This window comes from Manacus candei, unplaced genomic scaffold, assembly GCF_025592945.1.
Source record: "Manacus candei isolate 608988 ecotype Guabito, Panama unplaced genomic scaffold, ASM2559294v1 h1tg000043l, whole genome shotgun sequence".
Taxonomy (NCBI): Eukaryota; Metazoa; Chordata; class Aves; order Passeriformes; family Pipridae; genus Manacus; species Manacus candei.
The window spans coordinates 16,145,482-16,433,839 of record NW_026138091.1 but is presented as its reverse complement, the minus strand read 5'-3'; the positions used below and the strand labels follow the sequence as shown (position 1 = coordinate 16,433,839).

Genomic DNA, 288,358 nt, shown 5'->3' with positions numbered 1-288,358 from the left:
CCAGGGAAGCAGTTGAGTCACCATCCCTGGGGGTATTTAAATCATAGAATAGTTTAAATTGGAAGGGACCTTTAAAGGTGCAACCCCCCTGCCATGAACATGACATCTTCAACTAGATCAGGTTGCTCAGAGCCCCGTCCAATTCGACTTTGAATGCTTCCAGGGATGGGGTATCTACCACCTCTCTGGGCAACCTCTGCCAGTATTTTACCACCATTGTTGTGAAAAAGTCTTCCTTATATCTAATCTAAATCAACCCTCTTTTAGTTTAAAACTCACAAAGTTTGTTCCCATCTTTGTTGTAGGCCCACTTCAAGTACTGGCAGGCACCCACAAGATCTCCCCAGGGCTTTCTCTTCTCCAGACTAAATAATCCCAAGTTTTTCAGCCTCTCCTCATAGGAGAGGTGCTCCATCCCTCTAACCATCTCGGTGGCCCTCCTCAGGATTCACTCCAACAGGTCTATGTCCTTCTTGTGACACAGATGTGGTACTTAGGGACATGGTTTAGTGGGACTTGGAAGTGTTAGGTTAATGGTTGGATTCTTAAAGATCCTAAAGATCTTTTCCAACTAAGTGGTTCTATGAATTTATGATTCTGAACCCACAAGGTTACAGTTCTCTTCCCAGAAAACATCTGTACAAGAGAAAAGTTATATGAGTAATGTTGGTCTTGAGAATGCACTTTTTCATTTCCACCTCCCAAAACACTTCAGCAGAGGAATGCTGGTACTTTTTTAATATTCTTGAGCAAAGTATTTGATTTCTCTGAGTATTGCCGAGGACACTGATACAAAGAAGTCATGCATTGTTATAGGATTGATATATTTTAATTTTACCCAGATATTCTGAATTTGTAATGCAAGACAAATTATGTCCAAAGCAAACAACAGTACTTATTTTAAAAAAGTGCCCAATAAATACTATTGTAAATATCTAATAAGAGACGAGCAACGAATATTAAAGAAAACCATGGGTTGATCCTAATCTTGTATCTGGAAGTCATCTAGCTCACAAGCCATAGACACTAACAGTTACGTAGTCCATATGATCCATATGATGTAGAATTTTCATACAGTATCTACAAACAGGTTGCATTCATGAGAGGTGATATATTAATGATGGACTGGGGAACAGCAAATGCATTTCTGTTTAATTTTCCTTGATGTTGCCCACAAGGGAGCAGGAAGGGACTGAGACTGGGGTTTTCACTGAGATTTCTTCCTCCTTTATGATTCCTGATCCTAAACTTACTTAAGAAGGATGTTGATCCTCATAGACTGGATTAGAGCTGCATCTCATTACTATTGGTCTCTTGAGACTAGAGGATTTGATAATCATTTTGGGATGGCTGATTTCCAAACCTTGTCCCTAACCACTACAGTGATACTACTGCATATACATACACATGCTCATTCCCTGCCCAGCAAACAGCTCATTCACTGCCCAATACACTTCTTTGTTAATTAACCTCAAATTTCTTAAGAATCCCTTTCAATTTGCTACTACAAGATACATGCAACCAAGATTATGAAGCTTTCAGAAGTCTGGGTGTTAGATTGAAGCATGTGACATACAAGCATCAGACACTGGAGACAACAGCTTAAAGTTGTAATGATCGTAATTACTGTTCCTTTCTCAAATAAGAATTCTTTATTCCTGTTTAGGATCTATGTGCTCACATATTTCACAGAAAATATTTTGTTGGTCTGTGCAAGTTTCGAACTGGCTTCCCGCCAAGTCCCCGAAACTCGACAACAAGGACCCGCCTCCCAGAGAGGGAAAAGAAAACCAAGCAGCCAAAGCTATAGCAAATATATATATATATATATATATATATTACATATGAGACAGATACACAAAAGGAGAATACCACACACAGAAGGGGGGGGGGGGGGGGGAAGGGGAAGGGAGAAGGACAAAAAGGGGCAAGGACCGAACAAGCCAACCAGCCGACCGAAGGCAAACTAGCAAAAAATCTCACCACTTCCCTTCGAACAGGCAGGATGGCTAGACACGGCCCAAGGCTCTCCCCTCACGCGTGGCAGATAACGGTAGTCACTGTAGGCCTCGGCTCCAGATAAACCAGACCAAAACAGGGACCCGCCGTTCTCGAACCTCGCCGGAAAGGAAGAGAGCGAGATGCCTCCCGCTGGCCTTATTTATACCTCAAGTTACGTAAAGGAATAGCATGGAATACTTCCGTGGTCACTTTTCTAGTTTCCTTCCTGGTTACAAGTTGGTCTCCAGGAAGGCCTAGAGTGAAACCACCACATGGTCTTTGAACTGCAAACTCCCCAGGTCTCCATGGGAACATACATTAAAGGATGAAACTAGATGTTCTTGTGAAAGCTGAAATCTGCAGGCATTGAAAGACTTCATTCCTAAAAATATGCCTCTTGATCTATTGTGAATCAGCTATCTCAGTTTATCCACTCCCCGCTTAATGCACTAATAAAGAAAAAATTCCAAATGTACTAGAGATTTCTTCAACAGCACAACAGAGTAGACAGTATTAAGTTATTCTTTTGTAAGCATTAGCTACAGAAACTTTGAAATTCAGAAAAAAGTGACCTTCAGCTTACTATTCCCAGTAAAGGTAATGAACAGCATCCTGGGTATAAGAATATATTCACCTCATCCACATTTAAGGCCTCTTTTCACTTCAATGAGCTTGGCAGAATAGTCAAGGATTTTTGTATAAATTATCTCATTTTGTTCCTCTTCCAGGGACTATTACTTACTGTTCTAGGCGTAAATTTTGACTTCCTCAGAAGAAAGGAAATTCCAAAGTGTTTGAAAAGTATTTACCATATTATGCTTGTTGTTACAAATGAAAAATATGCCTGGATGCACCTTATCAGACAAAACATACACAAAACAGTTGTGCATGATGACGATGAGGGAGCATCAACATGCTGAATGTCAGAAAAAAGGGGAAAAAAAGTGTTGCCCCACAATAATTTCTGTCAAATGATAGGGAACAAAATATATATCCCAGATTTTCTCTTTTGGCCTGTGTTTGACCAGAAGCCACTGCATAGAAAAGGTGCCGAGTGACACAGAGCCTTAGGGGAAAAGCCAAAATGCTGAGAAGAAGCAGAAGCAGAGAAACTTTCCATTCTAGCATGTTCTGGAGCTTGTAAAAAATGCAATCAGAGCCTTTTTTCACTGTGGATAAAAAGATCTTTGAGAAGTGGGTACTCTGGTTGTATTTTCCTCTTAACGATGCACCAGGACTACTTAATTGCTCCAGCTGTCTAAAAACAATCTGCCTTCCCAGCACAACATTAAAATCACAGTGCTCCTCCTAAAACAAAAGGCCTGACAGTTTTAGAACATATTAACTTTTCACATATCCTTTGATTGTTTCTAGTAGAGATTAAAAAAATGAAAAGCCACATCTGTGGAAAAAGCTGTGATCTCTGTTAAGATCCCTATCCAGAAGTTTTGTGCTTATTTAATGCCTAAAGTTGGTAGCTAGCTTTCACAACATCATTATCAAAGACATAGACAAGACATCATGTATGGCTTTCTTGGAAAGCTTTCTGCAACAGCATCATACTTTTTGAATTGTAAATAAAGATATAAGCAAACAATATACAGATAAATGAAAAATATTATTATTTTAGGTATCTGACAGAATGCATCTTTTTTATTTCCAAGTAGTAAGTAGTGAGGTTCAGATCCAAGTGCATGGAGACCAAGACAACACACAGGACTGAAACCAGAACCTTAGAAATATTCAGTTTCTCATGCTGGTTTTTTTGAATGACAACAATATACTTTCCTGACATTTAATGGCTGCTTTCCTAACTGTACCTCCTACTTCCATCTTTACTCCATGGAACATATTTTGAGTCTAATATGTTATAACAATATTGTTTCAAATTAAAAGGTTCTGCTTTAATCTAAAATCTATCTTAAGAGACTCTTATTTGTGGTGATGTATTTTCTTCAGGTCTAACTGCACCACATTTAGTTTGATGTTTTGAAATATGATTCACATCACCTTTGCACAGTTAATGTAAGATAGTTTTATAGTTCATCAGCAATTAGAAAACAGAAGGACATAGGCCTATATTAACAAGTAAGTGATGCAAGTATGAAGCAGTGTCACCATAGCAACTTGGCTTGCACACAGAATGCTGTATTTAACCTTGTGGAGCTCTTTAAAACTCCTCGTTACTGAAATAAGTAAACACTATGTGGTAATGGGGCTGTGTCTTCAATGCTATAGAATTAGATTTATCCTAGAAACATGCAATTGCTTTGGCCTAATATAACTTCTAAGAAACCGATAATGTATGAGCACTCAAAGAGACATGCCTTGTGGAAATCATGATTTTCTTTTATAAGTGTGCGAGATTCCTTGCTCTTTTGGAACTTGGAAGAAATTATCTGTAGAGCTTATTGCAGTAAGAGAGAAGCATCTTAAGCAGGAAAATATTCCTAGGAATAACTCTTAGATTTTTATTCAATTTTCTTCTTGCTAGTCCACACACATGCTTCTATCTGCACAGTTACTGTGAGCTTTGTCAGCAAAAGGCAAAAAACATACATGCTTTCATATTTCTCTTGTGGGTTTGAATTTTCAAGCTTCTAAACTAGCCATGTGGATGGCATTATTTAGAAATGTGAATCTATATGCCCTCAAGTCAGGTAAAAGTCATGTGAATTAGCTTCGCTGGAGGATCATGTTTCTTGTCAAAAAAGCTCTAGACAGGCAATTTTTGCAAAAAAAAAATATATTTCAATAACTTTTGGTAAGAAAGATAGGAGTTTTAGAGGTGTGAGATCATAGGATAAAAATGAATTCTTAGAAGAAACAAACAGTGACAGGTTTGAATATTGTGTGGGTTACAACTTCCCCTCAGCAGTCAGGCTAGAATGCTTCACTGTTTCTTCATCTAGCTCAAGACTGATTAATATAATAAAATACCAAGGGCAAGAGACCAGATTTGTTGAAGGACTTCTTGCCTAACTACATTTTAGGGTGCTAAATCACATATCATTAAGAGTTTCACAAAAACCTCCTGAGCTACTTTATGTGTCTAAAACCCCCTGGCTTTGTGTGTCTACAACCTCAGTTTCCAGTGGTAAGTTGCTTCACGTTCTGAAATTTCTGTGGAAACAGTGGATACTCAACCACCCAATGTTTACCTCATACCTATGCTCTGGAAAGATTTCCAAATGAGGCCTTTCCTGTCTGTACCTCACCTGTAAGATAAAAGTGCCGATGTCTTTATATAAAACTATTTTCTAGGGAGAATCACCCATTTGGGACAAGGAAATGAAAAGGTCTGTCAGCAGAAGAGACATATTTATTGGGTACATAAATTCCAAGGGAAAATTTAACAGAAAAGCCCCACTTAGCTTTTTAAGGAAATTATTGGCTGGTTTACCAATAACTGACAAAACAATGGTGTTCATAACATACAAGGGAAAAAGGAGAGTCACTGTTACAGAGCTATATCATACCTGACACAGTGTGGATTTCAACTATATAAATAAGAAAAATGTATAGAAAGAGTTGTGTTAAATGGATTTTTTCTAGACTCTGCTATAGCACTGCTGTTCAGGAACATGTGCTTGTACTATATTGTATTTTAGTAACCTGTCTGAACAGATAGCTTAAAACTCTCCATTATACTTAAGTGTGTTTTACATTAGTTCACACTTAGAAACTGTTGTGAAAGGAGAAAAGTGCTGAAAAAAATCTGGTAAATAAGGGAGCAAAAAGGAGTGTGAATATTTTTAAAATTCCTACCAACTATCAAAATCGGGTTACGTGACTAGCTGAAAGTATTATGGCCAGCCCATCAGTTTCCAAGTCAGTAACCTGTAAAAGCTGTGGGTTCTTTTAAGAGTCAGGTCCTGTTCCTAGTGAATTCAGATGCCACAGGTTCCCCACTGACTTCAGCAGGAAAGAAAGGTAAACCTCCTTCAGAAGGGATAAATGTTGAAAAATTCCAGCTTGAAGACAAATAAGTTTTGGCCCAGCTCTTCAGTAAGGTACAATCCTATTATTTGCTGTGCTGCTCCAGTGACAAACTTCTCAGTTGATGACTGTGATTAGAGACTCTCTGTCTTGGGGCCAGAGACGCCCATCTGCCAGTCTGACTGCCCTGCTGGGACATGGGCTTCTTGATTAATTCAAAAACCATAGGCACAGTGGAAAGACTGTTGAGGCATATCCAGTCCCTTACTGTGACTCATGCTATTCATGTTACTCATCCGTGTGGGCACTAATGAAGTGACTGTGAGGTTCTGGGAGCAGAGGGGATAGAGTCCAGGTCACAAATGATGCTTGCCAATACTCCCATTTGAGTGCAGAGGCCTACTCTGGGTCATATGAGTCATGAATTTGAATTCAGACCTTTACTAATAGTGTCAGCATTGGGCTTCAGCTTCCTATAACATCCTGCTTTTTTAAGGCAGAATGGTGAGAAGAGGGAGACTGTGGCAGAGAAACTGTCCAATACCAGTGCTCAAACTTTGCGAGAAAGACTTTGATCTAGGGTTAAAAAGATGTGCACTCAGTCTCCAGAGGAGTCAATTAGAGTTTCAAATGCTGTTTTCAATGTTATATGTCATTCACAGTATTGCAGAGACTAACAAATGTCTAATCTAATTCCCAGACTGGCCTTCACATTTTTTCAATAGAATGACTGCGGCTTCAGTCTCAATAGAATGACTTGGGCTATTTAAAATTATTATTATGAAAAATTAAAACTGCTTAAAAAACACTCTCTGAATTCAAGCAGAGACATCTAAAACAAATAGCACTGTTTTATAAAATTAATAGAATCACAGAATGGTTGAGACTGGAAGAGACCTCAGGAGGTCTGCAGTCCATGCCCCCTGCTCAAGCAGGGTCGGCTACAGCAGGTTGCTTAGATCCATGTCCATTCAGGTTTTGAGTGTTACCAAGCTGGAGACTCCACAAGATTTTTGGGAAACTTCTTGAAGTGTTTGGCCACTCTCACAGGAAAAAAAATTCTGTGTTTAAATGTAATTTCCTGTATTTTGGCTTGTGATCATTGCTTGAAATTGCAGTGCCAAACCAACTACATACATGCAAACTGAAGCAAACCTACTGCTTTTTAGCAAGCAGAAGATAAACTTTGGCTAAACTGAAAAGACACAGGCACCCCGATGTTCTTTAGTTAAAACCTTTCTCTCTTTCCAGTTGGATGGGCTGCACTCAGAGCAGGCAGATCCTTTTCTTTCATGGAGCTGTCACTGATTTCAGTCAGTGTGAACAGGCCACTCATTCTTGTGGATGCTGTGTGGTTCCCCACTAGAACTACAATCATCTAGGAATATAATGTTTTCTTTATTTTTTAAAATATAATTCCAAATGGTCTAATAGATAGTGCATACAGGTGCCATAAAGCATTTTTATTGCTAAATCTTAAAACACTGTTGCTCCATTTTGCTAAATTCTATAGATTTTGTCCCTAAAAGAAGCTACGCCTAAATGCCTTCCTCCATAGCAAGGTCATTTCAGGGCAATATACAGAAATTTCTCTACCTGTATAGTTTAACTTTGTCAACATCTCTCTAAATAATTTCACAATAAACTTTGTGGGACAGATTCATTCCTGAGGAAAGTCATCAGAAGTCTGTATAAAAAGACTTATATGAGAGCATTTTCACCAGAGATGAATCTATCAGCCATTTCACAATTGAAAAGTTCGATAGTAAGGCATCAGAGAGTGAAAATTAAAACTTAAGACAAAAGATACTGTCACTGACTGATAGAACCTATGTTAAAACTGCTAGTGTTCCTTCAAACCCAATTCATTCCAATAATTACACAGTCATTAAAGCAACAGTCTAAAGTGAAAAGTACCTCCATGGAAGAGTTCATGTGAACAGTTATTTAAACTGCTTTTTAGAATATCTAGATGAGTGGCTTTTATGCTGAATTTAGGACTCTCTATTATCAGATCCTTGAAGTCATTCTACTTAATTACTTCTCTGCCAGGATCATTTTTACTCTAGATCTCTATATAAGGCTAGTTTAGAGGGAGAAATTTTAGTCTTGCAGCTGTAGGAGAGCCATTTTCATCATTCTTTGAGTGGTTTCACAGTGTATTTTCCTCACATTATCCAGCACTAAATAGACAACTATTAATTTCCAGATAGCCTCTTCAGTAATATGTCTGAGGGCTGCTGCCTGTTTAATCCCCAGTGTGACCTCCTCAGTCCCAAACATAGATCAACACCCTTGCTGTGCTGCTTCTTAGCAAGGTGTGCTCTCATATTCCAAAAGAATATGTTCCTCTTACCCACCTTCCCCACTAAGCACCCTAACAACCCAGTTATAGACACCTTTCTGCACTTTTATTCTCTCAGGAGCCTGATGAATATTCATTCCATGCAAAGTGGAACAGTTTGAACAGAAATAATGGGATGCCTCACCCTTGTGCCTTAAAATAGCTGACCTTTTGTGATCAGCATATTCACCTCCATGTGGGAGATACCAGGTCAGATTCCCTCAGGCAGCAAAAGGAATTTAATCCAAGCCTCCCAAAGTCTTGCTGGGTCAGGTGGGTTTTATGATACCAGTTTGTTCTTTGCTATATCTTTCTGGTTAGCTTGGCTTAGCTTATGCCTACATGTAACTCTTTATCCCTTAAAAATATTGGTCATTTATGAAATAAGTATGACTTCATCTTCATTCTCAGAGAGAAGTCACTAGCAATCAAGGGCGGGTTGGATGGGGCTCTGAGCAACCTGGTCTAGTGGAAGATTTCCCTTCCAAAGGCAGGGGGGTTGGAACTATATGATCTTTAAGGTTACTTCCAACCCAGGCCCAATCCATTCTATGATTCTGTGATACAATGCTGTGTGCATAAAAACAGGAACTCTTTGTCACTTCCATGTCTATATAGAAAAGAAGCAAACGTTTAGGAATAGTGTTTCTTTTCATTTGTGGCCTACAAAAAAAGACTGTAGTAATTTCTTTGTGAATGCTTGTATAATATTAATAAATAATTTTGTGTTGCTTCTCTTGACTTACAGCTGAACAGGACCTCACAACTGAGGACTATGTAGCTGACGCCTTTCACAGTTCACCTTTAAAGAAGGGAGGCTTGGCTTCTGCTGCAGCAATATCATCTACCAATGGGCCTCAGCAAAGAATAGGGGTCAAATCTCTATAGGAGAGGGATTTCGTTCTTCATACCTGATTCAGCTCACTTCAGACAAATAAAACAAGAAAGGTAGTTAAACCTATAACAGTAAAACAATCAGCAAAAATCAGACATGCAATACTTAATGTTACTATAGACTGGCTAAAACACAGACAGTACACTAACCTGCAATCATTACATTTCTTGAAAATTCCTACTCAAAGTTTGATCTTTATTGTTATTAATATGACAGTTTGAGAAATCCAGAAGTCAGAATTACAGCTGGAAAATTTGGGGAAAATAAAGAGCAAATATATCATTTACACAAGTAATGAAAAGGTCACTAGTACAAATAATTATAAAGATAGGGCTGTGAAGCATGAAGAAGGGATGTGGTGCTCACCCTCAGATCATGCACATTGCCCTCTTTTGCCATGCAAACTAAAAAGAGATGGGGCAGAACTTTCAATATATATCCTTTAGATCCTGTACAAAGTACTTAAAAAATCCTTGCACGGACACAACTACTAAAAGGTTCATAAGATGATTTGTGATCCTTCTTGAAGAGTAGTTTTTGTTTACCCACACAGAAGAGATTACTTACTTCTCTGTTTTTTCAATGTTGATTTCTATTGGTGAAGAAGCAGCAGACAATGACTCCACTAAAAAAGATAAAATGCTCAGGAGAAGGTGTAGGACACTTTTGTTTTAGTTTGCTCCATGTAGAAACAGGGTCCACAGAAGATGGGGAATGAGTATTTTCTTAAAAGATAGATGTCTAATGCTGAGTTAGCACAAACTTTAAATTAGGTAGAAGATAAACTTTAATTTTACTTTGCCTTTTATGTAGCAAATAAATTCTTTTCTTAAGTTATTTCCATGGATAATCCCCAGCAGACATTGGTGAAATGATCTGAAGGAAAACAGAGCAGGGCTAAGCTTTCATCTTCCTTCTGGGAATACCCAAGCAGTACACAGGAGAGATATGGACAAACTGGCAGGGCAAGAGGTACTGGGAAACCTAAGCATAAAAGGATATGAAAGGTATGGCAGGAGAGAGAGAGAATTTTTAAGTGGAATACAAAATTATGCAGAAATCATGTGGGTTATATTCTCTCAAAGCTGAAAATTACTCATCCCTTTCAAATGCAAATGATGTAAAGATGTCTTCTATCTGTAAAGGTAAGGCCGCTCACTCACTAATGACACATAATATCAAACATATTTTAATTCAGACTATCTCAAGTTTTCTAGTCAGAAAATTGATCTAGGCAGCAACAAAAGTCATTAGAGATATTTACAGAGGTTTCAAAAATACGCCATACATTTTTACCAGAAGTCTGTATTCGAGAAGGTGGTAGCTAGAATTAACTTCAATTTCCTTGGTGACAGTAACGGCTGAATGAAAGTTTTCCTGTAGTGTGGTGAAGCTGGTGCTATGGAGCATCCTTGCAAAAAGTTATTCCTTTTAACCCAGAGTTCAAGAGAGTTTAGATTTTAAATGAAGTGAAGTTCCACTGCAATTTCTTACACTGAAATGTTAAGTGAGGTGTTTGGGGATTTATTTGCATGTAAAATGATTGACTTACGCTTGAGGAGGAGGGGGTAAATTGGGGTAACAATCTAATGAAAAGAAAATTACAAAAGTTTAAAAATTCAGTGCCTGACTTTATTTGGCACATTCTCCAGTGAGTCTCAAGTTTAATTCTCTCTGGCTGGAAAATTATTAAACTGCACAAGTTCCTGTTGGGATACATTCAGGAGGGTGTCTAAATAACTAGTCTACAGAATTATTTGCAATTGTCAAAATGTTCAAATGAGCTATAAATAGTCAGAAATAAAGTATAACAACTTGCTTACTCCACAAAGTTGTATTATTGCTCCCTATGGTACTTCATGCATATCAGGAGATTCTTTTGTTATAATAGGGTCTCTGTTCCTCAGTAGTCAAAAATATCTGGGAATAATTCAGTTTGAAGACTACACTGTGCAAACGTGTCCCTGCTGTGTCATGGCTGCACTGCTCCCTCCAAGCCAGCCCTCCACCTCCGCTCTCCACTGTCACCTGCAACGTGGCTGTCCTCAGCTTCGGCAGAACTCATGCTGGCAAACAGATGCATGCATGTCAGGTTTTTCAAAGATCTTCCTTCTCAAAGATTTCATCAAGCATGCCAAAATTGCTCTGAGTTGACAAAATTTCAATGACAGGAAAAACTGTCAGCAGTTGTAAGAGATCAGTGTTAAGACCGTGTATGTGTGGATCTTGTCCTCTGTAATGGATCTTGTTAGGATAAGAACATTCAAAGCAGGTTTTGGTAATAACATATAAGTACCTGCTGCTGCATCCATTTTCCAAGGGACCACAGGTGGAGGGAGAGTTGGGGGAACAGAACACTTTCTCAAGAGCAGTGACATGCTGCCCAACATTATTCCTCTCAGTCTTCTGGGCTCCCACAGACCACAAATTCTCTAGCTCAGAAATTTTAAAGTCTGATCAAAAACCTGCTGAGGTCAGAGGTAGTCCTTTCCTTTTTGAGGGACCGAATGATAACTTTTAGGACATCAGTGATATTTTTGTGCATTTAAAATATTCACATATTTTGCTAAGTATGTTTCAGAGGCAGCTCATCAACTTGTGAATCTATAATCAAGACAAGCTCGATGCCAATAACACTATGAAAAATTTATTTCCTTTTACGCTTTTGGTGGGGGTCCTAATATTTGTCTACTGTGCAGCAAGTCAGTGTCACTCAGTGCTACATGTGTAGGATACAGAGAGAATTCAGACTGTTTGCCTCCCTCAGTGAGACTGAGTCATGGAAGAAAAGGTTCCCTTCAGATCTTGCAATATCATTCATTATTTAACACAATCCTATATTTTGTTTTGTAACAAAAAAGGTCTTTAAAAGCATTGAGTAAAGGTAATCTCCATTTGTGTATGGAAAGGTGTGGAAAACTGTTTGGTAGAGTGTGACTAATGCTGAGGGAAGCTGGTTTTGTTATTGGGTTTAAAGAGGATTATACAGTAAAACTCTTTGATTTTAGCAATCAGGAAATTTTAAAAGAAGCAGTCTGATCATAGCAGCTCTGTCTCTCTGGAGTTACACTATTCAACAGTAAGACAGGCGTTGCTATGGTAATTAAGCATTTTTCAAGGTTTTGGGGCTTTTTCAGATTTCTTCAGTTATTAATAATTTTCCTAAAACAGTTCGGAAAAATACTGGTACATTAAAATATCACTTGTTCCTAATAAACTGGCCAGTTAGACTCTAATCCTTGTCTTTTAAAAGTCTGTGGCAAATCTCCCACTGACTCTTATGGAAACATGACTCAGCCTTAAGTATTTGGCCATTTCTGTATTATTTCCTTCAAGTATATATTTTTTAATCAGAAATATTGGAAATGCCATGGTTTCTGACATACTAATTCCATCAGGGCTTTCTCAGGCAAGTGTTTCTGGCAGCACAGTTCAGCTAACTTGCGAAGCCCCAAGGCCCCTTTCACCCCTCCTGCTGATGCAGAGTTGTCCTTTGAGGCACCACAGCACCTGGCACAGCTGTTCTCAGCACACTGTCTGAGAGGCTGTGAAACCACGACTTCTTGTAGGAACAAGAGAACAACTTCACAAGAGGGAAAAAATAAGAGGTTATCATAGAATCACAGGATGATAGCACAGTAGGTTGGAAGGGATCTCAGAGATCATCTGGTCCAACCTTTCTTGTCAAAGGTACCGCCTAAGGAAGGCAGCCCTGTCAGCTGAATCTTAAAAGTGTCCAATTTTGGGGAGTTCATCACTATAGTAATCCCTGGGAGATTATTCCAATGGCTGATTTTTTCTCATTTTAATAGGCAAAATGATGCTGTAGTCTGGCAGCTTTCACCATTGACATTCGCTTCTGAACTACCTCTGGCTCAGGGTGTCTTTCCCCCATAACTCAGTAGCAGGATGCAATGGAAAAATCCCTCTACAAGGAGATCCTGGAGGCAACTCCCAGACTGGAGCTGAAGGCTGTCACCCATCACTGCAGCATCCAAAGTGAAGGTGTCCGCTCCTGGGGGAATCCAGAGACGCCAGAAACTGCCCAGGCAGCACCAGGCAGCTCAAAACAAAAGTCACAGTAGTCAGGCACTGGGTGAGGAGATTCCTGCCTGTGCTTAGCTCAGACTGTCCTTTTCAGATACACCTATCTCCTCTTTACTTGGCAACTGCCCTGATAGTTAGGATATTGTATAAACAGTGATCAGTCATTGCTGCCACTGCCATTAAACAGCAGTTGCTGTTGCCATTTCATTAAATTCAGTGTGTGTGCAGTATGTGCAGAAAAGGCCTCCAGATGGGTCTGCTAAGAGGCATGCCTGTTTTGTAAATCTTAAGATGGAGATGGAATCTTTAGGTGGAGATGGGGTTGTACAAAATGTTCAGGTCAAGCAAGAAAGGAATCTCTCTGGCCATTTGTGATAACACAGCATTTGGTACCCCAGTAAGTTTTCTGGATAAAGCTTAGGTACAGACAGACTTTCAGGCATTAGAGGAGGAGGGGCAAGATTTTTTCTTTTTGAATCACTGTCTTGAACCTTTATATCTTCTGCTTCAACAGTGTTTTAGACTCCCAAATGAGTTTTTTGGAACCTGTCCTTAAGGAATTATGAGATGGACTGTCATCTCAGTTTTGCCAAATATGTAGTGTCTATGTCCTATGTACAGTTTGGAATCTTTATTCAACTTCTGCAGTAAGGTGAGACCAATATAGACAAAGTTTTCAGTCTTATTTTTACTAATTGGAAAATCTACCTCTTTATTAAAAGCTCAGAGAAAGAAAACAGATGGTTTGTTATAAGATCATTTATTGATGATTTAGATGAGGGAACTGAGTCCATCATCAGCAAATTTGCAGATGACGCTAAGCTGGAGGGGAGTGTTGATCAACTGGAAGCCAGGAGGGCTCTGCAGAGGGACCTTGATAGGTTGGAGAGTTGGTCTGATTCCAACGGGATGAGGTTCAACAAGGCCACATGCCGGGTCCTGCACTTTGGCCACAACAACCCCCTGCAGCACTACAGGCTGGGGGCAGAGTGGTTGGAGAGCAGCCAGACAGAGAGGGACCTGGGAGTTTGGATTGACAGGAAGCTGAACATGAGCCAGCAGTTGTGCCCAGGTGGCCAAGAAGGCCAATGGCATCCTGACCTGGATCAGGAAGTGTGGCCAGCAGGACCAGGGAAATGATTCTTCCCCTGTACTCAGCACTGGTGAGGCCACACCTTGAGTACTCTGTCCAGTTCTGGGCCCCTCAGTTCAGGAAGGATATTGAGGTGCTGGAGCAGGTCCAGAGAAGAGCAACAAGGCTGGTGAAGGGACTCAAGCACAAGTCCTATGAGGAGAGGCTGAGGGAGATGGGATTCTTCAACCTGGAGAAGAGGAGGCTCAGGGGAGACCTCATCACTCTCTACAACTCCCTGAAAGGAGGTTGTAGCCAGGTGAGGTTGGTCTCTTTTCCCAGGCAACTATCAGCAAGACAAGAGGCCATGATCTCAAGTTGTGCCAGGGGAGGTTTAGGTTAGAAATTCTTTACAGAGAGGGTAATCAGACATTGGAATGGGCTGCCCAGGGAAGTGGTGGATTCTCTGACCCTGGAGGTTTTTAAGAGACTGGATGTGGCACTTAGTGCCATGGTCTAGCAACCGCAACAGTAGTGGATCAAGGGTTGGACTTGATGATCTCGGAGGTCCCTTCCAACCCATCTGATTCTATGATTCTATGATTCTATGATTACTGAGGTTGAAAGAAACCTCTTTTTTTGTGATAGAGTCACAAGATCTGGAGCACATCATCCTTGAGGAAACTTCATCCCAACATGATTTTTCCAGGCTGTCTTATTTAACCAGGACAAAAATGATTCCTTGACACACTACTAACTCTAGTCTTGCATTTTCAGCTCTCTGATTTTTAAAACAGGGTTCCTGCAGTATATCCCTCCTTTTTTCTGAAACAACCTGTACAGGTAAGGTGTGTAAGTACCAACATAGGTCTTCTCAGCTTCTCCTCTCTTCTTCCAGAATAGTAGTTTACAGTAATTTGATGCAGTGTGCCTTACAGTATATCTCCTCATTAGTTTACTCAGCAGTTAAGGATCTGCATCTTTAATTGCCTACAGATTTCACACAATATTCTGAGTTGGAAGGGACCCATAAGGATCATCAAGTAGTGAGCTGAAACCAGTATGATACAGAGAAAACTGGTTTTAACCCACAAAGACAGATGTATAACCCAGCGCCCTGGGACAAGAAGTTCAGAAGAACAAGTTCATTAACCCCTGTTCTGTGCATCATTTCCCACTTGTTTCAGTTAGAAGCAGCATTAAAAAAAATGGTACTGGGGTTGTTACCCTATAAGTAGAAACAATGGATCCTAAGGCCCTGCTTTTTATTCAATTCTTTCATTGATAATGTAAAACTTACTGTTACCAGAGCTTCCACTATTTCCCCATGCTAATGCTAAACCATATAGCAGGTTTATTGTGTTAAAGACACCTTACTTAGAGCTGCTCAATGTACTGGGTCTTTATTCAGGGGCTGCTTCTTGCAAAAGGACAGGATGGTTGCAAACAGGAGATGGGGTGGTCTGTAATTTATTTATCTATTTAAAAAGAAAACAAGATGTTTCCATATAACCATAACAGAGAAGGAAGACTCCACTTAATAAATTAACTAACTCTATTTATACTTCATTCAAAAAAAATATACTGAACATGCTAGTGGTGTTGCACAATGTTTAGCTTGTACAGTCTGAACTCTGTGTAGATCTTGTGCGGGGCTCTGGCATTTCCTTTCTTATGATTTTTAATAGCTTCCAGTTCATGCATATTGGAGCATTTAAAAAGCCCTGCACCTTATATTTGTTATTCTTGATTTCACTCCAGGGTCAATCACCCTCTACAGGGGCCTTCTGCATTATCCAAAGGACAAGTTGTTTAATGTCTCTCTTCAGTATATGAGTGTATCTTTACTAGCGAAATGTGGCAGATGCTTAGGGATGCTCAGGGATTACTCTTCCCTGGAACTACGAGTTCCAGGGTGCAGCTGGGTGTTAATCAGAATGAGAACTAGGAAAGGCTTTGGGGACAGCTGCCCCTCTGCCATAGGACTGACTAAGAGGGAGCAACCAGAATCACAGAATTGTTGAGGTGGGAAGGGACCCCCGGAGATCAAGGTCACCTTGAGCAGGCAATTAGATGTCTGCAGTACCTCAGGCCTTGAGCCCTATGGAAATGCAACAAAACAGGCAAACATTGGGCTGCCAAATCTCCCAGACACTTTCCTGACCATAAATACCCAAAAAATGAAGATTATTAATAATATAAATAATAATGTGTCTATTATGGAACCTGATCTTTTCTCAGTTGAAGGCCTGATGTGCTGGAGCAACAGCCCCTCAGCACTCACCATTTAGGCTATGTAAAGCTCAGTTTTTCTAAAAAATTATTACAGTCAATGCATCAGACATCCTTTTTGCTGCTGCTAGCTTACCTTGCCTGCTGCATTATTTTGGGTTAAGTCTACTGCATAATGTATTGCCTCTGAAGTGCAGGAACACCAGACTGTGGGACAAAATGAGGAGAATAATTTCTGATTAGCTAAAAACTCAGGTTTCAGTCATGTCACATCCTGTAATGACAGGTAAAAATATTCTGTTATCAGAATTATTGACTTCTATGGCTCCCGGTATTTTATATCCACTACTTGACTTCTGGAAGGAATAATTGCAAGAAAAGGTAGATAGACTCACACTTAATCTTATTCCCAACCCAAGTTTGAGATCTGAACTGAAAATTATAGACAGGGATAAGTTTTTTCTCTTTAAAAATCTCTAAATACTTTTATTTAGATATACACTCTGTATCTCTAAATCAGTCTGATGGAAACACTCTGAATTTCATGTCAAAAATTGAGAACAGTGATCCTGAGTTGTATTTGTATCCGTACCTTGAGCTGATTATGACATCGTAATTCTGAAAAGGCTAAGGCCTAGAGACATGATTTATTTCTAATGGTGACAGTATGACCATATGTTGCATCAATACTCATACACAGACATAGAGAATTAGTAAATGGTGGACCAAAATAAACATTTAACAATTCTTTGTCATGAGAGAGAACTCCCTGGATTGTGATAGGCAAGGAAGAGTCAGAAACGCCCAGCTGTGTTTCAGGCAACAGGACTGCTTCTGAGAAGGTCTAAGAAGTAAAAAAACATTGAACTGTTGATACTGGCTCAGATATCAGCTAAATTAGAGAAATAGAGATAGATAGAAGACGGCCAAAATAAAATACATTAAGTGAAATTCACGAAATTAAGGAAGATAGTTCAGTCTACAGGATGGGAGCAGAAGTAAGAGAAACAGGTATCAGAGTTAGAAAGGAAGGTCTTATGATGGGAGAGGACAAATGAACCAAGACTGAAGCTTAATTAATCACTGATGTATCAGCACATTAGTAGGAGAGAGGATCAGAAGATGAGAGAACAGGTGAGAAATCATTAAAAATAATGTCTGAGAAATTACGGACACATCAAGCATAGAGGGAGTAAATGGAAATATGAAGTTTAATTAGAGAAAGGAATAAGAGAACAATGTCCAGTACAGGCCAAGTATGTGAACAAGAGTGTTGAACTGAGGCTACCTTTGCAAGGGTAGCTACTCTTAGCTATATAGAGTTGCATTGTGAATATTTTCCATTTTTATGGAAGGGAACATCCAGTGCTTAGCTTGTCACACTCTTTTTTTTTCTCCTTCTATCACTTCCAGAGGTATTGTGTTTGTCCTCTGGAAATCATCCTTCTCCAGTAAGATATTATGCAGCACAGTTTTCTCGGTGCCTGATAAAGAGCTGAAATAAGATATTTCAGACTAAGGTATTTTTAGTGCCTCACCAGTCACTGCTGTAACAGGCTTTTATGGCTCAGCATGAATTCCCTGCAGATACTGAAAGCCTAATCCAAAATTGCTTAAGGACAATTAAAAGAAGTAACATAATATTTGCAAGAAGATCTGCAATTCCTTTGTCCTGCAGGAATGTGATCAGAAACCTAAGCTAAAAATACATTTGTTGAATATGCTCATCTTAGACCTTTGAAAGGAAAAAGAAAGAAACAAAAGTATAAAAATAGATAATAAAAGACTTAAACAAGAAATATAGGGGATTAGAGCTCTTGTTGCCTAGTATAAAGTATAGCAGAAGGATGTCAGGTGCTGCTAGATGTATCTCCATTGCTTGATAGTTTATAAATGACCGTTTCTTTTCAGGTAGCAAATCTAATGATTCAGAAGTTTTAGTCTTAATTTTTATCTTGGGCTACATTTGAGCTGTTAATAGCATCAGGAAAAAAATCACCTTAAATCTTGAAATGTCCAGGTGCAGCTGATCTAATTTAAACAGGAACTACATGACTAGACACAAAGTCATCTCTTTTTTATTCAGCAAACAGCTGTTTTATTGAAACTTTCCTGCTACCAGCTGTGTGATAACTCTTCCAGAACGTATCAGGTTCCTTATGAAGAAAACTGTTCACCCCAGCTTTTTAACTCATCAAACCATGGCACCTCCACTAGCAAAAGAGGACAGGCAGTTGTGGATCCCTGCTTCAGACTCCTTTCACACCCACCACCCACGTCTGCTTTCAGTGGTAGGTTCTTGGCCATGGAACACCTAGTGGGATCTGGCACAGAAACTAATGAAAGCTCATTTTTCCCTTTAAAGTGCACATGCTAAGCCTATCACTCAGTCTTAGTGTATATGTTAGAGGGGTGACCAAGAGCTTCCTTGTGAAATTAATCTCAAATGAGAAATTACAGTTTTTTGGAAAAGAGCTCCTTGAGCCAACTATTCTGCCAGTTCAACCTTCTCTTTGATTATCTTCAAAGCCTCTGCTTGTTTCTGGTGAGCTGGAGGTGGGTTAGGGTTTCCAAGTGGTCACAGGGAATAGGTACATATGTATCTGAACAGTACATAACTCAAGTGTGTTGAGTTATGTACTCATGCAGAGTGAGGGTTCCTGGCTCTCTCGGCTGGCTGTCTCTGCAGATCTCATCCCAAGTGCTGGCTTTCCTGGTGGCAGTAGACTCTTGGTCATCAGGAGAGTACATTGCTGGTTAGCTGGGTAGCTGCTACCCAGGGTGTCCATATCAGCCCAGCGAAGGAGAGAGCAGCAGTCCCTTGGTCAGTCTCTCTTCCTGGTAGTCAGCAGGTTTCAGAATTTCTCCCTCATGGTCTCTAGACATCTCTTTCTGCAGAACAGGCTTTCAGCTCTGTGGGACCCTGCCTGCATAGCAGGGAGCCAGAGGAGATAGGAAGCCCAGGAAACAAACTGAAAAAAGCATCCACATCCTTCCAAAGCAGAATTTTTTCAGGCTTTTCCCTCCCACAACAATGTTCTGATTGTTAGCTTTTGTGTCCCAGCTTAGCACAGCTTTGCTTTTCTTTAAAAAATAAAGCAAGTTGGAACAAAAGACAGTCTTCTGACCAGCTCTTGTTATTTTATTTCCCTTTTTGGGCTATACCTGGATACTCGCCAGGATACTCTAACTGGGGAGCCAGAAGCATTAGGCTCTTTTGGAAACTAAGGCTGAGATTTCCATCTCTGGATGGAAAACTAACCCATGGAGAATTAAAATGACCTCTCTGGATCACAGTGAAAGCTTGGACTGATGGCTCTACAGTTCTACAATAAAGGAGAAGGCTAAGCCGGGCAGTATTTGATGGGTTGCATAATGCTGTTTTGGCCACACTCTTCTTTAGCTGATCTAATGATGTTCGGAACAGATAATTACTTCAGCTATTGTCATGAGTATAGGTACTGCAACCCATGCTCATAACCTCACAGAGGGAAGGAGTGAATGAGAAACAGTGAGACATTTAAATAGCAGAGCTGTAACTGATTATTGTCAATATGCAGGCAAAACCCATGTTAGTGGAGCTCACTGATAATATTCAGCAACAGTAGCAATTCAATGGGCATCTAACAAGTTTTACACCCTTATAAAACTCATGCTGACACTGTAGAGCTTTTTGTGTGGTTTGTTTTTTTTTATTGTTGTGTTTGGTTTGGTTTTGTTTGGTTTTGGTTTTTGGCTTTGGGTTTTGGTGGGGATTTTTTTGTCATTATTTTTGAGTTTGGAAAAATTACTTAAATTTAACTATTACATGATGTGTATCATAAGGAGATGTTTAGGTGTTAAATGTTTAATATTGCTCTTAGTTTTGTCATGGCAGGAAGAATTACATACATGTAGCTACATATTAACAAGATTAACTAAAAAATATTATGTGATTATATGTATCACTTTTTTACTGAGGTTTGCTCTTCTTATCATTATGATTTCTTAAACTTGATGACCTTAAAATTGCGATGAACACATTAATTATATTTTATTTTTCATAACAAGTGTTTTTCATAAATATAACATTAAAATGTTTGTAGTAGCTCTTCAAAGATCAAACCTCAGAAATGGAAAAAAAGTTTGAGAAAGTGTTTTGATGAGTCCATTAGCTGTAAAATGCTTTATTTGACCAAGTAAAGAAGAAATTTAATATTGTAAAAAAAATGTGAATAACAATATATTTAAATACTTGTTATGGAAATTTGATAAATATACTGAGTAAGCAATCTTCAGTGAGCTTTGTCAAATATTTAACATTTTGCCATACTAAATATGGGTACCAGTATTGCAAAACATGTATAGAAGAAACAGTAGCTCATCTGATAAAAAATAGCTGTCAAGCACCTTCCACCCACTTTCTAGATGGTTCATAAAATCAGTGATCTCTCCCTCATTTTGGTAGAAGATCACACTGGACATCTTTTAAGAGTCATCTATTGAGATGTCTTGGCTTATAAAATATCCTTTAATTGTATTTTGGTGACTGATTAGCGACTCCAAAATATTTGAAATTACATTAAACGAAAGTTATCAGATGAAAATAAGTGTGTATTGTGAGGCATTAATTTCTGCTATTCATTGTTTTCATGATTATGAATTTGAAAAATTTAGCAACTTCCAGTGAGTCAGCCAATTTTTAGTGTAAAATAGGCAAGGTTCAACTGCGCTTGAAAAATTACTTTTGTACTTGAATAAACTTGAAAGAACATAACAAAATACCAGTCTGCATGTAATTCTTTTAGTATTAATTCAGACTTTGCAGTTGTCTAAAAAGCTTTGATTTTTCACAATCAAGTCTTTCCACTCGACCCTAAAGTGAAAAGTGCAATCTTGTGTTTCTCATAGAACACAGCAGTGTAGCAATGAATGCCACTAATTCATCTCAAGATTGGGTAGGAGGAGACGTGGGCTTACTCCTCACCCATCTTGTTCGTATAAATAATAATGCTGCCTTCCTTTTCTCACTTTGTTTTTTTTTTTTCTCAATCTGAAATATTTGGCAAGAAGCTGAGCAATCTAGACCTTGCAGTCAAGAAGAGTTACAAAGAGAAAAATTGCTGTCCTGTACCTTCCCTTACCCTGCTGTGAAGCAGCCCTGGCCACATGCTGACCTCTCCCTTGTTGCCCCTCAGCAGGCAGCCACCACCCTCCTGTAGGCTCCTGGCAGCAGTACATCACCTTCTCCCCTGCACCTTGCATCACCCCCTTAGCCCCTACTTGTATTCATGACATGAATGGCTTCTCAAATGTCTATGCTGAAGCACTACATGTACAGATAAGAAACAAAACAGCTGCCCTCCCCAAGCCCATAAATCCCCAAGTCTGATAGAATCAGACCTCTTTTTCTCATCTTAGAAACTTGTTCTCATCTCTAATTGTACATAATAATTCAGTGAAGTCACTGGCATAATTGGCCATCTGTGTACTTTCATATGTGTGAAATGAATAGTGGGAAAGGTTACACAGGCTGATGCTTCTAATGCTCATGAAGGAGTGGTGGAGACTAATCTTAAGGGCTGGGTTTGAGCTGAAATTCATTTTGGAAATGAAATGTGATTTTTCTTTTTGGCTTTGAGAGTTATAAAAGGACCAGACAGTATGACAGCAGAGCCTGATGGTTGGTGGAAAAGCAAGGGTGGGACCAGAAGGCTTGCAATTTCTTTCAGGGGAAAAGACAATTGTGTTTTTCATACTTGTTGCTCAAGTTTTGATTTACTCCTTGACAGCTTCCATTATTAATGAAATAAAGGACAGTGTTTCAAAAATGCATCTTCAAAGTTGCCTCTCTGAGAAACTCCAATAACAGGCCTTACTACCTATTATGTCTTTTTTCAAGCTTTTCTAAAAATTTAAAATTAATATGGGCACAGTGAACAGAGAGGGGAGAATCCTCATCCTTATTTCAAAAGGCTTCATTTGAATAAGAAATCACTGCAGAAGGCTGCCAGGCTCAGAAAGGTTATAATGAAATAGTGATACTTCTCTTGCGAGATAATACTTGATGAATACAAATAGTGGACAATTACATCCTTTGCAAAACCAGTCATTAGCTCCCTGTTAAAAAAAAAAAACCCTTCTCTTAGCAAAAAAACAAAACAAACAAAAAACTTGCCAAGAGACCAGTTTCTGCTTTACCATATAGAACAATATTGCTCAAGTATAGGGATGTGAGCAGTTGAGGTGGCAATCTTACTTCTGCAGCAGAATGAAGATAAATTTTTGAAGAGCTGCTTCTTCAGATCCTCTGTTTGCAGTTTACTTGTCTGCACTCCCAGGACCCCAGCTCAACTCTGCCAAAGGTTCAGAGTGTGTTCCTTCCAGCAAGAAAGCTTTCCAAAATGTTATTAACTGGCACAGGAAGTGGTGGCCAGGAGAAAATTGCTGCTGTAAAGGAGGATGCACACTGCCTTAACGCACCAAAAAGGGATGTCTGCTTTGTGGTCCTGCATTTATCGCCATCTCTCAAAGGTTATGTATGCATTACATATATTCAGATCTCTGTACACATTTACTATATCTCAATCTTCTTTGAACTTTGAAGTCAGAAAGGCATTTTGATATTGAAGTCCAGCCAATGGGGAGCTTGAACTCATGCTCAGACACACATACGAGCCAGTTTCAGCACATAGAAACAGTGCCTTACCAGCATCCACGTAAACACACAGCAGTCACAAACAGCACAGGCTGCCCAACACTGTTCCTCCTCTCCAGTTCAATAAGATTGAAGTCCACTAGTGCAAAATATGTGCATGTTTGTGTACATATTTTTTAAGTATGTATATATATATATAAACGCATTCTGGATCATTCCAGTAGCAGGTCACAGATTTCCTAGTCTCCCCAGGTGCTGGTACCCAGATGAACTAGGTATGGAGTTTCAAGTTCCTACTCTTATTGCTGATACGCCCATCTCTTATCTTACTTGCCTGCAAATCCATCTTGGACCTCAATAGCATCCACACATTTCTACTAAGAACAGAAGATCATGACAAATAGGATTTAACCAGAGATGTGACTGGACTATGGTGAGGAAGTACAGAGTTAAGTTGGGAATTGCACTAACAACCTGTTTACACATAACCAGTTGCTTTTGTCCCCATTTATCTCTATTTTCACTTGCTTGTTCCTCCCCAATCTATGTTGAAACCTTCCTTTCTTTACCTTTGTTTCATCTTCTAAATGTCCCATGTCATACATTCCCACAGCCTCCTTAAAAATCCGACCTAATAAGTTGCATACAACCCCCAGATGCCCTTCCCAGTGTCCTGCAGTGAGTCCTGTGCCCTTGTAGACGATAACCACTGGCAGTCTGCAAGGTCTTCTGGGGAGACAGCTTCTTCAGTTAACTCATCTTGGTGGGTTTCACACCAGACATGGTGGGTGAATGCTTCTCCTTGGATAGTTTTCAGAGCAGCCAATTCAGCATGTGCCATTTTCCTGATTATTGGGTTTCTAGGGTGCTTCTGCTCCATTGTTCAACTGCTCTTTGCCAGACCTTTGTGATTCTGGGGATTAGCCTTTAATCACATAACTAACAATCTTGTCTCTGTACCAGAGAAGCCTGGAGCATCTCATTGTGAACTGGACGTGAAGATGATAGCAATCCCATAGTGCTGCAGGAAGATTTGCAGAACCTGAGAGTGCTGATCTTTTTTATAAATTCATGTTGATATTATGCCCAAGTACAGTGCTGGGGAATATTATACTCCTGACTATTCCCTGGAGATGCAATAACGGGTGTAAACAACTGAGTGTGTGTAATGCGTGTCATTATCCTAGCAGGTCCTGGTACAAAGTTGGATTAGAGGAGATGGCCTACCCAAATTCCAAATTGGATTAAAATATTACACCAATGAAATACCTTCTGTTGTCTTATTGGTAAAAATAATCATCTTCCCTTTTCTAAATGCTAGCACAGGAATTTATTAACCATCTCTCACATTTTACACATGCTGATGGGAGACCCTGTAGGTGAAGCCAGGTCTCCATCACCTTCCTGAGAGGCAGGGGAGGAGCCCAAGCAGACAAGGTTCTGGTGGATGGACAGGATTGGGCTGGCTAGAGGCCACCTCCTGTAGCTTAAAGCTGTCCCACAGAAGGCCATCACAGTAACACCACCGTGATGTGCTTGGCAAGATGTTGAATCCCAGGCTCTCCTCAGAAAACAGCAGAGGTGATGAAAGAAGAGCACAGGAAAACACCACTGTCTTTCCTGAGGCAGAAGCAGATATTTGCATTCTTAAATAAATACCTTCTATTTGGGTACCACCACTATATTTGTCTCTTCACAAAGCTGCCGTAAAACCTTTTACTAATGGAAAAATACCACACTGGCAAAATGGTTTTTTCCATGCTAATGTGGAATACTGGGATATGAAAGCAAATTATTAGAAACTTGTGAGACAGAAGTGACAGTGCTCTTCTCAGGTAATATGCAAAAAATGGAGCTTGTAATTCAGAATGGATTTTCAAAAGATATTTTGGCAATCATTTTAAAACTGAGTCCCTTTAGTGACTCACTAGAAGTCAGATCAGAGACACTGAGAAAAATGGTTCTTAAAACACTAAACAACTCGGCTAGGAGAGACCTTGCTTCTTAAGAAGCACTACAGAATTTAGTATTTTGAGATTATTGGTTTGTTATAAACTTCTTTTTATCTTGTACAGGTGTGCCTGTCCACAGAAGGGAAGTTTCAACTATATGATCTTTAATGTCCCTTCCAACTCTAACCATGCTCAGATTCTATGATTTATACTGTAATTTTTTAAATACTTATTACAGCATTTATTTCTTCTATTTTAACATAGTTTTAAATAATGTAGGCTCCACCTCTTTAATATAAGTGTGAGCCATTTCAAGTATTTTTTTCATAAAAAAACCCACATCTTGACCAAGGGACATTACAAAATATATGGCCAGAGTTTGTGGATCTCTGAGTGTCCTTTGGCTATGGAGGAAATTGCTTTTGACTACCTGCACAACAGTTTGTGCTAAGGCTGGGCTTGGCCTATCTCCTGGCAATCCTGGTACACTGTAGGTACATCAGAATGGCCATGCTGGACTGCAAGCATGTGCTAGCACACACTAAAGTAGGAAACGGTAATTCAGGGCTGTCCCCAGAGAGGTAAACTGAGGTCTGATCTACTCTTCTGCCACTATTTAGCATAGGTCACTCTGAGAGGGGTTCAGCAGCTTGCACCGAAACATCACGTCATGGTAATCACTCCTATTCTTTTGTGTGTGTCTTGCCCAGATTCAGGAACACAGTGTCTGAGAGGTTTTTTATTCTGCATTATGCCAAGGTTTTCTGTGCAGTCAGCTCCACTCCAGACCACTCATTACCTTTTCCTTTAGAATTATAGAATAGTTTGCTTTGGAAGGGACCTTCAAAGGTCATCCAGTCTAACTCCCTTGCAATGAGGAGGACATCATCTAGACCAGTTGCTCAGAGCCCCATTCAGCCTGACCTTGAAAGTTTCCAGGGATGGGGCATCTGCCACCTCTCTAGGCAACTTTGTTCCGGTGTTTTACCACCCTTATTGTAAAAAACTTCATCCTTATACCTGGTCTAGATCAACCCTCTTTTAGTTTGAAATTATTACTTCTTGTCCTATCACAACAGACTTGGGTAAAAAGTTTGTCCCCATCTTTCTTATAGGCCCCCTTTAAGTACTGAAAGGTCACAAATGTTACCTTCTTATTTTAGCATTTACTTAACATCATGCCAGCTGGAGTTTTAAATATTTCTTTAGAAACTAGATCAAGAAACTACTGCACCTTGTGATGAATAAATTAAGACTGTAGAACTGCCACTTTGCCACACGCATTGTCACCTAACTAAACGATTACACAGATGCACCACCAGAGCTGAGCTGTGTTTAGATGTGTCTAAACACATCTCTCTAAATAATTTTCTGAAAACCAAGCTATGAGTTCATGACACTCATATTCACATCTAAATAAAGACAGGCTATTAAGTTGCACATTCAATCTAGAGGGAAGTTTGGCAATAAATTTCCAGTGGTGTATGCGATGATGGCAATGAGAACTTGCCATTTGCCTTCTACTGTGTTCTCTAATCCTGAGGCAAACCCAGCAATGGATGAGTTACAATGAAGTCCAAATAACCAATCCTTTGTTACAAAACACTCACAGGCTCTGCACTTGGGAAACATTCTGCAAAACAATATGAAAACAGTTTTGAATGAGCATATCTGAGGATGTCATAATCTGCCTGCACACATTTCTCAAACAGAGGAAGAAGTGAAAGGCAACCATTTTTACATGATGGATTAAACAAGGAAAGTGTCAGGATTTAACTTGCCTGGTGATGTGTATGTCTGTAAACTCTTAGGTATATCTCCACTGCTGACTGTGCCCAGATAGGCTTGTGATGGACTAAATTTAAATGGTTTTTCCTGTCCTTAAGGTAGGCATGTGTAATCTGCTTTCTGAATCAGCTCTTGGACTGGTAAAGCTTCCAGAATCATGTATGAGGATAAATGAAAATGAGAACTTGTTTACCTTCATTGCTCAAAACTGAAACAGATGAGAAGCTCCTGCCTGGGGAACAATGATGGCCATGAGAGAGAGGGGCAGATGAGGGTAAAGTACTTTGAGTTGACCCTGAGGCCCTTTGCTTTCTCAGCTCTTGCCCCTGCTATTCCCCTCCTCCATCCGTGAATTGTTTTCTCTAGATCGCACATACGTAGAACCTTGAGGCCAAGAATTACTTTTCTTTGGACTGATGATTCACCCAACTAAGTCACAAAGGTGCTGATAACTCCCTGCCTGCCTTCCCACAACTCTCTTTGTACCCAAAAGGACAGGCAAGTTCATTGGTATGAAGCAAAAACTCTCTTTATGGTTGTAGAAATAAGAGCAGACCAATCCAAGTGCTATCAAGAACTGTCTTTTGGAGAGGGCATAGGGACTGAGAGGTGGAAATGATCCCATTGAACCTGGTGTAACTGAAGAGCTCAGAACTGGGTGACCTCCATGGTCATGGACATCATCTGCCTGAAAACTCCCCCTCTCTGTGCAGAAGGGTCTCTAGTAGGTGCCTTTCTGTTTGCCCTTCTGAGCAGGGTAGCCCGCCTGACTCCTGATGCCTAGCCAAGGTGCCTTGGTGAGAAGTGTCATGCTCTCCTCTCCTGGTCTCCAAAGGCCAGTGGCTGATGTGTAGACATCTCCAGAAAATGACTCAGGTTTCAGGGGCACTGAATTGTCTTCTCGTGACATCTTCATCTAGTCACTGACATAGGGACACTGAGTAGGCATCTTAGGTGCCACAGCTGGTGCCTAAATTTAGGTGGCATTGAACTCTCACTGCTCTGTCCCTTCTAATCCCCAGCTGCCATTTGTCATGTCTTTACATATATATAGCAGTCTTCCAAAGAAAACAGTGAGATATAAACTCAGAGATAAAAGAAATCAGGCTGAAAACACTTTTGTAACTAGTACTCCCACAGAGAGGTAAGAACAAAAGAAGAAAGGCCAAAAGAAAATATTTGCAAGTGGTGCCAGGGAGATGGAGGAGGGAGTCACATGTCTACTTTTCTATTGCCAAGCAACCAAGAAAAAACCCATATGATATATCACTGATATAAGGGATTTGAGCTTTTCTGGTTTTCTTTGCATATAAAGCTTACAAAGTAGGAACACATTTGCAGGAAACTTGAAAGCTGAGGCATAGACCTAGAAGAAATAGATAATTTAAGAAGGTGTTTTTAAAAAACCTTGGTGTGAAAAGTTAGGAATATTATCTATTGGGCAAGAGAAAGGAGACAAATATACAAAAGTGGAAATCATCCAGGAAGAGGCAGACAATCCTTTGAGTTAATCATCAACAAAACCATCTACTAATATAATCCAGATTTCTCGCCCATCAAACAGTGTAGGCAAGTGGCATTCTACCCTTTACAGTTCAGAAAAATCCCAGATTGCAATCACTGTAAGAGGAAGAGCTGACTTGTATCAAGATTGTGTTTGACCTCCTCTACTTCTTTCTCTCAGTTTTTCATTAATAGATAGTGTCTGACAAGAGAATAAATTATGTGCATATACTATACAGTAGATGTAGAGGTTTTCTATTCATAGTGTGTTGTGTCACTGCATAATTTGTAGAGCACAATATGCTTTATTTATTACTCCTGAAACCTGGTCCCAGAGTATACATCAATAGGTTTCCTATGTATATCTGTGCAACATAAGAGGATTAAATGTATTTAGGACATATCTCCTGTTTGAACTATTCTTCAACCCTTCCAGTGAGAGAGACTGCTCAGACAATATTTTCCAGACAGTATTCTTCCAGGTTCCACAGCCCCTCAGATATCTTTTTTGCCCTGAAGTGTAATTTGAGTCATCAATTGCACCTTTGTAGTTTCTACCACACAGGGCAGTTTATATCTCCATCTTTGCAATTGTTATTATGTACTTCAACAGCTGAACTTAATTTTCTTCCTTTTACCTCACTTGTCAAAGTTTCTATCCACCTGATTATTCTTGTTGCTTGCCTTGAGTGAGACTACTTTCTTGAAGAGTGGGACCTGTTGCGACAGAGTTGGGCTGCCCAACTAAGGACCTTTCAAAGCAGAAGAGACAGATTATTCCTTGCTTTGTGCAGATTATTTGCCAGTTCTATGTTCTCAATATGATATTTGCTCACTTCTCAACAATGACATTTTTTCTGGTGTACATCTGCTGTCCATGACAAGTTATTAAATTACATCTTTAAACTACAGAATATAACAGAAGGGCTGACTACCATGAAGAGTAACCCTCACAGCTAACTTGAAGAACTTGGCATGGTAAGCATGAAGACTTGCAGAGTACATTGTGATCCTGAATGTCAGATGTGTGGTAGGAGAGAAAGTCAACCAAACAAACCAATGTTCAGCTTTGTTCTGCCTTGGATTGTGGTACTTTCAGCTATTAAGGCTACTTTTAGCATCAAAAGTATTGATATAAGGTGAGGCAGGTTAAAAAATTAATCCATGTTTCTTATTTCAATAGGTACTTAGGATATGAAGACAGACAAAATCAATGTGATTTAGAAGTGGCTTTTCCAGAACTCTTGGAATATAAATCCACCAAACCACTGTCCTTGATTTTTGTGAAATCTGAGAAGTGTTCACTATTTCTGTCTCACACTTTTCCTTATAATTCCATTTCTTTTTCCTTCTGCTCTCTTCCAAAGCAGCTCCGCAGTCAGTCTTGCCTTCACCATGCCATCACCCTCTAACCTCACTACTGTGATCTCTTTCCAATAAACACCTCAGCTGCTTTTATATTCTCTCTCCTGACCTTACAATCCTTCTCCAGTCAAGCTTTTTCCTCTTCTCCAAGCCATCCATACTACTGACTTTATAGCTGTTCAAGATCTCCCTCCACTTGCTCTCCCACAGCTCCAATACTCTGCCCAACCTTCACTGCTTTTGAGGCCATGGTACCATCTGCCACGCTACTTGCCAGGTCTGACATCTGGATTTCCTGCCTCTGCTCCTCCGCTGGAAGACAGATTCTGGTGAAATGACTGTGTCCATGCACTTTCTCTTGCTATAGCAACTCTGGGTAGCAGCAACACTGGGTAGCAAAAAGCTAAACAAGATGTCAATTTGGTAGGAAGTAATTTTTCTAAAATATATATGATACTAAGATCTTAGGCTGTAAAATAGGAGGGGGATGCTTAACTCTAACTGCGGCATCATTCTTAGAAGCCTGAACACTACTAGAGTAAAGAAACTGATTCCCTGCCTGAGCTTTTATGGCTCAATGTCTCTGAAAATCATTCCAAACAGTAGTGTTTGCCTAGAAGTTATACCCCTGCAAGCAAACAAAATGCTGCTAAATGTCAATATAACCTCACATATGAGGACCTGAAGCTAAAAACAGAACTGACCAGCATACATTATAAATAATATCACTGGAAAATAAGAAAAAAGCTCAAGGACAGACAGCTCAGAAAATTGATTTTTAAGCACTCCTGGAAAGCCCAAAAATGAAAAAGTGAGAAGGATTCAATACTTGAATATATCCCAAAAAGGGTAAAAATAAAGAGACACAAGTGCATTTGCAGGCCATGCAGTCGTTCCCACTCCAGAGACTGTTTGCATATACACATTCCCTAAGAGGGTGCAGAGGCAGCTTGCCACACAGTTAGTTGTCACTCAGCAGCTGTGCCTTTTCTGACACTGATTAAGTGATTTGGAAAAGGAGAGAGTCTGATTCATAAAAAGTCTGATTAATTTGAATTTTGTAAAGCAGGGACAGTTAAAATCTTATTCATGAAAAAACACTGTGATCAACCTCTGTTATGGTGATGGTGACAGGGTTAAAAAGAGATTATCAGTCTAGAAGTATAAGACCCTACTGAAGAATAGAGAAGTGGTGAAAAAGATTTTTAAGCATATGACTATAAGATATATTAGTTATGAAATTTGCACCATAAACTACGTACTTTCCTTACACAGGTTTCAGACAGAGCATATTCAATAATATAGAATTGGGGATGTCCTGTGCAGGACCAGGAGTTGGACTTGATGATCCTTGTGAGTGGCTTCCAGCTCAGGACATTCTGTGATTTAGTGATCCTAACCCAAATCAGCACTTGGGTGATAAAACTGAAGACATATTGTGTTGAGACCTTTGTCAGACAACAGATTGTGTTCAAACTTATATAACCTGCATACTTTTGCTTTGCACATCTGAGGCCCAAAATAGCAAACAGGCAGCATAGTGACTTGGATGAGAGCATATATAACAAAATCTCACAATATAGTTGCTTTTGCACTGGGAGTCTAAGTCAAAATAACTGCCTGATCAACAGCACACAGTACTTCCACTGTATTGCAAAAATGTAGTGGAGTGTGTTCATAAGACCTTTAGGGAAGAGTAAAAAAAGCATTCTTAACCAGGTCATGTCTCAGTTTCATGTTGTTGGAAGTAAAGCAAAAAACATGCTTAAAATTTAGGAAATGACTAATGGGATTACTGCAAATTTTTTACATTAGTGATTTTCTTATGACTAATGACATTACTGTTTCACCACCTATAGTATCACAAATTAATAAGAGAAAGAGAAAATATAAGAAAAAAATCCCTATAGGAGAGTTAACAAGTAAACTAAAGCAGCATACAATTAACATATCCAAATCAGCTGTGCACAGGCCTTCTCAAATCTAGCCAGAATCACTAGCTAAAATGTAGTGTTATACACATGTGGAGCTATTGAGACTGTCCCCATGCATTCATGTTGCACTTTTTACAAATGTGTCCTCCTTGAATCAGGAGCACAGAGCAGGAAGACCTCATCAGGGCAGCAGCACCCTCTAAATTACACCACTCAGCATTAATGTAAACAGAAGAGAATTTATCTGAGTTTAATCTGTTGTTTTGTTGCCATCCACAAATGATCAGTTCATATTTGAGGCATGTATGGTAACACTTACTTTTATTTAGCTCGATTCTTCTGTCTAGGCTGAGCAGTGGCTTGATTCTTTCTTCATGACCACAGAAAGACACAGTTTTCTTCTATTTCCTGTCTTTTTGAACTGCTGCATTCTGCTGTTGGGACAACTTCCAACTCTTTGACTATGTTAGGTCCTCTACTTTCTCCCTTTAATCAGCTTGCTCCTGAAGTTTCATTATTTTTGCCAGTCAGAGTTAAGATATTTTGAACAGTATAATTGGCATGCACCCATCTTTCAACTGCCTCACAAACATTTTCATAAATTTTTTTGTCTTGCTTCCATTTTCTGCAATGCTTCCTATTCCACAGTTTCATTTTATGGACAAGATTTCAAATAATGAAAAGGCAAACATCACAGTTGTTACAGAAATCAAACACAAAATTGACCATTTTGCTCAATTTCTCTCTGCAAAATGGCATATGAAAGACATCTAGGATTTGTATTTCTGTTCACAGCTACACTAGTGTAAGCAAGGAGGTTTGCATCTTTTCGTGTTAGCTTATTTGGGATCTCATCTGTGCTCTGTACGTTAATGGATGTTTCTTCCCAAGACACAAATTTGTCAATCAGGAACCTCTTCATTACCCAGAGATTGTTTACCCATTAATATTTCTTTTTTAAAAGTTTGAATAATTACTATAATATTAGCTGAAATCTACTTTTTCGTTTTTCTGAGGACCTGTAATACTGCAGAAAACATATTATCAATGTGGTTTGGAAAGTATTTCTTATAGCTGCCTAACAAAACTACTTAGCTTTAGTTAAAATTAGACCTTTATTTCTGGTTGACTTACATTATCAGCACTTCAGCTCTTCATCACCTCTTGAACTAGTTTATCTAGTTTTTCTTTTTATCCTTCTTTTGGTTAAATTCTTTATTTGCCCATAGCAGACTGCTGTGTAGTTTTTATCTGTTGACAATTTTTTGTAGCACCATAAGAGTACAGAGAAATAAATGCATGAAAATCATATATAACCTAATAAGTGAAAGGTAGGTTTTATGCTATAAGACTTTCCTTTATCATTTTTAGTCCTGATCTAATTGGAGCTTATGGTTGGGGAAAACCAGGGAAGCACTAGACAAGCTGTTGAGAACAAACCTTGAAGTAAAAAGTGAGGAGGCAATTTATCACACATAGTGGTGGTCCTGCCAAAAGCCAGAGAACTGGTAGGCCAGAGAATGAAAACTTCAGAGTCACTCTATGGATGGTAACCCCTAATAACACAGAAAAGGAGGGGCCACAGTTTGCTGACTTAGGGAAAGAAACACAGGGAGGCTGTGTAAGAGTGCTTTGAGGCCATCCTGAGCTACAGCTGAGATAGCAGAGTATATATAGCCTATTTTCAGACCTGTTTTCTCAAGAAATAATACTTGGAGACAGTTGGCTGGTTTTAATTGCTCTTGTAATTACACCTGGAGGGAACAGAATTGCAGGCACTGAAAATAACTCAACCCTGCCAAAGTAATCACTGTTAGTGCTGCTCTGTGGGTTAGTTAATCAAGTGACTGTGTGGAGGTGTGTGATGGTGAAGGGGTAAGCTCTGATGAGAGCTATGCTCAGAGGCTAGTCTGTAATACCTGCAGGGTAGACTGGACCACAGTGCTGTCCTGAATACCCCTCTCACAGCAGCATGGACACTTGCAATTTGATTTTTAGAATACCCAGAGACTATTCCTAATTTGTCTTTACATGCTGGGACTGAGGCACAACAAAAAGCCTGGCATGCTTCCTGATCTGTCAGGAGGACTTTTGCACCTTGAGCACCCTACACATACACCACTGCATTAGGTGACACCAGTATCCATCCAATTACCAACATCAAAGACGTGATAGAAAATGTTGAAGTTAATACCAGCCTATCTGCCTCTAGATAGTCACTAGGTGTCTACTGTGGCTCGACTATATGATATTTACCTGAATTTTCTCATTCAAGACTGTCAAAAGTCACCTCTAGCCTGTGTCCAGTTGTGCACTTGCACTACTGTGATGTTGCATCAACACAAGGTAATTTTTTCTTGATACCCAGAATAGAAAGGAGACTGAGTGTGCTGAGATGGACAGTATAAGGCCTTTCTAGGAAAACCTCTGAGTGATTCCCCTGTGCATTATCAGCCATGAAACTCCAGTGAGGCGGTCCTGGGCATGTGCCATAACCACGGTCATCTGTGGTATCATCATGATATTTCCAGACTGTGGGGAGTGATGAAGCTAAATGTGCATTAACAATTATGGAAACGAGTCCCTCCTCCTCCTTCTGTGGTGTTGTGGAGCTCATCTTGGAAAAGGCTGATGTCCAGATGGGATAGAAATTTGTTGGAACTGGGGCTAAGTAAGGATTGGCCTGTTTTTGAAAAAAATAAAGGAATAAGAAGTATGACCGACCTGATAATTGTGACAGATACTACTTGTTACAGGACTTCTGTAGACATTTTGTAGCATTTTGACTAAAGCAAATAGTCTGTACAATTACAGTAATTTTCCTGCCTCTGTACCTGGAAGCAGCAGGTTCCTACTAGACTGGAACTCCAACTGTCTTGCTTCCTCTTGAAGAATTCAGCTCTGTTAGAGGCAAACACATTCTGAAACTCAACTTTAAAGGAAAATTTTCCAGTAATATTCCTCAGTATGAACCATTCAAATTCATAATTTCAAAATTATCTTTTAGATAAGGTCATTTATGTGAACATAAGTAAAGCCTTTGACACTGTTTTTGACAGGAGTGTCTGTTCCTGGAGACACTGTCTGCTCATGGCTTGGATGTGTGCACTGTTCACTGGGTAAAAAAATGGTGAATGGTTGGGCCCAGAGAGTGGTGGTGAATGGAGTCAAATCCACACAAGTGTTGTTTTCTGGGCCTCAGTATTGGGGTCAATTCTGTTTAATATCTTTACCAGTGATCTGGATGAGTGGATCAAGGGCACCCTCAGTCAGTTTGCAGATGACACCAAGCTGGAGTGTTGATCTGTTGGAGGAAGAAAGGCTCTGCAGAGGAATCTGGACAGGTGGTATATTCATACAGATGTTATTTACAGTATGCAATGCTTGATTGTCAGATTCAATGCTTGATTGCCAACTGTATGAGGTTCAACAAAGCAAAGTGCCAAGTCCTGCTCTTGGGTCACCACAAATGCATGAATTGCTACAGGCTTGGAAATGAGTGATTGGAAAGTGACCCAGCATAAAAGGAGCTCAGGGTGTTGGATGACAGCTGCATAATCATGAGCCAGCAGTGTGCCCAGGTGGCCAAGAAGGCCAATGGCTTCCTGGCATGCATCAGAAATAGTTGTCCAGCAGGACTACGGAAGGGATCATCCCCCTGTACTTGGCAATGGTGAGGTCGCGCCTCGAATCCAGTGTTCAGTTTTGGGCCCCTCACTACAAGAAAGATATTGAGGTGCTGGAGTGTGTCCAGGGAAGGGCAACAGAGCTGGTGAAGTGTCTGGAGCACCAGTTTTATGAGAACCAGCTGAGAGAGCTGGGATTATTTGGTCTGGAACAGAGAAGACTGAGAGAGGACCTTATCACCTTCTACAACTACCTGAAAGGAGGTAGTGGCAAGGTGGGGGACAGTCTCTTCTCCCAAGTAACAAGCCATGGAACAAGACAAAATGGCCTCAAGCTGCCCATGGGGAGGTTTAGATTGGGTATTTGTAGCAATCCGAATCAGATATCAGCAAAAAAGGATCTGATAGGATTATGTAGCAGGCCGTGGACAATAGGAGTTGGAAGAAACTCCTTACACTTCCTCACAAGACCTATTGATATTTAACTATGTTGATTGGCTTGTCTCCTGCAGCAAGATATGGAAAGACTTTGTGATGATGTTATCAGACCATGTTGAAACCCCTTTTTTCTCTTCCCCCCATGTAATCCTGGTTACCAAAAGTGTTAATCACTTGTGTAACTGTAGCAGAAATTTGTGTAATCCCCTAGTTAACATAATCTATCCCCTAGTTAGCATAACCCATCCTCCTCATTAACATTCCTGCCCCCAAGACCCTTATATTGCATTTTGCATGTTCAATAAAGATTCCAGTTTTCACCCCCAAAATTGGGATTGTGTAGTTTTGGACCATTACAGGTATTAGGAAAAATTTCTTCACAGAAAGGGTTATCAAGCCTTGGAACAGGCTGCCAAGGGAAGCAGTGGAGTGACCATCCCTGGGGGTATTTAAAAGACATGTAGATGTGGTAATCTAAATGAGTCTATGATTCTATAATTTAAAAAATATACAACTATTAACATGCTGTTCCTGCAGACTGTCATATCTGCTTACAAAGCTGTGAGTTTCAAGAAGCTGAAATTGAAGCAGAACACTTCCACTGAGATGATTAATGTTTTTGCATAAATTTCCTCCAGGAAGGATTGCAACTTTTTGAAGGGAGAAAGTGCTTCTAGTCTAGAAATAAAGTAAATTTCGGGATTTCAGTTTTCTCCATGTGTCAGGCTTCCTAGTCTTGCAAGAACATGTAGTGGTGAAGCACAAATGTGCACTTAAATGGAATAGGATCCACATCATAGCTCTTTTCTGATGTAGCTGCTTGATACTGTGCAACAAAGATAGCTGGCATGACTTTGCTTTACTAGCTATCTAGGTGTTCATCTTCTCAGTAATTCCCTGTATAGCCACATCTGATAAAGCAGATCTTCATGCAACCTATCATGGCTGTTGGTGCAAAAATAACCTTAAGGAAGAAGAATGGCATGAATGAGAGCACCTTGGTCCATTGTGGTGGGTCTGGCTGAGCTGGAATTTATTTCCCCATAGTAGCTCTGCATTGGTAGCTAGAGGAGTGTTGATAACACACCCATGTTTTGGCTACTGCTGAGCACAGCACTGTAACATTCAATCAAGGGTGAGATCCTGGGAGGGGACACAAGTCGGCCAGCTGACCCACACTGACCAAGGGGATATTCCAGACCATATGACATCAACCCAGATATAAAAGCTGAGGCACAGAGCAGGACCAGAGGCACTCATTGACTCTGATGGCTGCCTGCTGACAACCATACATGTGCTGGAGCCCTGCTTCTCAGAGAAGTGGCTGCCCATCACTGCTTATGGGAAGTAGAGATTAACTGCTGGCTTCTGCTTTGTGCGCACACACGCTTTTGCTTTCTTTTTTTTTTGCATAAATATAAACTGCCTTATCACAACCCACTATTTGTGTTGTTTTCCTTTCCCACCTTACTCTCTCTCCTGTCCAGCTGGCAAGGGGAGGGATAGAGTGGCTGGGTGAGCACCTGGTGTTCACCAAGGTGAACTCACCACAGTTCATTCAAAGTGCAGCAGCCTGAGAGGTGCATATCTTTTGCAATGCAGATCCCAGGTTCCCCTAAGAATGACAAGGATAAAGGTATATTTGATTCCTTTGTGCCAAGTACTGAATAGGAAAGCATAACATCCAAGGCAACGTTTTTGTGCCTCAGACAACAATGTTGTGTTAAAAAAGGAAAAATGTACCTGCTTGAACTATCAAATGACACTGCAGATATTGAAGTGTAAGTCTGATGAAGCTTTTTATTGGGAAGTTTTTCATTTATAGCCACTCTAAAGAAAAGAACTCAGAAAGGTGTTTTCAGAAAAGAATTAGGCTTCAGGTCCTCATTTGTCTCTGTCTAGGCACTATACATACAGTGGCATTGTCTATATATACGTCTATGTCTATGATTATCAAGTATGAACTAGATCCCTGTAAGTCTTCATACAAAAATCATGTTGGACTAAGAGCAATCTCTTCAATAACATTTCACTTATTTTACATTCAGGTTAGTGTCCGAGCAGGAGGCTGCAACTAACGACTGCATTAATAGGCTTAGCACAAACAGGGTATGTGTACTTTCCTCTCCATTTGCAGAGCATCTGGTAGCAAAATTAACTGACCTTCTGTGATTCCTATGCATTGTTAGCGAGTGCAGTACCAGTCTGTCACTTCCCTTATGCCTTCTGAAAGCCAAACAGATCTACTTTTTTGTAGTCATTTGCTTTTATATAGAAGGCAAAAGGTAACAGTAAGATGATATTCACAGAATCACAGAGTATGATGAGTTGGAAGAGACCCACAAGGATCATTTAGTCCAACCCTCAACCCTGCACAGAACCATCCCCAAGAGTCACACCACATGCCTGAGAGTACCATTCAAACACTTCTTGAACTCTGTGAAGCTTGGTGTGGTGACCACTTCCCTGGGGAGCCTGTCCCAGTGCCCAACCACTCTCTGGGTGTAGAACCTTTTTGTAATATTCATGGTATTCAATACTTGATTATCAAACTCCTGCAAACTATGGTTTAAGTTTAATGTATGATGCTTCTTTCACGCAGAAATATGGCATGAGAAGGCATGCCATATTCATGACAATCTGAGATTGTTTCTCAGCAACAATAAAGTCATAAAGTAGATAGTAGCTCTGTAGCTACTCTAAAGAAATGTTCTCATCTAAAATTTTAGCCAAAACAATTAACATTTCATAGTACAAATATTTTCTCTGTAAATCACTTTGAAGAGCCATGTCCTGGTTCCATTGAAATCTCCTGCAGGAAATCATCAAATGGGTTTTCTTACGGTTTTTATTTACTAATATATATGTTTATCAGTCAGGTAAGCAAATGATCCCAAGCCACTCTAGCCACATAAACCCATGAAGTAACTGGAGAACTAATTTTCTCTAGAGCAGATAAAAAACATTACTATGGAAAAGAACAATAAAATACACCTGGCTTCCAGCAATTGGATATAAATTAAACACCAATGTGTTTATAGGGCAGGTAGCATCCATAGACTTGTTCTTGGGAGAACTAGGCAAACTCCAAGCTTCAGTCTCCAGCCTGAGACATGGAAGAAGCTGCTGTATTACTGGGAAATGCTTATTCGAGCACAGACAACAGCTAGAAAAGATTTCCAAGTGCAGATTAAACTTTCAAAGCTTAAATGTTTGCCATGTGCAATCACTTGATTTTGTAGTTATCAAAAAGAATCTGTTTCTCTGTTATTTCTGGAAAACAAGCAAATCTCTGGACTGTTAACTTTTGTGGTCAGCTGGCCTTGAGATGCCAACTTTTCATTTGTCCTAAACATTATTTATTTGTTTATATTCTTTCCTGGAAGAAAAGACATATATACACATGTACCCATCACTTTCACTGAAATACAAGTCCTCTGTTTGGCCCTCATTCTCCTTTCAGTAACACTAGCATGGATCAGGTTTTCCTTACCTCTCCTCAATGTGACTTATTTACCTCAGTATAGAACTGGTAAAACTGAGGAAAGAGCAAAACCTCTGTTCAGGCGAGAGTTTTCTAGATCAGAATCTTTCCTTCAGCTCTGTTGTTAAAATCGGAATGTAATATCTTCTGAACTGTGGGTTAAATAATGATCAGTTTTTAAGGAACTCCTTTTTCATAGCTCTAAATTTCTCAGTTTTTAAATTGCATCTCTCTCATATTTTCAAAGTTTGCTGGTTTGCTGGAAGGGAACTTTTAGATCTAGCTTTCTTTTTGCTGTGAGTTTTTTTTCTTTCCTGTTTTTCTTATTATTTCTTCTTGTCTTTCCTTCTTTAATAAGAAAAGTATGCAGTTTCTTAGTTTAAGCATCCGATATTTTTAAAAATATGTCTACCCTTGTGAAACTCAACAAAATAGTAGCAGGCAGTCCTTCTATTAGTGACAGCAAGGAAGGCATGAGTACCAAGACAACATCAGAAGCAAAACTGGGGGCGGAAGAAATTGGGAAGGGCAGATTGTAGGAGGGAGTAGCAGGATTAGTGACAGAGACTGCAAATATTTTTAAGATCCTCAGAGACTTTCTCTGATGCCAAATGGCACAGAAGAGCCTGCATCCATATCACTAAACTCTTCTTCTCCAAAACAGGGCAGCAATATGCATATTGTCTACTGCAGGTAGTCCCTGGCTTGTGCTGGTTCCTGAACCACACCTGGGAGAACTTTGAAACCTTTGAATTGTTTGTGAGTTGTAGTTTACACAGGCCAACCTGCACAAGGGACTTTTCTAAAGAACTGTCAGAGTCAGTCAAGTCTCTGGGTTCACCTCACTTATTGATATTGGCATTGCAGAAATTCTGGGGCAAAGGAGGCACCTGAGGGCAAATAACCATATTCCTGTTTCTATCTACTAGTGTGTGTTGACCAATCTAAGACTGGGGGGGAAGGTCACAAGTGATAGATGAGAAGGTGTTTAGTGCTTAGCACCAAGTCTGGACCCCTAATATGCATTAAATTCTTTCAGAGGACCATTTCAAGCACAAAATGGGAGGTGCAAAGTCTTTGATATCCTCTCCATCCACATCAATGTGATTACCAACCACTAAGGTTGAGCACATGTGATCAGAAAGCAATGACACAGCCATCACAGCTGTGTTCCCCCAGATAGACTGACAAGTCACTTTTAAGAAACTTGCCAGATATTACAGGAAGGTTTCACATTCACACCACAGCATGGTAGTAAAAACCACTGAGGTTTGGAAAGAGGCTCTCACTGTGGCATGAGAAGTGAGAGACTGAAGGCTGCTGCTGCTCTGAATAGGGAGACAGGTTGTGATTTCATGATACAGCAGTTTTGGAACCATTTGGTGATGTTTTAAAGCTCAGTGTCCTTAGTGCAGGCTGTTACCTGGGTGTGACAGGGAGGCAGCACATCACAGCAGGAACTGAGCCACAGGCAGGACACAGGTGCTGGAGTTGGTGTGGCTGTGGATCACTGCACTGTGAAACCAGACCTGAAGCTTCCTAGAGGGCAAAGACCTCTGCAGTCATCCCAGCTGCCCAGGCAAATAAAGAGTTGAAAAGTTTGCTTTCAACAAAAGATACAGAGTCAAGAAGTGTACAAAAACAACGTCTTGATGCAAAGTGCAAACGGCACAAGTGCTGTCCCCAGCTCTCATGGTTGCACATAGGAAACAGAGCAAGGCTTGGCTATCCAAAGGCTATGCTGGCTGTAGTCCTCACAGCAATCATCTAAACAAGTTGTCCTGCTGGACAGCACATCCCAGAGATGGAACAGAAGATCACCTCTGTTTGCTCCCTCCATGGCCATTCTCTTCATGTCATCCTTTCCCTCCTTTGGCTTCATGGTAGCTGTTTGCCTAACCTATGTGCAGAGCTCTCAACGTCACTCCACAGCCTGTTCCTCAGCGACTTTGATATCTCCCGCTTTGTGCTGACACTCTCTACCTTTTAGTGTACTCTACTTTCATTTGACTATTCATTCTTCTCCCAGTCATCTAGAGATAGTTTATGTGGGAAGATTCTAAAGTCACATCTTCTGAAAGAGTGCTTTTAGCTGCAACCAGCGAATGGTTCCTGACCAGCTTGAAGACATTTCAGAGGGGAGTCAGTAGCAGCAGATGCCTGAGACTGCAGCTGCTTTCACAATCCACAGCACAGACTTGGCATGTCAAAAACAGATGAAGGTTATCTTAAGAGGTGAAGAAACTGATGTTATCTACAGTGAGGGGATTTTATTAATGAGTATTTGCTTCAGACCTCAAATGCTAGAACAGAAGGAGGCAAGGGTAAAAGCAGAAAAATCACAGTTTAATAAGCAAATCAAAGAAGCAAATACATGAAAGACTGGGATTGGGGTCAGAAAGAGGCAAAAAAATACACTAAGTTACCCATAGCACTCCTTTAAGAAGGATCTTGCACCACATTAATCCCTGTAGACTTTTATCAGCCAGCCTTTAATTCCTCCAGTGGAAATGATAAGCCACCTCACTTGACAGCATATTACACTTGTAATATGCTACCAAAAGCAGGAGCAGGGCTTCTGTGAAAGTGTGCTTAGGAAACTGCTTTTGGAAAGATGAAGACGAACATGGCTGCCAGTGCTTCCCAGCGTTGTGCCCGGGCAGCTTCCCAGGGGCCAGATGTGCAGCCATGTGCCACCGGAACTTCTCTCCACACCTCTACCAGAGAGACACAGACTCTGCTGCTTCCCAAAAGTGCTGACATGCCAGGTATCAGGTAGCTCAAGACAGGGATAAGTGTCAGCAGCTTCTCTGTTGTACTCAGGAGAGCTAGAGGCAGAAATACCACTGGCCATCATCAGAACAAGCCCACTGCCTTCCTCGAGCCCTGTGGGAGCTGCGCTATGGTGCTCTGGGGACATTTTATGATGCTTTTATGGAGATGGTTTCTACTCTTTAATTCCTATCAATTGTGTGCATTGCAATCTCCTTCTATGGATGCCAATCATTCACTTTTTCAAGGAACAGTCAGATCCTCAGGTAGCAGTGTGTTGTTGTGCTGCTGGCTATTGTTGTTATTACTTAGTATTTTAATTGTTAGTGTGACGCTTTAACCTGATGAAAGTGGGATTTCCAAATAAAACCTGCAAACAGTGAACCTATTGAAAAGTATGTTGTATAAAAATGAATCCCACTTCAAAGGCCTTACTCAGATTAATACTGCTATAGCTTAGAGCGGAATTTAGTCCCATGTTATTATCTCTGAAGAAAGATTAAGGCTCAAGATGCAATTAGTTTCAGTTTAGTGAAAAGGGCAGGATAGAACAAGTATGCTACCAGTAGAGTATTTTCCATAGGAGAACAAGGAACCAAAGACCATCTCAGTTGGTATCTGAATTTTACGTCTCAAAGTTTTCTCTAAACCTTTCACAAACCAGTCCTTAGATTGTTTGCTTTTGTATTTCAGGGGATTTTTTTTTTGTATTCTGAAATAATCACCTCTGTAAAGTTCCTGGCTTAAACACAAGAATATTGGTATGAAAATGTTTTTAGGAATAATGAACTCTACTTATATAAGCCCACTGATAGTGGGTATAAACACTTTTCCCCAGATACAACTGATGCAATTCAAATCTTTTTGTGAAACAGCCATTTTCCTAGTCCCATGTATCCCCTTCAATCAGTGTGAGGAGGAGGAAATATATGAGTCACTAGAAATGTGCTTTTTGCTCTCCAAAAAAATTTAGATTTAGGAGATGTAAAAAGTGTGTTTAGTGTCAATATGGTGCTGTATTCTGGCCCAGCATTTCTTATTCAATAACATTCTCCAAACCCCACAATTTTCTAATGCCTTAAAGCCAGAATTAATCAGGTCTAATCTTTGTTCTTTGTCTGCTACAATTGATCATTTCACAGTGATCAGTTCCCCTCTCTCCTTTGCATCAAATCAAAATTAGAGAAAACCTTGAAATGTAAGAAAGATTTAAATGATTTTGCTCATATTGACTGTACATTTTGGGCAGGGGCAGGGTCACACTACAATTGCTAAGTCTTTCAGCTCTGAGTGATGACATAGGATCTCTACACATTATCATAGTCTACATGTTATACATTAAATGTTTGGTTTGCGAATCATTCTGGAGGGTATTTCTCTTTGTTTTTTGAGAACTGAACTTCATGGAATAGGCTAAGAAGAAAGCAGGAATGCTTAAAAGGAAAAAGAAAAAACATTTTGAGAAAGTTTCATTTTAGACATAGTAAATACAATAAACTTCACTGCCTGAAGCAAGTGATGCTTAAATATAACTTCTTATAGGCACTGTAGTTTGAGAACAGGCTTTGGGCTTACTAAGACAGTAACTGGTTGAGAGTAGCAAAAGCAATAATAACAAGTCTTTATCAGAAGAATGTCCAGCTTGAAATTCAAGCCCTAGCTGGTCTAGACACCAGAGCTTTTCTTAGAGAATTTAAGGCCTCCAAGCACCCTCATTTATGAAAGATAAAATGTTTTCCACTGGTCTATGGAGAGCATACAGACTATTTTCTGGAGAAAATATTTGAAAAAAAAAATTCATTTTTCTCAGAATCAGTCCCTTTCTCATAGTAAGGGTGACAGGAGTAAGAGTGTGTCTGCAGCCTGCCTGGGAGCAGAGCTCACAGTTTGTGTGCTGTAGTGCGTTAAGGTGCTCTGTGACTATTTCCTTGGTGAATGATGTAGAAAATTGCTTGTCTTTCTGGGTGTGAGCAGGAAGAAAAGACAGACTCTGTAAAGTTATTTGTTCTTGTATGGGTTTTCTTGCATGTCCATTGCAAGGCATGCAGTCATCACCAACTGAAATTGGCAGCCAGTTTTCAGCCCATCCCTGGAGACTGGAAAACCAACCTGGTCTGAGGTCAGTGTCAAGTTCAAGTTCTCTGACTTTTGACATGTGTGACAGAGGTTCCAATGTGTCAGTACAAAGTTGAGATACATCCAGCAAAGACTTAAGATCTTGAGAATACCATATCACCTATGGTCTTTCCCTCTATCAAAACAATTTCTTTCATTCCATGGCCCATAATATTTCTTTGCATTAAAAACAGGGTAAATAATACTTCTGATTTTTTAGAAAAAACTAGAAATGCTTTTCCATATCCGCAATGATCAGGCATACCCTTTACTGTATGGTATTCAAATTATGTGAATTTGATTTGAATTAGGAGAAAGCATTAGCTCTCAATTATCATCTGCTAGTTCTTTTCAAATACATTGGTGCTTTCTACTTAGGTCTCTTTAAAGAACAACCTTTTGCATAATGAAGTAGGAAGTAAGATAAAACAACAATAAAGTAATAATTCAAAGCTCTTGAGAACTTTGCAAGACATCATTTATCATCATTGTGGATGTTGCTTTTTCGAGAGGTTAAGTAAAAGTATTTATAACATTAGAGTAGTTCAAAGCCAGTTGTGTTAGATGCTCAAAGATGAAGTTTGGAAAACCAGGAGCAGTGGTCAGCCAAAAGCTTACACAGAGCTGATAAGATTTATAGAATGAAATACATATAGTCTGAAAATCATCAGTGGAATATTTTTGTACAAACTCTGGAGCCTTAGCTGCTTGCAGTCCTTCACAAATGCTTTTATTTATTAGTTACGTTTGGTGCAGCTGTACCTAGAGACTAACTCGGAAGCCCATTTGGACACAGAAGAATACAAAGGATATGCATTGAAGGGTCTTAAAAGTGAAATAGATGTAGGGAAAAGACATCATGTGAAAATCAACTAGGCAATGCTTGAATGTCATCTAGTTGTTTTTAAGCACTCACTTTTAAGTGGATTGCAAAGCAGAGTAACAAGTAAATTGAAACAAAAAAGCATTGTACTGGGTAGAAAAGGGCAAGAAGGAAAAGAAGTGTGGCATGGAAACATGGATGTAACAAGGTTGTGAGGAGAAGGGAAGGGTTAGGCAGGAGAAGAAGAAAACAGAGGAGGTTTGTGAATACACAAATGAGCAATGCTCATCATAATGCACTGGGTCCAGCGTCCCAGTGTACGTCCAGCAACACCCTTGCACAGACACATGCATCAAGCCACCAGGCTGGATACACCAAGGGGCTTGCCTTTCCCTGTCCTCTTACCTCTTCTTATCCCCTGTGCCTGGCAGGGAGGAGGGCTAGGCCCCATGGGGGTGCTGAGGCTTCTCCAAGAAGTGGTCCCACCTTTGCAGCATATCTCTGCCAAAATCAGCTTGGTTTGCCTCTCTCTACAGTCTCTCCTCATCATGGCGTGCCGCAAGAAAAGGGTAGCACCAACAGAGCTTAAATACTCGCTGACAGACTTGTCAGTGAAGGCAGGTGCTGGGCGCTGAGTGCACCAGCTCTTGCTTCGGGAGTTGCTGTAGATGCACCAACCACCCGGACTGCTTGTACGCAACATGAAATGCACTTTCCCCACAGCAAAACAGAGGAGGATGTGTAGCCAAATCCTTTTAAGACTGACTGGTTGCTGGGGCTATCATAGATTTTTCTTGATTTTTGCAAGTAAATGGTCAGTTGTTATAGGTGGCTTCATGGAACACAGATGCAAGATAACAGTGTTAGCATGACATGATAAAATTTTCTTCAGAAAGACAGTTAAAACGTTGTACAATTATTTGAAGCAGCCTCTGTGCGTTAGCTCAGTTTAGTATTTTGCCTACTGCTACAGAAGCCCCCCCTCAGGAGCTGGGAACATCTTGCAACACAAGTAAGAAATATTATAAATACAAATCCATTGTATAGTTGGATGTGAGAAGGACCAGAAATAATAAATGCATGTTGGTTAAAACATAACCATACAGAAAATTCAAACTTGTATAACTTATATGCATTTTTATCAGCCTGGCAATCTGAAAAATGCCCATGTCAAGTGCCATTTTATGGAAGGCAGAATAGCATACTGGCAATACAGATTTAAATTCAAACATGGCCCCAGGTTCATGCCTGCAATACCCATTTATGATGAACCTGGAAGCACATTGTATTAATGAATGCAGCTTATATACTACTGGAATAGATGGGCCACAGATGGAGAGATCATGGTGGGATCAGCTTGAGATGCATATATTTTTCTGATACATTAAGCCGTGGAACTAACTACAGTCGAGTTTCTCACGCTGAGGTATTTTTGACATATTTTTCCCTAGGTCTGCTTGTAAAGACAGAATAAATTGTCCTTGACTTTCATAAACATATTTCTTCTGTCAGTCTGTGCCCCTTTCCTCTCTATGTGATAGCCCATGGAAGTAGTGTGTGGGGGAAGCCGTGCTTAGTATTCTGCAACAGTGAGTGCCTGAGAGCTCTGAAATGGGAAGCTCTACCCTCCAACAAATTACTGCAGGGATAAATAGACCATGCTTGCTTTCAGCCTACAAATATTTGCCTTTCTGAAGTGTAATGTAGTTTGGGAAAACAATGCTGATGGCATTTTCAGATGAATCTGGATTTCTTATATTACTGAGTAGTGAAGAAAGATGAAGAGTTGGGCCATCCAGATTATTCTAGCTAATGACATATTCCCTGGACTATATTTGTTTGCATATTTATAGGTATGCAGTCTTCTTTGTACATGTATGCAATCATGCACGTGTACATTATAGAGCATGTTACCACCAAGAAGCAAAGATCCTACCTCATCATCTAATGATGCCATGTGTAGTCCAGCTTTCTTCCTTTTTGCTTTCACTTGCTTTACATAAAGACCTCATTTGAGGCAGAGACTGTGCCTGTCCTGATGTTGGTCCTTTGCAAATGTAAATCCATTTCAAAAATTTGTCAATGTTAATCTGTCACACAGGTCTCTCCTGAAAAATTTCCTGTCACAGTCCCCTTTGCAATTCTGCTTAACAAGAACTTAAATGTTTAGGCTGATGGTGCTCTAAGACCCCTTCCTGTCATCCTAACAAATACTGCTGCGGTGTTCCTTAGGATTTCTCTGCCTGTCTGGATTAGTCTGCTGTCTCTAGTCTTCTACTTCTATCACATGATTTTTTCTGTTTTGCTTTGTTTGGTGATTTGTACACATTTTCAGATAAAGACTATTGCTCCTTATGCATTAAGATAATGCATATCAATAATAATGAATCAGAAGTGAAATCATTAATAATACACAGGATAAGAAATGAACAGAAAAGCCTGAAGGAGTTAAATTAAATTGAGACTGACAAAAGAGAAAGAAATTCAGGAAAAATAATCTGTGTTTTTTTGTGGATTTTTTTTTTTTTTTTGGTTGGTTGATTAGTTGGTCGGTTGGTTTTTGGTTGTTTTTTTTTTAAGATAAAGAATATAATCTGTTTTCTATCTGAAGAATAACAGGATTTTCACAAGATCCTTGTTGGCTAACTTAGACACACTAAGATACCAGAATTTTATTATTATACTCTTCTCTTCGAGTAACCACTAGGACAACAAGCAGCTGCCTACAGTGATGGTTTCACCTATTCAGCTCTTTGCACCTGAAGAAACCTGCAGAATGTAAGGTGTATTTAATGTAGAGAATAGGCATTATTTGCTCACAAAACTGCCATGCTAAAATGCCACATGTATAGTTGAGCTGGTCTGCACTCTGTGATCCAGCTCAGAACTGAATTGCAGCTAAAATGGTTAAACCACTACCTTGCCTTTGTGTCCTCCCTTTCCCTGTTATCCCAGCCAGTGCAGAGGCAGAGCAGAAGGGGCGGCACGTGGCTCAGCATTCCTCAATTTCAAAGCCACTAAAAATAAATCCATTGATAAACAGGCAGGCAGAAGCTGGCAGCTCGTGCTGCAGTGAGCATGGGTGCAGCAGAGCCTGCAGGAAACATGGAGGTGTGAGTAGGTGGGAGCGCTTCTCACGGGGGGTACCCAGGCCCCAGAGGAAGACAACTCATAACACGTAGATTGGCACTGCATATTTGCAGTATGTAGTCAGTTTAGGTTGCGTGGAATGTGGGACCCAAACTGGCTCCACTTAACCCAAAACACTGCATCCAAGATGCCTCTGCAAGCTCCGTTTCCATGGAAATTAACGTTAGCACCAGCTTCCCTTGTAATGTGACTCTATTGCACTGAGTTCAGTAAAACAGGTATTTTATCCCATTTCAGTCTGGGAGAAGATAAGGATTAGTTCAAAATCTGCATGTGGCATTATAAGAGCATGATTTGATTATTCCTCCTGGGCTTTAGATTGTGGCCTACTAGGCTGTATTAGGTAGGTAGAACAATATCCACTAAGGCTGACTCATATGCATTAACTCTGCCAAAACCTTATAAATCTTACGCCAAAAGGAGGACAAAATTAATTTGAACGTATTTGCCCTCAAATTAGGCTTTATTACTGACATGATTGTCCTTCCAAAAAAGTAGAACTATTCTGATTTCAATAGGCAAGAGGTTGCCCAAGTAACTTTTTAAAGGATTGGATGTATTTCCTACAAATTAACTCTCTTCTTTACCACAACATTAAATTATTAAATCATCTAAGTAAAGTGAAAAACAGGCTTTTTCTGTAATGCCATTAAATATTAAGATAAACTATATCTCAAACATGAAGCAACGGTGAGATTTGTATGGATTTAATCTCAATATACATTACCAGAAACACTGCCTGATCGATTTCTCTCCAAGTTATTGAACAATTGGTAAATCTCCAAGGAATATTTTGGAAAGGAAGTTTTTAAATAAACCAAAAGAGGTTTCAAAGCTATTTTCAAAGCAAGGTAGATCACTGAAGTTTGACAGAATAAGTGCAGTGTTCACTCAGTTTAAATGTGGTAATCTTATTTAAAGTGGTCAGTAAAAGGGCTAATGCAGAAAAAACAGAACAATTTTTCACATTCTCTCTTCATACCTGTAAGCACTGATAAACACACTGTCTCTGGGGGGGGTCATTGTCCCAGTCCATGGTTTATTAATATGAGTCACAAATAGAAACGCAGCTGCAGAATCATTAGTTTCCTTCCTTCTGTGAGAGAAATGTAGTAAGACTTCATATCCCAGCTTAGATTTATGGAATTTGGTTCACATTTAGTAAAACCAAAGATTATTTGGCCCCTCGGACAGAAAGCAATTAAATTCTTTCTAATTTTAAGTGTGGTTTTGGTTCTTTTGAGGCGAGGTCTTGACACAAAATAACAGAAGGTTGTACCTGGGCTATTATGCCAGCATGACTTCTGGAGTGTAGTATATGCTTTTGTAGGAAATAAAGTGAGCACAAGCAAGGTGCCTCTCCTTAAGTGCAGGAGTGATCTGGTGAATTCAGGAACACCCTCCCCTTCCAACAAATCCTGCAGAGCAGTGTGTGACCATCATCCCACTCACATTATTAGCATCTTACAGCCATGCCATCCTAGTAGCTGATTGGAACAGATATTGACAAAATTGATGTCTTTTTTTTTTTTTTTTAAAGCTGAGGAAATTTTCTCCCTAAGTCCAAATTTTCCAAGACCTTCTGTGTAACACCTGTACCAGTAAAGTTTTCAGGTAAACATACAGAGTCTTTGTTCCAAGTCATTATTCCTTCCCTTGCAAACCTAGAAGTATACAATAAATCTAAAATCCTTAAAAATGCATCCTTCTGTCATTCTAAAGCAAATACATATATTTAAAAAAAAGACTTATTTAAAAATTCTACACAAGAAATAAAATTCTTTCTAACAGAAATGAGGTTATAAAGGTGTCTTAGTTTAACACAGCTAATTCTATTGGGGCATAACCTGATCTCCTACCCTGCGACAATATACTGTTTATAACTTGTTCTTTTAAATCTGTTCCTGATCAAATCCATCCCCAGTTCATTAAAAATTATTGTACAAGAGTAGCTAATAAAAGAACTAATTGGGACACAGGCCAAATTCTCCCAGCTTCGTGATAGAGTTCTGACATGTTAGTACTTCTAATGAAGTGTATGTGCTGGCATTATAGCGTTCAATAAATTCTGCAGTAAAGATATGGGAAAAAGTTCAGAATTCTTTCTTTGGGGAGGAGACAAAGTCAAAGTCTGGTTTTGAAACAGATGGACAAAGCCCTCTTAGTCTTCCTTTCTTGAACAAATGCACCAAATTTTGGAAGCTTCTTTCCTCCTCTTGGAGGCTGGGATGAAACTTTGGCCGGGAATTCACTTGGACCAACAGCTTCCTAGAAAACACAGATGTGCACAGTGCCACATGATGGGCAGTTTATGCCTTCTCGCTATTTGCTTAAGTCAGAAGAAGAAACACGTCTTTCTGTAACTCAGCGTGAAGAAGGAAGCACCAAGGAGCTCAGGCCAAGGCAACACAAAGGCATGCTGCAAAGACTCCTGGCTGCCTAGAAAGTCTGCAGCATGGCTCTGCATATCCAAGTAGAATCCGAAAAGCAGCTAATTTTCAGTACAGTTACAATCTGAAGGTCATTGTCATCTAATAAATATTTCCTGAATTCAATCAACTAAGAGATTTTAACCCATTTCAATTTCAATCCACTTATTTTAACTCCAAAGCTATCACAGGTATTTCCTTTTGTTTGACCTTCTTAGGTCAAACTTAGCTGAGTAGGTAAATACTGGGTAGACAATAAGCAACTTCCATTTCACCCTTATAGACTGAGTCTCTGCCTGTGTCCTTGCCTCTGTAGCATACATTTGTTGTTTAGAATAAGTTGGAGGAACAATGTGGAAAGTTGATACTATGTCTGCATATATCTTTTTATATTTCTAAGAAATCTTGTTTTATGTCCAACATTGCCTGTAGGATACTTTTTATAGGCATATAAGTCAACCAAAGGAAGCTCAGTGACATTTAACACAGAACTTGATATATTTCATATATAAAGGTTTTAACTATTTTTAAGTGTTTGTATTTTGAACAAGGATAAGTGACTGTAATTATTATATCACAAGTTGTAATGAAACAATTAAAAGAAGAAACAAAAATAATGGATTTGAGATACATTTATCTGTCGACTGTTATATGTCTGTTACCATGCTAAAAATCCTAGACAACAGCCACAAAATTTAGGTTAAGAAAGATGATAAAGCGATTAGTATCTGATCAGGCATCTATAAACAAGCAATGTAAAAAAAGCTTTTTTCACTAAACCCTAATTACTTTGGGAGAAAATCCTTCTTTGCACACAGAAGGACAGATCATGTGCTAGCTCTAATTTATGCTGATCCTTATATATTGTACAGTAGGGATATGCCTTATCCCTTGGCTGTCTCTACGTGACATGCAATTTTTCACAGTATTTCCCAGTGATTTTCAGAATCCAGGAGCAATTCAGCATGGAGAATAATGGCAAGCAGGACCTGGTGAGTTGCTCATGGCAATGCAGTTATGTTATCTTCCAGCATCATGAAAAGAGATTGCATATTATCATGACTACCACCTGCTCTTGTAACAACGGTAAAGTAGCAAATAATTCCTACCTTGTCTTTCACAATCGAGACATGTCTCCTTTCTAAAGTAATTTTAATCTTTTCTCTCTCTTCATTATTTATTCTGTATCAACATCTAAATTCATTAAGGGGATGAAGCGATGTAACTTCATCTACAACAGCTACCAGATTTATTCTATCAAATACAAAATGTTTCTTCATGATAACATTTATGTTTATGACCTCTGAAGGCTCTGCAAAATCCTTGGGTGATATTACTGGTACAGTGAGCATGGTTATTTTAGGTATATGTTCATATTTCAAGATTAGCACAGGAATTTTTTTTAATATGGCTGTTACTATAGTGACAGTTTCAGAGAGGAAAGATGGTATTGCGATAAAGATATTGTACTAAGATTCAGCTCAAATTGTCAAGAACTCTTCAGAAAGAGTCACTTATATCTTTTTACTTTCTAGTATTTTTTAATGTGGCAGTGCTTTGGTTAACAAGTTGTTGATCTGAATTACAGAAGTAAAGCTGGCTGAGAGCTGTTCTTTCATTCTGCAGAATTCTTCTACATTTAAAAAATGTTTTTATTCTGTATCAAAACAAACCCAAACCTCTTGAGAGCTGTTTTGTTAGTAAAATTAACTATCCCACCAAAATCTGGTGCTGAAGACCCATACTTTGTGCTGAAGGGGGAACTGATCCCAAGCTGTCAACCTTTCCCAAAAAGCCTAATACTGCTACAGCAGTGAGGAAGTTCTCTGGTTTACCTTGTTTTGAAAAGGAATTTCATTCTGGATTTGGAAAAAAAAACACTACCTGGCAAAATTTGTCTGGCAATAAATTTGTCATCATTCTTTGATGAATTTCTAATGAATTAGTATTTTTGCAAAGACTTTCTTTTCCCTAGAAACATTTGTAGCCTACACAACTGTGCTGGTCAGTTTACAGTTATCTACATAAAAAACGAGAGAATTGATCTGTATTGATTTCATTAATGAGTGTGTGTAATTCTACAACTTATGAGGCTGAGCTCTAATTCAGGCTTGGTCAGAAGGTGCCTGTTTACATATCAGCCTTTCATCCATAACTAGCAAGCTACAGAAAGCCTGTTCTCATAGTTGCAACCAAATATTCTCCTCACACTTGCCCAAGATGCAAAGATGAAGCTCTGTAGTCCAAACCTCTCCAAAACACAACTTGTAAGGGGGTTGCCATCTCACAATGAATTGTCAATGCCCATAATAGTTATTGAAGTAGCCATGGTATGATAGTATATCAGTGACCGCCCAGGTGGTCCATTCTTGCCTCTAAAGAGCCTTTGACAGCTTAAATTTACTATACATATGGAATCATTCATGGCTGCTGGCAGCTGAAATGCTCATGGCTAAAGTCCCAGTTACAGCTGAGACAAGGTTCAGGCTGCTGATCTCTACTCCATTTCAGTAGCTGACTGCCAACTTAGAGCTGGTAATTAACTATGTGAAGCATTGCTGTCTCTGGCCTGCAAGTGTAAGCCATCGGTGGACACAGCCTAGCAGAGGATTGTAGGATGCTGGTCACCAGCCTCAGCTAGGCAGCATCAGAAGTCACTGATTTTTCAGTTGACTCCTAAGAAAGATCAGCATCCATCTGAATGAGCTGATAGAGAAGATTTAAGACCATAATTTTTGCCCAGTTATAACTGAGAAACCCATTCCTTATCTCTTCACCTCTTAGCTACCTGTGAATACTCTAGGGGAAAATCTACAAGCTCAGCTTACACCACTACAATGTTCATTGAACTGTGAAACATTGTCCTGGAGGGACTGGAAGTGTCAACATAATCAATTAGTGCATCTCAGGAAGCAATTCCAGAGAAGCTTTCTAGGTTATCTCTGTACTGAGGTCTTCAAGATAAAGCCTTACCCAGTGCACCCTCCCAGCAAGTACAGTATGTTCCAGAGTGTCATAATGCCACAGGGTAGACTTCTGGTAATACTGCTGTATCCAGAAACATCAAATCTCCTATGAAGTGGGTGTTGGTCTTTGGTAAGATGAAAAGCTTATTCTCCCATTTTTCTTTTTTTTTTCCACCTTCTGGCTTTGGTAACGTTGCCTCTAAGAGAAAAATGATGATAAACTCTCTCCCTATGCAAGATAAAGAAGCCAGATTTCCTTATTTACACAGTGTTATTGGAGTGGTGTGATGACAATATTGTTATATCTTATTTGGAGGTGATTTGGCTCATGTGGGCAGCATTGGCATTATTGCCATTTGGCATGGAGCTGAAAGGCCTAAAAAGCTGATTATACTGAAGTGTTTGAAGGAGGGATTCAGGACACAGCCCCGGGAGCATTATAATCCTGCTCAAGCACAATGTCCCTTTAAAGCCCACTGTTCCATTCAGTTGTTTCTTCCTTATGCCTGTAAACCTTCTCTATCCTTCAGACCAAAGTTTATTTCTTATTTTGAATAAGATGATATGAGGTTTGAAAGAAATATTGTTGTCACCTGAGTTTACTCCATAAATTAGCTTTTCAAAGGGCTAATGAGAGCAAGTCTCTGTTGGTTCTGCTGGTAGAGGGTGAAACAAACGGTGTTTAGGTTTTGAGAATATAATTTCACCTGAGCTGGTTCTTCAGATGGATCTGTAATGTTAAGTAAGATGAGTTCAATAGGTCACATTACCTTGGATGAGTTGGTTCATAAGTGTGACCCTGTTCTGGGTACAAGCTCTGAAATCTACCACCAGAGGAAGACGGATGCTGGAAATGGTTACATACTTTATAACAGAGTAACAACAACAATAATAACAATAATAATAGGGTTATAGAAAACAGGGTTACATCCAGGTGGTATACAGTTCACTAGTGGGGTTCTGTAGGGCTCCATTTTAGGGCCAATGACCTTCCATATCTTCATAAAAGACTTGGATGCAGGACTCGAAGGAATACTAAGTATGTTTGCCGATGACACTAAATTGGGAGATGTTGACTCCCTCAAAGGCAGAGAGACCTTGACAGATTAGGGGGCTGGACAACCACCAACTGTACAAAGTTTAGCAAAGAAAAGTGCCAGATTCTGCACCTGGGACAGGACAATAAGAGGCTGTAGAGCAGTGCCACGGAAAGGAAAAGGGACCTGGGGGTCCTGGTCAATGGCAAGTTGAATATGAGTCAGCAGTGCCCTGCCAGCCAGGAGGGCCAACTGTGTCCTGGGGGTCATCAGGCAAAGCATCGCCAGATGGTTGAGGGAGGGGATTGTCCCGCTCTGCTCTGCACTGGTGTGGCCTCACCTTGACTATTGTGTGCAGGTTTGGGCAGTGCAACATAAAAAAAATATTAAACCATTAGAGAGTGTTCAAAGGAGGGAAACAAAGATGGCGAAGGGCCTTGAGGGGAAGCTGTTCGAGGAGCAGCTGAGGTCACTTGGTCTGTTCAGCCTGGAGAAGAAGGGACTGAGGGGAGACCTCACTGCTGTCTACAACTTCCTTGTGAGGGGAAGAGGAGGGGAAGTCACTGATTTCCTCTCTGTGGTGACCAGTGACAGAACCTAAGGGAGCAGACTGAAGCTGTGTCAGAAGAGGTTTAGGACAGATATTGGGCATAGATTTTTCCTGCAGAGTGTATTTGGGCAGTGCAACAGGATCCACAGGGAAGTAGTCATGGCTTTCAGAGCTCAAAAATGCTTGAACAACTCTCTCAGACACATGGTGTGATTTTTAGGGTTGTCCTATATAGGACCAGGAACTGGACTTTGATGATCCTTGAGGGTCCCTTCCAACTCAGGATACTCTGTCATTCTATGATTCGGTGATTCTAGCCTGTTATAAGGGGAAGGTGAGGTTCACAGTGGGAAGAAAATGGTAAAGATGATTTATGATTGTCATGACTCAAGCCCAGCTGGAAATTAAGAAGCACACAGCTGTTCATTCAACCCCCCTCTCTCCAGCCCATTCCAGTGGAATGGGGGGGAGAATCAAGGTAAAACTTATAGGTTGAGATAAGAACAGTTCAATAATTGAAAATAAAATAAAATACAGCAATAATGGTAAATGATGACAATAATAATGATAATAGTAAGAGAAAAACAAGCAATGCACAATGCAATTGCTCACCACCTGCTGACCAATGCCAGACTCCCCTTTCTGAACCCAGATTGGCCCTGCCCCCCTTCCCAGTAACTCCACCCCATTTATATACTGGACATGACATTCTATGATGTGGAATATCCCTTTGTTCGGTTCTGGTCACCTATTCCAGCTACGCTCCCTCCCAATTTCTTTTGCATACCTCCTCACTGGTAGAGTATGAGACTCCTGGGAGCAGGGATGGAATTGGGTCTTATCCACCAGGGCAGAGACTTAAGCATGGTTAAGTCAGCACTCAACTTATTTAGGCTCTTTTTACACCTTCACATCTTGGATTCCTATCTGCACAGTGGCCCAGGTTAAAAATGGAGCTGGAAAATAATCCCACCACAATCATATCATTAGAGCCACCACCCACACTCATGAGGTGGATTGGAAACCATTTAGGTTGAGGAACCAAAATTTATCCTACCAGGCTGGGTGATTGCTGCCTCCTATAATGTATTGCTAGTTTGGCACATATTCCCCCAAGAAATCAAAGAAGAGCCTGTTTGGACACAGATTATGCCTGGGGTTTCCTGTGGGTTAGTCCTTGGCATCTCTCTGCACAACATTCAGGATCATTCCATCACGCAAGTTCCTCAACACCCTACAGTTATGAGAAGGAACTCAAGATGTCATCTGAGGTACCTCACTGTTTGTTGCACTGATGTGTTTGTCTTAATAATTTCAACATCTGAACTGGAAAGCAAGGCTCGGATTTATCTCATCCATATTAAACCATCTGGAAGATAGATGCTTGGTCCTGACTAATTGTTTCAGCTCTGTTATGTTTTAGCTCAGTTATGGCATAAGGATACCTCCAGGGATCAGTTCTCATCTGTCTCAGATACCTGTTTCAGTGTGCTCTGAATCTGCCTCTGCACCTGCCTGTCTCTCAGCAGTGATTTCTTAGGGAGATTGCATCATTATTTTCAACTGGATCTCCACTTTTAGATGGGTTAAGGTGAGTAGGATATAATTCATTTCTACAGTACTACATCAAAATCTGGTGTATTATAGTCCATACATGAGCCAGATCACCAGTGCACAGCTTCTATTTTTTTTGAGGAGCTTTCAGTTAAAAATCTGTCAAAACTGATTCCATGTAGATATTGGATAATAAAGTCCTGAGCCCTGCCAACACATTCTTATTCAAATTAAATGAAATTTGAAAGGGAATGGAGAAAATGGTGGTCCAGGATCTACACATTAGCACACACAGCACAACGAACAGACTCTCCCAAAGGGGAAAATTATGAGGTTGTAACTTTTGCAGTGTTTGAACTTTAAAAGAAGTTATTTAACAACACTCTTCAGACATAACTATGCATTTACACATATGTAGCACACTGAAAGAATGTAACGATTTACTCAAGGGCGAAGTGATACCCCACTTGCATAAGCTGTTCATCCCTTAGGCAACGTGAGATTATACTGTCTTTTCCACAGAAGCCTTACTTGTGGCATTTAACACACTTGCTATTAAAGAAACAGTGGGAGCTACAGTACCATAAAGATTAAAGGAAGACTGCTTAAAGCAGAGGGATTTTATCATATTCTAATAGTTGTATTTACTGCAGTTTAGCTCTTTGGATAGTATTTAATATTATTAAGAGATAGTTTTCATAGCTTTAAAGGATATGCAAAGGTACTTTAAAATAATGCTTTTAATATCTGAAGGGAAGAGGATTATGCATGTAGTTTGTGTAGGAACTGTTGTTTTCAACTCTCTTTAATTATAAAAGAATAGTTTTAAGAATCCTGATGTTTTAGACTGGTTTACATATTAAGTTTACATATTAAGCAGCTTGATTATCTCAGAATGGGAATTAATGGCATAAATCCTCTTCTGGTACCTGAAGGGCAAAAGTATAATTGAGGAACAGTTTGCAGTGGTGGCTGTAAGCCATATGAGTGCTGCTTGGTCCTAGACCAGCTGTGTGGTGATCTACTTTCCAGTTTCAACACAGTAGCCTCAGGGCTGCTCTTGCTTGTACCAGTTTCCCAAATCCCCAGCACTGCTGCTGTGATTGCTGAGAGCACAGTGAGACACATGGGACACATGGAGGGGGGAAGGTGCCCTTACCAGAAGAGCCCACAATCTGGAACCTTCCACAGCGTCCTGTGCAGAGGAGCAAAGTCACCTATTGAATTAGACTGGCAAAGTTGCTTAGATTTTACGGATTTTTCATCTTGCTGCTAGAGGATTTTTGTATGGATTTTTTGTAACACTATTGTTCTTTGTTTGTATTTGTCTGCAGTGAGTTGTACTAATTCATATTGATCACTGTGTTTTCATATAGCTTTCCACTATGATGGGAAAGTTGAGATATAAATATTTTTCAATCATTTGGGTATCTTATATATGAGATACTTTTAAAATATTGCTGGGAGATAATTTAAGAAAAAAAATAAATGAAAGTGCTACTTTCCTTCTCTGAACCCCTCTTTTTTTTTCTTTCTTTTTTTTTTTTAATGTGACAATCATCACATTTAGTTCATTTAGTTACCCACATTTTTGCAAGAGGAAATGAAATGACTGTTCTATCTTCAAAGAGGATGGGCACAACAAAATCTTTGTGCTCCTGGGCACATATCACTGATAGTGCAGGTCTTGGAACAGGGCTTCTATGTTGGATTTTATCTAGATGAGAGATGCTTAATGCAGTGCAGAGGAATTTCTTTACTGCTTTTGGTAGAGTCTATGAAGCAAGTTTGTATTAGAAATGGCTGTGATATTTCTGCATAAATGACAATTTTTCAAATGAAAATGTTTCAGAAAGATGTATAAATTTTAAACAGAAGAGAGAGAAGGAGAAAGATTTTAGCAGTATGGTTGGTAAAGTACTGGCCCTGGGAAGCAGGACGTGGCCAGTCAAGGACTTGTAATTGCTTCAAGATTATCTGTGTTAAAGAACTTTCATTCACTGCATGTAGATCTAGATTTGAAGCTTTGTCACTCTTTGAGAGAAGCTACTCCAAGGACACTCTGTATCAAGGCAGAGCAGCAGATCCCAACACACTGGCTTTTACTGAGGCAGGAGTATACCAGGGCAGTGGGGAGAACTGCCAGGAGCCAAGAGTACTCTCATGGAACAGGACTGATTAATGTATTTATTGCTTACATAGACAAAGGGATCAAGTGCACCCTTAGCACCTTTGCAGCTGACACCAAGCTGAGTAGTACAATTTACATACCTGAAGGATGGGATGCCATCCAGAGGGACCTGGACAAGCTCAAGAAGTGGGCCCATGGGAATGTCATGAAGTTTAACAAGAGCAAGTGCAAGATGCTGCACGTGGCTCAGGGCAACCCCCTGTATCAGTACAGGTTGGGGGACGAACAGAGGAAGAGCAGCCCTGCCCAGGAGCACTTGGGGTGGATGAGGGTGGACATGACCCGGCGATGTGCGCTCACAGCCCAGAAACCCAGTTGTGTCCACGGCTGCGTCAAAGGCAGCGTGGCCAGCAGGTCAAGGGAGGGCATTCTGCTCTCTACTCTGGCCTTGTGAGACCCCACCTGGAGTGCTGCATCCAGCTCTGGGGTCCTCAGCACAGCAAGGACCTCCACCTGCTGGAGTGAGTCCAGAGAAGGGCCACCAAGATGATTAGAGGGATGAAGCACCTCTCTTGTGAGCTAAAACTGAGAGAGTTGGAGTTGTTCATCCTGGAGAAGAGAAGAATCTTGGGAGACCTTATTGCAGCCTTCTATTACCTGAAGGACACCTTCAAGAAAGATAGGGAAAGACTTTTTACCAGATCCTGTTGTGATAGGACAAGGGGTAATGGTTTTAAAATAAAGCGATATATAAACAACTATATGTTGGATAAAAGGAAGAAGTTTTTTTACAATGAGGGTGGTAAAATACTGGAACATATTGCCCAAAGAGGTAGTGGATGCCCCATCCCTGGAAATGTTCAAGGTCAGGCTGTGAGCCTCTCATCTAATTGAAGATGTCCTGTTCATTGCAGAGTGGCTAGACTAGACAACCTTTAAAGGTCCCTTCCAAACCAAACTGTTCTATGATTCTATCATATCCTGGAACATATCCTAACTATTTTAAGACATCCATCTTCTTGATGAAATCATCAATATTTTTCACTCAATTGTGCTCTGAAGAATCTCTTAGGAAGGTTTCAGGTTAATTCTACAGTGTAGTGGAACTAAATAGTTAACCCCCAGCAGGTGCCACAAAACAGAGTAATCTTGAATTCTGTTTAGAGTGGATGTAGGTTGGTCTATGTGTGGGAGTAATTTTAAGAGTCTTTCATGGTGTCATTCCAAAGATGCCCACCTGTAAGTGTAAACCATATCTGCTTACATTCCAGTCTTAGTAAATATGAGAATCATATAGTCACATATATTTTAGTTTGTTTCCAGTATTAGCTAACAGCATCTCTTTCCTGAACAAATGCTCTTCCCTGCAAATACACATAAAAAAGATATTCAGCAAACTTCATAATCTTAAAATATAAGAGGTTTTCCACTAATTAAGTGTAATATTTCATGACACTATAGGTCCAGAAATAACAGCTTTATCCTTTTGAGTACAAGAAATTCACAGACTACCAATGGAACCCATAGCTAGTTGTCCACCTAGGTCTCTCGATAATGTGCTCAGAAGGCATAATATAGGTTGTTTTCAGGTATTTTATGGAGTACTGTTAAAGATAAATAATGTCAATTTAAAAGGAGAAGGATTTGAAAGTAGGTGCAGTACCATTTCTAAAAATCTCCTTAAATATTGTGCTTTCCCTGCCCCCATAATATGTGTGACATCTCCCAACATCATATGTTCTGCTGGAGGTGTGAGATTTTGCATACGTAAGTTTTCTATCAGATATTTAACTGGTTCATGATTTGCCACCTACTTGTAGATAACTATCCAAAATCCTGATGATATTACTTTTATGTGTCATCAGATAATTTTATATTGAACTGCAAAATCTTTAATAAATTTTTTAAAAAAATAACTATGATGTATAAATATATATGCATGAGTTTCCTCTCTTTTTTTAGGCTTTAATTTTATTCACAAATGTCCCTTGATAGTCACTGCGTGAACATCTATAAGTAAAAGTTCTGCTCCATATCACACAGAACACGATGTGGGAAATTTCCTCAATGGAACTGAGCAATTTGTATGAAGATTAATACTCATGTCTAAATCTTGACAGTAGTATTTTAATCACATTTCAAACAAAACTATACACAGTATGAGAAAAAGGGTTAATGACAACCTTCCCTGGAAACAACATGGACAAACACAGTTCATCATATAATTTCATTTTTAAAAACTAGATTTATAGATTACATCCAACTGAATAAATTATTCCTGCAAATAACTGTCTTTCCAACAAGAAGCAGCTGTGTTTTTCCAATACTATTAAAATTTGAATTAATACTTAAAGAAAGAAAAAATGAAGTGAGTAGTGGATTATAGCCATTACTTGTTCCAAATGACATAATTTCACCACAGGCTCCACACTAAGTATTTATGGTAAAATGATACTTCAGCTTTAAACTATGATTTCTGAGCCCTTATTTGTATTTACTGTAAACTCTTCTCTATGGAATTGGCAATCGCTCTTAGGAACAAAAGAAAGAAGTGAAACTCAATATGAATAAAAAGGTTTTAGTTTAAAATGTGATTAATTAAATCTCAGCTCTGTTCTTCACAGATTTCTTTCATGAGGTGATGGCCAGTAGGGACCAGTATAATCAGTTGGTCTGACCTCTTTCTGCAGACATTTGCTCAGAAGCTGAATTAAAACACATTTTATAGGAAGATGCATAATAATTTCTTGAAGATCTAAGGTTGTGATGAATTTACAGCCTCCTGATAAGTTGATCCAATTTTTACCTACCATCACATCCAGGAAGTCACATGTCATTTTAGGGTTCAAAGTTGGTTTTTTCCCCCTTTATCTTCAGTCCCAGCTACTGGATTGTTCCAATGCCTTTGCCTGCAGGACAGTATGTGAACATGGATCACATCTTAAAAAAAATCCAGAAGTAGTCGTCAGTGTCCACATTGTAAATTGTGTCTATTGTGACCTGAATTATTTGTGGGCCCCTTTGTACAATCTGCACTTTTCACACTGTTACTTAAATGGTACTGTCGAGAATCAGAAACAGGACCCTAGTAGTGATCTTAGCACTGCTGTGTTTAGAGACAAAGGGCCTTTTCAGTTTATTCTCATGTTACCCTTGGTGCATATGCAAGCTTCTTACTAAATGCGTTGGCTAGAACATTGAAATGGATTAGTGAAGAACACTTGGGTTTTTCTAGTGAATCCTTCAAAGGTCTCTCACCTGGGAGACAGCTGGTGTTCTTTGCACCCAAACACACTACACAGCACTTGCATTTTGCTGGACTATGATCAATAACTTGTCCATAATCTCATCATTTACTGCCTCACCCATCTTGGTGGTATTGTTATTCTACAGTTGAACTATATCTTCTATGGGTCATTGATAAAAACATCCAACAACATTGGAACAAACTCTTCTGCAGGTTTCAGGAGTTTCAGGAGACACTGTAGGTGCTGGATCTAGGACTAAGTATGAAGTAAATCTCACTAATACCTTAATTTCATTAATATCTTAGTAGGCATTCCTGAGTGGAGATTAGCTTTTCACCTCTCCATTGCCATTCTCGGTACCTTGCTTTTGCTGCTGTCGGCACTTGTAGAAGTTTTTGAAACAATAAAAGAGGGACCCTTTGAAATCAACGGTGGTTAAACTTCTCCAGGACAGGAAAGAACCTGTATGTGGTCAAACAATGTGACCAAAATGCAGATGGATTTGGTTTATCTGTGCTACCATAAAGAAGTCTAAGAATAAGGCAAGGCACTTTAACAAACCATTGTTCACAATGCTGGAAGAACAGCATGAAACTATAAGAGCAGCTGAAAACTCAAGGAACAGAGCATTCATTGGGAAGTTTTGTTAGCAGCTGCAGTGAGATTGAGCAGAGCACGAAGACCATGCCTAATAAGAACAGTTAATAAGTAGTCATCCCACAATGCTGTGGAAAAGTCAAAAAGATACAAAGAGCATAATGATTTTATGTAGGCAGAACACACTATTGTTGAATTTCAGACCCTTACTAAGTCAACATGCGGGTTTTACAAATAGCTATGCAACAATCAATCAGATTTAGAGTAATGATGTTTTCTCTAGAATGTCAGTTCTCTGTGGTGCAGGTCGTATCAGTAATCAGGCAAAATCTCTCACAAGGAGGACATTGCAGAGTACTGCTGTGAGAAAGTTCACTGACTTATCGAACAGCCAGAGGAAATAGGTGCACGATGAATGATGCAAAAAAAAAAAGGTAGGCAAGAATCTAACAATTTTAATAGAAGTACCTCTTCAGTAACATGTGGTTTAGGCAATTCTTCATATGCAGTTCATAGGCTAAACCCCTCCTCTCTTGCTAATGCTTTGTGCTACATAGATTGACCTAAGGGCAGGATTTGAACATGATGTTGTCCTTGGGGCAGGGATTTTGCAGCCAGAAATGCAGGAATTAGCTTTTTCTCCCCTTTAATATAGATTTACCACCGACACAGAAGCCTGTGACGCATTTTCCTCTTCTACCTCTAATGACACAGATGCCTAAAGTTCTTAGCCTGAAAACCTGAATTTACCTCTGCTTCTCTCTCCATGTAGGATGAATGATTCATTTTGTTCCATGACGCTGTTTCCAACTGCAAAACTGTTACATAAAGGCATTCAAGCCTTCTGCTTTTCATTCAGCTTTGGGAATTTCTTGTACTTTACCACCAAAACCTAAGTAGAGTGAACCTCAGGATGATTTTGAGTCAGGTACCAGCAATCCACGCAGAGTATATTTTTTTATATTTGTACTATTTTTCCTTAATAGTGCACTTTCTGATATTTAAGTCATCCCGCTTCAGTATGTTCAATATATTCAATATGTTTAAGCTAAATACTGCTTCATCTTGTTCATGAAAGATCTCATTTTATATCTATATGACATTTACTCAGTCCCAGTTCAAGAAGATTGTCCTTTTCAGGAAGGAACTCAGGAATCTGTTTAAATCACAAGACTAGCAATGGGAAGAATATATATGGATCTAACTAATGAATAGGAATGGCTCACACTGGGAATAGGTTACTCCATAGATTAACTTGATTACTTCTTTTTCTTCTTGTTTATTTTTAAAACAAAAAGTGTATATATTTCTTTTAATTGTGAAGTTCTTAGTCCTAATTATCCTCCTGGTTCTCATTATTATTTTTTATTTCTACTCGTGAGTTTTATGCTTGTCCATAGATTCAAAGGTACTTAAATATGTATCCTCTGACTTGGTAAGCCCCACACATGGGCAGCATCTGTTCAACACAATGAGTCTTCACAGAGATGAGAGCTGACCTACACAGAGATGGGTAACGGAGAGATGAGGTCTTGTCTTGCTTTCTGACCCAGGTTTCCTTTCTTCATGATAGACTAGGCCACTGCTTTGATTGTAACACAATCACCATTCCTAACAAGGTGATTTCCAGTAGAGGAAAATTTTCAGTTTATTAATATTTTTTGACTTTGGAAAACTGATAATTAGTATATGCTAAGACAGTATACCTCAGGCTTTCTACTATTACTTCTGAAACAGGAGAAAAAAAAACCAGGAGTAATGGAACACTATTAAATTTAGTTTGGAAAGTGTTATTAATATACTATATATAAAATAAAGCAGCTATTTCTGTGCACTGTAAGCTGTTATTGAAACAGATTAAAGGCAATCACCACAGTATGCTAGACATCATACTATTCTCTGTCAGTGTGTTATTAAATAGCATCATATATATGTCAAATATGTTCTCTAAGCATTTAAATGCTTTGTTTTGTTTGGGGGAGGAGGGGGAATGCAGCAAAACAGTACTATCAGGCTGTATTTTTAGCTGCTGCAAATTAACATAGCTCCACTGGGAGTAGTGCCAGGAATTTAAAATTATTGTTGAACTTTACAGTAGAATCAGCTACTGTGGTACTTCAATTATATGGAGGGCTGGGGTGTAGGAAAGATTTGAAAGAAAGCATAATAGATTATTTGTGGATAAGCTTTGCTTCAGTGCCAGGTGAGCTGAATAAAACATTTCCATCTGCAGAATATTGAATGTCTGTAATATGTTTCAGTACTGGCATCATAAATGCCTTATAAAGGAAAAACCGGTGCATACAAAACCTATACCTTTCTAATACAGAAGAATTCCCTGCATGCAGACTCTGAAGTAATGGCTAAAAACCCTGTTGTTTATAATCACCATGGGGATTCATATATCCTCTAATGGAATCCCTGTAAAATAAGCCATATGGTTGTTACACTATGGTTTGAAGCAAGAGAAAGGTATTATTTTGAATCAAAAATCAGATAAGAAGCATAAGATGAAACCATTAACAATTTTCTTTTTTTCAGACAACAAAGTGATATAGCAAAACCTGTGTTGTAAAAGTACACAACACAGGTTTTGCTATCATTAGAAAAATGATATCTTTTTTTTCTATCTTTAGAAAAAAAACCAGCACAGTTTGAAGCCATAATATTTTCTAAATGCTAAGTGAAATGCAATATATATTCAAAGAAAGGTACTAAACTGTTCATGCAGTGTGGCTGAACATTAAATTGATTGTATCAGTACTGAAAAAAGCATTTGGCACCATGGAGGACAGGTCAGTATAGTCATTGCAATCCAGTGTGAGGTCCTAAGAATATAGATGAAACAGAGTAGAAAACGCAACTGAAAGTAATCTGATACTGTGTAAATCAATCTTTCCTGGAATGCTTTGTTCAGTTCTGCTCAGCTTGCCTTAGTAGAGCTATAAACAGGAAGAAGAAGGGTTCAAAACTGGGTCATTGCACCACAAACACTAGTGGAACTCATCATTAGCAGTCATCATTAAAATCAAGACAAAAAAAGAGGAAGAAAAGGATTAATCTTATGGTGAATAAAGGTTGAAAACATCCACAGTTATAACAAACAAGTCACTATCTGATAGAGAGGAAAACCAAGTAAGGAGTGAGCAGGGCCAACAAGGGTTCTTCTCAAAGGTTATAAGTAATTTCCCCCAGCTGCTATCAGTTCACTGGCTGCCTCACCAGCTGGCTGGACAAGCTCCATCTACATAAACTAGGAACAGGAATTGTGTCCTTGGTAACAATACCCAGTTCTGGCTGTAAATCTCAAAATGAATAATTACTATGGAAAACAAAACTGAGGTGCAAAGTAATTCCTTGGTTTGTAAAGGGGACAACTCCTTGAAAAAAACATTAGAGAATATGATAGCCATCAAATAGCCTAGAATTAAACAAGGGGACTTGGCAGTGCCAGGTTAATGGTTGGACTCGAGGATCTTTCAGGTCTTTCCCAACCTAAACAACTCTATGATTCTATGAAAATCATAATCCTTAAAGAAGAAATAAAGCCTACAGCTGGTTCACTGATGCCAGGCTGGTGTACAAAATCCACTTCTATGTGAAATTCAGCCACTGCTGGAAGTAGAATCCCAGTAATGAGACACAAACAGTTTTTATTAATTTTCACCCCAAATTATGGCCTCCCCATAGGGTTCTGGTTTTAGCCCTTTGGAGTAGAAGTGAATGAGGCACTTTCCTCACTTAAGATGTAACATTAATGTGCAGCCTCTATTAATTTCTTTTAACACACAATTATTTCTTCCTTGATAAATTTCAATTAATTGATGGGATAATGAAGTAGCTATTCCCCAGGAATTGTTACATAACTTACATTAACTTGTCTTAATACAATGGGAGATAATAAATATTAGAAATTTTTTATTTCTTTGATGTTTTCAGCTATTTTGCACATTCATTTTAGACATTAAATATTCAGTATTTTAAAAAACTTCTAAATCTCATGCATGTGGTGATTTATCAGCACATCACTAATTTGCTCAGTGAATGTTTGTTTTGTTCTTATTAATTACAAATATGTATGCAATGATACACTGGTTTGATTTCATTATGTTACACAGGCTATCTAAAGCCACTGCCTAAGGACTATAATACAACATGGTGAGCCCTGGGCAGATTTACAGTCTTCTCTGCATTAACCTGTAGTTCATGCATCACTCAGTGTTTTCTTCTCCAATCAGAGACCAGACAATTGCACTATTTATAATTACTCAGCATTACAAGGACTTATGTAAAGAAACATTAAATAAAGGGAGATTTAGGAAAAAACAAAGAACAAATTAAACATTTCAAGGCAAATTAAACACAACAAGGCAGTAAGTTTCAGGATACTAGGATCTCCAAAATGTCCTTTCTATTAGTTTGTTCTTTTGTTGTTTGAAACTACTTTCTCCAGGTGGAAAACACATTGACATAGTCATAAAACCCCCTCAGAGTCTTACATAGAAAACACTAACACAAAATATTCTTGATTTGAATAAATATGGTAATGTAGATAATAGTATTTCAAGTTGTGCCTCTCAAGGAGTATTTGTTTCATATTAAAAATTAAAGTCTATTAAAATACAGGATTGTTGGGGTGTGTTTTGATGGTGTATCTCCTCTTCAGATTTCTTTACACAAATTTTTGTGAAGGTAATTAAATTATTTATTCATACTAAAATTTGGGGGAAAAAACCTGCAGAAAGCATGTGTGAGAGCAAGATGTGCTCTTGCTACTTTCCTGTGGAGCAAAACTATTTATAACCCGGTCCAGATCAGAGCTAAGCACTTCAACTTTCTTTGCTTTTGCATCTTCTCCTTGTCTCCAACAGATTTCCTGTCACAGGGACTAGGGCAACTCACATTGGCTCAGTAAATCCAGTTGCTTGAATGATTTCTTCTGTAGCAAACTTAGACTAAACTCTTAAGGATACAAATATGCAGGTAATTGCTCCCTTGTTCTCTGATGCAGTCTATCTAGTAAAAAATAAAAATAATTTTAAAAAAGGGCTTAAATGTAGCGTTTCCCTTAACCCAAGTCATACTGACAACTATCAGGGGGCAACTGTCTGTTACGTTATGCCAACAGATCAGAGCTGAGCATCTGTGAGTGTGTGAGGGAAGTGACAATACCCTGGTCAGCTGCAGTCAGTTCAACACATATTACCACAGTCCTAGCAAAGGAAAATATTTGTTCTGTTTTCAAAATATTTCTAACTTTTCTGTGCTCATCATATCTACAAAGTAAATCAGAGGACGAAAACTGTTTTGCATAAAATCTGATCTGGAAGTATCTTGGGAAGGATAGAGTAAGATTTACATTCAAAGGCAGAAATACAGTATATGAACAAAGCTATGAAATTTTAAATCCTAGCAAAAGTAAGATGAAGAAGGAAAGTGTTTTGGAAGAACCAAGACAACAAACATAAAACAATATTGCACTTCAAAACAACTAAGCAATAAAGAACATGGCTCATCATTTGTCAGCACATTTTTGAGTGCTTTCAAACACTGCTCTTTAACATTGCTCAACCTATAATATTTACACAAAAACAAATGGATAAAAATGTACCACTAGGAAACTAGGAGCTGCTGTCTCCCACGTGTCATGGCTAATCTGTGCTACAAATCTCCAGAGATGAAAGGGCCCAGGGGGAGTGCCTCTAGATGAAAGAGCACAGGGTTCCTTGTGGTGTCTCTCCTTATGCTGATACTGTATAGTCCCATTTGCTATTGAGAGGATGCTGTACACTGAGACATCAACACATATTACAAATGAGCACTGGTTATGTATAAATTGTGTATCAATAGTGTAAAGGAACAGCAGAGGAGAAAACCTTTATTCAACAAAGGCATGGATAATCTAGAAGCAGTAATGAATCTATAGCAGCATATGTATTTACTTTGAAAAATTTGTGTCAATAGGTCTCCAAAGACAAGAGATGAAGCTTTAAGAAGTAGTGGGTGGACTGTGGCTTCATGTTTAACTTCAAAGTCACACTTCCATCTAATCAACGTATTTCCTAATATAATCCAGTACAATCTCTGTTGAATATTTCTAGACTACCAATGCATACCACTGTGCAAAAAACCCATATATACTCTGGCCTAATTCAATATACTGGACTTCTTTCAAACTCTGTAATGCACACTCATTTAAGAAAATATACAAAATCTTCAGTGACTTGCTACCAACACAGTTCTGTTGCAAAACAGGATGAGAGGACAAAGCCAAAACCAGTTGGATTATGCCAGTGCTGTGGACTAATGGGGGCTGTTGGAGGGACACGCAGCAGGGAGGAAGCAAGGTAGTCTCACACACACGCTGCTAGTTTCCAGCTGTCTCAACAGCTGGGCTCTCAAGCAGTATGGATGGCCTGAAAGGAAGGTCCAGCACTGGTTTGGACAGGTAGTACTGCTGGAGGTCATCTAAGTATGTTTTCAAAATAAAAGCTTGTATTTATGAGATTTAGAATAATGTTGCAGCAACAAACAATTGAGCAAAGAAGCAGAAGCTCTGAACTCTGCTTTATGATACTCTTCTCCTTAGTAAGGTGGGTTCTTAATCAATGCTTTAACTTTTTGCCATTCTACAATGCATCTATTGTATGAATGCTATGAAAGACTCATGAAAGCTGTTGTACAAAGGAAAACTGTTGTGCCAGATATGCCAAAGACTTTGGGCTAATCGCTCATCCTATTTTTGTATCATACAAAACTGTAATGTTTGACAAGAATAGCCAAGATCAACACACAATTTCTTTGCTTCATGCTGTGTGGAATGCTCATGTTAGAAAACTGATGGTTTATATCATATATTGCAAATATCACAGTGATCATATGAATCCTGCCTTTGACACAAAGGATTTTCCTTCGTGATGCATTTGGTGTGTTAGTTTTGTCACCCAAATTGGTCTCTTGTGAAACATCATGTACCTTCCTGATTGTGCTGAGCAAGGTTGTTCCAGATACTCAATGGCTATTATTTTAAAATGCAATTCTCCTTCCTGAAAAGATCATTTCTTTCTTAGAAGATAAACAGTGGAAGGTTAAAGTTAGCCTGAAGGTAAAGTAAGGTCAAAGCTGTTCAGAGTCATCAAATAATTTATCCTGAAAAAAGAATACTGGTAGGCTGAGCTAGTCAAAGAGTTTGGTTGACTGAACATTGGCTATCATGCTATGGCACTCTATTGACTTTCCAGAATTTGTCAATCCCTTCAGCCTCCCCTGCATTACTGCAGCCATCAAAGAACAATGGGAGCATCAGGAACACTGCTACAGTTCTAAATGAAAACAGGGCAAATAATTCTGAAATACTGCTCAGTGCCCTTTAAACCTAAGCATTTCCACAAGTTGACAAAAAAAAAAAAAAAAAAAACCAAAAACTTTCTAAGCCCAGTAAACTATTTGGAAAAAAAAAAAAATCTCTTTGCTTTCCCAAGGAACGTCTGGAAAGTCATGTGGCCTTGATGTGCCTGTGAAAAAAAAAATCAGTTGTAAAAAACAAACAAACAAACAAAACAACTCTGCCCTCCTGCCTCCCCACCAAATCCTGACAGTTGTGCAGTCTTGGTTATATACTTGTACAAAAGGGAAAGGGAATAGCATTTGTAATTTAGGTTATATATGATCTATACAGCTATGTTTTTCCTAAAAGGGAGTGCCTATTATCAGTAATTGTTATTGCTATACTGTATTGCTCCCCTGATGGTTTACAATCAAGAATTTCAACCTCAGCTTGTGTTTTGCCTTTATTTACAAAGACCTTCCTTTGCTAGCAGTCCCTGGCTGCCACAAATCTTTCTCCTGTTCTACTGAATGAAGATCTTACAGCTTTACTTCCTTCTCTTCACATGAACTGCAATCAGTTCAACCTTTTATATAGTCTCTTCAGTTTAATGAAAGAACATCCAGTCAAGTGCTGTACAGCTCAAGAAGGAATTAAAATTTGTAAGAAAAGGATCATTGTAGTCAATGGTAAGAATGGGGAAAGAAATAACTAACCATATTCAGAGCAAGAAAAAACTCCCTAAAAAGCTCCTGCCCTCTCAGATAAACCACATGGTTCAGGACTTACATAGTGTATAGCTGTGTTGCTATCTGAAAGCTAGAGAATTTATAGAGCTGCTAGGACAAATCCTGCACTCACCAGAGCATAAATCTACAATAATTCCATTAGCTTTTGTGGATATATGTCACTGCAAGGGAAATCAGAATGACTCTGTTTTCCCTGCTTTATATGATGAATAACATGATCATCATAAATACAGAGTATCAGGAAAACCCAAGTGTTGCATCACGGGGATTAGAATAGATGTCCTTTAATGTGGCTGGGCAGCAATTCTGACAAATTACTGTTCCTGATGAATACACATTCTAACTCCCAGCTCCCACTCATAATACAGTAAATGCAACATTGTTTTCAAACTTAACTTTAATCAGACCTAAAAGAAACCTGGTCATTTGCAGTCTGCTTTTCCTAAGAGGTTTGCCCTAGGCAGTTTTTAAATGACAGCTTAGAAAGTGTGGAAAGAAATGAACAATTTAGGTTGACATTTTTAATTTCCTTTAGCTAGATTTCAGATTTTTATGGGACTAAAGTGTTGCAACCTGATGATCCACCTTCCAGTATTTTAAGTTTAAACAAAGGTAAGATCGTAATAAAAAAATAGGACAGTGTAATAACCCTTGTTCATCCTTGTCTCTATTCTGGGTATTAACTGATTTTTTTTTTTTAAGGTAAAGAAATATTTATATATATATATATATATATATATGTGTGTGAACCCTGGATGCCCAAATACAAATTAGCCTTGTACTGTACAGTACTTAGAGTGGAAAGTCAAGGTTAGTCACTTATGGTGACCATTGGAAGGCTGAACTCTTATATGAAGGTAACCATGACAGTCTCCAAGCAGGGAGCAGCTTGATGTATCCAAGTCTGGAAAAGGAGCTGTGAAATGATTTGGCAACAGAGGGGATGGTAAGCATCAGGCCCAAGTTTCTGTTTGGGCTACCTAGGCTCATGGGTCTTCAGTTTCTGATCCTGGCCTAGGAGCAAAGCAGGTCATCCTTAGACTGTATGTGCTAAAAGTGGTGCTTTGATTCGCAATCTGAAGCAGGTCACAGACAGAGATATTTGGCTCTCAGTCTCACTGTGCTGCTTCTGGAGCTCTGCGACCTGGTTTGGGGAGGAGCAGGGAAGTAAGGAGGGATGTACATACTGGCTATTTTAGAACAGCACAAAACATGTAAAGGTTGTTACCACCAAATTAGTCTGATCTCTGGCTTTGTGTCTGAATGTGCAGGAGTTGTGAATCATTAGAAATCAGTTCATAAACCAAAGTAACAGCTTGTTTATCTAGCACACAATTATTCTAATTAATCACTTTTAATAAATGCTTTTAGGGTTAATGATGTATTTCCCTAAATAGTATTCCTAGAAGCCATTATGAGGTCAGAAACTAGTCATGATAGCAGGTATCCTAAAATAAGATGATATCTACTATCAGCCAGCCATGGATTTACTGAGCAAATATATATTTATAGCCCCATATTAGCACAGCGTGAAGCACCAAAACTGTTACACACTGTGGAAGAGATGGTGCCATGGTTGCCACCCATTTCAGAAAAATCAGGAATCGAAAGGAGATGCATTGCAGGCAGCGATGGTTTACTGAAAGATGGCAGGTTTTGGCAATAGTACTCTGAAAGGCAGACTTCTGCCATAGCAAAGCTGTGGATGGGAATGTCACAGCACCTAAAGGAGGAAAAATGTCTGAAGGTGTCACACTGCACTGACCTCATGACAAAGGGGGTAGAGGTTCCCATTCACTATTGGGCCAGTCTGCAGGTTCTTGCCATAGGCTCCAATGGAAATATTTTGCTGTTTCTAATCTAAAGTATATCTGTAAAAGTGTGTGCCTCATTGCTGTTACTGCCAACCATTTCTGTTGATGTCAAGATGGGCACTAGAGTCAAAGGTTCAGCTCTCTGATCTAACCCATCTTTCTGCATTGCACTATAAAGTAATAAAGTGAGAGTGCTTTTATATCCCATATCATGGCTGAAGCAAAATTAAGGTAATGCTGTTGGTGGCATACACAAGTTTCCATTTTTTTCATAATAAGAGATTCACACCTTTATTTTATATTAGATATAAAGAAGCCTCATATTTTTACAGTATTCATAAAAATTAGAATAAAAGCGTTAAAATCTGAATGGTACAAAATTCATACTTTGATGAAGTTCAGAAGTGCTATGGACTTCTAGCTTTTACTAAACATGTCTGACTGTATTAATGTGTTGATATATGTTTGAGATGATCTGCAACTCCAATGACATAACAGGAAATTTGTATTTTGAAGTGCACAATTATTCTAATTCTCTGTCAAAACTCTTTAAAAATACAACACCTTTATCCAGTTGCCAGAGTTTGTATGGGCCTTAGCTGCAGAAAATTGACACAATGAGAAGTATCCCAGCCAAAAACTTCATGGAATTGATATCAGCATAAATTTCTGTTTATCTGAAGTAAAAGTTATTTCTTTGTTTAGCTGAATTTATTTCCAGACCTGACAGAAATTCAGAACAAGCTTGTGAATGAAAAATAGACAGGTTTATGAAGCAAAAATGTAATAGATCTTATTTTCAGGATGATTCTAGCTCTTACCTTATGTATTCAAAATTGGAGTGTTCTCATGTTAAAAATTCACATGTACTAAAGACCTATTGAGCATTTCCGTTGTACTGAATTTCCAAGTGGAAATCTTCCTTAAGCTGAAAAAACACAGTAGAGACCTGTAAGTCTGTACACAAGAGAATTACAAACCAGATAAGCTTGTTTTGAATAGGACATTTCACACATTTTTTTTTTCTCTTAGAAAATTATAGAAGTCCATTCTATATGCTAGAAAAATCTTAAAAAAATTGAGGAAACACACTTTAGAAGAATTGTCTGATTAAATGTAAGGTCTCAACAAACCTGAACACGCCTTCAAGCATTTTTTTCTTAGCTACTTGAATGTGTTATCTGATACAGTGCATTTGAATTGTCATTTAGAGAAATGTCCTTCAGTAACTCTAAGGAATAAGGTGATAGAAAGATGATCACCTATTGGAGTTACATTTGCATGCCTTGAAAAACTGATTGACATTTTTCATCTCTGTATGGAGAGCCTGAATGAATGAATTCTGCTCTGCCACACGCTTCTGCAACAAATGGATCTAAGAATCCTGATGACAGTGATGCAATCGGGATTCAACTTCTATATGAACATCCATCTGAAATGGCAACCTAGGTCAATAAATACATTTCCCTGTGGTAGCAGGTAGCTGCAGAGTCTTGCATGGCCTAATAATTTCTGCTATAATACTGCCCAAGTCTTATTTGGAACAAAAAACAAGTACAACAAATACTTTTAAAAAATTCTATAATGACCTACAGAAAGTACACAGGATAAATCAAAGATAATGGTAACATTGTAGGTACCAGCATAGTGGGATTTTTTTTTTTTTATTTTTATAGTCGCTAGGACCTAGACAAAGACTGTGCCTTTCAATATGGAGGAATGCAACAAAAGAAGCAAAAAGAAACCATAACCATTCCACTTGGATTAGGGGAAAAATTCTTTCTGATCCTAAATCTGGCTATCAGTTTAACTGTAAGTTTACTTCAAGTGGCACCAGAAGCATTGCAACACTGTGCTTTTGCATCCTATCTAGACATGTGGCCTATTTCCCATTGGCTGGTCATTAGAGGAACAGAACAAAAGTTAAACCAAAAAAAAAAACCTAGGAGCCAATTTATACCTCAAGAGAGAAAAAGAAAAAAATAATTCTTCTTGGCCCAAAGGCAGCGGGTGAATGCCCTGAAGTAGAGAATTAATGTAATGATGACGCTGCCCTTGTCACCCACACAGAAGCAACTCTGCAGCATTTAACATCCTGCTCAAATCAGTCCAGCAGCTTAGTTACCTAGGCAGCCTCATCTCCTCGGATGGTAGGATTGATGGAGAGATAGACAACAGGTTAGCAAAGGCATACAGTGCCTTCAGAAAGCTTCATAAAAGAGTTGGTGAAATAAAGACTTGAAGAAAAGTACAAAGATCAGTGTTTACAAAGCCATAGTGCTGTCTACTCTCTTATATGGATTTGAATCATGGGTCATCTACCGCCACCACCTGTGACTCCTAGAACGCTTCCATCAACGCTGTCTCCATACGATCTTAAACATCCACTGGTCAGATTATGTGACCAATACATCTGTTCTAGAACAAGCAGCAGTCACAAGCATTGAGGTCATGTTGCTGAGAACACAGCTGTGTTAGGCAGGACAAGTCTCCAGGATGAAGGATCACCGCCTCCCTAAGATCTTGCTCTATGGTGAACTTTCCACTGGCTGCCGCATGAGAGGAGCCCCAAAGAGAAGATACAAGGACTCCCTGAAACAACATCTCAGCCTTGGCCATATTGATCAACATAACTGGTCTACTCTGGCCTCCAGTCGGGAGCTCTGGAGACACACCATCTATAACGCTGCTGATGCTTTTGAGAAAGCACACAGGATCACTCTCGAGGAGAAAAGACAACGCAGAAAGAATTGTCCCTTGCAGAATTTACCACCTAAGGAGTCGTTCTGCTGTGCCTTTTGCAACCAGACGTGCCTATCTCATATTGGCCTTTTCAGCCACCAGCACGTTTGTAACAAATGTGGGTAAAGCCTTCCCCAAATCCTTGTTCACGAAGCCTAGCCATGATGATATATGTCATGAGCAAGCAGTGACTCAATTTCCTTTCAAAACTTCTTGGAGACTTGGACCCAAAGATTTACATCTATCAAATGTGGTGTTGGGTATGGGAAGGCATAGGCATCAAAACCAGTTTTCTGCAAGAGTAACTTCTCACTCTGGAGAAAAAAAAAGAGGAGATTTTTTTCTCTGTAGAATAACTACTGATATAATAAGACATTTCAAAACCTGAAGCAAGTAAAATAAGTAGCCTGCTGGTAGCTGGTCATTTGGGAAACAGAGAGGGAGAGCAAACGTGCAGGCAAAGAAACTGGGAGCAAACGTTTCACAGCAGCACGCACAGTGCCCCGTAAGAGCCTTCAACAAAAGGTACATGCCATTCTGTTTCCATATCCCATATTAAGACCAGTGCACAAGAAGATGTATGAGTAGAATTGGGTACTTGACTGGATTTCTGAGAAGTCTCATTTTGTGTTCTAGGCACCACACATAAATTCTGTCACAAAAAGCATTTTACATCAGTAGAAAGAAATAAAATTGTGGTGATAGTAGTGGGGATCGTAGGAAAATGTGATCCGTACGTATCTGGGGATGTAAGAGTTTTAGTTTATTTCTGTAGTCTCTGAAGTTCTTTTTTCTGATGTATTACTTTGATTTTGTGATTTATTAAATAATCTGTTCCTTTGATTACATAGGTTAATCAAATACAGAACCTATGGAAGGTGAACATATTACCCTCATCTAGACTAAGGTATTTGTGTATGAGTGTGTGTGTATTTAGGGACAGAAAGAAAATAACAAATTGTTTTTATTTCTCTTAACTTGGGAAGAAAAATATCCATTCTTTTTATTGGAGGTAAATTTGTTTCCAATAATACTGTTGTGTTGCTGTAGTGCTACAATTCCAACTGGAGATAAGGGCCCCAACTTGGCATACGTTATACACATCTATAACAAAAAGTGTGCCTGATCCCTAAACCTTATCATCTGCACAGTTAATGAGAGATAACAGTGGATACAATAGGCCAGAGTAGAATGAAGAAATGGAAATACAGTTTAATCAGCATAACAGACATCAACCTGAAATGAGCCAAAGACTGATCTTACACTGCATACATACAGCGTTCTGTTATCTTCAGGCACCCCTGTTTTGCACTGTGTAGAAGGAAAACGTTTTAGAAAGGTCATTCGCTTTCTGGCCATCATTTGTTGTCAGTGATTTCAATGACAAAAAGAAGACTATCACTAACTCAGTATATACATATTACAAAGAGAGGTGTTTACTCTGATCCACATGATCATGGCAATTAAAAAAATTGGAGTCTTCCTGTACAAATAATATTTTAGATTTCAAAAGATGGTAATACAAATAGCAGTAGAAAAGCAAAGGTGTTCCAAAGGAAAGAGGATGTTCAGTCAGATTTGCTAGTAAGTAAATAAATTTTCATTTCCACTAGATAGGACAAGATAAATCAAGAAAATAATATTCTTTACACATATTTAATACTATCAATGTGCATACTGCTTAGATTGTTTATAGCTAAAAGTCCCATTCGGTGCATATGATGTGTGAGAAATTTTGACCATGTCATACATTTTTATTTAATTCCTTTTAATGGCAGATATTGTTGCATCAAGCCAATTTCTAGCAGACAATTTTCACACTACCAAAATCACAATGACTGAGCAGATATGGTTACTTAGGTTGTATTTTTAGGCAGTTTGGCAGTTGCCAACCTGTTGAATGTTGCATAAATGAATATATTTTGTGGTAAAAATTCTTTCTAGGTAGGAAAAAATAATTTGCCATAATTCACAAGCTAACACCCACCTTTAATTTTGAATGTGTTGCATTCTTGAAAAACTAGAAAAAGTAAAATTATAGCTTCTGAAAAAATACAGTTTCTTCAATATTATAAATCAAAAAATCTTTCTCCAAATATATACTAATAAAATAGATTTTTCCTATGCATTTAATACATAGCTAGTGACTCATGGATTATAACTCTTAAGCACCAAACTGGATAGCCGGCAACCCACAAAGTGAGTAAATGCCTTCCCTCTCCTCTGGACAACCTTTTCCCAGGCCTTCCTGATGAAGGAGAAGAAAAAAGGTTTCACAAAATGTATTTCTTTCCCCAGTTATTGGGGGTAGATTTTGGTTGAATTCATGATTTCCTGATTTTACATGTTATAACAAACCGTAGATTTCTCTAGTATTAGTACCACAGAAGCTGCATGCTCCCCTTGTCCTCTTTAGGCTATCTTGCTGCTCAGCCTGCTTCTTCTGATGGCCCCCACCCACTGAGTCCCATCAGGAATGGATGTCCTGGAAATGGAGTAGTGATGAGGCTATAGCAGAATGAACACATTGTCAAACTGAGTATTTCTTTTATTTATTGATTGAAGGAAAAGACAGCTACATATTGCACCTTTATAGTAAAATAGTTTATAGTCCAGACCTGAGCTAAAATATGTATGTAGCAAATTCAAAACATCATGTAACCAGAAATCCAATACTTAGAGTGTGTAATACCATAGCACATTGCTGGGGTTAGTCTAGGTCCATACGTGGGTGAGGTTTGTCTGAGGACATACATGTGATTACAGAAAGACACTGCTTTCTGGCTATTTTTTGAAGCTGAAAACAATCCTTTCCAAAATATATAGTTTTGCATATGTATCGAGAAAAGGAAGACATGTGCCATTCATTTGATACAAGGATGGACTAATTATCAGGCAGCCAGATGGCAAAATACAAACCATAATTCACAGGCGAGCATTCAGCACAGATCAACACCTCCCATATGGCTCCCACACCCCAACAGCATGAAAACACAGAGCTGCAAGGGTCTCAAGAAACCATCGAGTTCATCTTCTTGCATCCAACAGGGAAATTTTGGGGCAGTGCAATACTATTTTATTCCACAGAAAAATGGTATGAACAAAAGGTTTCAGTAATTAAAAATTCCTTAATATGTAAAATGTACAACAACGAATCCCCCCAAAAACCAGATCAAAATTTTGAGGAATTCACCAAAATTCAAACCACAAAAACCTCAGAGGAGAGAATAACCACAACACACATCCTGACTGCTGCAGACACATGTGTTTCTTTAATGCAGTTACAAGAGAAGCGTGCAACAGGAACCATTTATTGCATTTAGGATCATTCACATACATACTGAGCAAACAAAAAAATACATTTCTATAACATGCAAAAACCCCCAGCATCTGACAGACTGTAAAATGAACTTTGCTTTAATGGGCTCACAGAAAGGAATGTGATGGACAAGTTATAAGAACCTGAATAGAATATAAACAACATTCACCACACATCAGAGCCAAGAAAAGGCAAATGAGGAGTCTGCACAGTCAGGGATGCAGTTGCCATGGGCTGGGTGGATGTGGGACAATGTAGGTGCTCCTGCCCTGCCATGTAACACAGACCATGAGCTGTCCTGGGCACTTGCAGCAAGAAGGGGACCCAAAACATATGAACACTTGTAAATTTATCCTCATAAAAATTGATTTTAAGGGACTAATTCCTATTCTTGGTCTGGACTCATACATACGCAAGTCAGGGGTCTTCTTTGAGTAACTCTTGATTTGTACAGGCACACCTGAGAAACATTGCTGTGGCACCCTACGGCGTGGAGATCAGTTTGGGGTTTGTCTGCCTTTGTGCCGTAGTGCTGGGTGTACAACACACCACCCGCTGACTGCTAAGGTCAAATGGCAGAGGATGGCATCTTTGTGGTTTTTAATTAATTCTGTATTTCTGTGCTAGGATGTGTAAGACAGAAGAGATGGTAGAAAGCTTTTTATGCATTTGCAATTATCTGCAGAGAATATATGTGTCTGCTCTATGCTCGGAAGAGAAAATAAGAAGTCAGAATATATGTACTTAATTAGTGCCATTTCTGCACAAAACTTCTTATTAACATTCATGTTAGTCTGATATAAGAAACCGCTGTTGTTCTTATTTCTTAGATTTGCTGTTGGGTTTTTGTTGTGGTTTTTTTTCCCCTCCCTGACTCAGAGAAAGCAGGTCAGGAATTTTGAGTTTCTTTCCCTTGAAAACATTACTGATGAACACTGACCAGAGCCACTTCTGTGCTGGCGCTGGTGGTAGACAAGATATAACTGTCAAAGAGCCCTGGGTTTTTGGTGCTCTCCCATGTGAGCTGTGGGTGACGAAGTCTACTCTAAGGTTGCAAAGTTGCCACAGCTTAGGCTCCTGGAAGCTTGACATTCATAGGGGATGTGACACCAGGAAGACAATGGTGAGCACTGCAGGATATCCTTGACTTCAGACACGTGGGACATGCAGATCACAACTGCTGCCTGGTTCTGCAAGCTAATGGGTTTTATCTGTCACCTTTAGACCCAAATCCAGTGGAGCTGCCTGTTTAAATGCTGGGAAAGGGTACATACACTAGAACATTGCAACTAGATCTTTACCTAGGACAGTTTTTGAGGGAAGGGAAAGGGTTTTACCTTTGAAGTTTAGCCTTCACACATTTGCACAACTCCTGTGGCTATCAGTGGGTGTTAAGGGCTTTTCTCCTGGCTGGTGTTTTGAAATTTAACTTTCTATATGAACTGCAAATGTATAGGCATATACCTTTTGCTTACATTTACATTTATAAACTGACGAGTTTAGAATATTTTGTGACCTAAGTACATAATGGAAAAACCAGGTATATCAATGAAATGGACACATAAAATGTGGGAAATATGTTTGTGTATGCATATATATAGTAAGCCACAAATTTAACTACCTTTTCTACAAGAGCTACTGAATGGTTAGTAGCAGATTTGTTTAAATTAACCTGGCTATATGAGATTTAACACTGGGAAGAAATAAGGCTGGAAATGTCATTTACTTAGCTGATATACAGCTATTTTCATATTCATATTCTGCTGGAATGCTAAATAGAAATTTGAATTTCAGGGCCTTGTTAATAGATTAGACTCTGAGCGCTACCTTCATAAAAACACTTTCCCTCCTCCTCCATTCCTCCTGTTGGAGATGACCTCTGCCTGAGTTCTGCTCTTCCTACAGTACTTTAGATGCTCAGGGAAAGGTTGCTGTAAGTCAAGAACCCAGAGGAACGAAAGTGGCTTTGTTGTACAATGTGAAAACATTTAGGAAGTATGTGAAGTGGGTGCTATGTACTTGGTTTCCCTGGAGTTTCATTTTCACGAGATTACAAAACAGTGTATTTCAAATAACAGACCAGACAGGCTGTGTTTCAATGACTGCACAGCTCAGATGTTCCCAATAGCTCTACTTTCCAAATGGGAAGGATTTTAGGGCTCCCACCATGAACTGTCACTCCCTACTTCTACACATGCAAAATCTTTGTGAGGATTCATATTTTTTGTTGCAATGTTTACATAGTGCTCGACATCTGAAAGGTAAATTCACAATCTTAAGAAATATATTCAGACAACCATATATTTCTAGACACTTTTTTCTTCAAGAAGCCCTGTGGCAGATCAAAGGGTGTTTGTTGGTTTTTTTAGGAATACAAAGTGTCAACCCATGTAGTAACAACATCAGAATCATGTAGTCAAATGACCTAAATACTCCACAATGAGGGTGGTTGCTCCTGGAATTTGATAGCTACCTCAGAATTTCTTGATTTATATCTGAGACCAACTCTGCATTTGAGCATGAATTAAAGATTTCTGCAGTCTTTGTGAATTATTATTGTAACTATTGTAACTACAGAAGATATTTTAAAATATTGACACAAAAAGCTTCTCCTTCTTCTGAGTAAGTTTCTGTCCTTACTGGAACAGTAAGTCAGAGGGCAAAGGAAAATATTCCAATTGCAGCTGACCACTTTGCTGAGAATAAAATAGAAAATGTATCCCATAGCAATGTCTCAGTGACACTCAGAGTCTGGTACACAAGCGTAATTACTGTGAAATCATGTCCTCTGTAAGGCCATTAGCAAGAACTGATTTTGTAAAATCTTTTCTATGTATTTACCCAAGATTAAACCTGATCTGCACTGTGACATTATCTTGATAAAGCAAAGGATCCTAAAAGGTTAAGACAAACATGACTTGAAGTCAGGATATTTTCTGTCCAGAACATCCATATTCACATGGATTGTCAGCTAAAAGCACATATGATGTGTGCTACAGAGTCATGACTACAGTGGGGCAAGAGAGGCACCAGATGGTGACAGATGTGAGGGCCATCACCTCGGGGTGCTCCGCAGGTCCAGGGCAGACTCTGGAAGAAGCATTTGGCAGCTGAGAGGAGCAAAGAGGGCAGTGAGACCAAGGGGAGAGAGCTCCAGAGAAAAGAGCACTGGGGGAAAAAACCAAACATGACTGGCATACCAAAATGTCCTACCCTTGTCTGAAGACAATAAACAGCCTTGTGCATGGACCTGCAAGGCCTGTGTATAATCAGTGCTTGGTTAATCTATCTTATTAAAATCATTTTATCTGAGGAGAGAGAAAAAACCATGAGCAATTACTGCGTCAGAAATTCACTCCTATGAACAAAATCTCTAGCATTGCTTTACATATGATTTCACTTACCTCTATTTCATACTACTGTAATCCCAGTTATTTCAGAATTCATTTTACACCATGACATCTGAGGCCAGAGTGAGTCCCTTACAAAACACTTTAAGTATTGTGATACTGGAGGGGACCTTTCATCTTGTGGGATAATTTTTTTTTACTGGGAATATTCAGACCATACTTTTTGTAGACAGTGTATAAGGGGCCATAAACAGCCTCTGTGGAAATGAAAGTTTGAAATCATTATGCTGAAAGTTTGAAATATTTGTGAGACACACTATTCAGAGCTTAATTGGATGTACAATCCTACTAGCAAAAAGGATTGTTCTCTGCAGATTACCTATTGTTTCTATTTATGCCTATCCCTTCTCACAGATCATGCATTGCATTAAGTCTAACATGTAGGTCAGAAAACTAGTTTTGAGATCTTCTCTTTTAATTTCTCAGTCTGCAGTATTTGACATTAAACAAAGATTAATTTTTGCATATTTCAATGTGGGTGGTGATTTTGTTGGAATCTTAATTAAGGGGCTTTAAGGTAAAATTCTAACCTCTGTCATGCTTAGTTTGTAGCATTCATGGAAAAAGATAATGTATACTGTGCATCTGCATAAGGGAACTTCTTTTCCTTAAACTTTTTGCATTAGCAACATGGTCCCCTGTTAAAATAAAAAGTCTGCACAGAAAAAGTGAATAGTGTATCTCCATTAGCATCACCCCTCCCTCTGTCAGTACTGTGTCCTGCTGCTCTTCATTCCACATCCTTAACTATGTGCTGCAGGATGGTGGTCATTATTCTGCTAAGAAATGTCCTCTGTAATGCTGAAATGCTGTTAAAATGTGGGGAACATGTCTAAATCCACTGCAGTCTGCTGAAATAAAGTAAAGAGCATTATGAGCATCACGCTCCTCACTGTAGCACATGCATTTATAAGACTCCCTCAGGCACCGCGTGACATTGTGAGGGCACAATGACTGAAATAATGAGTAGCTGCTGTGTGGTAACATGTCATTTTACAGCAGGGAACCTGTGTATGGTAGGCATGGTGCCACACAAAGATTGATTAGAACCAGATGGTAAGAAATGCATTGCAGTTGGCACCCTGATGAGCTTGCTGCAGTGAACATTAAAACAGTGGACTGGTCCTCCTGAAGCATATACACCTTCCCTTAGGCACTTTTCCAAGTTCTAGATACTGATTCTGGGATGGAAATTGTTGTAGTTGACCACGCTGATGTATAAATGTAATTCTATTAGTGGTGTACAGTACAGAGCTCATATGCCTACCAAACTCCAATCAAGACAAGTGTTCCAACGTTCCCTTTTCTGTTCCAGAATTCAGAAAACCTGCACTCAGTTCCTGTCTCTGCTGTACCACTGCAGTATCATCCTTGTGGGTAAAAGCCCAATCCAGTTACTGTTACTGGCAAAATTCCCACTGACCTGCATGGAAGGAGATTTTAATTCTTAATCTTCGTGTTTCTCATCTAGTAAATAAAGAAGATATTTCATTTCTCCTAATACATCTCTTTGTCTTTTCTTTATTTAGACTACATAATCCTTTTGGAAAAAGACTCTTGCTAATTTGTGCTGTTGTCTAAAATTAATGTCAGTAATAATCCATGTCATCCCCAAATCATGTGACAGCCCAAATATCAGTAGGTTTCTAAAAATCAAGCACACTCACCAACAGGTAGAAAAGTACAGCTAACAATTTGCCAGAGGCTTACATGATCATGCAGTGGCATGCAAGTGGTCCTGTCCTATGGTTAGTCATCTGGTACTTTTCCCACATGTTCACGATCAGCACTGCACCAAATGCCCAGAAAGAATAAAGATGCTGTCCTGCAGTTCAGTGGGAATCTAGAGCAGCTCATCTGCCCCAAACACGTAGAACAATTAGATCATTCTCTATACTCTTACAAAGTCTGATTATTGCAGCACAGCTGAAGCTTTGTAAAGTAGTCATTCTTTATTGAGCTAGATTAGTATGGTTTAGAATATTAAACTTAATCTTAGATAATATCTAGCACAATATCTACTTCAGCCTCATCTGAGATCTTTCTGGGTTATAGTGATATAAATAATACTTAAGTAATTACTGTGGGAATTAACTGATATTTAACAATTTCAGTTTTATTACATCACTTGCCCTTCGAAAGCCAAAGATGAAGTGATAGATTCTATAGGAATATTTGATGCTTGTGGAAACACAACTGTAATTAATGATAACAGAAAAATGTATTGAGAAAAAATGGAATGAAATGTCATCACAAGTTTACAATTAAAAAAAATATATGCAACACTAGCACATAATAAGAGAATTTGTTTTACTTGTTCTATGTGTTCAACTAAAGTTTTAAATATGTAAGAACAGAAATCATTCTTATTCGGCCCAGAACTGCTGAATTTTAAATTTTATTTGTAGTTTTCCCTTCAGTGCAACAGTCCATTCCACTGGCAAGACCATGCATTTTTACAATCTAGTAATATCTTCTTTTAGTGTAATAGATTTTGTCTTACACTACAGTACAGAGTGAATATTTTTCCATTATAAGTAGGACTGTCAGCAGAAAAACAAAATGTTTCATTTTCATACCACCAGCATTTCATTTACTTTGGTCTATTTTTCTTTCTAGTTAGTTGTGTAATTCATGCCCATCTGTTTCTCTGCAAGCCAAGTGATGGTTTTTATTTTTGAAATGTGTTCTTCTTTTTGTATACTGCAATAAATCTTGGAGTAATATTTTGCCGATCATTTGCCTATTTCCACTTGTTGCAGAAGACATTTTAAAAAAGAGCACTAGAGAGTTCCTTAATATCCATGATGTTCCCAGTAAGTGCAGAAATTTTCTTCAGTCACAGTAGAAAGGAAAGCAGGAGTGAAAGTTTATGCTATGCATTCACAATCAAAGGCAAGTTCTAGTTTCTAAATACAAATCATTTGATATGGTCCTGCAGCTCTAGAAGAATATAGAAGAACAAGGAGCAGAAATCATACCTTAAATCCACATGGTAGCATTCTGCTCAGATCATGAATAGACAGTGGGAAGCAAAACACACAAAAAAGGAAAAGAAAAACAAAAGGAAAAGGGAACCAGTTATTTAGCAGTAAAAATAATGAAATTATTCTTGGGGGTCACTTTTAATGGAAGATTAGATTCTATAGTTTCAGGTGAAAATAAGAATGTAACTTGAAATGGTGTAGAACATTTTTATTGGCATAAATTACACTGTTTTGTCATAACTTGTCCTACCTGTCATCCACACCAATGGGAAAATACTTGTTCCCGACCTTAGAAGCACTTCTCAGCTTGCATTCCAGCTGCTATGTGAGAGCAAGATCTCTTTACCTCATTCCCTTCCCATGTGGGAGAGACCAGAGCAGCTACTAGATTCAGATGTTCACAATAATTTTCTGTGTCCCATATTCAAGGAAAGAAGGAGAGCTCAGTGTGTCGGAGACCAAACCACCTCCAAGGGTTGCTCTTGGAAGGAGTAGGTTCCCCAGCACACTTTGCCCTGAGCTATCCTGAAGACACAACATAGTCTTTGGCTTTTAGGTTCCTGTGGCAAATAATCTTTCTCTTTTCAAACTTAGAGAAAAAAATCAGTTGCTTTAATAAGACATTTCAAATAATATCACATGGTGGTGAATAGCACTGTTGGTAGCAGGATATCACTTTACTGTTCTATAAATATAAAAGATACAGGAGGGCTTTTCTCTCAGACCTCACTTTCATTTGGAAATAAGTTATTGGCTCCCTAAATTTGTGTTTTCTACTGCAGTGTTCCTGTAACAAAGTGAAACAATCATTCCTAAGCAACTCTGAAGATACAGTAGACTTAGTTTTGTCTGGTTTGGGGTATACTTGCTTTATTTTCTAGCCTATCTTTCCAATGACATGAAGTTTACAAAATTACACCCTTTGTTTCTTCTTTTAGCAGTCTGGCAGGCAGTTCCTCCGCCCACCCCACTCACTTCTCATTATTTTTTATGCTCCTTGACCAATTTCAACCCCATATAGCAGATGGTTAGAGATCTCAAATACAACAAATGTCTACACTGAAATCTAGCTGCTGATTAAAGAAGAGAGACCCTAATGGCACTTCCTTTGAAGTAAAGGCAGAGAGAATTCAGTGAGATTTCTTTAGCAGCATCTAGCTGGTCAATCAGCAGACATGCCCTGACTGGCCAGTTAGCATCCACATTTTACCAGGTTATACAGCTAAAAGCAGAAAAAATAGCTCAGACTTATACAAAGTGCTGGTGTGTCATTGTGGGAAGAGCTGGGTTAGGGAGGGAGGTAGGCTGGGGGACTACTGTGATGTGAGGAGAGAGCATAGCATGGGGCTTTGGGAGGAGGCAGTGTGTACTTCAGGGGAAGATAGGAGGATGACAGGTATCACAGCAGCGAGGCAAAGGGACATAAGGATGAGCTGAGTGTATTGTGGTGAGAGTATTTAAAGTATATACTTAATTCACACATACTACACAGACCCTAAGAAATTCAGCTTCACCAATTCCACTAGCTGTGGATTAACTGCTTTACCATAGTTACCTCACCAGGACTTCAGGAGTGAGAAAGAGTCCATAGTTTCGAAATCCTGACAGAACTCAGACAATTGAGTGTGCAGTATGGGCCTTCCTGTTGTTAAGCAAGCAGGACTGAGAAAGCCCAGTAACAACTTCAGGATCAACTCCAGCAATGCTGATTCAAAGGGATCCCAGAAAGGCCAAATGAAACAATCACTTTTTATTTTCCCTGTACAGACAAATCAATCTAGGACTAGACTGCATATCTTTTAGGTTGTGTGACTAAATTTTATGTGGCTCATTGCATTTCCATTTTGAATTCATATCTTAATTCTCTACTCTCTTAACGTGCGTAACTACATTGCTTATTAATTTCCACGGATCTGAATCGAGAACATGGAAGAGCAGAACAGGAAGCAATTTTCCAGTCTTGCAGAATTCTCAACCTTCATTCACACCTTATCTAACTGCAACTGATATTTTTCAAAAACATCAGAGGAAACAAGACAAAATGTATACCTTCATGCTGGAATACCCCTGTGATGTGGGGATTCACACAGGATCTGCATCACACAGGATCTGCATCACCACCTGAGCATCCAGAGGAGTTAATTTAGAGGGATTCATAGACAAGTTTATAGCAGTTTATGAATGTTTGATCTTTAATACATAGTGTGTGTACATAGACATACAAAATACAAAAAGACATATGCCTGGATCACTTGTCTGTATAATGTGTGATACAGAAAAATCTGCAAAACCTGTCTTCCCAGCCCTGTCATCAAGCATTTCCAATTTTCAGATTTTTGATGCATACATGTATTACCTGCATGTTTGTGTGTGTGTATATACATAAATAGAGACGTGCATATGCAAAAATTTGATAATGTTGTCAGCTTGCAAGTATGATTATGGAACAGTTAAGTCAAAATTAGTGCTTCTGCATGCAGCTCCAAGTGCAGTGCAGTGAGGTTGGATATCTGTTCACCTCAGCCATCAGTGAAGCCACAGGCCTGGGACAAGCCTAGCCCCACACAGTTAAAGTGCTTTACTGTTTGTGTACTCTTCTGTTTTCCCAGTGAAGGTAATCTGTGAGGGCAGCTAAATTACAGAATGTGATAGCAATTCCCTCTCTAAACAGGTCCAGTGTCCTAGCAGGCTGTAACAGTCCTTGGTTGGATTCATCAGCCAAAAAGGAAAGCAGCGCAGAACAATTAGAGAGGATTATATTCCTACTGAGTTCTACTGATGGGCAGATAAGCTGCTGCATTATGCACGTGTCCTTTAATAGATTAAATAATTAAGCAATAGGTGGACATCCCTTCCTTAGAGTTTAAGATCATTAAGCAAAATTATTTGGAAGCATTCCTAGACTTGCAATTATTCCTATTAGATTTGATAGTATCACAGAATTATGTGGGCAGCCAGCATCTTTTCTGATTCAGTTCAAGTGATGGGCTTCATGCTGTGTAATTTGAAGTACAGTCATATTACCACTTGCCTTTATTTTTTTCCACATTGAAATATTTTTCTCTCAGCACTGTGCATACATGATATCTTAGTGCTGGAAAACATTTGTGCTATCTGCCTTTCAACAAGCCCTCCTTGTTCACCAACAATTCACTTAAAAAGTAAATAGATCAATAAAGCGACAGCAGTTGAGCGGCCATTGCTGACTCCCTCTTCCTTGGTAATAGTCATCAGGCAAATATACTGGTATGACTTTTCTACATAAGGAATAAAAAGGCAGCTAACTGTACAGACTACCAATATGAACGATTACCCCATCTCCCCTGGAAGATAATGTAATGAAATAATCACACTTTATCTCCAAAATGATAATATTCTATGCGGTGCCCTGGTAATAATATTGTTGTTGCTTCAAATTATATTATATATAAAGGAGTTCTTTTTTTTTTTCTACTAGTACTCACTTCACATTTATCCAGAACTTGCCTGAGATCCACCTTTACTGCACAGAGAAGAAAGAGCAGTTGCATCTCCAGTTGTTTGCTCAAACCTCTGTGAACTTCTGACCACCTGGAAAGCTCAAGCCACAAATGAATGTTACAGGCACATCACTGTTCTCTCCCTTTGGAAAGATCTAACTGTCACTAAATTTGGAATCCAGATGAGCATAGGAGGGGAAAGAAGAGTAAGATGAAAGCATAAGTAAAGTTCTACTTCTTATACCAGTCCATGTACTAACAGGCTGTTTGTGTAGCAACTGGTAATGGTGCCTTTACTAAGTAAGGGTGTTTGCTGAAGGAGGCTCTTGCTGTATTTGAATATGTAACTTTATCCATCACTGAAAGTTATTATTAGAAGATGGTGTCTCTCAACATTTCAAAACATTTTATTTAGATGGAAATTAATGATAATTTTCTAGTACCAGTTCTTAATTTTATAGTATTCCATTACTTAAGAAGTCAAAATACTTACAATAGAAATTTAAGTGGAAAATATCTAGGTCAACTCAGAGCAAGTATGGTCCAGCACAGTGTCTGTCTTTAACCTCTCTGAAACAATTTCTTTTTGTCTGCTACACCTTCTTATAAAGACATTTTGGTCCACATGCCCTAGGGTTCCAAAGCTATTGGTGACTATCTCTGACTCTCCAGTTGCTTCCCCTCTCTAAAAGTTTATTCTGATTGGAAACCTGTTTTAAAATTAACCTTTATTTATGACTTAAAATAAAACAATAAAATACTAGTATGTATTTCCGTTCTTCAGTTTTTTCCTCAGAATAAGCACTTTCTAAGCTTAGATCAGGTTCCTCTTCTGTTTCTAAAATATGGCTTCACCTCTAGTTAGTCCATTCCCTTTCTTCTATGTTGTCCTGATTGAGCTTATTCTGAAGGAACCTTTTGAATATCTACCTTGTATTTCAGGTAATTTTATGCTCAGTCAGACAAAATGATCAAAGCTCTCAGGAAAAAAATCCATTGTTCTTTTCAGATTTGAAAAATCTGTCTTGAGAAGTGACCATTTCTTTCACTCAATGATATCCCATTTGAATGGATCACCACAGAAGTTCAGACAGCACATCTTCTCATGTCCATACAGGTTACAGGACTTCTCCCATAACATCATGTGACAGGAAAGCACAGGAGGCTGAGTAGTTCCATGTTCAAAATGGAACCTATGGTTTAACACAGATATACAGAAGAACCACACAAACTTCACCAGATGATCACATGAGGTTTACAAAACCTGCTTCATGATAGTAGAGCTGGAACAAATATAGAAGGGTGAGTAACTGTAATTCTATCATGAAAAGCTTTTTCTTCTTCAGTTCCACCCATGTGTAGCAACTGGAATCATAAACATTGGTATGGCATTTTAAATGACAGGATTTCTTACTGCCTTATCAGTAGGGGCATTAGTAGCTGCTTTCTTTCTCTTCTGTTGCACTCACAGACTTTGTGTCTTTCTTCAGTTGATTAGTATTTTGAATTTTTCCACAAGATCATTCTGTTTCTATAGTGATCTTGGCACCACTAGTGTAGGCTCATTTCCTATCAGTCATGGTTTACTTACATCAGCAAGTGCATTATTTTCAACTACGTTTCTTTCATTCCTGCATCATGTAGGTCATGACATTTATACACAGTCAATAAGACCAACAAGTTTCTAAAATGGCCAGAATATTTAGAACAGTCTGACAAACTGTACTATGTTCCTGCCTATTAATGTGCCATCAGGTTGGGAAAACAGTGCATAAATAAACACTAATTAGGAAAATAGGTAGAAAACCCAGACAACTTCAGTACAGTGCTCAGAAACAAAAATCTAAGAGATCCAGAAGTTAAAAGGCCAGAGCATGCTAGTTTTACAGAAACATAGGTATAGCGTCATAAAAACTAAACCAGGGGCTTAACAAGAAAAAGAAGAGGAAAAAAAATGCTAAGAAAGTCTTCAGAAAATCCATTATTGCTGCCTCTCCTTAGTTGAGGCTCTGGCTATTACTTACCATAGCACAGGGCAGATCTCATGTTCTGAACTACCTTTTAAGTTGGCAGCTGTAAATCAGACAAATGAGCTTTTCTAATTCTATGTACTGCAAACACTTCACAATTGTCTACCCCAATCTCTCTTTTTAGCCTTCAGCAGACACCATAATGATTTTTTGTTCTCTTGGATTATGAGTGTATATGATGAAGGAGGCCTCTGTTTCCAAACAAGGAGGGAATTCAAGAAGAATTTGTCACTGAATGGGACAGCTAGTAGACTAAAAAAAAAACTTTCCCCAGAAGTGTTCTTCCAGTACAAATAATACAAAATGTACTGATGTAGCTTAGCTAGGATAATGAAAAGAGGAATGTTGTTCAGTTTATTTAATTATATTTGACTTTCTCTGATTTTAGATTATGTTTTCAATAAAAGTATTGGAATTCTAGATTATCTTGAGTTAAGCCTTTGCAAAGGAAATTAAAGCAAGTAGAAAATGCTTCCATGTCAATGGCATACAACTAGAAAAATGTAAAGTTTTGTAGTGATAATGGGTAAATTCCTTTTGGTCAATGTGTTCTACATTTCAGTAACATGCATGTGAAGAAAAAGAAAGGCTAATGAGAATGAGTTTCCAGGGAAAGAAATTGAGGTACAGCTACTGAATGTCATGTTTCTATTACTTCAGTTAATACACACCTGAGAAGGAAACTTGAAACCTTAGAGAAATTTATTTTATTTTGAACCTGAGTACATCTCTAGCCCTGTCACCAGTATTGCTAGCTGTTTTATTAAAGGTACATCCATTAGAAACAGACCTAAGGACTTTACAAAGCCTCATCCTGAAGCAACATTTCTGATGAGAAGAAAAATGTTTATTTCAGGATTTTTAGGGTAGGGACCAGTTATCATTTGCATTTGTGTTTCTCTCAGTTCTTTGAGCAAATTATTGCTTTCCTGTAATCCTGCTGGCTAAACTGTGCAAGAAAGGTTCTTCTTGTTAAGTAACAGTATAACCTTCAGTAAAGCTGTAAGAAAAAGTGAACTAGATGGGACTAGATGCTTTAAGCACTTATTTCCAAGCACTGTGGAACACTAAATTGAATTTTTCCCTTTTTTCTTTTTTTTTTTTTTTTTCTAATAGGTCTCTGAAAAATACTGTTCTGGCTTAAGCAAATTACAGGTCAGGGTCAGGTCTGCAGTTAGTGTGCAATGGCATTGCTTTATTCTTTTGGTTGTTTATTTTGTACAACAGCCAAGAATCTGGTCTCCATTAAATATAACAAAGTTCAAGGATACAAAAGAAGGTGATATCTCTACACCTAGAACAGCTCATGTCCAGATTCTCTGAAATCTGTATGAACAAAGTGGGACTGAGGCTTCAGAATCATAAAAAGCCCTGCCCCTGCTGTCTCTTTCACAAAATAACCGGTTTCATAAGTGTAAATTCCTAACCTAAGGTGCTTGTGATGCTGGATTTGGGCATCTCCAAAGCTAGCTTCTAGCTTGCTGGGCAATCAGGCAACAGGTTTCTTTGTGGATCTGGTTCTGAGAGAAAACATTGCTGAAGACAACTGAATCAAGCATAATAATATCACAGACAGACACCGAAGTGTAAATGAGATGACAGTTTTAGTTATAGTCAGTAATTAAATACAATAGCTGACTAAGGAAAACTTCTGATCAAAGAATCTTAAACCAAATAAAACTTATTCATAATGAGAAAAATGAAGGAAGTAAACAAGATACACAACAGGAAATAAATAACTTGAGGCCCATGATTCACTGCGTCAAATTACTAGAAATGGTGCAGAGTAACTCAAAGCAATATCCCGAAATGTAAGAAAAATAGAGAACCTCAATACACATAAATATAATGTTCATTTATGTGAGGTTTTTAAATCAGGCAAGCGAGAAAAAAGACAAACACGTTGATCAAATGAATATCAGGTAAGGAGGAGGAGGTTTTTACAAAGATGCATAAGATTGCAGCAGGTAGTCAAAAATCAGTGTTACAAATAAGGAAGGATGTGACTCACACTTATTTGTAGATTGCTGTGTGAGTTCTGTTACATAAACAAATTGGTCAGGCTCTAGTACAGACACATCCTGAGCCAGTCTGAAATTTGTGGTTGCTATCATGTAGTACATCTTGGCTCCTCAGAACTAAGGAGTGACAGCAAATCCATGTGCTTTGGAAGTGCTATCAAAGGAAAATCTCTGCTATCTGAAAGAAAGATCTTCCTAAATATATAAATATATGAACAACAGGAAGTTATATGCATTCACATTCGTTATAAAATTACAGTATGTTAGTTTCCTTTTTTAAGAAGACTAATTTAATTTCCTCATTTCTCTGCCTTAACATGTCTTTGTGGAATAATCTTTTAATTTTTAAAATAACTGATTTCCCTAACATACTACTTCATTAAAAAGTACACATACTATTGGTAAGATGCAATGCTTGGACAACAACATTCAAAAAATGTTTGTCTAGCTTTCATGGAAGCGTATTTATCTCTGTGAAGGGCCAAAGGATTGTAATTTTGTCTCAGTTGCATGTCTGTCTAAACTGTGAATGAAATAACTGCTCCTCATATCTTTCCAGTTGGAAGCAGTGAAAAAAAAAACATTCAGTGGCCTCAGCAACTGGGCAGTCATGTTTTGGAATTGAGAGCTATTATGGAGACTGTTGCCCCCATTTGATTGAAATGGAATGTCTGGACTTCTTCACTGGAAGAAGACAGGTTCAGTCTTTTTCTGATTTTATCATTTTTGTTGCCTACCTGATAATTTTGCTGGCAAGCATGCTCTATGGGTATTTGAAGCAGCATAGTACCAGTCTGATTAGTGCTCCATTTACCGAAGCATCTCAAAGCAAATTTTCAGACATCAATATTCATGACAGTTTTCTGCCACATATCTATCTAAAGACATGCAACTCAGGAAACAGAGCGGGAGCTTTACCTTCCAATATGGGTCTCATCTGCAGATGGCACAAACCAAGTGCTTCCAGTTCCCCTTTGCTGCATTTCACACTCTCTGCACAAATACTAGCGTATTCAAGATGTGGGAGAAGGCATTCTTCTCTGTAAAAATATTTTCAGTTACACAATCTCTTACTAGTGTCTCCTTGAGCCTCTCCCATCCGCAGTCTCATTTTCTTTCTTCAACTGGAAAATAATTAGCACTTTTTCTCTTCCACTAGTTGCTAAAAGCCTAATAATTTCTCTCTCTAATTTTCTTATTACTCAGTTCATGTCCTGAGACAGTAATTTATTTGCTTTGTTGTTGGTTATATTTTGTCACTGCCACTTCACAGGAGTTTCCAATATGCTGCTGATTACATTTTCCCCTTTGGTAATGACTTGCTTTAGTATGAATTTCATTTTTCTTTGCACTAACTGGAGTATCTTCTTGGCTAACCTGTTTAATTTCATGGGGTATAACTGGTCTCATACAAGGGATAAGTATCCCCTTAAAAGTGGAATGTACCATGTATATGTCCTGTTACACTAGTAATGACTAGCTAGGCAGGCAATGCTAGAGAAGGAAGAGCAGCTCTCCTTTCCCAAAAATACAAGCCAGCATGATGAATGAAATGAAGAAACTTATCTCAAGGTAGACACTGCCAGACTACACCCTGCCTCTTTCACAAGATTTAATTTGTTGGTTTGTTTATTTCTACATCTGTATTGCAACACGCAATATTTTATTTTATACCTTTCATGTTCTAAGGCTTTCTTTTTTTTCTTCAACTACTGACCTGAACTACTCAAAATAAAGTGCTGGTAAAGATCAGTTTAGAGCTAGGCACTTTAATCAGGGAAACAAACGAAACAATATTATATTCCAGTTCAGAAACTTTAAACAGCTTACTGTAACCATATTTTTGTTCAAATCCCCTTGCTGCAATTGCAAAACAATATCGTGATAAAAATAAAATATTAGACTTGGCACAGTAAGTCATCTTTGAACAATTTATCAAATTCTGAATTTTCTGCAGATTAATAACGCTTGTCCATCAGAATGCAAAATTACTTATACTGTGATGTGTCTAATTGCATATTTTCATCTTCCATGGAAAAGGCCCATGACGATAATTAATACCTAATGCTATATACACTGCAGTTTGGGGCGTTGCCTAGCAACCAGCATCCTGTAGGCTTCCTAAGGGGCCTCAAATAAAGGCAGGGGAGCGATCTTTTCACACTGTCATGGACAAGAAGCAGCTTTGTTCTAGGCTGCTGCTCTGTTCTGGTTGTTTCTAGAGTGATCGCTGCAAAACAACTCTCCCTTAAGAGGTCATATATCTAAAAAGCTTTTCAAAGGCTAAACAGAAGCCAAAAATCCCACACATGCTGATTTTTTTATACTTTGGGATACCTTTTACCTTCGGAAATACAACCACTATTCTCTTGTTATATACCAATAAAGAGTCTTGTTTTCAAAAGAAGTGTTTCTGTGAGTTCATTTATACTTCTAATTGGAATAGCTTACCCTCCACGATAGGATGTCATGCCGATGTTTTTCACAATCAACTGTTTTTTGGACAAACTACATATTAAATTTAAAAGAGGACTTGCATTGTGAAGTGCTTTTCTATAAATACTGCTGTATCTCAGTGGTATATACAGCAGAGAGTAGAATAAACTTCATTGCAAAGCAGTCCTTCTCAGCTGTAAAAGCATTCCTTTTTGACAGTGTCATTTTTTAAAATACCAGTTCATTTCCACTGCAATTTCTTTATCTTGGCACAGGGACATCTAAATCTCATTTCATTAAATGTATATATTTACTCAGATGGTCACTTCAATAAGAGCAAGAAGCTGGAAACCAGTATTCCAGGGTTTCCTTTCTCAGCTACAGTTTCCAAACTGTTCTGTGGTCCTTATCAAGTCACTGATCTTTCCTTTGTCTTTGTTTTTAGATTGAAATAATGGCCCGAATATTGTCAGACCCAGAAAGACTGTGGTGCTTACTTAGTAGCTGTTGTTTATTTGATAGCCCTTAAGAAAAAGTCACCAATATCTATCAGGACATATTTAATTATGTCATAAATAATGCAGAATTTATATAGTTTTAAGCTAACGCATTCAACATTTTTTGAATAGAAAAAGATACAGCAAAAATTCTGATGTTAAAGTGATCATTTTATAGACAGGACTATGTAATACATATTCCAGGACCTGGAAGAGGTTAGGCTGACTGATTGGTAATCCAGTCCTAGGTTAGTATGAATCATATTTTGTAGTTGTTTTAAAATAACACAGATCAAATATTACATACATATTTCTCACTCCAAATCCATTGACTTTTTTTTCTTCTGTCTTTGTCCTGCAGCAAGATTATTCAGTCTCTTGAGATATTTTGTAAAGTCATTATATTCATACAGATTTCTGGCTGCAGTAGATCTTCTATAGAGCTTTTGGTTTTATATTCATGGTTGACATTGAAACCTCAGAGGAAATTGTCAAGGCACAGAAGGCAAGAAAGTCCTCAGCATCCATTGCAAGCTGATGAAACTCAGGAGCCTAAACATTCTTTTTATTTTTGAAATAAAGTTAGTTCATATTCATTTTTTTAATTTAATTCCCACTTATTTCCCAGTGAGGTAGGCAAATGACACATTGGGGACCAAAGTCCCATACAGTCTTAGTGACGGTGTACAATATATCAGTCTTGAGGGACATGCTAGGCAAAATTCTAATGAAAGATAATCTTATGGATATCCAGAATTTAAATGGTACAGCAAAGGCAGAATCCCTAATCCCTGACTTAAAGATTTTAGTGCAGTTGTACATTGAAAGATGCTTGTGCTTGACAGGAAAAACTAGACAGGGTTATCTCTCTCTTGCTCATTGCTTTTCCTCTGTCTGCCTCATTTACATGGAAATAAGTGAATTTTGCATACATACAGAATGCCACATGAATTATAATTTCACCTTTTTAACTTATGATTTCACGAAGTCTGTTGCAGTGAATTATTTTTTTCTGATTAAAACATTCATCAGAACATGTGTTACTCATAAACTTGAACCACAGACTTACATGTGAGTTACCTATCTTTGGGTGGGTAACTATGAGTCTTGGCAATATGATCACGTTTGTTCAGTTTATGGAACACATACACACACACACACTCTGAAATCTCTTGTCTTTTCATAGGATAATTTTTCAACTTTGAGAGTATAAATAAAGTTACATTGCAAAGGTTGAATTGCATGGGTAAGTATATCACTTTCCTACAGGCAAGTAATTTTGCTTCCTTATTCTAGTAAATGCTTGTTTTTCAGGTGGGAATTAACTCAGCACAATGATTTCTGTTCTGTGTCAGCAGCACAGGAGCTGTGGTTCCACAGTGTCAGTGTCGGAGCTAAGAACCTATTGAAGCAGTTTTGTTTCATTAGCAAGGGAATTTTTCCCTAGTGGAGCATTTCAATACAAAAAACATTCCATTGCCAAGCCTTCACACAGATGTTCAATCCAAGTGCTAAGGTAGTTACCACCTTAGTGAGACTGATCCTTCTTGCCAATGAGTTGATTAACCTTCCTTGATGTTTTATTTCTACAGTTACAGAGCAAAGGTCCTCTTGAAGCTGTTTCATGTGCTGAATGCCTGCACACAGCGCTGTGCTTGCCCAGCGAGCTCTTGGAGCCATAGCAGGGCTTTGGCAGGGAGGACAGCCTCCACTGTGTGCACTACCATTTCAATTCTAGGCTAGTTTCTTCTAGAATACAGAGGTCCATTTTGGCAGTGGTATAGCCTCATCTCTCCAGGGGGGCATTTAGCAATCCAATTTTGTTCACAGGATGTCAACAGCAGAAGAAAATGTCAAAATTAACCTTTTGTATAGTGAAAAGGAGCAAGTGAAGGAGCAAGTGCCTAAACAGCAGGGTTAGCAATCAAGGGATTATGGGGGGGGGAGGGAGGAGAAAAGAAAAGATAAAAAGAAGAGAATCTGCAATAAAGTGATTTAATAATCATTGAAAAAATTAATTGCACCACGTGGTGATTTGTGGGCAAAGAGTTAAATTCCAGAATGAGGTAGTGTACTTCCCAGCACTGCAGATCACTGCATAACTCCTGCCAGTGAAGGAACAAATTCTTCCACGTCTGGCACTTACACATGAATTCCCCTGCCTCCTGCCACTACAGCCAATATGATCACAGCAGCAAGCAGTTCTCCTGTGTCCAAAAAAAAATGTGGAATTTTTGCTTGGAAGTGCTGATGTCTGTAAAAGTATGTTAGTCATCATGCCTACTTAGGGAAACTGGTTTTGAGAATTCTTGATTCCTGTACCTTTATTGCTTCAGTGAGAAATCTCTTCTGGATTTACTTCACATTCCTTACTGGTACCAATGAGAAGATGAATGAAAAAGAGAAACAAAACAGAGCTTTTAGTTTTTCCGAATATTTTCATACGTTTTCAGTCTGATAACTTTAACTGTCGTATATCTTTCTGGTATTTAAAAAGCTGTATACACTCCTTTTTGTCTTGACAGCAAATGAATTATCATTTTCTTCCTCATAGGAAAGCTTATGTATTTGAACTCCAGGGAGATAGCGTGTGATCTTTTTGCATAACACAGACTGCAAAACTTCTCTAAAAGAAATGTTTCGAATTCATAGGCTGTACCCATTTTTAGTTTCTGGATTCTATTCTGGGCTCCAATTTCCAAAACTTAGGCACAGCAAACACTCAAATTTTAGATTCCAGTTGGAGTGAGCTTTCCCTCTCCTTGTGTTAAAATGAGGTCTCATTTAGAATCCTCCTGCTCAAGGTTAACTTTTTGACTTGTCACCTGTAATTTTTAGATATTTACAGGATGTTACACTATTGGTAGAATAATGTCATTCAAGGTGAAGGCTCAGTGATAGCAGCTTTCTCTTTCTTTGTAAAAGATACTTAAGGATCTTGTCATTTTGTTCTTTAATATGATGTGAGATTTGCAGTAGGCACTAAATGCTTCATTTTATGTTTTAAACATTAAAACACAATCCATAAACATTCAAATAACCTTTCCTGAGATGTCAGTAATGCTGACACACAGAACACTGTATTTTGATTTTTTTCCTTTTTTTTTGTGCACTTTTCCCTTTCTAAGTGGACTAAAGCCAATTTTCTACACTCCAGTCATGCGAATCATGTTACCAGCTTACAGTAATATTCAGCACCATTGAATTTATGCTCATAAATCAACAATTCCAACACTTTTTTTATCAGCTATGCTCCTTCTACATAGTCAATTAAAGCATCTCTTCTGTTCATGCCTATTGGAGATTCTATTTTGTTCTCAATGCTTTCATTTTTGTCTCCTTTTCACCTTTCTTTTTAATGTAAGTTTAACACCATCTGAAGCAGCCAACATGCCTTCTAGAATACTGATTCTATTTCTATTGAATTTCACCTGGACGGTGGTGTGCCATCTTCCAAAGAAAGCAACCCCTTCTTCACAAAGCCCAAGTTAATGGTTCAGAGCTCTGTATTGCTTATAAGTCTTCAAAACCAAAGTTCCCTGAAGAGGTAATCAGTGCAGTATTTGAATTTGTTGTTTGGTTTGGCTTGATGAGTCCTAGATGAGGATGATGGCAGAAATGTCTAAAGTTTGCACTGGGATGACCTTTGGAGAGATTGTGATGATACAGTGATTAATCACTTTTTCTCAGATATCCAATATTCTGTAAAAATTTATCTTGGAACTTCAGCGTCTCCTCCTTGCTTTAAATTCAGACACAGGCTTATTATTTTTTTTAAAAAAAAGGATAATAAAATACTATTTTACACGGTTTTTTGGTTTGTTTTCCCATGTAAGTGGTTAGTTTTGCAGTTTGCTTCCCTACCAATGTAAAGCCAAGGCACACATTTTCTATCACAGCAGTTGTGTGCTAATGGAGGGAATGTGCACCACTCAGCCCAGCAGTTGCATCCTGCAAGGTGTGGACACATTACACTGCTGTGTGCCGCCTCTCTCTAATCACAGAAAAGAAATACATTTAAAACTACACTGTAAGGCCTGCTCCTAGGCTTGAGCTTTTCTTTATGTCACTCAAGCCAGATAAAACTAGAACAGCAGAAGAAGAGTTAATTGCATTCAATTTGCCAGTTATGTGCTAGTAGTAAAAGAGTGAGCACCTTCCTCTGAGAAAAGCAACTCCTTTGCCTTACTGTAGTGACAAAATTGTCTGTAAAAGCAAAGGCAATTTCTTCTCCTAGAAGGGCTCTGACTTAGCCATGCATTAAAAAAGTGTTTTGCCCTGTATAATGCAGGCATAGCAATGACAGTGCACTACGGGAGCAGTCATGAGGTCATGCTGTCCCTCACTTTGAATTCATTCATTATGTGTGTAGATGTTGTATTACCAAGGGTTTAAAGCCAGTTCTGAGAGAGGATGTCAGTAGCATAAACCAAATAACCAGGGAATAACTAAGACCTTGTCCAGTGATGCGGTACTAACAATCAAGGAAAAACATGTTTCCTACTTTGAAGATGATCCCAAGTGTGAGGTGTTCTTTGTGCAGGAAAACCACAAACACTTTTGGACTCTACCACCATCATTGATGATGCAGTGGTTGCTGTGCAGCACAAGAATCTACTCCCAGTAGTGACTGGTAATATCTAATATAGATTTTAGTGCTCTCATGCCAACCATAAGCCTTGTTGTTCTCATTAAAAAAAAGAGCAAAGAAGCATAAACATGCAAGATAGTCTCATAAAATTACAAAAATCAATAATATTTTCAAAATGTTGTGACAATTCATTTTATGACATAAAGAAGAAATATAGACCACTCCTCCTTCTAAAGAATGTCTGTCATCTTTTTGACCACAACAGCAGGTCAAACTACCTACAACACTTAGATGACATGCTGGATATTTGTTGTCTGGCGACAGGCTTTGAAATGAAGTGTTGCTGGTCCATCTATCCTATAAATTTTTTGCTGGCTGAGATCTGAGCACTCCCATCTCTCTCAGAAATCAATCTAAATTTATCTTCAGATGAGGAAAGAGAGATCAGTTCTCAAGTCTGAGATGGAAAGCTATGACTAATCTAATATTCATTGTTATTTTGATAAATGTACGCTTGGTAATTGATAAAATATCAGCTAAACCAGTTTATGATCTCAGCAGAGCAAGAGATAAATAGCGTAGTCTTTGCTGCATCATTGCTGTGATGTGGATGGAGTTAAAAAATAGTACTTACACAGTATGTTGCGTTCATGCTTTGTACCAACTCAGAAAGACACATAAGTAACTGTGATGGTCAGCAGATGATTCTAATGCGACAGGGAAACCCTGGCCATAACAATGGTAGATGGGAATCAATAAGAGGAAAGATATTCTCAAACAATTTAAGAAACTTCAGTTTTTAAAGCCCTTCTGGAAAGAAGTATGACAGAGTTCATGGGAAACAAATGACTTTTCCTTGAGTTTCTTGAAGGCAAAGCACCAAACACTCTTCCAGATTTACCTAAATAATAACTATGAGCCATGTATGTTACTTTGCTGTCAATAAAAGCAACAGTTTATCCTAAACAAATTAAATGGTAACAGAGTGCTGTGAACTGAGAAAAACAAGTTGTTTTAGGCTATGTGTCATCAATAGAGTTTCTCAGTTTCAGTGGTGGAAAGGATGTGAGCACTCACTACAGTTATAAAAATGTAAAACTTCAGTAGGAGGAGACCTAGATAATTTTTAAGGAGAAAGAAAAAACAAACCCTAAACCAGAAAATGTCTGTTTAACTCGATTTTATATGCCCCATGATGGATCCTATACACTGCTTTCTGCTCATGCTGTTCAGTGCACATTTACGTTACGGTTGGAGTTTATTGTACTAATCACTCATCAGTTCCCTTTCCGGTAATGTAAAGGGGAAACGTTCATGCATGTTTTTACTTCCATCCTTAGGAACAGCATGCTTAGAAGAACATTTGCTGTCTTTGATCAAGGCATTGGTCCACTTCTGTCTGGTCACGGTGCCAACAGAGTTAGTCCAGCATGAGTCTAGACTTTAGGCAGGCCTATGAAAGAGGAGCCTGCCAAGGCTCAGAGGAGCCTGCTGTTTGTGGAAGTTATGTGTGGCTGCAGAGCGAACAGTGTTGCAAATCCAGCTTATAATGGATGTAAAGTTGGTTCCAGTGGAGCGTACATTTGGATTTGGTCTTAGTATAGGTCCCCATTGCGAGAGCAAAGCAGACTTTGAGGAATCTGGAGATGGGCAGTGCAGCAGAAGTGGAGGAGTGCTCCTGGGTGGAGGACATTGAGCCTGCGTGGTAGTGGGTTCAGCTCAGCTGCCAAAACCTTCCTCTGGAGGTGTTAGAACAGGATTCAGCTTTGGTACCTGCCTGGAATGGCAAAGGGCAACCCAATCAGGGTGGGCTTCAGCACTGGGTCTGAGAGGTACCAAAGCATTGGGCCTGATACGTTGGAGGTCCACTCTTACACAGGCTCTGAAAATATGCCTTGAAAATAATCCAGCAAGCAATGGCTGGCAGCAGAAATGTTCCCCCAAATCCCTCCACAGGGCACGGGGAGGGACAGATGACTCCTCCAGTCAGCACCCCCAGATGATGCCCTCCCCTCAAAGACTTCATCTGGTTTAAGGATCTCACTGATCAGTTAAGCCAACCCCACTGCAACCCCCCCTTTTTTTTTGCCCCGTCCATAATCTTTCCTTTCCTTCTCCTGCTGCCAAGACGCGGGGGAGGGCAGGGAGGAGAGCAATGCCTGCGTGGGGCCCGGGTAGCGCGGTGGCGAGGACACTCCCCTCCGCCACCATTGCGCGCCGGCCGCCCGCAGCGGGGTCTCGCTCCCCCTCCGCCCGGCCCCGGGCCGCCGCATGGCGGGCGGGGAGCGGGTGGGTGGCGAAGTCCGAGTGCCCGCCGGCGGGAGTCGCTCGCCTCGGCCGGCGCAGGGGCGCCTCGGCTCGGCAGCCTCGCCTGCGCGGCGCCGCAGGGGTTAAGCGCCCCCGCTCCCGGCGGGCTCGCTGCCGGCGGGGAGCGGGTTAAGCGCCTGGCGGCGACGGATCCGCCACTCGGCTCCGCACCGCGCTCCGCGCTGGAGCCAATACAGTGGGAAGATGGCGACGGAGGGAGCGAGCGGCGAGCCGGGCTCTGGCAGGCAGGAGGACTCGGCGGCCACGGCAGCGGTAACCGGCCTGGCGGGAGAGGGGGGTGCGACCTAAGCTGGAGCGAGGAGGGCTCCCCGTGGGTTTGGGACGAAGCGGCGCTTGGAGACCTGCCTCCCCCGCTCCGTCCCTCCGCCCTCCTTCTCCCCCGGGGCGGGACGGGGCTCGCTGCGGGACCCGCCGCCGCCGAGCCCCGTCCCGCCCCGGGCAAGAACAGAGAGGGGCGCGGGATCTCCCTCCCCGCTGCCCTCTCTCTTCCCTCAGCGGGGGCGGCGGGTTCTCTCCCCCATTGTTCCTTCACGCTGCTCCGGCGCGGGGTGGGTGTACGGCGCCAGTGAGGGACACGGAGGGGGCTCCTCTCCGCGTCTTTTTTCTCTCGCACCCGCCTCCCTTTTCCCGCCGCTTCCAACAGCGAGGGGGCTGCGCTCCGGCTCTCCCGGCGGGCTGAGGTGCTGACAGAGGCCGGGGCACCGGGACCTGTCAGACCGAGGTGGGGGGGAAATGTTGCTCTTTAACCCTTTGCCGGGCCCGCAAGGCGCTTGGCTTTCACCTTCCTCCTGTGAGGCGTTTTCGGCGCTGGGGCACCGTCCTTTCCCCCGCCCCAAGGCCCCGTCCCGAGCCGGGTGGGTGGAAGCGTCCCCGCTCCCGGGCCCGCGCCCCAGGGGCAGGATCTGGCGCCCCGCTTAAAATATCTCCAAAAGCTGAGCAGAACCTCCCTCCCTGCCGGTGTGTCCCTTCAGCGGGTGGGGAGGCCGCTGAAGGGAGGCGGAGGGATGCGGTGCGGTGCCCGCCGGTGGTTGTAGCGGTGCCGCGGGGAGGCTGCACTCCCCTGGGTTAGCGCTGGGCTCCCCGACCCCAGACAGGGAGGCAGGGCTCGTCCCCTCGATCGCTTTGCGCCTCCGCTGGGCCCCGGCTCGTCGCCTGTGCTCTGGCAGACACCTCTCAACCCGGCAGCTCTCCCTCGCCCGGCGCATCCCAGACCTGGCGTAGTCCAGCCTGCCTGGGGACCTCCCGGGCGAACCAGACCCTGGTACTCACCTGGCTGGCAGCCGCAGGTCCAGGGTCAGGCTGTAGATGCTCGGCCTCGTAGAAACATGCAAAGTTCGGGGCAGTAAAACCGCGGTGGTACGCCTTCTGCTTGGGATCGTTCCTGAAGGCGATGACCCCCGAAGGGAGGGGACACTAGTTTCTCTGAACTTTAGGTTATTGCTGGCATTTTATTTTTTATTGGCTTGTTTACTTTCAAACAGGCACAACTTCTTATCTGAAACCTTGTTCCAGCTGTGTACTTAATTGTTCTTGTGTGTTTTAAAATCTGCAGTGTTGTGGAAATTGAGTTTTACTTACAAAAAGTAAACCTTACAGAGTGAATATTTATAACATCTGTCTTTTAAACAATGGCATAACCATGGCATAAATGAATATTAAGATAAAAATTCATAAAAGCAAACAAATATTTTAAAGCCCTGGTTTCGACCAAAAATATTTATGCTAAATTCTTTGGTATACTCATATTAATACTGTCTTAATTTTCAGTTTTAAAGACTCAAACTAGTAGCTTTTAATCAAGTAGCACTTCTATATTGCCCTGTTAGACAATGCAGTATAAGCCATTCATGCAATTCGGTGTTCTCATTGTGAAAGGTAGGAGTGATAGCTCTACACTGCACACTGATTTTAAAATTTGTTTTTAAAACTGAAGAGATGCTAGGATGTTACTTCCTAACAAAAATAATACCTATACTTGAGCCATAACAAAGTATATTTTTAAAAATTATTGCTTTAATTTGTAATTTGCCTTCAGTCATTAAGTATTTAATAGTATTTTTTATCTTTTTTCCCTTACCAATATAGGTATTATATTGTTGATTTAACTTTATCTCTTGTACAGGAAAGTAAAAGGAACGTCTCTGTGCAATGAAATTATTTTAAACAGGTGTTCACAATACTGCAGTATTTCTTTTGAAGGGATTAATATGAATAGCTTATTTTCTGTCTTTAAACTCGAGATACAGAATTATGAATTGGATCACCTTGCTTACTTTTTGGATAACAGTAATCATTTAGGTGAATATCTTTTAATTCACACTAAACTTCAACATATAACGAAGTATTGTGTTGGGGTTTTTTGTTGGCCTTTTTTTTTTTTTAGTTGTCAGAATCTTGATTGCAGAAATGGTGCAGTAAAAAGCTATGAGAACAGTATTTGTAATAGTAATGTGTTAATGTTTAAATTTTATGGTGTAAGCAGAAAGTATGTAACACAGGACATACCATAGGGTTTCCTGATACTAAATACCGTTATTGTGTCTTAATACACTATCAGTAACATTAGTGGAAAAAAAAAGACTGTTTCTGATCTTTTTAGAAGCACTGTAGAAAAGGAATGAAAGTGCCTCCCTCCCTCCTTGCATTCACCAGAGAATTTGACTGAAAAAACCTAGACTGTTTTATAATGTGTTACATGTAAGAACAAGGCTGATAATCTTGTCATTCTGAGTTTCCTGGATGGAACACAGAATTTGGTAAACCCATCACTTCTTTCTCACAAAATACTGGTATTTTTATCATTGTAAGGATAGCAAGGAAGAATGGCAGGGGAGTGGTTCTGGTCCTTTTTCATACCTGCACAGCATGATTGCACTGAAGTCAGGGAAATTATGTTGGTGCAATTTGGACTAGAATTGAGAGAAAACATCTCTGTGTGTGTTTTAAAACATCTCTGAATTACTTCCATCTGCATAATGTCTACCAATGATTATATAGTAGCAAGAAATAATCCAATTTGACAGTCTTTTTGTTGAAACATTGAACATCAGCCTGCTGTGCTTAGAGGGTTGGCTTGTCACACACGATAGCTTTAGTGTAGCTGTAACAAAGCCTATGAAAAGCCTGTTATGTCAATCGTAAAGTTTGTTAAAATTATTCAGTAAAATTTTGCGTTTTATTTTGCTTGACCAGTGATCAAAACCATAAATGTTATTTTTCCCTCAAAGACAGTACCTTCTACTGTTTGTAAAGCTGTACATATAATGGATATTGATAGAGTGGAATCTTGACTCCTCTAAAATGTGTAGGGATTTTGTTGCTGTCTTCATCAGTGAAAATTACATTGAGAATGATGTGTGCACACGCCGAAGGATAACTCTGGGTTGCTGTGGGTCACGCAACAGTACAAAAAAGTTACACTACATAAAAAACTATCAATAGTAAAAAAAAAAAGTGAAGAGAAATTCCTCGACACTTTGAGGTGACATTTTGGGGTATTTTATGCTTAGCTTGGTATATTCACTATCTATCGATCTGTAAGAGTGTTCATAGTAGAACTGCCATTCTGGTCAATATAGTGAAATGCTAAATTATGGTTTGATCATATCAATTATACAGGCTGATTTCGATCAGTTGGAAAGATTCTTATCTGGAAAATACTGCAAGTAGCAGAAAATGAGACCATAGCCTTGAAAAGCAAAGACTGTATCTTATTAGAGATTACATCCTGGAAAATGGTCACCTGCAAAAGGACTAACTACCACTGTGCTCATCTGAATACAAGTTTTCAGTGTAGTGTTATTGTTCAGAGAAGTTATTCTCTTCTAGTGAGATGTGCGATGCTGTTGTGGTGTTTCAGCATGTAGGTGAGATGCAGAGAGAGCACAGTTCTGTCTATTTTAGCCCTGCTGCTCCTCTGTGATGAGAGATCGGTCTTGATCCATGTTGCAGTGATATACTTCAAACCTCCTTTCTTTCTCTCCTCCCTCTTCTCCAAACTATGGCACTGCCTTTCCTGTGCCTTCTATTCCATGACCTGCAGCACATCCTCTCTTCCTGTGTTGTGAAGATCTTTGGGGATGAGAAAAGAAAGCCACAGAATGTAGACCACTTAGTAAATGTTCCTTTCTCTTTCAAATGTGGACTTGTTACACTGTCTGTCATTAGAGGTGAAGTACAGAGGGGCAATGCTCTGAGCCGGATGTGTGAAAGTGGCATGGAGGTGCAAAGCTGTCGGATGCAGTTCTGTTGTTTTCCCAACCCTTTGACTTCATTTGTGTAAGCATTGCTTTGGCCTCAGAGGTGGATATAGCAGGATAGGAATAGAGATGGAAATAGGGACAGGAAGGAAAGAGGTCAGGAAGACAGCAGTCTGAGGTCTGACTCTGCACCTGCGCCTACCCAAGAAAGGGATCAGCTGATTTACAATACCTGTATAATTCTTGAATATGTAAGCCAGAAGGTGTCAGTTAGGCATAGGGAAGATGTACTGGTATGTACCTTTAATTCACAAATAATATGTAAATTAAAGCTTTCTTGGGCATTGCTCTTTCAGTTCTCTTGTAGCCCAAAATAACGTGTAAAATTCTGGAACACTTAGAGATAGCTTCAACAGTGTGTACCCATATCTGTACCTAATCATATACTATGTGCCTTAAAAGTGACTTATCTGAAAGCAACTTGCTGAATAGAAATTACCCATTAAATCTAAGTAAGAATTTAAACATGATTATTGAAAGTTTATGGGCCTAGATCCATAATAAAAAACATGTAGTTACCTAACCTGCACTGAAATAAAAATAATGAAGTACCTTTGTGGCTGTTAATAGATTGCAAACATGTTTTAACAGCTATGACAATATCTGGGTATGTATAAAGGTCAATGTCTTACTAATTTTGGAGGGTTTGGGGGCTGGGTTTTTTCTTGTTTCCAAAATAAATTTCCCAGCTCTGAGGTATAGTATATTTATGGTTAATGTTGAAACTGTTAAAGGTTTTGCTGTTAGTTCAAGCCAAGAAAACCCACAAACAGCTAAACAAAACCTCCCCCATACCTTTTAAAGGAAACCTTTGAAAAAACCCAGAAAGCAAGGGAGCTGTGCTTGGGAAGAGGAGTAAGAGGAGTTACCTGCAGAGTAAGCAGGTAACTTCAGGTGGTGAACAGTTCAATAAAAGTCATTGAGCTAATGGGTGGGCATAATTAAATGCATATACAGTGACTTCATGATCCCTCAGGTGTTACTGTGAAATTATATGTGTCTTGAATGTTAGCATCAGATGGTAGTCTCTTCAGCAAGAAGCTCCATGTTAGTTGAGGAGCAAGTTCAGCAACATTGCTTTTCCTTGGAAGATATTTCTCTGCCTTCATATTTGTTTCTGTTACTAAGAACATTCCTAAAGGTCGTATCTTACTTCTTAAGTTCATCTTAGGTGAGGTGGGAAATGGACATGTATTTTGGTGAAATGTGGGATCGTAGATTCTTACCCTAGTTTCAGACTAAAGAACGAGCCTTCCACAGCCAAAGCAATAAATTGTGGATTTCCCTGAAGTGTTCATGAATACTATGTGATATTATAACCACTTCTTTTATCAGTTTCTCTGTTTGCAGAGTTTTCTTTATTAGAAAAGGACTAGGATTCATTTGACCACATACCCACTTCCTTTTATAGTTGGTGGGGTGAAGTAAGTGGTTAGAAGGAATAACCTGGTTTAGAAATAAGTTTGTGAACTTCTCTGGTTTTGAGTGGAGTGACTTAGACAGCTGGCTCTTGGAGGTATGGATGGGGTTCAAGACACTTAAATTTAGGTGCCTATGTGTGTGTACAGTGTTTAATATCCTGTTACAGTCAGTGGAGCCATGAGCAAATAGTTCTGGTGGCCGGTTAGCTGATTAGCTTTTTTGTCTGTTTGACTAGGCTGGTCCCTAAAAGGGACATGAGGTACCTGACTTACATAGCTGATACCATTAGGTACCTCACTTGCAAACATACACTGAAGGCACCCACCTTTAGATGTCTTGGTCCAATCTTGCAGGCTTCCTTTAGTGACCTTATATGATACTCTGGGGTATCCTAGCTGGCCTTCTGCTACTGGTCCAGTTGCCATGGATGATTCTCCTAAGTTCTGTATCATATCTACCTGTCCTAAAAAGCTATCTCTGATCCCTGGGACATTTCAAATCCCATTAATTCTTCTCCATAGGCAACTAAAGAGACTTAGTCAAAATAGATATTTATACTTGGTCAGATGTGTTGTACCTGGGGGATATACTTGATGTTGTAAAACATATGAATCATGGTTGTTTCCCTGGTGCAGTTGTTTCATGGATCTGACAGATGGGAGACCATTGTTATACTAGAAGTTTACTTTGTATAGCCTAATAGGTAATAGCAAACCATTTTTATCTTTAGAATCTTCTCTTGGAAGTCCACTTTCTGAACCCTCAAGATGCGCCTTGATTGGAACTCAATATAAAATATGTATCTACAAATGTAGATATGTACCTTTCCCTTTCCTTCTGAAAGGACTATATTTTTTTGACAGCTTTTCCCTATGTGTTTTCCTGTACACCATTTTTATACTTCTCCCAGCCCAACTCCCGCCCTTCCACTTCAGCCCTCAATTATGTTCCATAGGTTTCTTTCCCAAGTCCTGGGTTATTACCCACTTCCAATTTTAAAAGGCTTTCTGAGCAAGAAGGAGCTTGTTTTCTATGGTCATTTGTGATTAATTCACAGCTAACTTGTTTCTTGCCTGTGTTCTGTTTAGGGAGAGTACAAAGTTGAGGCTTTTATACTTTGACTGTCTATTCAGGCTTCTGCTGCAGGCAGTGGAGTTTTTAACAGTTACTGCGATAGCACAATGAACAGAACTTTTAGCTCCTGAGATTGCCAGTACCATCAGCTGGGCTAGGTCAGCAAAACCAACTTTTGGCACTGTCAATGCCTCACAATATTATTTTCTAATTTTTTTTTTTTAGCGAGAGCACTGTGATGAATTTAACCATAAATACTTTTACTGTTTCTACTTCTGAGTTTGTATACTTGTGGGAAGGAGTCCATTCTGTTCCCGTGCCTCATGGTGACCTTCCAATTCCATCCTCTTTCCATCTTTTCCAAAGGCGATTGAGGCGTTAAAGCACGTGTCCAGTTTGATCACTGCTGTCCTGAGTAGTCCTTCTCTTGTTCAGAATTGATGCTTTTTTCTTCTTTTTGGTTCATGGCAGAGCTTCTTTTAGTTTTAGCAATGCTAGTATCATTTTGCCTGTACTGTTTTTGTGGTGCAAACACAGGTAGTTGAATGAGTTTTAGCTAATAAGCAGTTTGCTCTATTGTCGGTGCACTTGCTGCCAGGCAACATAGACCCATTGCAAAACTGAAAAGTAACGTGAAGTTTTAGAGCCGTAGAGGAATGAAATAGTCTTTTTAGGGTACTTTATTCTTATAAATCAAATCAACCAGACATTTTAAAATATGAAAGAGGTAGACAAAAAATTATCTTGTGTTTTGGTTGTTCTTACCAAATGTCTCCCTGGGACAACATGTTCAAATATCCCTGTTATAAAACCAATACAATGCCTGGCTTGGTTACATAGTTGTTAAGCTGTTGGTTAAATTGTTACAGCTTGGCATTCTACCAGAGGTATTGTAGCTAAACCCTAGATGACACATAAGCCATCAGCTACTAACGCAGTCTTTATTTTCTAGAGATCTAAGATTTATTGCTCCACTGGAAGATGTTAGGAAGATTACTTTGCTAGATCTGACCAGCAGTTTTCTCTATGATTTGGCCAAGCAGTGCTCCCTCTGAATAAGAACTTTGGACAAGCCCACCATGACTGACATCTTGATTCCCAGAAGATGGCACAGAGTGTTTAAGAGGGAGGATAGTTTCATTTCATCATATACTTTATCTACTCAAATATCTTAAAGACATTTTTACAACTGTGCTTGAGAATATGTTAGGTTTTTTTTAAACAATATATTTTAGTCTAGTTAGGAAAGGCTACATTGCTGCTCTGTAAGTGTTGATTCAGAGATGTGCATGAGAAGAAGTTGTGGTAGCGTCTTCAGTGACTGCCATGCACACTCCTACCCCGTGTGAGTGGATTCGAGTTCACTTATCCATAGTGAACAAGTCTAAGACGTCCTTAAAGTACTAAGATGTCATTCCAGTTTCAGAATGTCAAATGCAGTTATGAAAAAAAAGCTTCAGTGGGAATAAAATTATTCATAAACAAGACCTGAAAAATGATGGTGTTTGTCTTCATTCTAAAGAGTACCCTTTCTGTTTATGGGTCTTTTCTGGTTGATTGTGGACAATTTCAGGAAATTTTGTTTGTTCTTCATATGTATGTGAAGACTTGTCTGGTGGAGTGTGTAGCATGGAGAGTGTGGGTAATAATAGGTTGCGTTTCTTGTGCTTAAAGATCAGAGGGCATCAAACAAAAGTAGCTGCTGGCAGACTGACAGCAAAGGTGGTGGTTCTACATATAATGTGTAGTTGTGCTGTGGAATGTTGTGGATTACACAGAGATTCAAAAAGCAAGGGGGCAAACTCACAAAAGATATGTCAGCTGAGGGCTGCTACATGCAAAATGACAATTTCTGGCTCAGAAGGTGAATTAGCTGCATATTGCTTGAGGTTAGGAGAGTATTTCTGGGAAGTATCATTATGGGCTTGTCTTGTTCTAGTGCTGATTTCAAGGCATCCATTATTGTCTGCTTTTGGAGCCAAGATGCTCGGGTAAGGAGGTTTTTAGTCAGATATGCTAGAACTGTTCATATCGACAGTGGTTTTGCTAGTTCTTATTTCAAGTTTTTAAAATTAAAAATATAAAACCTAAGTTACGTATCTTGTTGGTATGTTTTTCTATAAACATTTCTGTGTGTTTATTTATATCTAACCATAAATTACCAGAGGGCACTCTTAGTTTCTAGTTTTTGCTGTCTTTTCATATGTTCGTGTGTACTTGAACAAAATTTTATGTAATTGTTTGATCAAATGTGTAGTTAAAAATCTCATCACTGCATCACATATGTTGAGGAACATCTCTGGTTTGTTAAGAATGGAAAAATGTTTTCATTTATGTCTTAGGGAAGACTGCAGAAATTAGGAGTTTCACCTGTGATGTACAGTCTTTTGACAAAGAGCTGTCCTGTGTTATACCTCCTAACAGGCTGGAGTTACTGATTTGGGCAAAAGACTAGGATCATGTTTCTTGTGCTGTACTTTTGTGGATGCCCCTCTTAACTTTGTCCCTGTCTATCAGAAACTGTGGGTGACTTTTTGTTGTCAGAACAGACAAGTATATTTTAGAAAGGAAAGATAGTGATTAAACCATTGAGTGGGGACTTAAAAGATTGTTACTGAATATTGTATTCTATACTACTTGCTTTATATGTTTGGAAAAAACTATCTCTGCATCAGTTTACCATCTGAAAAATGAAGATTTTTTCCTCTATAATAAAGGAAGTTGTATGAATAAATCAGTTCCTATCCTTGAGCTATTAGATTTCATGAAGTGGTTCATAGAAGAGGGAGAGTGGGTCCTACTATCTGACTGAATTAAATTTAATAATTAGAAATGTTGAGAGGGAAATCTGCTGCAGCCTATAAGGTAAAATGTAGTGAATTGACACTAGATTACATGAGGAACTGTGTAAGTGTAGTAACTTTTCACTTTGTATATGTCCTTAGATCAGTGAGCACTGTATAGAATTGTGAGAAGCACTGTGAGAAACTGCTGCAATATATATTGGAAAAAAGCCTTCAGAGAAACCAGTTGTTTTTCTTGATCCATTGGCATGGAACCTAAGAGGTATATTTTGGATTAGAGAAATAGCGGACCCAGGTAGCAAAAAATAGAGGATAACTGTCGTTCAGTCTAAAAATTTTGGTTAGAATGGATGGCCCTGTCCTCAAAACAGCTATGCTTAATAGGAATAAGGGGCACTGGAGCATCTCTTATGAGGACAAGCTGAGGGAACTGAGCCTGTTCAGCCTGGAAAGGAGACAACCGAGAGGGAATCTCATCAATGTATATAAGTATCTGAAGGGAGGGTGTCAAGAGGATGGAGCCAGGCTTTTCTCAGTGGTGCCAAGCAATGGGATACAAGGCAATGGGCAGAAACTGATGGACAGGGAGTTCCACCTGAATATGAGGAAGAACTTCTTTACTGTGTGGGTGACTGAGCACTGGAAGAGGTTGCCCAGTCCAGGTGTGGAATCTCCCTCACTGGAGATATTCAGGAACCGTCTGGACACAATCTGGTGCGGTATGCTCTAGGATGACCCTGCTTGAGCAGGGAGATTGGACCAGGTGATCCACTGTGGTCCTTTTCAACCTTACCCATTCAGTGATTCTGTGAAATTATTACTCCTCTTGTTGATCCATGTTGTTCACCTAAATGGAGAAGCTTAATCAAATGTACATTGAATGTAAATAGCTGAAGTTCTGGCATACAGGTCTCACTAGCCATTTGTGCACCTCTATGTGTTTTAACTACAAAGTAAAAATGGAACCCAGTAAATCTAACACAGTTATAGCTTTTGGGTATTTTTGATCTGTGGTTGTCTAACCTGAGGGAAGAATAACTGTTGTGCTATCCTCTTGCCTTGAGAAATTAGAAATGCACTTATTTTTTGTGCTGTACTTAAACTCCTGAGTAGCTGAATGCTTAGCTTTTACGTCCCTCAAGGAAAATAGTATATTCAGATACACTGTTCACCTAATTTGGCAACAGATTACTTCATACTGAAGATAGCTGAGTGTTTGCATCACAGGGCTTTTCTAGGAGACCCATCTACATCATAGCAAAGATTCTAATGTTTCCCTTGCAGAGAATAGCATATTGAAAATCAATCTAGGCAGCTGAATCTAGTACATGGAATAAAAATTGTTTTATCTCCCCGCAAGTAATTCCCTTCTAAATTCATTAAGTGTCTACTTGTGTTAGCATGGTGGATATTGATGAACAACAGATTTGTATTAAACTTATCTACCTTTGTGTTTTTGTGAATATTATAACATTCCCCTCATCCCATTTCCAAAATCAAGACTTCCAGCCTTGTAGTCTTTCCTAATATAGTACTTATTCCTTCTCTCTGCATTCTTTTAGTTAGCCAACTCTATACTTTTAGATGAAGACTTTATGCAGTACTTGAGATGTGGGTTTACCAGTTTATATAGCGGCAAAATTAGGCTGTTCATATGTAAGTGAAGAATTATGTACCAGCTCCCACATGAAGTATCTGTCCCTGCCACTTCTCTATCCTTTTCCCAGGTTATTGACAAAGAAGTTGAATCAAGCTGGTCCCTGAGGTGCCCCCTGCTTACCCGTTTCCATATTGAAAAGTGGCTGTTACCTATAATGTTTGCTTGCTATCCTTGAAATGTCTTTATTCCAATACAGTTGGATAGGAGTTTCTGTATAATATTAGATATAGAGCTTTGTCCAAAACTTCTTGAAAATTCAAATGCATAAGTGTCCAGTGGATTCCCTTTACCATTACTATCGACATTGTTACAGAACTGTGGCATTTTGTGAGGTGTTTATGCACGTGCTCAATGATCTTAGCAGTATAAACTCGTTCTCTTGTTTTGCTCAGGGTGGCAGTCAGACTTACACTGGTCTTGGTAACTGTGGAGTCAGAAGATATTGTTGCTATGAACCGTCATTTGTCAGTGCCTCTTAAACCTGAACTGTTCCCTTCATCCACAGAAATAGGACTGCAAATAAAGCCTACACATAAGATTTCTTGTCTTTTCACAAATTGTGCTTCAGAAATTCATAATCAGGCCAGTATATGGTGATGACTTGGTAGCTGTTAGCACAGGTGGATTAGGCGTGCTGTGGTTAAGGTCCTTTCCTTTTCTCTTACCTTTCTCCCTGATATGCTATTTCAGGTCTGCTGAATTGTTTCAGCCTCTGTGAAGCTGCATACAGGAATTGTCAGTCACAAAGTTAGCTGCTTTACCATGTCACCCTTACCATTCACAAAACTTTGCAGGATCGATTCCTTGCAGCAGTGCAGTTTGAAACAATATCATACGGGAGAGCTTTAATTTCTTCCCTTCAAATAAAAAGAATCGGACTATTTGCTGTTAATTTTGACTTTATGTAGTACACATAAAGACACCTCAACTTTTGACATCTATAGATGGATGCTCGTATATCTGGGTTTCAAATCTGCAGTAACTGTTGTAGTAGTCTATGTGCTTATCAGTGTTTTATTTCTTACAGACAAGAGAGTTTGATGTGGATAACCTGAGCAAGGCAGAATTGCGAATGCTTTTGAGTATAATGGAAGGAGAACTAGAAGCACGAGACCTTGTGATTGAAGCCTTGCGGGTAAGTTACTGGGTTGTCGTCATTTGGGTTTTGGCTTTATTTTAAATTCTCTTTTGCCACTTCCCTTGTATTGTACACAGAATATTATTAGTGGAAGAGTAAATTGTGATTTTAAAGTTTTAGTTTGAGTAAATCTCAGTAATCACAAAATATGTTCTTGTTTAATTGTTGCCGTTCAGTAATTCTATGTAATTTTCTACAAAATGTCAAAAAAATTTCAAAGAAATAAGTGAAAAAACTGCAAAATTACTTCCTCTTTAAAATCTTTTATATTCTAGACTCTTTATTTGTGAAAGGAAGGAATATCTTCAAAGGAAAATTCAGTCCATTCATAATTTGTTCTAATGGTCTGTATTTGATTGTATTGCTCTATTCAGTGCTTTCATTTTCTGTGAGATGGAAGGAAGGACAAAATCAGATAGTCACATCCACTTAGGGAAAAGGTTTTGTGGGTTTTTTTTTGTTTGCCTCTGTTTTTTAATAAAAGGTGAAATATGAGATATATACTCTTAACTGCACTTGCAAGATTTGGTAGGATTTTTACTGTGTTAGGTGCCTGTAAAGGTTAGTTTTCTTCTTCAGAAGGTTGCAGTCTGAAAGGCAGCTTAGAAAGTTGACTGGAAATGTACAAACAAAACTGTCTTTTAATCAAAATATGATTTTTTTAGTGACTGTATTGATTTTAAAGTCAATCGGTAGCAGAGTAAAATTTAACAGACCTGCCAAACAAACTATATGTTTAGGGAGAAAAAGAGTCTTGCATGGTTTGAAAATATCTATAACTTCAGAGGACAGAGGGAAATTGTGCCCTTTAAGATATTGTAAAGTAAAACCTCAGTATAATAACATATATCTAATACTAGCTTTTATTAATATGTGTAATGATTATCAAGCAGTGTGGGAACATTTTTCAGTTGTAATGTCACAGTAACAATTGTAAATGCATTTTTATTCAGTTTTAAGTTGTTTTGTGATGGATTCAGATCTCTTGTTGCAAATAGAGCTTTAAACTAGCTGTCATTGATGTACTTGCATTAATAAGTGAAGACTTTACGGGTATAAACCTCTCTTATAAAATAAAATTTTCATTTTGTAGTAACAATAAGACACTGGAAGCAATATTCTTCTGGGGGATTACTGTATTTTGAAGTTATTTGGTGTTTGGCCTTCAGTTATATGCATATGTTAAAATGCACTGCCTTTTCATCTAGCTGTTTTACAATTTCACAGCTCATTTGCCTGGCCTAGGTTTTTTTATTTTCCCTGCCTGCCAGTTAAGGTTTTGTGGAAGGGAAACAGTGTACACACCACATCCAGAATCTTTTTTTTTTTTGACTCTTCTAACTTTGAAGGAATGCAGAGATTATATTCAGGCAATTTTCTATAGTATATATTCATGAACAAGCTGCTGCACTACATACCAAAGAATGTATGTGTTGAAATTGAGCAAAAGGGAGGAGAAAAAAAAGGGGAAAAAAAGAAAAATGCAGTAAACATTTCATGATAGTAAACATTAAACATGCACAGTCCCAGGAATAAAAAAGTCTGTATGAGATTCACATGCACCTGCTGAAATGGGTAGTATGTACGCAGTGGGTTTTGATGATTAATACAGATAATTATAAAAAGTAAGTCAATTTCACATGAGGTATATAAGTGCTGAAAATTGGGGGGTTAGGGTTTTTTGTTTGGCTGGATTTTGTTTGGTTGGTTTTGGTTTTTTTTTTTCTTTTCCTGCATGTCAATTTTTAGTTCCTCTAAACAAAGTCCATGTGTAACTCAAATCTTCCTGAAGGCTTGCCTGGCTACCTGCACTAGTACTGGGAAACTTGGAAGTTATACCTGCTGAAGAACTGTTGACTGATATGTTGTAGTGTAATACTTTTGGATCTTCTGGCTTCTTATTTGGGAAGGCACAAGTCTGCAGTATTAGCAAGTTAGTGTCTCCAAGTAGCACACAAAGTAAGCAACTAGATAGCCAAGTACAGTTATACACTTTTATAAAAGTGTGTAACAAGAGAATTCCATTGGAATTGTGTCAAATTTGGTACTTTGATTTGCTTCAATACATTGGCATACATAGTTTGCATATCCTTGAAGCAAGAAAGAAATGGTTTTCATATAAGAGAAAAGACTTAAGTTGTTGTTTCAAAAAGAGATGAAGGTCTGTTTCAAAGTTAGGAAAAGTTTGTGAGTATTTTTGCAGGAGTTGGTTTGTTGTGGGGTTTTTGTAATCCTACTAGTAGTTCAGGGCTGTTTCAAAGCCTAATTTCTATGACAGGTCACAGCCTGAAAATTTCCAACCCTATACTAGAGAATGTGTATGTTTTCTTTTCCTCTTAGGTGATCCTCCTGTCAGCTTAAAGTCACTGGCATATACATTTATTAAGCAGTTTTTATATGGTCTTTTTATATAGTCTCCAAGACTACAGAACTGGATCTTTTAATCTTCTCTTAAAAGCTGTTCATCCTCTGTTCATTCTTGTGGTGGTGTCATTTCAGATTTTTCTCAATAGTGATGTAAGCTTAACTACATCATTCCTAAATGTGTGTGCCCTTATCTGTATACTAATTTTGCAGGGTTTCACGGAGCATTTGTAAAAATTGTGCAATAAATAGTACTTATATATCTATTGTAAGTACCTCTCCTGAAAAGTTTTGTCACAAAAGGTAATCAGCCTTGACTGATCACGAAAGAGCTGGTAAGAGCTGATAATAGTGAATATAATAGAAGACTGACTCACATGGTACTACTCTTAATTTGCACTTAGTCTGTATTAGTCTGTCCTTTTCCACTGTATAAATTCTTACACTGATCTCTCTTGTTTACCACATCACTAATTTTGTGAATCTGTATCATGTGCTTTACCGAAGATCTGAGGCAGATCTTGTGGGTTTTTTTCTCTGTCTAGAAAGCCAGTTATGTAAAAAAAACCCCACGCCTACCTTCAGTTTCCATTGGTAGGATTTCTTTTCAGGCTGAGTCTTACAGGGACATGGTTCTTACAGTGCCAAAGGGTTTTTTTTTCTTGGCATACATGTCATATCATCACAGTCTACATCAGAGAAAATGCCTACTAACTTCTCATTTAGCACTTTTAAGATGTTGCATAACTTTTTCCTGCCTATTTAAAGCTTAGTTTCAAAAGGGTGCAGTCCAGTGAGAGTAAAGAAGAAATGCTTCAGAGTTTGTTACTTGACTTTGAAAAGATTGAACTAGGAAATTTCAAGTCTATCCACTGGGTATTGCTCAGAGTGCAGAGTGTCCATTCTGCCTATTCTGTGTAAATAAAAAAAATTAAAAATTAAAAGTTAGAAAGGCCAGCAGTTTGACATTATAGGAAGAAATCATAGTCATCCTGGAGGCTGGGTAGGAGTGGGGAGGGAAGATAAGTTTAGTTAGTAAAGTTTAGAGTGTTGGTTTTTATTAGGGCACTGGAATTTGTGCCGCAGGATAAATTAGAAAGAATCAAACCCAGTGTCACATATAACAATTAACTCTTTTTATTGTGTCTTTTTTCATAATGTATTGCAGTTTCCATGGTATTTTATGTAAGGTTTTGATACCTTGAAGACCACTTTTGAAACAAAACCAAAACTTCAAAATCAAACCGCATTTGTAAGAAATATGCAGATGACATCTGTTTACTTTCATGTTTTCACAAGACACTGATGTTCATTTATAATATTCTCATGCTTAGGGTCAAATTTCCAGCTTCATTCTCCAAGTGAACAGTTAATTTACTGTGGAGAATGGCATCAGGATTCACCTCAAAGGAGGTGATCTCCGTGTAAATCTTTGTGTAAATCTTTCTCATTAGCACTCTACTTCTTTTTTTGAAGCTGTTATTTCTGTATATTACTAACTTCATGACCATGGTTCCACTGCAATTAAATTTAGATTCAGATTAACATTTAAATCATTGAAGTTATTTCATTGATGAGAAATAACTTGCTGATTAATTGCTATTGGGAGTGCATATAGTTAAAAAAGGAGGAAGACTTAACTGTAGCTGCTGCCTTCATCTGTCTCAATTATCCAAATAAACTGTCTGCCTGTAATAAGGAGATAATGTATTCCTAATGTGGTAGTAATGTGGCCGCATAATCAAAGCACAGGTCTGGCCTCCCACAACTGTGATCTCAAATACAGCATTCATTTTTTGTTATTTTTATCCAGCTGAAAAGTGGTGGTTGTAGCTGCTTGCTCTAGAGGAGCATGTGAAGAAATGATGTGCTAGTGTTAGCTGTCAAGCTAACTAACTAAATACTAAATGCTACTTTTAGTGGTAATTCTCTCATAAAGTTAAATCATGAGTAGGTTATTTTTCATCTAAAATTATAAAGCTCCATTCAGTTTGGATTTCTGTTTATTGTAAAAATAATTTTATTTGCCTATGTAGATTTCATTAGGTGTTGAATGGTAAATTTAAAATGTATACTTGCTTCTATGATATGCATTAATTAACGTAAACAAAAAAATGCAAATTCTTACCATACTAGATTCTTTAATATACCACATTGCATGGATTTAGAACAACTTTTTTGATTGATGGGAAAATCACTAATGAAATAAAAAAATGTCTAAAACAACTGCCAGTACCAACGATGGATATATTTTTGTTTAATTAAAATTAACTACAATATCAACGACATTACTGCGGAGCAATATCTTTCTCTGAGCTTAAGCGAGATCCAAATCAACAGGTTGTGTGTATGTCATGGCCAAGTCAGAAGGACAGTATGTGAATGGCAAGGTGAACTTGGTTGTAGGTGTTTCTTCAATGTTGTAAAGTCCTACTGTATTTAATTTCTGCTGTAACTTCCTAAGGCATGAAAGCTTATCTTCTATGTATGTGTTTCTACCAACACCTGTTTAATCTTTTACCCAGTTTTTGCAAAATCTGACAAAATGCCAAGCATTTCAGAAGTAGGTAGTATCGTAAAATCAGGCAGCTGAGTAAGAAAATTTATAATGTTATTAAGGCCTTAGCTGAAGGAAAGGCAGATATTTGTGCTGTCTTTTTTTGAGCACTGTGTAGCAACTGCAGATACAGAGTTAGGGAAAATCAGACTTTGCCTGTTTAACTGCTCAGAGAATTTAAGTTAGACTATATAAATTTATAAAAAGATAAGAAGAGAAAGATCTCTGCCGTGGAAGTTAGTTCTGTCTGAATTTTATCTCCCTGAATCTAAGCATTTTAACAGGCCTGCAGCTTAATCAGTAGAGCTGGAAATGAATCATGGTTTCTATATTATGTCCAAGTAGAAAATCCATATAAAATAATAATTACCCTAGTAAAGCATCTGAGTTCTTGAGGAGCAATGGTTCAATTTTCTAATGAAGCTACAAATATTAAAGTAATGAAATAGGTCAAAAGACAGGAATTAATGCATCCTGTAACAATACCTCATAGACACATTTAAGTTTAATAACCCATTATATTAGCTTTATTTAAAAAGCTTGCAGCCTACAAATGCAAGATTTAAAAGTAAGGATAAACAGCTTTTAAGAGAGTATAGTGATTACTGTGTAGTAATCTGTTTAGATTTGCACAGTGTTTCTTTGAAGTAGATAATGCATAGTGTGTTAAATGCCAGTTTTTAGGTTCCAGCTCTCCTGTTAATCATTTTAGAACTACTGGGATATCAGTATGCAATTGCCTGAGAAATTTAGTAGTTTAACACAAGTTTTCCAAAAAAGGGGTTTAATACTTTTTAGGAGGATCATTTGTTTTGGAATGATCAGGTTGTTTCAGAAATTTTCTAAGTGACTAGTTACAGTGAAAAGACATTCCATTAGCAAGGTTATAATGGTATCATCCAATATAACTTATAAACCATGCTCTAATTTTAGAAAAAATATATATAATCAAATTGAATGTCGATTTTGTAAAGTATTGCATTTTGAAACAACAGATAAAATGTTTCTTTTCTTTTGCTTCTATTAGAAAATTATAGTGATATGGGTAGCTTATAAGATGTTAGAGTTTATTATGATAAAGGCTGTTTTTTACATATCTGTATAACAAGTGTGTGTGAATGAACTTAGCATTCCAACCAAAAGTGTGCTTTAGAAGAAGCTCAGTCCATTGTTCTCACCTAACTTTGCTTTGATTTGCCTCACAGATTTGCCTCAGACTCTGTAAGCTGAACTGAGAGCAGAGTTAGTCCTAAGACCTTCTTCCAAAAGGCAGGACCATAGGCACATTCAAGGGCCAATTATGTGGCTCTGCAAACTTGTTGCTGTTGTGCTGCACTACCTGCTGATATGGACAACAGTCACTGTGTACCTAGAAATTCCCTTTTCCAGGTTTTTTTGTGTAAATATAGTATGAAATATGAGTTGATTTGGTATAGATTTAAAAAAACCCTTAAACTTGATATCTCTCTGTTCACTTTCTAAAACCAGAAATTCCCCAGTGTTTTCTACCGTTATGATAATTCTTGAATTCAAGACCTGGCTTGTGAAACTGCCAGTTAGGTCATTGCAAAATGCTCTTCTGGAGTCTCTTTCCCCCCAAAGGAATTTTCTTTCAAGTCCTGAGATGTGCATTGTGGAAGGCTTTTATTAGTGAACTCATCTTTCAATTTTGGCTGACAATGATTAAACACTGAACAGTATAGTTTTGTTTTAATTTCATTGAAAACATGAACTATTTTGATGGTAACTGTCAAGTGTGCATATTTCTATACCACTTTTGCAATTCTGTAAGCATATGTGAAGATCAAGCAATATTTAAAAAGACACTCTGAGCATATCATAGTGTATTATAACAGTATACTGTGTAACTAAGTTAGATTTTTGGGGGCTAAGTGAGAATGATACTGGAATTTCAGTGCAAAAACATGGGGCCTTTCATGCCCAGCTCTGGATTTTCAATAATGAAATTTTATTTTTCCTGGGAAAAAAAAGGTAATTTTGGAAGGAGAGCTGTAGATATTTGCAAATTATTGGAAGGAGAGCTGTAGATTTTTGCAAACTGCCCTTCTCTACTTTGACCTATCTACTTTCCACTAAGTTTTGTCTAGCAAACTGGTTTCCTTTACTTGGTCAAGACAGACTTCTGTCTACTGTAGGTTGAGATGTTAGTTAAAAAAATTTGATTTATCAGTTAGAGCTTCCATATCCTTTTAATGTTATTTGTTCTCTTCTGCATCTTGTCATGGTGTGATACTTGGTTGTGCCTGTAATTTTTAAGTTAGATATCAAAATAGAATTATTATCAACACAATAATTGTCAGTTGCGTATGAATAAAGTTTTTATCCTGAACTACTGCACAGAGTCAGCAAGACTTTAAGACTTAGTACTTCTAGAATGAATTTTTGGATTAGAAGGAGAGAGCTCTAGGAGCTATCAGGAAAAATGAAATAAATCTTTATAGTTTAGTTGTTCTCAACTTGACTGATAGGTAGAAAAATTACATGGATATTAAGCGTAATCTGTCAAAGGGAGCTACAGCACCTATAAATTATGAAGACCCTTACTTGCAGTAATTATGCTAAATTGTGAATTTAAAATGCAAATCTGAGCTTCTCCTCTATGTATAAATCCCATGCAGAGTGGATCTAAGAGCACACAGAAGGTGGCTTTAGAGGTTTCTGGCAGCCGGTAAGGCAGCCTGTTTTGTAGCAGGTGTCTTTGAAAAATAATAACCATGTGGAAGGAGGAGCAGTAGATGTTACACTCTGTATAACAGAAGGTTATTGTTGTAGATAGTATGGTGGCAGTTGTTGGCCATGGTGGCGGAAGTGAAGCATGAAACAGAAGTCAGATAATGCCTTGTTTGCGTTGTCGTTTTTGCATATTGCAATTTCTTCGCCTAAAAATAATTTTTAATAAATATTTTGGAGTTAATGATCTGCAGATTGTATCCTTTCTCATCTGATTACTACTTTTGGTTTATTGATTTAATGGTGGTTGCACAGGCATTTTCTCTGCTCCTAAATGTAGTTTGTCTTTACCTGTTCAATGAGTCTGGTTATGATTAGAGCTTTTACTTTCTTAATAATGGTTTACTGTACTTTTCTGAACATGTCTTTGAAAAAGTAGTATTTCACTATTGCAAGCTATTTAATATTGATTGCAAGGAAAGAATGAAATAGGGATAAACCTCAGACAGTTTAGTAGATTAAATGATTAGTTTGGAAGTACTTAGTTTGGAATAGTTTCCTTATCTGTGGTTTATTTCAAGTTTTAAAGTAATGTAGCATGCTCTTTGAACCTAATTGAAAAAGTGTTGTTTGATACAACCTTAGTGTTCAAATTTTGATTTGCTCCTATTTGATCCTGGTTTATATATTGTATTTGTGTTAGTTTGTATTGCATTGTATTTGCTTTTCTTATATTCAGTGGGTTTTGTAGTAATAGTTGTGTAAGCATACACTTCGTTATAATGGAACCAAGTCTCACCTTTTCCAAAAGATGTTGGGACTGTAGGAGCAGCAGTCCCTGGACTGATTAACTTGGATGATCTGAATGATCCTGATATTTTGATGCATATAAAGGCCTCTTCTAGAAATAGCTGACAAAATTGGTTTTCAGTTGTGTTATATCACTTCTTATGGTAGTTATTTCCTATTTGCCAAAAGGGGACATTAAGCACTGAACAAAGCAAAACTTTTGGTAAACCATATTAAATCAGTCCTGTATCTGTGTTTTTTTAACTAAGCTTAAGATTACTACTGAGGTAAATATCCTTATTCCAGGCTGTACTAAAATTGGAGACTACAAGCATGAAACTATGAGGCTTGTTTTCTACCATGAAAACATTATGGCCTTGCACTGCTAACATCCTTTTCACTCTTCATTCCAGCAGCGACTCTTAAACTGATCATAGTCTCTTTTTGTTTTTCACATAAGATCAGAATATCTTTATTGTTGGCAGGCATGTAACTATTAATTTAGCTGAAAGTATTCTGCTGATTTCTTATTTGGATAATTACTTTGCCTTTCCCACTTGATTCCTCCTACCCTCGTTTGATCTTTCTGCGTAATCCAACATAAAGTGAGTAGAGACAGATACACACAATATTTTTAAAAATAATAATAAAAATTTCCAACATCATATTGATGTAACTGTTTCTCCTTTTCTGTGATCTTTGTGAATTATACAGATGTGCCTTTGTTTTTAGAATGACTTATTTAAAATATTCTATCTGTTTGCCATCATTACTCACATTGCTGACAATGAGAAATGTAACTGGGTCATCCTATCTGTATTATTATGTTAGCTGAAATTTTCCATTTCTTAGTTAAGGGAACTAAGTATAGGATATTTCCTTTAAGCTAATAAATGGTACAGTTAATTTTGCTGAAGCAACACTAAAGTGCAGCTGAATACAGCTTGGTTTGTGTGTCTCTTCATGTTACTGTTGCTAAAGAAAAAATGTATAAGGTTTATTCTTGATTCTTCCAAAAATTATGATAGCAATTTGTAAAAAATAATTATGAATAAGACGAGATTTGATTGGGGTCCTTTTCAACACCTGTGAAAATATTCATACAGCAGCAATTACTTTCATTATGCTTGGGTGGATGTGTTCCCATGCTTTTCTCCCTCCTGCCCTGTTTTGATGCTGTTGTGACTGGTGGACTGATCTTTCCACCTGCTGCTCTCCCAGACAGAGACATCTTAGAAGCTCTGGCAGTGTAGTAAAAATACTTAGCACTAGGTCTCTTATTAAAGCCAGCATTCTATTTTTATGAATAAATGGAAAATTTGATAAAATAGAGCAACAGTGATTATAGAGAATTCTCTCTGAAATAGCAAAGTAAAATTTTAGCTACATATTGTGAAAGTATAGACTGCTATATGAAAGTTTTTAAACTAGTAACTCTCTTGGTGTTTGCAAAGGGAATTCTAGCTGGAAAATTGCTTTGAAGTTTCAATAAACAGCATAAAATCCAAAATGTACAATGTGGGGTGAGCATTGTGTGTACTTTAAAATGTTCCAGTCTAGCAATCAAAATTATTAATTACATGTATTTGTTCATTCAGCTTCTTCACTAGAGGTTGTAGCAAGAATAAAATTCTTCTTGAAGGTAATATATATTGCTCTCACAAATTACCTTCAGTTGAATACTGAAAATAATTTGAAAACATGGAATCCCCTTAATCTACCTCAAATAAATCTATATTGTAAATAGATTAGACTGGCTCAGTTGAAAGGGACCAACAATGATCACTTCATGGCTGAACAAAAGTTAAAACGTGTTTTCAAGGGCATTGTCCAAATGCCTCTTAAACGCTGACAAGCTTGGGGCATCAACCACCTCTCTAGGAAGCCTGTTCCAGTGTTTGAACATGCTCTCGGTAAAGAAGTGCTTCCTAATGTCCAGTCTAAACTTTCCCTGCACAGCTTTGAACCATTCGCACACATCCTCTCACTGGATCCCAAGGAGAAGAGATCAGCCCCTCCCTCTCCCCTCCCCCTCCTCTGGAAGCTGTACAGAGCGACAAGGTCACCCTTTAGCCTCCTTTTCTCCAAACTTGATAAACCCAAAGTCCCTGGCCACTCCTCACAGGACATTCCCTCCAGTCCTTTCACCAGCTTTGTTGTCCTCCTCTGGTCACATTCAAGGACCTTCACATCCTTCTTAAGCCATGGGGCCCAGAACTGCACACAGCACTCCAGGTGAGGCTGCTCCTATGCTAAATAGAGCAAGATAATCACCCCTTTTGCCCAGCTGGTGGTGCTGTGTTTGATGAACCCCAAGATGGAATTTGTCCTCTTTGGCTGCCCAGGCACATGCTGCTGATTTATGTTGATCCTGCTGTCAGGCAGCATGCCCAGATCCTTCTCTGCAGGGCTGCTCTCCAGACCCTCCTGCCCCAGTTTATGCTTGTGCCTGGTGTCACTCCATCCCAGGTGCAGAATCTGGCTTTTGGACTTGTTAAATTACTATTAATCATGGCCCAATGTTCCAGTCTATCTAGGTCCCTCTGCAAGGCCTGTTGTCCTCAAGACAGTCAACAGCATTTCCCAGTTTGGTATCATCAGCAAACTTTGTAATGGTCCATTTGTCTCCTGCATACAGATAATTGATGAATATATGGAACAGAGCCGGCCGTAGGATTGAGCCCTGAGTAATACCACTGGTGACTGGACACCAGCCAGATGTAACCCCATTCACTACAACACTTCAGCCAGTTCTTCACCCAGCACACTGTGAACCCACTCATCCCACAGCTGGAGAACTTGTCCAGAAGGATGCTGTGAGAGACAGTATCAAAAACCTTACTAAAATCCAGAAAAACTACGTCCATCACCTTCCCTTCATACACTAAGTGGTTGACCTTATCATAGAAGGATATGGAATTAGTTAACAGCCCTTTCTCTTTGAGCACCCGTGTTTACTGTGTCTGATGATGGCACAGTAAATGCATACTTTGTGTATTTTTTCATTAAAATAATTAAAGGCTGTTAATAATTCAATTTCAATGCAGTAATGTGGGATGGTATTTTAACTCAGATTTTGATAGCGTGAAAATATGAAAATCTAAATGCTCTAAATTAAAAAGAAACACATTGATTTAGTAAAAGTTTTACTGCTATGCTTTTGGTATGTTTTGTTACTGAGCTGAAGAAGCTTTTTAACTGCTAAGCATGGAGGCTAAAGTGCTCTTTTTGATTAGAGATGAAATCAGATTTCCTTCAGTTCTTCAGAAGAATGGCTGACGGATTTCCATGCAACGAATTATGAATCGATTTGCATGCATTTGAACTATAAATTTGAACCTGGAAAAAAGTCAAGATGACAAATGGTTATTTAAAGTAACCAGAGAGCTCAAGTCTCTTCTATCAGTTGAGGCTCATTATGAGTATGAAAATCTGTATTATTTTCAGAAATAAATGTCTGGGCGGTTAGATAATCAGAGTATCAAACAGTGATACTTCCTGACAAAATATTGGCCTATAATTTTCAAATGTTTTTTGCTTAGTTGAGTAGCTCCAACAAATCATTTCAAGAAACTGTATAATACCACTGAAGAAGATTTATAAGCCTATTCTCTTTCAGCCATCTTCCTCTTAAAAAAAAAGAAACAACTATTACCCTTTCAGTTTTATTTAGAATGAAGGGCTCACCCTCGTCTTTAACATAACATATAAAATACATTTTTACTGCCTCATCTTCTGTTCTGGTTAGTTTCAGAAAACCACTCCCTAATTCATATGTCAAGAGAAAATATTAATATGAACCTGTCAACATCTGTTGAAACTATTTTCATATATGTGGAAAAGGAAATCAATCAGAGGAACAAATGCTCTTGAAAGGAAGGAAATTTTGTTTAAGGTTCTAGGGCAGCTTTAATTCAGTTCCATTGTTCCATAGCAGTGTAGGACATGCAGTGCTATTTTTGATGTTTATCATTAGTTGCTCCATGGAAGACTTGCTGAACTTGGCAGATAAATGAAGAGGAAACTCTGAGATACACTGGGGGGAAAATGCAGTATTAATTTTAAAAACACTGCTGGTTATATATATTCTGTTACTGGTTATGTCATCTGATTATGAAAACTTATTTCAGTAAATGTGTGCAACTAATATCAGCATAAATTATTAAGGAAATAAAAATAATAATATAACTTATGCACTTAATTTTTTTGTTTTCATTATTTGGCTTATTTTTTATATATTACTTGTATAATAATAATAATAATAATAATAATAATAATAATAATAATAATAATAATAGTATTTCTTTTTCCTAGCTTTTTTATGTTTTTAGCTGTAAGTCCACAGTAAGATGGATACTATTTGAAGGCCTCCCTGCCCCTTATGTTCTCGTTTCAGTGACAGGGGCAAAGAATCTAATTAGACTTCATAATTTTAAGTTTGGTTACTGAAAACAGGTTTTTGTTTTCTTCTGAAGTGGAATGCAAGAAACAAATGATTACAGGCAGTTCTTATATAGGATTTCCAGCTTTTCCCACAGGCTATCATCCAGATATCTCCACTCCTTTTGTTCCTCTCCCTGCACACACTGCTGGTAGTCTTCATCTGCCAGCAGATAAATGGGGTCAGAGCCTGCAAAAGGTCAGCTTAAGACATGGAGGTTTCTGTGAAGGAGCTTGCAGATAACTTGAGGTAGCTTGAAAAAAGTTGGTGTAGGGATGAATGAGGTGTCTTGCTCTATGTGGTAGGAGGCAAGCTTCCTGAGAGAGTCATAAAAGAAACAGTTTATTTTACAGCCTGATCCTTAAGATTTTTGTTGGCTGCAGACTTAGAAAATTTGAGAATAAACCCTCCCCTTGTGTCGTACAGCTGCGTAATCTCTAGGGATTGTTAAGTACTAATTTTTTATTTTTGAAAATATCACAGACTAAAAGTTCTGTTTTCCAAGTCATCAAAAGTATTTTCGTGATTCAAAGCAAGACATAAGACATGTTGTACCAATAAGTATTTGGTTGTTTTTCCTTCCTCTGAGAGCTTATTTTTGTCATTTGTTAACTGAGAAGATAACCAGCACCTACAAGCTAAAAAAATAATAGTCCTTGAAGAAATCACTAATCATGAAGTAATTAGATTGGAAGGCACCTCAAGAGATCGTTCAGTCCAGTCTTCTGCTTAAAGCAGGACTAAGGTCAAATGTGGATCGAGTTGCAAATGGCCTTATCCTATCTGGTTTTGGAAATCTTCCAGTGGTAGAGGTTATATGTTTTCCCTGGGCAATGAGTTCCAGTGCTTATCTGCTCTCAGTGAGAAGAATTTGTGTCCAACTCAAATTTCTCTCATTAGATCATGGGACAATTGCTACTTGTCCTGCCAGTGTACAGACCTCAAGCATCTTTCTCCCCGATTGCCCCTATTTCTCACTGAAAAGTCCTATTTCTATTTAGCTCTTTCTTGAAGAGAAAGATATATGTTTTGATCATCTTTCACTCCTCTCTGAAGATGTTTTTCAGATCAACTCTATTTTTTTTTGGTAGTTCATCTTTGATCTAACATAATATAACAGGCAGCCATAAAGAAACTTTGGAGTTTAGTTTTTTTAAGTAGTAGTAGTTTTATTTTAATGTTTTGTATCTTGTATAAGGATTTAAAAGTTCTATATAAATGTGATGTTCTTATTGGACTGAATTAAAAAGCTTTAGTAAGTAAGTTTAAGCTTTTGTTCTGTTGCAGTAGTGAATTTCATTAATTAACTATTTAAAGGGGTTTTATCTTTGGGTTTCAATACTTTATCTCGATTTCCTTGTGCTTACAGTCACTTTTCATTAGCAGTTACCTGTTGGAGGATTTAGCTCAAGTCTTGAGTCATAATTTTGTGTACCACTGATGTAGTGTACACTGCAAAAAGTATCACTTCCTGTGGACATATTTTCATGCTTTTAAATACTTCCAGTCTCAGTCCTTCCATTAAAAGGCTCATTGCTGTGCAAGCAGGTATGTGCAGAAAACTAAATCTGATGGTTTATAAATTCATATAGCACCTTTCACAATGCAGCAGTCCTGATGACCTCCTAGAGCGGGTGGATATTCTATCTATTTCTGAAAATGTTCTGTTTGAAAATTAATTCATTATTCCTAAATCAACATTTTAATGTTACTTTCTGTATATACTGCTGTGCAGTTGAAGTTAATATATGAAACACTGCTAATGTTGCTTTAACACAGCCACCAAATTATGCAGAGACTATTTTAAAGGATATGTATGATATTAGACTGTACATTCCCCAGATAATGACTACCATAAAAGCAGTTATCTTGGTATTGCTACTAACTCTTATGGCTTGAAATTCAGTGCTGAAAGACGATATAAGAGAGAAAAAATTTCTCATTCTAGCATTTCTATTTCTCCCAACTGAGGTACTTTAGTGAATTGAAAAGGGACAGAAGTATTATTTAGAGGCTGGAGGAATCATGTAAAAAGCTTCAAGCCTAGCTTGTCTTTCTGCCACTTTGTGTCAAGTTTTAGGGAACTACTCATCGTTTCCTTTCTATCAAGCTTCTGCTTTGTCTTTTATTCTGGTACCTTCTTTTTAAATCGTACATCTTCATTCCATCATTGTGTTTTGTATATTTAGTCCTTATATAGAAACATGGAAACATTTCTTTTAATATTTTACATTTAGCTCCCTTTTGAGTTGGAAGCATTTTTAGATGATTTTGCTGTCTATGGTTTGAGAGTTGCCAGTCTGTTTTACCCTGTACTTAAGGTTATGCAGTTATGGCTTCAGCCAGTCTGTCATCCCAAACCATTTGCTGGTTTTTCTACAGTCTTTTCCTATAGCCACTTTAATTCTTGTTTTGATTTTCATTCAGATGGAGCTCAACCCTACTATATAGTTTCATCTTTTCCGTAGTTAATGAATCCAAACCCTTAGTCCTGTTACTATTTTGGCAGATCCACACTGAGTCTTTTTGTCTTGCTTTGTTAATCACTGTGCATGTTAGAGAACATTTAACAGTATATTCACATTGCATGCATACAGTATGTGCCAAGAGGACAGCTGATCATAGAAAAAACTGGAAAATACACATTATTTCACTGATTGACAATCTGTGTTTCCTTAAGGGCACGAGTGATTGCCTTTACCTCTAAGATAGGTTAATCTTCTTGGCATCTCTTTTTTTGTTGGTCTCTGGATTTAAGGATGGGGGCTCTGGTGGTCTTTTTTTATTTACAACTGAGCTGATACATCTGTTTTTTCCTTTACTTTGATATCTCACTTTGTATAAAGTAAGTGGCTTTTACATTGTTGATAATTTATATATGGACTGTGCCTCCATCTCCATTTAAATTCTTAACCTGCTTTGGTTTGTCATCCTGTTTGGCTGATTAGCAAAATAGTCTGTTTATGGTTAGATTTTTGGCTTTGATGGTGTCCTTTACAAGAGGGTTGAATTCCTAAGCTGCATACTGTCCTGTATCTTCATCTTACAGAACCATGAGTTACAAATACAGCCCTTCTCCCTGGCTTTGTAATATTAACTCTGGAGCTAGCTATTTTATTTTATAAGTTAAAAACTAAGGGATTAAAATATTAGACTAATTAGGGATTATTTGCTAGGCACTTTATAAAAAATAGCTAGGTTCTATCAGTTTGTTTTTGTCTCTTCAACCAGTCGCTATCTGACTTTGTAAGCCAAACTAGACTTTAGGTCTGAGTGAACCCTGTAAGCTTTTTCTGAAGTTATATTCCAAAGACCTGGTTTTCTTAATAAATATTTTCAAGTTCTATTTATACTATCACACTGAAAAACAGACTAGAATTATTTTAAGCATCAGAATATGTAGGCACATATTTACCGACAGGTTCTCATTTACCACAACATTTCAATTTTGTAGACAATATATAGGAAAAAGTTGGGTATTCACTAAGGTATGTTACTTGTAGTTAGTCCTTGGGGAGTTTTTCTAATGTAATTCTTATGTTCTTCTTTGTTATCTCATGCCCTGAAATGTGTGTTATCTTTTGTGAGCTTTTCATATGTTACAATTTTAACTCCAAGCTTTCCAAATGATCTACTAACCCATTTGGTAAGCATTAGTCCTCTTCCTCCTCGTTTGTATCTCAGAATTGGCTTATTCTTCCTCTTTTTTTTGCTTATTCTTCAAAACTGGATTTGAACCAAATCACAGATAAGTGTTTTATCTGTTTTTGGAGGATTCTTTTTTTCTGATGGTGTTTCTCTGCACTATGGGTTTTTTCCTGATTTTTTGAGATAGATTTTTCTTTTAGAGATTGTAAATTAATAGCTCAAGAAAATACATTAAAAACTTTAATGAGTAATTTAACTTTCCCTGTAGTTTAAGTCTCTTTTATGTGTGGATGTACTCCAAAGAATGCATTTAGTTTTATTTCTCTGGTTTTGTTTTGTTTGTTTGCTTGTTTGTTTTTTGTTAGGCCCGGCGCAAAGAGGTTTTTATCCAGGAGCGATATGGAAGATTTAATCTGAGTGACCCATTTCTGGCTCTTCAGAGAGACTTTGAGGCAGGTGCTGGTGATAAAGAAAAGAAGCCAATGTGCATGAACCCTCTGTCCATTTTAGAAGCTGTTATGGCTCACTGCAGGAAAATGCAAGAAAGAATGTCAGCTCAGTTGGCTGCTGCTGAAAACAAACAAAAAAAGGTATCCTGCTACTGACTTTCCTTTTCCCTCTCCTGATTTGTTCTTTCATGCCACTTTTTTAATTTGCATCTTTTGTCTTGATTATCATTGCAAGTGTTATCACTTAATTGTCATATAGAGGGAGGTGCTGGTTTTCTAGTGATATTTTTTGTGCACACCTCATTTGTTCTGTGAATTTAGCTCTACTTATGGAATAAATGAAATATAACTGGTACAAGTTGATGCAGTGGATATATAAGTAGATATCTCAGTGTGAGTTGAGACAGCATCATCACAATGTATTTTTAGACCAACACTATTGAAGCCCTGAGGAGTACCATTATTTTTGTTCTAACCTAAATAGTATAAAATAAATAATTTATTTGCATGCTATATTAGGCACCTCTATTTCATAAATCAGTAAAAATGAGTTATAACTCTAAATATCTTTTTTTGCATATTTTAACATTTGCTGCAAAAAGAAAATTATTTTGGAACAAGTATGTTGCAGGAAAAAAAGTGTCATGTTGAAGATAAAACAATTTCATTTTGAAAGTGAATGGTTGGTGGCAAATATTTCACCAGTATGTAAGCCATACATTCCTAAAGCATAGCTAAATATGAATATGCAGGGGAGGGGTTTCTGAGAAAAAAAGAGGGGAACAGTAATATAATAGACTAATTAGACCAGATATTTTTGAATAATTAGAAAATTAGAAAATAATTAGAAAAAAAGTGCTTTCTTTGTATTTAGTCATCCTCACTGGGTAGAAGATGAATAGAATGTCTTCTGCAGCTGTGAAATAGCTTCTTGGTGACAGTTTTACATGGATTTAAAAAAAAAACCAAACAGCAAACATGCTAAGACAGTTGACAAAGAATGGATTTTGGTAGTGATTGCTCTTTGGGAAAAAATGTGCACACAAAAGTACTAGAAGTTGCTGGAAATACAAGCTTAAATTAAATCAGCAAACCTTTTCTTGTTATTTTAGCTCTGTTGTTTAGTTTAGTTTAAGCATCCTTGCTCTATTAAGACTTCAGAAAAACAGATACTGCATTAAAAAAAATTATTATTACTAGACTTTATGTATGATATGTAAGTCTTCAAACAGTTTAGTGCAGAGAACTGTTGCTTGTACTTACCTAGCACTTCTTTCTGAGAGCTCTTAAATATTAATTTTCTCTTTCATATGGTTTTTCAGTAAATTAAGGTTTTGGAAAGGAGATTGTCTCAGCATAGAAAAGAATGAACAAGCTTACTTATTCTAGCTGAAGAATGTGTTGGGAGAGACCCTGACGCATTTACCAGGACAGTTGGATTAGTGTCTTGTTTCGGTGCATGGCCACAAGTCTCTTCTTGTTACCTAAATTCTTCATCTGTGTCTGGCTTTTAGTATATGGACAGATACATGCGCCTAAGATGGACTTACATATTGAGAATATGTCAGGGTATTGATATGTAAATTTAAATTTGTCCATTTTTTTGGCTCAGGCGTATTGCCAAAGTCTGTATCTGTAAGTCTACTTGTACAGGAAAGGATGCTCTTGTCTTTTGCTTTCTAGAAGAATATCTGAGCTTTTTTTTCTTTAAATCTTAATTTTGAGGATTTGAAAACAAACCACATGTTGTTGAGCAGCTGTGTACCTGACTCTCTGCAGACCTTATATCTTCCTCTTTTAAAGCCAATAAGAAATGCTATTTGTGCAGGGCACCCTCCTAAACTCTTTGGGTTTGAGGCAACCATTGATGTATCTTTCAACCATCTCCATTCATTCACAAACCATTCATTCAGTGTTTTACATTTCTTTACTTCCACATTTTTCTGTCTGTTCTTCATCTCTCAAATCCTTCCATGGAAGAGGGTGATGAAGGTGTTTTGAGGGATTTCTAAAAGTGTTCAACAAAGTAGGGTGACACAGTGTAAGAAAAAAAAATCAACCTAGACAAATGTGACCTAAATACAAGCACCTCCTCCCTCAAAGAATGGTTCCTTCTTCTCTAAATGTGTGATGCCTCTATCTTCATGTTTGGAATTGCCTCACTGTCTCACTCTTACAGCAAATAATGAAGTCTGTCTACAGCTGTGTTTATTTTCTCTGGATATTACTGAACTTTAAACAGGCTCAGACTGAACTCTTATTTCTGAAGACTTAATATCTATGTATATAGTCACCTCAAAAGTATTCTATGAATAAAATTTTTATTTGATAACAAAACCCAAAATGTAACAATATGCCAGACCGTAGAATCAAGGAGGTGCACAAAGGACTGTCACACATAGGCTTACCATATACAAACACCTAATTCCCTGATGTCGTCTGCTTTGTGTTAAGTCTTCATCCTCTTCCCTCTCTTTGAAAGCTTTTCTCGTAGCTGCTGTGGAAGTTAATTTTGAGTTTTCCTGGGAACAAAAAACAGACTATCAAAATGATAGTTCTTGATTTATCAAGAGTTTTCTGGGAAGTTAATATTAGGATGCATGCTCAAAAAAAGACAAACATGAGTTGGAAAAGGCCTGTTGATGTGATTTAGTCTAACCTTGTGCTTAAAGCAGATTATGATCAGCAGTACATCTGGTCATCTGTAAGTTTGTGTTGCTTAGTCCTGAAACCCCCCAGGAATGGCAATACTGCAGCTTTTCTGCACTGGTATCCTTGTGAAGAACTTTTTTCCAAGACTGAGCCTCTTCAAGGGCAAGTTTTCTGATAACCTTTTGTTATGGGGCCCCACTTGCCATTATTAAGGACAATTTGACTCTTGTCATCATTGTAAAGGCCCATCAAAAGGATCTGGTATGTTGCTGCTAGATCATTCCACAGTCTGTTTTTCACTAAACTATGCAAGCCAAGCTTCCTCAACGTTTTCTCAGAAGGCATGCTGTCTCTCACCTTTGAAGGGCCTTTGCTGGTTAGTTCTTTGTGAGTCACTGTATTTTTTCTCAGTATCCTTTTTTACCCCTTTTCGAATCCTTCTTGGACACATTTCCAGATGTTTATATTACTGATATGATTTAGTGTATGCATATAGTACATTTTGCAAAAATCAGGTTGTAGTTAGTTCATAAATTCATAAATTCATAAATAATTACAGCTAGTTCCAAATCTGTCATCCGAAGGAAAAATGCAGCATAAATATTCAGAGGTTTTTGCTATTCAAGATGGTGCAGCCAAAAGAAGAACAGAGGAGAGAGAGAGATACACATAGGAGACAATGAAAAATGAGGAAATAATGCTGCTTTTCTATTTCAAAATCAAATAAAATATTTACATCTATATTGGGGATTATAATAGTATGGTAAGCTGATTTCATGCCAGCTATATAGTAAAATCTGCTTGTAATTATTTGAAAGTAATATAATTTCACAACAATTAACTGAAGAGGTGTTGCTGCTGATACAGTTTGTTTAGCAATGACTGATAATGCCATAGCTTATTTTTCATGTGTTTAACACTGTTTTGGGGGGCTCTGAGCAACCTGGTCTGGTTGAAGGTGTCCCTGCCCACGGCAGAGGAGTTGGAACTAGATGATCTTCAAGGTCCCCTTCCCACCCAAACCGTTCTATGATTCTCTTTTTAAGAAAGGGTGGATGTTGTTTGTGAAATGCTTTGTACAGAGTGTATTGATCAACCTGATAAAGCTCTAAAACCCCAGTGGACCCCCTCCACTGCTAAACAGGTTGTGAAATATTTGAAGCCAAGATGATGTTTAAAATGCAGGTATCATTTTCCAGAGTGATTTCTTCCTGTTAGTTCACTCTTTCTTACAATAATGGTATGATTTCAGGAAGAAATTTTTCTGTTAGTAAAATACACATCACATTAATATTGCCATTACGTCTTTATGCTTTTTCCCATTCTTCTGAAGAAAGGAAAGAGGAACTTACAGTCAGATAACATGATTAGAAATGTTGGAAGATTGAGACACAAATTCATCTATAAGTGTAAATTCATGAAGGATTTGGTTTTTTATGTCATTTCACATCCCTCAGGTGTCCTCTTGTGTTTGAATTCTACTTTAATGTGGGAAAAACTTATCCTGGGAACAATGAGCTGTCACAGGTGTGACTTATTTCTGTTACGACTGCAGACTCCCTCTTGTGCTCATCGTTTGATGGCATGAATTTAACTCTAGTCTATGGTATAACTGAAAAGTAGCAAACTGATATTTAAAAATAGTATTTACATTAGCTTTTGTGTAAATGCAGTTTAGTTAAAAATTAATTGTAGACACATGTACAATGATGTGGAAAAAGCTTCCAGAGCTAAGAAATTTAATTTCCTTGTAGAAAGAACATGGAATAGTGTGCTCTAGCAACAGGCTTCTGAGAAAGTTATTACATTGTAATGCCTGGGGTTTTTTTATGCCTGGGTGTCTGTTTGTTTGTTTTCATCTAGCAACCAAGACAATATTTTAAACTTTGACTGAGAGAGAAGATATTCCATAGTTATTACCTGTCCCCTAGGCCATCTTTTTTCCAACAGGATAGCTTACCGTAAATATATTCACGACACTGTATTGTCTTAAAAACTGAAATTAGTATCATTTTATTGTGACACTATAATCTGATTCTATAAACTATGATTCTTTTTTCACCTGTTGAAGTGAATCACTTATTCCAAGATCTTAAATGTACTGCTGTTTGCCACAGCTTTTCTTAGATTTTATTTTTTGAGTATTGTGAAATGTGCTCATATTGTAGAAGCAAGAAACAATTTTCTGTTGCAGTCAAAATTAATCATTCATGTTTGTGAGGACTTGATTTATTTTTTTCGTAGGTACCCAAAAGTATTTTTCCAGAAAAGATACCCACTTAAAAAATGCACTTTAGTGGTACAGATCTGAATTGTTTTTTCTCTATCACTGTCTACGTAAACATACAGTAGAACTGACAGGGCTAAACCAATAAAAACAGTAGAGGAGAAGGAATGGTCACCAATATCTTGAGGTTTTGATTGTTTCATTTTTTTATCAGTCATTCAGATGAGCCATATAGTGCAACAGTATGTGAAGGGAGGAGCAGGAAGAAAGAAAATAATTTCTCTTTTATTTTTGACTTGTGTAAAAGTTTTCTTGGGAAAATTTAAAGTAATTTTGGTTACACTATTATTAGTAGGTATTTTAAAAATGGTGTATTAACATATTTTTCCATTGCTTTTCTAGAAGAATCTCTGTGAGTAAAAGCATAAATGGCAGGCAAGATGAATTAGAGGCAATGACTACATGAATTAGGGGAAAAATTATTCTTATCCATTATTTGCATTTTAGTAGGTAGTCTTTTTGATTCTAGCTTATAACATAATTTATACATCACTGATATCAATGAGATTTTCCGCTATTAGTAAGTACAGGAAGATATTTGTGCCTGTGCCAAAAAGTTGGTCTCAGAAATGAGTGTCTTATTTAAAAATGTTAAAATAAGACGTAAGATACTAATTATGGTCATGATGGACTTAATCTCCTTCCGTTGGAGGAAGACCTAAAACCTAATCCTTTAATTTCTAGTCTCAAAGACTTTTCACAAAGCTCATCTCTTGCTTCCATCTGGTTCCTTAGCTTAAAAGATGACTTTCTATTGTGTCTTATGTCTTATTTCTGGAGAACAGGTGGCTCCATCTCTCAGGAATCACAAGCATTTAATCACTTTGGGGAGTCTCTGCGTTGTCAGTGGAGGAAAGTAAAGTAGTTTCTAAATTGCTCTTCAAAGATGGCTCTCTCTTTCTTTTTCTTGTGGAAGATTATGTGCACTTGTGTTAGATGTCACAAATCCCTTCCTGGGTTCATTTTAGGCATACTCCTAAATATCAGTGTCAAGTTAACACTAGGTTATTATGAAAGTCTCTATCTCGTTAATGAGAATTATTTTCTATGCTTTCTTACAGTTGGAAATGGAAAAATCTCAGTTACAGAATCTAGAGCTGGAGCACAAAAAGCTGTCCGCTTGCCTTGAAGAAGAACGTGGAAAGAATAAGCATGTAGTATTGATGCTAGTGAAAGAGTGCAAGCAGTTGTCTGGCCGAATTGTAGAAGAAGCCCAGAAACTGGAAGAAGTAATGTCAAAATTTGAAGAGGAAAAGAAAAAGGCTACTGAACTGGAGGAGTCTCTTACAGCTGAGAAACAAAGGAGTACACAAATGGAAGCTCAAATGGAAAAGCAGCTGTCCGAGTTTGACACAGAGAGAGAGCAGTTGCGTGCCAAACTTCATAAAGAGGAAGCACACACCAGTGACCTCAGAGAAGAGAGAGATAAAATGATCAAAATGATTGAGCAATTAAAAAAGGAAAATGAAAGCAAAGCTAACCTTTCTCATAAAAGTAAAGATAGGAATCTTGTTTCTGTTTCAGTTGAAACAGAAGAGACAAGTTCGAAAACTGTTGCCTGCCAAACAGATACTGTAGTGATGGACAGTAGCACAGAAAATGTTAAGAAGTTGCCTTTGACTGTCTCTGTAAAGCCTTCTACAGTGACCCCACTAGTGTCTGGCAATATAAAAATGAATGTATGTGCCAATGCAGCATTTGTGAAGCCTGTCATTGATAGGCAATCTTCATCTAGTGAACTTGTCCCTCCTACAACTCCTGTTCTTGCACAGAATCAAAACAGAATTGAGGAAAATGGACCAAGTACAGCCTCATCCCCTGATTTACCAAGTAGCACTTCCCCTTTTTCGAATAGTAATTCTCTTTGCACCCCTACCACACTGACTACCACAGCTCAGAATTCCTCACTCACTTCGTCTGTACACAATTTGCATTCACCAACTGCCAATACTACTGGCCATCCAGGCCTAAATCCACGAATCCAAGCAGCTAGATTTAGATTTCAAGCAAATGCAAATGATCAAGACCAAAATGGAAACACAACCCAAAGCCCTCCCTCAAGGGACGTATCCCCTGCTAGCCGTGACAACCTAGTTGCCAAACAGGCAGCTCGGAACACTGTTACCCAAGCTCTTTCAAGATTTACAAGCCCCCAGAGTAGCGCTCTGTCACGGCCGGGGACGTCGCATTCAGTGGAAGCTGGCACTTACCCCCCAGTTGGTAGAATGACTATAAAGACTCCCAGTGTATCAAGAATTGACAGAGGAAACCCTCCACCTATTCCTCCTAAAAAACCTGGGCTTTCACAAACTCCTTCTCCACCACACCCACAGCTTAAAGTTTTAATGGATAGTAATCGGTCCCCAAATATAAGTGCAAAAACTGACAGCAAAACCGTGACCTCACCTCTTTCAAGTTCACCACAAGGAATCAGGGTAATAAATGAGGAAATTATTTCTAAGTCCTCACCTCAGCTGCCACCAAAACCTGCTATAGATTTATCTGTGGCACCTGCAGGCTGTGCCATACCAGCCGTAGCCTCATCTCAGGTGGGTGCCTGGCCTTCCCACTTTCCTGGACTGAACCAACCTGCATGTTCAGAAAATTCCTTTGTCATTTCCACCACCATTGCCTGTAGCTCCTCCATAAACCCTGTTAGTGCTTCATCCTGTAGACCATGTGATTCAGACAGCCTCCTGGTAACAGCATCAGGTAAAGGGATTGATATGCTACAAACTATCTCCCTCAAAAATAACATTGTGGTTTTCTTATGCATCTCTTGTTTGCTTTATTTGTCTTTTTAACTTTCTAAACTATTTGTCTTTTTTACTTTCTAAAAGTTGAAATTTTCATTTATATTTTTTCCACATTCCAGGGGTATGGGAATTCTTTTGCTGATTTAGTAATGTTATAAATTAGTTTGCTTCCTTAAGGACTGATATTTAAAGTAAATAAGCTGCAGATTATGTTATGTTAAATAATCTCCTTTTAATTGTTTTAATTTATTTTTGGTTAATGCTGTTATTTTGGACTTCAAAATGCTTTCTCAGTCTGAAATTATGTTTTGAATATTACCTCTGCAGGTGATCTTCCATGGAATATGTAGTCCAGTGCTTTGTGAATCTTTTAGGAAATAGGGCATAGCTGGGGCTATGATGTTCTGCTATGGCATTAGATAGTTGCACATTAAGGCATATAATTGCCTGAATAATAGTGCACTTTCCTATATATCACTACATTCCTATAGAATATGTTTCATTTTTATTTCTATTTTTCTATAGTTCTCCTGGGTTTAGTTGTAGGCTTTTTTTAATACTCACGTATGGCATCTCAGAGGTTTAGTTCAACAGATATGGGCAAAAGTTTGCTGTTGGAAAGTTAAAATCTAACTGTTGATTGTCTGGAGTCAGTGCATGTGTCTGCTACTCATTTTGCATTGTGGGGACTTCCTAGTGCATTTAATCTGCCACCAAATTCAGAGAATCTTCTTGATGGCAGTTAAGTAAACAAAGGCAATGCTGATCTACCTTTCAATTAATTGTGGGTCTCCTACAAATCTTTTTGTCAGCATATGTCCCTGCTGGGATCAATAGCACTAGAACATTAGGTAGAAGCTCCTCTTTAGCTTGAACTGCAATGAGGAAAAGGAACATGCAGTTTTGGAACACTCTAGACCTTCATCAGCATTGAATAATGTTTGAATTGTCTCAAACTTTCAAGAGTTATTCTCAATTCAATTATGGTACTTCAGTCCCTCATAACACTAGTCCCTGTATCATTATCATCTGTGGGATATAAAAGCCCTGCACAGTTAATCTTCCATCACACAACTAACCACTTTCTCTTGGTAGCTGCACCACTAACTGATAAGGCAATTGAACTCATTCACAATTCCTGGGGAAGCTGTTCCAAAAGCAGTGTGTGGCAAGCTGGTATGTGTATATATAGGAGATTCCAGGGTTCTCGTTATTAAGCAATTTTTATTCCCATTTCACTTCATTGAAGACTTTGTACCTGTATCAAGAGTAATTTAGTCATCCTTTTAATGTTTGGTTGTGGCACCATACTGTCGGAATCCCCTCTCCTTTCTGAACTGTGCCATAAAAATATGAACTCAGAAATCTTACCCTTTCATTAGTCTACTACCTCTCAGAGTCAAAAACAATGGGATTTGATGACTGCCTTTTAGTTTGCTGTTTTTCATATGGATGTCCTGAATTTTCATCTTAAATTCCTATTCCTAGATGAATCTGATTACCATGTCAGATGGGTCATTTGTCTTCCAGTATTCCAGATATTTTCCAAACTTAATTTGCCTTTGGGTGCTATTAGGCTTCATAATGGAATTAAAACTTCTTTAAAAAAAGATAAATCTAAGATTTTATGAACATATGACAAATTACTGGCAAAATCAGCTACAAAATGAATAGTTTTTGTAGACAAGAGATTGTTATCAGCGTTATGTTAGGCTGTATATTTCAGTTAGTATTACGTTAATTATATGATATTTGGTAATAATTTAGGATAGTTCTGGGTTATTCTTTAAAAAAATAAATCTCATACCTTAAAAATGAAATTACCAGTGCTTGACTTCATAACTCCATGTATTGTTATTGCTTTAGTTTGTCCTTCGAAGTATAAACTTTTTTTCTTAGGGGAACAATCAGCCTTTTCAATAGGACTCCTCCCCCAGATAGTCAGTTTGTGTTTCTTACAAAGTTTGTGACAGTTCTCAGAGACAATTCTCAAAGATAGGATTTTTGTAAAAAATGGTTAGTTTTTTAAAATTGTGTTGGTTTGTGTTAAGATTGCCTTTCTTTCTTTAACTCTCTTCACTTGTTTTTGGGAGAGATGGAAATATTTGCGTTCATTTAATTCCCTTACAGTCCTTGCTCTGAACATTTGGCTCTTGTAGTAGTTTGTAAGCAGCACTGCTTTTTGTGATTTTTTGCAATTGCAGATGGGAAACATATCCCATGATCTAAAGTCTGCAAAGAAAGAGTGCGTAAACTCTACTTAGTTGTATGCTGTTATTAATATAGAGATGTCATTTTAGTATCTCCTTTACTGACTACATACAATCTCAAAGAGCCTTAATATCTGTAATATTCAGGTAAATATTCAGGAACTTCTTTATCTTTTACCCAAATTAATGCTTATATTTTATTGCACTTATTTTTCAATTCCATTTTATTTATATTTTTAAGGGAACTTAATCTATTTTGGCCAAGTGTTCTGATAAACTGCAGAACTAAATACACTTTGAGCAACAGATGTTATGCAAGTATGGAAAGACATTTCCTTCAAAATTTTATGCTAAGAAAATAGTTAGATTTTATAAATATATATGGAAATAGATTTTTGTCCTAGGAAAGATAAACCAAATTTAATAACACTGTTTTTGTTAAGATGATGTGGTCAGTAATGCCTGAATTCATGCCACTTATTCACTTCTTTCAGTTTCTTTTTGAAGTATGACTTTTCTTGAGGTGAACATCTAACAAACTACAAATACTGCTGAAACCTCCTTCCCATATCTGCGTTTTTGTGCCCTTTAGGGACAGATTCAGTTAATGATCTGGTTGATTTTAATCTGTTTTATTTATTTTTTAGAAAATGTTTAGAATTTCAATTTTACTTTTACTTTCAGTTAAAGCAGAGCACAGTGAAATCTTATTCATATTTTTTTGTATAGTAAGTAGAGAGCTTCAATCAGAATTTTTTAATATTTTTAACAACAGAGTAAACCAAATTTAACATATTAAAAGAATCCTTCATTTTTGTATTTTTTTCGTTTGTCAATAAGTTCATGAATCTTTCTTCTTACTGAGGAGTCAGAAAAATTGATGATAATAATATAATCACTAAAGTATTTCAATTATTAATTTTAAAAGAGTTTCCTAGTTAGTTTCTTTAGGAACATATCAACAGCCTGATTTTCAGTAAGGAAGTGTCTTGGTTCTAGAAAGAGCAACTTTTAAGAGCAGACTTAAAATCAGAGCAATGATCTTGTCAATTATGTGTTCTGCTAAATAAATGTCATAATAACTTCACTCACAGATGGGGCATTGTACCATGTGTTGCTCTTTTTATCCCTGGTAGGAAAAGACACCGGCTTTTGCCATTAATGTTAAGCAGACTGCGGGTAGAGAAATTACAAGGAACATTTATGGCACGATTCAAAATCTGCAACAGTGTTTTCATTAACTTAGCAGTCTTTGAACAGGTGCCAAAATGCTTCTGCTCTGTTTGGATTTCCACATTTCAATGGCTGTGAGACCTCAAAATGGAAACAAATGTAGGCATTTGGATTTTCGTACCCCTGGGATTTCTGCCTTCACTTTCTTCTTGGTTTTGTGCTTTCTATGTCACTCTTCAATGACGTATATTTTTTTATTTTGCTCATTTGTATAAATTTGTATAAATCGATTTATTCTCTCTGTACAATTGGCTTTGAAGATAAAAGTGGGAGGGGAGGTGGAGGACTGATCTAGGCTCTGGAATTAACCATCTCACATTCTGAAGCTGATGCCAGAAGCTGTTTTTGACTGTCCCTCTGCCTTTCATCACTGCATGACCTACAAGCTTTCACAGATGCTTCACATTTCCTAACTTTTTGCATCTGTAATGATGTGCCTTATTTATCGTATCTTCTAATGTTGGTGTATTTTATTGGGTTAATTGAACTTTATTATATTGCTTTACATTGATAATAGAAGCTAAAGTTATATTTATGTTATTACCTATTTTTTTATCTTTTTCAGTAGAAGGTTTGCATTTAATGGTAACCTAGTATAATGAATTTCATCATCGAATTGCAGTATCATATTTTTCATTTCAAGAAGGTGAAATGAAACTTAACACACCACATGAGGCATAAAAAAGTTCCTTTCATTCTGATATTTCTGTAAAGGATGCTTTAAAAACAAGCAAACAAACAAACAAAACACATCAAAAATATTTTCAAAAAGGAAGGAAACCCAGAAATACTATTCATATTACCAGAATTCCAGAATATCTTTGTTAACAAATGTTAGTAACTCGAGTGCCACCCTGAGCAATATCCACTCTCAGTTAACTATTACAGCAAGACAGTAAAAACTACGCAAGTACTATTTTAAGAACATTTATATATGTATGTATATATATATATATAAATAGCTGCAGCACAGTTAGTTTCAAAGAATAACAAAAGGTTGGAAAAATAAAACCACTTTTATAATTGAAAGGAATAAGAAAAGTTATTCTTTGGACCTTAGGGAATTTTGCCACTTAAAGGATGCAGTTTACTTTGTATATTGCTTATTGGTTTTTTAATAAACTTTAAACCTCAAAATTAAAAATACTGGACAAACAAATATTAGTAAGAATATTGATAGTCTGAAGTGAGCTTCAGAACTGAAGTTATATGAAGATGCACGGAGTTAACTCTACAATTTATCATTGATTTAAAGTTGGATTTATAAGGTAACTTCATAGCTCTAGCGATGACTTCTTATAGTGGGTATCAAAAATATAAGTTAAATAATAAGCTAATATTTGTGAAAATACTGCAAATGTGTTTCCTTTAGATACTAAACTAGTAAACTTAATTGGAATTGACAAATTTAGCTTACTTTAGAAACAAATATGAAAATGCTCCAAGCATTTATTGTTTTGGTTTTTTGAACTGGAATCAAGCTACATGTTCTTCATTGGCGCTGCTCAGATGATGAATTCTTGTGTAAGTCTTGACATTAATTAAAATTTATCCGGATCTTACATTCTATGGAATTCTATTGGGCACTTCCATTTAATTTCGTTTTCCAAGATGTGAAAGAGATCATCATGGCATAATAGAGCTGCTGCTACGTACTGTTTCTAGTTCAAGGTGTTGAAGGTTGGATAGCACTTGATCAGCTTGAATGGAGCTGAAGATAATGCCCTGCAGCTCCCCTTCGGTCTTGGACATTTGAAAAACACATTAAAAGCTGCATAAAACTTGCTTTGTATTGTCAGATTTCAGCCTCATATAGTAGCCTATTTGTGACCACAGAAGCCAAAGTTACTTATTCAAGAGATAAATATAATGTGGATTTTCTAAAGGTAATAGTGAAAAAATTATAAAACCCACCTTTCTCCATTTTCTCTTGCAGTCCTTGATCAAGGAAGAATGCACAAAATATTCCATGCCTTATGCAGCAAACTTCATATTCTTAACAAAGTCCCTACTAAAGCTGCTAAGTAATCAACAGCACATTTAACAACAACTCCTAAGCTTTCAGAGCCTTGGATTGAATATTTTTTGTTAATGGGGTGACTTGAAAGCTTTCACTCATAAATTTTATATAACCTGTTATTCATTCACACTGGAGCATTTTATAATATGTTGTTTAAGTATCGCTGAGTAAAAGGAACATTCCCTTAGGGTAGAGTTCAATAATTAATACAGTTATTTCTGTATTATTTGTGTAAATGATTTCTAAGTTTTTTTTCAAACTTATTGAAAGACACCTAAAGTGATTAAGGGCTCTCTGTGCAATTTATGCTTTTAACTGCAAGCGAGTTATATAAATATTAAACATATAAATACTAAAATTTACACTAAGGCTGTGAGGAGAATAATATTTCATATGAAAATAAGTACTTTGTTTTGAAAACCTTTGTATAGATACTTTAAAAAGAATCTTCCCAGCCTATTGCAAATAAATTAAAACTTATATAAAACTTTTGTTAGTTTCTGAATTTGAATAATATAATTTTTTTGAGACATCCATCTGCAGTTGATAACAGGTTCCACATTGACCTTTTGTAATGAAATCCCATTCATTTGCATTAACAAGTGTCACCCCTGAATGCAGGTTTTATTTTTCAGAATACCTTCTAATGTGTAGACAAAGCATCATCATAAAACTTGTGCTAAACTAACAATTGCTGTCATTTTGAAGATACTTTTTAGCTTTTAAAACAAAACAGAAAATGCAGACCTTTATTTATGTGTCTTCCATCTAATTTCTGTTGCTTTAACTCGCAGGCTGGTCTTCCTCCCTAACCCCTTTGTTAACAAGTGGTGGTCCTGTCCCCCTGGGTGGCAGGCCCACCCTTCTTCACCAAGCTGCTGCCCAGGGAAATGTCACTTTATTATCAATGCTGCTTAATGAAGAAGGACTGGACATTAATTACTCTTGTGAAGATGGCTATTCTGCCTTGTATTCTGCTGCTACGAATGGACATACAGGTAAATTATACTAAGTTTTATCATGGCATCCATGTAAAGTAGTGAAAGCTTATTTCATAAGTTTTTAGTTTTCGGTTAGGTCTAATGCATGTTTCTTAAAAATATGAAATTGAAACTGAAATATATAGATTTATACGACCAAAGTCATGGTATGGTATAGCACATATATAAGCAATGCTTCTGGAGGCAGAATTTTGTAACACAGAAAGCATTTGAAAAGAAAATAGCTTGTGGTAGCATTCTGCAGGAACATCCATTCTAATTCTCTACTCCCTTCCTATAAAAAGCCACCAGATATCATCACCCCCTGTTCTGTGACGAACTAAAGATCTTTTGTAGCAATGGCAACTTGAAAGAAAGAACTTTCCTCTCCAGGGAGTAAGCAGGAAAGAATAGGTCATCACCAGGGTTTTGATCTTCTTCAGCAGCAGTGAAAATGATGGAAGATATTGTCAGAATAGTGTGTTGCTTGGGAAATAAAATGAACTGTCTTTATTTTTGAAATAAATGAAATAGCCTTTGTTTGTTCTCTAGGCTCTCCTGAGAAAATTAGCAGTTTTCTTTTTCTTCCCCCACTACCCCAACCCTCCTCTGCCTTGAACCTTTCAACAGCCAGTCTTCATGTTTTATGAATATATTTATGAAATGCATCAAGTATGTTAGATATGAATTTCAGGGATACAAACTCCAAGTAATAATTTTCAGGCTTTTAACATAAGGCTTTGAACAGCAGCTTCCTTTAGAAGTCCAGTGCACATTACCATAGTTTTTTCTAATTATGTAAAAATCTCCTAGTTTCTTATACTGCAAGTAATGTCACTGTGCTGTTTTGGACACTAAAGATGAAATCCAGCAATACTAATGACAAAAATTCCATTAAATTTTACTAAAGGCAAGATTTTATTTCAGAGTAGAAGGTGGAACATAGTGCCATTAAAGCCACTGCTTTCAAGAGTACTTTGTGGTTTTATTTGACAAAATATTTGTTAGTAACATGGTTAGAAAACCTTGATCCAGTGTTCCAAATAGTGTTTTGAGAGACTATTTCATAACTTTTCTCAGGTATTTTAAAAAATAAAAGTAAAGTTAGGATACAAGATCCGTAGCTAGGCATATAGTGTATATTTTTTTGACATGTTCAGGGTTAATTTTGCTACCAGGCATATGGAAGGAGGAATTTTCCCTTTGCTTGGAACAATATATTTTGTCTTTGCTTGCCTAGGCGCTATGGCCTATTTTGTAGAAACAGCTGGGCCTTTTCACCTGATAGATTCTTTCCTGTTGCCAAAATCTTCAAAATAGTGGAAAAGTCCCTTTTTTTTTTTCTTTTGCACTTTTTTCTTTTTTTTCAACTTTTTATCTGCAGTATTAAGAGTCCGAGTTTATTATATTGTGGATTTATTATATTGGATTTATTTTTCTCCCCTCACTGAAAGGATGTTCAGTGGATTCTTCTAGGCTTACATTGATTTATCATTGCTGGTCTTTGTGGGAGATCAAAATTGACCCAATTCTTCTTTACTCATCTTGTATTCCAAAAATGTTTCAAAGAAAATACCCCAATTTTCAGTTACAATTACTGAGCAGCTCTTACTGACAGCAAAGGCAATTTGGTTTCTTGTTTTATTGTCAAAATTTCAAATACAAGAGGCACTTGACAGAAGTGTGAAAACAGTAATAAAAACAAACACATGCATATGCATCCTGTAATTGTTTAGTATCTTTTACTTTTTAAGATAAAAAATATATTACAGAGGTTACTCTTCTATTTATAGTTGACGGGATGTCAAAAATACTTTTGTTGTACAAATCATCACATTTTAGCAACTAAATTAATTGTATGAACTCTGAATTAGAGAATCACACAGCAGCACTGTTGATGTTTCCTTAATACATTACATGAAAATTGATAGTAGCATTATAATATTTTTGGAGGAAGATTTTTGTGCTTAACTTTAATATATAATCCTTTTTCATTACTTGCTTTTGTTCCCAAGTGCATGGATATATGCAGCAATTCAAAATGGAGAGTTTTAAAAACAAGTTTATGTAAAAATATATAGGTTTAAGAAACAAAGAATAGAAATAAATATTATTAAAAGTTCTTTTCAATAGCTCTTTTTGACTAACCAAGAGGAAAGAAATGACATTTATTTAATTTAAGGATAAAATAATTTATTGTTCAAAGTTTTCATTGTGTTGAGTAGGGTTGTCAGTGGTAAGTTTGTCTTTTGACTGGTTTTTTTTTCCTTAGAATCAGACAATCACTTAGGTTGGAAAAGACCCTTAAGATCAGCAAGTGTAAACATAAGACTTAACACATAAGCTTAACTTAGTGGGTGATGACACCATGATTTAATTTACTGTGAATGTTTTCAAAATGGAGTTAGTGACTAAGTGGATTTGGAGATTTCCAGGAGCTTTCTAAGTCAACTAACCAGATTTTCCTATTTCTCCTGGAAAAGATTTGGCCAGAAGAAAAGAGTAACTCTAAACTTGGTAAGAGCAATCATAGTGAGTACCTTCCTTCAGAAACAAACACCATATTGCAGACAGTGTGGGAAGAGTGAAAAGTGAATGATTTCCGCACATTTTCAGTGAAGAAATACAGTATTTGAGACATGTAGATAACTAGAAAATGGTAGAGCACATTGTAACCAGCATGGTGGCAGCAGCTGTTGCATGCTCTCAGCCCGTTCTCTAGAGAAAATTGAATTACACAAGAAAAGAGAGCACTGAAATATTCTGTCCTAATTAATCCTTATTGCAAAATATGTAGCTTTACTGCTTGTAAACAGTTGCCTTTTGAGAGCTGCAGCAGAGGATTTTTCCAGCTCGTGAGGTTAATAGCAGATGCTTTGTTTGACACACTCTTCCTAATTCTGTAGGTGTGAGAGAGAGAACTTCACCCTAAAAATAGACACTTTCTTTGTGTTTGAATGGACATGAGGAAACTGTTATTTTTATTATTTAATCACTAGATATGGATAGCTGAACAGATTGCTTTGTCAGGCTGTCTTGGTTTGATCCATTAGCAAAGCAGAAACCACTTCTGTCTGTTATGCACTTAATATGTACAGTAGTTCTCTTAGCTAATAGATCTGCATAACTGTATTGTGTTGTAAATCCTGACCATTCTCTGCCATGTGAGGTGGTTGAGAAAGACAGAATGAAACAATAAAGAGTTCCTGAACCTGAGAGATGTGAAGAGAATAATGATATCCTTTGGACTCAGCTATGTGCTAATCATATGCATTTATGATATAATTGATTCTGTTCTGTCCTGAGTATTTGGAGGCTGTGGCACCCTGAGTGATAGGAAAAAACTGGAATATGTGGGAAGTAGAAAGGAGTGAGGTGCAGAGACATACAGCTACACGGAGTCAGCTTTGTCAAGCCACCGGATGTATCTGCATGGTGTTTGCCAGCACTCTGGAAGAACTAACTACCCGGCTGTGGTGGAGAGCAGTAAAGTCTCCAGGTGTTTGTGCTAATTCACTTCCATGTTTTGCTTTTATTTTGACCAAAACCTTTAATTGAGTGATAACATCAATGTCTGTCTTGTGCCTGCCCTTCCACCCAGTGCTCCCCACTGCTGATCATTTCTGTGGCAGACAGGAGTGAACTGGAGTTAATGAGCCTGGAGTGACCCAAATTACCCAAATCCCAATAAAAAGTCCATACAGAGGACCCAGGCTTCTTGGAGATAATTGCTCTTTTTCTTGACATGCCACCAGAACATGTCTTGTAGAGATTATTCACTCATGTGGTGTGCCTTATGAAAGTAGCTGTATTTCCTCATGCCCACACTTTCCCCTTAAACAGCTCTTTTCAGTGAACTTCTTCAGAAACAGTATTTTCACAGAGATAAGCTACCACCTGAATGGTCTGCCAATCAATACATGAATTAACTGTACCTTTCTAGAAAGGTAGTCTTGTTCTGTGTGTTCTTCATGGCTTTTGCATGGCTAACATATGCTTTATGAAGAAACAGAAGAGTATTCTAGTCAAATACTTGAAAGTGCTAGATGAAAATTTCTACAATATCCCTCATAAACTTTAGAAATATTACAGGATGTCAAGCAGGAATCTGTATTTTCAAGTTAATCATTAATTATAAGACTGGGAATGATTACAAAAAGAAAAAAGATAGGTCATTCTTAGCAGAGGTATTTTTTGAGTTAAAAAGCAAATGAAAATATAATTTTATTTTAAATTGGTATTATCTTACAATTCGAAGGACTGGGTAAGCTAGTTAACTGAGAGCTTCTTTGTGACTTAAAAAAATGTTACAGATCAAGTCCCGGTAGCTTATTGTGACAACCAACTTTACAAAAACAATGACAACAAAAAAGTCATTTCAGATCAGATTACTTATTTCAAAATTAATCTTAATTTACAATATAATAAGGTAGAGTGTTTTAAAATCTTATTTCTTAATATTAAATTATTTATTCAATAAACTCTCCAACATCTGTATTAATATTTGAAAAAATTATAATGGGAGTAAATACATTAACAAGTGGTTTAGATTAGTCAGATTTCTAAGTAATTCTTAATATATGTTTCTGGTGTCTAGAGATAAATTTCACCAGCAAAGCTTGGCTTCATGATCTTGCTGAGTGCTGGAATAGCATTCATTAAGCCTGCTCAGAAAACAGGTCAGGAGTTTATAAATGATGTTGTAGCTGAGCTTATTTTCCAAGTAATAGTTTCAATTAAAAAAGACTTGCTTTATTTTGATCTAGAACCAATTTCAAGAATGAGGAGCAGATTAACTATTTTCTTCAAACTTAATTGCATCAAATGATATTCCAATTTGTGGATGAAAAGCAGTCTAATTACTATGTAATTAATTATCTTAATTTAGCTGTAGGGATGGTGAAATCAGGCTGGTACTATTCGTAGCATGTCATTTTGGAAATAAATGAATGGGAATGGTTTGCGGAGGTTTGTCAGCTTATTTTATTTGTCACTGTACTCCTAAATCAAAGTGTCCTAAAACAAGACTGACCGCTGCGTTGCTTGAGTTATGTGTGGCTTGTGAACATTTCCTCTGTGGCGCTGGTATTTGGGATTTATCACTTGACTGCCAGTAGGCAGTGATGCCTTTAGGGGCTCCCGGATAATTCAGATTTCCCACTTTGGAGGTAAAATAGGTAAAAACACTGTGGGAGTTGCCAGCAGTGGGCATGTATTCGAATCCCAGCAGAACCCAACCTAAGGCTTCTGCAAAAGGGTGGTGGTGCCCCCAGGGAGTCAAGTCTCACCTCTGCCCTGCAGACTTCTTCCTGTCCCCTAAGGTGTGTGACCTGTAGTCTAAAAGACTGGCTGATGTTGCCTCTTGAGCCTCTGATAATTTTAACTGCTTGGTTTTGTTGACTCAGTCTATGATTCTGCTCCATTTTTAGATTGTGTGAGATTACTGCTGACTGCAGAAGCACAAGTTGATGCTGCTGATAAAAATGGCTTTACACCCTTATGTTCAGCAGTTGCCCAGGGACATGTCAAGTAAGTGAAGTCTTTGAGATTTTGGCTATCAGCTGTTATTCTATTTTATATTCTTAGTACTTTTTTCATTACATTATTGTTGCATTCTTAGGTATAAATGCATTTAACTATAATTTATTGAAAGCATCTACTTAAACGCCTTTTTTGTTGTTCAGCTGAAGGTTTTTCTTAAGCAACTGTCATCAAATGCTTATCAGGCTTGTGAAATTCAGTGTTTTACATTCACAGTTTTTAAATATCTCTACAGTAGTTTAAGATTTACAGGTTTAAAGTAACCTGTCTTTATACCTATCTTATAAAATTATATCTTATACTTGTCTATGTGGGTTGATCACAAGTAGATCTGTATCTGTAAAATCAGTACTTTATTAAAAATATTTAAATGTTGTAAGTTATAAAGAGGTTTTGGATGTAAAATATAAGACAATTTTACTGTTTTATTGTTTGCTGTAGGTGTGCAGAATTATTAATTATGTATCAGGCTGATATTAACCATGCTGCTGAAAGAGGACAGACGCCTTTGTACTTGGCCTGTAAAAATGGAAATAATGATTGTGTTAAGATGTTGTTGGAAGGTGGAGCAGATCGAACAGTAAAAACCAATGTAAGTTAAAATAGTTCGTAAAGTTAAAGTACCTTGTATAGTACTGAATATTTACATTAAAATATTTATTTGAAGCTTTCTTTAGAGCTGGAATAAACTGTGTTATTTGAAAATAGTATTTTGTTCTTTTCATGATACTTTCTGGCTTTTTAAAAACCGTATATTATCTAAAATCTCCAAAATTATGTGACTTTCATATAATTTTACATATTTGAGATTTTACCTGCAGTTTGCTGTAGACTTTTCTCCAGCACTGCATTTGTAAAACAGAACTTTTTTGGTCTGACTTATTTTTAAAGTGGAAAAGTGAAAATAGGGATTTGCTTCCACTTTTTATGTTAGGTTGCTTTATTGTTGTCCTTGAGGGGACAACACCTCAAAACTTTTTTGCCAGTATTGTAACCTCTTATATATCACAAATGAGAGAAATGGCAAAAATAATTGTATCTAGAGGAGAAAGGGGAGGAGGACTGTCTCAAAATTAACATCTATGTATTGCCTTTTTCAGGTGCTTTGCTAAGTTTTTCTTAAGAGTCTTATGTAAACATGACAATAAATGTGGGTGGTAGGCTGTCCAAAAATACAGCACAAGGAGTAGTAGCTTCACAGAACATTCTGCTCCTCCTGTAATTATTACACTAAATTTTTTATCATTCATTTATTTTGCATCTGGAAAGTAAATATATTGGACTTGCAATGAGAGAAAGTTGTAATGTCAAAACCATAAAACTGACTGATTGATTAATGCAAAATGAAATAATACTGATAGTTAGAATTGTGTTAGTTTAATACATTATAAGGAAGCAGTTTAATAACAGCATCTAAGTCCTGTATCACTTAGACTCTTCTAAAAATTTTGAAGACTTTATTTGTTGGGCTGTCCTTGGAGAAAGCTGTAAAATTTTCTTTCTGTTACATTTTCTTCCTTCTCTTTCTTCCACTCCAAAAACATACAAGCAACAGTTTTTCCAAAGGATTATTATGTCATCCCCCCTTGCTTATCTTCTTAATTTCCAAACAGAACCTTCTGTTCAGACTCATTGCTGATATAAGTCTGCAAGCATTTTTCTATGTGTTTGGTGGGAGTGTGCTGTTTGATTTTGGGTTTTTTTAGGATGGCTGGTCACCAATTCACGCAGCAGTGGATTCTGGTAATGTTGAAAGTCTCAAGCTCCTTATGTACTATGGAGAGCCAAACAGCAGGAACTCTTTGGCAGATGCAGAGCCTAATTTAGACTACTTTGGTTTGGAGAAGAGAGAAGATGACTACAGCACTAGAGTAAAGCCTGTTGTTTCTGCAGATCTCATCAACCATGCTGACAAAGAGGGTTGGACTGCTGCCCACATAGCAGCATCAAAAGGCTTTAAGGTCAGTCTGTGTGAAAAGTTACAGTAACCTGATAGAATTTAGGCAGGATAAATTCTTTTATCTTTGAAGTATTAAAATTTAGATGTCAAATCGAAGTTTATTATCTAATTTCTTGGTACACTTGATTTAACAAAGACGGAAGTATACTACTAGTAGACAATTTACCTCAGAACCTAAGTGTCAAATGGGGTGAATTGTCCTGTTTAAATGTTTGTTTCTTTGTGAACAACAATAAAAACACAAAACATTACTTGAGATTCAGGTTTTCAAAGTTAAGGTGAGGTGAATCCCACCCTGAATGCCAGTTTAATGGGTGTCATGTACTTACGAATGTACATTAGGTGGGCATAGTTTCCAGTTATAGGTAGGGATGATTTAGCTATGCACAATTTTTCCTGTGGGTAGGAAGGAGAGGAAAAGCAATTTGAGAATCAGATTTGTGCAGTAATACATTGTTTAATTTATTATTTCAGGCAGCCTTTTTTGGCAGGCAGTGAGTATGGTTTTGGGGGGTTGGGTTAACTGATGACATGGAGAATGACCTGACAGGTTTTACTGATGACAAACAGGAAGATTTCTGGAAATTGAATATTACTTGAAGGTTTTGACATCAGAAGCCATGCACTTCTAATGCTGACTGTTTAAAGGACTTCTTTTTATATGACAGCTGTCAGTCAGATCTTACCGTGAAATTTTTACCCAGGAAGAAAATGGAGGATGCTAAACACAGAAGAGAGTGAATTTTAAGAAAATATATAGTCTAAGACTTCAAAACTCAGCTTGTGATTACATGCCTAGTTCAGTATCTGTCATTATGTTCATTTTTTTCCTGATAAATGTACTATGATATATTCAAAATAGATACAGATTTAAGATTCACTTTATTAAGTTACCTTTTTTTTAGGGACCAGCCACTGCTGGTATTCAGTATTTTGCATTACAAACAGTCAGTGTTCCATTACCAGTGTCTCTTAGGCAGGTGCAGACTCTTATTCTGGTTTCCACTCATCTGAATTTAAATGGAGTTTAGTCTGCAAATACTTAACGTGCAATATGTTGGCTCTTTCTGCAATAAGATAGTCCTCAGGAACTTGGAAGCTAGGTTTCATTTTCTGTCTAAAAGTTGCTTTGAGGTGATCTCTTGAAGGTTCTGACACTCGAAGTCTTCATGTATATCTTTCATTAATAAGTCAGGGGTTTGAGTTTCTGAGCACACTCCAAGTCAACTGTTTGAGGTTAGTCTCTTAGGTGAGGAAGGCAGTATATAGCTGGCAGGCAGATTGCTGGTTTTAATGTTGCAGAGACTTTATGAAATTGTATTTGATTAAATGCGTTTATTGACTTGAGGTATGTTTGGGATATTAAAAAGCTAAAATAGCCATCTTCAAGTGCTGTTAACACTTTGCCTTCATTCTCTAATCCATTATCTACACTGCATATCGTTCATTTTACCATATGATAACTGCATATAAGCAGTGCTGGCACTTGCATATTTTTGTTCCAAGATGGATAGGTGCCATTCTTTACAGATGCTTTCTGCTAGGACATTTTAGCTGTTCTTTCATAGGCAACAGAGCCAACAAAAATCCTCATTTTACTAAGGAAATAGGCTTGTTTCTTTGTTCTGACCCACTTCTTCCTGCTTTACTTCCCACATTCAGCCTCACAGTTCAGTCCTCTGCCTTCTGCCATCTTTGCTATTCATTGCTCCTGTTTGATAGTCAACGTTAATGAGCTAACCTGGCAGGAAAATACATGCTTTTTTCTGCTTGATTTTCTTCTGCAAACTTTGTGAACTAATCCGTTTTTTAAAAGCAATTGCAAGTGCTGGAACTACAGCCTGGTAAAATTTCACCTCACAGGCAAATATACCTTGAATAACTGCTATGTTTATGAAAGGTCTCAGGATGTCAGATATACTGACAAAAGTTTCTGGTAGAACAGCAACAAAACATTAGCCAAAACTGCAAGAAGCCACTGTTCTGCATCAACATACTTAATAGCTGCTTCTCTGTGTTTTCAAGGTTTTGTTTCCCTGCTATGCTTAACCCCAGAGATTATTAATACAGTATTAACTAGTATAATTTCTGTTGGCTTTTTTTTTAAAATATGGCTATGGGACCTTTAATATTTTTATACATCTTACACTATGATTGTACCAATCCAAACTTATACGATATCATCTTTCTAATAAATTTTAATGATTTTTCCTTTTGATGAGTATATGACTTTTTTTAAGAGGGCATCATGTTGTTGGCATCCACAAGATGTTTATACTCTGACTTAATAAAAATGTGGGTTTATTTCACTGCATTGTTACTATGCTTGCAGAAATTCAGGTTTACCTGCCAAAGAAGAGGCTTGCAAGGTGATTTTAAAATGATTATTTTTCTGTGTCCCAATCAGATATCAGGTGTGATAGAAACTCATACTTGATTAATTGCAAAGTGAAAATTGGTTTTATGGATTGCTATCTAAATAGATTCATTTATTAGTCTGATTAAACTTTAGAATTGCTTATTTGATGTTGCTTGAACACTGAGCCCAAGATATTCAAACCAGGTTACGTAGATGGGCTTCTATTTCCTTATGAATACCTAAACTAGTGGCCAGATATTAGGAATTTCTTAATTCAACTGATCAGCACTTGATCAACTTGGAGACTGTAGAAGCCTGGCTGTGTATGTTCTGCTTTTTCAAAATCGTAATTTGAGACTTTCAGGTCTGCTATAAAATATTTTTACTCTGGTTTTCAACCTCCTGCATAACATCATTTGGATTTTCATCTATAGAAACTCCGTAGCTGATTATCTTTGGAAATGCACGTGTAAGAATATCAGTTAGGAGTCTAACTGCATATTGGTAGAACACTTTAATGCAGCAAATGGACAAGCAAATAATACAGTTCCTACCTTTGCAGAACTGTCTAGAAATCCTTTGTAGCCATGGTGGACTAGAGGCTGAGAGAAAAGATAAGTGTAATCGAACATTGCATGATGTTGCCACTGATGATTGCAAACATCTCCTAGAAAACTTAAGTAAGTAAATGCTATCAGCACTATATAAAAATGTTTTTAATAAAGAACTTGTGGGACAAAAATGAGAAATATGGAAAGGGTAGTTGTCACTTCTTTGGCACCACAATATTGAGTTTCCTTAAGCTAGCAAGTTTCTATTCTTCAAATTTTGCAAAAGCATATGATAAAATTTTGTTTGAGGTTATTAAATGACTCATATCTTTGTTTTTAAACCATTTGAAAAGATGGTACATATTGTACATGTGCAAACATCCAATTCTCTTAAAATTTCTGAATTTAATATTAGAATTACTTTTTCCAAAGCTATTATCCTCCTCTTATCTTTTCTTCAAATTCTTGCAGAAGTAGTCACTTAGTGGTGGATAACTGTCAAATTTCTTCAGGCTAAGACAATCATCTAGTCACATCTGAATCTCTTTTTAAAATATAGTTTTATTTGTCACTTGTTTATTGTTGAGGGGATTGTTTGTTTGATTCTTCAAAAATGTCTTAGAGATAACATCGAACAACTTCTTCTTTCCAACATCAGTAACTTCTGTCAGAAGATGGTTATTCAGTTGTGATGTTATCTTCTTTCTTTTCTGTAAATTTTCTCAAAATTCAGTAGAGCAAACTGACCTGTGTATTTCTTGAGATAGGACTTAATCCATCCACTCACTAGTTCCGTATATATCTCGATGTATTTATATCTATATATTCAGAGAAAAATATATCTATATTTCTCTGTGTAGTGAAAAGTATTGTCTTTGTAGATTTGTATGCTTTTTATTTATCTACTTTTTTGTGTTTGTTTTGTGGGATATAGGGATGTGGGTAGTTAAGTTCCCTGATTATCAACAAATTAGCAAAGCTTTCTGTCTGCTGCTTCTGACTTTCCTCTTCTGCTATTATAAATCTCAGTTCTTACCATTTTACTGCAGGTTCAGAGGGGAACAGCTTACTTTCTGATAGAAACTTCTCCATGGTCATCTTCTTTATCGGACTGAAGGCAATTTCTGATGGCTGAATCTGTAGCCTGTTAAATTAATGCTTGTATTATTCTCATCCGTCTTAGCATTCTGTTTCTCTGGTCATGCTTGTCATGGATCCAACTGCTTTTATCAGGTCAGAACCTTTGGTCTCCTCTTCTCTTCTATTCACCTTAAAAAGCCAGGACTGCATTTTGGGTAAGGTGTGTATGTACCATTCTCTACCTTCATCACAGTCCAGTAAGGTTTTCCTTGTAAGGAATTACATGCATGTAGGACAGGAGGATGTGCTGCGAGAGATCGGAATGACTGGGGGCCAGGATTGCCAGCTCTGCTGTAGAGGTCACATGCAGTGAAGTTTAGACATTTACTGTACCTCTGTCCTAGGGGCCTGTTTCTTCGTGGAGAACCCTCTGTACTCCTTACAGTCTGTGCTCATTTCCCTGAGGTCCAGCCATCAGAAGGGCAAGCCTTTGATACATTTCTCACAATTCCACATCTGAAGGATGCCTTTGAGTAATCTTTTCCCTATGGTAGGCTACTGTGTTTAAATCAGAGCTTTTCTGACATCAGAAAAGCTTCATTGGTTTGTATCAGCTGAAGATCTGGCTTCTGAACACAAAAGCAAAACTAAGATCATGTTGCAAGATTTCATAATAAGCTGATTTTTTTTTAATAGTGTACTTATTTTTAATTTCAGGGATAATTTCTGAAAGGTATTGTTTTGGCATGAAAATTAGAAGATAGTTTCCTTTTCAGTTTTAGTAACCTAAATGATCCCCAGAGACTGCTGCTTCTGTTGAGTTGTATTCCAAAGAAAAGGATTTAAAATAACTTCATTGTTTCTAGAATGTGCATGTAAATTTCCTATTTTCCCTTTTTAATATTTTGTCAATTTATTCTATACTAAATAAAATATACACTTTCAAGTGAAGTTTTTCTCCTGACTCTTAGCTTTTTACTTAAAGATGTTTGGCTCAGCTGTGTTTTCCACTTGTACACTAGTGCCAGAAAATTCTTTTCTGAATTGGTAATAAAAATGTGCACAACAACAATAAACTAAAATATTAAGACACTGTCCACCATCTGTCTTAATTTATAAGCAACTAGTCTGTAAAGAGGAAATATAAAAAGTATGGTTTTTCTTGCTTCCTATTATTTAAGCATAATAATCCTGGTTTGGTTTTTTTTTAAAGATAGATACCTTGATATTTTCATCACTGCTTTGATGTTGTGGTGGTGATCTGTGCTGCGCTTTACCATTTGCTTCTCTATAGCAGGAGTTATTTTGTAGCTTTCCTTTGTAATATTAGATGTTGGTCTATAATAATGGGATTATTCTAAATTGAGTTTTACAGTTTTTCTCATTGTTGGTATTTTGTTTTTCAACAGATGCTCTTACTGTACCTGTAAGGATTTCAGTCAGTGGCATTGAACTAGCCCATTGGGGTACAGAGGAATTTGATACAGAAAACACAATATGTGCTTTAAATATCCGCAAGCAGACGTCATGGGATGATTTTTCAAAAGCAGTGAGTCAGGCAGTGACAAACCATTTCCAGGCAATCGCTTCTGATGGATGGAGGAGCCTAGAAGACCTGTCATTTAACAGTGCTGCAGAATCCAATATTGGCCTCAGTGCAAGCAGTATATTATCTGTCAAACTAGGTATCAATATTGGTGTAATATAAGAGCAAAACTTGGGGGTTTTCTTAAATTGGTGAAATCTTGTAAGATAAAAATATCTTTAGATTTCTGGATCTTTTAAAGCTTAGACTAAGAAAGACCAGTACTAGCCACGCACCTTTGAATACTGTTGGCATGAAAGCATTCTTTACTTTTATCTGTGTTTATGGCACAATTCGTTAAGCACTTTAATCTTGGGGACCATGAGGCCCTATGTTAATTAGTCCTTTACTCAATTTAGTACTTTAGAGGAGAAATCAGTATCACAGGTGAAACAAAACTCTCACCTTGATAGTGTGTGCAGTTTGGGGTTTGACGGCATAAGAAAGATGTTAAGCTCTTAGAGAGCATCCAGAGGAGGGCAACAAAGATGGTGAAGGGCCTTGAGGGGAAGCCATAGGAGGAGTGGGTGAGGTCACTTGGTTTGTTCGGCCTGGAGGAAACTGAAGGGAGACCTCATTGCATCTACGACATCTTTGTGAGGGGAAGAGGAGGGGCAGACACTGATCTCTTCTCTGTGGTGACCAGTGACAGGACTTGAGGGAACAGCCTGAAGCTGTGTCAGGGGAGGTTTAGGTTGGATTTCAGGAAAAGGTTCTTCTCTCAGGGTGTGTTTGGATACTGGCATAGGTTCCCCAGGAAAGTGGTCACAGTACCAAGGCTGCCAGAGCTCAGTAAGTGTTTGGACAATGCTCTCAGGCACAGGGTGTGATTCTTGGGGCTGTCTTGTGCCGGGACAGGGGCTGGACTTGGATGATCCTTGTGAGTCCCTTCCAATTCAAGATATTCTGTGTTACTATGAAAGCAATTTGAAGCAAAGCCCACAGTGCATCTTTACAGTACATCCAGAATATACAGTAAATACAGACTGTAAATCATTGGCATAGGTAAACAGAACTACAATTTTATATAACTTCATTTATCAAGTAAAAAAGAGAAATCTTTGAAATTGTGAGAAATCAGCTGAATTGTGGTAGTAGTAGTAACAATTGTGTAGGCTTCTGAAAATTCTTGTAGTTCATCTTAAATCTCCTTCCTTCCTCCACCTGCCCATCAGCCAAAAAAACCCCTATTCACATTAGACTGGGCAAATATCCTATTTTACTCTATTTTACATGTAAAGATGTAAAGACAGGCTAGCTGTTAAACATGTTAAACATGTGTCTCAGTTGACAGAAGACATCAGTATCCTCAGTTGTGTATCAAATAATAGTGTGATTTAGTACATCTCATACACAGAACTGGTTTGTTTGTCAAATTTGTTAGCGTATGCACACAATCTTCATAAGCAAGTGAATATATTTGAGCATAGGACACTTTATATAGATACAGGGAATATATCTTTTATTTTTTCTTTTTAACAGGAAACGTTTCATGGTCAACAGGTCAGATTTTTTCCCAGCCCCCATGGGACTTTTTGAAGAACAATAGAGCTGAGCATATCACAGTAGTTTTGTATGGTAATTTTCAAATCATAATTTTTCAGTTTTGAATGTTAAGACACTCTGTATAAAATACATATTTTGAGAATAATTTGCTACTGTTTTTTTTCTTCAGTGCTGCTTGCTTCTCAGAAATATCATATCTAATTAATTTTTTAACTAGATTTGAAAGTATTGACAATATTTAGAAAATATGCTGGCATATTTTTGCATAAAAGGTCCTACTACCTTTTCCAGTTATTTAGTAGTATCCATATTGCTTATGTCATGGATAGCCATGAATCTATGGTGCTAGGTAAATGCCTTTCATTTATTCAGCATTTTAATTTACATGGCCTCTAATTTTACGAGCTTACTGTAGAATACTGTATGAAAATCATATGTATCTGTCATACATGCATGTAAAACATGAGAGATTTAGAAAAGTTATTTGTGTATCTCGTTTTAAGGACCTCAAGAAGGCTGTCTAAATAGTGTGACTTATGCATCCATGATCCATCTTCAGACACTCCAGAATTACCTACGCCTGGTCAGTACTAAGCTAGCTTCTTTCAGTGTGCTAATTGTTCATAAAAATACTTCTCTAATAGTGTTGACTAAAAAAAAATCATTCTTTTACTCCATGAAAGAACGTCAAGACTTCTAAAAAAATTAAATGGGCTGAAAGCTGGTATTTTAAAATAGAGTTCCCCCTGAATCTTACCCTTTAACTTTAGTCTCATGAGGGCGTTAACTTTCTTCTTTAAATAGCTGCTGTCTGAGTAACTGAACTGCTTAAAAAATATATTAAAAGCTCTATGATATCTTATTGCTTTCCAGAGTTCTTTCATTCCACTTTTTGAGGGAAAAATAAATTAGAATAACATTCACATAAGAATGATTTGAAACTTGAATTTTATTACTGGCTTATATCGATATCTCCTGTAACTCTTAGTTTGTTTAATACCTCAAAATATAATGTTAATTAGAAGAGTTAGCTTTCATAGATCATTTGTTTTAACATTGCATCAAATCAGAATTAGACTAGAATCTGCGTAATTTTTACTGTGTCCTTGGATAGTATATGTTGTTAGAAGAGTTGTAATGCCTCAGGTTTCTGCTGTATTCAGCAATATTGCACAGTGATATGAGTGTATTCCCTTACTGACTTTTTAGAGATAAAGTAATTTTACAATTAAGATAAATAAAATGTTTTATTCTACCATATTGTTAACATGATCCTATTTCTACTGGAAATAAAGTCCTCAGTCTAAGTCCTTAAGTTGGCAGTGAATTACACTGATGATTTTGACATCATTCTGATACATATTTTAATTCCGCATTAAGAAAATATTTGCGATTCCTAGACTCATTATTCCTACATGAATTTTTCAAGTTTTAAAATTTGTTATAACAAAATACCTTGATAGGTAGTTTTACAAATTAGAATATAAATTTATCAATATATTCCCAAGATATTGTATGCAAATATTGTCTACTTTGAAACTAATATAGTAAGGATTATCAACTCCAGTAGTGCAAAGCAAAGAATTTTGTCTGTTAGGTGCTGAGTGTGTCATCTAGGTGAAAACAAAATAAATAATCCAAATCTGAACTTTCAAGAATATTTTGTTGTCTATCTGTAGGTTGAACAATACCGCAATGTCATTTTCCATGGTCCAGAAGGAAGTTTGCAAGATTATATAGCATATCAGATAGCATCCTGCATGAAGGTATTTACACAAACATATCAGGTAAATTAATCTATAAATCAGAGTTTTCACTATTTCACCAAATCTATAAATTTTCAACACAGCAAAAGCAAGTGGCTGCAGGATCCACATGTGAGATCGTTAAAGTTCAAGTGGATGCTGGTTTCTCCAAGGAGCAGCTTGCAGAACTGTTCATCAGTAGTGGTAAGGTTATTTCAGCAGGACTGATGTTGGTAATTTGTAGGAAATTTTTCAATGGTACAAAGTAAAGAAATACATTAAAACATTTTGCACAGTGGATGGCATTTTTTAATGGAACCCATCGTTTTTCAGGTGCTTGGGGAAAAATCGTATGAGTCTAAACTGAGGTAGAACTAAGTATGACAGAGCTTCCAATAGCAAGCTCTGTCGAAAGTTCGTGACATTTAAGTAAAATTAATATTTATTTCTGTCTCATTCATTTTTTCCTTTGTTTGTGAGCCTTTAGAAGTTCATTGCTCTGGTTTGGCTCTCCTGAATCAGAAATAAAGGTCTATTGTTGCCTTATTGAAGCTGTTCTAATGTTTAAAAAAATTTTGTCACTCAAACAGGCAAATGTTAGTGTGCGTGTGTGTGTATTCTGACCCATTATTACAGGACAAAGTAGTAGGATTAACTGTTTTCTCTCAGTGGATGTGAATAACTACATGTAGATCCAAGTCCAGATACTTGGGTGCTGCATAATAAAATATTCTCAGAGCAGTCAGTAGGCTGTACCTGTGCAAACTGGCAGTGAAACTGGTGAGAATGAAAAAAGGACAAAATAACCAAAGATGAATGACAGTGAAAATGGGCAAATGACATATGGAAGCAGAAGAATGGGGACACGTGGGTCAGTCAGAAGTAGTAAGGAGACTGTAAGAAAAAGGAATAGAATAGTGCTAAAAGCAAAGAGAAAAGTAACATTTTATGTGGAGGACTCTCACAGGCAGGTTGTGCTACCTTTTGCCCATACTCATGCATTTGAACCCTGATTTCTTTTATTTTGCCATAGTATTAACCATCTACTAATATTATAGTATATTGTATGTCATATCTAATACGTAATATAATATAAAATATATCTTATATAATGTAGGGGTAATATATAATTTATAATATTATGCATACAGTAATAATATAAAAGCCTGAAGAGTGATATGAAGCTTCCTTTTCTTTGGTGCTGTTCAAATTAATTTTGGCTCAAATACAGCTTTGCTGTTTGCAGACAGTTCTTAAATATGTCACTGCTTTCACCTCTTTGCAGCTTTCTTCTATTTTTTCCTATTTCTGTTTTATAAGTATTTAGGGCTTGGGGGTTTTTGTTGACAAAAATTAGCAATATAGTTTGAATCTAAACTTGGTAGTAAGACCTCATTCTCAGTCAAAAAATTGGACTTTTTTATTTTGGCCTCTTCTACAGCTCTAGGATCCTAATTTTACCTCCAATCAGTATGGTCATTCACATTAAAAGTAACTGAGGTAAATGTCAGTACTGCTCGGAGTAACTTTGTGTTTTAGAAGCTGTGATTTTCACGTCACTTTCTGTTTTGAAAGAGGCTGAGCTTTGGGCATTTGAAATTATACCAGTTTCAGTTGTACCAATGCAACACCCCTGCATGCATCTCCATGTGCTACCATCATGAAACTTTGAGGCAAAGCTTTCCAAGGATCAGCCCCTAGCTTTTTGCTTCTCCATATGGGCAGACCAGAAACAAAAAGAGGAATCTGAATCTCATAAGCAAATATTTTATTTGTAGAATTACTAACTTCTTAATAGAAAAACCCTACAGTTCAGTGAGACAGAATGCTGTCTTCAGCCTGCTCTGCAGTTGCAGTGTGGTGACTTCTATTCAAGTATGCTTTTATCCTGTAGCTTTCATTGTCTTCCTAGGTTGCAAGAAACTGAACAATCCCCTCTGCCCATGTCTGTGCTCATGAACAAAAGCAGAGCCATCCCATCAGGTCATACAGTGCCATGCAGTGCTCTATTCTGTTTGTTCACATACTTCCTGGTATAACTTTAGTCTGTGGCAATTTTTCTCTAAGGAAATCCTGGTCACAGTTCGGAGGATAGCTTATGCCAGTGATTATTCCCACATGTCATCTTCAGTGCCATCACATTGCTGGGAGGAGAGACCATTTAGTCAGAAATCAGCCAGGCTTTGGTGTTTGGCTTGCAGGCAAGAATGTCACTAATAGGCTGGTTTGTTTACTGGCTAGTGCCTCTTAGGAAAGCTGCTTCTGTATCAGCAACATACTCTTAATTGTCTGTGCTTGCATTTCAGCGTGGTGCTGCTGGTTGAGTCTCTCATTTTTCTGCCTGCTTCTTGCCCCATTGTTCTGCTACATTTCCTCTCCTAAGAGAACACTCCTCCTCTCTCTAAATGGATCTATCAGACACAGAGGAAGTACCTGTCTTCCCTGCTCTCAAGCTGTATCCTCCTAGTAAAACAGGGCAGTAATAGTCAGGAAACTGCAAATAAAAAGCAGTGGGCAGATACAGTCAGATGCTGTTAGTTTTGCCCTTTTACATGTCAGTTTCCTTAATGACCATTTTAGTACCACCTTCAAAAGGTTCTGAAACAATGGAAGGCACAATATACTCAAGATGAGTGTTTTGTTTTATAGATATATTACAGAAGTATTCACCTGGGATTTAGTGTTACAGGAACACATGCAAAGGCTGTCTTCTTTAAGCAATAACATATTAAAATCAGGAAAATTGAAAATAGCTAAAATGTGAAAAAAAAGTATATACCTTATTTTAGTGCCTATTAAGATGCTATTGTTCATGCCTCATACTAGCTCTGATTATTTGAGTGATTCTTAAAGATATTGAAGGAAGTTTTGAAGAGAAAACAGTAGCAAACAAAAAGGCAATCTCACAGAATGATTAAATTTCTTATAAACATGGACTATTCTGAAACCTTTTATCACTATATGGTATTAAGAGCACATGTTAAAAGTTTAAGATGTATTACAGCAAAAGAAAAAATGTTTTCAGAGGTCTTTGCTATCTTTTCTGTTGTATTTATTTTCAGTGTGCTGAAATCTTTCCTATCTGTGAAGGTCTGTGAAGATCCCATTATAGCTATTTCAAGAATTTATTTTAATCACAGATTTCAATTTTTTTCTTAATATACAGTATGATGTTCTTTTTATTGTTTGATTTTATGCTTTCAGTTTTGAACATATACAGTCTGTCTGCTTCCATGAACATGTTAAGAGGAAAAAATTCTTTTAAAAATCCTTTGTTGCATTAGTAACAGTAAAAACTGTACACATAAATAAAAGTCAATTTTCCTAAGTAAACATTAATGGGATTTTTATATTTCAGCTTGTCTGATCCCTGTCAAACAGCCTTCTGTAAACAAGACAACCATTGTGATTTTAGAAAATCTGGAGAGAGCTTCTTTGTCTGAATTACTAGGAGATTTTCTGACAGCTCTTGAGAATCGGAGTTCGGAAAATCCTTGCACAATTCAAAGAGGTATTTAAAGTACTTGAGATGGAGAAATGTTTTTACTACAGTACAGTTGTATGACAAACAGGGAACAGGAGAAAAAATGTAATTAGTTCGTTTTTATATTTTATTGTGAACAGTTGTTCTTAACAGATAGCATGTTTTAAAGCTAATTTACGGTGTTTTGTGGGTTTGGTTTTTTTTTTTCCTAACTATGTCACTGCTTCTTGCTTTCATATGAAATCATGTCAAAAGTTTGAGTATTTCAGTAAAGTGGTTTTATGGTTCCTTTTTAGCAAATGGAGTTTCTGGTGCTTTTTACTTTCATGAAAACTGCTTTTTACTGGGGACAATCGCAAAGTGTCATCTTCATGGCTCTGACCTGCTGGTTCAGCAGCATTTCCGTTGGGTTCAGCTTCGGTGGGATGGGGAACCAATGCGTGGCTTGCTTCAAAAGATTTTAAGGAGAAAAGTTATAAACAAGGTAAGGACTTGAATCAGCTTCAGCAGTTTTGCTCATCACCAGGTCTGTGAAATATTTATGATGGTAATGCCGTGTAGTGGGTTGACTCTGGCTGGATGCCAGATACCCACTAAAGCTGCTTTTCCACTCCCCTCTGCAACCGGACAGAGGAGAGAAAAAAAAACCAGCAAAGGATTCGTGAGTTAACAGCTGGGAGAGGTCACTTGTTGATTACCTTCACAGTCAAAACAGACTGAAAGTGGGGATATTACTTAGATTTATTACTAACAGGATCAGAGCAAAAGAGCGAGAAGTAAAATAATCATAAAACCACCTTCCCCCCCCACCTACTTCCTTCCATGTTCTCCCTCCTCTCCCCCAGCGGTGCAGGGGGATGGGGAATGGGGGTTATGGTCAGTTGTTGTTTCTGCTGCTGCTCAGGGAGAGGAGTCCTTCCTCTCCTCCCATGGGGTCCCTCCCATGACCTCTCTGGCATGAGTCCATCCCTTGGACAACAGTTCTTCCCGAACTGTGGGTCACTCCTCCATGGGGTCCAGTCCTTCATAAATGAGCTGTACCAATGTGGGTCGCCCATAGGGGCCACAAGTCCTTCCCAGGAAAAACCTGCTCCAGCGTGGGCTTCCCTCTCCATGGGCTGCAGGTCTCCAGCAGGACCCTGCTCCATTCTGGGCCTCCCACAGGGTCACAGCCTCCCCTTCATGCATCCACCTGCTCCAGCATGGGCTCCTCCATGGGCTGCAGGTGGGTCTCTGCACCCCAGTGGTCCTCCATGGCCTCAGGGGCACAGCTGCTCCACCATGGGCTGCACCACGGGCTGCAGGGGCCTCAGCTCTGGCACCTGGAGCATCTCCTGCCCCTCCTTCTGCACTGACCTTGGTGTCTGCATTATTGTTCACATGTTCTCACTCCGCTCTTTCCTGGCTGGAAATTTTCACCTGTGCAACAGCCTTCTGTTCTTAAATATGTTATCACAGAGGCATTACTGTCACTCCTGATGAGCTCGGCCTTGGCCAGCGGCAGGAAGCCCATCCTGGAGCTGGCTGGCATTGGCTCCACCAGACAGGGGAGCTTCTAGCAGCTTCTAAGAGAAGCCACCCCTGTAGCCACCCTGCTACCAAAACCTAAGCACAGAAACCCACTACCTGCCAAAAGCTCAATAGGTAACTAAGTTTTTCAGGAAAAGAAATCCATTAATTTCTGGGAAATTAATGGCTGTGTGGCCATGGCTACACACTGGCTGCAAATAATGATACTGTAGCTACTTGCCTACACACAGCATGAAACATCCTTCAGTAATTTTTTTCAACTTCTATCTAAGCATGATAGAATCAGTTCAGCAAGTATAAAATCCCTTTTTAAAAGAATTTATGCTATATATTTAAAATAAGATAGTGATATGTGTGTTTTGTCTAAGTTTTAAGCAACAGAAATACTTTTCATGATTTTCAAATCAAAAGAGGGGGAAAATATATCATTAAGGAGGTTGTCTTGAGCCAATAGGTCTGTTGAATCTGGAACAAGAGTCCAAAAGAGAATAAAGATGGGAAGACTCTTTTAACATTAACAAATAAATGGAGATGGGAAGTTAAAAGAAAGATGTAGGCAAAAGAAGAATTGTGGACTTCTGAAACTTATTTGGAAAAAAAACATTCCAGTGTGATAGCAGCTATTGCAGACAGTCAGGCAGTGTTAGACATAGGGAGGGGGAGTTTAATCAAAACAGCTGCAAAGGAAAATAATCTTGGCAGCAGAGTTTTGAACAGGCTTAAAAGGGGAGATTGTTCTATGAATAGAAAAAACTGTCAGTAATAAAGAGTACTGTTGTGGGACAACAGACCTACTGTCAGTTCTGAGTGTTCAGCTGGATGTATCTTAGTTATCCTTGTGGATGTCATCTCCTGTACCCTTTGCCACAGTTCTCATCTATAAAAGCTTACTGATTCAAAGAAATCCTGAAGAGGAAGTGTGTAGTAACTGTACATTTCAGCTATGAAAATGAGGAAATTTAGAAACATTCCTAGGCATTCTTTAATCACAAGAAGAGGAATACAAAATACAAAAAAAGAATCATGTGAAATGTATCTATGAAACTCTTAATAGATTACTTTTCTTACATTACATTTTTCAGGTGCATAGTTATTTATCTCTGAGTCCATACAGGCACAGTAAGCTGGAATCATTGTCAGTGGTTGTCTGGTTGAGAGTATGAATGGTTACCACAATCCTTGCCAAGGATGGGGAGGGTGGCCATTGTTTGTAGGCATGTAATGGGTTCAGTTTTAGCTGATATCTTGCAGATAGACTGTAGTGTTGGAATGAGGTACAGACCAGAGAAAAGTGCAATAAAAGTATGTAGCAGAATTCTTCTCTATCCTCATGAGGAGAAAGGCTGTATTCTCAAGCCTACAGTGGAGAATATCTAGTGATCTAAGCCTCTTCATAAAAAGACAGAAACACTTTGATCACAGATCATTCAAGATCAGAGAGAAGGACTGTCTTCAGCTGAGCCAAGAAATGCAGCAATGCAGACAATAGCAGAAGCAGGGGTATTCTGGCTTGCTCACAGTCAGACTTATTCTGCTAAACTGCTTTGGCTACAAGAACTTGCAGCATCATGTAACTGATGTAATTTTCAAGCTGTTTTTTAGGCTTAAAAGAACTCCTTAGTCTCATAGGTTAGAATTTGACAATGTAATAGGTTTCTACCTCTGACTGAAGTTGAACAGAATTTGGGTAGTAATCTCATTAAGTTTATTTTCTCTCAAGCATATATGCAAATGGTGTCTGTATGGAGAAAAAAACATGTGTCTTCCTGTATCTTCCCTAATTAAATATTGAAATGCCCAGTATGCTAGCACATTTTTTTATAATAAGTACATGTGCCATATGCAAACTCAAATTTCAGTTGGTGTGGGACTTAAAATAGTGGATTCCAAAGTTAAACATAAAAAGATTAGTATGGTATAAAAATCTAAAGGAAAGTAAAAGCACATTTACTGTTTGAACAATGGACTATTTCAAAGATCCTTGCTCTGTGTTCTGATAATTTGTTTGTGCCTTAATATTCATGTTTTCAGGTGAAAAGCTCTTTTCCCCCTAATTGAAACTATTAGGATATATGGGAACATGTTTTTCTACATTAATTTCACCTGTAGACTCTGTTAAGAAGCTCAGGCTTTGGTGCTGTTAGTTACTATCCCTGCTGTGTCTTTTGATGCTTCCTTTAATTTAAACTGTTTCAGAGGATAATGCTAGGATTAGAATGATGGAGACTGTAATTCAGAGTCAGAGGAAACAGAAGATTTTTCTGGCATTAAATAATTCACCCGTAACAAGGCATACTAAAAAATTTAAGTCTTAGAAACAGGCATCTTTCCTTCATTACTACTAAATCTAAGATCAATATAGAAATCCACTGAGCATATATCTGGATCAGACATTGCTGTTCAGTGTGATTGGATGTTCTTTCCTATGCCTTATCTATATCATATGCATTGCATAGGATATGGTATCCTAAATATTTTAGAAAAGCAGTGCTACCAAAATTTGTGTCTCAGTTTCCCACAAGAAAGTAAAGGCATGTCAATTTATTGATAAGGAGATATCTTTTAAAGTGTAGTTGGGCAAATAAGTTTTAATACAGCAAGACTTCAATATACTCCATTAAAAAGATTTGACCAGTTTTTGACTGTTCCTAATTTTTGTAATAGCAGTACATGAGTTAAAAACCCCACAAACCTCAGGGTTTCAAGGAAAGCGTTTACAGCTCTGGTCTTATGTCATGTCAAACATGTTTTCTCTCTGCAGTTCAAAGGCAAAGTACCTCCTCCATGTGATCCTGTGTGCAAGATCACAGACTGGATTCTTGCTGTTTGGCACCAGCTGAACTCTTGCTTATCACGTCTAGGAGCACCTGAAGCACTTATGGGGCCAAAACATTTCTTCTCTTGTCCTGTGGTGCCAGGGCACAGCCAAACAACAGTCAAGTAAGATTTCAGTTTCCTGTTTGAGGCTGTTCAGTGCCAACTAGATACTCACTACAAATGTAATGGTTGTGTTTTCTCCCAAAGTCAGTCTTATTGTGGTCTTTCAGTTATTTTCTGACACAGAGGTTACAAGATTCAAGAATTCTGAGACTAACAAGTTGGTAGTCTCCTTTTGAAGTTGTATATGAAGAAAGTTTGGAGAATGATTTCTCACTCATTTAAATACCTGGTATAATTTTAAAACATACATACAATTTCACAGATACATTATCTTAGTAAATAAGGCAGATATATACATTTAGTTATACATATGGCTAGATGTCCAGTAACATAAGAAAATATTTAAAAATGAGGAAAATTCTGGCTTCTCTAGCCTGCAATTGCATAAACATCTGCTCACATTCCAACTGCAAATGCTAGCAAATGATACAAGAAATAGTAACAGAATTTTAGATTATATTAATTTCACACTAAGATGTTGTTTGGCTATATTAGAAAGGTAATAAGTCCCTAATTAAGATTCAAACTTATTCAGAATTCAAAGAATAATATCCGATTCTGGATACATGACATAACTTTTCTCACCGGGCTTCACAGTATTCTCCTGAGTCACCCCACGTCTGTTCCTTCTCTGACCTTTCTCCCTGACCTTTCTTCCAGGGGCCTTTGCTTAACACGTGCAGTGGTTGTCTCATCTCATGTTCTGTCTGCAGATCTTGATACATTTTGCTTATTCACTTTCCTTTTTTAAAAAAAAGTACAGATTATCTAATCTTCAGAGTAATTATCAAAGTCTAAATGTGGATATAACATTGACTTGAAATTTTATGGGTGCTGGGAAATAAAAAAAGAATGAAGTATACCATACATCTATATCTCCCGTCTCCCTCTTGAATCATGTCCTCTGAAATGTTTTGATCATTTATTTATTTACTACACTGGCATTAATAGAGGGCAAAAAACCCCTATTCTTTAGATGACTTAATTATACATGTATTTCTCCTCAGTGTAACTTTGACTGGTTTCACAAATGCCTTATTTTGAGCACAACCCCAAAATGTCTTTTATTGTAGTCATATGCCATCTGACTCCTCATTTTAATGTAGTTTTTGTCCACTAATAAACAATTAAAAAGCACAGCTCCAGTGAACTGGACACTTTTAGTTTAGCAGCATGATGGCTAACGGTGTGATCATCCAACTAGCAATAAATAGCTTTTAATTAGCAGCTCACTGATTGATGTTATTTCAATCTAATAAACCACTCCTGTCCTCTTGCCCCTTCTCTCCACTGTGCTATTCTGCTGCTTTTTGCATTTATTAAAGCTTCACTGAGTCAGTCCACTGAGGCAGTAGACAGCTATCTACAAACTGGGTTTGTTCTGGGCTCAGTGTCAGCATGAGGCAAGAGGAAGAAGCAGCAGCAGGGAAGGGAGTGAGAAGGCGTGACAGGAAATTGCTTCCTGCTGTGTTTCATGTAGCATCACATGTTTTGGTGAGTAAAGTGAATAAATAAGGAAAATTTTAGCTATGTTTTTTTCTTGGTTTTGAATTAAAGGGAATTAAAGTTGATGTTCTAACAGCAACGACTTTCACTTTGCAGAGGCAGGGCTGTTCTATACCTTTCCTAAGTATCAGCTATATTCAAGAATGGGGGATTTATCAAGATGAGTGCAAACTTAAAATTGAATTTAAATACTAGATTTGAATTTTATTCAGGGAGCATGGCATTGCACAGCTCATCAGTTGCTAACTGTTAGATTAGAATGGGCTCAATTAGTTTTCTCTTCGCAGTGTTCATTTCTGATCATTTATACTGGCAATATTGCAAAATGTCAAAAGCTTTCACAGGCAGAAGTTGAGGGAGAGAGTTCCTTATGGCTAAAATAAAAGCACTTGTTTACTTTGGTAGCGTAACTCAGCTAGCAGAAGCAAATTGTAGCTGCATCTAATACTATCTACACCATTATGCAAAGGAAGTTTCAAGCAATATCTCCAATGTGCATTTTACATCATATCTTAACAACTGTGCTAATTATTTTTCTAAGTAATGTAACTTTATAAAGCTTATAAAAGCACTTTATAGCATGGTTATATACCATAAAACCTCAATCTTATGCTTCATAACTGACCAAAAATACATCTATCAAATGATTCATGCATTCTAATTTCAAAAAATTAAAAAGAAAAAAAACAACAACAACAACAAAATCATCATAATATTTTGGGTAATAAGATGGCTTCAGTGTATCAATGTATTCAACAAAACAGTCCACTTAAGTAAAACATTTTAGCCTTCACTTTTTCTGAATGGATTTCTGCAAAGCTGAACACAGCATGATAGCCTGTAATTTCTTACAGACCTTTAATACAAACCATCTGACTTAATTGTACCATCTTCCTCCTGTGAGAGGGTATAAGGAAAACCAAAAAGAGTTGGATTTGATATAAAAAAGATTGTCTCAGTTGTAGATGTGAGCTGAGCCCTAAGTCTGAAATTCCTAACCTTTATCCCCAGAGAACTCTAAGTTATAAGAAATAACATTTTTTTCCTAACACAAATATGTCACTTCTGTGCTAAAGTATCATAATATTTCTCTCTTAGAAAGCAAAAATCCTAGAAGAACCATGTCCCTTTGAGTCAAATTTTTGTAATCAGACCCAGTCTCTAAAGCAACTGAACGAGTTTGGAAGTGAAAGAATACTGGAAGGAGGACAGTCATAAGTGAATATCTCCTTTTTCCCATGCTGGCAGCAAATAGGCAAGGAGTGAACACCTGCAAGCATGGAAACTTCTCCGTGCACTTTTTTTTTTAATATATATATACATAAGCATGCATCTTTCTGGGACATTCTTTCTTGTAGCCTTGAAGTGGAAAGGATGTTTCACAGTCTTTATCTGAATGAGGAAAAGCATCAGGTAAATAGTTTGCTAAAGCACCAAAGCAACCTAAAGAAAGTTAGATCAAATAGTTTAATACCAAACAAACAAATAAACTTTACCTTAAATAAAATCAGTCCCTCTCTGAAGTGGGTTGCAATACAAAGTCCAAAATATATATGCTTCCTAAAAATGCAAAATCTGATACCCAAAGTATAAAATCTTGAGGTTCGAGAATTGTCTCTGAAGTTAAGAGATTGTTTTTGTGCCTACAGGTGGATGTCCAGGTTATGGAATGCTGTGATAGCTCCCAGAGTTCAAGAAGCCATACTGTCCAGAGCCTCTGTGAAAAGAACATCTCTACCAGGACAAGCAATAGCCAAAAAAAGCCCTAGCCAAGGGCAACAGGCTGTTGTTAAAGCTGCTCTCAGTATCTTGCTAAATAAAGCTGTTTTGCATGGCTGTCCTCTACCCAGAACAGGTAACAGTGAACTGTCTGAAAAGCAAGTAGTTGTACACTGCTGAACTGGGGCTTTTAACTGCTTGGTCCCTTTTTTAAAACTTCCACAAAATGTTACTGTAGTTCTGATGGGAAGTGTGGGTTAAAAGTATTTACAGTCGTTTAAACTGAGTAGTTGTATAAAGTAGTCCAAGAAGAACCATTTGCAACAGGCAATTCTTCTTAACACTGTTCTACGTTTCTTTCAGAGCTAGATAATTATATAGCAGATTTTAAGGGAGGAAATTTTCCTTTGTCCATGGCTTCAAGCTACAAAAACTGTAGTAGGAAAAGAGGTGAGAATGCTTCTTGGAGAAAAGTGAGCACAAGTCCTCGCAAAAAGTCAGGCCATTTGTCCTCCCAGTCATGGAATAAGCAGGAGACAAACGCTGAAGGTAAATAAAGCTTTCTATTTTCAGTTCTGGAAGAGGAGGGGTAAGGGGAGATGTTAAGCTGTTAGATTCAAATCAAACATTCTTCCTACATCATAAATTAAAAATTCTCAAATAAATGACACTCATGTTTATGTTCACCAGTAAAAAATTATTTACTTCCCCTCCCCCAAATTATTTCTTTGTGACTTAAAGGTGTCCTAAGTTTGTTTGTTCTAATGCCCTTCCTGTTGTCTGATGATGAGGTAGGCATTGGCTCAGATGGAGGAAAAATAAGCAGTGGTTCCACCTCGTATCACAGGCAATGATGTATCAGTCTCTATCCCAATACCAGATGAGAGAAAGCTTTATTACTTTATCAATACTCCTTAGATCTGCTCCTGATTTACAGTATATACCTACTTCTTTGAGTTTTCTTCAACTTACTTTATAGCTTCTCTACAATAATTACTACTATGTGAATCCAAATAAAAATAAATGAATACATTAATCTTCAGATCATGCATCCCTTCTTCAGTCTTATTAGAAAGATTAGAAAAATTTTATTAGAAAAATTTCCACTTAAATTGCAAAAAATAAATGTAAAAAATTCTGTGTAGTCACAGATATTGTGAATTTTTCAGGAAGTTTCCACATAATTTTCAGTATGCAGCTTGATAAAGAGGACTTTATATGACTGGGTCTGTGCACGTTTATAAATGTGAAAGTTTTATTAGTGGCTGACACTTTTGAAAATTCTTTCCACCCTAAGATCTTAAGCCAGAACAAGCAGTTTACTACACAGAGATAATGTCTGGATATATGCAGAAGCAACATCATTCTTCCAAAGGACACATATTTCTAGGAGGAAAACTTAATAATAATATAACTGAATACAATATGAAACAGGAAAATTTCTAGGGAACAAAATCAAAGTACTTACTTTGCTTTCAGAAAATGAAGGCTGCTCCTTCACAGGGAAGATTTAGGAAAAGAGAGAAAGAGTCTTACACTCTCACACACTTTAGGAACTGTGAGATTCTAGCCTCATATACAAAAGACTGGAATACTTGATGCCTGGTACTTTGCAATGTTAAATTGAGCTATTCATTTTTTCAGCCCTTGTTCAGAAAGAAGTCTACCTTTTCTGAACTGCAACTGTAATGTCCTCATTGCCAGTTCTCTGTTTGAATTGTGAACTTATCTAATCCTGCTAAGAGGATTTAAGAAATAATGAACATAACCTGAAGTAGAATGGTTGATGATGTATTTTGTACCTGAAAATGTTCTTGGAATTCAGTTAATATCTGTGAATATAAGTAAAAAAATGGAATGGTCAATAATTTTAGCAGCCTTGCATTTCTGACTCTCAGAATCAAATGCTGTTCCTGTTTCCAAGTAAGGATAAATTGTTTGATTTTTATCTCCATAAAGCAAACTTAAATATTTTCCTGTTGACAAGTGATTTCTCTTAGAGAGAACCGGTGAGGGTGGTTCAAACACCTCAAACAGAAACCTCATGTTCTGTATTTCACAAAAGCTTGGGCAACTCATGCCCTATTTGCCGTTTTAGCAGTTCCTAATGCTACTCTGAACAGTTTCAAGGGATGTATTCTGATCTTTGACAGACTGTATTGACATAATTAGCTAGTAAATGGGAACACATTTTCCCTGTTTATCACAGGTTTTAGAATGAAGAAATCAACGCACATGGTAACACACTAAGAAGTCAATCTCTCTTTTATGCAGGTATAAAATCTAAGACTGGGTTGCAACCAAACTGTAAGAAAAGAGCTTCTCCCTCCACAAAGTGAGTTTTAATTTCTGGTACTTGTGACACTTAAGAAAAATGAAGATGATAGCATTGTGTTGTAAAGCAGCACATTATAATGAATAGATGGATAGTTTGTATTCAGTAATGTTTTGGTCCCATGTCTGCAGAAAAGAATTATTTTTAATTTTAATTTCTGAGAGGAAAATTTATGTACTTTGATATAATTTTAGAATCCATTTCTGTGATTCAAACCTTGCAGCAGTACATGTCTTTTTATGTAACAGAATAGTCTAAGACTTAAGAATATTATGCAACACTTACTCTGCCTTGAAAATTGACCTTATGCTTTTCTCAACTAGCATTATATTTTAAAAACTCCTCTGGCTATTTCAGCTTGCTGAATAGCAATTCAAGATGGTACAGTACATGTTCTTTAGTCTAAATGATACAGAGTTTCTCTGAGAAAGTGCACAAATTAGCCAGAGGGAACTGCATTTGAGACTACTTCAATCTGAAATCTCAGTTCTACCTTATTCACAGGCACAGAGAAAATAGAATATTTATACTTCCAGTATGCCAGAAGTTTTTTTAACTGTTTGGAATTCATTCTGAAAAGGAGAGTGGAATAAAATTGATTGCTCCATCTTAAAAAGAGGGGAGTCTTTGAAGATATTAGGCAGAAGAATCCTTTGTTAGAATTTCAAAATGGGGAGAACAACTTGTATAGAAAGATCTATTATGAGATAACTATTGACAGTTATTGCTGACTGTTAATTAGATGTTGGTTTTTGTTTGTTTGTGGTAGTAAAGGTCATTTGGAAAGAAATTACTATTTTTCAGGTATTGATATTTTTAAATTCTATATCGTAGCTTAATTTACATGTTCTCTCCATTTGTTTATTCGGGTTTTTTAACCAGATCTTCAGGGAAGGATCATCTGAGAACATTACATCTGGAGCAAAGGCTGTCTGTTGGGTCTGATGATGAAGTAGATCTTGTGCAGGAACTTCAGAGTATGTGTTCCAGCAAATCTGAGCCTGATATAAGCAAGGTAAATGCAAAGCTTTTAAATAATTTACTACATTACCATATTCAGTCGTTTGTTACATGTTTAAAATGAATTTTTAATTTACAAGCCCTGCTTGAACTGAAGAAAATTATTAAATTATTTGGGAATGAGCCACAGTCAACTAATAAATTATACATTTGAGGGTAAGTGTTCTGGTTTAACATACACTATTTTAAATTACACCTTCACCAATTTTTGCAGTGAAGGCTGAAATTTACAAGTTCATAGAATCATGGAATATGCTGAGTTGGAAGAGACGCACATGGATCACTTGAGTTCAGCTCCTGGCCCTGCACAGAATCACACCATGTGCCTGACAGCCTTGTCCAAACACTTCTTGAACACTGGCAGGCTTGGTGCTGTGACCAGTTTCCTGACAAAAGGAAAGTGGTCTTTGCAGTACTGTTCCCTGAGTTATGTTTCATGCTATCATTGGTTCCACTGGGAAACTGTTTTGTAGTCTTAAAGACACAGAAAGCTTTCCCTAATATGTATTGAACATTTGGTTTGTTTAATGTAATCCTATTGGCCATCACAGAACTGGCTCAGAGCTCCTGTGCTGTATAGGCAAAATGCAGTTTGCTGCCCCAAGCAAGAGAGAATGGATTGGCCTAATTCTTTTTCTTTAACAGTGGCAGAAGAGGGCGAAGGGTGCTTGCAGGGCTCATAGATCTGGGCTAAGTTCTACACTGGAATGGGCTATGGGTGGTTATGGGAGGCCTGTTGAAGAGAAGAATCTCTCATTTTTTCTTCTACATCAGTAGCTGAAGCTACTTATTCTTTTCCATCTTTCCTCCTATCACAGCTGAAGTAGATGGCTGTGACAGCAGGCTGTGTTCACACCAGAGCAGCTGTTGTAAATCTTTTAAACACAGATAGAGTCAGGCTACTGTCCAGTTAGGCTGTGCATGATGTCTTCTAGGATTTTCCTGAACAGGAGATCCATTAGTTTTGCTTTGTTAAGTATTCTGTTTATTCTTAGAAGACAATCAAGTTTTTATTAAAAAAAAGAAATATTGTGTTTGGGAAGATTTTTCAACCTATTTAATGAAACTCTTTATTATGGTGTTTTGTTTTGAGTTGTTTTTCTTAAAGTATTTACGGTAGTTGTATGAGTCACATGCACCAAGCTGGCAAGCTAATCACTAGTCAGCAGGGATTTACCATAGCTATCCTTGAAAGAATGGGATGTGCTTAAAGAAATGGCAACCAACTTAAAGTTGTGTTTAATAACATGTAAAGTGTAATTGCTTGTTGATGACAATTCAAGGAAATATGGGTTAGATAAGGAAGGAGATAGATGTCATGTCTTTTGTTCGGTTTCCTCACCATGGGTGGAACCATCTGTGGCTGGAATTTCTGTTAATTCTCCAGCTGCCTAGTAGAGCCTTGCAGAAGTAAGGGTGCTATTGCATGTTTTCTTTGTGTGATGTTATTTCAAGCTGCCATCAGAATAAGTACTCTTGCTCATTAACTTACCCTTACACTCAAATATGATCCTGCTGTCTCCATTAGGTTGGGATTGAGTACTTTTGCAGTTGCAGAGTGGAATCAGATCAGCTTGCCCCAGGATACAATACTTAGTTTTAAGTGATGATGCAAGGTTGAGCAGGCTCTATCTGTTATTTCCCAGTCACAAGGCTTGATAGAAAATAGTAGGGAAGAAACATAGCAGGAGGAAGAGAAAAAGATCATGCCTTTCTCTAGTGTTCCTGAGGGCTGGATAAAATTTAATGGGAAACTGCCCTTAAGCTCCACTGAATAGTAATTACTCTGAAAACGTATGTTTAATCTTCCTCTGACAATAGTCAATTTGAAATCTGTATCTCCCACCTACAAATGCACTCAAAAGTAAAGGAGAGGTATTTTAATTGTTCTTTGGATATTTATGCATTGCATTGCACAGAAGCCGTGAAAATAAAATCAAGCCTCCAAAATTTGTCGAATTGAAACATAACCTCTATGAATAACCATTTTCTTATCTTTGTTTAGATTGCAGATTCTAAGGATGAGTTATTGATGTTCAGTAACTCTCAAAACATTCCTGTATTTTCACTAAGTGGTACTAACCCAAGTAAAACAACAGCACAAAAGGTAAGTGAAATGAGTTTTGCACCATAATAGGGAAGATATCTTGAGTTTCTCCAAAATGTGAATTCCTGATTGGATCCTAAGAATTAGTGCTCTGTTTATTACAAGAATAAACTGTCATGATTCTTAGGAAACTTGCTAGACATACTATGCCAAGTTTCTTCCATGTGTCTTAATAGAAGCTAAAGATTTATTAAAATAATGGATGTATTTACTTCAGGTTTTATGTTTATGTAAAGCCCTAAGCCAAGTATTGTTGAGATTACATTGACATTATAAGTTATTTGCATCAGATATGAAGAGAAATAAAAAAAGGTTTTGTTGTTTCCCCAATTAATGTAATTCAGTAAGTTTGTAAAGGGAAAAACTTTTAAAATTCTTGATGTAAAATTGCTGGCTCCTCTGCTGTCAAACATCTCCGGGGCAGAAATATTGAGAAGACATGATGTTGCCAAAGTGTGTGAAGAACAGCATTTTTTTAAGGCTATTCAGTTCCTTTTTTTACCTAGCTACTTGTTAAAACATACAGTTGTCTTGGCATATTATTTATGTAAACAAACTTCAGTAACTTCAGAGTAGTTTCAGAGTGGGAAGATAAGCTGAATTCTAATGGAAGATAGAATAAGTCCACTATCATTGTCTTTTCAGAAATTTATATTATTGTTTGTGGGTGCTAACATCCCTACTAAATATGAAGATGAAATTATATCCTGCTCAGTTTTCATTCCTTGGTTAATAAAGCAGATATTACGCTTTCTGTTGTTAAACTTCTTCTCCTTATCTTTTTTGCTCCCTGTGATTTTGAACATCAAGACAGCTTCTAAGCTCAATTAACCTTAGCCAGGGCAGAATCTGTGGTCTGTGTTCCCTTACCAGGCCCTCTGTGTTCTCTTGGTATGGGTCTTCTAGTGACCAGTCGTGATGCTTAATCTGACTGTGATAAATTGTTTTCTAGAGACACTATTTTCTGCAGATACAATGAAATAGCCCTGAAAATAGCTTAATTCACACACCTTAGCATTAAAAACACTTAAGTTGGATGAGTTACCACTTACAATTCTATTTCTCCATATCCAAATATTCAAAATGTCAGAATACTTTCTGTAATTTTAGTGAAATCCCAAGAAGTCTCCATTAACAGAAATAATATTAACCTTGCAGATCCACATGTAGGGATATTGCTTTTGAATATTTCACTAAACATATAACTTTCAGGCATTCCAAATCACATAGTAGTGATGCCTGGATAATTTGGCAGGTCAGCTGACCTACCTGTTCCTACTGTAAATTTTTCCTAGTGATTTTTTTTTTCTTTTTAAAATTCCTACTAACAATGGAAGGCATAACTCCATTGATCTGCACGTAGACAAGCTTAGCTACTTGGGAGATTTTTTAAGAACTTGGTCAAAAGATTTCATAAAGATTTTAAAAAAAATTATCTTTGTGGGGAAATGTTGGCCAAAATGAAGGAAACACAACCCAACCTTCTGCTCTAGGGGAAAGAGATCTAATAGAATGATAAGTTTTGTTGCTAGATTTAGTGATTACATCAAAAATTTAGAAGAGCACGCTCTCCTTTGGAAGCAGAAGTCAAACTTTTAAGGGCAATTGTAGTGATGATGAACTGATGCAGCTGCCAGAACTGATGAAAGGAAGAAGGGTTTGAGATCAGAAAAGCATCCTTTTCTGAAAATGAAGAGAATCCTGTAGGTAACAAAAGCAGCACTGCATGAACAGAGGAGATCTTATCAATGGTAACTAGACAAATTACTTAAAAGCACAAAACACCCATAATTAATTATTTGTTTTAATTGGCTGGAAGAAAAACTGCTTTCAAGTATGTGAAGGAGAAAGACAAAACTGATGAGAGATGCAAAATCTTTGATCCAGGATGCAAACAAATTGATGGACTCAAGGATTAATAAGGATCAGACCCATGAATGAATAGTGTTTTCATGTCCCCAGTCTTTATGTGAAAAGCAATAGCTGATGGTGAAAATGAACTTTTTAATATTGCTGCCCAGAGGGGGATCTGGATCCAGCTGATGCTAACAGATAAGGTCCTATTTCTCCTTTTTCTCATGAAAGATCCATGTAATTTAGGCCTAACTAACTTCTTTCTCCTTGCCTGTAGAGGAAACAAAGAGTGAAAGCATACCTAACTTTGGCATTTCAGATATCTAGATTTGGGAAGGGTGAATATGGTCCAGATTTAAAAAATGGAGCTTCTTAGCATGAGTAATTTGAGACACTAAAATCTCATTTTAAGAAAACAATCTGTAAGATTATGGATTCCAATCTATAAGATTATTATTACAATCCATAAGATTATGTAACTAGCATTTCAAGTTCCATTCTTGAAGTATTTTTTTTTCATGTTGTTATTCATGGCCTTGATGGTACAAAAAAAATTAACATCTCTATTCAAGCTGTGAACCTGATTTTTTTGCTTGTAACTATAAATTTCCATTTTTCCCTTTAGCTGTGGCTGCAGCTGTCATTTTTCGACAGTAATGAAAGAAAGAACTTTTTTTTTTTTGGATACCCCTGAAATTGAGACATCTGAGAATCAAATTTAAGGCTTTTTCAATTGCCTTATTTTGGCATTCTAGGATGTTGATGATGTTGTCTTTCAGTCAAAGAAAAAAAACGAGCTATGGTTTGGTCACCAAATAGTAAGAAGCTCTCATATTAAAATGCAAAAGATCATAAATAACAAGGGTTCCATGGGGATGGTTTGGTGGGTTGGTTGGTGGTTTTTCAGGTCAAACAGTGATACTTATTTATACAGAAAATGTTTTTTTCTTTATTCCTAGGATGGAATGCGTCCTCTCAGCAGCAGTCGAACTGTGGAAAGCAGCAACAGTAAATCAAAGACAGAGTTGGGTGTTTCAAGAGTTAAATCTTTTCTTCCTGTTCCTAGAAGTAAAGTCACCCAGCCTTCTCAGAATACTAAAAAAAGCAGCAGCAGTAATACAAGGCAAATAGAGGCAGATAATAACATAAAAAGAGAGAATTGGAATTTGCACAAAAAGAACAAATAGAAAAATCCAATAAATAAACCTGCCTATCTTACAATTTTCTGTGTTCATATAATCTCTATTGCAAAGAACCAAGTACTCAAATATGTAAATATTTTTTAAAAACAAACTGTTTCCCTGTCATGTAAAGTTTGTACAGGACCACAGTTTTATTTCTATGTACATAGCTGGAAATTATATTGATTTAAACTTAAGAAATGGGCATTTTGCCACCTCTATAGATGGTTGGTTTTTTTCTTCTTTTATTATAAAAATTACTCATTTAAATGATAATATTCAGGGTACCTACCACAGGATTCTGTTTGTGTATATACTGTACATAAATATACTCTATTAAGTTCACATGTTAAACTGCATTCAGATGAGTTGCACAATATGTACAACAATGGCTTAAAGCTATTGTTCCTGAGTTTAAAAGACGTTTTTATCTTTGCTTAATGAAAAATTAACGGAATGTGGCAATAACTAAAATGATTGGAGATGCAGATCGATTGCTTTCAGCTACAAGCCATATTAAATACTTTGATTTCCCCATCATCTGCCTGCTGAATTGTGATTTTGTTTTTCCCAAGCTTCTCTTCATCTAAAATGTCATGGATTTCCTTTACAACTTTTATCTTTTAAAAAATGAAAGAGATTAAGAAATTAAAATGCAACAAAAGTTATTTTTCCTCAGACTCTTATTCTTTGATAGAATTGAAGAAAATATGATCATTTATTAACTTAGTTTTTCTTGTATACTGTAAAAACTTTTATATACTTCATTAGTGTTTTAAAAGTATCTGAGAAATAGCAGTGTTTTACAGAAACAGATTTTACTGAAAAGGAATTTGAGCAAAAGCTTAACTACAGTATTATCCAAGATAATGTAGTAGCGATGAGTTACTATGTAATTATCAATTTCTATTGTGGGTTTACGATGTAATTGCTGTGAAATGATTCTTAAGTTGCAGTTAAAATTAACTCTTTGTCCTTTTTCCTCAACTGCTGAGGTGTAGATCATGTTCCCATGAGGGAGGGTTTCTACACAGGGTGCAGTTCCCCAGCCTCTCTCTATGGTAACTGCAGTTACATCCTGGTGATTTGTAGTAACGTGGAAATGCGTGGTCGAGATACCTCACCTGTCAGGCAGGGGAAAGTGCAGAGTTTTCTTGAAATCAGACTTACACACCTTCTGCTGGGCTACTGGGAGATGGTTTGGAGGGCTTGGACAGTGACATGGTCATGCCTCTTTATTTCCAAAGGAGCATTTTTCTCAAATTAAGCCTGAAGGAGGAAAGGATTACCTGTTTCCTAATGCTTCACCTTTGTATGTAAAACAGCCATCCCAGACTCATGTCAATAAAAGTTTTGTATGGCATATTGTCTTTCTGTCTCCTAGTATGTATGTGTTAGCTCTGTAGACATCAAATACTGGAAGCTTATTTCTGCAATCATTTCCTGCACAATATATTTAGAAAGTAACTTGTTTTATTAAGACTTCCATTTGCTGTGTGATAGTAATATGTAACTGAATACAGACCATTTCTCTAGAGGTTGATTTTTAATTTTATTTTTTTAATAACTTTTGTGCTGAAAAGTGGGATACTGCTTTTGCAGGTAGTTCTTAGCAGAATGAGTCAGCTACGAAGTGCTGCAGGTCAGAGCAGTGGGTCTCATCAGGTAGGATCCCTTATGTTCCAAAGGGGTGAGCAGTGGTGTGATAGCTTGTGTCAGAAGCTCAGGCATGGATTTCATGGTAAGAAGGAACACAAATGGAAAATGCTTCAACATCAGGATTTGTAATAACAATAAATTTATTTTTTTTAAAGAGCTATAAGAAAATTAAAATCCTGATATACTTCTAAGCTAGGTTTGTTCTGCATTGAAAATACACCTTGGAAATGTCAGACTTCGTTTAGATCAAGAGTTAGCAGTGTGCTTCTGTGTGGGAAGACCATGTCCTAAAGCATGTTTTGAGACATATTTTAAAACTATATATTGTTTGTGAGAATCAAAAGTCATCAATGCTGTACTGTGAGTGAAAATCTGCAGAGGACAGAGTAATTTTGATCATCTGTTCATGGTATGAAAGTTAGGTCTCTTGCTAAATTTAGCATTGCCTTTCGATGCCCTCATTATCCTTCCTTTTTAGCTTGATGTCCTAAACTCTCTCCATCTGCATTTTTTACCTGACTTCTGTCTGTGTCATTTCGTTTGTCTGCCTGTCAGTTCAACACAGTCTGTGATCTCCGTACAGCTTTAATCACACAGTATTTTGCAGATCTCCTAATTGAATCTTCTCTTCTGCAGCAACTGCTAAGCTCTCTTATTAGGCCACAGCAGTTCCTGCCCTTAGATGGTGAAGACCACATAACCATAACACAGTTTGCTTGTGGACATACTGACTTCTCTGCTGGCTTATCACTTGGCTTGTGATAGATTGTGCAGAAGCAAGACCAGGCTCTATTTATAAGCTCAGGGTTTTACTGTGTCTTCAGGTTCTTCCTGTGATGCTACAAACAGCACTCTTCATATGTGACTTGTAATACCAGCTACTCTCATTTTTGGTTAGTAATGGGCAAAATCCTTTCTCCTCTTTCCTTTCTGTGTCTTAAGGAGAGAGGATTGAAGCCTGCTATCTCTGGTGAGCCATACTGCTCCATGCTGCATTCTGCTCCCAGCTATTACCCCTTTCCATATCTTTAAAAGAGGTAAGTGAAGAGAGGGATACCCTGTCTACATGGAGGAGTATCTCAGAAAGTATAGGGAAGGTTCTAAGGTTGAATCCATCCCACAGGCCACTGAGTCAGTGAAAAACTTTTCATTTAGGCCCCATCTGACTACACTACGCTCCTTATACATGGCTCAATGTCTTCAACCATAGGAACATGAAAGATCCTTCTCATCTGCCAATGACCTTGGTAAGTACTAAACATTCCAGCTCTCCACTTCAAGCCAGTCCTGAAAATAAAAGCTTTCAGCATCTCTCCTATGGTTCTTATTTCTTGATGAAGAATGTGGAATAAGTTCCTTAAAAGAATGTCTGAGTCCATCAGACAATATTTACTTAGGTTATTGGGTTGCTGAGTATGAACTCCAAAATTAAAAGCGTGAATAAACCTGATCCATTGTTCATCAAAGGCGAAAACATTCATTAGCAACAGCAAGATCAGCGGGCCTGAATTTCTGTGTTGCGTCTCTTCCCATAATACAGCTCAAGTGATTTACAAAACACATCAGTGTAAAACTGGAGAAGAAAAACAGCCTCTGCAGGTGGAAATGCCTGGGAAAAGGATGAGGGACCACTTTCTTGGTGCTAACTCTGGCTAAAGTGATATTTATTATAGTCAAACCATAATTAAGAGACATTACAAAGCAGGCTGTTTTTCAGAAACTTGAAGTCAGAGAAACTGTTGAAGGCAGCACAAGGTGTGTTTGTACTGGGCTGTAGCATCACTCAAAAACCTCTGGTTGTGTTTTGTAAGGGTTGTATTTTGAGGTTGAAGTAAGCATGAATAAACTTAGTAGAAATATTGTTTATCCTAGGAACAGGAAATTGGTTTAGGAGAACATGAGGGTTTGTAAAGGAAATGTGTTACTGTATTGCATTGCACATTGCTTCACTTGCAGTATTTTTTTAGGCAGCAACTAATGGTCCAATTGCACATCAGTTTTAAAGTGCTTTTTTTTCCCAAATGTTTAATCACAGCCAAGTAATGGTAGAGCTAACATGCCCAATCTATAGTAGAAAAAGGAGAAAAATAAATAAATAAATAAATAAAATGCAACAAAGGATGTAGTTCTGAAATTACCTCCAGCAAGTAACACCAATTCTGAATTAATGTGAGGAAATGCTTTAAAAGGACCTTTTTATAAGGTGCATTTCAGAGAAATAGCTTAAACCTGTTGCTTAAACAGGGTAGAATTCAAGTAGTGTAGAGGCCATTGGGTGTTGAGCAGCTCTGGTGTAACAGGCTGATGGATTTGAAGCTTGTGCAACTAGAGGAGGTGGATCTTAAGAAAGACTTTGGAAAACAGATATTTAATGAAGAAAATACAGCTGGTAAGACACCAGTTAAGCAACTGTGAAAGCAAAATTGTTTGTTGGAATGGCAGGCTTGTTTGACCTCAGTAAGATATGAGCAGTTCCTGCTAATGACAATTATCAAACTGCTTTGGGTAGTTACTTTGTATGTAAGATTTATGAAGAGGGCTAAGTGTGTACAGTTCAATTTTGTTTAGGCTATCCTTGCTTGGCCTTTGCTGTCCCAAGAGCTTATTAGTCCTGTACTAGCAGTGTGGACACCCTTCTCCCTTCTCCACTGTTCTTAACAACAGCTACAGAACCTCTGCAGAGTAATTTCATTCTTTCCAACTTTTTTTTGTTTCTGTTTTTGTTGTTTCTTCCTAGCAGGGTGTAAAATAAATTCTCCTCCACATGTACTATTAAAGTCAGCACGCTCTTCTCTTTGGCTATATATTATACACACCTATATTTTAATAGTGGAAGTGGTCTTAATGATTAAGTGGTTTGGTGGGAGAATTTTTTTTAATTGGTTTTATCAAATGTATGCAAAGCAAAGCACATGAAAAGAAAAATTCTCTTTAATGCTCAGCCTGTGTTTATGAAGGTCATTGCTTTTTTCTTCTACTGTGCTTAGTTTATGGCCTCATTTTTTTTCTTTTTCTCTTGTGCTCCATTTTCCACCATGAACAGCATGTGCAACTTCCCAGTTTAGCTTCAGGCAAACAACCCTGGGAGCTGTCATGTCCCTGACAGCAAGTACAAGAACATTTACTCTAGAAGGTAACGTGCTCTTCTTGACCTTTGTTGGGAAGGAGAGATTGTGTCCTCCTCCTCATGGAGGTTGGTACCAAGTTACCTCCTGTTCCAGCCTGAACTCCAAAGGAGCTGAAGCACTGGTTTGGGATCTTTGAAGGAAATAGCACGCTCTTCTCCCACAGAGGGCAAAGAGAGAAGAGCTTATGCAGTATCTTGCCTGGGCTCTTTGGGACAGGCAGTGTGGTGGTGGTAGCTGGGTACTGATGGCAGAAGCTGTTTCAACAAGTAGTGTGGCCCAGGGTGGGGCAGTCAGTCCACTGACTTATTTTTCCTTCAGAGTGCTCCAAGTGTTTGTATCAGCAACTTCCATTCCATTCCATTCTACTACGTGCTCCTGCTGTATTTACCTTGTTCTTTCCTGAAATGTCTCCTTGTCTGCTCAGTCCAGCTTGGCACCTTCTAACTCCAACAATGACCCTAAAACATTAACACTAATAATTGTGCAAGCTTTGAAGCATGCACTGATTCTAATGACATAGTAGTTCTGCTGATTTTTCTGTATCATCTTGTTTATTTAGATAACAGACTCTCCCACATGGTATGTCTGCTACCCTGAGTAACATCCTGAAAAAGAGTGATCCTTGGCATGCCTCCTTGGGCTTGGCCACACTCTGCAGCAGCCCTGGCCAGATTTGTACAAATGGAGAGTGGGCTGTGTGAGAAAAGGGATAAATAGCATGAGGTGAATGACTTGAGGGGATAGAGGGAATGGAGATGGGATTCAAAAGTGATGCTATGTCAATATACATTTAGTTTTCCATTGTTATAAACGCTAAACCAAGCAGAGCTTAGTGGCAGAGAAACAGTGACATGGCAGAATTAAAACTCGCGGATATCCAGAATGCTCTGTGAGCAGGAGACATTGGTTTGTGGAGAAAATCAGGCAGCAAAAGGAGGTGTCCCCACAGACAGACCCTGATAAGTGCTAAAAGACAAACAAGAATAAAAGTACAGCATGAGGGACCAGGCGGGGAAAAAAAAACAGATATTGCAGAGGAAATGTGTAAAGAGGGACAGAAAGTATGCAATGGGGGCAGAGCTAGAGGGAAACAAGAATGATACAGGGTGAGTTCCAGTGCCCGTGGGCTCAGTCAGACCCAGCGCCACCCTGAGCGTCGCCCAGCACTCAGCCGGAGGCCGCTGCAGGACGGCGGCGCAGCTCCAGCTGCTGCCACGGGATGCCCAGAAGAGTTTAGTTCAAGCCTTGCTGTAGGGCCCTCGCAGCTGTAGGGCTCAGGCAGTGCGAGGGACCCAGAGCTGAGCAGAACCCATCAGCTGTGCAGCGTTTGAGCTCCGCAGCACCACCTAGTGCCGCCCAGCCAGCTCTGACAGGCCATTTTACCCAGTGGTTTTGTAATAAATAGAATGTAGTTACTAAAATTATGTCCGTGTTTTGGAGATCCAGCAATGACTCAAGTAGAAGTAGCAGAATTGGTCTGCAGTGACTGCCCCATGGGGACAGGGGTGCTGTAATGTGTCGTATAGGCAGGGTTTTTTGGGTTTGGTTTGTTTGTTTGTTTGTTTGTTTTTATTTAAAGAAAAAATAATCTAAAACACCTGTATCACTAGAAGAATACTTTAGTGCACAAAGACAGCAGCGGACAGTACCTGGCCTAACTCTGGGGCTGCCCTTGTTTTTAACAGCCTAGTGAGACATCAAAGACTAGAAGCAAACTCTCCCCCCCAACAGTCCAAATATAAAACTTTTTGTACAAATATATTTTTCTTTATAGTAAGTAATCACTCTTAAAATACATAATTCCCTTAGCAAAAGTTTGCAACAATATTAAAATAAATAAAATATCCTAAAGAACATTCAATTCCATAATAAAACTGCAAACCAAAAGAGTATAAAAATTAATTTCGTTATTCAAATCTACTTCTAAGAGTTTTCTTTCTTCTTTTTTTTTTTTTGTTAGGCCAAAGTAAAAAGCATGTAAAGGTGCCAGACCTATGCAGTTCCACTGCCAGAAGTCCTACCTTTTGCTAGATACTGATGTCAACCTGCACTAATCCCACTGCGAGTGTGTGCAGGGTCGGGTTGACAGCTCCTAGGTTTTAGAAGGAAATACCAATTCTCCCTTAACTCCAGAGACAAGACAGATGTTGACTGGCTTCCAAGTCAATATCCTCTTTTCTTTCATTCTCACCTACACACGTGGCATTTGGCCTTTCCTGCTAAGTTGAAATTACAGTTGTTGCATGGAAAACAAAAAGGAGGAAGTTTTCTGTGTGCCTTGCTGATAGTGTCCCTTAATTCGTTTGCAGGAAGTGAATCCAACAAAGCTGATTTTTCTATTTTCCACCCAGGTTTGATTATTTTTTTTGCATTCCTCACTGCTGTCTTGTCCTCTCACCCCAGCAAGAACATTTTTAAAAGTTTTCTGAAACAATTATGTCAGGCTAGGCAGGTTACTTCTGCTTGCCATCTCGTTTGTACCAAATTAGAGCAGCTTTTGAAAGGAAATCTGGCTTCATCGTTGTAAGTGGCAAAACTTCAAAGAATGTACTAACTTGCACATGATTAACCACAGAAGGGAAGTAATTCCCACACGCTCATGTGGTCACTGCAGTGAACACCTCCTTCAAGGTTCAATCTGTGCATGGCTCCTGCAGGTTCAGAAGTGCTGGTCCTGTCATCATGGGGTGCTGCTGACCATTCACTCCACAAAGAGAGTGTCTACACAGTGTCTCACAGCCTTGTCTCCTGCACTTCTTCCTCTGTCTCCTCCTGCAAGGCAGTGATTTGGGGTCGAGGTTTGCGTTTGCTGGAGTTTCTGTGGTGTGCTGGGAGTAGCTTTAGGCGATCGGCGTGGCTGATGGCCTGCCTGAAGGAGCTCTTTTCATTCAGCAGCTTCTGAATGGACTCATACTGCCGCAACTTATTGTCCTCAATTACCTGAAGGAACATATCACTCAGTTAAATGCTCAGTGGTGGTGCTGACAGAATTCAGCTAGTGCAAGTACTGGAGCAGGGAAGAGATATGAATGCATAGCAAACATCTTCTAACAGAAAAAGTGCAATTTACAATTCCAATTTCTAATTTCTAGTTTGTTCTAATTACATCCACAAAAATATACATTAAAATTTTAACATGTGGAAAAGGTGCCTATTGCCCAAGTTAAAAAATGCCGCTGGCCTTGTTGGTTTCTCCTTGTGATTTAGTTTTACCTCGGAGTCCATTTGTTGAAGTCTTCAAGGACTGTGGCATTTTCCTTCAAGGACTGTGGCACTGCTAAACCACCCGATTAAGAAAGTGTTAACTGCAGAAAATAGTTATATCACAAGCAGGGGAGAAGGCTGCCAGCAAGGTGCCAGGCCTTCTCTACTTTCTTCTTCCCAAACAAGGAAGTGCTGCTCACTTCTGTTTGAAGGAGACAACAGGTTTGCCCTGTAAGGCTGTGCCAGCCTCTCCTGTCAAACAGGAGACAGGGAAAAATCAGGCTCCTTTGCTGGCACTGCCGTGGGGTGAGGGTGAGGACACAGGTCTGACAGGAAAGAACTTCTAGCATCTCTGTTGCTAAAATGTGGTCTGGAGGGTTGGAAATCTGTTCCAGGCAGAGGCAGCCTGGTTGCCAGGGACTGTGGGCTGGAGGTGAGGCCGAAGTCTAGCACAAATAGAGGAGCAGCACATCCAAAAGGATGCACAACCTGCCTATTGACTAGCCTGCTTCAACTTCAGGCTGTTCTTCCTGATGTGCTAATGCACCCCATCAAATACGGGAAATGATGTTTCCCTCTTCATAAAATGAAGATCCCCTTTTATAAAAGAGTGAAGAAAATACAGAGGAAGGAACCTTATTTTTAAGAACAATTGCATTACTTGCCTTTTCTTTCCTTTACTAACCATTTTATATAACAAAAGAAATACCCCATGACACTTTGTCCCCATGATTAAACATGAAAGGAATATTTACATGGCTTCTTGAAAGAAATCAGCAATTCTGATCATCACATGTTTTCTTAGGAATCCTCTCTTCCCCAAGCAGCCCCCTATTGCTCTAGTACAGCCATTTCTGCATTTGCATTTGTAAAGCTCTGTGAGATGCTGAGACTTTTCTGGAGCTCCTGAGCCAATAAAAAATAGAAGGCACCTGGATCAGCAGCTGGATAACCTACCCAACTTTGCTTCTGGTTGACAGAGGGAATTCTGCTCCTCCAGAACATGACCCAGCCCATCTGAACACAGGTGATTGTGACAGCTCAGGTGAAAGAGCAATAGGAGGTTGCGCAACTGCCCTGAATGACCTCCATCCATTAGAAAACATCATAATTTCCACTTGGTGCATTTTGCATGTTCATCAAATGTAATGAAACAACAGCAGATGAGCCTATGAGAAATGCTCACCAAAAATCGCTGGCACTCCAGCATCGCCTCCAGCCTGTGTTCGGAGAGTATCACCGTGCAGTTGGCAAACGCGTGCTTCAGGGTCTTCCTGATCACTTGGGAAGTTCTGAAAGGCAAACATTGGCATTCAGACTGCAGTGTGCATGCCCACAACTGTATTGACCCTATGTAACAGTCTGGCTGCGTGTTGCATAGCTCACGTGCACGGACACCAGCGCTCTGCAGTGCCTCAGCATGCTGCATCTCTGCTCTCAAAGTACCTGTTAGCCATAAAGTTAAGGTTGTAACCAGGCTTCTCTGATCCCCCACGCAGAATTGCTAACATATATTACTGAAATCAGGTTTAGTAACAGACCAAACAAGTTACAAAAGGCCTCTTTAGATGGTGCTGCCTCACTGATTTTCTTATTTCGGATTAGAAGACAGAACAAATGAACAAAACGTACACCGGGTCCAGGTGAGCACTTGGTTCATCGAGCAGCAAGATTTTAGCTTTGCTGAGAACTGACCGGGCAAGGCACATCAGCTGTTTGTGGCCATGACTCAGGACACAGCCTCCATCAACAAGAACAAAATCAAGCTTGCCTGGAAACTGCTCAATTACAGACTTCAGCCCAACCTGCCAGAAAGAAAAAAAGACAGGAAGAACTGGTGAGATATAGTTACTGCTGATTGTGGCAATGTACGTTGTTGGAAATGCTAAGGAAAGTGATTTTTGAAAGGAAAACAGGCCTCTTTAGTCACTAGGAGGTTAAAAAGAAATTACCAAAATTCATATGCTACATTACAGCAACAGAGAAAATAACCCCACTCACCAAGGCCACTGTCTCTACAGCTCTGATGTTTCCAAATGCTCCTTTTGCTACCCCAAAGGCCTTGTGCACTTTGTTTATACTAATGGCATTAGGGCTTCCCTCTGGCACTAGTGACAAAGCATTTAGAGGGATGCCCATGTCAAGTGAAGCTGCTGCCTTTGGACTAGAAGCCAGAATCCAGCCCAGGAGATGTTTTCTGACTGTTTCTTCCAGTGTTCCTGTTTGCTCTCATTGGGAGATATACACCCCAAAACAAAGATTTCCATCTTCCACAGATGTGGAACACAAACTGCGTTCCTTGACCTTATCAGCAGCATTTACAAAGGCATTTTTGTAAAATATGAGAACTAAGAAACATATGTGAGTTGCATGGCTCCAAAAAAACTTTATAAAAATGCAATGCAATCCCAGTAATTTATTAAGAGCCCCCTCTTGGATTTTTTAAGTATTACTGATCTGCAATTAGTTTGCATTCCATGCAAAACAAAAAATTGGAATTCCTACTTTGTGTTTCCATTTTACATGGGTACATTAAACTGTGGTTTATGGGTACATGTCGAGTTTCTGAAGAGGTCATGCTTAAATTTCTAAGCAAATTGAGGCCAGTGCTTTTTTCCTTGCTTCTCTTTTGAACACATCGTGTCCTTTAATGAAATTTTGCATCTAATGACTGGAAAAGTTGCTTTCTTCTTAAAACTGCACAAGGTGTCTCCATGTACCCATAGGGTCTAGAGATGATTGCAAGAGTAAAACTTAGCCTCACAGGTTAACACAAGTCTGACAGATTCAAGTGCTGAAATATTGGGGCAATAAAAAATGAAACATCAGACAAGGCCTTGCTCTCTGCAGTTGGTTTGAGGAGCATAAAAAGCTGATGCTGATCTCAGCAGGATCCTTAAAATCCTCAGCAGACAACGTGAGTCAGGAATAAGCTGACAGTTAATTTCTGTGCCGTGCTCCCAAGTTACACTGACTCACTGCCAGTAATGAGACTGACTTCAAGAGCATGATCTTGGTAAACAATCCAATTGCTCCTAGTAAAAAGCATTACAGCTCTTTTTCTTTTCTATTTGCTTTGCACTCTTGGCTGTGCAATGAAAACCTCAGTGTTACATATGGATTTGCCAAACTCCTTAATGATAAACACTTAATTTATTTTTTTTCATGCCATTGTAAATGAGGTTTAGTTCTTTAAAATTCCAAGCTCAATTCACACGCACACTGGAAACAATCCTCAAAAGCAGGAGAGCTTGTCTTCTTCAAGAGAGAAGATGTTGATCCATTTTTTCCCCAGCCTCAAAGAAGCAGAGAAGCAGCACTGAGCACCCTGTTACCTTTGCTAGGACTGTATGAAAAGCTGCTGTCACACCACCTAAACAAAAATGTCATGATGTTTTTATTTGACAGTAAATTACTCACAGAAAGTGTCTACTTTCCCTTTTTCCAAATGTAGGGAAGAAATTAGATAAACCCAAGAGAGCAAGCAGAGACAGAGTTTTAACCTCCTGGATGGGAAAGGACGAAACTTTCAGATTAAGTCTCACACTTGTAAGCATTTTCTGATACTTGAGACTCACAATGAACAATGAAAACAGCACCAATTCATGGTTAAGTCTGTATTAATTAGGTCATCTGTATGCTGGAAAAAGGCATCTGCTTCCTAGTCTGCAGTCTTTCCCTCCTGTAATGCTCACCTGACTTTCCCCTAGGCATTATGGACACCTCTGCAATCTATAAGGTACCACCAGAGCCAACAGGTGGCACCTGACAACTGCAATGCATGGGGATCAGTGCAATGTGGAAACAGAATACAGCCCTTAAACTTGGGGACTTTGAAAACAAAAATATTGCTAAAATGTCAACATAAAATTAGAGGAAAACCTTCAGGTTTCTGAAATCTAATATTTCATAATTCTTATTTTCCATGACAGAGAATGCTCCCATCATACAAGCACTACGTAAGCCTAAATGCCTTGTCAGAGAGTGCTCCTCTCAGCTGGCTTCACACTGGCGTGAGAATTGCAATAACTATATTTATAACTAATAAGAAATATTTTTTATAGCACGGCATTATCTTTGCTCTGCACTTTTTTCCTAAGACTTTACATAAATGTAAAATATGACAATCATTTGACCTACACTGCACCCTTCTGTAACCACATCACCAGAGGGAGACAAATAACACTGAACAGTTTTACCTCCTCAGCAACTTTCCATATTTCTTCATCATTCCACTGCCCATAAGGATCCAAATTCATCCGGAAAGTTCCAGAAAATATGAACACTTTCTACAAGAGAAAATATAGATATATGTAGATAGTTAACTTGAAACATTGTATAAAGCATTGGAAATTGTAAAGCATACAGAGAAAAGGATACCCTTCTGCAATTACCAAATAGAGCTTACTGCAGGTTTTTAATTTTTTTAAAACATTGTTCCAAAAAGAGTGATTTTGAAAATCCTTATATAATAAGGTTTAGGCAACTGTCTTAAAAAAAATCTTAGCCAAACTTATCTGAAAACGAGCAAAACCCTAATTTCAGCAGTTTTCAGAATAAAAGATTTCCTGTATTTTCATTTTGAAATAAGCCTTTTAAAAACTAGTTTTGATGCTTCAGTATGTCAAACATAGTCAAACATAAAAAAACCCTTGTTAAACTGCAATTTTGTTTGGAGAGAAAAAAACTATTGGATATTTGTCAAAATTCGGGGACACTGTCCTAAATTGTTTTTTATCAATGAATTTCCCTTTTTCTAATCAAATGTAGCCAAATATGTATTTCAGCATCATTCCCTGACATTTACCATGTCCCAGTCCTATCTCAAAAGAGGTTTTCTCTCCCTCACACTATCACGTCACTGAGATGTGACAGAGCACGACCAGGTTCATGGCTGCAGCAGCAACAACCTGCCCTCCCTGCTCTGTCTCACACCCGCCTTCTGCTGCACAGCATGAGGAGGACGCACGTTTTCTGGCACTGAGAATGCACCCTTCTTGCACAGAAGGTTACTACTCACTTCTGCTTTCCCCATCAGGACAAGCAGATTTAAGTGCACATCCCTTAGATACATGTTTTGTGGCTCAAAAAGCAATGATTCAGACAAATTAAATATTTGTTTAATCTCGTTTTACGTGGGGTGGGTGTGTCAGATTCTGATGGAAATGAGATTCTTCGAGGGACACTGAGGCTGTACAACATTTCTTAACAAGCCATTGTTTTCTATGCTGTAAGGTACACCTGCTGTTTGTAGCAGGGAGAACTTGCTCGCAAAGAATTTAAGTGTCTTGTTGAGAAATATGACCATTTGCTTGCTCTTTCCTTGTATGCCACAAATACCAAGAGGAAAGATTTGAGATAGTTATTTTCTTCTGTCTTTTTAAATAAAATATTTATTTAGAGAAAACATATTGAAATGCAAGTGATTCACAGCCACATAAATTCTTGGAGTCTTGGTAGTCAAATGCTACCAAAAGCAGTGAACAAGTAGCTGTACCAGCAGAAAATAGTTGAGAGAATACAATTAGCAAGTGTTTTCTCAGAGTTTGGTTTGTCTAACACAATTTCCAGTTGACCTAACATGGGAATTTGACATTCCTTCATCGCTTTCAAAGTGATTTAAACATACATTTATATTAATCGTTTAATTATGATTAATTAAAAGTTTTAATGTTGCAGAGGAAAATAAATTACATTAATTAATTTGTTTGATTAAGATATGTACACCATTGCCAACTTATTTGGTGCAAGAGAAAAGGAAGTACCTGACTCAAGAGACCAGAGGAGAAAAGGAGCTGCACTGTGGTGCCCTGCAGTCAGTGGGATGGGTTAAAGTGCAATGAGACCTTCACTGCATGGCCAGCAATACACTGACTGAGCTGCAGCAGAGGCAGCAGCACACAGAGCTAAACATTATATCATTGAAGTACTTTTTGTAGAGACATGGCAGAAAGAGTAGACTCTTTCCTTTATAATTGTTCTCCTTAATAACAGTGAAAGCTTTGATGAAGTACAGTGCAGTCCTTTTCCCATGTCCTACACTGGTTAGGTGGCATGAGCGGGGTGACATATTTGCAGCAGGATTAGGTTCTTCCAAGTAATGGGTGTGGTGGAAACAACAATGCTGTGGAAACAGTGTCAGACATGGGTTTGTTCACACTGTGAGCGCAATACATTTAACTAATGGAACAGGTATTTTCATTTCTCAGGGATAAAGAACAGTTAACTGAAAAAACCAGTTCTGAAGATAGGGCTGAATAACATTCCTGCTGAAGTACAGCAGGCAGAGCAATAAAGGGCACAACTTTCTTCAGAAGCTGCTGCTATTTCTAATAACTGTGCTTTTGAGAATCAGGGCACTAAAAGTAAGCTATTACGAACAGCAGGGTTGGTTATTTTTTTTTTCCCCACAAGGTAAATATTTCATTGTCCTGAATTCTGGTACTTCTCTCTTCATTTCAACACCTCCTTCCTCCCAGCTCATTAGAAACCACATAGGGTTCACTTGAGTAAATACCATGTGAGTCACACAGGCAGTTTAGAGTCTACTTACAAAGGGAAGCAGAAATAAATCTTTACATATTCTTAAAAACTAGAAGTCTAAAGTGAAAAAAAAAATACCAAGTGAATCCCAAAGACTTATGTTGTTCATAAATACGGAAGAAGTAGAAATAAGGAGAGCATTGGAAGGGGCAATGGATGGCTGGGGAAACTGGTAGCAAATCTGCCAGGTCTTCTAGGTCACTTGTTCAGATTCACACAGGATGATAATGGGTGTGATCATACAACAAATGGTTTCTTAGATCTGACATCTACCCATAAGCAAAACACTCTGGAACATAAATATGGTCATGTTTATGTTCTGACCACCCCAAATATTGTAACTCAATCCCTCTGAAGGGCATTAATCCCCATCAGCAGCTACAGCCATTGCGTGCCAGCAATAAGCTTCCTAAGTGATTTAAGTGTTATGTGGAAAATCAAGACCCTGAAGTATCTCAGCAATTGCATACAGAAGAGTTAAGGATCAGTTGACAAAAGGCTGCTAAGGAGTGAGAGTATCCTAACTGTGAGTAGCTGCTGCCGCTGCAACCTGTGTGCAGGTCCTCAGAAAGACCCATGGCCCCTTCTTCCCACATGCCCCAGGGCTGGAGAACAAATGCAACATCAGCTGGAACCAGATAGCAGCTCCAGGCACAGAGAAGTTACCAGTAACAACAGCATGACATCCATGCAGCCTTCTGTGCTTTGTCTATAGTATAGCAACAATATCAACATGAAACAAAATCAAGTTACTATGTGAATGCTTTAGTATTAGGTGCGGAGTTAGAGGTTTTGTTTTCAATAAGTGTCCTTTAGGGACTTCACATTGACATTAAGATATCGACAGGCAAGAATAAGAGCACAGGAGCAAGGAAAACCTGAAAGTTTTTTGGGACCTGTTCTGTAACGTTCTCCCTTGGAGATGCCAAAACATCTGCCTCCCATGGAGCTTCATGGTAAATGTAAGTGCTGTGCTCCTGGCAACACTGAACCCATGATGCAGAAAGCAACCTATATACTGCCCAAAACGAACCCCTGGGGTTATTAACTACTGTCCCCAGTTGCTCTGTGTATAGGTCTGATGCAGCAGACACTCCCCAATACGGTGATGACGACTTGTCCCAATGCCCTGCAGGAACCCAGCCTCTGCAGGACCCTCTGTGGGACCACCCTGGGGAGCAGCACTGCTCAGTAGGACACTGGACACGAGTGGGCAGGCACACTGCAAAACAGCCAGCCTCCAAAAGTGAGCAGCCCTGAAGGGTATGAGAAACAGTGCTGGAGACAGACAGACAGAGACAGAATCAATGAACACAGTGTGATAGCTGCTGAAAAACTGGAACTTCAAATACAAAAGTCGTGAAATTTCACTTCTTCAGTAAAAGAAAGGAGCAAAACTGATTTTATTTTTTTTTGTCATCTGGCAGTCCCACAAACTATAGTAATCTTGTGATCTCTGACCACACTGCATGGAGCAGACAGCAGTGTCTTAGAACACTGTGCTGTGCAGTTGTGCAACAGTGAGATTCCCATGGAGGAAAAGCACTTCTTTTCTACTGAATTGGGAAATTTAGGGTTAAGGAAGAGAAGGAGAGTGTTGGAAAGTTTTCAGGAGGAAGCATGCCTCAGGTAGAGCTCCATTCTCCTTTTGTTAGCAAAGACTCTCCTGGAGACAGCGAATATCCAGGTGTTGCTGGAGGCGAGCCTCCCAGGAAAGGAAAGGCAACTTTTTTTTTTCCATTCTGAAGCTGTAGGTGAATGGCTAAGAACAAAAGGCTCCCTCTGTTCTGCCGGGAAAGGCAGGGTGGCATATGCAATTTCTCTTTCCTGCTGGGAAAGTGCTGCTGAAAACTTCATTTTGTTCTGAATGTGGGAACTTTTGAGGCATAATGTGCAGTTCTTTGGCAAGGCTTTGGGACAAGAGCTGTGAGCTGAAGCATGCAAACAGGCTGGCAACTCTTGTGACCTTCCAGAGAATGGAAGGTTGGGATTATTTGGCACTGATCCACATATCAGGGACTTGTGAACTGAACTAAATGTGTAATTTTAACAATGAACTAGCAATGCGCCTCACTAGCAGAAGGGCAATTTACACTGCTCATGTAAAAAATGTCTCTTGAATTTTGCTGATGGTTGCAGAATGATAATTTCTATACCATTAGCAAGTCTATAGTGAGTGCTCAGCTATGAGAATTATTCCTCATATTTTTCAGTGGGACAATGACTACTTGTTATCAAGCATTGAGTTTTCTTCTCAGTCCACACATTCCCAAGGACAGCTGGAGACAGAAAGCAAAAACCCTGCTGGGCAACCACATGCCAAAGGGAGAAAGGGCTGAGAGCAAAAGGATGACTATGGGAGAGACAAGGAAGCCCCTTCCAATACAGAAAGTTATACTTGGCCATATAGGAAAATTTTGCAGTGGAGACATAGCTTGTACTCGTAAAAGCATTCTTCATCCTATACAGCCATGCTTTGGAGGACAGCTCTGTAACATACCTGTCCTCCAAACTAAATAGATGCAGCTACACATGCAGTTCACTGCATAGCTGCCTTGATCTAAGGGGGGACTTCTTTTCATAATCGCAAGCAACAATCATGCTGCAGAACTGAGCCAGCTATAATAAAGAAATAAAAGTTTAAAGGAATAGATAGATGTGAAAATGTTGAAGAGAGGACAGAAAGGGTGACAACAGGTCAACTATCAAAGGCCAGCTCGCCAAGCAAGCCTCAGTTCAGCAGGCAGCATGTGACTGGTAGACCTCAGGTAAGAAATTAATCCAACCAGTGGACTCACCACCACCCTGTTGGGCTCGTTTTGTTGAAGGAGTAATGTGTCAGTAAAGAAAGGGTGTGTTCTCGCAAGATCAAAGTGCTAAAAAATTGCTGCCTTTGAGGAAATTTAAGAGTATGATTGTGGAAATGCACAGAGAAGAGAGAATTGTGCCTTCTTTGCACTCCTATTTTAAATAAATGCCACTAGGGCTACTGTGGAACAACATTTTTGAAAGGGAAGTTATCACAACTCAGAACTGATCATCAGGTAGAAAAATTTAATTCCAAAACCTCCTTGTGTTTGCAAAATCAAGGCCATTGTTTTTCCAGCATGATCATTTCAGCATCTTTTAACAGCATCCAAAGCTGTAAAACTAACAGCATATTTTTTAGTTAAACTGGCTGGGTGTCCCAGAGTCTCTCCAACTATTTTAAAATTCCTCATGTAGTCAGTGCACAACAGCTTTATACTCCACATACACTCACCAGCTTTTTAAGACAGTAACCACCTTTCTCAGTCAGGACACTACCTGGAAACAAACCATATGCACAGAAACCAAATGCAACAGCTTTACGGTGGAGACAGGATGCTGGGAATAGAACAATTAGGGTTTGACACCTAACAGTTAAAAGGACATCCTTAGTCACCCTGTTTGGCACACCCCTTGTGGGTCTGTCAAAGAGAAGGTCACCCAGGGTGGCCAAGGATCAAACCATATTTGTCAGTCTCTAGGGTTAGTAGCCACCCCTCAAGTGTGGATAAAGGTGGGGCAGACTGCGTGGCCCCTCACAGTGTGATCAGCTGATCTGCAACCGCTCTCCCTCTGCCTCACAATACTACAAGTGACCCATTGGTAAGATTGCCCTCAAATATTACATGAATTAATCTGCCAACATTAATTCAGTCAGAAGATTTGCAAAGGAATGAACACTGTATAGAAAAGACTGTATACATTTTATAGCTGAAGAACTATCTGATGTATAGCATTCAAAAAGACAAGGCCAATACGTGTTACTCATGTATCAGCATTGTTGGTAAGGACTGACAGCTTTCAACAACAAAAATACAAAACATGGCATTAAAATTATGCAGTTAATTTCTTCAGTTTTCATTCCTACCCTTACAATAAGCAATCACTTTTTAATGTTACTGTATGCAGACAATAACATTAATTTTTCAAACAGCTAATCTAATAATTAGCTGTAACTAATACAAGACACTGGTCCAGTGGCAGGGACATTGGCAAGGGACTCAGAAGCCCTAGGTTTAATTGTTTGCTGTCAGCCTGTCAGGGAAAACAGGCAATGTACAGTATGCAGATGTTAACCATAATATGTGATGTAGAGCTGAGGACACTTACTGTATTTTTTCTTCGAGGGGCACTATCTTATTCTGAATCAACATGCAAACAGTGTCAAAGGAGCAGGGATAAGCAGGCTAGAAACCCTACTGCTTAAGTGTGCTGTACCTTCCCATTTCTAGAAAAGTTCTTGTGTGAGTGGCATAGAAACCCTAAAAAGACAAAGTTTGCTGTGAATCATTGCATCCATCCACCCATTCATCCATGCCACTCCCCTTTTCACAAAATCTGTGTTCTGTTTGTTTCTCTACATACAAATAACAAACTTCCATCTTGAAGGTAACTATGCACAAATGGATATAGAACCAATGAAAACAAAGGCACAAAAATATACAATAATCTCATTACCTGAGGAATCACTCCAAATGCCTTTCTCCATTGCTGCACACTCACTGTGTTCCAGGAAACTCCATCAATTTGGATATCCCCTTCTGTATCCAGCAGTCTTAAAAATGCAAAAAGTAAGGTGCTTTTTCCTGAGCCTGTTCTTCCTAAAAGGCCTACCTGCAATGCAAATTGTAAGAGTCAACATTTAATACCATTCATATATTAATCACAGACTAAGGCAAAAACCTTAGAGATCTCATCAGTGAAGAACAGTCCAAATGGATCTCAATGGGATAGCAAATGTCATTCATTTGGGAGTCATAAAAGCCTAAATCAACGGCTGAATCAAACATTGGGCCAGACTTCTTAGCTTTGTTAAAATTAACTAAGATGAAAAATCTGATAACCTACCCTTAGCTGAAAGTCAGAAATTTACTTATCTATTATCTTGTACTGATTAGTCCAGCTCTTTGTACCTTTTCCCTTCACATTGCTATGAAGCCCTCTTCAGCAAAGTCACATGCAGTAGACAAAAACTAAGTAGGGAATGCACTTGAATCACCCTAGTAAGCTACTCCATTTTCATACAACCAAAAATAGAGGGCATAACTCTGATCAGACCATGAATTTGTAGTGGGGTAGCTTGGGCCTGAGGCAGTGATTCCAGCACAAACCATGCCATTGGCCACTCCCAAGCAGCTGTGCAAGTCCTCAACCTGCCCAGTTGCTGCAGACTTTCCTTATCTCTAGGATGGGAAGAAACATAATACATAGAGTTTTCTTTAAAAAAGCTCTTTTCCCCTTGTACTGTTGCACTGACCAATTACAGGAGCAAGCAATATCTGCAGCAATCCCCAGCAAACACTGAAATGCTGCCTTTACCAACATCTGGGTTTACATGGCTAGTGATGTCCTGTCTGAGTGCAGTCTGCTTTTGTAGGGTGACCATGTACATCCAAAGGCGAAGAAGGGGATTCTTCCTGGTGCCTGGCATCCCTTTTGTAACAGTGCCTCAGGCATCCAAACCAGATGAGCAGTCTGTGCTTTGTTGTACCTACCCTATCTACTGATTGTGTAGATTTGTATTCCAGTCTACAAAAAGAGCATGAGGGAACTACAGTCCTGTTAGTCTAACCTCAGTTCCTGAAAAAATCATGAGGAAGATTATACAGTGTACTACTGAAAGGCATTTAAAGAATAATGCCATCAGGCACAGTCAACAGGGTTCACAAAGAGAAAGGGCTGTGTAACTAATAAGATATCCTTCTATGATGCAGTCACCTGCCATGTGGATGAAAGAAAGGTGGTGGATGTAGTTTTTTCTGGATTTTAGTAAGGCTTTTGATACTGTCCCTCACAGCATCCTTCAGGACAAGTTCTCCAGCTGTGGGATGAGTGGGTTCACAGTGCACTGGGTGAACAACTGGTTGAAGGGTTGTAGTGAATGGGGCTACATCTGGCTGGTGTCCAGTCACCAGTGGTATTACTCAGGGCTCAATCCTAGGGCCAACTCTGTTCCATATATTTGTGAATGACCTGTATGCAAGAGTCAAATGCACCATTAGCAAGTTTTCTGACAATACCAAACTGGAAATGCTGTCGAGTCTCTTGAGGACATGAGGCCTTGCCAACGGATCCAGATAAATTGGAGCACTGGACAATGATTAATGATATTTAACAAGTCCAAATGTCAGATTCTGCACCTGGGATGGAGTAATGCCAGGCACAAATATAAATTGAGATAGGAGGGTCTGAAGAGCAGCCTGAAGAGAGGATCTGGAGCTGACAACAGGATCAAGAGCTGGCAGCCAAGAGGACAAACCCCCTCCTGGGGTTCATCAAACACAGCACCACCAGCTGGTCAAAAGGGGTGATTATCTTGCTCTATTTAGCATTGGAGCAGCCTCACCTGGAGTGCTGTGTCAAGTTCTGGGCTCCACGGTTTAAGAAGGATGTGAAAGTCTTTGAATGCATTCAAAGGAGGGCAACAAAGCTGGTGAAAGGGCTGGAAAGGATATCCTATGAGGGGTGGCCAGGGACTTTGGGCTTGTCTAGTTTGGAGAGGAGGCTAAGGTGCAACTGATCTCTTCTCCCTGGGATCCAGTGAGAGGAAATGGTGGGAATGGTTCAAAGCTGCATCAGGGGAGGATCAGACTGGACATAAGGAAGCATTTATTTACTAAGAAGGTGGTCAAACACTGAAACAGGCTTTCTAGAGAGGTGGTCAATGCCCATAGTCTGTCAGTTTTTAAGAGGCATTTGGACAATGCCCTTGGACAATGCTTTAAGTTCTGGTCAGTCCTGAAGTGGTCAAGCAGCTGGACTAGATGACTATGTTATTCTATTCTATTCTATTCTATTTTATTCTATTCTATTCTACGTCTCAACATAGCAGAGCTCTCCCCTCTCCTGTTTGGTTTACATGTCCTTCTCTGGCAAGAGAAAAATCCTCACCAGCTAAAGGAGCATGCTTACATCTAAACCCAGGGTACATCACCCAATTTGAAACATAGCCCTTGAAAAAATGATCTTTGTTTTTACTGCTCTGCCTTCTCTCTGTACAGTACAAAAGTATCTTTTATCTTTCATACTCCATTGTTTCATGGGATTTTCCAGGAAGGAAATCCACCAGACTGCAGCAGCACCTGCATCTCCGAGTTCCAGGAATCACAGGTGTCTCTCTTTCAAGGCAGATAGGCTTCAGGATGGTGCTACAGGAAGTCAGAGTTCTGGGTTCAAAATTTTGGTGTCCTCAAACTTAGTAGATGAAACATTCAGTTCAGTTAAACCAAGAGAGATCTACCAAATCTGGCAGAGACTGGTGATATCCAAAGCCAGGGAGCTGTCACTGGACCTGTTTTCTCATCTATGTGGGACAGTTAAAATCTCCTCTTCATCTGTATGGCTCCAGCTCAGGAAATCACATCAACCTTTCTTTCCATCCCATCAAGGTTGGTACTTTAGCAAGAACTTGAAGCAAAGTGTTAAACTTCTACCTAAATGCTGTCCTTAAACTAGAGCTCTTTCTTGAATCCAACCCCAAACACACATGAAGATTAATTAGAGGTTTGTCAATCCTCTAAAGAATACAGCTCTTTATGGTCTGTAATATAATAATTCAGGGTGGCATAGAGCCCTCATGGAATGGGCAGGACGGTACCTCCACCCTCCGGCTGCCGGAATCACCAGTGCATTACCCTTGGCACAGCAGCCAGTATTCTTTCATGCCCTGCCCCACCTGGGTCAGGCTGCCCCCAGCACCTGCGCTCACCAGCAAGCTTCCCTCTCCCCAGGAGAAGGTGGACAATTTCAGGCACAGGAATACAACTTGGAGAACTGCTGCATACATATTTTATCAGTATATTCTGCTCCTTATGACCAACAAACATCCCCACTGTTCTTCACTGAGCTGTAAATAGTGCCAAGACTTCCAGAATAACTGAGGCAGATTTTCCTTGCCTTCTTTTTTTGTTTGTAGTCAATAAGATGAGCTCTTTTTAAGAACAGACATAAGCCATGTCTGTTCTTCAGGTACTTCAGATGATATTTTGTTTTGCAAAAATTTCATTTACAAAACCTTACTGGACTCAAACTCCCCGTTAGTCATTGAATAGATTTATAATGACAATTCTATAGTTAAGCTAATAGAAGTCAGAACAAATACAACAAAACAGTGTCTTACCCTCTGCCCTGAACTTATCGAGAAGGAAATGTTTTCTAACACAGCAGATCCTCCTTCACCGTATTTGGCCGTAAGGTCTTTCACAGTCATCTGGCCCCCGGATGGCCAGTTCTTCTCTTCCTTTACATACCTGTTTTCAATTACAAGGGCATCTGAAAACTGATTATTTTTCTGTGGTTTAATGCTTTTTGTCTCTTCTGTTGGCATGTCGATGAATTTAAATATTCGTCCAACAGACCGCATCTGCAAGTTAAAACAAACAGTATTCTAACTGTAACTAATTCTAAACTATCAAAACAAATGAAATAAAATTATTCCTAAATCCTATCCATAACAGTGAGTCTCATTTCTGTGTAAGCTTTACTATGATATAATTTTCAAAGGTATGGTACTTCTTGTACAGAGCTCTAGATTGACAGAATAACAGAATATTCTGAGTTGGAAGGGACCCACAAGGATCACTGAGTCCAACTTTTAAGTGAATGGCCCACAGAGGGATTGAACCCACAACCTTGGCGCTATTAGCATCATGCTCTAACCAACTGAGCTGATCTCAGTAGTACATTGTGCTTGTACTACTGGCATTGGTCCAATATGTGATTTGTCTTGCTTCCTTTTTAAATTGATACAATAGCTCTTTCCACCTTTAAAAACATATTTTGAAAACTTGTGATGACCCCTGTATTAACCTGATAACCTGAGTAAAGAAAGTATAATCATAAAAGCAACCCTGGCATCTTAAACTCCTCTCCTTCCTGCTGTATAGGGTTGCCCAAAACCTGAAGTTCCTTGAACAATGACTGATATCCAAAGATCAGCAGACTGTGTGGAATTTTAAAGATGCAAAGCAGTAGCATCAAGAAGAAAAATCATCAGACAGTAAGAGTTGAGTATTTATGAGAAATTATCTATGGTTAAAAAAAACTTAGGAGGATGTTCCATGATAATTAACTTTTTATCAGTAGTTACATATATTTGGTGAAATAATCAAGTCTTGTAGTTCATGAACTTCAAGAAGTTGCTAGTAGCAGTCTTGATGAATTTTCAAAGGAACATGGGACTATAAAGGGTCCTCTTGATCTTATTTTTATTAAATGGGTCAAGGATCAATTAGTAAATAGTTAATTCATTTCCTTCACTACAACTTCACTGCTCAGGTGGTCAAAAAACATATTTTTTACTTCACAGACCACTTTGTTGTTAAAACTGTATTAATTTTAAATTATAAAGAATAGTTTTTCCTAGTTGCTTTCTCCATCCATTTATGGAGGGACACCTTAGATCCCACCACCCTTTGTTCCCCAGGACTAAAGAAAATCCAAGTTTAAGCCTCTTTTTTAACATATGTTCTCCTTCTCCAAACACCCTAGTTCAAATCAAGCTTTCCTGTCTGACCAGAATGTACACAGCATTTTGGACGATGTTTAACAAGCACGTTGTACAAATGCATTGATACTTCCTTATCTATCTCAGGACTATCTCCATTAACATATCCTAGGGTGTGTTCACAGTCACATCTTATAGTCACCCTTTGATTTAAGGGTGGTCAGCCAAGCTTTCCTCCATCTTAGACATTTCTAACCGAGGAGATCCTTACTTACAACTGAGGTTATTCTTAGCAGTCCCTAAATTCAAGCCATTGCACTTTGGTTACTGATATCTATTTTACATTTGCTATTTGAGGTCACCTAATACCTTTCAACTCCCAGAATCCTTCATGTCAACATTGCATTTCAGCTTTGTGCCTTTGGCGGATTTCTTCAACACATTTTTTTCTTTGTTGAGAGCATTAAGAAAGATTAAAACTAGCTCAGTCACAAATCTAATCTTTGTTGAGTAGCCTCCCTACAGCTTAATGCATACAGCTTAATGCCATTTCCTTTCTGTCCAACTCATTAACGATTTTACAGTTCCTTTATTTAGGCAATTCCTGAAACGGAGCCACGGCCAATGCTTTCCTGAAGGCAAATGAGGTCGACTACATTACTTTTGTCTGGAAAATAATCATCAAACACAGTTATCAGGTTAGTGTGATGCAACCCTTATGTCACCAAACATAAGTGACTCCACTCTATAAGCATCACATTTTAATTAAATCTTAAATATTGTTTCTAAAGAATGTTTCCATCATACTAACAAACTGATGGCAGCATCAATGGTGGCATCAATGACTTCTCATTTCTCCTTCCTAAACAAAAAGTGAGAGATGTTATTCTATCATGTGCCACCACCACTGCCAGCTTGTTGGATTTATTTGAAGTGGCCATTACTAGATTTCTAGGCTCTCACTCAGTTCTTCCTGAAGCCTAGGATGAGATGTCTGGTCCTACCTGGTCTGGGTAGCATTGTTCCAGTCTGGTTTCACATGTTTAACTGAAATGTCCAACAGCAGAACCCAAACATACCTAGTTGAAGACTCCAATTTTATATGGACCAACTCACATGTGATGCATGTGTCTCTCCACAAACTGTACAGGAATTTTAAGGAGACTGGGATTCTAGCTGGTTTTGCATATAATTCCCACCTCAGATATTATAAGTCTCATTTCTACCTTTTGCTCCACAGTTTAGACACTGCCCATTTACTAAAAATTGAGACCAAGCATTTATTCAGATTTTGAGCCATTTGCAGGCCTAACTCCAATTTTGTCAAGTCTCTCTTTGCTATCTGCTTCTTGACCTCCCACACATAGCTTGTTTAGGTTAACATTAAAATCCATTCTGTAGAGGCTTTAATTTCTAATACACTTTCAGAGAATATAATTCATGCTGGTAGTCCTAGAGTCTCCAAAATGTCCTATTTTTCTCCTGTTCAGGAAATAAATTTCAGCTCTTTACTGGAAGACGACATGACTTTCCCTTACATTCAGGTTCCTAAGTGCCTTAGTCCAACTAACTTAATTAACTAGATTTCTTGTTTTACAAAAACTTGTCCCCATAAACAACATTAGTTCTCTAATCAGTATTCAGAGTAAAATATCTCTAGTGGTATTGTGGAAAATTCCTTGTACATCTTTGTTCTGCAAAGTGTCTCTACTTGATGTATTACCATTCCTTTCTGCTCTTAGATCCAGACTGAAATACAGTTAGGTAGATTTTCTATGTAGGAGCAAATTTATACACAATGCAAGGAAATACTGGGATCACAGCTTATATCTCAGCATCTTGAAACAAAACTGTTTTAAAAAGCATGCTAACACCCAAGCCTATGGATTATTATTTCCATCTCAACCATTGTACAAGATGGAAAGGCATCATCACCATGTTGATGTACATAAGTAATCTCATTTTGGTGATACAAACAGGAAGATCTTGGATCAGACTGACAATTTTCTCCTTATCTGACTTTCTGTACTAAATCCCACAATGAGCACCATGCATTTATTTTAATTTGATGGCACATTTGTTTTCAGAAATCTTATCTTCATAGACATATAGCCACTTGGCTTCATCAAGAGCTGTGAATGTTTGTATAGGCAGAGATTTTCCATTATTTCCCATTATTACCACTACACACTAGCTAATATCAGCTATGAAGCCAGCTGGACAAAAAGTTTTCCCATACAACAGAAAATTTCATCCCTATGTCCCAGCTACCCTGCAAGATTTATTAGTCACATATGCAGATACTTTAGATTGTTTAATATTTTTAAATCAATTCAGAAGGATGCTTTCCTTGTTCTATAATTTGAATTACGAGTAAGATCTGGGCAGAATGCAGCATAAATGTCAGTAACATTTTACAAAAATATCTGTTCTTCCTTTCACAGGCAAAAATCTGTCATTCACAATGACAGGTATAGTGTAACTGACAGCAAGTTTCTTATCCATTATTCCCATCAACAATGTGCCTGTTACATTCACATTCTTTAACTAGTGCTTTTGAATAAAGGAGTATATTTACTACTTCCATCTAAAAATGTCTAAAACATAGTACACTATTTTTAGCCTTGCCTAATTGTATTTTACTGAGATTTTAATAATACTGAAAAATCTTTAATTTATTTTCTCATTAATATCACTTAAACTCTTCTTAACATTGAAGGAGAATTCATAATATAATCATGTAATGTATATTTCCAGAAGGTGGAAGAAGTAATTCTTCTACAAGTAATCTAATGCAATTAATTTATTCAGGCTCTATGTTCTCTTCTGCTAAAAAGAGAGCAGTCACCCTCTCCAGATCACACATGCTGCAAGACATCACCTCCTCACAAATATGCTGCCTGGAAAGTGCAGTGTACAACTGAGAGATCCTATGAGAGGCTGGTCCAATGGTTCATGTTGTAAAAAAACCCTGTGCATTAAGTCACTGCAAAAACTGACTCTGTAGGCAGCCCATATGGTTTTGCTGAGTTTAGATATTTTCTGCTGTTACATTTTGGGTGCACTTATAGGACATATACTTCTCTTCGAACCTTGAAAAATGAAATATTGAGTTCATGTCAAACTTGTACTGATTTTTTTTTCTCTTTTTCACACTGCTGTGCAGGCAGGCAGAAAAGAAAATATTCTAACAAATTTTTCTTGATTCTGTTCTCTTCCAGATGACCAACACCTCAGTTTGAGAACTGTCATTCTCATGCAGATTTTGCAGTCAAATATTAAGTCTACTTAAACTTTGGAAATTAACAATGTTCTCAGGTTTTCTGCCAATAGTAGTAAAAGGTATATGAAGATAATGTCCTAGATTAAGAAAAAAAATTGATTGAACAGATTAAAGGAGAAATAGTATGGGAAAATAAAAGCATGAAAGTCAGCTTCATTATTTTTTACAGTTGTACTTTTTTTATTTGATCCTCTTCTCCACCATGTATTACTTTAATTCTTCAGCATCCCTGATGTACAGGGTGGGGCACCATGAGGTTTAACAAGTTTGGTTTTAGTATCTCTTTGGGGGATTCTTTTTATATCTCCTTATATAAGTAATCTTGGCAACAGTAAAAGCATGGCATTTTCTCTTTCCCTGATAAAAGGAACTGTCCTTTACAGTTAAAGCACTGCTACTGCAGTATATGTATCAGTGAAGGAGGAGGTTATAAAACACTAAAATAGTTCACTGGGACTAGCTAATGCTTCTGTGAAAGCAACACTTACTGAAAACTTACTTTCTATTTCCTTATGAAGGAAAAAAAAATAAAATACTACATGACTGTCTAGAGGTATACAAAAAAGACTGAAAACCAACTAAAGGGATATTAGCAGAAATTATCAAAGTGAAACAAATTTAGCCTAACTGGTAGCTTTAAATGAAAAAATGTATAGCTGTCAGACCAACCACATACATTTGGGAATTTAAAAAAAAAAAAAAAAAAAAGAAGAGAAAAAAGCTGAGCAGATAAAGTATCCGGGCTGTAGAGAATGAAATGCCAAAACCATTAAACCATTTTGGGGTATTAAGAGATAATAGGGATTTTTCAGTTAAAGCCAAATCTGTTCAATAGAAATTACTTCAAAGACAATATCTATGTATGTAAAAATAAAAACCGACCTAGAAACTCAGAATTCTTCAACATGTGTGCCAGTGTCATGGAAAACTCAAGATGGAGATTGTGTGGAATAAAGTCAAATTTGCCACCTACCCCTCTGTTTGGCCAGTAATTCTTCCAGTACATTTTTTTCCTTTTTCATATGATCCTGTTTCCCTACTCTCTTGTCTTTCTGTCCTTCTGCTTGCATTTATTTCACTCATGTCCTGTACCCTGAATATTTTGTAAAACAACTCAGTAGGAGCTTAATATTGTGTACTAAGTTCAGCAGCTACTCCTTTGGGCATGGCTTTCAACTGTGCAGCAACCATTGCAGAAAACTCCCACTTTTCTGACAACCAAAGACTGCTGCCTACAAATGTGCTATTCACTCAGGCATGCTTGTCTGCAGTCTTGTAAGCACAGATGTCACAGCTGCTCAAGGAAGGGTAATAGTGATGTCACTGAGTGGTGCATGCATATCTATAACTGGAGACAGGTGGAGATGTGTCAGTTCTAGTCGATGTGGTCTTGTGGGGAGCTTCAAAGTACTCTTTGAGAGAAAAACAGAGTATGACCAAATAGACTATTAAGTCAGGCAAAACTTTGCAGTACATCTTTAACCAAATAATTGTAAAATACTTTAAAGAGGGAAATGCTAAATGCAGAGTACTACAGAGTAGAAAATAATACATCTTCATCACCCAGTAAAGCAGTTTTATTGTCTTGACACCGTTAAGCTATTCTTATCTGCTTGTGCACAGGAGCAGCTTTTGAATGTTAGGAAAATCATACTGCCAGCAATATCTATTAGTTTGTCATCTGGTATACCTGAAAATTCATGTAATGGGGGTGGGTAGTTACTTGCTGCTAAAAGATGTCTAGGGGATTCACCAATAAACTGATGTACCTTAGAAGGCTCTCATTAATACAATATAACCAGTGCTCCAGTGCAGTAGTTTGCTTAATATAGAGCAAAGTACTCAGAAATATCTGGAACAACTTGAGATTTTCTTTTCAGGGAAAAGGGAGTTACTTCCTTATTGCTACTAATAGATTACATTTTAATATCACTCTATTTTTAAAAAGGGGAAGTTCTTCTTTATCAAAACACCCTTTGAATTCTACAGTAAGACTTCCTGTTGCTCTTGTGAAACACTTTCAGTTTGTATTAAGCCATGTAATATGTGCACATTATTTGTATACAGATTGTTACGCTTAGAGTGATCACATCATGCCTTACAGGGCTAAGATGGAGTTTACAAATGAGAGCTGAGTGAACATTGTTGTCACTGTTGTATTTTTTGCGGGCTGACCTACTAGAAAGTAACTCTGCAGAGAAGGACCTAGGAGTCTTGGTGGCTGACAAGTTGACTATGAGCCGGCAGTGCCCCTGTGGCCAGAAGGACCAATGGTATCCTGTGGTGCCACTGGGAGGAGTGTGGCCAGTAGGTCGAGGGATGTGATCCTGCCTCTCTACTCGGCCCTAGTGAGGCCATATCTGGAGTGCTGTGCCCAGTTCTGCACTCCTCAGTACAAGAAAGACAAGGAGCTACAGGACAGGGTGCAGCAGAGGCCACAAAGGTGATTAAGAGTCTGGAGCATCTCTCCCGTGAGGAGAGACTGCGGGAACTGGGCTTGTTTAGTCTGGAGAAGACTGAGAGGGGATCTCATTAATGTATATAAATATCTGAATGGTAGGTGCCAAGAAGATGATGCCAGACTCTTTTCAGTGGTGCCCAGTAATAGGACAAGGAGCAAAAACTAAAACACAAGAAGTTCCATCTCAACATGAGGAAGAACTTTATGTTGAGGGTGGCAGAGCACTGGAACAGGCTGCCCAGGGAGGTTGTGTAATCTCCCTCTCTGGAGACATTCAAAACCCACGTGGATGTGTTCCTGGGTGACCTGCTCTAGGTGACCCTGCCTTGGCAGGGGGGTTGGACTAGATGATCTCCAGAGGTCCCTTCTAACTCTAACAATTCTGTGATTCTGTGATTTATTAACAGCACATTTTACTTCATTATCAGTCGTGTAATCGCTGTTCAGCACGTCTAGTAGTTACAGCAACAAAGCCCTTTCACAAAGTGCTTGCCCTTCAAGACAGGCTCTTCTGACAAGCAAAGAAAGAACCAGCATAAAACATTTGGAGGACAGAAAAAAGGTGTCCCTGAATGGCCATTAGTTTTCTGGACTATCAGCAGTCACATGTATAAACAAGAGATTAGATGTTGTAAGTTGTTAATTCCCAGTTTGGGGGCTCTTAAGGATTTCCTTCAGGATTACTTATTAAAAAAAAATATGTTGGACTGCAAATATTGCTTCACTGTCACCATCTGCCCCAATTACATATTTTTAATATGACAACACATTTAAACTAATGAGGATTTAATGGTCTCTAAGATCTGCCGTATTTTTTTGTTTGTTTGTTTTCCAGTACTGAAATGGTTGGCTCAAGAAGCAAAGTTAGGGTTCAGAGAAGGTATGACTGGATGTGGGAGGGTTTTTTTTCTCAGAAAGTTTTTTATTGGTTTATTAAGGCTACTGTATTTTGTTACATGACTTCTGCCTAAAATACATCCTAGAATGACTGAAGTGTAATGAGACAAGTAACTATTACATTTTAACATAACAGCTAAAATTTTCATATATTTAAGCCAATGTATGATAAAAACTGTAAGAACTCATATTCTTTTATGAGTTTACTGTCTGCTTCTCATATCTCAACAAATAGGTGAGGATGAGTTAGCCTTGTGAAATATTATGTTCTAAAGCTAATCCTACCTTTTAAAATTAAAGGGGTTAATACATACAAAGCCTTATGTCAGAGAGTATTTTAGCTAAAACCAGAAAAAGACTCCCAAGGAAGTCAAATGCAAGTTGCTTATTGTAGGCCAGGAAAACTTTTGATCATGGAAAAACTCAGTTTGAGCAGTACCAAAGCCAGTAGGTTGCTTCCAAAGGTATGAGGGGAACTTTTCTGACACATCTGCCTCAAGATAATTCACTGCACAACCATAATCAACCAAAAAAGGCAATTCCTCAAAAGAAAGCACAGCACAGTGCATTTTATGCTTACCAAACTATCAACATCGATGCTTGAGTTTACTGCCCACTGTAAGGTTCCCATAATGTTCATAGCTAAAGTAAGAATAATCCCAACTCTACCTGGTCCATCACCTGTGGAGAGAAAAACCACATTCAATTTCTATGCAAATAAAATATCAATAGAAATGAGAAAATTAGCACATACATCTTAAAATGCGTATCCATACTCTCTCTTCTTTTGTATCATGGAGAAAATATGGATTTATTAATCATACAAAGGACTGTTAATCACCAGTTAAACACCTGACTTTGGCACTGAACTCACTAGAAACCCTCATCTTGCTTTGACAGAGGAAAAAATTAAATCTTGGTACTTAAGCTGTAAACAGAATCAGGTCTCTGTAATCTTTTTGACCTTTTCCCAACACTCATGAATCTGTGAAATGACTCTTATCTAACTAAAACATCAAACACAGCTAACAACTTCAAAATTCAAAACAGTTGAACTGGTTTGCATTTTCATTTCTTCAGCAAATAGAGGACATCTTCTTACTGTTTCACAAAGATGCAGATATAAATTCTTTAGCTTTAATTGTCTGCTGTTACAAGTGTGGGATTTCCCAGGGATTTTATGAGTTCATACAATACAATACAATACAAGCATTTAAACTACCTTACTGGTAATTTTTAACCTCACTATGTGCTAAAAGGAATTGAGAATTTAAGCCATATGCCTTTCTATGATTTCTCCACTTCTTCTATGGTTTTCTTCAGCAAACCTCCTGTTTTTCTTATACACATCTTGTTATCAGAGTAATTACAGAATTAAGCAATAAAAGCAAAATATTCCTCATGAAAGCTGACAGATTCAGAAAAGCAATTTACTGTTGCTCCAAGGGCCTATTGCCCGTAACAGTAAAGGTTACAATGGTGGCAAGATGACAAATTTTAACATTTTTAATAGTGCTTCTAAGTAAAATATCCAGAAAAACAATAAGACAAGAAACCCCAAACTAGTAAGGGCACAAAGTGAGAAACGAGAAGGGTAGCAGGGGATGTTTCCCTGTGAATTTTAGGGAAACTAATAGTCTATTTTGTAACAAAAGTACTGTACATGCCTATTTTTGTACAGAAGTGATTGTGTCCTTGGTTTTTTTTATAAGGAGAGCTCCTTATACAAGAAATAGAGGATAGCATTTCATAAACTATACAATATTTGATAAAATGCATACTTTTACATAACTCCTTTTCAACACTGAAGTACGATCGAATGAAATTTGAATATTAGATTTAAAAACCCCTCCACAAATCATCAAATTCTTGTTCATCAGTGACCATAGTATTGGTGACCAGATCCTGCACACAAAGTTCAGTGTAAAATCTGGAGAAGTAGAACAATGCCCAAACATAATGAAAGCGTAGTGAATTAAAAATTGTATTTGAAGTAATCTATAGGTGAGTTTTCCCATAGAACAGAATTATTCCAACATTTTGGGGACATCAGTCTCTTATTCTCTGCTTGTTGGAGGCTGGCTACACCTGGCCAGTCAGGGGCCCCAGCTAAAATACAATTCAGATAGCAACATACAGTGTGATTCTCATTCATGTACTGTGCTTACTAGGAGTTGTGAGTCATTTTTGAGGGGATTTTGAATGGAATTTGCAAAACTTAACATAGAAAAATGGGTCAGTGGGTTGGGAATTAAAGAACTGGATGACCATTTCTGCTATTGTTGTGGCTTTAAAAGATCATTAAAACTTTGCATGTCTTAGCCATTTGCAAGTGGGAGGAACTTATATTTACTAAAAACCTTTGAGCTATACAGAGGATAATCAACATCCAAGCTGCTCAGTACAGTAATGTGGTTTAAAACATGAGATTACTTTTACAGCAATTACAGTCAAGAAAAGGAAAGCTCTGTCTTTTCAGTTATTTTCAGATTAATCCCTTTAATGAGTTCTCTACAATATCAGACTGCAGATAACAATGGTGTAATTTCTATTTTAATTAAATTGTGTTTACTATTACAACCTACTTAAATCAGTGACTCTTACGAATGCTAGATTTTGTAATAGTTTATTTCTCTTAGAAGTTTCCAAAGCTGAGCTGCTAAAGAGAAGAAGAAGGCTTCCATTTCAGTACTCCGTTAAAGTTACCATACCTGTAGTTATGATAGAGATAAACGCCACTGCAACAAAAAAGACAACAAAAATCATTTCTATCCTCATCTGGAACCAGCGCAGTGTTGATAGGTAGAGGAACCAGTTTGCTGTGTGTAGGTTCAGGGCTTTGTGAAATAAGGTCTCGAAATACGGTTGCCGCCCAAAAGCTCTCAGTGTCCACAGCCCTTTTAAGCTTGTTACAAGATGCGTGAAAATTGGACTCCGAGCTGTAAAGTGTTTAAATTAGAACAACATAAACATAGATAAGTAAATACCTTTGATATAATGCAAACACACCCCTCTATGCTCTAACTCACAGCAGCATAATTACTGTCAGTGTGTGATTTACATATGTTGTTGGAGTACATGACTGAAGTAATCCTAGCACAGGATAAAAACCAACAGTCTTTTCAAGAATGGGTTGAAACTGCATTCAGTGTATTGACAGGAAGGGATCACATTACTTCTTCATAGTTAGCACACTACTTGGGGAAGCTCCTGGCCTTCTGTAAGATGCCACAAGAGAAAGGCTACTCCTCCCCAGCCAAAATTAATTCTTGTAATTTTGATAACTCCTTCATGTGAAGGTTTTTTAGCACAGGCAGAGTACTTTAATGCTCTGGATTCAACTGTACTGACATGGTAATTTTAAGCAGATCTTGCATTACATGAAAAGTGGTGAGCCAATATTGGTTCCCTGTGAACATCAAAGAAATTTAAACTTAGATCTGAGGAACTTCAGAATTACACTTAAGTAAAATGGAAGAGGATCATCACTGTTTAAGATTCAGGACTGATTTGCTGAGGATCTGCCAGTTTGTTGTAGAGCCAGGCAGCAGTACCTGCGTCTACAAAGTCACACTTCAGAATGAGGTTTTCAATTTTATTTGGAACATTTTGCTCTCTTAATGGGGGGTGAGGAAGGAAATTTAGTCAAATAACTTATTCAGAAGTAAGCTTTCTTTGCAAGCTTTCTTTGCAATCAAAATATATCAATTGTAATTTTTCTTACAAAGAAACAAACTCAAAGGGCACATACCAAGTCTGATCGCAATTTTGCAAGTTATATTTACTCTCAAGAAAAATATATGTCAGGCCTTTATTTGTTTTCAGCTGCAGTGGGCTTTTAAAAGCCCATCTTTAAAAAGACCTTCTTTATTGCTCTTTGGCAGCAGAGCACTCACTATTGGCTGGATCAGTAACAGCCATGGTTTTAAGGAGATACATGTTCTGCTCCCAGAGACAATGTCTTGCAGGAGAAAAGGCAAAAAAGAGGAGAAAGGGGGAATCACTTCTCAAATGATTTGTTGTGGATTTAGAAGTCTACCAATTTTGCTGCTCCTACCTTCAGATTCCAGTTGTTTCAGCTGCTGAGAAGTGTGGAGGAAGTATGCCCTTAACAGAATAAAGGCTGCTATCACAGGCACTGATGCCAGGAAGATGTAGGGTTGTAATATTGAGACTACTGTTATAGCGCCAATCACAATCAGTATTAACTGCAGAATGAAAGAAAAATACTATTGATATAGTAAACTTATCATTTTATAGACTAGAGACTGATGATGAATCTCCTTCCCATGGCAACCATGTATTGTTTCAACAAACATAAATTGCTAACCTAAGTAGTCTTTGCAGCTGAGAACAAACCTCCGTGAAAAGATCACAAGTAACTTGGACCAGATCTATAACCTGTTGGAAAAAGTTGCCATCTTTTCTAATAGATGAAAGAAGTGTTTTCTGTAGTACAATCAGTATTACAGGCTTCTAAATTATGAAGCCACACAAAAAACAATGGCAACTAGACACTCACTCTCCAGTTAAAATTGTAAGGACACTCGCAATATCTGCAGCCACCCACCAAACCCACTGATGCTGTCTCTGTCTTGCCTGGACTCTGTCCAAGACTGTCAGAAGCTGAATGCCAGTCTCCCGAAGGTTCTGGGCAAAGCAATTTTGCTGAGGATCAGAAAAAGTGGCAAGTTGTACCTCACTGCTTGCTCAAGGGACTGTAACCCACATATGAAACTAGCACTACTATTCATCCTGATCAGAAGACAGGAAATAAGTTGTATGAGAACTTGTGGTATGACAAATTAGCAGTTTCAGAAGAACAAAAAGGTGGTTTAAGGTGACAAATGACTCAAAAGGAACAAAATCGTTCCAGAGTTAATCTATTTAACCCACCAGAGACTACCACCATTCTACTTATCATCAGTAGGTCCAGACAGATTTAGCTAAATCAGATCTCAATCTTTACTCTAGAAGCACCTTAAGCACCTAGACTGTTTTTGTCTCATATCTAAATCTAATGAACATCAAGTATGTCAGTGTACACAGAATCGCAAAGCACTGCTTTGTATCAGGGTGTTACTTTTAACACTAAACATCTACTTTAAGCTGCATACTTACCAGCATAAATTGACTGCAAAATGACAATTTGGACAAAATTATGAACATTGCATTGAAACATCACTGCAAATGACCAGTCAGCAAAGAAACAGATGGAAAGCAAAAGTAATTTCACATTAGGAAGAAACCCGCAGTTGGTGTTTTTGCTACTACGTTTACATAAATTCAAGGAAGGATTTAAATTACCAGTGCTCCAAGTTAGAGTCTTCCATGAACAGGTAAGCACATTCTAAGTTTCCTACACATTTTTTTCATCAGAAATCTGAGTAGTGCAACAGCAACATCAAAGTCTATAAAAGAAAATTACTGCAACAAGCTAAGGGCAGAATGGCTTTAAACTGAAAGTGTAGATTTAGATTAGATACTAGGAAGAAATTCTTCCCTGTGAGGGTGGTGAGACACTAGAACAGTTGCCCAGAGAAGCTGTGGATGCCCCATCCCTGGAAATGTTCAAGGCCAGGTTGGATGGGGCTTTAAGCAACTTGGTGTAGAGGAAGGTGTCCCTGCCCATGGCAGAGGGATTGGAACTAGAAATTTTTAAGATTCCTTCCAACCCAAATGATTTTATGACTCTATGATTTCTTTCACCGTTTTTCTCATTTCTCTTTAAAGAATGGTGACATATGTGGGTTATGCTTGGGTAGGCTGTATAGCACTTGCAGCAATGCAAGAAATGGATTTATGTTTACTCATTACTTCGAATTGCAGAATTTAGTAACACTTGTATCTCTAACTGTTAAGAAGCAAATGAGCTGTTCAATTGATATCGAGCCAAGTTATACAGCTCTCACGTTACTTGAGATTACAGTCACTCAGTGACTGTTATAATTCCCATTTATGTCATTTACTCAAATTTTGCAAAGGTCACTATGATGCCATATTGTTCTCACTGCTGGTCCCACAGGTATTTCAATAAAAAGCTGAATATGAACATTTGTGTTACTTCATAAACTTGAAACACAAAATAAGTGTAAAGTCAGACAGAAGATGATACCTTCTCTAAAAAGGCAAAAGCAAAAATCTAAAACACAAGCCAACTATATTGGCATATGATTGAGGAATGGCAGCAGAGGTCTCATGCAGCCCAGTTAAGAGCCACAGTGCTGTGCTGCAGTGACCCCAGATGCTGAGCTTTCAGCCCTGGGACAAAGGTCAGAAGGGGAGACATCTTCCAACATTTCCCAGTTTGGAAAATGCAGCTGGTGGTAGAGACAGCAACTCAGCAAGGGTTCAGGGTGGCAATGACTGCAGTGGTCAATTTGATTAACAAACCCAAGTTTATTATTTAGGGAAAACCAGGTATAACCATAGGTATAAATGTTCAGTGAGTTCACTATGACCTTTTGAGTGTGACTATATTAAACCTTAGGGATAACACTATGTGCTAGTAGCATCTCACATGGAGGATCTCCAAGAAATGGTGACTGCACTGCAAACACTAGAAGAAGACCAATATGAATGTTAAGAGTAGTGGTAATGTTACTGCAGTCATTAGCTGGTCAGATGGCTGTCAGAGAACGTATCACAGATGCTATCTCTTGTCACTGATGGAAAGGTTGATGCCACTTCTTTTATGGGCAACTGGGTATATCCCAGGGACTGGAAAGTAACACTCGCCTCTTTCATCCTGAAGCCTCATTAATCATGGATGAAAAGCCCTGCTTCCTAAAAAGGAAGACCCTTTGGTATGTCTAATGCCCCTAAAAGTACTAAGAAGAACTATGGCATGATATCTACAGCTGCAATAGAGAAGAAGGCAGTGTCCCTAAACAAGCAGTTAGCCACAGTCATCCAACAGCTTGTTCTCATAGAAGAGGGAGTAAAAACCAGCTCTACAATTCTGTGTCAAATTCTCAGGGAAGTCAGAAGGATGAACTTAGCAAATATAAACTGAAGGTTAGCAGAGACTGTTTCCATCTCCACCAGGCACAAATTTAGGCATCCCAGTACATATAGAAGCCAAAGATCTCTGAACCTGGGAAGAAATAACCACATGCACCTGTACAGGCTGACTGACTGGAAAGCAGCTTTGCAGAGAAGGTCTTGGGGGTTCTGGTGGACCATGGAGCAGCAACATCACTCTGCAGAGGAGGCCAACAGCAGCAGTATCACCATCAGATCAAGGAAGGTGATCCTTCCCCTCTTCACAGCACCAGTGAGACTGTATCTCCAGTGGGCTCTCCAGTTCAAGAGAGATACAGACATACTGGAGTGCGTCCATTGAAAAGTCTTGAAGATCATAAAGGGACTGGAGCAACTCACATACAAGGATAGGTTGATAGAGCTGGGTTTACCCTTATAAGAGAAGGCTTAGGGGGATCTCTAGTATGACTGTCGGTGGTATTTATTATATTTATATAAATTATAAATGTTTCTGTATATGCAAATTTTTATAACTTCCATATATTTAAAAATTATATTCTGCTTATATAAATACCACTAGGTATTTCTTGTGGAGCAAATATGCTTGAGCCAAATTCTTTTTAGTGGCACACACTGGGAAGATAAGAGACAATGGGCACAAGCTGAAATGCACAAAATTCCACTGAAAAATAAGAAAAAGCACTTTCATTTTGGGGATGGTCAAACACTGGAACAGGTTACTCAGGGGACTCATGGAGTCTCCACTCTTGGAGATATCCCAAGTTCAACTTGGCCTTGAGCAACCTGCTTTAGCTGAACCCGCTTTAAGCAGAGGGGCTGTAGAGGTTCCAGGTCCTAGATCCAGAGGTCTCTTCCACATTCTGTGACTCTTCAACAATCAGCACAGAAAGAAAACGTCCTATGTATAACTTTACTGTATCTTTCAGAGAAATCTGACTTTTTTCATTAGCAATGTCCAGGGAAGTCTGAAGCTGCCAAACAAGTCTTAATCTATGAAGGATCAGAAGGAATTTTTTATGAAGGCATGACTGGTAAAACGAGTCAAGACAGTGGGTACGTTCAATGATCTTCAACAGAAGAACCTGGAAAGACAGGGCAGCTTATCATGCATGTCCAGGAACCTCTGCTGTAGAGACTGAGGAGATAGAGGTGAACCTATAGGACATTAGAGCACAGGTAAGCCTCTGAAAGGCATCAGAACAGAAAAGCCAAATCTTGAGATTTTCTGATTCTTGAAAACATGAAAAACTAATCAGTTTCTTGTAGAAAGTTTGAAATGCAGAGGCAGACTAACTAACATAATTCTGGAATAACATCCCCATGGTAGATGCAAAATATCAGAAGCAAAATGGCTACACCAGAAAAGACAGTAGTGACTCCTGATCACAGCGAAGATTATACTAATGAGTCAGAGTCTCAGTGTCCATGTTTACTCATTCAGCAAGTCTTCACAATGTCAGCAGGGCATGAAGTAGAGGTGTAATGTACTTGAATCTCTTCCTGTCAAGCTGCACTGGCCTCTCTGAAGTCATGAGCCAAAGCTATCAATTACTAACAAAGATATAAGGAAAGGAATACTGTCTTTATCAGATCATCGTGTTGGTAGGGACTGAAAAACAGAGCAAACTCAAGATGGAGACAGGCAATCTGTACAGCAGAGTGTTTGGGTTGATTAGGTTGGACCTGTATATCAACTAAAAAAAAGGTGGAGAGGAACAGGGGGGCCAGGAAAGATTTGCTTTTATTCTAAAAATTTTCTGGGAACCAGTTCCATCTAAGGAAAAGCTGGCATTTCCATAGAAAATAAAAGAACAGAAAGCCAACAATATATTCAGTAAAAGATAAATTAATTAAGGGTGATGCTAGCAAAATGGGAACAGAAGAGCTTAAGGAGGTAAAGTCATGAAAATGATTGACTGCAATCAAAAAATAGCATAAAAAAATAGTAATCTCGAGCAAAGATAACTGAAAGAAACAAAGGAATGCCCTTTGTGTCTTGCAGTTGAATGTGGTCAGCAGCAGGGATATGCACCCTGTGGGACAAAGATGTTTCTGAGCCTGAGTATCAAGAGTGATTTGCACAAACAGTGGAGGTACACATATAGGCAAGTACTCAAAAAAGAAGCAATACAGTTGACTTATAGGATAAGCAGCTATATAAATAGATATATAGACTGAAAAAAATTTGATATGATTTCTTTTGCATGGTGTACAACTGAAAGCTTACATTGCTATAAGCCAGAAAAAGTTAGAACTTTTATTCTACAAACCTGAATGAAGTCAAATACTGTAAGTGGAAGTAAGTCATCCAGTACTGCCGTATCTTTTGAGAATCTGTTAAGCATACCACCTGTGGATTAAGAAATAAAAAGAAGTCAAATTTTTTTGAAATTTTGCAAAATTTATTACTTTAACAAAAGTTATATTTTTTCTGAATACAAAATATTAAGGATTAGTACAATATTTTTTCGAGTACAAACAATTCCATTCCAGTTTAGTGGAGCTGTAGCTTCTTTTCCCTTGGAGGAATTTGGCTACACAACTTCTGCTTCAGATCTCGGAAAAAAGCTAGGAAAATGTAATAAAAACAAAGGAACAATTATAAAGGGCAGAAACTGAGGCACAAAGCATAAGGTCCATAGCCCTTATGCAGCAGGCCCTGCTGATATGCAAACAATTTGCACATCAGCATTTGTATGAGTTTGTAACCAGTTCATTTCTGAGCAGAATTACTGTATTAATCATCAGGTAATGGAAAATGAAGGAGAAACTGTATGTTGTATTGTCATTTACCAGTGTCTCTTGTAATCCAGTACACATCAGTAAGAAGCATATGAGATAGGAACTTCATGTACAGTGGGTGATGGAACTTGTTGCACTAGTTATATAATGAGCTTCGTTTCAGCTCCAGAACCAAATCTGAATATGCATATCATTATTCACACTAGATGATATTTTATGCCATTTTAGTAGGACTACTCATGAAATAAAGCACTATTTATCATCCACACCTGACTTCTTGTCACTCACAACATAGCTGACTATATCTTTTCTACTGTGGTTTTAGACAATGTCTATTCATTAGTAGTTATTCTAGTTTTATTGCCTAGAGCAGTGAACAATTCATTTTCTCCAACTTGCAAGGTGATATTTCAGAATCAGAATTGACAACCAAAATATGTCACATTTAAGTGCAATCAAGTTTCATTAAGAGATTCACAAATTACTTTATGTAACAAACTTTTAACATTCCACTTGATTTAAAATGTAAATGTAAGGAAACAGTATCCTTTAACAAAATGAAAACTGTTTAATTGACATGAAGTGCATAGATGAGTTGCCATCTCAGTTACCTGCTTTCCAAGAGTTAAATGTTGACATAGGTGCATGAAGAACTGCATGCATCATCTTTTGATGAAGAGTTTTAGACACTGTTATAAGCGTATGCACAAGGGGTAAGCCTCTGAAGATTCCCATGGCAAGCAGGGTATCTGCCACTCCCACATAGATGTAAATGATGTAGTAGCTGCTAGTGTCAGTGACAATCACAGGAGGTCTGTCAGAGGTATTGTTTTCTAACTGTGTTGAATTTGCCTTCAAAGCTGTCCTGTGTGATGGAAATTAAAAATAAATACATTACTGTAAATTGTATGTTTTTATCTTTTCTCTGTTAAACAAAACCAAATAGTACTGCAGTGTTCATTTGTTTTAAAACTATGTCAATGGTTTATAAATACATTTCCAGTCATTTTTTAAATATTGTCATGCATGTATAAAATATAAATTACGAATGGCTAATAAATCTACTGCCTGTTTAATCACTGACAAACCTAGCCTAACCAAGGAAAACACATCCAATTCTTTTAAGCAGGAAAAATAAGTCTTGAAAAAACCTGAATTATTATGGAAGTAAAATGCTTTAGATGTACTAAAAAAAAACAAAGGCTTTAGTGACCTATTGTAAATGGAAATCAACATAAATCCCTCTTCCTCCAGATCAGACCTAAGTCACCATATGCTTCTATACTCAAAGACAGATTTATCACTGCAGGACCAAAACAAGGATCAAAAGCATTAACCCAGGAAAAGCCATACCACTGCTCAGTATGTTTTAACCTTCAGTTGCCCGACCCTGTGACTTCTAGGAACCTTTCATAGGTGAGCAGAGGAAATTGTAAAAATGGGGTCTTACAGAAACTGCTCCCTCAAAATATTCCTAAGCAAAAGTCTCATCTGCACCTCTGAAAGACAGCAGTGAACTACAGCATGTTGAAGATGTATCCCAGACTGAGTTGACCCAGATAAAGTCTTGCATACGCTGTTGTGCACTCAATTACAAGGCACAAACCATTCGACTGTTAGCACTTGAAGAAGTATCACTTAAATGTACCACCGACATGAGATATTTAATCATCCAGCTATGAACCATTTTGTTGAATATAAGCTAGTGCTTATCCACAGAAAATTCTGGCAGAATTTATTAATAATTTACAGTAAAAATCAATACAAAGGAGACCTCAAATTTCTTGATAAATCATCACCACTACTTACTTTTTAAGAAACCATAGCCCAACAAGAGAAGCAGCTACCTGTGACCAAAGAAAACAGAGTTAAATTTTGTCTTATTACTTTATGTACTTTTTCTTATCTTCTTTCATTGACTTTATACCTGTTTTTAGAGGACGAATACTAAATGGATGGAAGTCGAACCTCCCTGAAGCAAAAACCTTGTCATATCTGCTTCTTTCCACAGAAATAATTTAGTGCATCCCACCAGGAAAGCTACATTTAGACTTGTATCACAATCAGGCTCTCAAGTGCCTAAATATTCTTTTATTGTTTTTTACTGTACTTTTATAAAGGCTTGCTAATGCATTCCCAATGACAACTGTATGCTTTAACATATTTTAAGTTTTAAAGATTAATATTTTTAATTACTATAAAAGAGTAAGTCTCTCAGTACCTTCAAAGGCAGCTATCTAAATATGAATGTCAAACTTTGAACATAGTTATTGCTGCATTGTTGTTCTTGCTAGCTGATAGCTACATTTGGTGTATCTATTTGGCTGATATTGCTTGGCTGCTTAGTTTTACATAATTCTACACATAATCTATTGTAATATTTTTAAAAGGTAGAATTAAACCCATTTTATTGTGAGGTGTTCCAGTGCTCAAAAGAAGCTGAGTCTATAACGCATTCTCTTGTCTGTCCACTGAAATACTGGAGACCTTCATCTCATCTACCACCTTTTCAATCTGCTCTATTTCTGCCTATGATCTTTTTTCTAAGGGTTGAAACAGTTTCTACATTTCCTCCCCATAAATTTTTATGTCACTGGTACAGAAATATATTGTGATAATACCTCACCACATAACTAACGTCTTGTCATAGGGAGCCACTAACTTTTGCAGGTCTTACAGTAAATAACTCAAGATTGACCATGATGTCTTGCTTTAAGTATTTAAAAGAATTATCTTCTTTCACAATAATATGTTTACATCTCCCAGCAGAATTCTGTTCTCATCTTGACTCCTCAAAACAGAGGAGTTTTTTCAGCTGTGATGATGAAGGTAGATAATACTGTGAAGAATAGTTTCACAAAGCCCTTCTCTATGTTTCTACTTGTAACTGCTTTTCTTCCAGTTCAGCAACCCTAGTCTATGGGTACTACATCTAGGAAACACAGTTTTGATCTGCTGAAGTGAGCTACTCGCACATACACACACCTTGCAAATCTAGGAAGTATCATGTTGAAAAATACCAAGAGAAATCGGCATTGTATTTTATAAGTTGACATATGAATGCAGTCACACTGATCTCCCAGTCTGAAACATGCTCCTTCCCTCAGAAAAACACTTGATTTAGGACATTAACTGTAAAGGAGCATACTATGAGATTCTATATGCTATAAGCCTTTCCTAAATTGAGAGACAAGATAAAAAATGGGCAATTTCTGTTATATGAAAAACAGTCAGACTTCCATGAACAGCCAGACATTCTTCAGTGCTTTTTCCAATAGTGCTTTACACTGTACTTGGAAAAAGTGTTCTTAGCACGCTGCAGGAATACTCCGTCCATCTTTAAATGCCATCACAGCCATTCAGCACTCTGCCTTACTCACCACTTTTCTTTCACTAGGAGTAAAACTAGTAACTCATTTTTCAAAGCAATTTTCCAGAATTTATGTACGTGTTCATCAAAAAATTACAGTAATTAATGTTGTTAATTCCCCGAGGCTCTGCAAATGTATATTTTAATGGAAAATGAAAGATTATTTACCTGTGAAGGAGAAACCTGCATAGGGCGACAGTTCTTATTTACGGTAACACGTAGTAGAAAATACCCAGGATATTTTGAGAATTTGAGTCTTCTGCTGCTGTGCACTAACCACTGTCTTTGGTAAATAAATGCTCATCTAAGCAGTAGAAAAGTTATTGCAATATTATTTAACAGCAGCTGTCAATAAGCAATACCTACATGAGCTGATGCCTTTATGCTTTATCCATTTCTCACAAAGAACACAGTTTGAACAAAAATAATTTGTAGCAACATAACAACAAGCCCAGATTTTCTTACCTCAACTAAGAAGACGATCACACACAAAATGAGAACAAAAATCAAGTTTTTGTGGATGGTAAGGTATCTGAAATAGGTGTTCCATGTAGTAACAGTACCCATGCTTTCAGGATCATCTATGAAGCATTCCTATCAAAAAATCAGTTAGAGCATACTAAGAATGATAATAGTATCTATATATGAAAATTTCTGACATATGAATGCTGCCATTCTTTCTGCTAACTCACTCCAAATAATTGAACTGCAGCATTTAAATCAGTCGATAATGGCTAGAGAGCAAGGTACTCACTGGATGAGTCATCTTTGATATAAAAATACAATTTAGAGATTATTTCAAATTTTCAGACAACATTGAAAGAAAGAACCAAGATTTGTCCAGCACTACCAGAATCAAAAACTATTAATCAGTACCTATTTTCTTTCAATGGAGATTAGTATTGTAAATTTGTAAACACACTGAGGGGTTTTTTTCTGCTGAGATCACAAGAAAAAATACACAGTGCTTCAGCAAATTATGAGTTTAAATATTTCTTAGAGATTTGTATCCACCTAGGAAACTCTTTCAGAAAATTTTCCTATCCTGAGAAAATAAACTGTCAGTTTTCAAAATGAAAATAGTTCATCATGACAGACTGACAGTTATTAGAAAAAAAAGAATTTTGGTCCAGTTCTTGGTATAAAACTCATCCTTAAGTATATAATTTCCAGTACATCCACAAAACCAGAGTAAAATCAAGCTAACTCCTCTGTTCAGTATCTATATCAGGATGCAAGAGCTAAGCAGTCTGACAAATCTGCCAAATTAAATTCCAGTTCTAAAAACCGTGCTAGCACTTCAAACATTTTATTTTTTCCATGAGCCTTCAGGTTTCAAAGGTCAATTTTACAATATTTAGGTCAAATGTTTTACAATGATGTTTTTCCAAGTTATGGTTTCAAATTTCATTTTAGCATAAGTGATCTTAAAGGTTAAGTGCAGGAGATGAAAACTCGGTATTGAAATTCTCTACAGATAACATTCAAAAATTTATAAGAAATCAGATAAAATAAATTTTTGAGGATTTCAATGATTTCAAGATAATATTTGAGGTTAAAAATTTTCACAGGTACTACAAAAACATATTCCACAGAGAATGTCTGCATTAGGAATGAAATAGTAGAGTAGAAAAATATATCAGAAATATATTGCACTAAACTATCACCACATCAAAACCAAGCTGAATGTAAATCAACACACACCTTCAAATCCTCTTCATTGATTTCATCAGTTATGTCCAAGATGCTGTCTCGAGACACGCGCCTGGTGTAGATATCTATCTCAGAAGACAGGTTTGTCTGAGGCACCATAGACATCTTCCGAAACGTTGTACTTCCCTTTTTGGAGAAGTTTGGTCCATAGTTCACGGAGGTGCCCGTCATCAGGTTTAACACAGATTGCCTCCTCCGACCTTGCAGTATATGGTCAGTGCTTAGCATGCTACTCCGAAGCAGACCTACATCTCCCTGTTCCAAGTCAGGTACCAGTGAGAGCCTCCTTTCTGGTGGGTCGTTGTGGCCATCGTCTATCCCATTGACCTGCATCCCATTCCTCTGCACTACTGAGAACTTCCTACTTGCATTAACGGGGTTAATAATTATGGAATTCTTCCTTTTGTCATTAAAATCTGATTTTTGTTTAAAAGATTGTTTCTTTATTTCATTTCGTGATCCCATGCCTTCTCCTTCAATGGAAAATCGTCGGAGAGTCTCAGTTAGAATTGAATTTCTTCTCTCTGCACTGAACTGATCAAAAGAATCAAATCCCATCAGCTCTGAGCTGAAGTCTGGCCGTTGACCCTGAAGTTCAGAAAATGTTCCATAGAAATAGCAGCTCCCTTCATGTAAAATTAATATTTTGTCAGCAATCTTTAAATGTTCCAGTTTTGAAGTAACCAAGATCCTAGTTTTATTTGCCATCAACTTGCACACACAGCTGTAAAAGACGGAAGTGTTAACATTTAGGGGGTTTTTCCTCATGATTTAATGTTGCTTCTATCCCTTGCACTCTCAATCTATTTGCTCTTACCTGCTTCTCTCCCACTTTTCTTGGGTGGTCCCTCAAACTACAAAGGAAATGGTAGAGCTAAGATCTGTAAAGGGTGAGTACTTTATCGCAGGAATCAGAAAAAGGGATACAATTTAATCAATTTCAGGTCAATCCAAAAAGCACATTTCAACCTGAAAATGAAGTATTTCTTTTCATCTTAGGGTTACTCAGATCTTTTGCTGCCAAATTTAAAAGTATTAGCTTGATTTCAAAGCTTCAAACTTATGGTGACTAAAAAGTCCATGGATGGCACTGTTTGTCCTTACTCTTTTGATCAACTGGACAAGCCAGAGGTCTCTGTTTTGGGACAACCTGCTACCAATCTCCTGGTCAGTGGGAACTTTCATGTGACCCAACTTTCAGTGATTAAAAAAACAGGACAAAGTATAGCTTTTTGTAAAAATTTATACTCACAAAGCAAGTAAGTGTTTATAAATGAAAGCCTTTCTGGTACACACACACACACACACACACCAGAGACAAAACCATGCACACTGGGAGTAAGAGACTATAGCAGGTTCAGTATGTTGAGACGGAAGAGGGAGCAGTAGTGCTCACACCTGAACCAAGCTTGTTCCCAGTGCAGTGTACTATCCTGCTGCTAACACAACATACTCAGCCACGAGAATCCCGAAAAATAAATATCCTCAAAAGGTATAATTTTGATCACTTCAGTATTTGTGTACTGTTATTAAATTCCTGTTCTTAATTTTACTTTGTGCTGGTTGGTGACATTCTTAAATACAATCCATCGAAACATACAATACCTTTCAAATATCTCTTTTTCTGTAAAAATGTCCAAATGTCCAAAAGGAGAATCCAAGAGATACAAATCAGCATCTTTGTACACTGCTCTGAACAGAGAAATGAAAAAGACATTAATATTTATAAATTTACATAAATATAATTAAAAAAGAACGCCTTTGCACTTTTATCTGAAAACCTTGCAATTGATAGACTTTTCTACAGCAGCAATATGGAGCTGCAGTTCAACATTAAATGTGCTTATAAGACACCTTTCAATAAAGCCTTTCCTTGCTGGAGACCATATTACAAACTAACTCAGTTTTTCATTCATTTCTTTGCAATTATACAAAGCTATAGAGCTGCTTTTTATATAGGTTACTCTAAAGATCTGCTGATAGCCTGAATCTGACAGTCCCCATCGGTGTACAGTGGTCATTTAAATAGGATCTGTAACATCTACTGGTGGCTGAGGGAATATTACATACATGTAAATAAGCATGTAAAAAGACTTAGGTCTCAGCACTTCGTTTTAAAAGTACTTCAAAATAACTGGTGAGCAAAGACAAGGGTATTAGTGAGGCATGATCTTGCAAATACTATATAAAGTGCAAAAATTATATAAAATTATATCTAAAATAATTATATATAAATGTACAATATTTTGAGTTGCAGAAATCAAAAACTATTGATAACATTAAGACCTTAAGCTGTATATACCTGGACATGGCTCACTGAGACCCTAAACCTTTGGTTAAGAGGGTTTTTTAAAAAAAAAACAATTTCAATAGAAGTTCAGAAAGAACTCCTGCCATCCTCTGTGAAAACGAAAATCATGATATGGTATCAATCAGTGCATAATTAGTAAAGAAATCTGGACAGCTGCATTTTGGTATTTTTTAAAGTATGTTAATGTGAAAATATCCAACCACCAGCAGAAAAGGCCCTCAATAATAGCTTATTGTGTTAACAAACCAAGGAACTTTATTGAAAAGTTCTCTGTTACAATGGATTTCACTGACCATACATTATGATGTATGGCTGAATAACAACAAAAAATTCATATTGTTCAGGGTGTTTTTATCAGCAAGAAGTTTGCAGGATTTTTCATGGAATAATGGTAGCACTCAAATTATTGCTATAATTTATGTGTTAGACTTGGTAGCTATAAATAACCGGCTTTAAGGTACCAGGCCAGCAAGCTAATTCAAACCCAGGGCATGCACTGTTCTTTTCCCTTGGTCCTTTCTTTCCTCTGGTTGTGGCTGCAGGCTCGGACAGTGCTCTCTTAGAAGGACGGACTCGTGTACTCTCCACCTGCTTCTCATGATGGCTGGTTGGTGTCACTCCCAACAGGGATTCTCATTTCACATGACCTTGCACAGAGCACACCCGATACATGTATGCAGCCAGTCCAAGAAGATAATGTCCAAGTTTATCACCAGTGCAGATGGGTACAACCCAGAGCAGTAATCCTAATTTTCTCCTCCAGCTTTTCAGAGCCTCATCTGGAACCTACACCTCAATACCTGCACATCTTGAAGCATGCTGAGCTTGGACTGGAGCCCAAACAAAATGTAAGACAGCCACTGTCTTTATGATATTTAATTGTTCTAAAAAATAACAATTACACAGCTGACAATAAATATGTAAGTTCTGTAACCCTCCAGGAAATGAGCTGTGACTGTCTGAAAAGTGACAGACATGATTATTCATAGCATCTAGGAAATAGTTCATGCAAATGAAAATCTAGCTATGTTTGTTGGCTTGGGGTTTTTTGTTTTAAAAGTTTTGCCTGTTCCCCCCCTCATCTCTGCTCTTACTGCATAAACCAGAACCATCCATATGCCTCTTTCCTCTCACAAATCTGCTAGAAAGATCCACACTGAAAGATTCTCTATTTCAATGAATTCATCTTTTAGCCTCACACAGACATGTACATCTTTCATGGGATGCCAGTGCAGACCACTGTAATGTGATTTTACTTCTACTCAGTGTTTCTGAGCATGGGAACCCACAGTTTGCACTTGGCACAGAAATAAATGGGGCCATCAGAGCTGTCATTACTGGATTTCTGATGATAGCTAAGTGATTCTGCTGAAACACATAGCTAATTTATAAGACAAACACCTATGTTATTGTTCTGTAGACCTTCAGAATTACTTAATAACATTGGAAGGTCAAACAGACAAGGCCGTTATTCATAGGTACTGACTAGTCACTGCTTTCCACTTTTTCTTTTTACAACTGAAAAACTCCCAGAAGCATTATGAAACATGGCTTTTTTTTTTTTTTCATTTTTTTACCTGAAGACAGGGATTATGTCATTAATCAATATATAAACCTGTCATAGCAGGGAAAGATCCTGGAATATTTATTTATGTCTTTCTGTGGGTTTCTTCAGTACTTAGGAAGCTACAGTTAAAGGTCTGAATTTCCAAAGGCACCTTGCATCAGGGAGGAAAAGATTCACCTTATGCTAAGCCATAGCATATGTCTGACATTCAGCTTTCAGAATTCAGTAAATTAATACGCACGTGTATCACAAACAAAATTGCATAGCAAAACTCAGATTTCTGATAGTAAAATCAAGTTTATGATATACCTGGAGGATGTTTATTTAGAAGGACTTACTCCATATGTATTTAAATGCTTAGTCATAATATATTCCATATACATGAAACAGAACATTAGTTAAAGAGCAAAATACTCACCTTGCTAGTGAGATTCGTGCTCGCTGGCCTCCACTCAGAATGATTCCACCTTCACCCAGTAGTGTATAATCTTTGTCTGGGAACTTGGAAATATCCTGTTAACAATTTTTTTAAGAGTCAGACATGTATTTTCCATATCCAAGAAACCAAGCTACAGACTGGATGGAAGTACAGTGTACAACGGTGTACCAACAGGTTAGAAGAAGTTGTAAAAAAAAAAAAGTCCCACGGAGGTTTATCTATTTAATTTGTTTATGTAATCAAAAATGGTGATAAGAGAAAGCATATCATTCTGTTGCAGAAAGCAATCATGATCTCCAAGATCTCAAGAACAAATATTTGTCTGAATAGTTAATCTCCATAAAAGCAAGGAATGTAACTTCATATAATGTCAATCCAAGACATTACCTGTTTAAGTTTTCTATCAAGCAACAATGGTAAATGCACTTGCTGCTGCAGCTAGGGAGAGCAAGAAGCAAACTCTAAATCTGAGCTCTTTAAAACCCAGAGAAATTTATACTTCAGGCAGATTGATTGAAAAAGGCTTGCACTAAATTCCCAGCCAGGAATGCTCAAGGTTTGCAAAAGGTTTTGGAACCAAGTCCCACTGTTTGGGCTGTAAGTTACTTATAACTCATGACTATGTTAAAAATGAACGTTTAGCCATTGATAAAAACAGAAAATACCATTTCACTCTCATATGAGACAGAGAAAGGAGAGAAGGACATTTTTGTGCCCAACTGGTAGAGGTGGCTGGAAATCTTCTTGAGAGGAGTATTTAGCATCAAAAGTGATGATTCATGCAAACCACAAAAATTCATGGAAGTGGAGACAACGAGAATGGCTTGTGTGCCTAAAGCCTGTCTAGCTTTTCTACTTTTACAGTTGCTCTAACAAAAAATATTAATTCTGCCTTCAAGCTTACCTGACCTACATCCTTAAGCCAACACAGTGATACCATGATCACTGTATAGCAGGAAGCCCTGACTCCCCCAGAAACTTCCAGTGCCTGTGTTCACTGCTCAGCAGCACCACACTGCCGCTCTTGCTGCCTGTGCACACCCTCCTGCTCCCAAGGCAGGGATACCCCACAGCCAAGGAAGCTGACCAAGGCATCCAATTACAGACAAAATCAGTTCCAGTGTTCTCATGCTTTACACATATTTCCTTTCAGTGCAGCTTCTGGGGGAAAAAGGTGGCATGCAATATCTCTCAGAAACTGAGCTTTTGAGAGCAAGCTTTAGGCAGTGGTCTGGAAGAGGTAGCCTGTTTTGGGGTCTCTTCTCCCAGGCAGTCAAAGGCATGCAGGAACTCAGTTGTCTGCAAGCACTCTGCATCACCCACAGAAATCCTACAGCTTCTGGGAAACAGCCTGGAAGACACATGAAGCACTTACAGGGCAATACAACCTGGGATTCTAAGTTGAGCTGCTCTTTACTAGTTCGTATTTCATACAAAGTCAGATACAATCCAATTTTGATGACTCTTGCTATGATTTTGAGGGTTGATCACTCTCTGTTGGGCAGCCTTTTGGCATTCCAGGCCTTTGGGGTTTTGCAGAATAAATAAAATAAAATAAATAAATAAATAAATAAATAAATAAATAAATGAATAATCCTTCCAGAGAAATGTTTCCTTCTTCCTCCTCTGTAAATTGCCCTGACCTCAGGAACAGAATGAACAATGCTGTTCAGCCCTGGAACAGTGACAGATGAAGGGTCCAGTCACTTAAGGGCTAGAAATTGACTGTCTGGTCTGTCAGGAAATGGGAGATTCTCCCAACTCTTTAATTTGATAATAGTATTTACTTCCTGACTTAGAGGATTCTGATCTTATAATCAAGATGCTCTTACATATGGAAAATCTATTGCAGATGATTTTTAAATGATTCTCATATTAACTAGTTATTTCCCTCTTGTAAAAGGAGAGTCACACAAGCAAATCCCTGGTACTAACATAACAGATCAGGTATTTGCAGAAAGAGGGGTGTGAAAAACAGTGCCAGCAACAGTTTTAAAGAAAGATTTTCTGAATGTGACAAAATCACGATCCTGTAAGTCGTGAAGTATTTAGAGAGAACATCTGAAACTCTGACATAAAATCTTTTCTGGCATTCATTTGAGACAACCTGGTCAGATCACTTGAGGTTTCATTACGTATGTTGGAGTCCAGTTATTCGTCTGTGTCTGAACATAGGGATTTGCACGGTTAAGTATCTAGATCTCTAAGCTGACCTCAGCTATTTCCCAGTACTACCAGTACTGCTGCTTCCTGATTCTACTTCTTCCAAAAAATCCCAGGTGAAGAACTGGGCCCAGTGTGTCTTCTCCTGCAAACAGGGTAAAATCCTAGCCCTACTGAAATTCCAGGGTTCCCATTGTTTTAAATGGTAGTGGCATTTCATCAGATATATTTTTTTGCAGATGTGTCAACATGGAATTTTAATCAGACTTTTAATGAGTTCCCCTTCTGCTCTCCTCTACCCTTCACCTCAGGATAAAATATGGCATGGAACAGACAAAGAACATTTCAGGCTGTAATTACAATAATTAAAAATATTTAGTAATTTCTTTCAAAGGCGTAAACAGAGTAATGAAGTCCAATAGACACACAATGCTATTTGTTGGAACATGCATGACCTATTGTAAAAAAGTACATGGGGCTGGTCCAAATACATCCTTGCTGTCATTCTATGCAGGAAGTGAAATCAAGCCAGGGACAAACCTAATGTAATGATGTTGAATAGCACAAAGCCCAGCATATTAATGAAGCAGCCACTGGATTTTCTTTAACATATCTATTTCTAAGTGCTTAAATTGAGAAACCTGTTGGCAATTATTCAGAGATTAAAACCCCCACAGTTCCCAAGACATTAACTACTTTTGTGGATGCTTCGAATATCAGGAGTTAAAAAATCTCAAGTTACACACTCCAGGAGAAGGCACCCTTTTTAATAGCTATTTACATTTTTAAGAGTGTAAATGCCATATTCATCTACCTCAGCAGCAAGGGATGAGCCTCATAATACCTTTGGGCTTGGTATGGAAGAATACAGCCAGCATAGCTTCAGGGTGAATAGGAAATACAGCCTCATTATTACAAAAGAAAACCTCAGCATGGACTTCACACTCCAAGTCTTTTCTGTAGAGATTAATCATTTGATAAATCATTAGCAACAATTAAGATAATAAAGCATGACAGAAAATAGTCTCTAAAAACCACACCTTTCAGCAAATAGTTGTTTGATACATCCAAACTCCAGCAGTTCTAATGATAGAACATAAGTATTCTACTTATGGGGCCTCTCTTTCTTCCTTAAATTTGTCCTTAATTATGTGAGTTTTGATCATCTCTTTTCTGTCTTTCCTCATAAAACAGTCATGAAACTGGTGGAACACAGCAGTAGTACTGACTCTCTCTCCATTTCATCTTCACTCTTTCCCCTGTTTCACTTCTGCTTTTTCTACATTCACAGTTTCTTTGTCATCTTTATCCCCTTTCTTTTCTTCCTTGCCATTAACATTCCCTATCTTTAACAGCTTCTAGAAACACCTCCCACTCTCATTGCTACCTCCTTCTCACCAAAGTACTTCCTTTTTCGTCATCTTCTTTTCTCTGTGTATTAGAGAAGGTGCCTCTGAGTACACTTTGCCATTTTTGTTATGTAGCACAGACTGTCTGCACTAAATTTTAAGAAAAATACTGAAGTCCTTCTGTATAAAAAGCTGAACACAAGTTAAGCAGAAGCAGCACCAGGGATTTCAAGCAGGAGTTGCAATACATTCCACTCTATTCTAGAATTTTGCTCTTTAGTTATATGAGAAAATTTAACTGTTACCTGCTTTCTGTACTTCCAAGTAATCACATTCAGTTCTTATATACTAATGAGGTAGAAATGGAACTGAAACAGGCTTCTAGATTTAGTGATTACTAAAAATCTTTAGATAATGAATCTGAAATGTCATTCTGCAGAAGCTATAACTTTCCCTTTGTCCCAATTTTCAGAAAATAAATTATCTTAGAAATAAGACAGATATGAACTAAACTGCAAAATCTGAATTTTTAAAGTTTTAAAATTAAGACTTGCGTTTCAGACTACAGAAAATTTCTGTGAAATTTTAAAAGATGAGGAATTTCCAGTAATTTTTCATATCTTGGCTTTTAGGTAACTAGCTTGTACATACTTGAATCCTCATTTTACTGGAACAGAAGCCAGAAAAACAGATTTCTTTAAAGTATTTCAAATCAGATTCTTTAAATATTTTTTTAATTAGGGAACTCTCTTCTCTCTGCCCGTGATTCTTGAAGCCAAGGCTTTTGTTAGTCTTTAGGTGAACCATTTATGAAGGATTCATGATCCAAAAGCGTAAGTTTTGTTTTCGCAAGAGTTTGTGACCTTGCACAGAGTGTCAGGCTCACCCAAAACTCACACGAATGCTGGAAAAACTTGCTTTCTCTATGGTGAAATATTCCCACGGAATAGATTTTTGAAACATGAAGTAGTCAGTATGCTGTGTGTGGCTAGGTTAAACCCAGGGTAAGAGAATTAAATACAATTCCAGAAGTGACATGAAAGACAGCGTGGAAGATAGACCAATATCCAAGGTAATCAATCCAGAGCCCTGTGCCTAAGACAGTAAAAGGGGCGGGGAGAGTTGTCTTGGCTGAAACCAGTTTTAACTAAATGGTATCAACACAAGCATTGCAGAGGGGCTCTGTTATACACATATACTTGATTACTCATAAACATCTTGAAGTCAGTGCATTTGGGAGTTTGAGGCTGGTTTGTTCCCTAATCAAGATGTTCTACTGCTAAAAAAGAAATGTGCTAGCCTGTTAATTTCCAGTTCACACAGAAAACTCACTGTGTCAGCAGCTTCACAGCTGACCTGCCCATGATTTTGGGCCACAGACAAGAATTTTAGTTGGAGGAGTCTGCTTATACCAGGCGATCATACCAGTGTGAGGTGGAAAAAGTACAAAGGTAACCAGCTTTTGGGCCCACGTGTCTGAGATGCAATGGTTGTAGTGGGAGTTTTGACATATTATGTGGACTTTCTGCCTGAAAGAGGCATTTATGCTCTTTTAGCTGTTTACATTAGGATGTGATGAACTTCACCTTGACATGCCAGCTGCTCTCCACAGCTGTGAAGACAGGCTAAGCAACTTACTCTCACATAATTTACACTACAGATAACCAAGCTACCATTTAATATCCTCTTGTAGACAAGTACGTCCTACAAAGCACTTCAGGCAAGACTTGAACTCTTTATTGTTCCTCTCTTCCGCATACTTTGTAATCTGCCCACATGCCTAGTGAAAACGAGGCTCAAAATCAGGGCATGAAGTATTTCACTCACTGACATAATAACTCTCAATTCCTACTGATTTAGTTATCTGCCAAAAAAAAAACCAAACCAACAAACCAATCAAAATGTAACTCCAAATCAGCACAAATAAAAGGGGCTGTAACAGTGGGATGTAAAGATATGTTTCTGTTTTAGGGCATCCTTGACATTGCAGTGAACTTGTCACCCAGGGATGGATGCCATACTTTGCAAGGAGACATTAAACACACAGGAATACAAATCTGGGCTTGGCATATTGACTATCTCTTTCTACAGTTAATCTCTCCATAACCTAAGTTCTTAGATAAAAATGAATCTCCTGCAATCCTCATAAAACGAGCTCAAAACCCCACAGAATCTGGCCACAAATTTCGTTATTACATGATTCGATTATTCGATTATACATTATTACATTACTATTACATGATTCGATTTCACGTGGAAACACTTCCTCTACTTGCGTGCCACGTTAAACATTACATTCATGAGCAGCTGGTGGCTCTCAAATCAGAATATGTGTTTACTTAAAGAGTGGTAATCTCTCAAACATGGTTTGCCCATTATGTGTTTATGGCCTCTTCAGTAACTACTGAAGGGTCAAATGAACTAACTAGGTGGACAAATATCTGTCTTACAGAGCAAAAAGGTAAAACTGGGAGTCACGAAAGTATGGCTTCAAAACTTATGAATTACTGGACCCCTCAAAAGTGATATGATGCTTGTTTGTTTTTAAACAAGAATAACTATAACGGGCCTGCTTCTGTAGTTTTGACTGGAAGAACGTCTTCTCTCAGGATGATTTTGTTCAGTGTTAACAGCATTTAAAAACGAAGATTCCTGTGTCAACCTTTTAACTTTTCAAGTGCTAAATAAAACAAAACAAAAATCACATACCCTGCATATAGTTGCCTATTAATACTGAGTTTTTCAACCTAAATATCATGTTATTCCTGCCATTATATTAACACAACCTCCAATTAATACAGCCTCTAGGGAAGTCACACTTGTAGAATTACATCAAATTTAGTGGCAAGTTTCCACAGACATATAAACTCAGGAAGTTCCCATCTCTCAGTGGCTTTGGCTATATACTTGTGTCTTAAATTGAAGTGTTAGGCAAAAATTCACACTTTCTTGCTACAATTTTTATCATGAATGTGATGAAAGGTACTTGATAAAAAGGGTAAACCTCTCTGTCAAAAGTGCTGCTGAGTAAGCACCAATTCATCTTATCTTACTTTTCGAGTACCTTTAACTTGCCTATGAGGACTGCCTTTAGCAAATGCGCTCAGAATCCACACCAATTACATCTTGTCTTCTCTCCATCATAGCACGCCAATGTAAGACTTAAAAGGTAATAATTTTAAGATAATACCTGCAAACTCAAACTCATGTAAATAATTTCAAAAAAGCCTCGAAAAAAAGGACAAATGGTAAGGACTATTGATCTGTGCTGGAATGGTTTGATCTAAGTAATAGCTAACACAACCAGATTTGCCATTCTTTAGGACTTCACAGAATAGAAATCTAACACAAAACACATTCTGACCTCTGAATAAAGATCTGATTTCCTATAGAGGAAATGTTCTATTTTTGGAACTTAAAAATATGGAAAGTTCTGGGGAATATTTACTTCCACTTTCCATCTTTCATAATTACTTTGAGATAAATTTACCTCGAGTACTTAGCAACTCTAAAGAGGTTGTAATTGATAAGTCCTTAGTAAATTAACTATGTACCAACCAAAAAAACTCAGGCACAAAAATGTAGCACTGAAAAATCTTTTGCACCCCGAATTACTTAAGTTACACTTGCATAGTATCACTTGCATATCTCCATAGACCTAAAACAAAGTGCAGAGCACCTTGCATGACATCACCTTGCTTCAGCGTCCTGCTCTGCAGCAGACAAGAACAGGCTACTCACTGTGCGTCTGCAAGCCTCAGACCTATGTAGAAGATAAAATGTGACCCACATAGAGTAACCTGTAGTATTTTATTGGCACTAATGAAGACGTAGGGGAAAAGAATCAGATTTAGGAATTGGACTAAACCTATGCTTCCTCCATAGGTTGATGGTGGAGATAACAAAGCAAAAGAGGCATTTTATAGGTATGTTACTTTTTGCACTAATAACACACTTATTTGCCCACTGGGTTAAAGAACAGAGCTTTGTATTCCAAAAATGTTTTGGTGAGAATGGAGCTTGGAAATAAATCTCACTTAGCCACTGTTAAGAGCTGTATGTTAATTGACTTTGAACATACATGCAATAAGGAAATAAACTCTCTTGTATCACCGATCCTTGGTTCCTTGAAGAGTCCACATAAGAACTAGACTCAGCAACAGGCCTGCATTCAGGCGAATTATATAACTACCGACAAAAGTTGCAGAGAAGGGGGAAAAGTGAACTCAGGCAAAATCCCTCCTTTCTGAAGAACAAGAACACACACACACAACTCCAATGTAAAGCACTGATCACTGTTGTAAAAACTCCTAAAAGGTCACACTGGCGAATAAACAGGGAATTAATATTTGAAATCCATCTTTCAATCTGCCACACTGAGTCTTGTTTGGTAACTTATATATGAAAGTTAACGAGACTAGAAAGCATAATAATAGCATTTGGCTTCCTTCCAGACTATTCTGCCTTCACTTCAGGCCAGCCCAATTTATTCAGTCCAGAAGAAAATATCCTTATAAGTATCAAACTTGATCTCAAATAATGAGCCCTGCTAGGAGGTGAAGCATATCACTCTGCACAGAGCTGCACCAACATTGATCAAAGCTGGCTTGATTGAGCCTGTTTGGAGAACAAAGGAGCTGCAGTCTGCCGAGACACTGAGCCATCCCACCAATACTGAAACACCCAGCTGTCCCACCAGCACTGAGACACTGAGCCACCACTAACCACCTGCTGCTCTAGGAAGGGCCTGGGGTGGGAAGCCTTTTTGAGTAAGGGCAGTTTTGAACTGCTGAAGCCAGTTGTTTCGTGGAGCTTTAGCATTGACTACAACTTTTACAACCAGGGTTAAGAAGCACTCTGCAGAAAGCCTGACACAGAATTTGTTAATTCTCCTGTCTTCAGAAGCTTTCAAAGAAGATTTCCTGCAAACCAAATCAAAAATCTAAACACAAGCTGAAATGGCCAGAAACATAAAAGAAAATATTACTTTACAGCTTAACTATACCCTGGTCTGAGACAAAAAGGCAGTACCTCACCTTATTTTTAAACAGACTGGCTATTGTTTTCTTGCTTGACTGGTGCTAAGGGAAAACACGTTTCACTGTGAGGTCTAAAGAAAAATCCTATTCGGCACAGTTAAATATTTACTGGTTTTATTTGTATATTACAGGCAAAATGCCTGATCTTAAGGCTCAGCAGTAAGTGTGCAAAGGTCTAAAATGCTAGTTCCTTTTGTATCTTGCTGTGTAAAAAGATATCTTTTCCTACACTACCCTCTGTCAACATCAAACACACAGATGGACATTTTCATGTAATGAGTAATTGTACTCATTGTGGGCTACATGTCACATAAGGATCGATCCTGCAATAATTTCCGGTGTGAGAACTTTCAATGTGCATATGGGAAAAAAAACAGCTTTAGTCAAGATTTTCCTCTAAATAATTCAGGTTTGTAGCATAGAGTTCCAGTCATCCCTGGAACCATTTCTGAAGTGGCAAAAGAAAGGGGGGAAACAGATTAATTTCCAAGAGTGTAAGGAAAAGCTTCTTTATGGGGAAGAAACATGACCAAAAAAAAGCATAGTAACGATATACTTTTTACATAATTTCTTTAACATCAGTATGTTTACTCAGGTTTTTTAACTAGCAAGGAAGGCTGAGAATGCAGACACCATATACTATCTAAGCAAGCTTACTTAGCTCCAGTTGTGTAAACTACCAGAACTGTCAACATCAGCATCTCTCCCAAGGAGCTGGCAACAGGCTGACTTGCAATTCCACAAAACTGGGATGCCAGGTTGAGTTCCTTAAATCTCAGAAATGTCTCACTTACTTAAAGCCCCATTCCCTGACTTTTCGGGGGGGAGGGGGTCCATTGGGTGTGGTCGCAGGTCTTAAAAGTCCCAGGTGACTGACCTCTTCCAGTTGGCAGGCTTTGATGACACTCTTGTACCGGTACTCATCATAGGATACACCAAAAATTATGTTTTCTTTTATTGTTCCAGGCATGATCCAGGAGACTTGAGGTGAAAAAGATATCCTTCCACTGTGCTTAATTTTACCCTGTGAAGGCTCCAGTTCTCCCATTATCAACATCAGAAGAGAAGTCTGAAAAATTATTAACACTTGATTAATATATCAGAGATCTGTACAACAATAAGAAATTTTGAACAAAGTCACTCTGTTAAGTCACTTAAATGACACAATTGTCTTGTCAAGAGTGCCCCTATAATACTGATCTAGTGCAAACTGCAACTAGTGGAGATTTTCAGTGGTTCTGAAAGGCCTCTTAACATGAGAGAAACTTAATGTGATGACCGATAAAAATTGTGTAAGATGCCTTGTAAAAAAGGCATGCTGCTGCAATAGTATGTAATTTTAATGAAACTTCAGTCATTTTTTAAGGTAAAAATCTGTGAGACACACAAACAACATACTAGCATTTATAAAGAATGTTATTTGATTTTTTAAAATTATCAGTGATTATTTTGTTTGTTCTTTGTACAACATAATTCATGTTTATAATTTTGCTAGTGTTCACAGGTATTTTATCTGTATGGCCTTGAAAAATGCAATTTCTTTGTGTAAGTGTATACAATTTCTCAGTGTGATCTGAATTTTCCTGTGTAACTTTTAACTCATCTACGTGAATGTATGACCTAAGTATATTTCCCTTCATAAAAGAATTGATTGCAATTTCAATACTGACATGTTATAATTTCAGAGTTAATCAGTAGCTTGTAGTAACCTTGCCACACATCGCTGGCTACTAGATCAAAGAATGGAATTGAGAAATACACGGAAAAATTTGTTACAGAGCCACTGCAGTGGTGTTCTTATCACCAATAAACAGTCAACAAAGCAGGGACGTAACACCAAAGATGTAAAAAAACTACCTAAATAACAGTTTCGTGCTGTGAAGCCAAGATTCTTTGACAACTTAAACGATATACTGGGGGAATCTCATGAGATTCTTTCCATTATACCAGAATCTGAGTTTTCCAAAATGGTAAGTTTCCAATCTTGCAAAGGACAGCTGATTGGTATGTTTTGTACACTGGATGTTAAACTACTGTATCTCGTGCCATATAACACAAATTGAATAAAACCAAACCAAACCCTATCTAATATTGAAAGAGTATTTAAGAGCTGATGTCAGGCTTAATACATCTTACAGATAAACCAGTTTGTTTCACAGGCCTGACAACTCCTGGAATGTATAGTAACAGCCTCAACCAACATGACGGAAGCCTTAAGAGGGTGTAAGGGAAGGAGAGTCTGTTTTTTTGTGTGAGGGTGGGAGGGGGGCGCTGGTGAACCTTATTTTTTGTAAATTTTTTAGATATAACCCTTTTTTTTTATTGCCTTGTAAAGTGCAAATTTGTTGCATGTATTCACATAAACTGCTCAGTGTAATCTGAATTTTCCTCAATTTCCTATACAGCTGAATAAAGGAGATATACATATGTCCTTCAGCACTTTCTAGTTGACATTTCTATATTAAAATCATCAGCTTTAGCAATAGCCATAGACAAACTGTTAATTCAGAAGTATCACAATAAAATGCACCTTAACATATCAGCTTGAGGACAATATCATGTTCCGAGTCCCTTGCTCTTTTCATATGGGGATCACTACTGAAAAATAATATAGAAGCCTTGAGCCTTGATCATATTGAAATTGATGGGTCCTTTGTCATTGACTCCAACAGACCAAAGACCTTATCACTTCAAGTAAAAGAAATCAAAATATTCCCACCTATAATCTGATAAACAGGAGAAGCTGCCATAATGAATGTTTGACTTTCACATCTCCTCAAATAACCCAGTAAAGATGAAAGACTCATCTAATTACTTGCTGTTCAAAGTGAATAGGAGTATCACAGTTCAAGTCATTTCATATTAATGAGGTTAACTGGATGTGTTATCTGCAAACTAATTGCATTAATAACATTTTAGGGTAGTAAAATGATGATTAATCTAACTTTTCTCACAAAACCAGCAGTTTCAGCAGCACCTTCCCAGGCTTTTGCATGGGTCTTGGGAAGCCTGAGTGAAGCACTGTAGGAACCGGAGCGTAAGTGATCAGCTATACCACGTGTCCAGGGCACATACCTAGCTAATTCATGTCAGGCTTGTCAAATTACTGACCATCTTATGTTCAAATTTTTCCTTAAAATATCAGCAAGGCAAAAAAAAAAATTGCTTTCTAGCACACTGAGCCATCATTTTTTCTAAAGGCTGGGAAATTCTCATCATAAGCCTTAACTTTAAGTTTCAGTCTACATTACTCCTGTAAATCTCCTTTTACTTCCAAAGGGAAAACAGTCTGTATTGTTGTATTACAGAAAATATCCATCAAACTCTCTCTCATATTGGCCACAGAGTTAAAATTTCAAATTGGCCATTTTATTGAAACTTACAGTTTATCCATACTTTTTCCTGCAGCCATCATTTCTACATCAAGCACAGGATAGCAAGAATACAGTAGCAATACAGGTAACAATACATATAACAACATAATATTATTCCTTATAATTATTACGACTTTTGTCAAAACAGCAAAAATAGAAATACCTTGCCTGCTCCAGTAGATCCAGAAACAGCTAATAACTGTCCCTTCTCAATCTTGAAATTTATATCCTGAAGAACAGGAGAAGCATGAAGTGGAAAATTACTGAAGAAGAGACTGCTGTCGGTGCTAGGAGCTTTGCTGTTGTTGTTTTCCTGGTTTGCTTTTGCAAACAGTTCTCCAATTCCCTGCAACATACACAGATATGTATTTGATATACATAAAAAATAAATAAATCATGCATATGCAGACATGCATACCATACTATGGATTTATGAAAGCATATGAGCTTACTTTTCTCATATTACTTTGTTTGTCAATGAAATATTCATTATATTCTTAAATATACATTTTTTAATGTATGCGTTGGACTTGTGCCTGAATTTGTGGACACAAACAAAATTTGCTTATTATAGAGCTGCTTTCCAATGTTTATATGCCACAGCCTGATTCTGCTTTCAGGATGGCATAAATCAGTAATAACTGCTTATTACAGACCTTAACACTTATTAAAAGGTCTCTTCCAAAGTTTCTCAACTGTCCATAATTTGATATCATGCAATAATTACTTGCCATGTATTCCTCGCCTGCTGAGAGCCTACACTAGTTAAGATGAATGACTGTAGGCCGCTCCTTTTAGAGAACACCATGGCAAATATTAACAAAAACAAGATACACTCCGTGTTTTAATATAGTTTGGGTGAAAGTACCAACCTCATCCCAAAAAGCTGTTACTTTGTCCAGCTCAACCCCAGTGGTTGTTAGATTATACTCCAGAGCTTTATATTCTTTTTTCAGCAAGAAATCCTAGAAACACCATGAAAGCAGATGAGAGGAAACTGTAAAGGACAAGGTTGTATCACAAACCGGTACATACTTGCTTACATTAACTAATATTTCTGATGGTGCTATTGAATTATAGTGGTTTTAGAGAGATGCCTAAATATAAATTATACATTTACTGAATGCAGAAGGGAATGTTTTTGAAACTACCAATTCTTTCATTGCTGCTGAAACCATAGCCATAAAGGTATTTGGTTCTGATTTATAAAGGGTATCAAAACTTGGAATTTGCTTTGCTTTCAAGACTTGTGTCAGGCAGGATCACCCCTCTGACCTTAATCCTTTTCAAATAAAGCTTTGGTTTTGGAGTAAGATGTGGAAGGTTGCACTTCAGTAAACAGTTAAACAAAGCAGCTACATGCCGCTATCTTCCTATTCCAGAACTGCAAGAGTTTAAAAGCGTTGGAATGATCTCTCTACCAACAAAAATAAAAGGCAGATAATGATCCTGGCAAGTGCAGCACTGAAGCAGCGTAATTACAAATAACAGAAATGAGCAATCTGACACTTGTGTTACCTTCTGGAATAGTATTAAGAAAAACAAGTAAGCCTATGCTAATGTAGGAAAGTCCACCTCTCTATTCCTTTATTTTATTAAGGTTACATAGTCTGTAGGTACTACCTCCTCTAAATTGACTTTTTTAAATTACGTGGAAGCAAATAGGTCTATGTGGGCAATACAATGGACAAACTAAGCAGAATTGTGGGAAAATCAGTTCTCTAGAATAAACTTGCACATTTTCCAAGTAGAAAAAGAAGAAGGGAAAAAGCAGATGATTGAAAGGGTAGGAACTGAAAAACTAGAAGGCAAAACACACATGGTTTATGAAAAAAAAAAAAAGGAAAGGAAAGTATAGCTAGGCTTTCATAACAAAGGTGGTGGGGTCATCCAGTGGAGTTCCTGAAGCAGTGATAGTCAGAGAAAGCACACTGATCCAGAAATACTTCACGGTCTAGAAAACATGGGTCTACCTACAGGGAAAATACAATAACCCAGGGGACATATCTGGTCCAGTCAAAACTCTAAACTAATGAGGAAATTAAATCAGAGAAATGTATAAATGGTTTATTATTTTGTCTTTATGTTTCTTATGACTTGTAAAAGGCTTTAGTGTTCTGGGATTCTGTCCAGTCTGTCTATGGGAACTATATTGAACCTGCCACAAAGAGATTATTATTTATGGAGCACCCATTTGCTATTAACCCCAAAGAAAAGCATTCAGTGAAGTGAGGGCAATGGTATGACAACTGGGCTTGCCAGTTCTCTGACAGGGCATTGGATACACTCTTCCAGAAAACAGGAGAGATAGGATACCTCCACTTATGCCTAAGGAATGTGAGAATACAAGGACTGCCTAAACTGGGACCCAACAAGGCAGCCTTCTGAATGTCAAATAGAAAAGTTTATGCCTAGATTTGTTGAATTTTCTGCCCAGTTAAAAAAGATAGAAATCCAATACCTGCTTCTTATTCTATGCTGAGGTTCAGATGTCTGATTAAGATCTTTAACTTCTGTATTAGGTATTTTTATCACACTAAAAATAAAAAAATCTATGTCCTACAAAAAAAAAGAAATCTATAAATATGTAATAAAAAAAGCCTAAAATTTCACATGAAAAAAGACTAAGAATTCTTTTTCTGAAGAGTGATTCAAAACCAGCAGATAAAACAGAGTTAATGAGAATTCACCCTGATTTGACCCTGCAGATAAGCCTCTCATGCTGGTATATGAGCAATTGATCTCAGCAGGTAAGGTGGGTAATAATTATTTGACTTGTATCTTAATTATGTTTACTACTCACAATGAATGAGACATACATTTGCATAAGATGCATAATCTCCTGCTGTTCTTGCCACTAATATCTAGAAAAACAGAAGATCTCTGGAAGCCATGCTATAGAAAACGTACTAATTTTGAATTCCCTTTTCTGAAGGAAAACATCTCTTAAGCACCATAAATCATTATATAATTTTATTAAGTTCCTTGTTTTGCAATGAGAATAATTAACTAAATGTCACTGCTTCAAAAAAAAAAAAGCAGCAGGTAGCATGAGACTCCTGTGGTTATGCTGCCTGGGGAACCACCTAACAATATCAAGATTTATAATGACATTTCATGGTGTTTAGTCAAAGCAACATATATTCAGAAAGTCTGCATAAATGCTGTGTGCTTTTGTTGATCAACTGAGAAGATAACATGATATGAAGAATTAGCTTACGTACTTGGGAAGATTTTAGTCTATGTACCCTACCTGTATTTTGTTTATTGCTCCAATAGAGTCATACCAGGTCTGTACAGAGCCTGGAAACTGCCTGGTCACTGTCATTCGAAGAACAATGCAGAAGGAAATGGTGGTAAATATTTTTCGGAGAATAATTCCTTTAATCACAGCATACGGAAGTACAGCTAAAAACACCACAAAAAAGCCTGAAAAGAAGAAGGCTGAGCTGTTGAAATATCTCATATAAGCAGCTTTTCGGGTAAGCTTCAGTTCAGTTCTGTTAAAAAAGCAAATACAAGTAATTAGCATAGGATTTCACAGTTTACTTCTTAGAAATATTTTGGATGGAACTGTTGGTATAACAATTAACTCAGAGGCTCACTCATCCTTCTTATTTTCTAGCACTGGAGTTAGAAAGTAAGACTCCAAACAATATTGGGGTCTAAAAAATCATCAGAGCCAAACTCTGGCATTAATGTTCAGAGATGTCAGATGAAATAACAATAATCTATGTCATGATTTAGATACTGCATAAGCCACAAGCCTCTACAATTCCTGACACAACCGACCTTAAGCATCTAATGTTGTGGTATGAGATACACTCCCAGAAGCATCATGCCATACTTATCTGGTCATTTAGATTTAGAATTACAGTATCACTTAACCTCAGTTTGAAAAGGTGGAAGGCAAGGAGTCTGCTTTCCACTTTCCTTTCTCCACAGAAGCTCAGTCCATAGCTTACTGACTCCTGTGCAGGAATGCAACTGGTGATTCCAGCTGCATTCTAGCTGCTTCCACAATGTCTACGCATCTTACAGCAAGCTATTAAATAAAAAGAGCGATAATCCAGAGAATGTAATTAATTTTCCGAGTTGATAGCCCTAATTGACAGTGCTGAATCTTTCTGTTGAATGCTTTCATTTTGACGCTGTTCACTTCACATCCCCCAGGTGCCCTGCAGTTCAGCTTTGCATGGACAGAGGCACCTCTGCTGCAGTGAAAGGGCAATTGCTCTCCTGCAAGAGCAATTATCTGGGACTAGAGATGGACCTAAACCCCAAGGTGTCCATTCACTGGGTGAGTGCTATAACCACTGGGATACAGTGCAGAAGTTTGCAGTCACATTGCTGATGGCAATACCTGGTGTTGCAAGGCTGAGCACCACAACCTTTACGTGTCTTGAGCCAGTGTCTGCATCCAAAGTTCATCCATGATTTTGGTGCTGTGTGAAATCCCCTTTCAGCTCCCCACCACACATGCATGATACTTCCATATGCATCCAGCATCTTACCAAATTTTGTCAGCCAATCAGTTCTTAAACAAAATCTGAGCTACCCTTCTTCAGTTTAAAGCCATTCCCCCTTGTACTAGCACTACGTACCCTTGTAAAACATCCCTCTCCTAATTTCTTGTAGGCCCCCTTCAGGTACTGAAAGGCCATAATAAGGTCTCTCTAGAACCTTCTCCTCTCCAGGCTGAATAATCCCAATTCCCTCAGCCTTTCTTCATAGGAGAGGTACTCTGATCTTGTAATATTGCTATCATTCTTGTCTTTTAAAAATCCATGCATAATACAATAAAAGTTAATTCCAGCATTACAAAATCCACTGTAAATTATTATAGAAAATATAAATCATAAAATAACAGTCCTTTTTCTCAGTTTCTGTGACCATTTTGCAGACTACAATTTATTTAATTAATTCCTGCAGGATTTGTTCACATGATGTGGTCTCAAATTTCCTAAAAACAATGCATGTGACTAGTGACACCAGGGGAATCCTGAACTAGTTCCATCCTCAAGCTAGCACTCATAGCCTGGATTCAGATTGAGTTTTCTCTGATTGTTTATAGTAAATCATTACAAATTCTGATGGTAAAGAACGCTTCACTTTCCCTGGATTGTCTTTCAGAAAGCAGCTGAACAAGAAGGCGTTTGTGTAACAATATCATTTTATGTCTTTTATTTACATGATAATATGACACTTATATTTCTTTTATTTTCCCAATCACACACCTGGCACAGAATTTTAGTTCTCTGTAAAGGATTAAACAAACACACAGAACATGCAGGACAGCCTTAATTCAGCGTCACCCATCAATCAATACGTCACTCCTCCTCCCTTCCCCCCGGGACACCCTGTTGGTAACAAAGACTTCCTTCTCACTGGTCTTAGATAACTGGGCTGGTACCTTACCTCTTTTCTGCTGCAGGTCTGGTAGTTTCAGTTCAATCTTTACATTAATTGAGGAGATAAGCATTATACAAGGCCATTTACAATAAATGTTTATGCAAATGTGCGGGACGAATACATGAAGTTACTCTACTTTAATCCTTTCAAAGATTGCATGCAAATTTTATAACCAGCTTTATTGCATTTCTCAGAAAATGGCTATATAGGATTCATATTGTTTCCTTCACCACAAAATAGGAATGTCTGTAAAGCCTTAAGTAACCATCACAAAAGGGCTTTTTATTGTAAGATGACGATAGCGTTGGCCAGAAACAAACACAGATCCCACAATTGTTTTACCTGCACAAACTAGCCACTGAAATATCACTATAACAAATGAGGAAGTAAATTAAAAAAAGAAAAATCTCACCTTCATAGTAAGCATGACAAATTGGGAAAAAAACCCAAACTGCAGTGTGGGAATGCATGGTTAGTTTATGGAGAATTAATAGTTGTTGCTTTACTTCTTCACTAACAAGACCACAGATGATATTCATAGCCACCTAAGTTTTTTTCTGAGCACAAAAAAAAATTTGACTAACAAATGAGAACACTTACTCACGAATGCTTTCAATCATTTTTTCCATTGCATCTTCCCAACAATAGGCTTTAACTGACTGTATATTTTCAATTATTTCTGAGGTGATGACAAGTCTCTCATTGATCTTTCCTGCTCTCTTATTCCTAGAAAGTAAAAAGGCAGAAGGTCAGTCTTCCTCTTTTTCATACTGTATAGTTAGCTTGTATCTCATTATATCTTATGAAAACACCTTCCATATATGCCTCTGCTTAAAATTTTTACTTTAACAGAATTATTAAGAATAATGTAAAAAGAACTATTAGAAATCCAGAAATTGCTTTACAAAGGCAAAAATACATACTCTAAAAAGAATAAATCAAGTCACTAACAAGGAGTTTTAATTGTAAAAATTCTAAATTTAATTCCAACACTATTTACTGCTTTTCATTTTGTTAAGTCTAGACACCTGCTGCTAAATAGGTGAAGGTTTGTCTGTAACTTTCCCAACACAGAAAACACTCTCTGACTTAAGGTCATAACCAGAGACCTTTAATCAAGTGGTATAACTTCTTAAAACCAATTTATTCCAGGAAAATATATTGAAATACTTTAAAACAGTCTTGTCACCTGTATTTTATCATCATTTGTCCCAGCCAGGCTTGGAATAAGGCCAGGACAACTAGAAAAGCCAGTCCAGAAAATGCAGAAGCTTTTAGCATATCCCAGAGCAGTCCCATCAGCAGTGCCACTTGTAATGGTGCAATCCATACAAAATGAGCCAGAGCAAGACCCTATGGAAGGCCACAGCAGAAAATAATAATAATATAAGTTACAGATGTGTTCTGAAAACCATATGAAAAAGAAGAAGCTATTAAAGTGACACTTTTAAAAATGTAGTGAAGAATGGTACAAATATTTCCAGTAGTAAAACAAGTTTATAAAGGAGGATTTGTGATCCTGAGCACATAGCATTCTGGGTGTTAATTATTATGACAATGCAGCAATAAATACACATTCCGCACCTAAACTTTGATTTTTCTAAGGCAAAGTTCAGTGTGCAATTGTCTCTTTGTTACATATATGCACAAGGAAAAATCAGAGCTTTGTAAAAGTAAACAGAATTTGGTATCAATGCTGGCTTTTTTAACCACTATAAGATGAGAAAAACACACATAAGAATCTTCTGAGAGTGCATTAATCTGATATAGAAGGCAAATATTACTTTGGTGAAGAGATGACTGTTGCATGAACACAACTAATTCAATACAGTTTGCTGCCTACTTCAGTCACATTCCTGTACATTCAAATTTTGGACTGAGTCCTGTGGTTAGACTGCACAGGGGTTTGTGTTAGTGCAGCTACACTGCTGCAATGATAGACCATTTGTCTCAACTTATTCAGTGCTAGCTGACATTGCTCTACATAGGAATACATTGCTTGAAGCAAATACACCCTGCAGTCCCAGCCTTGACTCTACAGTCTCTCTGACTTTGCGTCTTTAATGGGAAGCAAACTTTATAGTTCCAATGGGCCAATTAAACACACATTATGAATAGAATTTCATGGAGCTTCCAGTTCTGAAAGGCATTAGCAGGAATTTATCTCTATGTCTTTAACAAAAGAGAAGTTTTACAGGAGACTCTGTAAGTATTGCCTAAGACAGATATGTTGGGAATGACTCCTAACTCCTAACACAGTCTTACATCAACAAGCACTTTTAGGACAGTGAGTAACAGTAGCATCATGAAGTTGAACCTCATCGCTTGTTCAATGGTAGGAACAGACTGAATCACTTTAGTAAAAACATACAGGAAATAGGATGGAAGGGTTGAACCAGCAAGTTCTGACTTCTATGAAACCAATGTAAACATGGAGGTTTCCTGGCAGGTTCTCACCCGACTGCAAAACAACCATGTTTTTATGATATAAGTGGGTTTTAGATTTCCTCTACTAATCAGCATAGGAGATAAAGGATGTCATAAGTATCAGAATGAGCATTTCCATGACCACGTGCCAATGCATTTCCTTAAGACAGGGAGCACTCTGTTGCAGTTCATCATTTATGCTCCTTCTTTCCTTAATATTTGTCATGAATAGCTTGAAGTATTGCATTTGTATTTGATGGTTCACCAGGTGAATTAACTAATGACACACCTCATCAAATTTGTTCAGATTGTTGGAAAGAAGGCTGACCAATTGTCCAGTACTTATTTTATCTAGAACTCTGCTTGACAGTTTTAAGATCTGTAAAAGAAAACAAAACAATAGAAAAGTGGTCATCTAACTCATCCCCATAAAACAGAATAAATACAGATAAAAATGGTAAACAACGGCACAGTAGTATAAATAATAACCCACTTATCTGTTTATGCTATGAAGAAAGTCTCATTAAACTTGTTATTTATGTCACTTGAATTCAATATAGCCATTAAATTGCTTTACAAATATTGATTTATTGACTTAGTCCTTGCTTTCTATTGAATATTTTATATATATAGATATATATGCAAATACAAGTTTTAATTAAGCATGCATGCTGTGTGCTGTTGTGCATCCTCAAAAATCTCCTGCTGTGCCCCTCCTGACAAATATTTTGGAAGATGCTTTCACAGTGAGCTTTATACTAGAACAACTAACATGTTTGTTTAAATTAGCTGCTTTTGGCATTGGTAAAACCAAATACCTTTTTAAATCTTTTTATGTGTGACTGTGTAATGCGCCAGTATCTCTTGATTCTTCATGCTATAGAGATCTCACACAGTATCATTCAAACTCAATCCCTTCAATGCTATATTTATTGCTGAAAATATTCACCTCTAATTCTCTTTTGAAGATATTCTTTGGCCACCAGCTTGTTATTCTTCCTTTGCAATATACATGTATAACAGGAGCACAGTGGTAGAACAATTAAGGCATCTCACCACATATCCAGCAAGTCTGAACTCACACAGAGGCTGAGTTCAGCCAAACCAGCTGTAGACGAGTATTTAGTTCTTTGGATTGGGAAATGGAGAGCTGTCAGAAATTGATGTTAGCCACATTATTCTTCTATGTGCTTTGTTTACCTTAACAAAGCTATCAATCTTTCAACAAACTAGTCTAAAAGTTATGCAGGCTATAAACAGAGGTTTGGCTTAGAGTATAAATGAAACAATTACCTTTTTATAAATCAAGCTAAACATAGCTATCCTCATTTGCATTCCAATATGATGAAGACCAAATATAGCAGGGTGTATAAGTAGTGTTCTCACAAGGAAGAGAAGGCACAAGCCAATACCCAGGTAGTAGGCTATGGATCTTTCATCAGAATTATCTGGATCATAGGAAGCTATTATTCTTCCCAGCAGAAGGGGTTGCACAGATTTGGTGACTTCCTGCAGATAGAAAGGAGAAGAATAATTTTGGTCAACAGTTTGTTCATTTTTTTCAAAATGGCTAACATCTTAATTTCAAGTCCTACCAGATGAGATTTACAGCTTAATATCTTAAATAAAGAAGTCAGGCCTGTTCGCTGTTCAAAACAAAGAAAATTGCAGTAATTACACATGAGAACACACAACTCACTGCTGTCTAAATCCATGATGCTCCTGAACTCCACCAAAACAAATCTAGATTGTAAATTTTATTTGATCATTTCTACAAAAGCGACAACTGAGATTAGCTTCCACATTTACTTTACAGAGTTATAATGGATTAGCCATATCATATGACTGAATCCAGTTTATCAGGCTGGATCTCTGTTTTGGCCCCTAGGGAATGGTTTACACTGCACTTTACTGGACTTAGAGGACACAGGAAGACTCAGAAATGAACACCACCAGAACAACACAATGAGGATACAGCTAAAACCAAAAGTAAATGGAAATAGCTACAGAATAAAAATATAAATAATTGGATTATCCTCCTCAACAGCTCTAGACACTGCATCCAGGTTTGTAACAAAAGCAGGATGAGAGGGAGTAAAAAGTAGTGGAGGCAAGTTTAACAAAAATCACACAAAGAAACCCATCCCTCCTGCTCTGGAAGCCCCAGCACTTCCCCAGTCCTTTCCCAAGAACTGCACTGTTTGTGCTGTGGTCTAACACTTTGCTTCATCTTCTGCATGAGCTTCAGAAGGATATGAAGCATGTATGTGCTCTTTTGCTTCACTGTTATGTTCAATGTAAAAATACTTAGTGTTATGAACTTTTATGCTTGTCTCCTTATCCTTCTTTCTGTTGTGTTGCAGCAGAAAGCATCTGATACTTCCAAAGTAACAAGACACCACTGAATTCTTTTTTATACAGTTGTGTTAAATTCTGCCAAAAATTTACTAGACTGCCTTCCAGCTGAAAACTACACAGACCACTGTCCAGAGACTCACAGAGAAGTGAACTGGTGAAGTTTAGCTGTAATTAATGTTCTGCTGTGATAGATAGATTGGGAAAATTCCCTTTAATTTTTTTTCCTTCTCCTTTGGGTTCCTTTTGTTCTCTTATATGAAAGCAATCCCAAATACTTCTACAACCTGTAGCGTAAACCCTTTTGATTGGTACTGTTGGTGGAGCTGATATTCATCATTCACTTTTTCCACAGAAGAGGTGAAATTTTACATCTTAAACAGCATGCCTGTGCTAAGAGCTACCTTTCCCAAATTAAATACCACTCTGTCCCAATACAAATGCAGTAAATCTGGAGCCAGCTTTGACAAAGACTTCAGTGTTATTAGTAGGCAAAGGGAGGAGTGTTTATTAAAACACACATGACCCAAGCAGCTGTGCTTAGACCATATGCATCCCAAAGCATCAAACCAAGACTCCCCAAAACTCACAGAATACAAAACATTCACCTCTCAAGGACAATGCAGTACAGAGATTCCAAGATAAGCTTTTCTATATAGGCTTAAAATAGCAAGATTTTTTTTTTGTATTTACTTTTATTCCAGTAAAAATGCCATGTTCTGCTGCTGTGTTTGTTGTGACTATAAAGGTATTGCATACATTCCTAGCTTGCTGGAAAAAAAAGGTGATTTACAGACTAAGTGTAAAATAGTGGCTGGCACCAAGCCAACTCATATGCGATCTCATGGGGCATAAAAATCCTCTGGTTTACAATGGACATTTATCAACTTACTTACCAAAGATATTATCTAGTCTACATATAAATCAAAGCAGAACTACCTGGTTTTCATTTTTCCTCTTGTAAACTTGAAATAATCTACTGATGTAAATACAGGTAAACCAATAAGAACAACCTCCCTAAAAAAACAAATGGGATTTGTGCACCTAACAGAAAATTCACTTTTTAAGAGTCATTTTTTGCCATCTCCTGTCCTTACTCTTCCCTCTGCATTCATCATAGGTCACTGAGAAACTCAGAAATGTCCCCCTCACAGAAATCTTAATGAAAAGAGTGAAGATCTGAAGAGAAATGAGAGTATGACACAGGATACCATGCTAATCTGACCTGGTATGATTACTCTTACACAATAAGGACTTTTTTGTTACGTGTATCCCCCATATGTTCAAACACTCTGCATTTGAAGACAATAATGCACATCTCTGCTTTGGCATCTGCCCAAGAAGTGCTTCTGGATTTTCATATCCCTCCCTGACTCCTCACTCACACCCGTGACCCATATGCAGGAACTTCAGGAAATCCTCATTAGGGTCCTTTGGGATATGATACTAATACCACTTCTAAGTTAATGTTAGCAGCTGCTGTGCTTGAGTGGAAATAAACATTTTATGGGGATGAATATAAGACAAAAGTAGAAGTAGAATCAAACTAATCCTCACAGCAAAGTACCTATTTGATTAGTAGGTATCAAGCTAAAAAGAAAGATTTTTGTTTCACCAGCATAACACCTTTTCTTTAAATTGCAAGACTCGTCTTCTGATGGGGTGAAGCATGGAAGCTGTTTCAAACAACAGGGGAGCAGATATATTAAGTGCAGTAACTCAATGTGCCTAACATAACACTATTTATGAGGAAGAGTCGTAGTACTCTAGGGGGCCAGAGCACAAGTGTCCACCCTGCGATAACATCATCACCTGTGGTGCGTTAGGGGAAAGGGAGAGACAGAAAAAAAGCTAGACCTAATGAGAGCAAAGCTGTCATGCCAGTTGCAATGACAACTACACAAACAACAGGGATGTCAGCAGAGTTTAAACTACACTCCAAGAAAGGTGTCGTGAAGACGGCTCAGAGATTAGACAAGAGAGGATCTGAAAGGAAAATGAAGTTCAAAGAACATACAACTTGGTTACATCTATGCCAATACGGCACAACATCCTGTCCCCATTCAAATTGATGGCAAAGCTCCCATTAATTTCCGCAAGCAGGGTCTGAAAAGAACACCAGCAGCTTTAGGAGCAAGTTTTTTCTCTTATAATTCCTCTTTCAAGAAAATTAAGCAGCTTTCAATGAAACGAAGACTAATGATAATAGAATCAAGAATTTAAACTGAATTAATCCTTCCGTATTCATTGTGAAAGGGGTAGATTTTTTAACTAGGTGTTTAATTGCACATATCTATAATTTCTTAAAGAAATAAAAAAAAAGTCCACAACCAACAAAAAATATGACTCAAATATCCTGCAGTCTTATTCTGTCTCCACCTGCTCTAAAACCACACTCCATTAAAATTGTCCATATGGAGAAATCAACCCTGCACAATGACATGTATGCATACTCACACACATGATCTATACTTTGGGAAAGAGTGCTATCCTCAAGACTGCCTGCAAAAGCCCTCAGACACTGCTTAACTTCTAACATGAATGCATTACTGCAAAAGCTTTGGCTGGTAAACTCTGCAGAAACAGCTATTATAGTGTACGGTAAGCTATTTGGAGAACAGTTTTGTTGTGGTTTTTTTTTTTTTTTAAATCTATCATGAATAAGGAGTTGCTGGCTTGGTAAGAAAAAAATTTTAAAACTACAGGCAGTTATGAGATCACAGAAGCACATAAAAGACATGATTGAGCAAAGGTCCACAAATAAAGGGTCTCATGCCAGAGAAGAATTGACAAAAAAAGGTGAAAGAGGATAGAAAGAAGGGTTATTATGCAAGATGCCCTGTCCTAGAGGGTGAACTACTCTATCTGGACAAAGACAACTTAGTGTCCGGTACCTAAAGGGTATCCCCTGATACTGTGCTAACTTTTGCATTCAGCAAAGGATGAAGACTCTCCATAGCCCTCCTTTTGCTGCCAAAGTATTTATAGAAACTTTTTTTGTTGTCTTTAACTGCAGTGGCCAAATTCAGTTCCAGTTTGGCTTTGGCCCTTCTATTTTTCTCCCTACATAACCTCACAACATCCTTTTAATCTCCACAAGCTACCTGCCCCTCCTTACAGAAGTGATATGTTCTCTTTTTTACTATTAAATCAAAGAAACTTGACAATAACATGGATATTTAATGTGCATATTGGTTAATTGCAATGTTCAGATTTACAGTCTGGCTATACAACACACCTAGTGAGACACCATTGGTAATAAATTATTTTCACAGCCCCTAACCCCAGTAACAGGATTGTCAAACCAACAGGTGGCATTTGGTAAGTCAGGTTAATCCTACCTAATGTGTTCAAAAGGTGATAAACATAATCAGTTCAGACTTTTACATCAATTTCCTGATCACACACTTTGGAGCACTGACAGTACCAAGATTCTATGATACAATTTCACATAGTTGTTTACACAGAATTGTTACCACTGATGAAGACAACTTGTTTATTGCATACGTAAACCTCAATAAAGCATTTAACTATGAATGTGTGTGCTAGACACTTTGAAAAAATTGACTGAATCGTGTAAAATTGCATGGTCATTTGTTTCAAAGTAAGGTAGAAAATTCTTTAGAATCTTCTTAAAAACCATAACATGAGAAAACAAGTACTTTAGTTCAGCAGTGATACAAAAATTCAGGTGCTCTACCTGTACTTGGAGAAGCATATGCCAGCATTAGAAACATTTTAAAATTAATAATATGAATGTTTAAAAGATATTATCAGAAAATATTTTTTTAATGAAAGCCCGTGAGTATATCTCTATATTTATAACCTTTGTAATCAATCCACAGAGTAAAGATCTGTAGCTATTGAATGGGCTCTGTATTAACTTAGCAGTCTCTAAGACTTGAGTCTACTTATGGAACATTAAAAGTTCACTGAAAAGGAGAACAAACCTTACCCCTAAATACAACATTATTCCATAGAACATAAATTTCCAGAAAAAGCATCGTCGAAGAGCATTAATAAGTTTGGGTTTCTTCTTTGAAGTTGCCAGCTCTCTGTCCCACTCTCTGAAAAGGAACCAAAAAAACAAGTTGTGAGAGCAAATACATGGGTGTATGAGTCTGACATACTTCAATTTACCCAACTATATCCAAGGAGATTTAGCTAAGGTGGCTAATGAAAGAAAGCTTTGCAGAGACCACAAAGACCTGGCCTTCATTGATCAATAAAAGTTCAAACCTAGTTCAGCCATGTATTTGGCAGTTTTAAATACTTGGTCATCCATCACCCTGCAGGGAATTAATTCATTAAAAGGTTACATTGTATGTTTTAAAGAAACCTGCTGTACTTAAAACCAAAGCACAATAATAGGCAAATAAATGTTTTGGAACTCTTCCAGTCTGCAAAAAAGAAAGCACCAACAAAGCATCAAAAATGTGACTTTTCTACTGCACAGCACTATTTTTAACTCATGTTGCTGGGACAATAACTTTCTGTTGAATAATAAATTGCTGATCAGAAGTAATGATGCTCAGAGAGCAGAGTCAAAATTAAGCTCACATTAAAGTACTCCTGAGAATTTCCTTAGCTAACTCTTTTCTCCATTTTGCAACAGAATATTAAATAACCAAAATATTCCATTTATAAACTATCAAAATGCTTTAAGCATACCAATGTTCTCAACATATTCCACCAGTTTTGAATACTTATGCTAAACTGCAACTAAGTTTAATTGGATTGGCACTATGCAGACATGAGCTGCCCCAGAACACCAGGGAAACCTACACCAGAAGCTGGGGGAGAGAGAATGCATTTAGGCACTTGTACTGTAAGACTTAGTCACAAGTGCAGCATAGTTTCTGAGTTAGAACCCACTGAAATAGGGTAAAGAAGAGTGGAAGCCTAAATGAGGAAAGTCGGGGTATGATTTCTGCAGAAACACTTAGTCTTTCAACAGTGGTATCAAAGAAAAATAAGAATGTTATTTAGTTGAAGAAAAAATAAACCAAGATTTTACAAGGTTATTTTGTGAAGAAAGAACAGCAGAAAGGGGAACTAACATTGAAACTGTGAGTCTAGCCTCTTCTCATCAATGGACAGCTGTCACGGGTAGCTGTGTATAGTAATTTAGAGCGTCTAGGTGGTACATCTCCACCCGGGGTCCCAGTCATCTCCAAAGTACAACTGTGTGCAACCAACTTGCACCCAATGTTACTTAAACAGGTCATCCAACAGCTTTTTTATGAAAATTGCAGTGTGATTCCTGAAACAAACTTATTTCATGAATCTTTCTTACCTTTCTAGTTTTTCAGAAAGATTATCAGCAGAGTCTGCAGAAGGGATTTGATAAATATCTGACAGCTCCAAACGTCGTCTGTAACCCTTTTTCAAAATTGGTTTTGTCCATCTAAGCAGAAATAAAAATAAAAATTAAAAAAAAAAATCACCAGTTTCTGAGGTTAATGCTGGAGCTGCTTTGTCTCACACTTAATATTCTGTTCACAGTATTCAAGTATGTCTACGTGCACATGCACACACATATACACACATACATGACATAATACAGTGCAGCTCTGTATTATATTTACAAAACTATATTACAAATATAAAATTAAAAGAAGAATAGTGAAACTTGCATTTTATAAGTTTTGGGGTGGAATCACAGCCCAAACTTCCTACTGATTCAGTAGCAGACAAATGAACAAGGGATTGAGATCTTTGTACTGTATTTTCAAATATGCTATGTGTTATGTCCATATAAATGAATAATACATCAGAACTATTACTAAACTGAATGTGTAGGTTTCATTCCTATCTACTCCGCTCTCATGAGACCCCACCTGGAGTACTTTGGATAGCCCTGAGGTCCTCAGCACAGGAAGGACATGAACCTGCTGGAGCGAATCCAGAGGAGGCCACAAAGATGATTAGAGGAATGGAGCACCTCTCCAAGAAAGAAAGCCTGATAGAATTGGGATTATTCAACCTGGAGAAGGCTGTGGGAAGATTTTATAGTAGCCTTCTTGCACCTAAAGGAGGCCTAGAAAAGAGCTGGAGAGGGACTTTTTACATGTAGTGATAGGACAAGGTGGAATGGCTTTAAACAGAGAGTAGGTTTAGATTAGGCATTAGGAAGAAACTGTTTACTGTGAGAGTGGCCAGACACTGGAACAGGCTGCCCAGAGAAGCTGTGAATGTCCCATTCCTGAAAGTGTTCAAGGTCAAGTTGGATGGGGCTTTGAGCAATCTGGTCTAGTGGAAGGTGTTCCTATCCATGGCAGGGGGGTTGGAACTAAATAATCTTTAAGGTCCTTTCCAACCCAAACCATTCTATGATTCTATAGGGGTTCCTTTGACACCCTACATTGCAGTATGCACTTAACAACAAAGAAGGTTTCCTCATAAGATTTTTATTGTGTCCATCATATGTACACATTTCACATTTGTTTTTTCAAATGTCATGTTAAGAAATTTAATACCGATTTAAAGATCATGCGGAATTAAAAATTTAATACCAATTTAAGGAGAATACTAAATTAAAACAAAGCAGAAAAAGTCACTCTGTAGAAAAAAACTTTAGAAGCCTTGACTAATTTTATAAAACAATTCAGCTTTGGAAAGGCCTATTAATCCCCAAGTGCCAACTTGTACAAATTGTGTAGCAGATTCTGTTTGGAAATCTTTTTGAAAGGAAAGGACTAAAACAAAACATAAACAAGGATCTGTAAGAATTAATGGTCTATTTTGAAACTACTCAAGTTTCTGCTTTACTGCCATTGATAAAAAATATTTCTTTAAAAAAGTGAAATGCCTGCAGGAAAAGTAGTTTGTGGTTGATTGTTGTCATGCTTCCATATGTACATAGTTTATAAAAAAACCCATATGATTTATGATTATGATAAAAGTTCTGCAAAACCTCAGTCATTTCAAAATTTGCTTTGTCTTTATAAAAAAGAGTTAAAAATGGCAAAAGAAATGCAATAATGTTTCCCACAGTCACTTAGAAAATACAAACAGCTTATTGGATATGAGTACCTATATACCCGTAAGAACATATGTAAGACATACAAAGTAATCCACATTCTCAATTGCAGCCTCTGAATTTGCAAAGAAGTGGATACAAAGGTAAAAGAAAATCATTAAACACTACACAAGTGCAAAAAGACCTTAGCACAACAGTCAGACTGTGTGCAACTCTGTGCATGCACTTGTACACTCTAACATTTACTTTAATGAAATTATTAACTGCATAAGCACTAGTCTATAATCCCCATAATTCAGTAAGGCACAAAGATATTTCCCAAGTGCACAGTTACATCACACCCACTGCAAAGAGAAGGTGTTCTAATAAACTAGAAGATTTTCCTTAATTTCTGTAGTAACACTATGGTTTCAGATTAATCCCATGGCTTTTAGCTCAACCTTTGACACCCCTGTAGCTGAGAAATAAAACACGATTCAGGGTACATTTCAAGAACACAGCTAGGAGAATCCACTTCAGAGAATCATTGGTAAAGCATCTATAAATTTTACTTCTACTGGAAACAGAAGCCAATGTTTTCAGGGATGTAATAAGATGGATTAGAAGAAAACCTTTGAATTTAAAGTAACTGTTGCGTTAAAGTCTTTCATGGCCACTGTAAATGATAAATCAGGTATTGATTTGTATTTTTTCAGGTCCTGATGAGAAAGAATAAGCTGCTATTGGCTTTGTGTACATCTTGTAGAGAATTGGCCAACCCTTGTCCTTCAGGAACAGAAACTCTTGTAGACTGCCTTCACCAAAAGTTCTGTATATGCAGATATTCTGGCAATGATAGAATGAATACAAGTTATGGGATACAAAACGACTACTGGAGCTAATGCAAGTAAGTAACAGTGCTTCCTAAGCAACTTTAATTCTCAATACCATAGCTAGGTAATAACCTTGCTGAGCTTGTTAATAATGCTTTGAGACTGCAATAAGCAATTCCCAACTTGATAAAAGATAAATGCTTTACAATTTCAGACTTTGTATGTTTTGGGAAAACATTTTCAATTGCACTGTTTCCCTCCACACATTTGATTTTATTTATAGTTTTGATTAGCACCTACCCTGGCATTTTGCCACTGCCTGAAGTAACAAAATGTGACTGCATGTAGAGCAGAGTGGCTGTATTAGCATTCAGGGAAGGCAGCATGCTTAGCAGATCTACTGTAGCCTAGAAATGTCTCGTTTTACTCTGTCCTTCACTAGGTGCACTTATCATTGCCACTGAAATTATGTGGTCCCAAAACCACCTTCCTCTCCCAAGTCTTCGGTACAGACCAAAGAGTGCCGTCCTCATCCTCATCTCACTTCTCATCAGGGTAGCTGCACCTATGGTGAATAAACGCCTCCAGCCAGCTAAAGGAGCAGTGTTGACACCTTCCCTGGGGACCTGCTAGTCTCTAGCCAGGTTCTTACTGCAGGCTGCTGGCAGGGTTTGCACAGAGAGGTTCATCTCCCAGCTGCCCTGGCTTTGCTCAGAAGTCCCACCCTAACTAGATCTGGCCAATTTGTGCACTGTGCCAAGTGGCTTCAGGTTGGAGTGGTAATCGTGGGAGGAGTTGGTCTGACACGTGATGTTTGTCTCAAAGTAGATTTTCAACAGCTGCTTGCATTGTGCTGTCAAGAACCGTGGGAGACAGTATGTATTTTATTAAAAGGAATATACTAGATCTAAAATACTTAAATATTTCATAAAACCAATCTTTTTTCCAGGTTCCAGTAGCATTCAGATTGCCATTATGATCCAGTTTTGTTGCAAAGTTTTGAAATGCAAAATGACTACAGATCTATTTAAACTGACAATATAATCTCTAGTTATGCATGTTTTTTTAATACCAGGTGACACAGCTCAGTCAGAGTTTGTCAACAAATATGCCTTTTCTATTTTTGGGCTGAATGGAAACAATTTGTCAGCGTAATGCTGGGTTTTTTCTTGTGGTTGCTGAGAATGAGAATTTTCTTGTGAAAAGAAGTGAGCAAGAGGAAAGGGAAACAGATTGCCTTTACAGCATTATGTTAGCAAATACCACTGGATTACTGGCTGGCATTTAATGAACTCTTTTACAGAAAAACCTGTAGAGCTGTCAGTTTTGCCACTAACTAGGAATGTTATTATGGGTACACACACATGAAACCCAGCAGGGGACAAGTTTCAAGGATGTACAATAGAAAAGAAGAAGAGAAGGAAAACAAGTTCCACCTCTATTATTTACTGCCTGTAGCAAAAAATACTTTACAAGTTTGATATGTAAATATCAAATTCCTAACATATTGTTTAGTAGATTTCTATTGACCATTTCTTTGTCATTCACCTTAGCAATACGTAACAGATTTCTTACTACAGCTATTGCTTTCTCGAGCATGTTCAGACTCATCCCATTCAAGCAATTTGTATCTATAGGACAGATGTCTTTGGCTTTCCAGAGAGTATTAACACAGACAACTTGTCAATAGGATTTGACTCTCCCTTAAGGCTGCTTTGCATCTCCCTGAGGAGAGAATGAGCCTCTGTGTTGCTAAGCCAACTCCCCAGATCTTCCTCCCAGCCCCAGGAATACCCTAGCTCCATCAGGCTCTTCAAATCAAAAAGCACAGGGCATTGAGACAGTGACAGAACAGTGGGGCTAAGCTATCTAAGACCTGCAAAACAGAGCAGCTCTCCTCTAAGGGTCACTGATCAAATTGGTACCATTTCAACGGGTGTCCTGTGCACAACACAGCAACATCTACTGAGCAGCACAAAGGCGGCCATGGTTTCACTCCCATTTACCTGTGCACAATATAATTAGGCATAGTGCCTGCAGCTCCTAAGGAACTGGACCTAAATCTCAATGGAGAGGACAAGAAATGTGCCTCTGGCTTTATCTATCCTTCCTCCTAACAGTTAAGGGGAGGTGGAGCAGGGAACATAAACAAGCCATTATTATGATGCTTTGGAGCCTAAGTTTTACAAGGTGTTTGTAAAGCCATGAATTTCTAGCAACTGCAGGAAAAGGCTGAGGTACCATGTAGATCTCAGACATTCCCAAAGGGTCAAACCAGACCAGACTCTGTCAGAGGCTTTGCACTTCCCTTCTCTCCCAAAAGATACGCATCACTGGCAGCAGCAAATTATTAATTGTTTACTTTATACTGGAGGTCAGCTCTACTACATTCAAAACTCTTTCTCCAGAACAGTGTCTGTACCACCAGCTGTCTTCTCTGAGCATCCTGCAATGCAACTGTAAAGGGTGATCTGGGTGATCCTTGCTAACAGATGGGACAAGTCAGTGCATCCATGGAGCACAAGCGCCAGGCACCACAGCCTTATTCCTGCTACTTGGTTACCCTCAACAGTGTAGGGTTGCAGTTATTTTGTTTTGAACAGTGACCTACTGAAATAGCATGTCAAATATTTTGAGAACTATATTAAGACTTTAGCATTTTCTCCTTTAAAAACAAACAAATGCAACACAGCTTAATATTTAAATATAATAATTGCAGGACTTCAACAATGGAAGGTAAACGCAGACTCGACTGATTTCTGCTTTTTTGTTGTTTTCCCCCAGATCAAAAAAATTAAGATTTTAATTTCTTCACTAATAAACAATTTCTCCCCATAAGGTGTTATTTGACATGGAAAGTATTTAGCTGCAGTGTTATCGACTCTGTCACTAGCTGTGAGTAGCACCATTTTAAGAATAATCAATGTTCTGCTGAAACCCCAGGATTTCAATAGCAAATCTTAATTAGGATTACTCCATGGCAATTCCTGGGGAAGGCTTGCTTTTTCTGCCCAGTTTTTTGTGAAGTGACACTTATTCAAACTATCTTATCTGTAAATGCTTTTTAGCAGAAATTCAATACTTTTTCCTTACAATTATGAAGGCAGTCATAATATTTCAGTTTGCAGAAGTACTGAGAGCCATTTTTGAGCAAAAACAAAACACATTAGGGGTTAAGTTGTTCAAGATTGAAGAACAGAATACATTAATTATATTAAAATCTGTCAATTCTTTAGATATTAAAGTGTAAGATATGCTTCAAATATTTCTTTAGCAAAGCTAGCAAAATAACATAGTGGTGATGATCTGCTATGAACAGGGTTTGCAAGGCTGTTTCAGCATATACTTACAGTTAGACTAGCTAGGAGAAGATGTTTCTTCATCTTCACTTTTTTGCTCCATTATATATCCCATAGCAAGAAAAAGAGAGAGATTACTTTCTCCCATTCTTTGAAAGAACAAGGAACCTTACAGAAAGTTTGCGTCAGCAAAATTGTTGCAGAGCAGTGCTATTCATGATTTAACTGAATTTTAAAATCTCCCAGATGTATCACTAATGTGATAGCAACAAATTTCATCCAATTTCACTCTTCACTGTCTTAACCATGCATTTTTTAGAAACATTTCATAATAAAATAACATACAGTTGCACATCAGCTGCCCTTTTCAAACATGTAGTTTGTTCCAAGCCCAAAGACTATTAAGTGGTCAGGTATAAACACCTTCACAAACACGTGAACACATTTGTAATTTATTTTATTTTTATTTTAATACCAAGTATCAAAAATATAAAGTGCCATTACAGTAATACGGAATTAATCCTGAGTTAGGTGCTGCTTCTCTTATTACTTGCTCTTCGCCATTTTCTCTGTGTCCTGGGATTTGATGCTGCTACTCCTCAGCATGATCCTTGCAAGTTAATGAGAAAATGCTTCATATCTTTTGATTTTCAAAACAGTCTTGGGCTTTCAGTACAGCAACACTGTGGGGGCTTAGTGATTTTGTTTTCTTTGTATTTATTACTGCCAGAGAAATAAAAGTATTCCAGAATTTACAGATTAACCTTAAACTGAGTTAAGGTGAAACCAGTTAAAGTGAGATATCAGACTGAGTCCAATACAACAAAGGTTCACATCCTTTATTTTAAAAGTTGAAAAAAAAATTTAAAAAAGATAAATATCAACATTAAAACATGGGAATACACCTGAAACCAATTACCTTTCCCAGCTGTCACTTAGGATTTTCTCCTAAGGCACAATCTTGCCCATGGAGTCAAGATTTTAGTATTGTAGCAGGCCACCCCAAGCACTGCCTTTCAGGATCATTCCCCGCTCCTGCCTACCCTCTCCTGAAGGAAGAATGCTTAGCCATATCTGACAGGCAGGAGGATTCTGGTTTCAACGGAAGAACAATGCTATTTCAAAGTATGTCTCAAATGCCTACTTATTCTCTTCTAATTTGGGGAGCTTCATGACAGCACAGCCTTGGTTCAGCTACTTGTTAACTGAAAAAGCTCATGCTGATCCTTTTGCTTTTATGAGAGGAAATAATATCTAAACAGCCTCCCAGCTCTTGCTCATCTCACCCAGGCATACCCCCACTCTCATGGAAGGCAGTTGAACTGCATCTACAAGTTCACACGGCAAAATCTGGCACTGTGTTTCACTGAAGTCTTATATACTAGTTTAATTTGAGCTTTAACTTACTTTAGAGGCCATAACGTGACATGTTATGACCCAGATATCAACTTGGCACCCTTCTGCCTCCACAACCACTATACCTACACATATATGCTGTAAAGCTGGAGAGGGGGGCATAGGAAAAAAAAAAACCAAGACAACAGCAACCTGTAGAAGTCTTCTGCAACTAGTCACACTGTGATAAGTCACACTATTCTCACTACTTTTAAAATCAGCATATCCAGTAATGTAGATATTCAGAGACTAAGATTCTTCAGTATGAAAGAGGTGATAATTGTTCACTTTAGAAATATTCTGAAATAACTTTGTCACATGAGAAATACACTTGTGCAATTAAAGTGCTGGACAGGAGATCTCACACAGATTGCACTGATGCCACCACATGCTCCCAGGACAAGTCACAATCATTGTACATCCCACTTTCTTCTCTACAGAACTAAAAAGGAAACTTCTTTTTAGCTCATCCTTTGTACTTCAAGATCTTTGAAACAGACTTCCTTATCAAATATTTTCCAGTGCTTAGTACAGTGGACTTCAAATTTCTTTGAAGAAATACACAAATTTCTTTGCATTATAGAGGCTACTAAATCTGCATTTAGAAGCCTCTATAATACAGGTAATAAAACTACAATCCATGTCATTGCTTACAGTATTTAAAAAAAAAAAATCAAGGATTTGGATGGAGTATTTTCTATACCACAAAATCAAACAAGCATGTAGAGAATAACAAGGTACAGACAGGTCTGCAAATCTTTCAAATGCTTGATAATTAATTCTATCAAGTTATTAAGTCTTCCTCCTGCAGGAGGAAAAGACTCTTTAAATATATTTCAGAAACTCAGATGCAACTTGATACAGACATCTGTGCTTTAGAGTTATAAAGCAGCCAAAGAAGGTCCCTGTTCTATGCAGGGTTTGCATTTCTGCTCGTTAAACCAAAGATGCAGTATCAGGCTGCGCCAAGGATACAATTGAGCCTTATTGCTAGAGAAGGTATTCCTCTGACTGAAATGACTTCAAGTTTAGGATACTAGGCATCCTTTCTCCAGTTCACTTCAAGTTTCATTTTTTACCTTGGAAATAGTAATAGAAATCAAATTTTCAAAAAGAGTCCAAAACTTGCACACACATCTTTGAACCACCTGGGGGCTGACTTTCAGAAGCACTGAAGGAGCACATGCAATTTGAAGGAGCACACAAGGACCACTTGTGGCAACAGGCAAATGATCAAGCAGCCTCACAGGGTAATATTCTGTGCTGCATCTGCATCTGCATCTGCTTGGTTATCACTAACAGACAGGATTTATGATTACCTAGGATCAGTGAAAGGCAGCTCCTTGGGGCTAGACACATAAAGGGCCTTAAGAATATACTATAGGAAATTTACCTTGTAGAAGGGTCTATGCTGACTGCCCAGCAACTGGGCCACAACACTGTGCAATTCAGTCTACCTACTCATAGTTGCCAGTGTACACAGAGGCTCCCTACTCAGAGGAGAGGTGAGCAAAATGCTACAGCTAGGTATTGATAGGGGATGCTCCAAATATATGTTGGTTGGGACAATTTCTAGACACCTGCCCTCCAGAGTGAAATTTGTAGACATGAATTAGGCCTTCAAGCTTCTTATACAACCTCTGGGGTTTTTAGGAACATAAGACAGTTTGTGTTTGTAATCAATACAGTAAACCCCAAACTTCTCAAGGAAAACTCATAAATCCTTCTCTGTTCAGGAATCAAAATCCCAAGTAACCTCTTGGTATAAAATTCTAAGATACACAATTCAAGAATAGAGCAGGGACTGCCTAGGGCAGGTCTGGCTTTAGTTTCCTTCTCTGAAGGGATTCAGTTTAATTCTCATGAGAATGTCTTTTCAAACCAGAAACTATCTTGGCCAAGACACTCTCAACCTTGCAATTATGACTGAATTAAGCTACAAAGAATGATAGAATAACATGACTGTAGCCTATGGGCTAGGTACTTTCAAGACTTAAGTCTTGGATTCTGTTATCCACCTTAAGGGGTATTAAAAGACTTCATAAGAAGTGGTCTCAAACCAGAAATCAGGACTCACAAACAAGTTCCTTACCCAGCAGACTACAGAATCACTCTTGCTTATACACTTTAAAAAGAGTAGCTGAGCTAGAGATAGAAAACTAAAACACCTTCACCACCAAACACAGGTAACAATTGGTCATACTTCCTAGAAGAGGGAAGGTATAGAATTGAATGCCTTTTCCTACCCCTCCTGGCACATATAGGGCAAAAAAAGGACTCCAACATTTATCCCTTACAGGCTAAATTGTTCTAGGAACCACTGGACAGCTGTATAAAAAGGCAGCAGATTTATTTCTCTCTGGTTTGGAAAGAAAGAAGCAACTAGAGCAGGCCTGATTGACTGAATCCATGAGAAGACTTGACACAAAATCTGGCTTACTTTGTATTTCTCATTTGTATTCAATAATGAATCAGGCACTAACATACTAGGTCCAGCCAAGAGTTGTCATATTTGGTATGTACAAAAGCAAAAGTATATGCTTAAAGAGTTAGACAGGAGCACAAGGATTACTTTTTGAGGACCTGTTGTTTAGCATCTAAAGTTGCATGTAAAAAAAAATAAAATCAGAATTATCCCATAGTTGCAGCCATTCTGAAACTCTAGTAATAACTCCATGTGTGGCTTCTCAGATAAAAATTGATTACTTAACAATATTTCCTGATCTCAGTTAATCTTCAATAAAAACTGTGTGATTGCAAAGTACTCTGACATCGTTTGCAACAAAAGGTATGGCCTTGACCCTGCAGAACTCCAAAACTACAAAAGAAAGCAAGTCATGGTTATAAAGACAAAAGTTAAGCTTCACAATGAATCTGAAGCTAAGCATATGATGTCTGACTATTTCTGCATAAAACTGTTTTCTTTAAACAAGGTAAAAAGTTGCAATGCACAGGAAAATAATGTCTTGCGTGCAGTTGGGATCAAAAGTGATCAAAGTACAAGGAAAATAAAACAGAACACGAAAGAAACCCTGAAACTCCAAACACTTAGTATGTAGTTTTTTCCAAGTGTCATCGTAATGGAAGATCTCAAACCACTTGTCTTCACACCTCATTTCTTACCCACCAAAGCTCAGTTTTTAAACAAAAATTGTTTAAAATTTTGGATGAAAGTTAATTCCTAATTTTGAATACTTTCTATCACGACCACTCCAAGCAATTATCCTTTTTTTGCTCCAGTAGTATCACTAATCTTGGAAACAACATAAAAAGATAAGATTTTCTTTAAGATACTACTCCTTGTATACAAAGAGTTTCTCATTTTTTTGGCATAAAGAATGAAGAAAAAAAGATATAAACAATATTGAAACATGTCTAAATTATTCAGTTATGAGCAAGGAGCTCAATTCTGACTAGAACACATTTAAAAAATCTCTCCAGCCTGAACAGAATACATTATGAAGCAATAAAACCTTGCCAATATGTTTACACATCTGTAGCTCATAGTGGCTCATATAATATTAAATAATAATAACAACTAACACTTTAAAACCACTTCTGCTAACATGATCTTCAACTTACCACATTATACTCAGATTGGTACTTCACACATAATTGCTTAACAGCCTCCTATAAAAGTTACTTCACTGAAACATTCTGTCATATACTTGAAAGCAATTATTTCATCATCAATGGAAAAAGCAATCTTTTTCCATACATCTTTTTTCCATTTCTCTGGTCTAGTCAATATTCATCATAAACACCTCCTTAATTTTATATACTTTATAATTATCACTTTGGTTACAGTCATCCGACTGATAGCCGGCACAATATAATGCATCATGCATGATAAGCATGATTAAAACACTATTTAATTGACTTAAAGATTATGATTTTAAAAGACTAGCTCAGGTCTGAAGATGGTTAGTTATGCACTTAATGAGCTTTATCTTATTGGGTTTTTTTCTTCATACCTTCAGCATCACGGGTTCTAGGCCAATACTACTCTGATGGAAGTTTTACAAACAAATAAAATTAAATAGAACAAGTGGCTCTTTGAGCAATTAAATTAATATGCAGACTTATTTTCTACAGATTCTTGTCATACTTGACAGGAGAACTGATTGAAGTAACTTTTATTGAGAATTTCTAAAGGCTTACACTCCAATTATCCACCCTCCCTGGCTCTAACAGCATTTGACAGCAAGTATGGCTTCTTTCCCGCTGCAGCATCACTGGAGAACATCTCTAGGATCCTCACGTTTACCTGGATGTTTGTAACACTTTAGGAACAGGTTATATATGGAATCCTTATCTACTATCACATCTGGCTAAAATGAGGTGAGGTGAGGTGGGGTGAGGTGAGGTGGGGTGGGGCAGCACGGCGGGGGGGGAGAAAGGCAAACAGAGTGATTCATACAGACTCCCTTCCCTTAAGAAATTTCAAAAAAGGTACAGACCAACCTGCTGAAAGCTATATCAAAAGGATTAAAAAGTGAGCTAAAAGCTCCTAGTTGCTCAGGCAGAGACCTAGTGCCAATGTTACGATTTTACACCATGTGCTCCCATTTCCGTCACCATGCTCACATCTTACACAAGATTTCCTCCCTTCCTTCCCTGGCATGCAAAAGATCCTCCAGTAACGAAAGGGGGACCCAGCACCCTGGCAAAACCAGTGGCATGTGGGCCAATGCCAGATAGATTATTTGCTCTCTCAAGTTCACAGTGTCATTTCTAGCAATGTCATGTAAAATGTGTTCAGGCTTCCATATTGTCTTACAAAGTACATTTTGCCCCGGCATTGGTATTGGTTCCTTCTCTTTTTATTAGAAGTTTTGAGAAAGAGAAGGCAGTAGGAAGTGTGCTTGTCAGAGAACATTTTCAAGGCTTACAAGGAACTCCTCCCAGTAAGATTGTATGTTATACTCGCACACTGAGCAAATGCTAAACACTTAAAAAGCCAAACAGAAGGAATTCTTGCTCTGAGAGCATTTCCCCTCTGCTCCCCATCACCCCAGTGTTCTCAAAGTTTACAGTGAAATAACAGATTAACTAGTTGAGCAATTTACCAAAGGTTGCTCAAATTATGCCATAAATTCATCTGTCCAGGTCCAGCGACAGTTTATGACACCTGACAGTCAGAGCCCATTCCTGGTGCTAAAATCCCAGCAACAACAAAAAAAAGAGTGATCTCATCAATAAGCGAGACTCCCACCGTTCTCCCCACAGAGCTTTCCAGAATTAATTGGCGCCCAGCGCTCAGCTCCCCTCTCCGCCGGGCGGGTCGGGCGCGGGGCGCGGAGCCCCCTCGGAGCCGCGCCGCTGGTGCCCGGCCCGCTGCCCCCGCCCGCACGTGTCCCGCCGCGCCGGGGCTCCCACCTGAAGAAAAGTTTAGAGAAGATGTTCGCCTTCTCCAGAGGGGACCTCTGCATGGTGGCCGGAGCTGCGGTGCGGTGTGCGGGGACCGGAGGCAACCGCTAATTGCCGACGCCTCTCTCGCCCGCTCCGCTCCCACAGCTCTCCCACCTTATCCGCCTGGCCGCTCTGATGTCACCGCCCGCCTCCTGCCCCGGCCCCTCTCCCCGCCTATGCTTTGCCCCAGTTCAAAGGTGGGTGGGCAGGGGCCCCAGCCCGCGCTTTGCCGCCGCCGCTCCTCCCCCGCCGTGCCCGGCACCGCGCACCGGGCGCGCCCCGCGGCTGCCCCCGCACCCTTTCCCCTCCTCTCCTCCCCGGCTCCCCGGTGACTCTCGCCCAGCCCGTTACCTCCACCTGCCGACTCCGCTTCGCGAATTTCTCCACCCTGGGTCCTCAACCTCCTTCCAGTACTAAGCCCCTCGCCCGACCAGGGGCAGAGGGGGAGAAACCACCTTTCCAGACGGGCCTTCTGCCCTCGGTCCAGGGCAGGAGGAACAGCCCCCTCGGGGCACGGAGACCCCCTCGGGGCACGGAGACTCCCTGACCCTCCCGAGCGCGCAGGTCCTCACCGCAGAGCCTGCCCCAGCACACTGGCCGCCTGCTCGCACCCCCCGGAGACCCGTAGGAACTGAGTCCTTCTTTAGCGAGGTTTGGCCTTGGTGGGTACCGAGGGCCTGGGCCAGAAGTCCCCGCTCCCCGCCCCGGCTCTGTGCGCAGTCCCGCAGGGGAGCGCAGCGGCACAAGGGCTTGGGGCGGGCGGGCAGCTCAGGGGAGGGTGCACGGCAAGCGCGATCGTACCCACTTGAAAATACACTTGCTTCTGTTTTTCAAGTTTTCTGGCAGGCACAGCTACCTGAATCGAAAGGAATCAGAACTGAAGTTATATCCTTAGTAAGTTTAGCCCAAACACCCAGATCTAGTACTAAAGCTATTTATGAAACTTTATACGTGTGTCATAGAAACAAAATCACTGCTTTCAGAGTGCACAGTAGAAAGCATGCTTGAAAGAGACAATTATGACAACAAGCAGGAAAAAGATGTGATTTAATTCTGTATAAGACTTGATTTTATTTGATGCTTTATTGTGATATTTACACACTCCAGTGTCCTTTCACTTCTGTGATTTAAAACAAAATAGGGATGAAAAAGGCCATGCTTTCTTAAGCATGCAGCCCTTGCCCTCTAAACCGGCTGTAAAGAAGTGAACGTGCCTTTCTATGGACTTATAGCTCGAGCTACACTTTAACCAGCTGTTACTCTTTGCAAACTTCGCAGACATTTTTTTATTTCACCGTTTCTCGGTACACCCGACCGTGTTTTCATAAAGAATTTCTCTCTGCCTTGGCAATTCTCCCTCGCAGGCTGTGGATAATCAAGAAGTGCCTTCTTACCCTTCCACCGCATCGGGCTCCTTTGTGTCTCAGACCTCCCTCGGATTCTTCCCGGTTCTGCTTTATTAATGACAAAACCAGTAAGAAACGCGGGGGAGGCAGGACTCCAGGAAACTGTCCGCATTTTATCATGTCCTCAGATAATACGTAGAGGCAGGGCTAAATCCGCCCGGGCTCCAGGACAGCAGCGCGGAGCCCTTCAGGCATCCTGCCACCTAGTGGAGCCGGACCCGGGGCGCCGTCCCGCACCGCACCGCGGTCGCCGGGAGAAGGCGGGACCGCTCTCTCCGGGCGTTTGGTACCGGGCGCCAGGAAGACTCCCGCAGCTCCCTAGTGCGGCAGTGACAGCCCGTCACCCCTTCAGCCCCTCCAGTGATCAGGGCGCTCAAGTAGGAACGTGGATCACGATTCAGATCCCTCCTCTGCGGGAGCCGGGGCAGGGCTGGGATCCCACGCGCTCCATCGGCCTTTGAAAGGAAGTTCTTTGAGTAGGCCCTGATATGCAGATCACCTAAGTCCCCAAATTTCTTCCACTTCATTAAGAAATGGTGAAACGTTAATTTAAAGACAGATTGGAAACACAGTCTTCTGACCGATACACGCCCACCTGCTATGGGCTCTTTCCCTTCAGATCTCTGGTACCAGCGAATAAAGTAGAAACTGAGCAGGAGATCAGACTTCTTTTGTGATTTATATTAGAAAGTGAGGTATGTTAGTCATTTAAAACGATTCATGGATCAGGTCCAAACTGCTTAAAATGGCAATAGGTAATGAAGTATTTTTCATAACAGTATCTCCCTGTTGCTATTGCCACCAAAGCTGATTTATGTGCATTTGGAGCAAATTTGGGACTAACAAAGACATCCCATCAATCATTGTTGATTATGTAATTTTTTTACATGAAAAATTCCACCACCTTTCCCTAATTTTGAACATTTCTTCTCTAAACTTTCTTTGCCTACTTTCTTAAGTATCAGCTTTGGCTATGTTAAGCATCACCAGCACCTGCACAGTAATTATTACTGTGCTCTGTGATCTAATAGTTTTGCAAATAATTCAGCTGCTTTCACACACACCCCAGAGTCACAAACTCCTAACTAGTTTTGTTTTACATATTTGTCATTTTTCTTTCATGTGTCCACAAAGTTGCTACCAGTACATTTCCTTGCTTATTTCAGAGCCACTCTTATTCCTTATCTTCTCAGGGATCTTGAACATATTCATCTGACATGAATGTGAAACTTGTCATTAGTGTTACTGTGAGTAGGAATAAAATGTAGTATTTCTATTCTTCTCTAGGGACTGAAATACCTCCAAATTTCATTTACATGATTTTCTTTCACTTCTACAGAAATGCAACTTGAGACATCAAGACAATAGCTACTATACTCCTTAGCTGCATCCACATCCACCATCTATTGACTTTGCTCTGTTATCTCTGAAGAAAATACAGCGAGGCTGAGTTAGAGAGCCAGGTACGAGAACAAGAGGATGAGTAAAGGCTGGTTCCTCATGCCATCACTGCAATAACTCTGGCTACCACACTTGTGCAGGGTAACTCAGGTGAGAGCCAACATGCCATGGGCAGTCCAAAACAGACTGGCTGGATAGATGCTTTCATTTTCATGGCAACTTAAAGTGATTTCTGCTCTGAGGGCTATAACCTTGGCCTCTCTCCTGCCTTTGCATACACATTACCATTAAGCTGCAGAGCCACCAGCTGCATGTAAAGCTGCTTAAGGCTTCTGGTCTAGCTGAAAACCCCACCAGAGTGGTGCATTTTCAGTGGGATCTAAACTTAGGAGGTAGAAAACTCAGTGCTGTTGCCAAGATAAGGGTAAGAACCTATGGCATGGGGCAAGGCAGGAGAAAGGCAGGGCAAGGGGAAGATTTGCCTAAGAAATAACCAATGGAATTTTGCATTCACTTTCCTAGGTACAGTAACACATTGGGGGGTTGGGGCTTTTTTATTTTTTATCCAGTTGCTGATTTTCAAGAAGGGTAGATGGTTTAGTTGATGTGGTAGTGTTCAGTCAAAGGTTGGACTCCATGATCTTGGAGGTCTTTTCCTGCCTTAAATGATTCTATGATTCTAAGAAATTAATTATATTTTAATTTTTGATTAACAAATGTCAATGGACCAAGGAGTAGAAATTATTAGTAGAAAAAGCTTACCATCTCCTCAGAAAGTTAAGCTAAGTAGCTGTTAAAGCTAACACTTTAAGTCACTGGTTTTTTGTTGCTTAAAATGAAAAAGTGTTTTCTTCAGTCTCTTAATTCTGATCTTCTGAAAACTTTAGTCTTTAAAATAGCCCTGACCAAAAAAAAAAAAAGTACCTTGCTGTAGTGACAGGCAGAGAGAAAACAGGCATAAGGGTGAATAATTTTCTTTAATTGAAGCAACCTGCCCTACCAATCATATTTCTAACCAAACCCCCAAATTTTTCTGAATCTTTTAATTAACTGGAAACTACTTGTGTTTTTTTGGTTGGTTGGTTGGTGGGGGTTTTTCAATGTTTCATTCAACCCCAAAGTAGTCTGGTCTATTTTCCTTTTTTTTTTTTTTTTAATAAAAGAAGAGAACTTTATCCACCAATCTGACAATGGTCTTTCTCTCAAGTTTCCCTGTGCACTCGGTTGCACCTGGGTTTACTTCCTCATTCCAAGTGATTTAAATAATGGTGGGAGGCCTTGCTTCAAATCCTCTTAGATGAATGCCCTTAAAATATGGGTCAGGTATAGCTAATCAATATCTCTTGTGAGATATTAATTTCATTTCACATTCAGCTTCTTTAGGGAGCAGGGAAAACAGTGTGGACACCTTTCCATAGGGCAGGGCTTCATTCTACCCTACAGCTGTCATTTACAAAAAATCAATTACTCTATCTCAGAGCTGCTCACACTCCCAAGATAGACAACATCTAAAAATGACTCAAAATAGTAAAGCAGCATCAATGAAAGAACTTTGTCAACTACAGTTATAAGTATATGTATAACATTCAACAAAAGCATTCTACCTGATGACTTAAAAATATCTGCCTTAGTTGTTGAAGTCCCCACAGTATTCTCTCGTTGTGGATTAATTAGCTACATCTCACTTTTCATACTGTTTGTTAGTTTTGGCTTATACTACTGTGAATTCCAAAGAGCTTCTCTATTCCCAGGAAATATAATGAAAACTGAATCCTAACCAAGATAAAAGCTATAGCAGCATTCATTTTAAAAAGTAAACTATTCACAGATATTTCCAGGACAAATACATTTTGAGTCCACAATCATAATAGTTTTAGAATACAGATGGACATGCAGAAGATGCCAGACTGACAGCTGCTGGATCCACTTACACAAGCCAAAACTGTATCCCAATACATTATCTTAATATTGCTAAAATTACTTCAACCAATGCTTCCAGTATTTCCAGATTAACATTCTTAATGTGTGGACATCGGATACTTTTGGCAAGCAGACTCATGTATGCTTTCCCACGCTGCATCATCAGTATCTATGTCAATTCAATGCATGGTCTCAATAAATACTCAAAGCATCTTAATACTCCAGGGAAACTTCACAGATCTTCTACCAGGTATGTATTTTTGTGACGCAATGTCTGGACCTGTGAGGTGAAGTACCCTAAAAGTACCACACCTTTCATTCTGTACGCGCAAAATGGGCAGAAGACCACATTTTGGTAAGCTCTTACCAAAAATCACAAGAGGGAAAACAGTGAAGAATACATCACAGGCTTGGTGTAAGAATAGCAGAATAGCTGTGTGCTGGTGTTTAGTACAACTCATACCGATTTTGCAGAGCTTGATTCTACAGGCACTCCAGACCATCATCTTCAAAGCACTTCAAATTGCACACAATTTTCAACAAAAATTATAACATCACACTAGAAGGAACCATCAGACAAAAGGCAGACGTTCATACGCTGCCATTTGGTCTATGAAGTTAATAACCACTACAAGAATACCTTTTTAAACTGGAAGGTATCTTTAAGCCTTTTGAAACAAGGGAAGTGAAAATGTATTATTGCATTCAGAAGTACACAATTTTGTGACAACCCATTTCTATTTATACTGATGCATCAAAAGCAGTAAAAACTTCTAGATCTACTGAAGTGTCATTTTGATCTGCCTTCCTACATGATCTATCAAAATATTGACTGAAATCTTGCTGACTAAGCTTATGTCAAATAAAGTACTGAAGGAACTAGAATCTGAACAGAGGAAGTTTAGACTGTGGCCTTGATTACATAAGGAAGTCATATTACCCATTTTTCTAAAAGATTTCTTAAAATGGTGAAAGCCTTGCTTTTAGTAACCCTCATAATACCAAGATCTGTGATGAGTTTCAACAGTTTGGATACAGCTTAGCCAGAAACAATAATTTTCCTGGCAGATAGGGCACCTGCATTAAAAAAAAAAAAAATAGAAAAAAAGAGACGTTTTTGACAAATATTGAAGCTAATGAAAAAAACAACAGAACAGTTATCAGATATAGGGTACATTTTTTCCCTTTATACTCGATAAAATATATTTGGTTCTTTGGAAGCTGCAGTAGAAAATAGTTTTCTGAAAACTTTAGGGTTTGTTTTCTTTCAGTCCAGAATAAGCATGAGGGGAGCCTGAGAATCCCAGTCTGACAAGCTTGCAAGGTTTATCTTTCCAAAGATAGCTTTACCTTTTTCCTTTTCGTACTGTCATGTAATAATCCTAGAACAATGATATTATTGAGGTTAAAAGGGCAAAAATCCAAGACTGATACCTTCTGTGACTCAATAAAAGGCACATGCCAGCAATCCTTAATAGTTGAGCAACAAAGATTATTGAACCACCTAGAGCATAACAAAAAGTGCTTAATTATTTACAACTGCTTAAAAGAGTTTGAGTTCCTGACAGGGCACTGAGACAGGAATCATCTTTACTGCAATCTTACTTTATTGCAAAGATCATGCAGTATAAACTCTGCTTTGTAAATCCATGTAGCACAATGAATCCTTTACCCATTTCTTTTTGAAAGTGTGCTTAGTTTTGTGTATGCTATTCTTACCTAAAGCAATTCCATATGGATCCAAATATTTCCTGATCTTAAGAGAAAAAGTTTGAAACAAACACCATCATTACTCAAATTACAAAAGAACTGTAAGACTCGGTCTTTTCTTCTAGTATTGAAATAGTCTAAAACTGCCACTTCAGTACGGAAGTTTTCTCAATCTTCAGAATAAAAAATAAATATATTTATATTAAAAAAAAAAAAAGGGATAATCTCTCCCCCTGAAGATACCCAAGGACTTTGAGCTTACTGTAGGAGTAAAGGGGCAAACAGGGCTCCACATGAAGACACGGGGCTGGGTGGCATAAAATCCCCATTCTGAGATTCAGGTTAGTAGGTTAAAGCCCCGTGTTTAGTTAGGCTTCAGAAAACCAATAATGTTTTCATGTACAAAAGAATAAGGATTGAGTCACTGACTGACATTTTCACAAAGGATTTTCTCCCAGTCAAAATGAGAAGTGATGTCTTTTTTTTTTTTATGGTAGCTGTCAACAGAATATCATGAGTTACTGAGTTTAATTAAAAACCTTTCACATTGGACATAATGAAAAATTTAGATGAGGTTAAAAGTTTCTCATCATGAGATCTTGCAGATCCTTGTGCTAAGCCAAACAGGTGCAGCTGTATTTTAAATAGTTAAGATTTTTGAGGCTAAAAGCAAGACCTGAAGTTGTGCAGACTTATGTCAAGCTATGATTAACATAAGTGACAGCCAGAGAAATCCACCACTATATAGCTATGGAAGATAATTGCCTTATTTATTTATTTATTTATTTACAAAATACCCTGTGACTTTTCTGCAAGAAAAAAGTTTTGCATTACAGGATAAGAACCATGTTAGACAATCACAGCACAATGGTATCAGCGACTAAGTGCATCGGCCTTGACATTGCCTGCAGAACTGGTTGGAAAAAGCATTCCTCCACTTGAAAAGGAATTCCTGAAACTTAAGAGTTCCACTGACAATTTTAATAAAAATTGCTAAACATAAAGTTTGATCATCAAGCCCAGACTGCTGCTGTTGCAGGTAAACCTGCAGAACAACACAATTCTGCACATCTCCAGATGAGGCAGATCAAAAAATACTTCCCAGGGTTCTAGGACATTTAAGGCTTACTGTAAAATACTGGCTACCACAGTTAACAGTGCAAAAATAAGAGAGCAAGGAACATAAGGGTATATAAAGCAACTCAGGCCCCTGACTTTTCACTCAGTTATTTACTAAAAAAAACAAACTTTACATACTGAGGATACAATAACTGATATGTAGAGGAATAAAAAGCTGGTCAACCAAAGGTTGAGGTGCTTGGCAAAGAGTTAAAAAACTGGTGATGAAATTCATGTTCCACTAAGTTCTGACCATGAACTTGCACCACTATCTCCCATGCCTGGTAAGAGACCTAACCAGATGATCATTCTGAGAGGAGTTTCTGAGTTTGCCCTGCTAAAGCTGCTTCAGCTAAAGCTAAAGACAGTCAAGCACCCACAGTTATGAGCTGCTTAGTGGAACCCAAGTTTCAATCCATTATTTGAACTCTATCTTTTAAATGAGGAATGATGTGCTGTTTTGTTTTCTTTGGTTTTGTTTCTTTTCTTTTTTCTGAAAGGAAAGGTACTTTTTGATACATGAAAAACAACAAAAAAAATTTAAAAAAAAAATGAAAGAAAAACCAACCCCCAAACATGTCAGGTGTGTCAGTTTCTTCCCATAGGAGAATGGGAGAATGGATAATCTCAGTTTTCTTTGGTATGAGCCTGGAGAGACCTGGTAGCAATGGGTTTTGAGAGAAAATAAGAAAAAAAGGAGTATTGAAATCACAGACTCAAACAGTCCTCAAGAGTTTATGGGAGAAAGCATTTTCAGAACAGGACCAGAATCTAAAAAGGCTCTTTTAAAAGTTCAGTTTTATTTTTCTTCCAGGGATTTCTATAATTAGCTAGCTACAATTAATACTATTATGTTGCTCAATGTCAGCACAATACTTTTAAAGTAAAGTTTAAAAAGCCAGGTATACACAAAAATAGTTATAACTAACAAATAGGGTTTATTACTTAAGAAATTGGAAATATTTGCAGATATAACAGTTTTATTTCTAACTGCATTTATCACAGAAATTAAAAACAGAAATTTAATATTCTACCCTTGGACAGACTTCTTCCTTGCTGGTTAACAAAAACTTAATTTACACTTCCCTGGGCCACTATGAAAGGAACAACATGATCTATTCATGCACTCTAGTGGGTTATAAATTAGTATAACCATTGAGGGAAAGAACCAACTGTGGGTTTAATTGTAGACAGCACAAGGAAACAAGAGTGGACAACTAAGTTAAGAGATAAAAACTTATAATTAAACTATTTAATTATATTATACAGAAATGTAATGATTTCTCATCAAATATTTGTTTCAGTCTCATTCATCTTTTCTCAGAATAATGGAAAAATAGTGTAGAATTTAGTGTAGAGAAAATAGTGTAGAGAATAATGAAAAAAATTATGTATTTCAAAACAGGAAGGACAAACAAAATCAAGCACTTCTGTTTACCCTTTTGCATAATATATAAGTAAAAGGAAATGCTTTTGTTATTCAATGCATAGTTATGCTGCAAAAGTCAACAACGCACAGCTTTGTTAAGCTTATTAAGACTCAGGACACAAACAAATACATATATAGAGAGAGGGAAATATTTAATGCATTTACAATAATTATTTACCAAAATCTGAAATGCCTTTTTCTTAAGACAATCTCTATTTCTATGAATTTAGGAGGCAACATCTGGTATATGCATTCTATCACAAAGCATCACTTACTGTAGCTTTATTTTCTTCACTGCACTATGCTGTACAAGATCCTGGCTAGGGTTGACAACCACAGTAGATTGTCTGTCATATACATTTGATTTGGCTGCAGGAAACTAAAGAAGTTTTTATATAAATTAAGACTACCTATGGTCAACTAAATCAGGATTCTATTCTCTTTTCTCAAACTACTTTCAGTTTGAAGGTAAGATAAACAAATGAGTGAGAGAAACTTTCAGATTGGGAGAAAAGCTGTAAAAAGAAGAGGCAGCATATATATTAGAGGCCCCTCTTTCAGCTCACCCTTTTCCCTGCCTCAGCCAGGTTTCTGCCTCTCTGACTCAAGCAGACCAAACACTTTGGGAAGGACAGGTCCACCCAGGTACACGTGGGTGGGTAGGAAGATACCTGGGATGCATAAGAGGAGAGAAGTCAGAAAAAGAAATAGGCATGTATGATTTTTAGAAAGAAGTAGTTAAATAGAGGTGTGGTGTGATTTCTTACCCTCTGCCTTAAGAAATAATTAAGAACACTAGTAAAAAGACCAAAGACAGGAAAAAAGAAGTTGAAGATTGTGTGCCCTGATTTCTAGATGCTAAGCTGAGAGTAGAAACACTGAAGGCTAAAAGAAAAGGGAGTAATGGAAATAATTAACATTTATTCTTAAAAAATTAAGCCAGGAAAGGAAATAAAAGAAGTTTTAAATGGATATATGCTGAAAGATGCAGATATAACTCTACAGGTATGGCTGACACACCTCATTTCACGTGCATATTGATGAAAAAAAATATTATAAATAGTAAAAAAAACCCCAAACACTAAAATAGAAAACAAGATATCTGTCTTGAGAAATGTCATAGGAATTCTGAATACTGAGCATATGAGGAGGCAGCTTTCCTAAGCCATAAGACATTTCTTTACCATTCAAACACCTTCTTGTCTAACTACAAATGTCTCTATTCTACTACTAATGCCTGGGGGAAAGATCACTCTCAAAACAGGCTAGAACACCAAGTGCCTACACCCTAACACATTCTCTACAAACTCAAGTGAGCTTGAGTTGATAGCTTGCCACAAACACACTGCTTCCACAGACAGGAACAGCAAATTCCATTGCAAAAAGGCAGCCTTTTTAAAAGCAAACACCAAAAGCGTAACTTAACACATCCAGACAGCTTACCCCCATCAATAACCTTCTTAACATTAGAATAAAAGGTTGATCTGTAAAGCAGTGAAGAAGGAATATCCTCCATATAGCAGCTCATAAGAAGGGGATGTTAAAACTTTCTGTGTAGATATACAAGTTGTAAATACATAGAGACCAATTCATTCGCACTTGGGATATCCCCTAGGAACATATTCATGGGGAAATTAAATTAAAACGGGTGGATCAGTGCTGCCCCAACAAGAGAGCTTGGTGAGATTTCCGTGCCTAATCCATGATCTTCAGGCACTGAGTTTCTACTAAAAAAAAAAAAATCCTTTGTGTTCTTCTAGGAGGTTGGCATTTTTTCTGAATCATTCAGCCAAACCGGACCCAGGATCCACACCCATCACAGGCTTGCAAAACCCAGAATGCTCCAGATATCATTTATCTTAAAAGGGTCCTTAGATCCTACTTCCTGCAATTTTACATATGTATTTTTTTTAGTGCTGAAAGAATGAAGGCAGAGAAAGGTAAAACAGTAGCCTAACTGAACCAAACGGGATGTTTCTTAAGTTTCTGCTGCAACTCAGTAACATATAAAGCAGACAATGCAAAACCCAGCCTGATCAATAGAAAAATCTCCTTTTTGCCTTTTAATCATCCCTGCATCAATTACACCTACTACTCCCATGTACCATGCTTTTAATTAAATTTATTTTAAATAGCAGTTTCAATGCTGTTAACTGAACACTACATTACCAAATGGAAAACAGTGCCTTTCTTTATACTTAATCCACTGTTCGCATTATACCCTTGTCACTGCTGTTTTGATCACTAACTGTATCACTAGAAACGGCTTAATAATTACTCATTGCTTCTTAGAAGGCTCAGTATAAAATTATTCCTGATTCCTCAGGTTTTCTGGAAAAAAAGTATTATTCTTTTTTATACCTTCACCTGTTTGAAATCTTTGAATACTATTTCAATAGATAGTTGCAGCTTAAATAGAGTCTCCCAAAAGTATTACAACAAGTACAGCAGCAAGAGTAACAGTTCAACAGAGCAATTAGATGTTTGGATTGCTTGATCATAGCAGAACCTATCTGTAATGAAAAGTAGTGCTTCCCATAGGACTTCTCCAACAAAACATATACTATTACTGTTTTGCAGAAAAACTCTCCAAACCAGGATATGTATTGATCATCTTATGCTCAAATTTAACACAGTTCCTCAGGGCACCTGCTGGTAACATACCAGGCATTAAATATTTTAGGTGATCACCATTATGCACTCATGTCTGAAAACATGCACTTTCTCTCTTTGTAAAAACTTTAAAAAATGTCCAACAGTCCTCCCTAAACTTTATTTATAGGAATATAAATAAAGTTTAGGGAGGACTGTTGGACATTTATAGGAATATAAATAAAGTTCCTATATTTATAGGAAGTCAGATATTTCAAAGTCTGTTTTAGTATTGTAGCCCAAATGGCTTTTTTGCACTTGTATAGTTATATCTTTGTAAAACTGGTGTAATAAATTGGGAAATTGCCTCTTTCATTAAAGAACAAATTAAGGTGTAACTGATGGTGTTGAGCCACATGCTTCCTCCACATTTACAAAACCATCATCACTGTAGCAAACCTTGAATGTCTAACAATTACATCTCCCAAACATTACACAGAGTACATTCAGAACCAATAAATACGTAATGCAAGCAAAATTATTGATAAAGAGGAGAAACTGCGTGAAATTATACATAACAAACACAAGGCAAAGGACTTCATATAAGTGATGTGAAACAAAGCAAGACCGAGACACCAAGTAGGAAGGAAAAAAATTATCAAGGGCACAAATAGGAAGCACAAATACAGAACTAGTTCTGTGGAAAATAATCTAGGAACCCGGATTCAACAATTTAGCAAAGCAAATTGGGGCAAAAATGAAAATGGAATTGTGAAATGTGTTAACACAAGTGAGGAATATAGACCATACAAGGCAGTTACACTGTTACATTTGGCACTGGGGTTATAGCTCAGCCCCTGAATCCGTTTATTTGGCAGCACAGTGTAAGAAAAAGACTGTGGCGTAGGAAAAGACCTAAAGAGTGATGTGCTAATTTTTGTAACCTATAAGACCCAAATCTTCAAATACACCTAAAACCGACAATTTATCCTCCTATCTATCAAAGACAAGAACTACAATAACTTGTAATAGGGGACCAGAAAAGTCTGCAGTCTCCCTCTCAAGACAAGCCACACAAAATATCTGTCTAGAAGGTTTTAGGTATGTTCCATTTTCAGTGCAAGGGTTGGGCTATCTGACTTCTTGAGGTCTGTTATGACAAGTTAACACCATATTTTGAGAATTCTTCCCCTAAATCAGCTGTGACATTGTGTCAAGCATATGAACCCATCCCCATCCTCAGATGAAATCTTATTACAAGCTTCAACACATGCAGACAAAAAGATGTGGTCTCATTCTTACTCCTGGCACAAATCCAAAAACTTTAAGCGTGCACCCATTAAAGCACAGACTTAGCCCATCACATCTCAATTTACTGACTTCATACATTTCATTTACTGAATTAACAACATAATAACAGGACTTTTCTGAAAAATGCCAAAATATGATTTGAAATGGAGATGGGATTTTCACACACATACACAATATAGAGACTGCTCAAGTGGTATGAGCTGCATGGAGCTACAGGCATAATGTGGATATGGCCATAGCTCAACAACACTTTGTTCACTCCCTGGCCTTGCTGCAGAAGGTAAAAGAAAATCGGTAGATGGGTAACTACTCATCATCTCCTCAGAAATTCTTTAGATTCTCTCTAAGTTCCCAGGTTGTAAAGTTTTTCGTCAATGACTCTAAATTTCAGAGACATCTAGACAAAATGAATCTGCTTGAGCAAGACAAGGCAGAAGACTTTTTGTTGGTAGTATTCACATAAACTACGTTATTTCAGTAGAAATTACAAACAAGAAAATTTTCCTTGATCCAAAAGGATTGTTTATTGCTTTTCCTCAAATAAAAATGAAGAATCTGAAATTATACAATATGGATACTAGAACCAAGCATTCCCACTAGAAACCATCTAGGAACTATCATTTTGGAGGGATCCTGCCCTTCAAGCACTCCATGCCCTCTCAACTGGAAATTTATTTTTCTTACTCTGACACTGTATTCACTGCATCACCTTTTGCCTCACAGATCTGGAGAAGAGATGAAAGCAAAATGTCTTGGTACCAATTCAGGAAAGACAAAAGTGACTCTGACAGATCAAAACAAGCATTCAAAAGGCAGAATTGTAATGACACATTCCGTGAATATATATACATACTCAAAACCTACTGGTACACATTATGGTCCCTGTGTTATCTGGGGCTCTGGCATTCAAAGATTGTCAGTTAGTAGCCACAACATGACATGACATGCCTCTTTGTTGTTGACTGTGATATTGTCTTTTCTACACAATGATTTTCGGCTTTGTAATCTCAAAGCTATAATATTAGAATGTGTTGCAAAAAGATCAGCGGATGTCAAGGGCAAGTAAAACAAAAGACTGTTCTGCTAATGCACATAAATAAAAAGGCCTGAATAACAAGCAGATGTTAAACAGAAGTCATATTTACATGCCAAAGCAGAAACAATGCAAGCAGAAGAAAAAAGATAAATTAATTCTAAATTATTTGCAAGCATAAACAACCTTAACACCACTTCCAGATGTGATGGAGAAATCTAATTCCTTTTTTCCAGGTTAAGACTCTTTAAGCTTATGATATTCTTAAAAAGTCACGTTAATTACTTACAAAATTAGTTTCTATCAGCAAACACTGCTGTCTACAAGTTTATTTGTAAATAATCATGCTATGCTGTTTAGGTAATGTAGATGAGGTTTAGATGAGGTTTGTCATATTAAACGCTTTTCTCCAGCATGTATTCTTGGTATAGAACACCAAACACATAGACAAAAAATGACAAACCCTGACTTAAACTGATTAGGATCAAAATGAGTCCTGAAAAGAATCAAGGCTTACAGAAAAATGGAACTTTCCCATATTCACCACCTAAACATATACATAGTGTATAATTTCAAGAGTTAGTCTCAGCACTAGCTAATTTTTGCTACAAAGAAATTACTAGCCCAAGATCATAAGAACTCCAATGATGCATCTTCTTCTTGGTATGACTTCCTCTATCTCTGAACAGGTACACTGATGATTTTAGACCACTGTACAAAAGTACACACACTTAAGAACATGTAAAAGACTAACAGATATGTAACATTCCTCATTGTTTTTTTAAACAAACAACTAGTAGGGTAAAAAAAAGCAGCAGAAATGTAATGAGCTGCTCTGGATGAGTGAGTGTAATATAGTGTAATGTTTCCTATGACTGAAGATGAGAAAATGGCACAATCATACTATAAAGACAGAAAACAAATCTCGGAATTGGAGTTCTTAACTACTGGAGTGCCAACTATTGCCATCTCCCAGGCTGACAACCAAATTTCCAGTGACTTTAGATATTGGCACTTTTTGCACTAAGGGCTAAAGATATAGTGTATTTTTTTAGACTGTTGTACTGCAACACAAAACTACATCACTCAACCTATATACCTCATGCATTAAAATTAATAATAATCATGACTTCCCTGTAAGCAGGCCTAAGACCAACTTATCTCATTAAGAAATGAGCGACAAACTTCAAATTACATCATCTTTATCAAAACCAATTTGTAAAGCAGTAGAGGTGAGTTTTGTCATATCACAGTAACAGGAGTGGGTCTAATATGAACAAAACCCTTAAAATAAAATTTCCCAGTATCGGTAAATGTTTTAGAAAATAACAACAAAACTGTTAAAACTTTTTTTTAATGTTACTCGAATTGAATGCGTTGTCATTTATTAGCCTAGTACAATACACTTCCAGAGAAATCTATGTTACTTCTTAACAGGTTCTTAGCTAGTACTTGTTAAAAAAAGTGCATTTAATTTAGTATCTCAGAATTATATAATTGCTTTAATTTGAAGATCTCAAGATGCGTGGCCAAAGTTAACAGATTAGGTAGGGTATGCACAGGTACCATGCTGATCACTGGAAAAGAAGTCATCTCTTGCCTATATAGTATTAAATTCTTTTTCTAATGTGCAAGTATCTGTGGCTTCTATGGAAATCAACAAAAACCTAAATATCTCCATATATCAAACTCAAGACTAAATCCTATTTCTAGGTGAGTCCAAGAGATTTGACATCACTGGCATAAGTGAAACCTGGTGGGACGAGACCTGTGACTGGAGTGCCCTGCTGGATGGTTACAGGCTCTTCAGGAGGGATAGGCAGGGCAGAAGAGGCAGAGGGGTGGCACTGTATGTAGCAGAAGGGTTTGAATGTATGGAGCTCACAGTTGGCAATGGTACAGTTGAGAGCCTCTGGATAAGAATCAAGGGGCAAACGAATAATGCAGATGTCATCGTGGGAGACTGCTATAGACCTCCCAGCCAGGACAAGGACACCAGCAACTTATTCTTTGAGGAGCTAAAGGACACTTCCAAATCAACTTCCCTTGTCCTTATGGGAGACTTCAACTTGCCAGAAATTAACTTGGAGCATCACACAGGTGGTAGAACCAGGGCCAGAAGACTCCTAAAAAAACCTGGATGACAACTTTATGGAGCAGGTCCTAAGGGAGCCAACTCAGAAAGGCGCTACATTTGATCTGCTCCTTGTCAACAGAGTGGATCTTGTGAGCCAAGTGAAGACTGGTGGTCATCTTGGAAATCCGGAGAGGTCCCAGCTGACTAGACTGTCATGATTTTCAATAAAGGCAAGAAGAAAGACCCTAGAAACTACAGGTCTGTCAGTCTCACTTCAATGCCTGCTACAGTTATAGAGAAGATTATTCTGGCAGGTATTGAAACACACCTGAAAGACACTGCAGTCATTGGTCACAACCAGCACGGCTTCCTGAGAGGAAAGTCCTGCTTATCAAACCTGTCCAGTTGATCAAGGGAAGCCAGTTGATGTAATCTTTTTGGATTTCAGTAAAGTTTTCAATACTATCTCTCACAGGATCCTTCTGGACAAACTGTCCAGCACACAGCTGGATAAACACATCATGTGGTGGGTGAGCAATTGGCTCACAGGTGGAGCACAGAGGGTAAAAGTGAACGGGGTAACATCAGACTGGTGACCTGTCACTAGTGGGGTTCCACAGGGCTCCATCTTAGGCCCTGTGCTCTTCAACGTCTTCATAAATGACTAGGATGCAGGACTGGAAGGGATACTAAGCACATTTGATGACACAAAACTGGGAGGAGCTGTTGACTCCCTTGAAGGCAGGGAGGC

General features: G+C 38.1%; 2 protein-coding genes across 5 annotated transcripts; one reads left to right on the top strand and one right to left on the bottom strand.

Annotated features, from left to right (window-relative positions):
- Positions 1-52,413: 52,413 nt before the first annotated feature.
- On the bottom strand, positions 52,414-271,774 carry CFTR (CF transmembrane conductance regulator). Of its 3 annotated transcripts, XR_007905881.1 has the most exons (28): positions 271,577-271,774; positions 259,006-259,116; positions 257,665-257,776; positions 252,648-252,863; positions 251,644-251,733; positions 250,117-250,280; positions 249,528-249,653; positions 246,769-247,015; positions 244,388-244,480; positions 243,679-243,861; positions 241,019-241,210; positions 231,570-231,664; positions 228,879-228,965; positions 227,265-227,997; positions 226,026-226,154; positions 224,000-224,037; positions 222,802-223,055; positions 221,719-221,798; positions 216,501-216,651; positions 215,155-215,382; positions 213,024-213,124; positions 204,477-204,719; positions 200,816-200,971; positions 193,987-194,076; positions 191,420-191,592; positions 190,974-191,079; positions 187,608-189,523; positions 52,414-52,426 (listed from the first exon to the last, which is right to left on the bottom strand). XR_007905881.1 is itself a non-coding variant. In XM_051795404.1 (27 exons), exons 1-27 carry the CDS (start codon positions 271,627-271,629, stop codon positions 189,317-189,319), a joined length of 4,458 nt encoding a protein of 1,485 aa, XP_051651364.1. In that variant the 5' UTR covers positions 271,630-271,774; the 3' UTR covers positions 183,268-189,316. The 3 variants fall into 3 exon arrangements, 2 of the variants coding, with proteins under 2 accessions (XP_051651364.1, XP_051651365.1); XM_051795404.1 differs by lacking the exon at positions 52,414-52,426 and having other exon boundaries at positions 183,268-189,523; XM_051795405.1 differs by lacking the exons at positions 52,414-52,426; positions 244,388-244,480 and having other exon boundaries at positions 183,268-189,523.
- CTTNBP2 (cortactin binding protein 2) lies at positions 102,441-183,159 on the top strand. 2 transcript variants are annotated; one of them, XM_051795402.1, is made up of 23 exons: positions 102,441-102,611; positions 114,606-114,713; positions 131,572-131,796; positions 137,656-139,306; positions 145,608-145,811; positions 151,223-151,322; positions 151,776-151,926; positions 153,041-153,295; positions 156,216-156,333; positions 158,694-158,969; positions 160,352-160,447; positions 160,879-160,958; positions 162,055-162,141; positions 162,225-162,324; positions 165,479-165,631; positions 165,901-166,088; positions 169,896-170,074; positions 173,230-173,435; positions 173,663-173,848; positions 175,574-175,634; positions 176,517-176,649; positions 178,660-178,761; positions 181,575-183,159. In XM_051795402.1, the coding sequence occupies exons 1-23, from the start codon at positions 102,543-102,545 to the stop codon at positions 181,800-181,802; spliced, it is 4,956 nt and encodes a 1,651-aa protein (XP_051651362.1). In that variant the 5' UTR covers positions 102,441-102,542; the 3' UTR covers positions 181,803-183,159. The 2 variants fall into 2 exon arrangements, with proteins under 2 accessions (XP_051651362.1, XP_051651363.1); XM_051795403.1 differs by lacking the exon at positions 131,572-131,796.
- Positions 271,775-288,358: the final 16,584 nt, after the last annotated feature.

Excerpts from the sequence above, each read along its gene's own strand:
- CTTNBP2 (XM_051795402.1), top strand. The coding sequence starts at position 102,543 with ATGGCGACGGAGGGAGCGAGCGGCGAGCCGGGCTCTGGCAGGCAGGAG. Across the intron at positions 151,927-153,040 it reads ATCGAACAGTAAAAACCAAT|GATGGCTGGTCACCAATTCA; the intron begins GTAAGTTAAAAT and ends GGGTTTTTTTAG. Across the intron at positions 165,632-165,900 it reads TCCTTGCACAATTCAAAGAG|CAAATGGAGTTTCTGGTGCT; the intron begins GTATTTAAAGTA and ends GTTCCTTTTTAG.
- CFTR (XM_051795404.1), bottom strand. The coding sequence starts at position 271,629 with ATGCAGAGGTCCCCTCTGGAGAAGGCGAACATCTTCTCTAAACTTTTC. Across the intron at positions 249,654-250,116 it reads CAAATGATGATAAAATACAG|GAATAAGAGAGCAGGAAAGA; the intron begins GTGACAAGACTG and ends TTTACTTTCTAG. Across the intron at positions 215,383-216,500 it reads GAAACAACTGGAATCTGAAG|CTCGGAGTCCAATTTTCACG; the intron begins GTAGGAGCAGCA and ends AACACTTTACAG.